At 41.5% G+C, this 243290-nt stretch overlaps 2 protein-coding genes and 1 non-coding gene across 5 annotated transcripts; 1 reads left to right on the forward strand and 2 right to left on the reverse strand.

Annotated features, from left to right (window-relative positions):
* Nucleotides 1-75357: 75357 nt before the first annotated feature.
* Trnas-cga (transfer RNA serine (anticodon CGA)) lies at nucleotides 75358-75432 on the forward strand. Its single transcript has one exon. It is a non-coding gene; the product is annotated as a tRNA-Ser (tRNA).
* A 13944-nt stretch (nucleotides 75433-89376) lies between these two features.
* LOC126473830 (ras-related protein Rab-34-like) lies at nucleotides 89377-213068 on the reverse strand. 3 transcript variants are annotated; one of them, XR_007586529.1, is made up of 8 exons: nucleotides 212922-213068; nucleotides 209928-210170; nucleotides 177941-178042; nucleotides 143997-144061; nucleotides 119146-119276; nucleotides 89869-90073; nucleotides 89628-89777; nucleotides 89377-89443 (listed from the first exon to the last, which is right to left on the reverse strand). XR_007586529.1 is itself a non-coding variant. In XM_050101151.1 (7 exons), exons 2-7 carry the CDS (start codon nucleotides 210164-210166, stop codon nucleotides 89710-89712), a joined length of 810 nt encoding a protein of 269 aa, XP_049957108.1. In that variant the 5' UTR covers nucleotides 210167-210170; nucleotides 212922-213068; the 3' UTR covers nucleotides 89550-89709. The 3 variants fall into 3 exon arrangements, 2 of the variants coding, with proteins under 2 accessions (XP_049957108.1, XP_049957109.1); XM_050101151.1 differs by lacking the exon at nucleotides 89377-89443 and having other exon boundaries at nucleotides 89550-89777; XM_050101152.1 differs by lacking the exon at nucleotides 89377-89443 and having other exon boundaries at nucleotides 89550-89777; nucleotides 212913-213068.
* Nucleotides 213069-223548: 10480 nt separating this feature from the next.
* LOC126473652 (piggyBac transposable element-derived protein 3-like) lies at nucleotides 223549-225333 on the reverse strand. The gene has a single exon (XM_050100875.1). It carries the CDS (start codon nucleotides 225331-225333, stop codon nucleotides 223549-223551), a length of 1785 nt encoding a protein of 594 aa, XP_049956832.1.
* Between the last annotated feature and the right edge of the window lie 17957 nt (nucleotides 225334-243290).

Below are 243290 nucleotides of genomic sequence, written 5' to 3' on the forward strand. Positions count from 1 at the left end.
GGCACAGATGGTGTTTAGAAAGGATAGATTGCATGCAACCGTTGGTGGAGTGTTTGTCGCTGTTAGTAGTAGTTTATCCAGTAGTGAAGTAGAAGTGGATAGTTCCTGTGAATTATTATGGGTGGAGGTTACACTCAACAACCGAGCTAGGTTAATAATTGGCTCCTTTTACCGACCTCCCGACTCAGCAGCATTACTGGCAGAACAACTGAGAGAAAATTTGGAATACATCTCACATAAATTTTCTCAGCACGTTATAGTCTTAGGTAGAGATTTCAATTTACCAGATATAGACTGGGACACTCAGATGTTTAGGACGGGTGGTAGGGACAGAGCATCGTGTGACATTATACTGAGTGCACTATCCGAAAATTACCTCGAGCAATTAAACAGAGAACCGACTCGTGGAGATAACATCTTGGACTTACTGATAACAAACAGACCCGAACTTTTCGACTCTGTATGTGCAGAACAGGGAATCAGTGATCATAAGGCCGTTGCAGCATCCCTGAACATGGAAGTTAATAGGAATTTAAAAAAAGGGAGGAAGGTTTATCTGTTTAGCAAGAGTAATAGAAGGCAGATTTCAGACTACCTAACAGATCAAAATGAAAATTTCTGTTCCGACACTGACGATGTTGAGTGTTTACGGAAAAAGTTCAAGGCAATCGTAAAATGCGTTTTAGACAGGTACGTGCCGAGTAAAACTGTGAGGGACGGGAGAAACCCACCGTGGTTAAACAACAAAGTTAGGAAACTACTGCGAAAGCAAAGAGAGCTTCACTCCAAGTGTAAACGCAGCCAAAACCTCTCAGAAAAAACAGAAGCTAAACGATGTCAAAGTTAGCATAAGGAGGGCTATGCGTGAAGCGTTCAGTGAATTCGAAAGTAAAATTCTATGTACCGACTTGACAGACAATCCTAGGAAGTTCTGGTCTTACGTTAAATCAGTAAGTGGCTCGAAACAGCATATCCAGACACTCCGGGATGATGATGGCATTGAAACAGAGGATGACACGCGTAAAGCTGAAATACTAAACACCTTTTCCAAAGCTGTTTCACTGAGGAAGACCGCACTGCAGTTCCTTCTCTAAATCCTCGCACAAACGAAAAAATGGCTGACATCGAAATAAGTGTCCAAGGAATAGAAAAGCAACTGGAATCACTCAACAGAGAAAAGTCCACTGGACCTGACGGGATACCAATTCAATTCTACACAGAGTATGCGAAAGAACTTGCCCCCCTTCTAACAGCCGTGTACCGCAAGTATCTAGAGGAACGGAAGGTTCCAAATGATTGGAAAAGAGTACAGGTAGTCCCAGTCTTCGAGAAGGGTCGTCGAGCAGATGCGCAAAACTATAGACCTATATCTCTGACGTCGATCTGTTGTAGAATTTTAGAACATGTTTTTTGCTCGAGTATCATGTCGTTTTTAGAAACCCAGAATCTACTCTGTAGGAATCAACATGGAATCCGGAAACAGCGATCGTGTGAGACACAACTCGCTTTATTTGTTCATGAGACCCAGAAAATATTAGATACAGGCTCCCAGGTAGGTGCTATTTTCCTTGACTTCCCGAAGGCGTTTGATACAGTTCCACACTGTCGCCTGATAAACAAAGTAAGAGCCTATGGAATATCAGACCAGCTGTGTGGCTGGATTGAAGAGTTTTTAGCAAACAGAACACAGCATGTTGTTATCAATGGAGATACGTCTACAGACGTTAAAGTAACCTCTGGCGTGCTACAGGGGAGTGTTATGGGACCATTGCTTTTCACAATGTATATAAATGATCTAGTAGATGGTGTCGGAAGTTCCATGCGGCTTTTCGTGGATGATGCTGTAGTATACAGACAAGTTGCAGCATTAGAAAATTGTAGCGAAATGCAGGAAGATCTGCAGCGGATAGGCACTTGATGCAGGGAGTGGCAACTGACCCTTAACATAGACAAATGTAATGTATTGCGAATACGTAGAAAGAAGGATCCTTTATTGTATGATTATATGATAGCGGAACAAACACTGGTAGCAGCTACTTCTGTAAAATATCTGGGAGTATGCGTGCGGAAAGATTTGAAGTGGAATGATCATATAAAATTAATTGTTGGTAAGGCGGGTACCAGGTTGAGATTCATTGGGAGAGCCCTTAGAAAATGTAGTCCATCAACAAAGGAGGTGGCTTACAAAACACTCGTTCGACCTATACTTGAGTATTGCTCATCAGTGTGGGATCCGTACCAGATCGGGTTGATGGAGGAGATAGAGAAGATCCAAAGAAGAGCGGCGCGTTTCGTCACAGGCTTATTTGGTAACCGTGATAGCGTTATGGAGATGTTTAGCAAACTCAAGTGCAGACTCTGCAAGAGAGGCGCTCTGCATCGCAGTGTAGCTTGCTCGCCAGGTTTCGAGAGGGTGCGTTTCTGGATGAGGCATCGAATATATTGCTTCCCCCTACTTATATCTCCCGAGGAGATCACGAATGTAAAATTAGAGAGAGATTCGAGCGGGCACAGAGGCTTTCAGACAGTCGTTCTTCCCGCGAACCATACGCGACTGGAACAGAAAAGGGAGGTAATGACAGTGGCACGTAAAGTGCCCTCCGCCACACACCGTTGGGTGGCTTGCGGAGTATAAATTTAGATGTAAATGTAGATGTTGAGTCACAGCCAGACCAATGAAGGAGACTGCTATACAGCTAAGCTTTGGGCCAGAAGGCCTTCTTCTGAAAAATACACACAAGCACAACTCGCACACATGACACTGTTTGGCTGCTGTGGCCTTTTCAGCTAGAAGTCTCTTCAGTTGAAGTTCTATAGGTTGTAGCAGGAGCCAATGATGGTAATTAATTATTCAAATTCTTTTCAGAAGAAACTTTTACGGCAGCAAAATGCCTGAAAGTAATGAATGAATGTGTGATAAATGTCTCACATGAAATGCCACTGGCACTTCTGTCAAAGCCGCATTTGCACAAAATACACCTTCCTTTATATCAGTCAAAGCCACAATTTCCACTCCTGGGGACACACCTCTTTTGTGAGTATGTGCTTGGCACACATGGAGCCGCTGCCCTAGCAGCTATCCTTCCTTTCCATGCTGCGTGTCCGTCCTCATCCTGTTTCCTCTCCCTTCCCTTGGGGACCATGTGTTGTGTGCAATCAGAAAACAGAAGCTTGCAAAAGTCGGATGACTTGCAAGGAGAGATTCCCAGCAGTGGGATTGACTTCTTGAAACAATCTATACAGTTACATAGTTTAAGACCCCAGGTATAACACACTGCAGCCATTGACCCTGGTGGGCTTTTATTTGGGAGTAATTGATGAAGAAACAAAATTCAAAAGTTTTTATTATACTTAGCAGCATTAAAAAAGTGTTATTTTGTGAATCTTCACCTGTGTTATTTTGTCCTTAGGAATTTAGGCTGTTTTTTAAATGTTTCTTTGACACTTGCCATGCAAAAAAATTGCAGATCTTGTAATGAAAAATACATTTTTCACACCATTGCACAGTCAATATAAATATATTATTTTGTCTTTTCCTTTTTAATCACTAAACAGGAATGTTCAAATAATTGGTTAGTGTAATAGTTAAATATAATTAAATTCACATTCACAAAAGTGCCATGTAAAGAAACTAATATAAAGAAAAATGAAACAAATTTAAAAGTTCATATGGTGATTAAAATGATGTGACAAAGAAATAGGAATAAAAATTACATTTAAACCATGTAATTGAATAAAAATAATAATCGAAGTAATTTTGATAAAGATTTAAAAAATTAAAAAAAAGAAATCATGCACCTAGTGAGATTCAAACCCACAACCTTTTTCATGTGAAACCCTTACTGTGTCCATAACTTTTTTAACGCTATTGAGTGTGCAAAATTCCGTTCCCCCCACCCCCAGAATTATTCACAAACGAGGATCCAGAATGGTGAATGGCTGCAGGGCGCGACAACTCGGATCGTAACATACATCACTGTATATCTGGTTTCAAAAAGTTGTTCCCATCACTGGGGGCCTCTCCTTGTTGGGTGGGTTTCATTTCTTTCTCTCTCTCTCTCTCTCTCTCTCTCTCTCTCTCTCTCTCTCTCTCTCTCTCTCTCTCTCTCTCTCTCCCCCTCCCCCCCCCTCTCTCCCCCCTCTTTCCCTCTCTCCCTTTATTTTTTGACTTCCTCTGTCCTTTCTCCACTTTGGCATTTGAGATCTCTCTTTTTGTCTTCTTTCCTGTGCGTGCCTGGCTGACTCACGTGCTTGACACCAAAGGGCCACAGGGTAAATGCTTATCTCCCAGCACCCAGGGTTGACAGGTAGGGCATGCACGTACTCCTTGGTAAAGGCTAGGTCCTGGGAGAGGCGGTTGCCTGGTACAAAATTATCTCTTATCAGGGCGTAGCCGCAGTCAATTGCGATATGAAGAGGATTGATGTGCCTATCCACACCCTTTTCTTATCATGTGATTAAGTGGAATTCCACTCGAAGGCCCAGGCGGGCTGTGAAGTCATTAACATCAGACCCTACATACCGAACCCAATCCATTGATACCAACGCCAGCATTATAACCATACTCGCATGTTATGAAAAAACTTAGCCAAATGCATGACTTGTGGCAGTGATGTTCACGAGGGAGATTGCCCACCTCTTCCTCCCCACTGCATCAAGTACACTATCAACTATGCCACTTCATCTCTTGAATTGCCCGGTGTACCTCGATGAATGAGTCGTTCAGGTGATCCATATGAAGGAAAAGGTACCTATCAATGTTGCTCGCAAAATGTTAGTTAGCCGAAAGCCTTGCATACCACTATGTGGCAGTTACAGTACCTTTGTTGCTATGTCACGTGAAAATTATGGCCATGCAGACATGCAACTTCCATTTCAGTGCTGCGGTTGTGAAATCACCTAGTGATAATGTGACGTCCTTATCTCCACCTACTACAGCTGTTCAACCCAATAAAAACTTTTGCCTACTCATATGTAGTCCCTTCTGATGCAACCAGGCGAACAGAAATTTCAAAAGGAATACTCCAGAGATGACTTTTTCCACACCTCAAATCAGCAAACATCTGGGTCTGTGTCTGACAAACGCAGAGGTACTGGGAAGGCAAACGTTCTTCCCTTCTCCAACTCGGAGATCCTCTACAACAGTGAAACTGTGCGACATCTCTATCCAGCCAACCTCCATTTCACTGGTGAAAGTTACCAACCGATCCTCCACCCTGGTGTCATGTGACCAACCCGGGTAGGTTACTTGTACCTCTGTCAAAATTTGGAACAAGATCCTCCGGCCCCAGAACCCTATACTAGTATGCAACCAAAATGTGGGGCTCAGCAGCCACTGAAGTAATTAGCCATTGCAAGAGAAATATCTCCTAGCGTCTAATTTGGCTGTTCTCCAACGGAACATTTGTGGCATCAGATCCCACAGGGCAGCGGGGCAGACTTACAGCTGCTATTGCGATTGTAATGCCCAGTTGTTTTATGCCTTCAAGAAGCAAAGTTACGCCCTCAAGATCCCTTTGACCTCTTCAATCCACTCCAGTCCGTTCGCAAAGGAGTCATGATGCACATTCGGGATGACATCCATAGCCAAACCATTTCATTGAACACAGAGCTACAGCTGTTGTGTCTATCTTTATCTCCCCAGTTATATCTATTCTCTTCGTAATATCTACATACCCCATCATTTTATCTCACCAGGACAGACATGATGCCTTACCGCTCAGCTCCCTCAACCCATATTGCCACGTGGAAACTGCAGTGCCCACCATCCCATTTGGGGCTCTATGAGAACCTGCCTGAGAGGCTCTCTACTACCGGATATTCTCTGCCACCTTACTCTCTTTTCTCTTAACACTAGTGAACCACATTTCTTTCAGATTCCACACATACTTTCATGCACCTGGATCTCTTGTTCTGTATTGCACGGCTTGCACACCATCTAGAGTGGTCTGTACTCTCAAAACACATACTCAAGTGACCATTTCCCATGTGTAATTCATGTGCTAATTTGTGTCCCATCTGTGCGCAAGACCAACTAGCAGCTTTCTAAAGCTGATTGGAGGCTCTACTCTTCAGTGGCAACCTTTGATGAGCATTTCCACAGCAGTGATGATCAGGTAGAGTACCTTACGAATCTTATCCTTTCTGCTGGAGAATGTTCCGTCCCCCAAACATTTTCGATACTGTGACGTGTCCCAGTCCCCAGTCCCCAGGTGGACTCAGAAATGCCATGATGCCATTCGCATTCAAAGTGTCATCACGTTATCAGAGGTAGCTAAAAACCTAGATGGATTTCTTTTTCTAATTCTTTTAACCATTTTACTCTCTCACCTGTTTGCAGTAACCTACATTAGATTTCTGGAAACAAGGTACAGCTCCTCATTCCTGGATTGACTGCAGCAAATGATGCCCTTGTGGACCCTATTGATATTTCTAACACCTTGGGTCGATACTTTGCAGTGATTTCAAGCTCTGCCCATTACCATCCTGCCCTCCTACCTCGAAAATGAGTGGGGGAGATTTGGTAGATATTTTTCTTCCGTCAGAATCGTGAATGTTACCATACCGTTTTTACCATGATGGAGCTCAAACATGCTGTCACCTCGTCATGATCCTCTGCTCCAGGACTGGATGATATTCACATTCAGATGTTGCAGCACCTACCTCTTGATGACATTGGTGTGAAACTAGTGTAATCTCCATACCCAAACCTGATAAGAACAAACATCTTCCATCCAGCTATCACCTAATTTTCCTCACCAGCAGTGTCTGCAAGGTGATGGAATGCATGATCAGTGGTCGGTCGGTATGGTGGCTTGAGTCTCGGAATTTGCTTACAGATGCTCAGTGCGGATTCGTAGGCATCGCTATGCAGTTGGTCATCTCATCAACCTTTGTAATGAAAAATTTTCTATGGAAATGCCGGACTGTAGCTTGGTTTTTTGATTTGGAGAAGGCTTACAGTAGCTGTGGAGATGGGGTCCTCCGTACAATGCATATGTAAGGCTTCCAAGCCTGCATGCCTCATTTTATTCAGGTGTTTTTAAAAGACCGGGTTTTCAACGTACATGTTGAACTCTTTTATTCTGGCGAACGAATTGCCTCAGGGCTCTGTGCTTAGTGTAGTTCTATTTGGCATAGCAGTCATCCCTATCACGAACTGTCTTCTGTCCGGCATCTCAGGCTTCCTTTTCATCGATTACTTTACAGCCTTCTGCAACTCTCAACTGGTCCACTTACTTTGTTGACTGTCTTTACTCATGGAGTATCAACAAATGTTTCGATTTTTCCACATAAAAAGCTCTCTCTCTGAACTTCTGGTGGTGTAAGGAGTTTGTTCCACTGTCCTTACCGTATTTGCTCGAATCTAAGCCACACTTTTTTTCCAGTTTTTGTAATTCAAAAAACCGCGTGCGGCTTAGAATCGAATGCAAAGTAAGCGGAAGTTCTGAAAAATGTTGGTAGGTGCCGCCACAACTAACTTCTGCCGTCGAATATATGTAGCGCTACACAGGCATGCTTTGCAGACACAAAGATAAATACTGGCGCCAGAACCTCTGCGTCAGTAAATAAATTAAAAGAAGAGGTAGAAGAATGTAAACATTATGCCATGTATTCTTTCGTGTTTGCTGCTATCTCATTTAAATTCTGTCTGCCTAATAAACTACGAAACTAGAGTAAGACAACAGCAAATGTGGAAGAATATACATATCATGTCATGTTTACATTCGTATTATCCTTATGCTGAATAGTGATACAGTCAGAAATGAAGCATGGCAACTGACTAGATTTTTAAATCTAAGATGACTCTAATTTCTGTGCAGAATGTAATGTACTAAAGAGGCGTCTGCAAAGATTTTCAAACGGAGAAAATTTTTTGCTAAACTCTCGTTCAGAACGCCTTCAGCAGTCTATTATTTGGTTCTTGTTGGTCATTATCAAAGAAAGCAGCAGTGTAAGTAACAAAAAATAGCATTCTCTTGCCATTGTTTTGCTTATGAGACAATTCCTCTCTTTTTTTTTTTAAATTGTAAGCCTTGGTAGCGTGCACAAAAGCAAGCCATGCCGCAAGCGGCAACAAGTCGTAAACACTCATTATCAGAATGCGACAAACAATGCATGACACAGTACAATAATGCATTTTCATCTTAGAGTGACTTAAACACCTATAACAAAGAGAATGGCACTTATCAGATCAAAGCAAAATAAGCAATTGATTCAAACCAGACGAAGCACGTGAAAAAGGTAGGGTACCCGTATAAATACGGATGGAGCACCTGACACATAGCAATGAATTTTTAGACAACATAGTTGCGTGGAGATAGCAGTGATTTCTTGTTCATGATTACTTACTAATATCATAACTTTACAGTGTAAATTGCCCTGAAGATGACCCCATCGCAGGTTGAAACCGGTTGGTGACTAAATAAATAATGTGATTGTGACTGTCATTTTGATTAATTGACATAGAAATGGCTACTTGGTAAAGCTTAACTGTTAAGCTTATGACTCGGACCAAACTACTGTAGCTGTATCTTCATCCATTCGACCTCAATTGTGTCTCATGTTAGGGTGGTCTAAAACTTTTCTCTCCCCTTGAATTTCGAGTCTCAAATTTCAGGTGCGGCTTAGCTTCGGGAAAATTTTTTTCCCTTGATTTTGAGTCTCATTTTTCAGGTTCGGCTTAGATTCAAGTGAGGCTTGGATTCAAGTAAATACAGTACATCTTGGTCCTGCTGCTCTTCCATTTGTCGAAACTGCAAAGTTCTTGGGACTCACGCTCAGTGGAAAACCCTGTTGGTCCTTCCACATATCTTATCTGGCAGTACGCTGTAGCTGATCCCAAAATATCGTAAAAGTTTTAAACGATACTTCATGGGGAGTGGTTCGGAAAATCCTCCTCCGCTTATACAATTCATTGTCTGCTCAAAAATGTACTCGGGATGTCTCCTCCTCAGGGGCTCAGCATTCATTTGCTAAGTACGGGCTTGGTGACCCTGGGGATCCTGAGCTGTGGATTGGTAAGCACCGCAAGTCCTCTGTCACCATAAGCTCTGGGCATGCTTCAGCGATCACCGTTTGGTACAGCAGTAGAACGTTGTGCGTCACAGGGAACAAGGATCTTGGCTTGACTGTCCGGATTGTAAGAATGATAAACCTCTTACCTGCTGCACCTCAGTTGTACAAGGCTTATCCTGGCAAGGGGCACTCTATCTTGATGGACATTTGTTCCCTAGCTGCACTTGGGACGACAATGGAGCCTCTTCATTCTTCAAAAACTTCTCAAAGTGGATCAAGTGGGCCACTGGTGAGCACTGTTACCTATCCCAACAAGAGAAGCTACGAGGGTACCTCTCCTGAGCATACTCCTCAGGAATGCAGAATCAGTTAAAGTAACAGAGACTTCTAAAAGCAACTGTGTTGGGCGACTACCCTATTACTGTTGAACAGCATAAAACCTTAAATTCCAGCCGTGGGGTGGTAATGTCTGAAGACCTCATGGATGAGGATATCAGTGCCTTATAACAGGAATGGGCAGACGACAGTGTTACAGAATTTCAAAATGTGAAGAAGAGAGTGAATGGACAGCTTTTACCTTTCCATACGTAAGATCTGCCCAGCCACATTAAGGCAGGTTTGTTACACTTACTGGTTCACCCTTTTTTTGCAAATTGTATGTGATGTTTCAAGTGTCCAAGGTCGCTCATACAACCATTGTGTGTAAGGGTCGTGCTACCTCATGGAACTGTGGTCAAGCAGCTCATGAACCAGGTGTGGAATATTCATCTCCATCAGTGTGTGTGAATTGCTCTAACTCACATCCAGTCTGGAATAGAATGTGCCCCTCTGTAGGGACGACAAGAAAATTCAAGAACTTTAAAGAGTTACATGTCGCAGATCATATGTCGAAGCAAAGAAGCTTTTTAAATCAATGCGGCATTGATCATTCACTACCTCATTTGCATCAGCTGTGAAACAATCCATGTTAAAGTTAGTGTGATGACACAAACAGATGTGGCAGCTGCCACTACCAACAAGTGTTCCTGTTGCTGCACAAGCCAACAGCGAGGCTCCGGTAACATTGCTCTTGCCAAAGGCTCAGTTTCACAAACTTCTCAGAGTGACGCTGTGGAGCCATTGACCCCCACAGGAAATGTCACACTGGTGCCAACTGGTACACTCATTCAAGGGTCTTCCCATGTTTCATCTCAACGAGAAAAAGCTACCACAAAGACCAAGTCAAAATTCGGTGGAACAGTCCCTAAAGCACCGGCAGTGAGACCAGCTGCTGCTATTGACGATTTGACAACGGATGTGGTTTCAATCGGCGACCCACCTAGTCCTACTGGTCCGCCACCAGTGACCTCACGTTCCCCACCAAGGTGCAAAGAGAAAGTGAAAACAAGCTTTCCCAATCGATAATGGACCTCTTGCAGTGGAATTTAAATGGTTTCAAAGTTCCCGTGCATGAACTAAAGTTCTTCACACAGACCAGACCCTTATATGTGTGTGTCTTCAAGAAACACATTTCAAGGAATCCGATACCCCTGTGTTTAGGGGTTACTGTCTGTATTGAAAAGATGATTTTCAAGGTGGGAGAGCTCAGGGAGGACTAGCAGTGTTTGTCAATAACACAGGTTACTCCTCCACTGTAACCCTACTTGTGAGACTACAGGACGGTTGCTGTCACTGCATTTTGTGTCCTTTCAGGTAATCTGTTCCCACTACTTTCTACTACAGGCCCCACTAGATGGCGAGGCACTTTCCGAGCTGATCAACCAGCTTCTGCCCCCCCCCCCCCCCCCTTTCCTCTAAGGGGATTTTTAATGCCCATAATATTCTATGTGGTAGTCTCTCCACCTGTCCAAGAGGACGAGCGGTTGAAAGTGTATTCCGATTTTTACATCCTGTGTCTCCTGAATATGAGGGCCATGACACATTTTTGCACAGCAACAGGGACATTCTCTGCCATTGATTTGACAGTTTGCTCTCCTGCTCCTGCGGACTCTGTTGAATGGAAGCTTGGAGACAACCTCCAATCCAGTGAACCACATTCGTATTACAATCTGCCTTTTATAATGAATGGAGTGTAGGGGAACTCCACCCTAGTTCCTGCTATCCAAGGTGAAATGGACGCTTAATAGCCAGCTGGCTGTGCTTGAGCACAGGGACAGAGTGCACGACTGGGTGGGTCACATTACCGATATAATCCATGCTGCTGCTGACGCATCTATACCTAAATCATCAGGCTGTCACAGAAGGCAATCTGTTCCTTAGTGGAACGATCAGTATCATTGTGCTATAGGAGACAGGTGGACATCGCTGCGCAGGTTCCGGCATAGTCCAACAGCAGGGAACCTTTGAGCCTCTTGGTTAGCGAGAGCCGAAGCCTGACGGACAGTGAAGGAGAGCAAGAAGCAATCGTGACACGAGCTTCTGAAGTCCATTAATCGGTCAACTTCCGCCACTGCAGTATGGGAATCTGTAAGGAAGATATTTGGGAAACAGATGACATATCCATTTGGTGCCATAAAGGGCAATGGAGTCCTGAAAGTAACACCCGCCGGTATCGCTAACACCATGGCGTGATACTTTTATGATGTAACATCATCCATGAGTCCAGTTCTGGGTTTTCAAGCGTGTCTCAAAGTTCGAGAGAGGGAATGTCTTGCTTTTTTTTCTCCGACAATGATGAGGCCTATAACTTCTTGTTCTCCATGTGGGAATTGGACACAGCATTAGCTGCAATTTGCGAGACCGTTCCTGGAGCAGACTTTATACATTATAGTATGATACAGCATCTTAACCCTGCATCTAAAGAAACCTTACTTGCTCTATTTAATAAGATATGGGGAATATCCTGTCCTTTGTAGAGAATCCATAATGGTCCCCATTCTTAAACCAGGGAAGGAGCGCACACTGCTTGGCAGCTATCAGTGTGTCGCTCTTGCCAGTAGAGCGGATGATCAATTCCCGCCTAGTCTGGACTCTGGAATCTCGAAATCTCCTCAGTCGTTTCCGGTGTGGATTTAGAAGATACTGTTCCACTCGTGGTAACCTCATCCTACTTGGAGATAGCTATACAGGAGGCATTCCTAAGTGAAAACAGCATTTAATACCCATCTTTTTTGACATTAAAAAAGCATACGACACTTCATGGAGACACAATATACTTTATCAGGTACATGAATGGGGCTTTCGTGGCTGCCTCCCCATTTTCCTGCGCTTCTTTCTTGCTGAACGTTACTTTCGGTACAGAGTCAGGAATACTCTTTCCGATAGACTTCCTCAAGTTCGTTGTGTCCCACAGGTGAGTGTTTTAAGCGTGACTTTGTTTGCAATTGCGATCAATGGGATATCGTCTGCAGTGAGAAGTCTTGTGCACTGCTCATTGTTTGTGGATGATTTTTCTGTTTTCTGTCCCACTTCTAGTCTCATATCTTCCTCTCTTCAGTTACAGCTGACACTTCAAGCAACTGGAAGAATGGTCTACTCAGACAGGTTTCAATTTCTGCCCAGAGAAAGCCGCATGTTCTGATTTTAATCGATATTGTTCTCTTTTTACACCTCCAGAACTAAGGCAGTGGGACACTGTTTTACTTTTTAAGGAGGTGGTGTGATTTGTAGGTCTCTTATTTGATAGCAAACTTACTTGGCTGCCACATCTCAAGGAGCTCAAATAACGAGCCCTTAAAGTGCTCGATATCATGATGTGCTTGAATGGGAAGAACTGGGGTGCAGATATCCTGTTTGTTGCAGTTCTATAATGGTTTCGTGCAATCGTGTCTCGATTATGGCTGTATGGTCTACGGCTCGGCACGACCAACATATTTAAAGATGCTGGACCCGGACGCCACGAGGGCATCAGATTGGCCACAGGTGCCTTATACCAAACTTGTGTGCAGGGGCAGGAGAGCCGCCATCAGCTGCTCAGCGGCGGTTCCTTGTGGCTAAACAGGCGCTCAAGCTCCGGTCATTTCCAACTTCACCCTGGTTGTTACTGAAACTAGGTGATTTTAGATTTGACAGAGTGCAACAAATTGTTCACTCCAGACTACAATTTTAGGAATAAATTTCTTATCATTATAAATGAGCCCCAGGACTGGAACGTGGTATACATAGGTGGGTCCAAAGTGGGGGATGCTGTCAGTTGTTCTGTCATTTTTCCTGCCTATGTCTTTAGATTTCATCTGCCTTGTGCGGTTACTATCTGATGCCAAACTTTACCAATTCCTCATCTGTTCTGACTCATTTAGTGTACTGCAGACAATCCGGTCTATGTACCCAGCAGATAGAAATGTCCAAAATATCTACGACACCATCCTGTACTTACGACGGCAAGGAAAGGAAGTCTCATTCTGCTTGGTACTAAGACATGTGGGAATGAGTTGGCCGATACCACGGCCGAGGGGGCATGTGTGCTTCCCGACTTAACTGACTGCCCTATCCCTCTGTACACTGCACTGTTATTTCTGTGGAGATCTGTCATGCGTGTTTGGGAGGAAGACTGGCTGGGCGTGACGGAAAGTAAGCTGCAATCAATAAAAGTGACTTTAAGGCCATGGTGCCCCTCCTTCCGTCTAGTTAGAATTGACGAAGTCTGTTTAACGTATCTTCGGATAGGATACAGCAGCCTGACCCATGGCTTCCTTCTCAGACGTGAAGAACCGCGTGTCTGTGGCACATGTGGTGTGCTGGTTAAGGTTCGCTACATTTGCACCGACTGTATTTTATATAATGACGAGAGGGTTCAAACTGGTTTACCGACAGACCTGCCCTCAGTTTTAGGTGATAATGAGCTGAATGTGGAATGAGTTTTACAATTTTCTGTTCATCTTCACTTCTACCTAAGCTCTTAGGTCGATGATTTTAGTATGTTGGAGAACAACTGGCTCGTCCCGTTGCTTTTTTTATGATCCGCTGATCTTCTTTTCTGGACTTGCCTCTCAGTGGCCGTCCAGATCAGATGTCATTGTTTGTAATGGTCTTCCTTGACTCACTTGCTCCATTGTACTGTTCAGAGGAGTCGTGTGTGTTCGTGTACAAAAGGGTACAAGGGAGCGTATGAGGTCCAATGTTGTGTTTTGGGCTATCCTCATTTTGTATGCTAAAGCCCCATTCACCTCAAACAGTCAGCATACGGGCGCTAATGAATGCGATGTTGAGTGCCCTCCAGATGCAGCGCCCCCCCCGCCCCCCCCCTTTTCCACACACACACACACACACACACACACACACACACACACACACACACTGGTGTCTCATCTGCACGACAGTCTACTTTACTCCGTCTCAACATAATCTACCACGAGGCATACATTTGCCCACTGGAGCTTTCTACACTAGCCCAATCATGAGTCTCTACACAGATGTTGCCGAACTACCTCTGTCATTCCAGCGTGATGTTCTCCTCAGCATCTGTCCTCTATGCCCAACCATGAATTCTAAGTGTCATTTAATGGCTCCTTTGACCACCAATATGCGGTAAGCGCATCATCTTGTTTGCCTCGCAGAATTTGCTTCCATATGCTGTTTGGAAGTTTAACCTTACACAACTTGCCACATTCCCGATGGATGGAGCCCTCCATTTCCTTGGCTTTGTGCAAAGGTCCATATTCATCTTGGACTTAGTCAACTTCCCAAAGACATTATTCTGGATTTGAACTACTGCTGTAAGTTTCTCGAACTAACACGCTTTTTGGAGGCAGCAAATTTGTCTACACTGATGACATGAAGACTGACTGTAGCCTCAGATGTGCCTTGTTCACTGGCAACAAGCATACTAGATATCCGCTTCTAGAACAGTGCTCGAATTTTACTGCAGAGCTTTCCACCCTCTATCGGGCCACACAGTACATCGAGGACACAGGCTTCTCAATTATATATTATGTTCTAATTCACTTAGTGCCCACCAGAGCCCGTGCCTACTACACGCATGCCACCCCTTAATACAATGAGTCCAAGAATGCCTTCACTGGCATGCTGACAATGGAGATAACGAGATTTTGACGTGGGTCCCTGGTCAGGAGAGTTTTAGGTACTAAAGCTGCGATGCTACTGCCAAAGCTGCAGTGAGATTACATAGGCCTCTTAGCTATTCGGTTCTGGCATGAAAACAGGTCTTCTCTATATGAGAGCAAACTGCTTGGATGACTTCCTCTGGCCCCTCTCAACAAGAGGATATACTTTTAACTAGGCTGTGTGATGGGCACTGTCATTTCAGTCACCATTATTTGTTAAGTGGAGACCTCACACCACTCTGTGCTTACTGCAAACAACCATTAACAATGCACAGTTTTCTGAGCCATTGCCAATTTTATGAGATGGAATCAAAAATTTTCAGGACTGGTGCTGCATCTAGAAAGTAGGAGTAGTAGATTTTTGGACTGCTAGGTGGCGAAAGCTGCTTATCTGATGGGTCAGTGTGCGGAGTGGCATTCAGCTGGGAGGACATGTTGCATGTCCACAGAGATTTCCATAATACTCTATGTTTGGTGTGTGGCGATTTTATGATGGATCCACGAACAGAACAGCGCGTGTGTGTCAAATTCTGTGCGAATCTCCAACCTTCTTGTGATGGGTTATCACGAGGGACAAGAACTGGATTTACGGTTATGACCCAGAGACAAAGCAGCAACGTCCCAGTGGAAGAGCCCAGGCTCTCTAAGACCCAAAAAAGTGAGACAGGTGAAGAACATTGATCATCGTTTTCTTTGATACCAAGGGAATAGCACACAAAGAATTCATCCCACCTAACCAAACAGTGAGTTCTGCATACTACTGTGACATTTTGCGATGGCTCTGTGAAAACGTGCGGCGACGACGGCCCGAACTTTGGCGTCAAGGGAACTGGCTGCTGCATTACGACGACACGCCCTGTCACACATCCTTGCTCACCAGGACTTTTCTGGCAAAAAAACAACATTGCAGTTGTACCCCACCCACCGTACTTGCCAGATTTGGCACCTTGCGACTTCGCGCTATTCCCAAAACTAAAACTCAAGTTGAAAAGCCATCAGTTCGACACTCTAGAGAGGATTCAAGAACCATCGCTGGCGGTGATAAACACACTCAAAGTACAGGACTTCCAGAACGACATTTGACCAGTGGTAGAAGCACTGGGACTGGTGTGTACGAGGGGATGGGAACTACTTTGAGGGTGATGGTTAGCATTAGTCCAAAGATAAGGTTTTCAACAGATGGCTGCACCAGTCCCAAAAATTTTGGATACCACCTCGTATAACCATTTATGTCTTAATATATATTAGGCATCTAAATTATCAGATATTTTGGCCGATACAGTGCGTGCTGTAAATCACATTTTACTTTTTATTCGTTGCAGTAATATGGCAACGAAAATTTAACTCTCAACTGTTTAAGCAAACTCCTCAAAGAGGAAGTGATAGATTTTAGCTCTCCCTCTACTCTTAGTCAGTTAGTCTCTTGAGTACAGGATGTGATCAATAAGTAATAGGACTGAATTAATTTAAACCAACCGATACAAATCCTTAGTGTTCCTCAAAGTAGCACCTTTGCACTTTGGCACAACACGTATAACGTGATTCTCACTGCACATACGCCTTCTGGAAATTGCTTTCCATTATCCTCTTTAGAGATTCCATCGTGGAATTTTGGACATCTTCTATGAAGCCAAATCAGTGTCCCTTGAGGTCCGGCCTAAGTCGGGGAAAGAGGAAGAAGCCCGCTGGTGACGGATTTGGACTGTAGGGAGTGTGAGGCAACGTGGCAACCCCATGCTTGGCCAGGTGTTCCAACACCTGCAGCATGCAGTGGCACAGCGCGTTGTCAAGGTGCAGCTTCCAACAAGTGGTGATGTCTGGCTGCACTCGGAGGATGCGTTAGTGCAACCTTTCAAGCAGTTCCACATAAAATTCGGGATTCACAGTTTGTGCAGGGGGCACAAACTCCCGGTGAACCACAACGACGGCCAGAAAAGTAGATGAGCATAGTTTCGACCCTTGAGTTGCTCATTGTGGCTTTCTTCAGAGACAGAGAATTGGCGGTGAGCCACTAACCGCTCTGGAATTTGGTCTCCGCGTCGTACTCAGAACAACACAATTTGTCACCGGTAATCACATTGTGAAGAAAATTTGGGTTTTCTTGGAGGACACAGTTCAGAATTCCTTGGGAAATTTTCATACGATTCATTATTTGTTCGTAACTCAGAATTTTTGGCACAAACTTTGTGCACACCTTTTGCAAGACCAAATCCTCGGCAACAGTTTTTTGGATGGTACCGTACGACATCTCCAACTCATCAACCATCAGATGAATATTTAAGTGCCATTTGGAGCTCAGGAGTGCCTTTACTTTGGCCACATTTTCATCAGTATTTGAAGTTGATGGGCGACCAGCGTGCTGGTCGTCTTGACGAGCTTCTGCTCCTCCCGGAACACCCTGTGCCACTAAAACAGTGTTGAACGCCTCACGGCCGCACCCTCATAGGCGTCCTTAATCAATCTGAGGGTCTCCGTTGGGGTTTTTCTGAGTTTCATGTACAATTTGATGGCGTAGTGCTGCTCGAGATTTTCCCCCTTCTTGAATCTCATTCGCGAGGGCAACGATTCAATCCCGCGTCCAGCCATCCTAGTTAGGTTTTCCGTGATTTCCCTAAATAGCTTCAGGCAAATGCTGGGATGGTTGCTTTGAAAGGACATGGCTGGCTTCCTTCCCTGATCCGATGAGACTTGATGACCTCGCTGTTTTGTGTCTACCACCAAATCAACCAACCCATCTTGAAACGCGACTGCACTACTGAATGGACGACCACAAAAATCGACGAGCTCACTCTCTGCTCCGCTGCAGGTGATTGGAAAAATGTCTGTCTCTCCGGAAGGCTCCCCACTATCACATGCAGGTGGTCCAACCCCCCTCCACCGCTCTGTTCACGCTACAGAAATTCAGTCCTACCACTTATTGATCACACCCTGTATGATTGACTTAAAATTCATTCAGTAATTGACCATTACACAGTCAATTACAGGTGCTTATGACCTCATCTGGTTTGCCCTTTAAAGAAACAATAAATTAACCAGTTTTTGAGCCATGTTATAGTCAGTTTAATTGAAACTGCACTTCCCAGACATCTTGTAAAATTTATGGATCAACCACTTCAGTTTTCAGTATCTGAAATGAAAAGGCCATTAACAATAGGTTTGTAAAAAAATGTGTTCATGGAAACCTGTTAATTACACTGCATGCAGTTGATCAGTGTGCAGTTAGCAGAGGGCTTAGGTTTAACCTGTCACCGCGTAAGCATGGAAAAATGAACACGACTACAAATTCCATTTTAATTGAGAGGGATAACCCTTTCCCAGGAATAAAGTAATTACCATAAACTGGGGCTACTTTGGGACTAATGGGGTAATATTAGGACAGTGACACTGCAGTTCAATTTTAAATCTCCTGCGGCTGCAGCTTGCGAGGTCCAGGGTCTCTGCAAACTCTGATCTTTGCTGCCATCTATTGGCCATCTCAAAGTTTCCACATACCACCTGTGCTAGGCAGTGGCGATTTTCATATTCGTGCCAGTGGTGACAAGTGGTAAGTGTGCTGCAAACTTTCACACATGAAAGCGGAACCACATTTGGACCATGAGAGACAGGTAAGTATAACAAATGATAAATGTTTTAGCTAACATTTCTATGAATGTGGAAAAAAATCTGATCCCTGTAACTGGTTTGTCTGCTTTTGTCAGTAATGAGATTTTCATGAGGGCAACTTACCCCACAGATATGTTTAACTAATTTTGATTATCTCTTTTGTTTTAGGAACCATCCAAGTATTGTACAGAAATATAGACAGGTTCTGGGGTTGAGAGAATACAGGAATTATACTGAGGAAAATGCAATTAAAGTGAAAACCCTGGTGTACTGGTAGGTGTCTCAAAGGTATGAAATCCCAAAGTACACAGTTCTAGTTAAAGTTAAAGAAAGGCATGGAGGAACAGTTGACAGGAATTGTGTATTTAGAGTCAGAAGAGGAACAGTGAGTGCTTTGAAGTTTGGTGTATCCGGTTACCACTGCCTACCTTGAGATCAGAAGGTGGTGTTAAGCTTATTATAGGCGACAACATGAGCTCACATATCAATCTTGAAGTGCAGCAGTTGTGTGAAGAGTACAGCATTAAGCTCATTGCACTGCCACCAACAACTTTTGGATTTCCCATGCAGACATTCAACCTCCGGTGTGCAATAAAAGTGTAACTTGACGGATATGGCAGGAAGGAAGTCAGATTTAAAAGCAACTTCTCAGGAAGAGACTGGGTAAGACAATTTATACAAAAGCACAATGCTCATTTGACACACAGCGTGGCGAAAATATCACGTTTGCAAGAGTATCAAACGACAATGGAATTTTGAGTGCATTCTTTGACAATTTAGATGAAAGGTGTTGCACCTGAGAATGTGTGGAATTACAATTAAACCAATTTTGTTGATGATCCAGGGTGTGCAAAAGTAATTGCTGAAAGGGGAACAAAGTACCCTGAACAAATACGGAAGTCGTCAAAAGTGTAAAATCCCCTAACTGTGTGTGGTACTTCAGTGAGAAAACTCGCCCACTTTCACGTAAATTAAAAAACCAACCAATCGTGGGACACATGGATGGAAAACAGACCACTGGGAGCCGGAATAACAGAAACAAGAGTGGGTGGTTTGACAGTGAGTGCTTTGAAGTTTGGTGTATGCGGTTACCACTGCCTACCTTGAGATCAGAAGGTGGTGTTAAGCTTATTATAGGCGACAACATGAGCTCACATATCAATCTTGAAGTGCAGCAGTTGTGTGAAGAGTACAGCATTAAGCTCATTGCACTGCCACCAAATGAAACCCATTTTCTACAACTGCTTGATGTTGCATACTTTCAACCTTGCAAAGTACAGTGGCATAAGACCCTTGGAGACTGGAAACAAACGGCAGTGGGCAGCAAGTGCAGCTCTGTGCCCAAAAACCAGTGCCCCTCCATGTTCAAGCAGCTGTGGGAATGCGTGACCTCAAGAAGAGATAACTTGAAAGCAGCCTTCTGGAAAACTGGCATCTACCCCTTGAATCACCAAATTGTGCAGGGAAAGATTCTGTCATTCATGATGGCTTGGAAACAAACCTCACTGCAGTCATCGGAGACACCTTCATGGATCAGCTCATGCAGAAGAGAAATGAAGGAATGAAGTAGTGTCAAACAGTGAGGTGTAAAAGGATAATGTACCCACAGGAAAGAGCATTTCTGCAGAAGATGGTTTTGCTACCAGGATGAACAAGCCATCCACTTCAGGAGAAAGCACCAACACTGCAGAGAGAGCTCCTCACGTGGCAAAGATGATGGTAAACAAAGAGGACACAGCCGTTGACACTGTACCTTATACAGAATCAGGTGACACTGTAATCGTGGATGCTGAGTATGAAGAAGATGAATCCAAAGACACTGATGAGTCTTCACCAGCCCACTTGGTTACACCCTATGTGAACGAAACAGAGGCTGTGTAAGAGGGGATGTATGTATTTGTCACATATGAAAGCAAACTGTACCAAGGAAAAAAAAAAAAAAAAAACAACAACAAAGGGTTACGTGGTGTCCGTCATGGAAAAATGTGGAAACAAGTGAAAGGATCGTCCAGAATATGTTGCAGATGATGTCCAAATCATCATCACACCAAAGCGGTATTTTTTTTATGTTAAGGAGTTTGGACTGTTCGTAGTTACTAATTTCTCAAATTCTGTAATGTGTTTAATCTATCAATTTTTCTCAGAATTTATATGTTGTTATTACTTTTATGCCAGTACTGGTCCAAATAAGTGTTAGTAGTCTAACAGTTGGACTTTTTTTTAAAAAAAAAAAAAAAAAAAAAAAAAAAAAAAAAAAAAAAAAAAAAAAAGCCTGAGAAATGACTTGTCCCAATGTTACTCCAACCCATGGGGTAAAATTGGGATAAAATCTGAGAGACTCATATTGCAAAGGAATAGTTAAAGAACAAAATTCACTTCATATTAAAAAAGAGGAAAGTTAAATCTATCAAACTAACTTACATTTAATGTCATTTAATATCCAAAAACTTTTCAGAAATCCAGGAAAATTCTATAACACATCCCAGAGCAGACCCAGTTTATGGTAAATAATACTTTTTTTTGTTATAGACACTGTTTTCACAGGATTTAGCCTATCAATGAGCATCAGTATGTCATAATGCCCTATGTCTGGATTATCAGAGTATCTTAAATTGCATAAACTCTGTACTGCCATTGCAGAGTACTGAATAATTAGTGAAATTATCAGCGAATTTTTTAAAGTGGTGGTGAAGGAACTTTTTGCAGCAACTATGAGGGTTGTTTGAAAAGTTCTCGGAATCACCACGAGAGGCCAGCACTAGCGCAATGATTTGTTCACGTGATATTCATTGGACTGTTGTCTGTAAACACATGCCGTGTCAGTGCTCTTCAAAGAGAGCTGTGGCAGGATGTGACTCTGTTGTTGTTCCCGCGCAGTGATTTGCAAAGATGTAAAAAATCAATATTCAAGCAGTGATAAGTACTTCTTAAAGAAAGGTATGAAAGCAAAGGACATTCATGCCGATCTCCAGAATAAACTGTGGTACTCTGCTCCCTCATATTCAGCTGTTGCCAAGTGGACAAATAAATTTAAATTTGGTCAGGAGAGCTTAGATGATGATCCGCGCAGTGGTCAGCCAAGACGTGTCACTATTTATTTCAAAAGTGCACAAAATGATCATGGAAGATTGCCGATTGAAAGTACATGAAATTACTCGTGCTTCCCAGATGTCATCTGAAAAGATATATCACGTTTTAACTGAAGTATTAGAAATGAGAAAATTATCTACATGATGCGTGCCGTGACTCTTGATGCTGGATCATTAACACATGAGAATGGACAGAGCGGAACATTGTTTTACCCGTTTAAGGTGAAACAAACAAAATTTTTTGTGCCGGTTTGTGACCACAGATGCAACTTGGATGCAGTTCTATACCCTGGGGTAAACAACAGTCAAAGCAGTGGAAACATACTGATTCTCTGCCACCAAAGAAGAACCAAAGGCAATTCCTTCGGTGGGAAAGGTCATAGGGGATTCTGTTTGAAGAGTATTTCCCCACTGGGCAAATAATTGCTGGAGAACACATGATAACCTCCTGGACAAATAGCAACAAAAGATACGCAAAAAAGGCCAGGTTTAGCAAGGAAGAAAGTTATCTTCCGTCAAGACAGTGCGCGCACCCGTGTGCCAACGCCATGGAAAAATTACACAAACTAAGGAATGAATTGTTGCCACATCCACCTTATTCACCTCCGTCAGACTTCAGTCTCTTCCCAAAACTGAATATTTTTCTTGGTGGACAAAGATTCACTTCAAATGAAGAATTGATAACCAGACTTGACAACTATTTTGCAGGCCTGGAGGAAACTCGTTTTGGAGATGGGATCGAGGCACTCGAACATTATTGGACCAAGTGCATTAATCTACAAGGAGACTACATTGAAAAATAAAAAGAGTTTCAGTGATGTAAGTACTTTTTTTCTATTCCGTTCCGAGAACTTTTCAAACCATCCTCATATTATCTCAAGTTTATCATCCAGAATATTTTGACGCATAAAGTTTTTGTAGCATGGGGATTTTGGGTGGAAAGAATTTGGGACACACTTTGCATTGTATTCTTAAAAGGAAGCAAGATTGTTTCATAGGAACCATCCCAGCATTTTCAAGGGAAATCAAAGAAAATCTAAATGTGAACGGCTAGACATGAGTCCATTGATGGAGCTTTTTTTGTTGTATCGTTCTGCCAGGTTCTTGGTTTTTCTGGTTATCAACGTTGGTACACATCATTTATTTTGTATACGGTGTGTACCAAAAAGAATCATCCAATTTGGCTCATCTATGTTTCTGAAACTAATAAACAAATACAATGAATTTTGTTTTTCGATGAACAGAAAAAACTGAGGTATTTTTTCCCCCCATAGGTGTTCAATACACCCTCGCTTGAGATTCGCAGCATATGTCGCTGTGGTATTCAGATTGTTCCCACACTGCAGTGAGCATGTCTTGAGTTACAGCTTCCACAGCTGCTGTTATGTGATGTTTCAGTCCATCTTATATAAACCCCTACGAGGAATAATCACATACAGTCAGGTCCGGTGACTGGAGGCCAGTAATGTAAGACTGAATTGTTTGGTTCAGTACGACTGACCCATCATTCAGTAATTCTTTGATACAAAATTCCCGTACTTCGAATTGCCATTGTGGCGGTGCCCCATCCTGTAGGTAAATGAAGACGTTTGAACCAGTCTCCAACTATGGGAAAAGAAAGTTCTGAAGCATATCGAGATACATGCATTCTGTGAAGGCAGATGCATTCGACATCTGTGTCAGACACTCAGCCAACAAGCCACCTTCATAGATGTTGATATCCACCTCAAAGATGGCTACATCAGTACCTCCGTCCATATCAGACTTACTAACCACCTGTTACATACTAAGAAGTCCCTTCCGAACAGACTAGCAGTGATGAGCAGTCCCTCTTGAAATATGCCGAGGGTCTCACTGAAGCCTTCACTGACTGTAATTATCCTCCCAACCTTGTACAAAAACAAATATCCCTTGCCTTATCTTTCCAGTCTCCCACCACCACCCAAAGTCCCACTGTCCGGCCACAGAGGAGCATTCCCCTCGGTAACTCAGTACCACCCAGGACTGGAGCAACTGAATTACATTCTCCACCAGGGTTTCGATTACCTCTTGTCGTGCCCAGAAATGGGAAATGTCCTGACCACTATCCTTCCCACCCCTTCCACAGTGGTCTTCCGCCATCCACCGAACCTACACAATATATTTGCCCTTCCTTACACAACTCCTGCTCAAGGCTCATACCCCTGTAATAGACCTAGATGCAAGACCTGTCCCATACATCCTCCCACCACCACCTACTCCAGTCTGATCACTGACATCACCTATTCCATCAAAGGCAGGGCTACCTGTGAAAACAGTCACGTGATCTACAAGCTAAGCTGCAACTACTGTGCTGCATTCTATGTACGCATGACAACCAACAAGCTATCTGTCTGCATGAATGGCCACAAACTGTGGCCAAGAAACAAGTGGATCACCCTTTTGCTGAATATGCTCCCAAACACGATAGCCTTCATTTGAATGACTGCTTCACAGCCTGTACCATATGGATCCTTCCCACCAATACCAGGTTTTCTGAACTGCACGGGTGGGAACTTTCCCTGCAATACATCCTTAATTCCCGTAACCCTCCTGGCCTCAATCTTCATTAGTCAGTGTCCTCAACCATCCAGCCCCTTCCCTGTTCCCATTCCAGCACTACACAGCCCTCTATTCCACCACCACAACCAGTCTTTTTGTTCCTCTCTTTTTCCACTGCTCCCCCCCCCCCCCTTCCTCCCACCTCTCCCCTGTCCTTCGTCTGACCTGCAGCACTTCACTGTTTGCCACCCCCACCATCACCATACTATCCCTACTCACCCCAGTCTCTTCCTTACCCACACCCAGTCGCCACTCCCATGATGCATTGGTGCTGCTGCTCACAGTGTGGTTTCAGTTGCCTGAGACTGCGGTCGTGTGTATGAGTTGCATTTGCTTGAGCGTGTGTGTGTGTGTGTGTGTGTGTGTGTGTGTGTGTCTAGTGTTGACGAATGTCTTAATGGGCGAAAGCTTTAATTGCGAGAGTCTTTTTCGTTGTGCCTATCTGCGACTTAGCATCTCCTCTGTATGGTGAGTAGCAACTTTCCTTCTCATAATATTGTTACATTCCATCCTCGATTTTCTGTTGTCTGATCATCCTTAATACCTTTTAAATGAAGTTAAAATTGCAACAGTTTTGTGTTACTAAAAATTTAAACAAAAATGCCTTTCCAAAAAATAATAGGGTTGGGGGTTAGAGAGATTTAAGTAGATGATGGGGTGAATAGAATTAATGTAACAGCTCTTCTAACTTTTACTGGAACCAATCTTTAACTGCTTCTTGCACCTTGTCATCTGTTGCAAAGCACTTGCTGCTGAGGAACTACTTTATATGTAGTGAAACAAGTGAAAATCACTCGGCTCCAAGTATGGACTATACAGTGGGTGGACAGTCAGTTCCCATTCAAAAGATCTGATCAGATTTTGGGTGTGAACGAAGAACGGGGCCTGACATTGTTATGCTAGAAGAAATCTCCAGACATTGGAGAAGGACATGTAGCTTATTCTGTATTGCCTGTCGAATGTTAGTCGTAATAGCATGGTAAGTAGCTGTGTTTATCGTTGTCTCTTGCTGCATAAACTCAACGAAAAAGACTCAATATCTGTTCCAATAAGTGCCATAACCGTGCATGTTGAGACAGTTTGCGTGTCCTCGATTTTTAACTGGTATTTTTGTGTGGTAGCACTCCATTGAGTGACGTTTAGACTGTGGAGCTATGTGAGAAACTCACATCTCATCTCTTGTGATAATGTTCTCTAAAAATGGATCACCTGCCTTATGATATAGGTCCAAAAATCAAGAACACAAGCCATTCTTTCTGTTTCATGTTTCTGAGTAAGCAGCATGGGAACCCAGTGTGTGCACAGTTTGCAAAACTTCAGCTCTCTGGAGACAAAATTTTGGCAGTGGTGTTCTACCCACAGTGGGCAATTCCAGGGCTAAAGTTGAAATTGTGTATTGCCATGTTCACCAATCGATTTGTCCATGGCGTTGACCAGCTCTTACATGATCACTGACGGTCAGCTTCATAAAAGTGGTCCATCATGGACATTTTGCTGTCCATCCTCGAAAGCCACTTCTGCACTTTGCTATCACTCATCACATTGGGGCCATATGCCTCATTTATCTGTCAATGAATTTCTGCTGGTGCACTTCTCTTGCTGTCAAAATCTGAACCACAGTCAGCAGGCTGATCAATTGTTTTAAACATTTTGAACTGAGACTGTGCTAGCTTTACAGGGGTTGGTGTGCATGCATGTTTTCAATGTTAGCACGATATTCAATTAGCTACAGTGATTCAGAGCTTATTTTCTGAATAACCCTTGTATAACCTCCTGAGGCCCATGGTCCAGTATACTGGACTTTGATTTATAATATTTTTTCCGCCAGATGTCACAACTGTACCATGCATTGCCTGTTGTGGCAAGGCAGACCTGACATCTAACGGTCAGGCAGTGAAGTTTTTGGAACTCTGAAGTCACATTCTGGATTATTTTAGAGAAATAACATCACAAAGAAGGAAGTTGATGCATGAGCACATAAGAACTAAGTAAAATATAAGTTATTTCAGGTTGAAATTGTTATGTTACTGCACACACAATTACAAAATGTATATGCTTGTTTTGAGTTACTAAAACAATTTTTATATATGAAACATTGTCCCTGGTAACAGGCTACATGTCGAAATCCAACATCATCATCCTGTTATTCTTAAATGTTGTAAGTTATAGTTAGTAATTTATTTGGGGAATTTTGTAAACTGATTCCAATGTTCAGTAAACTTTCAGTTGATGATATTGAGAAAATGCATCTCAATAAATGTTATGTTTCACTTTTTGACAGAGAATAATTAATTGATCCAGATAACCCAGAATATAACACATCCATTATTGCTGACACTCCATTTCCTGTAGATGAAAGTGATGATGATGATGATGATGATGATACCTCTCACTGCATTAAAAACACCAACACTGATCCGACAGCCAACACCATGAACATCATCAACTTCTTAATTACAGTGGAAACGGAAGAGATGTTTCTCATTTGAAAATCCAGAGATTTCCCAGCCAACTTTATCTCCAATAGACACAAGTGAATTTAACTCTTTGTGAACAGTACATTGATGACACAATTTTGGAATTAATAGTTGAAAAATCAAATCAAACATACATATTAAAGAAAGACCACCCTCTTAAGTTAAACCTCACAGAATATAAAGTTTTCATTGGCCTTAGTTGATAATGAGTTACTTACAATATTCCCACATCAGAATGTACTGGGAGAATAGCTGACGTGTTTGAGTGATTAGTGACAACTTGTCATGCACAAGATTTTTCACACTACAGACATCTCTGAAAGTGGTGTTTGATGAAATAGTTCCAGAGATTGAATGTAAAACGGATTGTCTTTTGGAAATTATGACCATTTTTTGACAGACTCAGGAATGGATGTCTGATGTGAACCAGGGAAAAATGTGAGTGTGTGTAGATGGGATGGTGCCTGTTTCTTATGTGTGCAATCTCAAACAAACTTTTTCTGAACAAACCCAATTGGGCTGAAAGTATTTGTTTTAACCAATCCAGATGGGATTGTATTAGATTTTATTTTCTACCAAGCCAAAAGAACTTTCCCTGAATTAATAGCTTCTGAGTTTTCATTGGGAGGTGCTTCTGTACTCAAACTTACTGAAGTCTGACACCTGGTCACAGTGTTTACCATGATCACTATTTCACAAATGAGAAACTAGTCAGTGAGTTTCTGAATTGAGGATGTTAATCTGCGGTACAATAAACAACCGTAGGTTTCCAAAAGAAGCATGACTAAAAAGTGATGAAGAAATGAGAAAAAAAGGTAAGAAGTTCCTGTGATATGTTGGGTTTGACAAGATGAGAAAATTGCATTGTGAAGCAGCTGGATAGAAGAAGTGTGACCATGATGTTGTCAGTTCATGGAATTGAACCCGTGGATTCTTGCACAGGATATAATAAGAAAGAAAAAAAAAAAGAACTGAAGTTAAAAGACCAGCTGTTATCAAAAAATGTAATAGAAATGTGGGTGGAGGGGACCTTGCTGACAGAATTGTCTCATTGTCCCACGCAAGCAAGAACTGGAAAAAAAAAGAGGACAATTAGGACCATGTGACATCATCTGGATCTATGTATTGCCAGTTCACGGCTGCAACATTGACAGAACAAATGGCGTCTAGGAGTTTATAGAAAGAAGATTCCACAAATTAGAAAATACAAGCGTTCTTTGGGAGAAATGCTAGCTACTGCAATGAAGAAAACACCCTCGAACCAATTGAAGATCCAGAAAATGAAAATGGACTTCAAGAACCATCAGCCAGAAAGAGGTGTAATCCAGTTCCTGTGCCATGTGATAGCAAAGAAGTGGTATGGATCATGTGCCAGAAACATCTGATGTAAAGGACCCGAAAAAGTACAGGAAACCAGGCTATGAAGGAAAAACCTGACCATAATGCCAAAGGTGCAGAGTTTTTCTGGACTGGTATTTAAGTGAAACTTCTTTGCGGAATTCCACCTGGACAATTGAGTGTGATTTGAACTGCAATTGAAGTTCCAATAGTTTATATTGTAAGCATTTTTTCCTATGATATCATTTGTTCATGTAATATTTGAGTAGTTTTGATTAATTTAGATTCCAATATGGTAAAATGTTAAGAAAAATATGTTATTTAAGTATACGTGTATAGAAATGTAACTGTCAGCATTTCTGATCATAAACAATAAATTTAGTACAAAAATATTTTTTCTGTGTAAATGGCATCTTATTCTCTATCATTGACTGGATGAATGTTACTTAAAAGGTAAAGACTTTATTTTGTACTTACCTGAATGTAAAATGTATGTGCACTATGTAGATATATTTCCTTAATATGCAGAGAAATATTGTTTGACTATTTAAAAGTTTCTTGCAGAGCTGAATAATAGTAAAGCGTTTGAATGGACATATCAACACTTGATATCTTGTTGTCTCTTGACTATTTTAGTTTTGAAGCTGAGGAAAAGGATATATTACCGTAAAGATGACACATTGAGTTGCAGACAGGCACAACTGAAAGACTGTTAAGATTTAGCTTTCGGCCATAACCTTCTTCAGAAAAGAAAACACACGCACATTCTTTATTAGAAACATGCACCAGAATAGCTGCTTATAATAATTAATTTTTATTAACGATGGACTGTTTTGGCATTTATTGCCTTTGTCAAGCACATCTAGAATGACGTGACGTCTATTACATCATTAATGAACTGTCTTATAACTGTCAGTGTTTTGATTGGATTGCAAATGACGTGAATATATTGAAAGTAATACATTAATTGTAGTTTGACAAGGCACTGGTGCACCCACATTCTGGACGATACCTCGGATCATATGTGGATGGATGTTGTAGTAGTTGTTGTTGTTGTGGTCTTCAGTCCTGAGACTGGTTTGATGCAGCTCTCCATGCTACTCTATCCTGTGCAAGCTTCTTCATCTCCCAGTACCTACTGCAGCCTACATCCTTCTGAATCTGCTTAGCGAATTCATCTCTTGGTCTCCCTCTACGATTTTTACCCTCCACGCTGCCCTCCAATACTAAATTGGTGATCCCTCGATGCCTCAGAACATGTCCTACCAACCAATCCCTTCTTCTAGTCAAATTGTGCCACAAGCTCCTCTTCTCTCCAATTCTATTCAATACCACCTCATTAGTTACGTGATCTACCCATCTATGGATGGATGTACACAGAACATTAGGCAAGAACTTTCGTTTTGTATAGATGGATCTTCCCCAACCATTATCCTGGACTTTGCCCATGTGGATCGGCCCCAAAAAATATCCTGGGCATGGTGCATGCTGGATTCAGCCTGAACCATATTCCATGACGTACTGCATGCTGGATCCAGTTCATACAATATTCCTGTATGTAGCACAGGCGGATCCACATTTCAGTTGCTGCTCCGAACCCATCACGGGACACTGTAGCAGCTGCTGCTGCCTCTGGTGTTGGTGGAGGGAGGATCAGAGCACGCTTACCTCTATACTCATCGAGAAAAACTACAGACTCCAAGGGTGTTGTGGTATAAACAATTTTTACAAATAGATCACTGCATCTATATCTTGAGCCCTGCAAACAGCAATGTATTTATTGCTACACTGATCACATGATCATTAACTTGAAATTCTGTAGGTGGCTCTGTACATGGGAGTGGCATCAGATGCCTCACTTCTCTGCCCGCTTCACACCTAAGTTGCTACACCATTGGATACAATGGGTTGTACCAGCATGCCAGGATTAGATGTTTACTACCTATCGTTAACAGAGCATAGATTCAAATGGGTATGCTGGTTGCCTGACACATGACAGCTCTATGAGAAAATGACACACAGTAGTGCAATTAAGCTAGGAGTTTACAATTAGACTGCAAGTACAAGCAAATTTAGAAGGAATGAGCAGAAGATTGCACGATCAGAAGTGGTGCCGTTTGTGATAAAAGAGTGTAAAAGGAGGCTTCTATGGTAGCGGAAAGTATTAACATGTCTTCCTACCATGTGCTAAATGCACCTCAGCTATTAGGGAGGAAGAAGGGACCAACTGAGCAATACTGGTTTGTGGTTATTACTCAAGAACATTAACAATCTTGTTACTGATATAGGTAGTATAAATTACACAAAAAGTGGCACACTTCTTAGCAAAAAGAATTTAAGGGTGTTTACAACTCTTACAGAACTGTTTTGTGCTAACATTATTGTGGTTAAAATCAACAGGACTTTAGAGAGCAATTGGAGGAGGAGCAGTCTGTAATGTTAAAGAAAGAGATGTGCAAATCATTTAACTGTTATCTCCAAGTTCGCAACTGTGATACGTGGCGTTAAGGCGAAGCTACCTTACCGGAAACCTTTTTGAGGAAGTGACTGTATCATATAAAGTGGAATTAGGCGACATTAAAATGGGTGCTCTAAAGGAAGAACTGCCTAGAATATTGCAGCAGCTTAATGAAGATGACTATTACCGTTTGGATTTGAGAGGAGATTGTCAGGGAAACAGAAGTGCGATTGTGGACAACAATAAGACAGTGGGAATAGATTACTTAACACGACTGACATCCAATTCTAGAGTCAAGATCTATAATAAACTTATATGTCAAACTACAGGTCTGGGAGTAAACAAAGGTATTGGTAACCACCTTATAGGTTTTACGATGTATCTGTACACATGACTATCGGAAACTTTTACATCTTGTGTGGCTAAGGGGCACGTATTACCAGACTGGTGACTACAGTATACAAGTACGGAATGGATTGTGTGTTTGACCCTGCAGTAGACTGTTTAAGTGTACTGGTATTAGGCGCTAACAAACTGTGTTTACAATGTGGTCCCCTGCACTCTGTGCCAATCTGGTCCATGTGGTGCCAGCTAACTAATAACTTTCAGAACAGTGCTGAGTGGTGTTTAACAACGTTCTGCAGTTTGTCTACTGTGGTAATAAACATACCTGAAAATTGACTGGTGTACAAATAAGTTTTTCCTGATACTTGAGGCAGAAATAAGCATATAAATTATGCTCTGTTGGCATACAATTTTAATTATTTACCCGGAAAATACATGGAGATTCTTAATACTTGACTCCAACAAAGAAATTGGAAGTATTACACAGAAGTGCTATACTACAGCAGGGGAAACGCATTTGTCTCAATTCAGGAAACTGTTCTCCACAAATACCATCAGATACAGATATCACTCCATTAGGGCCAGTGCCTATAAACCATGTTATCCCCCAAGTCCTAAGAAAAAGAGTAAATACATTACAAAGATTAAATCATTCCCCATTATACAATTGAAAATAGAAGGGCTGTAGTCGAAAAACAAAAACTGGAGTATATGGTGAAGACAACTGCCGTAAAAGAAGAATATAAACTGGAATTGGAAAAAGAAAATGCTATTGCAAATCTGTAGGCTAGGGCTACACATTGCTTTAAACACTATATGAGGCTCTTTGCCTGCAACTGGGAAATATAAAATAACCGTATTTACTGTCAACAGCACAGGTAAGTGGTCGTATGTTGGAGTTCAAGCCGAAAATGATGGACTGGAGCATGTTTACTATATTAAAGGACACACCAAAAATCTGTTTACAAAGATCCATTCCTACATGTGTTTGCTTACAAAGTATGGTTACATTTGTGGCGTCGATGAAATCACGAAGGTAGAATTTTTACCTCCATGGATGAAATCGACACCAACGTCGATTCATTCGTCTTTGAACTAAGCTAAGATTATCTTTGTCCTCTTCCACCATGTCAGTTCTTTGTGAGCCTTGCTTCTGTAAAGTGGTGAATAAATTAAATACTGCTAAATGGGGGTTGTTTGATGTAACTAACCCTAACTTCTCCCTCACTGGTGACCCCGAGTTGTAATGTCTTCCGTTTTTACTGTGTCCGCAACCTCCGCATCATTTATTTTCGCGTGTATTACATCGACACAGCATTCGAACAATGACTTCGGTCCACGCGTAACGCCGGATTTTGTGATCGACATGCATCGTGTTGCGGGCGATGAACACTCTCCAGGACTGCAACAAGATGCCTCTCACTCGACGATTATGCTGATGTCGCGGGACGTTTTCGAGCCTGCAACAATAAGTGAGGTTAGGAGTGCGCATGACTCCGGCTATCAAACGCCTTTGTTCCCACCACATGGGCCCTCCCTCTTCGACGGTCTCTTACGGGTCTCTGTGCAGTGCGGGATCAATGCCGATTTCTGCAAATGCTTCATTGGGCAAAGTACCACCACCAGGACAACGATTTGCCACGTCGCAATCTGTGCAGTACCACGCGGATACCTGCCGCGTGGCCGGAACTGCTTCGTTCACAAGTTAGCTCCTCAGCATCCGACCACGCCCGCGCCTGCCTCGGTTCAGCATCAGCACATGCCTTCCTACTTCGATACCTCGGCCTGCAACAGGAACAGTAACTTGTTATCTGTGCCTGACCTCCACCTCCGTCCCACTGCTAAGCCTCAGTGTTTTGTGCCATGACATTCACCTTATCTGCACACCGTTTTGAGTGGAGTGACTATGAACAGTGAACATTCACACATTACGTCCCACATTGGACATCATTTCCCCCACCGTGCTTCTGGACAGCCCGCACCTCCGCAGCCTCCCTGCAACACAGGTGGCCCCGGATCTAATCATACGCTGAGCTTTCCACAGACTGACACATGTTCTCTAACTTTGAAGTTCTTCTCACCTGTCGCCCCCGCACCGGCTCCAGTCGAGCTTCCGCTACCATTCTCGGCACATCTCGGTGCCTCATCTGTGTCGGTCATCCGTGACGTGTCAATCCGAACACTCGCAATGTGTAGAGCTTCCGCAACCGCAATCGACACATTACGGTGTCTCACCCGCGTTGCGACAGATCGCGCTCAACCACAACATGTCACCTTCATGCTGCTATTCGACAGCCGTCGTTGCCACATCCCCTGGAGGCACACATTCCTGGAATACTACAGCAACAACAGCTTGTTTCAGGCAGTGCTCCAACCAACTTAACTCAACCTGTTCTTCCGAACATTCTACTACGCTTACCGTCGCTGCCGCCGTTTAATCCCGACAGAGCTACAACCTGGTTCAAAATTGCGAAGTGTTCGACAATTACAAACTCGACGAGTCAACCAGGTTTCTGTGCCTCATCACCCACCTGCACGACCAGGAGGACTTGATTGCTGACCTGGTCGACGCTCCGGCCTCATCTACCGGGTACACTCTAGCCAAAACGACAGTCATACGTCAGCTTGCACGCTCAACTGAGGCAGCAATACGGCAAGTGCTCCACGTCGAGCAACTAGGCAACGACACACCTTCCCAGTTCTGGAGACGGCTACGTGCCCTGGTCAGAGCCGATCTACTCTCTGACACAGCTCTCCTCGCCATCTGGTCAGATAAACTATCTCCTCACATCCTCTTTGCTCTGGCTCAAAGGTCTCCTGAACCTATCGAGCAAAGAATGACATTTGCTGACAAGCTACACGATGCATCACCGCTCTATTTCGCCAGCCGCTGCCTATCTGACAAGTCTCAGGTTCAGGCTTATCGTCCTGCAGCCAGGGCAGCACTGCACCAACTGCTCTGCTCGCTCCAGGAAGCAGTAAACAAGCTACTGGGACGTCACCGGCTCCGCCCACAGTCATGGCCCCTCCTGCAACCGAACCTGCTGCAGCCACCGAACCTCGGCCACTGCCACTGACAACGAATGTTCCATAGGAAGTGCAACTCTACTACCCATACTGTTAGTTCCACACACGGTTTGGTGAAGTGGCATGGAACTGCAGACCACCCTGCTACTTCCCAAACGCCAATCGCAGGTAGGTCCGGGTGCCACCTCCTGCACACAACATGACAGGGAGCCCCCCCAATGCTCCATTCTGTCTGGGAACGACCAGATAATTGCGGACGACTTTACATTAAAGACATTTCGTCGGGATACCTTTTCCTAGTGGACACAGGCGCCAATGTTTCACTGCTGCCTATGTCCTTAGCGTCCTCAAACATCCGTTCTCATAGTTCACTGCAGACCGTGAATTCAGCTAAACTACAATGCTCGGGTTTAACTTCCCACGTTTTCTCACTATCCGCAAACTGCAAACTCGAGTGGACTTTTTTAGTGTGCGAAATTGACAAACCTATACTAGTCATTGACTTCTTGCGACACCACAAACTTTCACTGGACCTAGTGCGAAACACTGTTTCATCACCCATCCAAGACTAGCTTCCCCTGTGCTCTGTCGAGCATAAACCCACCCATGACACATCGGTTCGGGCTCATCTCATCCGTACATGCTCGTCTCTGTCGACGATGTTACAAGAAACAATGCACAAGTGCCTTTTCGAGCTTGAAAACGTCGCTCGCCTACACAAGGAAAACTTCGAGCTATCCCCCCGGCTCCACGAAACTCAGCCCCAGCTCTCCGATGCAGCAAAGAAATTACAGTCAGCCCCCAGCTCTCTGATGCAGCAAAGAAATTACAGACACTACAGCAAGGACAAGGCAAGGTCAGTAAGTGCGCCGAATCTGCTTGCAGTCCCAGCAATCGAGCCTCTGTGTGTTTACCTCCCAGTACCCGTCGCAACTGTGCTGTCAAGACTGCCGTAACATGTACTGACAGCTCCGCAGGGCCACACCCTCCTAACACGGCAATGTTTGACACTCGGCCGGACGCAAGTGCACATGTGCGATGAGCGTTATGTGTTCCTGAACTGACGGCTCCTACCCTACCCCTCGTGGACAGTACCTCAAACTATGCAACTTCGGCTGCTACTCGCTACCATGCAACTGCCACTGACAACACAAACAGTGCACTCGTGCCAAATGTTTCGTCTGCAACCATGCTGCCACAGGCCACACTCTCGGACAATGAACTCACTAATGTCTACCGAGCTCACCCGACCATGGTGCCACTGCTTCGGGCTGGCGGCCATCTAGTCATGTTGACTCCGGGGACACAATGCCGCCTCGGCTCTCGTCGCATCCGCCGAGTGGCTTCGAACACGATGACTATGCCTCGCCTGCCCCACCCACCACACATTGTAAAAAAACCGCCTCCCGTGCTGCCGGCAACATTTCCGTCATCACCAACGGCACAAATCACAAGCTTCGCCTCACGCCAGGTCCCCCAATCTCCAGTAAACCACGTCGACTTTGTTCCGAGCGCCTCTCTGACCTTAAAAAACAGATTTCGGAACCACTAAGCTCCGTGTCATTGAACCCTCTGCCAGTAGCTGGTCTACGCCCAAACACGACACCCAAGAAAGACGGGTCCTGGCGAATGTGCGAAGACTACCGTCAACTAAACGCACAAATAATTATGGACACCTACACCATACCCAACATTGCCGACTTTACCAGTTCCCTCGCAGGTGTGACCACGTTCTCTGTCACTGATTACAAATGAGTCTACCACCAGATCCCGATGGCTGCTGAAGACATCAAGAAGACGGCAATCACCACCCCAATTGGGTTATTTCGGTTTTGATTCATGCCCTTTGGTCTGAGAAACGCAACCCAGACCTGGCAACGCTTCATCAATGAAGTGCTATTCGAACTAAAGTTCTGCTTTGCATATCTTGATGGCATTCTTGTGCAAACTGTTATGGACGCTCTCGGAGCAGCAGGCATCGAGACCAACAAAGACAAATTGCAGCTACATCAACCCGCTGTCACTTTTCTTGGTTTTCGGGTCTCTGCCGACAGCATTTCACCGCCCCCTGAGAAAGTACAAACAATACTAAACCTACCCAGACCTTCATAATTCAAAGAGCTCCGGCGCTTTCTGGCGACGGTTAATTATTATTGCCATCATCTACCTCAGACTGTGGAGATTCTGGCTCCACTGACGGATGCCTTGGCAGGCACCAAGACTTCTGTATCTCGGCCTGTTCCATGGACCCCTGCTATGACTGACTCTTTCACTACCCTCAAAAATCTTGCCAAGGCCTGCATCATCGCGCATCCTCATCCCAATGCACAGCTTTTCATCACCACAGACGTGAGCGATACTGCCATCGGCGCTGTCCTTAGCCAGGCGGTTGATGGCCAAACTTAGCGTCTGCAGTTCTTCTCGTGCAAGCTCACCAATGCACAACTGAAATATTCCCCGTTTGACAGGGAGTTGCTCGCGGTCTACGAAGCGATCAAGCATTTTAAGACCGACATCGAGGGACGCCCTTTCTATGTTTTAACAGACCACAAACACCTGGCTGCAGCCATTTCAAACCCGCCAGCTGACCCGCCTCCTCACTGTTTCAGATACATGGACTTCATATCTCAGTTCACCACCGATGTCAGACACATAAAGGGTGCTGACAATATAGTTGCTGATTTCCTTTGATGAGTCGACGCAGTTTATTCGCTGTTAGACCTCTCTGAACTGCCTAGCCTCCAACCCGCTGACGAGGACACACAAAACCTGATTTCAGACTACCTCTTCACTACACTTCGTCCACACCACATCCCTGGCATTTCTGATGAGATCTGGTGGGACGACAGTAGGGACACATTACACCCCCTCATCCCAACCACGCTCCGTCGAGCTGTCTTCAACGCACTGCATAATTTAGCCCACCCCGGTGTTCATGTGTCCGCCCGCCTCGTAGCGGAGCGCTTTGAGTGGAGAAATGTCAACGAGGAGTGCCAGCAGTGGGCATGCTCGTATTTCGCGTGCCAACACTGCAAAGTACACAATCACACTTCAGGCCCCATCGGCGCCTTTTCGATCCCTCCTGGACATATTCACATTGACATTGTCAGCCATCCCCCCCCCCCCCCCCCCTCTAATGGCTTTCGTTATGTTCTCTCGTCTATCGACTGAACAACTCGCTGGGTCGAGGCTGTCCCCCTCCCTAATATCACAGCAGAAACTATTGCTCGAGCTTTCGTCGAGTCATGGGTATTGCATTCCGGATGTCAAGCTATCATCACGACTGGCCAGGGCAGACAATTTGAGTCGACCCTGTTCAATGAGATTTGTAACATTTGCGGAATCCGGTGCATCCATAACACAGCATATCACCCGCAAAGTAACGGGCTAGTTGAGCGCTGGCACCGCACTTTCCAGGCGGCTCTTCGATGCCACGACTCTCTTTGGACAGAGGCCCTTCCCCTTGTGCTACTCAGCATTCATGTGATCTATAAGGAAGACCTCTAAGGCATAATAGCTGAGTTCGTATATGGCCAGAACGTTGTTCTCCCTGGCGAACTTGTGAGCCCTTCCACTTCTCTCCGTCAGTCTGACTTACCTTCCTTCATGGACCGCATCAGACGCCACTTCATCAACCTCCACTTCCCTCCGTCCACCAGCCATTCCCACCCTAAGGTTCACGTCCCGAAATCTCTGAAAAATTGCGAGTACGTCACGCTTCGAGATGACACTGTCCGTACTCCCCTCCAACCTCCATATACCGGCCTGTACCGAGTCCTCCGGAGCTCAGTCAACACCTATGACATGCAGATAAAAGATTCAGCTATTACAGTCTCTCTCAACAGACTTAAGCCTGCATGTCGAGCCCGCTTCAAACCCCCTTCAGGCCATGACCACGCCGCCCACTGTCGTGGCTCACGACACTCCGACCATTCCTTCCATGTCGGACTTGCTCACCAGTCGAGTGACTTCCAGCTCCAATCGTCGAGCTCTTCTCTGACCTCGCCCTCTACTGCGGTCTCACGCACTCCGTCGAATGATCAGAAGCTTCCCATGTTGAGCTTACCTACGATCCCGCCCTCGCTACCGGGCCCTTCGCCGGTCCCTTTGACCTCTGGCCCGTCGCCTGCCTCACCCTGTCAAGGTTTCTCACGTCCCCCCATCTTGAACGTACCCTTGCTCGACGTGTTTGTGCCTGTCCCCCTGGACATAATCCACGACATCTCTATAATACTATGCGATGACACACTGTTCGTTGTGTGTTTCCCTTCATCCAGTGCTCATGACACAACCTCCGCCATTCCCTGCCACCTGGTGAAATGTGTTCCCCTCTCATCCGACGTCGACCTGGAGATGCTTCGTGTGTTTGCCACACCCACCAGAGAGATTGTCGTCATCGCTCCTTTCCTCCCGCAAACCGCAAGCCTACCTGTCAACGCATGACCAGCACGGCCAGTACGACGCCCGGCGCACTTCGACGACTTCCAGGTTCGGTGGCCGGACCTTCCTTCACGACATCTACCCACAGAGCTCCTCGACAATGCTGTCGAGTTGACCGTGGTTCGGCTCCCGCGGACCACCCCTGCCGATGCCATAGTCATCACCTCCCCCCGGCCTCTCAGGAGTACTCCATCTATGTGGCGCTGATGAGATCAACACCAGTATCGATCTGAGCATCATCTTTGGACTGAGCAAAACATTATCTTTGTGTAGTTCCGCCATCCAGTTCTGTGTGAGCCTTACTTGTGTGAAGAGGTGAATAAATTAACTCCTGATTATAAGGTGTTGTTTGGTGTATCTTACCCGAGCATCCACCTCAATATGAAATAGAACGAGCACATCAGGTTGGTAGTATGGCTAGTGAATGCCCAACTTCATTTCATTTGGAGAACTTTGGGAAAGTTAGCTTTTATGTAAAGGAGACAGCATATAAAATGCTAGAGCAACCCATTCTTGAGTATCGCTCAAGTGTTTGGGATCCCTACCAGTTCTGATTAAAGGATTGAAGCAATTCAGAGGTCTGCATCTAGATTTGTTATTGGTAGGTTCAGTCAGCACACAAGTATTACAGAGATGGTTTGTGAAAACAAGACGACGCTCTTTTCATGAGGCACTATTGTGGAAATTCCCTCACTGTGTTTGCGAGTGGAACAGGGGAGGAAATGACTAGCAGTGGTACGTGGTACCCTCAGCCATGCACTGTACGATTGCTTCAGAGTATTCATGTACATGCATATGTAGAAGAAGATAAAACAAGTAATTTATGTACAGTCTATGATCTGAGCTTGTTGCTAAGTTAATGTCAGTTATTACCACAAAAAGTAGCCAAATATGCATAAGAAATGAAGAAGCCAGTAGGCTCATAGGAGGTACGGCATTTGCTCTTGTCATTTCCATTTGAGAAATGCCTTTTCTATTACAGGAAATGCAGTGTAGAGAGACCCATTGGATAGTGCTGAGCTAGTGGTAACAGATGACATTGTTGTGTTCCACTTTGGGAGTATCTTTTACATGGGAAAGACTTCCCTGCAGCCAGGCTGAGAGGGGCAGAAGCAGCCAGACACCAGTGACAGTGAACAGTTGTGGTTTTTGTTACGCTCCCGCTCCATAAAACGTGTCGCTTTTTGCTAACATCTGCACAAAATATTGGAGGAAGACCTCTAATAATACTCCTGTATTAAACAAAGTTCTTTCTAGTAATTATTACTCATGGTTGCAAGAATAACAGGCTGAATTATGGGTTTGTAGGAGTTGCACAACTTTTCTTCAAACATGCCAAATATGTGTAGCCTTGACAATGCCACTGTCATATTGTTTTAACCAGAGATGTGAAGAATTTGCAGGAGTTTTTTGGCACATCATCATCAACTGCACTTCAATTAATAAGGCAAGCTACAAACTTTTTAACTGTCATTAATGTTAAGGAGAGTCAGACTTGATTCAACTCTTTATGTTATCAACTGTGTTTTGTTCGATACATTGTCGTTTATAGCGATAGTGTTACTGTTGGATTTCAAAATTGACTTTGTTTTCTTAAATCTTACTTTCAAATGTAATAATGTAAATTGTAACAGCAGCTGCAGTGTTTTTAAAGTTAAAGCACTGGAACATTATGCATTTTTGTTGGTTTGCTTTGTTACATCACTTAAGTACAATTCATTGGCATAAAGACAGTTTCTTAAAGCTTCCGGAGTAAAGTTTTATCCTGGTTCTCAAAAGCAAATTAACTTTATTTAAAAATAATTTGAATAACTGTTCTACATTGAATGAACATATTTAATTTCCAAATTAGTTCCTTCAGAATGTGGTGACTGTATACCGTAAACTGAATCATTAATTTCAGGATTAATTTCACAAAGGTCAATATAGTCACAGTTCCTATTTCAGTAGTAAATGCAGTCACTATGTTTGGTGGAGAACTGAAATCAACGTGAGCAGTGAAGTGCATCAAATACTTCGTAGCTACTTTGTTTCTACTAAACACTTCAGAAGTTTGATAGACAAATTAAATTTCAGTTAGATAAACATGTGGTCAAAATTAGATGAAGAATGTAGTGTTGAAATACAGTTAAGTAGTCCTATAGTGTTCAAAGTTGTTTGGGTTTGTGATTATGCTTTTAGATCTTATGTCAAAGACCAAAGTTGTAGCAAGATTGTGCTGCTTCACAGTTGCAAAGTGACCTTCCAGGAGTCCATCTATGCCCTGGAACGGTCCAATCGTTCAGTGGTGTTTGTCTGGACCCCAGATCATGTCGGAATCCCAGGCAACGAACTTGCCGACAGGCTGGCCAAACAGGCTACGCGGAAACCGCTTATAGAGATCGGCTTCTCTGCAACTGACCTGCATTCAGTACTATGCCACAAGGTTTTGAGGCTTTGGGAGACGGAATGACATAACCTCAGTATGCACAACAAACTGCTTAAGGATACTACGAATGTGTGGAAGACCTCCATGTGGGCCTCTCGCAGGGACTCTCTGGTTCTCTGTCGACTCTGAATTGGCCACCTTTGTGTGACACATGGCTACCTTTTGCGCCCTGCTGACCTACCTCAGTGTCGGTGTGGCACCCGGCTGACAGTGGCCCATATCTTGGTGAGCTGTCCTTCTTTGGCTGCCCTGCAATGGACTCTTCCGTTGCTGAACTCGTTGCCATTACTTTTAGCTGACAATGCCTCATCGGCTAATTTAATTTTACGTTTTATGTGTGACGGTGGGTTTTATCATTCTATGTAAATTTTCGCGCATGTCCTTTGTCCCTTTGTGTTCTCCACTCTAATGCTTTTAGGCGGGATGTTTTAATGTGTTGCAGAGTGGCTGGCTTTTCCTTTTTATTCTCGTGGTCGGCCAGCCACGGTCATCTGCTGTCTTGTTTTTATCCCTTCTACGTGTTTCTTGCTTCTCTCTGTGGTTTTCTTTTCCTGTTTTGTCCATAGTAGTCCTGTTATTGTGCTGTATGTCTCCTTTTTCTTCTTTCCCTTGTGTAATTATTTTACCGGGAACAAGGGACCAATGACCTCGCAGTTTGGTCCCTTCCCCCCCTCCCTTAAACCAACCAACCAACCAACCAACCAACTTATGCAATTTAGCAGTAGAAAACGTTTTATTATGGGAAGAGAATGATGTCTAAAATGACAATTTTTATCACTGTGTATACAAATAAGTGACATCTTGATAGACTTTGATACAGAAGCCCAAAGTTTTAGTCATGAATTCTTGGTGGTACTGGACTAAATCACGAAAATAATTTTGGAGATTGTGTGTCTCGTTAAGCAACAAGTTGAAATTGACTGTGGTAGAAAATTAAAAACCTCTGTTGTAAAGAACCAGTCATTAAAGGCGTAATTCGGTGGAATAAGTGAAAGGGACGTACATCAGAATGATCCAATAACGGTTATTCATTCTAATGTGAATGATGGTATAGGGCATGTTCAGAGCAAAACCATGTATGTAAGAACATCAAAAATGATTTCTGAACTAAAGAAAATAGTCACACAATGCTTGGACTGTTGTCGATGGTTCATATAATCTGCCCAAAGAAACATCCAATAATTTTGCATACAGCAAGTTGGTTGCAGCCTGGATGAAGTGTGACGCAACAGGCCAATGAATTACGATATTGTAGTTGAAGATAAAACTATGCAGCATATTATGAACTGGAACATGTCAAAAGAAATGTGGGACAAGCTGGTGTATATTTATAAACAAAAATCCGGAGGCGTTGTTTACATATTACTGCAGATTGGCATAGTTTGAAAAAGAAACCAACTGATGGTACAATGACACATATTGCTAAATTTGAAGATTTCACACATTGCTTCCAAATTGTAGGTGAGCAACTACCTGAGCAGATGGTTGTGACAAAAAATCTGATGACTCTTCCAGTGTATACAAATATTTTGTCAGTGCATGGGAATATATGCAGTCATGTTGAGGGGGATGTTCGGATTAGTTACACCAAACAACCCCCATTTAGCAGTAGTTCATTTATTCACCCAAACACAAGCAAGGCTCACAAAGAACTGGACATGGCGGAGGAGGCCAAAGATAATCTTAGCTTAGTTCCAAGATGGATGCATCGATGTTGGTGTCGATTTCATTGGTGCCACAATATCAATGGACGCTTAGCAATACACAAAGCTCCCCCCCCCCCCCCCCCCCTTGCAGTACTAAGTACTCTTGAGAGGCCGGGGGAGGGGTGACTACGGCGTCAGCAGGAGTAGTCTGCGGGAGCCGGACCACAGTCAACTTGACTGCGTCGGCAGGGAACTGTGTGGGTAGATGTCGTGAAGGAAGGTTCGGCCACTAAACCTGGAAGTTGTTGAAGCAAGCCGGGAATCATACTGAGCATGCTGCACATGCTGGTCGTGCGGAGACAGGTAGGCCGGCAGTCTGGAGGTGGAACGGAGGGACAACGACAATGTCTTCGGTGGGCGTGGCAAACAACCGAAGCATGTCCAGGTCAACGTCAGGCGGGAGGGAAACACATTTCACCAGGTGGCAAGGAATGGCGGAGGTTGTGTCATGAGCACTCGATGAAGAGAAACACACAACGAACAGTGTACAATCGCGCAGTATTATTGAGATGTTGTGGATTATGTCCGGGGGGGACAGGCACAAACACCTCTAGCGAGGGCACGTTCAAGACGGGGAGGGAGGGGTGGGGGGGGGTGAGAAACCTCGACAGGCGGAGGCAGGCAATGGTGGAGAGGTCGAAGGGACCGGCAAAGGGCCCGGGGGTGAGAGCGCGATCATAGGTAAGCTTGACGTGGGGAGCATGTGGTCACTCAATGGAGTGCGTGAGACCGAAGTAGAGGGTGAGGTCGGAGGAGAGGTTGACGATTGGAGCTGGAAGTCACTCGATCGAGTGTGTAAGTCCAATGTGGAGGGAGTGGTCGGAGCGTCGTGAGCCACGGCAGTGAGTGGCGTGGTCATGGCCTGAAGGGGGGTAGAAGAAGGCTCAACATGAGCAGGCTTAAGTCTGTTGTGAGAGACTGTAACAGCTGAATCTTTTATCTGGATGTCATAGGTGTTGGCTGAGCGCCGGAGAACTCGGTACGGGCCAGTATATGGAGGTTGGAGGGGAGCACGGACAGTGTCATCTCGGAGCATGATGTACTCACAATTGTCCAGAGATTTCGGGACGTGAACCTTAGGGCGGGAGTGTCTGGCAGGCAGAGGGACATGGAGGTTGATGAAGTGGCGTCTGACGCGGTCCATGAAGGAAGGTAAGTCAAACTGAGGGAGAGAAATGGAAGGGCTCACAAGTTCGCCAGGGAGAACAATGTTCTGGCCATATACGAACTCGGCTATTGTGCCTGTGAGGTCTTCCTTATAGATCGCACGAATGCTGAGTAGCACAAGGGGAAGGGCCTCCATCTATAGAGAGTTGCGGCATCGAAGAGACGCCTTGAAAGTGCGGTGCCAGCGCTCGACTAGCCCGTTACTTTGCGGGTGATATGCTGTGGCACGGATGCACCAGATGCACAAATGTTACAAATCCCGTTGAACAGGGCCGACTCAAATTGTCTACCCTGGTCGGTCGTGATGATAGCTGGACATCCGAAAAGCGATACTCGTGACTCGACGAAAGCTCGAGCAACAGTTTCTGCCGTAATATTGGGGAGGGGGACAGCCTTGACTCAGCGAGTTGATCGGTCAATAGACGAGAGAACATAACGAAAGCCGTTAGAGGGGGAGAGAGGGCCGACAATGTCAATATGAATATGCTGGAAACGTACTTTGCAGCGTTGGCACGCGACGCAGGAGCGTGCCCATTGCTGGCAGTCCTTGTCCACATTCCTCTACAAAAGCGCTCCGCTACAAGGAGGACGGACGCACAAACACCAGGGCGGGCTAAATTATGCAAAATGTTGAACACAGCTCGACGGAGCATGGTTGGGATGAGGGGGCGTAACGTGCCCGTGCTGTCGTCGCACCAGATCTCATCAGAAAATCCAGGTAGGTGCTGCGGACGAAGTATAGTGAAGAGGTAGTCTGAAATCAGGTTTTGTTTGTCCTCGTCAGCGGGTTGGAGGTTAGGCATTTCAGAGAGGTCTAACAGCGAATGGACGGCATCGACTCGTGAAAGGAAATCAGAAACTACATTGTCAGCACCCTTTATGTGTCTGACATTGGTGGTGAACTGAGATATGAAGTCCATGTATCTGAAACAGTGAGGAGGCGGGTCAGCTGGCAGGTTTGTAATGGCCGCAGCCATAGAAAGGGCGTCCCTCAACGTCAGTCTTAAAATGCTTGATCGCTTCAAAGACCGCGATCAACTCCCTGTCAAATGCGGAATATTTCAGTTGTGCATTGGTGAGCTTGCGCGAGAAGAACTGCAGAGGCGAAGTTTGGTCGACGATTGTCTGGCTAAGGAGACCACCGATGGCAGTATTGCTCGCATCTGTGGTGATGAAAAGCTGCGCATTGGGATGGGGATGCACAATGGTGCAGGCCACGGAAAGAAGATTTTTGAGGGCAGTGATAGAGTCAGTCATAGCAGGGGTCCATGGAATGAGCTGAGATCCAGAACTGTTGGTGCCTGCCAAGGCGTCTGTCAGTGGAGCCTGAATCTCGGCAGCCCAAGGTAGATGTCGGTGATAATAATTAACCGTCCGCAGAAGGCACCGGAGGTCTTTGAATGACTAAGGTCCGGGTAGGTCTAGTATTGTTTATACTTTCTCAGGGAGCGGTGAAATGCCGTAGGCAGATACCCAAAAACCAAGAAAAGTGACAGCGGGTTGATGTAGCTGCAATTTGTCCTGGTTGGTCTCGATGCCTGTTGCCGCGAGCGTGTTCATAACAGTTTGCACATGTCGTATGTTGGCCACGACGGAGGAGCTGAACACAAAAATGTCATCAAGATATGCAAAGCAGAATTTTAGGTCGAATAGCACTTCGTTGATGAATCGTTGCCAGGTATGGGTTGCGTTTTTCACACTAAAGGGCAATAATCAAAACTGAAATAACCCAATTGGGGTGGTGATTGCTGTCTTCTTGACGCCTTCAGGTGCCATGGAGATCTGGTGGTAGGCCCGTTTGCAATCAATGACAGAGAACGTGGTCTCACGTGCATGGGACTGGTAAAGTCGGCAATTTTGGGTATGGGGTACGTGTCCATAATTGTTCATGCGTTTAGTCGACGGTAGTCTCCGCAGTAGCACAAGGACCCATCTTTCTTGGGTGTCATGAGGGTAGACCAGCTACTTGCAGAGGGTTCAATGACGCCGGAGCTTAGTAGTTCAGAAATCTGCTTTTTAAGGTTGGAGAGGCGCTCGGGACAAAGTCGACGTGGTTTACTGGAGATTGGGGGACCTGGCGTGAGGTGAAGCTTGTGAACTGTGGCATTGGTGATGACGGAAATGTTGCCGGTGGCACGGGAGGTGGTTTGTTTACAATATGTGGCAGGCGGGGCAGACGAACCGTGGTTGTGGTGTTCAAAGCCACTCGGCGGATCCGACGGGAGCTGAGGCAGCGAAGTCTCAGGAGTCAATGTGAGAAGATGGCCTCCAGCCCGAAGCAGTGGCACCGTGGTTGGGTGAGCTCGGTAGAGCTCGTGAGCTGTTAGTGAATCCATTGTCCGAAGGTGCAGCCTGTGGCAGCATGGTCACGGTTGAAACGCTTGGGGCGAGTGCACTGTTTGTGTTGTCAGTTGCGGTCGAACGGCGGTGCGCAGGAGTCGAAGTTGCATAGTTTGTGGTGATGTCCGTGACGGGTGGGGTAGGTGTCGTCAGTTCGGGAACACGTAACGCTCATCGCGCATGCACGCACTTGTGTCTGGCTGAGTGTCAAATGCTGCCATGTTAGGAGGGTGTGGCCCTGCGGAACTGTCAGTACATAGTATGGCAGAATTTATATCACAGTTGTGAGGGGTAGTGGGAGGTAAACACACGGAGGCCCGATTGCTGGGACTGCAAGCTGATTCGGCACACTTACTGAACTTGCTTTGTCCTTGCTGTAGTGTCTGTAATTCCTTTCCTGCATCGGAGAGCTGGAGCTGAGATTCGTGGAGCCAGAGGGAGAACTCGCAGTTTTCCTTGCGTAAGCGAGCGACGTTTTCAAGCTCCACAAGGCACTTGTGCATTGTTTCTTGTAACGTCGTCGACAGAGACGAGCATGTACGGATGAGATGAACCCGGACCGATGTGTCACGGAGGGGTTTGCTCGACGGAGCACAGGGGAAGTGAGTCTTGGACGGGTGATGAAACACGGTGTTTCGCACTTGGTCCGGTGAAAGTTTATGGTGTCGCAAGAAGTCAATGCCAAGTATAGGTTCGTCATTTTCGCACACTAAAAAATTCCACTCGAGTTTGCAGTTTGCGGAGAGTGAGACGACGTGGAAAGTTGAACCCGAGCATTGTAGTTTAGTAGAATTCACAGCTGCTTGCAGTGAAGTATGAAGAGGGATGTTCAACGACACTAAGGACGTAGGCAGCAGTGAAACGTCGGTGCCTGTGTCCGCTAGGAAAAGGTATCCCGACGAATTGTCTTTAATATAAAGTCGTCCGCAATTATCCGGTCGTTCCCGGACAGAATGGAGCACTGGGGGGTGGATGTCATGTTGTGCGCAGGAGGTGGCACCTGGACCTACCTGCGATTGGCGTTTGGGAAGTAGCAGGGTGGTCTGCAGTTCCGTGCCGCCTCACCGAACCGTGTGTGGAAGTAACAGTACGGGTAGTGAGGTTGCATTTCCTGTGGAAAGTTCGTTGCCAGTGGCAGTGGCCGCAGCAGGTTCGGTTGCAGGAGGGGGTGTGACCGTGGGCAGAGTCGGTGACGTCCCAGTTGCTTGTCTACTACTTCCTGGAGCGATCGGAACGGTCAGCACAGTACGACCCCGGCCGCAGGGCGATGAGCCTGAACCTGAGACTTGTCAGGTAGGCAGTGGCTGGCGAAATAGAGCAGTGATGCATCATGTAGCTTGTCAGCAATTGTCATTCTTTACTCGACAGGTTCAGGAGACCTCTTGAGCCAGAGCAAAGCAGATGTGAGGAGATAGTTTATCTGTCCAGATGGCGAGGAGAGCTGTGTCAGAGAGTAGATTGGCGCTGACCAGGGCACGTAGCCGTCTCCAGAGCTGGGAAGGTTTGTCGTAGCCTAGTTGCTCGACGTGGAGCACTTGCTGTATTGCTGCCTCATTTGAGCATGCAAGCCAATGTAGAACTGTCTTTTTGGCTAGAGTGTACCGGGTGGATGAGTCTGGGGTGTCGACCAGGTAAGCAATCAAGTCCTTCTGGTCGTGCAGGTGGGTGATGAGGCACAGAAACCTGGTTGACTCGTCGAGTTTGTAATGGTTGAACACTTCGTCCACCATTTAGAACCAGGTTGTTGCTCTGTCGGGATTAAATGGTGGCAGCGTCGGTAAGCGTTGTAGAATGTTCGGAAGAACAGGTTGAGTTGAGTTCGTCTGGGCACTGCCTGAATCGAGCTGTTGTTGCTGTAGTATTCCAGGAGAGTGTCCCTCCAGGGGATGTGACAAAGACAGCTGTTGGGGTGGCAGTGTGAAGGTGACACTGTGTTTGAGTGTGATCCGTCGTGACGCAGAAGGCCGATGCAGGTGAGACACCGTAATGTGTCGGTTGCAGTTGCGGAAGCTCAACAAGTTGCGGGTGTGTTTGGATTGACACGTCGCAGAAGACCGACGCGGGTGAAGCACCGAGATGTGCCGAGAACGGTAGCGGAAGCTCGAATGGAGCTGGCGCGGGGGCGACAGGTGAGAAAAAGTTCGAAGTTTGAGAAAGTGTGTTAGTCCACAGAAAGCTCGATGTATGATCTGAGCCAGGGCCACCTGTGTTGCAGGTAGGCTGCGGAGGTGCGGGCTGTCCAGAAGCACAGTGTGGGAAATGATGTCGAATGTGGGACGTAATGTGTGAATGTTCACTGTTCATAGTCACTCCACTCAAAACTGTGTGCAGATAAGGTGAATGTTTGGGCACAAAACACTGTGGCGTGGCGGGATGGAGGTGGAGGTCAGGCACAGATAACAAGTCATTGTTCCTGTTGCAGGCTGAGGTATCAAAGTATGAAGGAATGTGCTGATGCTGAACCGAGGCAGGCGGGAATGGTCGGATGCTGAGGAGGTTGACTTGTGAACGAAGCAGTTCCGGCCACGTGGCAGGTATCCGTGTGGTACTGCCCGGATTGCAGTGTGGCAAATCGTTGTCCTGGCAGTGGTAGGTTGTCCAACGAAGCATTTGTAGAAATGGGCATTGATCGCGTACTGCACAGAGATATGTAAGAGGTAACTGCACCATCAAAGAGGGAGGGCACATGTGGCGGGAACAAAGGCATCTGATATCCGGAGTCATGCACACTCTTAACCTCACTTATTGTTGCAGGCTCGAAAACGTTCGGAGAAATCGGCGTAATCGACGAGTGAGAGGCATCGTGTTTCAGTTCTGACGGGTGTACATGTCGATCAGAAAATCCGGTGTTAGGCGCTGGGCCGAAGTTATTGTTCGAATGCTGTGTCGATGTAATACACGTGAAAATAACTGACGTGGAGGTCGCGGACACAATAAAACAGCGAAAACGGAAGACGTTACAACTTGGGGTCACCAGTGAGGGGGATGTTTGGGTTAGTTACACCAAACAACCCCCATTTAGCAGTAGTTCATTCATTCACTTAAACACAGGCAAGGCTCATAGAGAACTGGATGTGGCGGAAGAAGCCAAAGATAATCTTAGCTTAGTTCAAAGGTGGATGCATCGATGTTGGTGTTGGCGCCACAATGTCAATGAATGCTTAGCAATCTCCATATTTGCCACTAAGGAAAACAGAATGAACATAGTGATGAAGGTAAAAGTCAGCATATGCAACATGCAACAGCTTTCATTAAAATGGTGGTAAAAAACACTAGCATTTTGCAAAATCAGGCATTTATCACTATTGTCACAAGCTAGGTCACTGGATCCATGGCTGCAAAAAGTGATAAAAAAACACCTACAAACCAGTCTTCACCCAATGGAGAAGCTCTTATTGGAGAAGCAATGTTCAGTGCAACCGATTCAGATAAAACTAGAGACACATGGCATATGGGTTCAGAAGCAACTGATCACATGTCCAATAAATATTCTTGGTTCACAGACTATGCAGAATTTCCAGAGATGAAACCTGTTCATGAAAGATGATGGAACATACGTTTATGATCTTGGATCTGAAGACAGTTAAAATTCTGGCCTACACTGGAAATTAATGGAAGAAGAAGTATGACTTTGTGTGATCTCGAGTTAACCTACAATCTCTTCTCCTTGGGTACAGCCCTTTAAAAAGCTATGACATCAGAAGTTTCAGTGTGAGGAGTGTATTATCAGTAAAATTTGGAAACTGTCATTTCCATCCAGTTACACAAACTCAAAACAAATAGGTGAGCTTATATGTGCAGATTTTTGTGGTACAATGCAAGAAGACTCTGTGGGTGATGCAAAATATTTCGTGATGTTGAAACGTGACTGTAGTCACTGGAGAATGGTGTACTTCACCAAGAATAAATCAGACACAGCTGAACATTTGAGAAATTTCTTTAAACTGAATAAGGAACATCTGTGCAGAGACATAAAAACATTAAGAACAGATAATGGAGTAGAGTTTTGGAATCAAAAAATTAACAATTTCACTAGCTAGCTTGGAATTTTTCACCAGAAAACAGTGCCATGCAGTCCATAACAGAGTGCAGTGTGTACCAGCTGAAATGTGGGCAGAAGCTGTGAATTATGCAGTATTCACACTCAACTGGACTGGACTGGAACAAGTAAAGAAAGGCAATTTGTGTCAAATGGGGTGTAGCCAGGGAAGAAACCAGGCTTAAAAATCCTCACAACATTTGGTGAAGAAATTTATGCCCATGTCACTAAAGAGATGAGAGAAAAATGGGATGCAAAGGCAGAAAAGGGGTATTTTGTTGGTTATGGTCAAAACACAAAATGTTATTGTGTGTGATTTCTAGACCAATGAGAAGTAAAACTCCACAGAGATGATGCTTTTATAGGAAAATTCTTTAACAACAACTGCAGCACACATGAAACATCAACACTGAGGGCAGTGTACTTTTTCCTACCTGAAAATAAGTTATCGTCTGTAGAAGGCAACCTTCAGAATATTCCTGTGATGCAGGATTCTACAAAAGTGTGTGAAGATAGAGAAAATTATGTACATTCTGATGATATCCGTGAACAGTAGGCAGTAGCTAAGGAAACTGTTCGATTGTGTCAGTTTAGAGTTAAGATCATTATGGCTGCCAGCAAGATAAGAGAGTCAGGTATCTGTTTTAGATATTGTTGAACCAGAAACATGAGGCAGAAAAATGGAAAGCTACAGTGAATGATGATTTCTTCCTTGCAAGTTAACCAAACCTGGACATTAGTGGATCTACCTGCACTTCACCAAGTCACTGGTAACCATTGGGTGTTCAAAATCAAGTATTGTAACAATAATTTCTGAGAACATTTCTTAGGCTCAACCAAAAGAAACCATTATTTTTATGGTTACCAGTTTCAGTCTGTTACTGAATATCTTCAGACCTCCTACCATGTTGGTAGGCAGTGGTGGTGAACGGAGTGGCATTATGAACTCCACGAATGTCAACAGCTCAGCAACAACTGACTGAAACTGGTAATCACAAAAATAAAGGTTTATTGCAAGTGAGATTGTTTACATTCATTTATTCTAAAGTGATGATGCTCCACATTTCATAGCTAGACTTGTGGCTAGAGACTTCAAGCAAGTTGGAAGTATAGATTATCTGGAAACTTATAGTCCAGTGATTAGATCTGACTCAGTTTGTAAGCAGCATCCAGAAACATGTGTCTTGAACAATTTTATGTCCAGACTCCTTTTCTTTATGGTAATTTTTGGGGGAAAACATTTGTATGAACCAATCAAAGGGTTTTGAAGAGAGGACTAACCATGTGTGTAAGCTAAATCAAAACTTGTATGTCTTGAAAACAAGCTTTCAGGTGTTGGAACCAACATTTCACAGCAGTTAATGTAAGGTTGGGTTTCAGCCAATGAATGCAGTTCCATATGTATTCACCATTCAGAGCACAAATAATCTGTTACTCTTGCTAGTACATGTGGCTGATTGTATGATGGCTGCTAAATATCCTGCTACCATTAACGTTTTGCTGTTTGAAGTACAAAGTGAATCTGGCATCACATACAGAAAATTGGGTACCGACTTGGGCCTGCAAGCAGAACAATTGACAGATGGTTCTATTTTTCTACACCACGATGCCTAAGCCATGAAGATTCTATGCTGCTTCAGGATGGAGGATAATAACTCCATAACAGTACCTGCAGATCACCACCATCAGATGTGTGTTGATATGCATAAAAGGAGGGAGAAGGATGTATCCAGTAAGTATCTGTTGATAGGAACATGGACAGACATTACTTTTGCAGTCAGCAGTGCCAATCAGCACCTTGAAAAACCAATGAAAACACATTGGTGTGCTGTAAAAAGGATCCAGAAATATGTTAAAGGCACTATGGATTTCTTTTTTCCCTAAAGCTGGAAAATCACCGTCATGTCTACAGTGATGCAGATTACACTGGTGATGTGGAAACTAGAAGATCCACAACTGGTGTGCTGTTAAAGCTCAGTGAATCCACTATTACATGAGGTTCAACAACGCAGAAAGTGATAGTGCTTTCTGCAACTGTGACAGTATACATTGCAGCCAATCAAATAGCGAGAGAAATTGTTTGGGTGATTTGTTCAACTAAATAGAGAGAACTTTGAAAATTGACAATTTAAGAGCAGTGAAACTTAATAAAAACCCATAGGTCCATCAAAGAAGTAAGCACATAATAAGAAAGTAGACTGATCACAAAATGATCATACGAAAGGACGCTTATTAAAGAAGACAGACCTGAAAGGAAAGATATGTGACGCTGATGAAATCGACACCAACATCGATATGCATTCATCTTTGGACTCTAAGCATTATCTTTGGCTGTTCTGCCATGTTCAGTTCAGTTCTTTGTGATCCTTGTATGTGTTAAGGTTAATAAATGAACTATTGCTGGATGGGTGTGATTATTGGTGCAACCAACCCGGTTATTCTCCTCACTGGTGACCCCGAGTTGTAACATCTTCCGTTTTCGCCGTTTTACTGTGTCCACGACCTCCGCGTCTGTTATTTTCGCATGTATTACATCGACACAGCATTCGAACAATGACTTCGGCCAGGCGCCTAATGCTGGATTTTGTGATCGACATGCATCATGTGGCGCGCGATGTACACCCTCCAGGACTGTAACACGATGCCTCTCACTCGATGATTCCGCCGACGTTTTTGAGCCTGCAACAATAAGTGAGGTTAGGAGTGCGCATGACTCCGGCTATCAAGAGCCTTTGTTCCCGCCACATGTGCCCTCCATCATCGACTGTGCAGTTACCTCTTATGGATCTACGTGCAGTGCGGGACCAATGCCGATTTCTGTAAATGCTTCATCGGACAATGTACTACTGCCAGGACAATGATCTGCCACGCTGCAATCTGGGCAGTACCACGCGGATACCTGTCACGTGGCTGGGCCTGCTTCGATCACAGGTCTACCTCCTCAGCATCCAACCACCCCGCACCTGCCTCGGTTCAGCATCAGCACATTCCTTCATACTTTGATACCTCAGCCTGCAACAGGAACAATGACTTGTTATCTGTGCCTGACCTCCATCTCCGTCCCGCCACGCCACAGTGTTTTGTGCCCAAACATTCACCTTATCTGCACACAGTTTTGAGTGGAGTGACTATGAACAGTGAACATTCACACATTACGTCCCACGTTCGACATCATTTCCCACACTGTGCTTCTGGACAGCCCGCACCTCCGCAGCCTACCTGCAACACAGGTAGCCCTGGCTCAGATCATACATCGAGCTTTCTGTGGACTAACACGCTTTCTCAAACTGCGAACTTTTTCTCACCTGTCGCCCCCGCGCCAGCTCCATTCGAGCTTCCGCTACCGTTCTCGGCACATCTCGGTGCTTCATCCGCGTCGGTCTTCTGTGACGCGTCAATCTGAACGCACCCGCAACTTGTTGAGCTTCCGCATCTGCAATCGACACATTACGGTGTCTCACCCGCGTCGGCCTTCTGCGTCACGACGGATCACACTCAAACACAAAGTGTCACCTTCACACTGCCACCCCAACAGCTGTCTTTGTCACATCCCCTGGAGGGACACTCTCCTGGAATACTACAGCAACAACAGCTCGATTCAGGCAGTGCCCCGACGAACTCAACTCAACCTGTTCTTCCGAACATTCGACAATGCTTACTGACGCTGCCACCATTTAATCCCGACAGAGCAACAACCTGGTTCAAAATTGTGGACGAAGTGTTCGACCATTACAAACTCGACGAGTCAACCAGGTTTCTGTGCCTCATCACCCACCTGCACGACCAGAAGGACTTGATTGCTGACCTGGTCGACACCCCAAACTCATCCACCCAGTACACTTTAGCCAAGAAGACAGTTCTACATTGGCTTGCATGCTCAACTGAGGCAGCAATACAGCAAGTGCTCCACGTCGAGCAACTAGGCTACGACAAACCTTCCCAGCTCTGGAGACGGCTACGTGCCCTGGTCAGCGCCAATCTACTCTCTGACACAGCTCTCCTCGCCATCTGGACAGATAAACTATCTCCTCACATCCGCTTTGCTCTGGCTCAAGAGGTCTCCTGAACCTGTCGAGTAAAGAATGACAATTGCTGACAAGCTACATGATGCATCACTGCTCTATTTCGTCAGCCACTGCCTACCTGACAAGTTTCAGGTTTAGGCTCATCGCCCTGCGGCCAGGGCCGTACTGTGCTGACCGTTCCGATCGCTCCGGGAAGTAGTAGACAAGCAACTGGGACGTCACCGACTCTGCCACGGTCACGCCCCCTCCTGCAACCGAACCTGCTGCGGCCACCGTCACTAGCAACGAACTTTCCACAGGAAATGCAACCTCACTACCCGTACTGTTACTTCCACACACGGTTTGGTGAGGCGGCACGGAACTGCAGACCACCCTGCTACTTCCCAAACGCCAATCGCACGTAGGTCCGGGTGCCACCTCCTGTGCACAACATGACATTCACCCACCAGTGCTCCATTCTGTCCGGGAACGACCAGATAATTGCGGACGACTTTACATTAAAGACAATTCGTCGGGATACCTTTTCCTAGCGGACACAGGCACCAATGTTTCACTGCTGCCTACGTCCTTAGTGTCATTGAACATCCCTCATCATACTTCACTGCAAGCAGCTGTGAATTCTACTAAACTACAATGCTCGGGTTCAACTTTCCACGTCGTCTCACTCTCCGCAAACTGCAAACTCGAGTGGAATTTTTTAGTGTGCGATATTGACGAATCTATACTAGGCATTGACTTCTTGCGACACCATAAACTTTCACCGCACCAAGTGCGAAGCACCGTGTTTCATCACCCGTCCAAGACTCACTTCCCATGTGCTCCATCGAGCAAACCCCTCCGTGACACATCGGTCCAGGTTCATCTCATCCGTACATGCTTGTCTCTGTCAACGACGTTACAAGAGACAATGCACAAGTGCCATGTGGAGGTTGAAAACGTCGCTCGCCTACGCAAGGAAAACTGCGAGTTCTCCCTCTGGCTCCATGAATCTCAGCTCCAGCTCTCGGATGCAGGATAGGAATTACAGACACTACAGCAAGGACAAAGCAAGTTCAGTAAGTGTGCCGAATCAGCTTGCAGTCCCAGCAATCGGGCCATAAAATGTACTGACAGTTCCGCAGGGCCACACCCTCCTAACATGGCAGCATTTGACACTCAGCCAGACACAAGTGCGTGCATGCGCGACGAGCGTTACGTGTTCCTGAACTGACGACTCCTACCCCACCCGTCACGGACATCACCAAAAACTATGCAACTTCGACTCCTGCGCGCCGCCATGCGACCGCAACTGACAACACAAACAGTGCACTCACCCCAAGAGTTTTAACCGTGACCGTGCTGCCACAGGCTGCACCCTCGGACAATGGACTCACTAACAGCTCACGAGCTCTACCGAGCTCACCCGACCACGGTGCCACTGCTTCGGGATGGTGGCCATCTTCTCACATTGACTCCTGAGACTTTGCTGCCTCAGCTCCCGTCGGATCCGCCGAGTGGCTTTGAACACCACAACCACGGTTCGCCTGCCCCGCCTGCCACATATTGTAAACAAGCCACCTCCCGTGCCACCGGCAACATTTCCGTCATCACCAATGCCACAGTTCACAAGCTTCACCTCACGCCAGGTCCCCCAATCTCCAGTAAACCACGTCGACTTTGTCCCGAGCACCTCTCCGACCTTAAAAAGCAGATTTCTGAACTACTAAGCTCCGGTGTCATTGAACCCTCTGCAAGTAGCTGGTCTACCCTCATGACACCCAAGAAAGACAGGTCCTGGCGCATCTGCGGAGACTACCGTCGACTAAACACATGAACAATTATGGACACGTACCCCATACCCAAAATTGCCGACTTTACCAGTCCCATGCACGTGAGACCACATTCTCTGTCATTGATTGCAAACGGGCCTACCACCAGATCTCCATGGCACCTGAAGGCGTCAAGAAGACAGCAATCACCACCCCAATTGGGTTATTTCAGTTTTGATTATTGCCCTTTAGTGTGAAAAACGCAACCCATACCTGGCAACGATTCATCAACGAAGTGCTATTCAACCTAAAATTCTGCTTTGCATATCTCGATGACATTCTTGTGTTCAGCTCCTCCGTCGAGGACAACATACGACATGTGCAAACTGTTATGAACACTCTCGCAGCAGCAGGCATCAAGACCAACCAGGACAAATTGCAGCTACATCAACCCGCTGTCACTTTTCTAGGTTTTCGGGTCTCTGCTGACGGCATTTCACCGCCCCCTGAGAAAGTACAAACCTACCCAGATGTTTGTCATTCAACGAGCTCCGGCGTTTTCTGGGGGCGATTAATTATTATCACCGACATCTACCTCAGGCTGCAGAGATTCAGGCTCCACTGACGGACGCCTCGGCAGGCACCAACACATCTGGATCTCGGTCCGTTCCATGGACCCCTGCTATGACTGACTCTTTCACTGCCCTCAAAAATCTTCTTGCCGAGGCCTGCACCATCGCGCATCCTCATCCCAATGTGCAGCGTTTCATCACCACAGATGCGAGCGATACTGCCATCGGCGCTGCCCTTAGCCAGACAATCGACGGGCAAACTTCGCCTCTGCAGTTCTTCTCACGCAAGCTCACCAATGCACAATGGAAATATTTCGTGTTTGACAGAGAGTTGCTCACGGTCTACAAAGCGATTAAGCATTTTAAGACTGACGTTCAGGGACGCCCTTTCTATGTTTTAATGAACCCCTGGCTGCGGACATTACAAACCCGCCAGCTGACCTGCCTCCTAGCCACTTCAGATACATGGACTTCACATCTCAGTTCACTACCGATGTCAGACAAATAAAGGGTGCTGACAATATAGTTGCTGATTCCTTTCACGAGTCGACGCTGTCCATTCGACTGACCAGGGCAGACAATTTGAGTTGGCCCTGTTCAACGGCATTTGTAACATTTGCGGCATCTGGTGCATCCGTACCACAGTATATCACCCGCAAAGTAATGCTCTAGTCGAGTGCTGGCACCGCACTTTCAAGGCGGCTCTTCAATGCCACAGCTCTCTATAGACGGAGGCCCTTCCCCTTGTGCTACTCAGCATTCGTGCAATCTATAAGGAAGACCTCAAAGGCACAATAGCCGAGTTTGTATATGGCCAGAACGTTGTTCTCCCTGGCGAACTTGTGAGCCCTTCCGCTTCTCTGCCTCAGTCTGACTTACCTTCCTTCGTGGACTGCGTCAGACGCCACTTCATCAACCTCCATATCCCTCCGCCTGCCAGCTATTCCCGCCCTAAGGTTCACGTCCTGAAATCTCTGGACAATTGTGAGTACGTCATGCTCCGAGATGACACTGTCCGTGCTCCCCTCCAACCTCCATATACCGGCCCGTATCGAGTTCTCTGGCGCTCACCCAACACCTATGACATCCAAATGAAATACTCAGCTGTTACAGTCTCTCTCAACAGACTTAAGCCTGCTCATGTCGAGCCGTCTTCTAGCCCCCTTCAGGCCATGACCACGCCACTCACTGTCGTGGCTCACGACGCTCTGACCACTCCCTCCACATTGGACTTACACACTCGATCGAGTGACTTCCAGCTCCAATCGTCGAGCTCTCCTCTGACCTCGCCCTCTACTCCGGTCACACGCACTCCATTGAGTGACCACATGCTCCCCACGTCGAGCTTACCTATGATCGCGCCCTCGCCACCGGGCCCTTCACCGGTCCCTTCGACCTCTCCACCATCGCCTGCCTCCCCCTGTCGAGGTTTCTCACCCCCCCCCCTCCCCCCCATCTTGAACGTGCCCTCGCTAGAGGTGTTTGTGCCTGTCCCCCCGGACATAATCCACAACATCTCAATAATACTGCGCGATTGTACACTGTTCGTTGTGTGTTTCTCTTCATCGAGTGCTCATGACACAACCTCCGCCATTCCCTGCCACCTGGTGAAATTTGTTTCCCTCCCGCCTGACGTTGACCTGGACATGCCTCGGTTGTTCACCACGCCCACCAGAGAGATTGTCGTCATCGCTCCGTTCCTCCCGCAAACTACTGCCTGCCTACCTGTCGCCGCATGACCAGCACGCCCAGTACGACGCCTGGCGCACTTCAACGACTTCCAGGTTTGGTGGCCGGATCTTCCTTCATGACATCTTCCCACACAGCTCCTCGATGACGCTGTCAAGTTGACCGTGGTTCGGCTCCCGCGGACCACCCCTGCTGACGCCATAGTCATTCCCCCCCCCCCCCCGCTCCCCGCCGTCCTCTCAAGAGTACTCCATACAGTGGGGGGGGGGGGGGGGGGGGGGGGGGGGGTTGCTATGTGGCGCCGACGAAATCGACACCAACATTGATATGCATTCATGTTTGGACTCTAAGCATTATCCTTGGCTGTTCCGCCATGTTCATTCTTTGTGATCCTTGTATGTGGTAAGGTTAATAAATGAACTATTGCTAAATGGGTGTGATTATTGGTGCAACCAACCCAGTATTCCTCCTCAGGTACATAGTTAAATTTGGGTTCAAGATGGGACAATGTAATTAACAAAAACAGAGATGAGGTATATTATCATGCTGAAAAATGTAACGCTTTTTGTATAAATTTAACAAAATGTTCATAGTTTTTATAAATGTCTAGTTAAGTAAGGTAATATGTAACTTTTAAGATAATTAAAGAAAATTAGTTATTTATGTGATTAATACAATGCAAGTTTACAAAATGTTACACTGAATAAAAAGAAAACACCTTCACCTCTGAATGTTGTGTACACAAAGATACTGATGTATAAAGTTTGTGCATTAATAATTAATGTCACAATTCTATCACAACACTACTATCAACATGAGAAAAACAGTTTTTTGAAGCTAGCCTTATAGAATATTTCAAGAAAATAGGGGCATGTGTAACAGAATAGTGTTATTGTGCATGTAAGTAGAGTGCTTATTTAGTATACTTTGTGAAATTTTAATTACAGTGATAAACACACAATTAGATTATTGTTCTGAATTTAAGACGGAAAACAAATGATTTATAAATGGCCTGAGTTGTCCCTAACCTAATGATATTTATTATTGCAAAAAAGTAGCTAGACATGCATAAGAAAGAAGGACACCATTAGGCTTGCTGCAGAACCATCTTCTGCCTTGTTGTTTCCATTTGGGAAACACATTTTCTGTAAGAGAATAGGCAAGCTAACATCTGCACAGAATATTGGAGGAAGATCATTATTAATACTTCTGTATTAAAAAGTTGTCTCTGGTAATTATTACTCTTGGTAGCAAAAATTACCAGGCTCAGTTATAGGTCTGTAGCAGTCACATCACTTTTCCTCAAACATACCGAATATGTGCAACCTTGACAATGCCATTGTCATGTTGTTTTAACCAGTGACATGAAGAATTTGGAGAAATGTCTTTTGGTACATCATCAGCTGCATTGCAGTTAATAAGGCAAGCTACAAACTTTCGCACTTAAAGCTTTCGGCCAATAGCCTTTGTCAACAGTGAATGGGTGGGGGGAAAGGAGGAGGGTGGGGTGGGGAAGGGAGGGATAGTATGGTGGGGATGGCGGACAGTGAAGTGCTGCAGGTTAGGCAGCGGGGAGGGGAGAGGGGGGGAAGTAGCAGAAAAGAAGAGAAATATAGAGAAGCAAAAAAAATAAATAAATAAATAAAAATACAAGGGCTGGACAGGTGAAGACAGCAACTAACGAAGGTTGAGGCCAGGAGGCTTATGCCCGGTCCACACGCAATGATCTATCTGCGCAGACATCGGCGCAGATGTCTGTACATGCAAAAGATCGCTGCAAATGTGGTGTGTTCGCACGACACAAACCCCAATCTACTACTCGCCCGCCATCTGTCGGTGTAGAAAAGAAATATCAGTGGCAAGAGACTACGCTCCCCGTAAACGTCAAAAATTTAATTCAGTTATTTTGAAATATAGAAATGCAGGAAGTTCTGTTGTGGTCTGTGTTCACAAATTGTGTTGCAAAAACATTCAGGCCAACCGCAGGAAACAGGGAAAGCGGTTAAAAATGGTGTAGACAATGGCTGCTAAAGCGAAAGCAGTTTTCTCAGGTAAATTTACTGCGAGAGTTGCAGGGCGAACCTAACGACTGGCGAAATTATTATGGATGTCGAAACTTATAATTATCTCTTTTAAGAAAGCCAAGCAGATCAAAATACCATAACGTTGGCTGGTATACTTGATTTACTCCTACACCAGATCTTCTAGATTTCTGAACTTTGGATAACTCTTTTCGGTAAACAGTTCGCAATGAATTTATTTCTCTCTCTCTCTCTCATTTTTTTTTTTAATTTTTTTTTTTACACTGTTTCTCTGTTTGCCGAGGCGTCAACTGCCCGCAGTTTTTCAATTAGAGCATTGTATGCTGCTTTCTTTTTGTCTCAGTCACTATATTCTTTACTTTTAATCTTCCACAAACATGGGTGGTTCCTATATATTTCAATGAATTCACTTACAAACTCTCGAGAACACTGACGAGTATCAGCCATTTTAATGCCCTGTGCGCACATATACAAACACTAGACTGAGCAAACAGCTGCTTCGCGCCAGATTTGCGGCGATCTCCTGTCCACACGCTCCAACTTGTCTGCGCAGATGTGGTTTGAACCCACAGATTTGAGAGGTTTCGCTCAAACCTCCAACTCCAATTTTCAGGTTTGCACACACCTCAGGTTGGTGCAAACCTTCTGTCCACACGCAACAATCTGTCTGCACAGATGTGATGTGCGCAGACATTTGCGCAGACAGAGTGTTGCGTGTGGACGGGCCCTTACAGGAATGTAGGATGTATTGCAGGGAAAGTTTCCACTTGAGCAAATCAGAAAAGCTGGTGTTGTTGGGAAGGATTCATATGGCACAGGCTGTGAAGCAGTCATTAAAATGAAGGCTATCGTGTTTGGCAGTATGCTCAGCAACGGGATGGTCCACTCATTTCTTGGCCACAGTTTGTGGGTGGCCATTCATGCAGGCTGCCTGTTGGTTGTCATGCCTACATAGAATGCAGCGCAGTGGTTGCAGCTTAGCTTGTAGATCACATGACTGGTTTCACAGATAGCCCTGCCTTTGATGGGATAGGAGATGTTAGTGACTGGACTGGAGTAGGTGGTGGTAGGAGGGTGTATGGGACAGGTCTTGCATCTAGGTCTATTACAGGGCTATGAGCCATGAGGTAAGGGATTGGGAGCAGGGGTTGTGTAAGGATGGACAAGTATATTGTGTAGGTTCAGTGGATGGCAGAATACCACTGCGGGAGGGGTGGGAAGGATAGTGGGCATGACATTTCTCATTTCAGGGCATGACAAGAGGTAATTGAAACCCTGGCGGAGAATGTAATTCAGTTGCTCCAGTCCTGGGTGATACTGGGATTACGAGTGGAATGCTCGTCTGTGGCCGGACGGTGGTACTTTGAGAGCTGGTGGGAGACTGGAAAGATAAGGCACAGGGGATTTGTTTTTGTACAAGGTTGGGAGGATAATTACGGTCAGTGATGGCTTCAGTGAGACCCTCGGTATATTTCAAGAGGGACTGCTTGTCACTGCAGATGTGATGACCATGGGTGGCTAGGCTGTTTATAGGTAATACCTTAAAAGGAGAAGTAATTATGGGTGAGGATATAGTTGATCATGGTGACTAGGAAGGAGGTTGTTGGTTTGGAATCTATCGGGCGTTGGGAACTTCTCATTTGAAGACATTACCTACAAACAAATTCAGGGAACGGCTATGGGTACTCGCATGGCACCATCCTATGTCAACCTATTCAAGGGCCATCTAGAGGAATCCTTCCTAAACACCCAGAATCATAAAACCCTGAGGTCCTCGCAAAAGCTCAGTCCCCACACTAGCTCAATTACATCAGGACCCAAATTCCGACCTTGTCCTTCAGCTCCACCAGATCCGTGGCACAGACCTGCACACTTGATGTGACATGCTTTCTAACTCTGCGCACACTGACAGCATCTATCGTTACCACTCACTCCCCACCCCCCCTGCCTGCCCTTTTCAGCGTCCCCTGCCCTTGTCCAGGAACATTCCTGGCCTGGAATTGAAGGAGAGTGTCACACTCGGGTCCTCACCTGCTGTGTACTGTGCCAGTGCACTAAATTGGGCTGTTGTGATCACACGCCCATTGTCCCAATTCTGCCTGTCGAGCACCGGTTCTTCCATGATCACATTGGCATTGTTAATCCTCTGCCATCCTCAGATGGGTGCTGCTATCTTCTCACAATAATAGATCAGTTTATGTGCTGACTGGAAGCTATGTGACATTCCCCTACTTTATTTCCTCATTGATTGTCCTCAGTGTCAACGTACTGTGTTGCTGCACTGGCTGAAAAATGGGGGAGGGGGGGGGGGGGGGGGGGAGTTCAACACTGACTACTTTAAATGATGTAGCCGACAGGTGCACATTTGTGTTTCACAGTTCTTTACTTTCACTGTTCACAACTTATCAATAACACACAGTTACATGGCCAGCGCACTATTGTTTAACTTTCGATAAGTCTCATTAATAGGTTGCAAGCAAATATTAACGTACTGCTACAAAGTTTACTGTTGAACATCTGTTGTTGTTGTTGTTGTTGTTGTGGTCTTCAGTCCTGAGACTGGTTTGATGCAGCTCTCCATGCTACTCTATCCTGTGCAAGCTTCTTCATCTCCCAGTACCTACTGCAACCTACATCCTTCTGAACCTGCTTAGTGTATTCATCTCTTGGTCTCCCCCTATGATTTTTACCCTCCACGCTGCCCTCCAATACTAAATTGGTGATCCCTTGATGCCTCAGAACATGTCCTACCAACCGATCCCTTCTTCTGGTCAAGTTGTGCCACAAACTTCTCTTCTCCCCAATCCTATTCAATACTTCCTCATTAGTTATGTGATCTACCCATCTAATCTTCAGCATTCTTCTGTAGCACCACATTTCAAAAGCTTCTATTCTCTTCTTGTCCAAACTATTTATCGTCCATGTTTCACTTCCATAGATGGCTACACTCCATACAAATACTTTCAGAAATAACTTCCTGACACTTAAATCTGTACTCGATGTTAACAAATTTCTCTTCTTCAGAAACGCTTTCCTTGCCATTGCCAGTCTACATTTTATATCCTCTCTACTTCGTCCATCATCAGTTATTTTGCTCCCCAAATAGCAAAACTCCTTTACTACTTTAAGTGTCTCATTTCCTAATCTAATACCCTCAGCATCACCCGACTTAACTCGACTACATTCCATTATCCTCGTTTTGCTTTTGTTGATGTTCATCTTATATCCTCCCTTCAAGACACCATCCATTCCGTTCAACTGCTCTTCCAAGTCCTTTGCTGTCTCTGACAGAATTACAATGTCATCGGCGAACCTCAAAGTTTTTATTTCTTCTCCATGGATTTTAATACCTACTCCAAATTTTTCTTTTGTTTCCTTTACTGCTTGCTCAATATAGAGATTGAATAACATCGGGGAGAGGCTACAACCCTGTCTTACTCCCTTCCCAACCACTGCTTCCCTTTCATGTCCCTCAACTCTTATAACTGCCATCTGGTTTCTGTACAAGTTGTAAATAGTCTTTCGCTCCCTGTATTTTACCCCTGCCACCTTTAGAATTTGAAAGAGAGTATTCCAGTCAACATTGTCAAAAGCTTTCTCTAAGTCTACAAATGCTAGAAACGTAGGTTTGCCTTTCCTTAATCTTTCTTCTAAGATAAGTTGTAAGGCCAGTATTGCCTCACGTGTTCCAGTATTTCCATGGAATCCAAATTGATCTTCCCCGAGGTCAGCTTCTACTAGTTTTTCCATTCGTTTGTAAAGAATTCGTGTTAGTACTTTGCAGCTGTGACTTATTAAACTGATTGTTCGGTAATTTTCACATCTGTCAACACCTGCTTTCTTTGGGATTGGAATTATTATATTCTTCTTGAAGTCTGAGGGTATTTCGCCTGTTTCATACATCTTGCTCACCAGATGGTAGATTTTTGTCAGGACTGGCTCTCCCAAGGCCGTCAGTTGAACATCTATGAGCAGTAAAAAGCTAACCACACAATTCTTGCTGCATAATACGGTACGTATTGAACAAACACTGTCACTATTTTAGCACAAGGTCTATTACACTTATTTCACAGTTAAGTGGATACATTGTTGTTGATCTAACCAATATGGGTTCCTTGTCTGAAGCTTGGCTGTGGACAGAGTGCCTCGAGACCAAAAATCTGGCCATTATATATCATCACAATGATAGGCACAGAAACTACACATTGTTTGATGTTTACTTTACAGAAATTACAATTAAAACATAACTCATTAAATTAGCAGAATACATCGAAAAATTCCTTCCTTTTAACAGTTTCTTCTACTACAAGGGTTAGGCCAAATTATTTGTTTGAATGATGAAATTAACAGATATAGTTACGTAAACAATACTTTTACAAAACTAGTAATTACTTTGGAATTAAGGAGGGGCTAGCTTTGCTAACATATTTTTGAATAGAGCCAAACAGATACCTTACGATTGCTAGTATTTCGTCTTCCACATGTTTAGAATTAGTACAGGATTTATATTTGTTTATAAGTCAACAATAGAATTTAAGTTACGTAACAATTACTGATTTCACCCTATAACAAAAGATATGAACTAGGCATAGTGAAAATAAATTAGAAAATCAATTACATACATAAAACTAAGCATAAAATTAGATATGGTGTTATTTTCTTTCAAACTGAGGGCCAACCTTTCTCTTTCATGAAAATGCAATGATATTCATGTATGTTAATGTTAATGAGTCAAACATGAAAAAATGAATTTTAAGGAGGCGGATGGCAAAACAAGAGGGGAAGTATAAATATCCGAGCTTGCTTCGTCGCATGTCCCCATGCCGGACATTTTTGTCGAAACAGTTTCCGTGGCATTCATCAACACCAGGGTTTTGCGTTTTTGCTGCCCCAGCCACATAACATCCAACTGCAGGCGCCAATTCAATTTCTGTTTATTCAAAACCCTGTCTCAGACCTGCTGCACCCCCATTTATTTTACCACCAGCTACCTCCCTGCAGCCAATGGCATGGTGGAACATTTCTGTCACAGCTCAAAATCTGCCCTTACCTGCTAACACACAAAATGGTGCACCACTCTGCCACTGGTTCTGTTAGGTTTGCAGCTGGCCCACAAGGCCGACTTGGAAGCATCTGCCACTGACCTGGTATATGGGCAGCCCCTAGACCTAACAGGTGACTTTATTGAGCCGCAGCCTCTCCTCACTGCTCCCTGTGTCCCAGCTTACATCCAGCAGCTTCAAGACTGTATGGACTGTCTCCAACCAATGCCATCACAGCACCATGGTGAGTGCAAGACTTTAGTGCACCGTGACCTTATGTCCTGCACTCATGTAAAGCTACACATTGACACCTGCCGGCCTCCATTCCAATCCACAACACTTGGGTCCTCACCTAGTTTTACAATGAAATGACAAAACTTTTACTGTGTGTCTCCACGGTGCTCCATTGGTTGTGTCCATTGATAGGTTAAAGGCAGCTTACATCCACACCCTCGACAGCATCCGAATGCTGCTGATAGCTGAGGTCTCCCTGGCCTTTGCTGATGCCACACCAACACCAGTGACACTGCAGACGCCACACCTGACGCCATCCCTGCCAGCACCGCAGAACGACAGGTTGGCCCCTGGGACACAGGCGCAGCTCCATCACTTTCCCCCCTGCTTCTACTTCTCAGCATTTGGAGCCCAACACTGAGCACGCATCACCTGACGCCGAGCCTAAGGCCTTATCTTGTCACCAGATGGAGTTGCAGGCAACGCTTCTCCAGCACCCTGTAGTCGACATCACACCCTGCCACTACGCCACCTTCTCACTAGGGCATATGGCAGACAGCAGCAACACCAGCAGGAGCACTCAATGCAAGTGTACCCCGGTGCATGCTACATCAGATGTGTCAGCCACACAGTACACATCCATATGTGACCTGCCTGCCAGAGTGCCCACCCCCCATCCCGCACTCAGCGAGCCTGCGCTGCATCAGGATTCCTCATGCTTCTTGGCTCCTCCTCTGCACCTGTCGCTCTGCAATGCGGCAGTTTCTTTCCCAAGTTTCAACTCCAGCCATGTTGCACCTCACCAGGTGCACCTTCGTCCATGCAGAACAGTGTGCTGCCCTGCCGGTTGTAAGTCACGTGTTCTGGACTACCGCCTGCCTCCACACACAGACAAACCACCGTCATATGCCACCACTGATGCCGCACTAACCTTGCACAGCCAGCCATTTTCACCCACTGTACACTACACCCTGCTGTCAGCACGGTGGCTGTTAGGCAATACGGACCTTGCTGCCCACGCCATTGCCACCAACACTCACCTCTGCAGCACCTCCAATAGAGTTGAGGGAGGAAGGGGCAGGGGCTGTGTGGTACCTCCCTAAATTCTAAAATTTTGTTAGTCCCACAGTCTGCCATGGCAGACAACTTTCCCCTTGCAGTTGCACCTAGACCCTCTCCAAAGCACCTGTGCCATAGTGGACACCTATCGAATGGAATGTCTTTTCCCCCACTACTGCAATCTGCCTACTGGTGCTTCTGCCTGGAATTCCTGTCTGTGTACGAGGTAAGCATTCTTTGGCATGTGCTAGTGATGAACAGTTGATGCAGCATCAGTGCAAGTGCTCCTCCTTTCATTTATGAAGCAGTGCTTCCATTTTATGCTTTAAACAAGGAATTGTCGCACAATGCTTTTTTGAGGACAAATCTGCTGAATCGGCCTTGTGCACTGCTTCAGGCTGATAGCTTTTTGAGCAGGTCCAGTCACAATCCAGTGATTTATGGCATACGCTCCTTTCCCTGAGTCTGTCTGGAGATCTGCCTTCAGATTTCCGGAGGTAGTTAATTCTACGTGCAGTGACACACACAAAAGTAATGTACATTGTGTTGCTTTGTGTCAGTGCTGAGTACCCACATGGACCATCCCATTCAATTACACATGGACCATCCCATTCAATTATCATACAGCTTTGCATCTTCCTTCATGCACGACAGTGCCTCACCACAGTGTCCCCGTTACTTTGTCATTATCTGCGGCCTCTGTTGAGGACAAACTTTTAGTGTATATCCTGCACTTTTGAGCTTGTATGGTCCTTAGTGAAGGCTCCTGCTGAACAACTTTAAACATGTATTTGTTCCTGTACCGGAACTAATAAACTGAGAACTTTTGCTGTGCAAGTCAGACATACAGATTGTACATTTCACTTTTTGGTTTTGTTAAATAAAATGTAGTAGTTTGTCGATCTTAATAAATGAAAGCGTAGGGAACAATGCCATCATAAAATTGAAGGTCAATGAATATGTTTAATTAACACATATTCCTCTCTGATTTTCCCAATAAATAGGTTGGGGAAAACTTCCTTTAGGATAGCTGAAATGTGGCATCTTCTCACCTGGCTCATCTTTCAAGTCTGAATTCATCACTTTTCTAATGAAATCATTCCATAATTTCATTCCTGATTTGCAGGTTGTCAATTGTACTATATCCATTTCTTAATAAATACTTTGTGTTGCCAAAAATTTATTGCTTTGCTTTTTTGTTGCTTCACTGGAACATGCGGTCCATGTCGTTTCCTGCCTTCTCATTCTTTTCTCTTTAACATCTCTTGCCCGAAAGCTGTGATGTGCATTGTGCAGTGAAATATTTATGTCGCTGCCAGTGTTACCACAGGCTTACCAACGGTATATTTTAAGTGCTATGTGATCTTTGATTTTTTAGAATAAAGTGCTATGTGATCATTATTCTAAAAAATCAAAGACTATTAAAAACTTGAGTTTGCACATACTGTTGACTGCACCAAGCATTTGGAAATGGTGTAAACACGAAACTTGTTTGGAAAATCTAGTCCTTTACTTGCTCTTAGGCCAAGTCAGTGGCAGCCAGAAACACTTTCGTTTCAATATCATCTGTATCCCTCCACCTTGGGAGGAATTTTTTGACACTAGATTTAATAAATAAGTGAAGGAAAACATTTCTTTCAACTCTTCACAATCGTTCAGGCAAACATCATAGCCAGACAAGTGATTCACCACATCTGCACTGATTATCTAGATATTATGATCAATCATCACTCTCGTTTCAGAATTTTAGCTGAGCTCCATTCAGATATAATGGAAATGAAGTGGCATTGTTTTTTATGTTATTTGGAAAGACACCAGATATATTATTTTGATTTCTGCTTCAGAGCCAAGAGACATTCTTTTTTGAGAAACGTACACCCACCACTTTTTCTCCTCGATGTGAGTCCTGAGAAATGCAGACCTTTATTTTTTTGATCACAGTTCACACTGACACCACCTCTAGGTGTTGATGACCTGCTACCAGCCTTCAGCAGGCCACAGGACACAAGAGCCCACAGTGCGCTTCTTGACGGCCTTCCCATTCTCATCTTCCTCTCTGTGACTTTTCAACAACTGGCTGGAGGGGTGATAGGATGTTCAATGATGTCAGAACTATGATGGATGCCACACTGAGCCAAGACTTCACTTTGGAGGCAGCAGCATGACAATGACAGTCTCGTTCAAACCATGACTGCAATACAGTGCACGTCACATTTTTGTGTTCCATTGCCTTTTGTTGTTTTTTTTCTGTTGTTCTTGTTATCATTGCTGCTTGTTCTATATTCAATCAGGAAATAGGGCAATAATGTTTGGAAGAGTGAAGCTAACAACACAAGGGGTAGTGCAGCACCTGTTACACAAGGCAACAGGGATACCCACAATCCTTCTCGTCCCTCCCAAAGTGGTATTCCACAGTCCACTCAATCTATGCACTATCCTAACCCATCCTTGTGCCACACTCACTCCTAACCCTTTGCCACATGGGACACAATCTCGTGGAAGATGTAGAGACAAGACCTATCAGATATTTCCATCCAGCACACCCCATCACAAACTTATTCTATCCTATCAGAGGCAAGTCAACCTGTGAAAGCAGACATGAAATACACCAGCTCTATTGCAAGAATTTTATTTGCGCATGACCACCAACTGTGTACCAGAATGAATGACCACTGTCACACTGTGGCCATCAGTTGACTGCAACATGCTCAATTTCAATGGTTGATTCACAACTCGTGTCTTCATGATCCATCTCCCCCATGACAGCCTCTTTGAATTACACAGATGCGAGCTGTTTTTGCAACATATCCTTTGATCCCATAATCCTCTTGGCCTTGATCTCTCATAGCCCTCTACCGCACACTCATCTCCACCTTGCCCCAGGACCCTAACTTTACTCAGCCTGCACTCACACCCTTTTCCATGAAGTCTCCCCTTCCTCTGTTCTGTCTCCTCTCCAAATCTATTCCTCCATGTCATTGTGTGCTCCACAAATTCACCTACTACAATGTCTGTTCTACATTTCTATCCTCTGTATTTGCTACCTCTTCCTTCCAGCAGCCGACCACCCTCCCCCAAGCCTCCCTCCCAGTCTTCACCTCACTTCTCCCCTTGCCCAAGCTAGTGAACATAACCCCTCACCCTAGTTGAGCTGCAGTGCCAAGTCAGCTAGCGTATTGCAGCCATACAGTCTGTTGTGTGTGTGTGGTGTGTGTGTGAGGGGGGGGGGGGGGGGGGGGAGGAGGAGGAGAGAGAGACAGAGAGAGAGAGAAAGAGAAAATTAACAGTGGCAGTGTGAAAAGTGAGGTGTTTGTCTCTGTTTACATTCTGGTGTACGATACCCAACAATCATACAAGCTGATATGTATTAAATCTGATTTCACGACAACCAATAGGATATTTAAATACAATGCCATAAGGTTAATGCATAGATCTCCACTAAAATTATCACAAACTATGCAGAAGAAAAATTAAATTTTAATATAAAAAAAGGACAAGCTGGCCTTGGAAGTGGATATAATGCAATTGGCAATCTGCAAATGAGGAATGAAATTATGGAATGACTTCATTCGAAAAGTGATGAATTCAGACTTGAAAGGTGAGCCAGGTGAGAAAATGCCACATCTCAGCTGACTTAACGGAAGTTTTTCCAAACCTATGAATTGGGAAAATCAGGAAGAAATATGTGTTAATGAAACATATTCATCCACCTTCAATTTGATGATAGCATTGTTCCCTATGCTTTCAACCATGAATGAAAGATCTTAACAAAGTCAGAAGGAAGCCTCAAAATAAATTATACTAAGACTAAAATATTATATAACCACCATATCAAAAAGGAGATAGAACAAATTCATAAACGAGTCATAAGACCATAGCTGCTATCCTCGAGAACAGGCTGTCAGTAATCCCATTGCAAATATGGATGAGGATCTCGGTCACCCTATTTCCACCCAGAAAATTTTAAAAGTTACATTTAGGCCTTTAAATGCTATATTTCAGACATTTTCTGACCCTAAGTACAGAAAATATACTTAATTGATCATATAATAATTTTTTCATATTAAAATTAATCCAAATTATTATTTTCAATGAAGTAAATGTCTTCGCCCTCAATGCCCCTCACACTTCCAATGAATATGAAATGGGAATGTGCAGTTGATGATCGCCTACTGACTGGTGCATCCTACACAAATTCATTTCTGCCTCACTGAAAGCCCCTTTTTTTTTCTTTTTTCTTTTCTCCATCTGTTGATGTGGTGGGAACTCATTAACTTGCAGACAACAATTTTTTCCAAACTCAGATATTGAATTCTGTTGTTGCTGCGATGCTGAAAAATGAGGGACTTAATTGTTTAAATGTATTTCACTGCTGCTGGTGCAAAGCAACACAGCATTTTTTGTAGAGAGTCATGCTTCTGTTTAATATTTTTATAACTATGACTTTGAACATTCGAGAGGCAAGTTTATAAATTGTTCTTCTTATCCATTCCATTTTGTAAAGGAACTCACGTAGACAATGTACAATACTACAGAGACAGCAAAAACAAACACCACTGCTGCTACACAGTGATAGCAGGCTGGGAACAATGTTTGTTTGATCTGTACCTTCACGGCTGTGGAACACCGGTTTTGCATTGCCAAGATGTTGACAACATGTTTTGAATATTGGTAATCCAGTACTAGCTGTGAACAATGTTGCAAACAGTCTTACAGAACATGTTTCAAACTCAGTGAAACATGCCTTTAGTAAGCTGTGGTGACAAAATCATTCTTAGACAGGTTTACTGCATACTTGGGAAGGAAATCATTACAATTTTGGGGACATCAGTACTACTGATGTCACAGACCAAAGAGTCGCCGCTCTGAAGTGGGATTTCCGTGGGACTGGAGATCAAAGACAATCTAGTTTCAACCTATGTGTTATGTAGATGTCTTATAGGTGTTCTGTAGTAATAAAGTGGTGTTATCTATTGATAACCATGTCAACTGAATCATTGGTATGCACACCCACACCTGTAGATCGATCTACCACATTGGTGATGCAAATTTTTCTATCAAACCTTGTGTGACAAATGTAGTGGTTGTCGTAGAAATCTGAAGGAGGGGGTGTTATGGTTTCATTGAGGCAAATGTAGCGGTGAGGAAATGGGGGTAGATAATGAGGCTCTTCCATGGCAATGTAGGTTATGTAGAAAGGCCAGAAAAATCGCTGAACAGCGAGCAAAAATTTGTGCCCTTAAGGCTGAATTAGAAAATGAAAATTTGGAATTATGTAGGCTAAGGGAGGAAAAAGGGTGAAAAAGGGAACTGTTGAAAAAACTTTTTAAATTGAAATTCAGTTAGTAAATCAGTTTGGCTTGCTATCTGAAGTAGTGAAGGAAGAGACTCATCCAGATGTAGTTGAATGCAGAATATTAGCTTAAAGAAAAAAAGATAGGTCGGGATCAAATCAGAATAGGAAAAGAAGAATTCTGCATTTAGGTAGCAGTCATGAGACGGGTGTAGGCCAGCAGCTTCAGGAGAAACTACGTGCAGGGTGCCAGGTCACATATTTTGTGAAACCAAGTGCTAGCCTTAGCCAGGTGACAGAAAAATTCGTTCAGCTATGCAGGGACGTTGAGAAGGAAGATCAGGTAATTATAGTTGGGGGAGCAGGAAACAGCCCAACTATGACTACAAGATAAGAGTATTAGTAGTGACCTGGATAAAATAGGAGCAGAAACTGGGCACACAAATGTGGGGTTTGTGGAGGTCTTTCAGTGCCACTATTGACCCACTGTAAACACTGCTGTAAGGCATGTTAACACTGAACGGGATGCTCCAGACATCGGCAAAATCTCACATAAGTGTTGTTCCATTTGATGCTATTGGTAGGTGGGGATACACTACACATGGCCTACACCTAAACAGGAAGGGGAAAGATAAGTTACTTCCTTTGTATGCTACTAGCAAAAAAAGGCAGTTTTATTTACAAAAGAAGTATTTATAGGCTTACGTCAGAGGATGGCCAGACAAAAAAACTTGTTAAAGATAAGTTAGCTTCTCTATTAGCAGATACTGTAAAGGGGGCCACAGTCACACAAGGGGTGATCCCTGTAGTTAATGGGACCAGGCGGATAGGATTTTTTAGGTTAAAGCCAAAGTCCAGTCATACAACAATCGAGAAAAAAAAAGAATAAAAGAAGCTTCACATACAGTAAATTGGGATAAAGTTAAAACTGGTATCAGCTTACTTCATCAAAATATCAAGGAAATAAGAAGTAAAGTAGATGAGCTATTAATGACTTTAGATGGTCTCAAAAATAAGAATGCGATTGATATACTTTGTCTGTCTGAACACCATGTACCTTTGGGGATGGAAAGTGTCAGTATAAATGGGTATAATTTAGCATCTTACATTTGCAGATCTAGCATGGATAATGGAATTGCCATTTACACAAAGCAAGGTTATAAATGCAACGTTGTAGAAGTAAGGCAAATTTTGGGAAGATCAGCACTTTGAAGTTTGTGCTTGTGAGTAGTGTTGATATTAGCAACAGTGTACAGGTCCCTATTAGGAGACAGCGAGCTATTCACAAAAAAACTTTGACGCCCTATTATGCTGTCTGTCAGACAAAAAGAAGAAGTTATTAATCTGTGGTGATTTCAGTGTAAACTTTCTAAGCAATTATGATAGGAAAAGTGGACTAGAATTGTTATTAATGACATTAACTTAGAATTAGTGATCCATTTCCTTACACGTATAGCTCAAGAAAGTAGCACTCTAATACAGCAAGAGGATGTAAAACTAACACATGCTTTCCCTGTGATAAATGGATCATCAGACCATTATGCACAACTGATTAACTTGCAAAACCTAACAGGATGTATAGTTCAAAAACCATTATGTAAAAGTGTAAAGTTGCTCAACCTGGTATCTATAGAGCACTTCCGAGAAAGTTTAAGAAATGTTAATTGGGGAGATGTGTATAATGGACCAAATGCTAATCACAAATGCAACATATTTCTTGATAAATTTATATCCCTTTTTGAACATTGTTGCCTAAAAAAATTACTAAGTTAATACCAAACAGTTTTCAAAGAAACCTTGGGTTACTTCAGGTATTGGACTGCCTTCAGAAAGAAAAAGAAAACTGTATGAGATAGCAAGACCCAGAAATAATTTTACACTACAAAAATTATTGTAACATACTGATAAAAGTTGTCAGAAAATCAAGAAATATGTATGTTAGAGATGAAATTAACAACTCGGCCAGTAAAATCAAATCAATATGGAAAGTTGTTAGAAGGGAGACAGGAAAAGTAACCGCTGGGGTAGGTAGTATTACTATTAAAGAGAATGAAACCATCTTAACCAACAGTACACAAGTAGCTAATGTATTCAAAAACCATTTCTTAAGGGTAGGTGAAAAACTTGGTGAGAACAGTTCAAAAGATGAAGCCAAGCAATACATGGAAGCGTCAGTTTTGATAAATCTAAGTCAGATTAATTTTCACCTAACAACCTCTTGTGAAATAAGGAAACTCATTAAATCTTTGAAAAATAATTGTTCTGATGGGGTAGATGACATCTCTAACAAGATATTAAATCAACGTGGAGCAGTTACAGCTGATGTTCTGAGTCACATATGTAATGCATCACTAACTCGAGATATTTTCCCAGACAGGTTAAAATATGCCATTGTCAAGCCTCTCTACAAAAAAGGGGACACCACAGATGTCAATAATTACCAGCCATTATCCTTGCTTACAGCATTTTCAAAAACCACTGAGGAAGTAATGTACTCAAGAGTGGTTAGCTATCTCAACAGTAATGGGATACTTAGTAAACCACAGTTCGGATTTCAGAAACGCTGTTCTGCTGAGACAACAATATACAATTTCACTGCCCACATAAGAGAGTCTTTAAATAGTAAGATGTCACCACTAGGAATTTTCTGTACCTTATCCAAAGCATTTGATTGTGTGAACCATAACATTATGTTACAGAAATTACAATTCTATGGTATAAATGGAACAGCATATGAGTCATATCTACAGAACAGGAAGCAAAAAGTTTCTTTATTTGGTTTAAGTGATTTAAGGAAGTTTACCGCTTCATCTAACTGGGGTGAAATTAACATTAGGTGTTCCACAAGGTTCGATCATGGGTCCCCTTCTGGTCTTTATATATGTGAATGACCTTCCTTCTTATCTGAAACAGGAAGCTAAACTGACATGATGATACAAGCATCACTATCAATCCAGTAAAAGAACCTCCAATAGAAAATGATACAAATGGAAAAGTTGTTTCCAGAATGAGATTTTCACTCTGCAGCGGAGGGTGCGCTGATATGAAACTTCCTGGCAGATTAAAACTGTGTGCCCGACCGAGACTCGAACTCGGGACCTTTGCCTTACGCGGGCAGGTGCTCTACCATCTGAGCTACCGAAGCACGACTCACGCCCGGTACTCACAGCTTTACTTCTGCCAGTACCTCGTCTCCTACTGTTCCTCAAGGTTCGCAGGAGAGCTTCTGTAAAGTTTGGAAAGTAGGAGACGAGGTACTGGCAGAAGTAAAGCTGTGAGTACCGGGCGTGAGTCGTGCTTCGGTAGCTCAGTTGGTAGAGCACTTGTCCGCGAAAGCCAACGGTCCCGAGTTCGAGTCTCGGTCGGGCACACAGTTTTAATCTGCCAGGAAGTTTCATATCAGCGCATACTCCGCTGCAGAGTGAAAATCTCATTCTGGAAACATCCCCCAGGCTGTGGCTAAGCCATGTCTCCGCAATATCCTTTCTTTCAGGAGTGCTAGTTCTGCAAGGTTCGCAGGAGAGCTTCTGTAAAGTTTGAAGGTAGGAGACGAGGTACTGGCAGAAGTAAAGCTGTGAGTACCGGGCGTGAGTCGTGCTTCGGTAGCTCAGTTGGTAGAGCACTTGCCCGCGAAAGGCAAAGGTCCCGAGTTCGAGTCTCGGTCGGGCGCACAGTTTTAATCTGCCAGGAAGTTTCGGAAAAGTTGTTAATTGGTTTTCTGCAAATGGGCTTGCTCTGAACTTTTAAAAAACACAGCACACCCAATTTTCTGCTGCAAGGAATGCATTTCCTTTAATAAATAACACATAAAACAGAAGTCAGTAGCCTGGGTAGAGGATACTACGTTTTTGGGTGTACATACAGATGAGAATGTTAATTGAAAAATTCATATTTTGGATCTCCTAAAGCAACTAGATTCAGCAACTTTTGCAGGATAATTGCCAATTTTGAGTATATAGAAATTGGTAAGCTAACGTACTCTGCAAACCTTCACTCTCTGATGTCATATGGAATAATTTGGGGTAATTCAACTTTAGGCAAAAAGTATTCACTGCTCAAAAGAAAGTGGTTAGGATAATGTATGGGGCTCGTAGCCGCATGTCTTGTAGGCATCTGTTTAAAAGGTTAGGAATTCCTACAACAGTCTCACGGTACATTTACTCAGTAACAAAATTTGTTCTCAACAACATGGATCAGTTTAAAAACAATAGTGACATTCATGATTATAATACCAGAACAAGAAGGACTTACAATATCTCTTACTTAACCTCTCTCTGGCATAGAAGGGGGTAAAATATGCTGCTGTAAAATTCTCTGATAGATTACCAGATGAAATAAAATGTCTGACAGACAGCAGAACTAATTTCAAAAATAAATTGAAATCGTATCTCCGTGACAACTCCAGTACCATAAATGAATTCTTTAATTCCATGGTCCATGAACCATGGACCTTGCTGTTGGTGGGGAGGCTTGCGTGCCTCAGCGATACAGATGGCCGTACCGTAGGTGCAACCACAACGGAGGGGTATCTGTTAAGAGGCCAGACAAACATGTGGTTCCTGAAGAGGGGCAGCAGCCTTTTCAGTAGTTGCAGGGGCAACAGTCTGGATGATTGACTGATCTGGCCTTGTAACATTAACCAAAACGGCCTTGCTGTGCTGGTACTGCGAACGGCTGAAAGCAAGGGGAAACTACAGCCGTAATTTTTCTCGAGGACATGCACCTTTACTGTATGATTAAATGATGATGGCGTCCTCTTGGGTAAAATATTCCGGAGGTAAAATAGTCCCCCATTCGGATCTCCGGGCGGGGACTACTCAAGAGGACGTCGTTATCAGGAGAAAGAAAACTGGCGTTCTACGGATCGGAGCGTGGAATGTCAGATCCCTTAATCGGGCAGGTAGGTTAGAAAATTTAAAAAGGGAAATGGATAGGTTAAAGTTAGATATAGTGGGAATTAGTGAAGTTCGGTGGCAGGAGGAACAAGACATTTGGTCAGGTGATTACAGGGTTATAAATACAAAATCAAATAGGGGTAACGCAGGAGTAGGTTTAATAATGAATAAAAAAATAGGAGTGCGGGTTAGCTACTACAAACAGCATAGTGAACGCATTATTGTGGCCACGATAGACACAAAGCCCATGCCTACTACAGTAGTACAAGTTTATATGCCAACTAGCTCTGCAGATGATGAAGAAATTGATGAAATGTATGACGAGATAAAAGAAATTATTCAGGTAGTGAGGGGAGACGAAAATTTAATAGTCATGGGTGACTGGAATTCGTCAGTAGGAAAAGGGAGAGAAGGAAACATTGTAGGTGAATATGGATTGGGGGGAAGAAATGAAAGAGGAAGCCGCCTTGTAGAATTTTGCACAGAGCATAACTTAATCATAGCTAACACTTGGTTCAAGAATCATAAAAGGAGGTTGTATACCTGGAAGAATCCTGGAGATAGTAAAAGGTATCAGATAGATTATATAATGGTAAGACAGAGATTTAGGAACCAGGTTTTAAACTGTAAGACATTTCCAGGGGCAGATGTGGATTCTGACCACAATATATTGGTTATGAACTGTAGATTGAAACTGAAGAAACTGCAAAAAGGTGGGAATTTAAGGAGATGGGACCTGGATAAACTGAAGGAACCAGAGGTTGTAGAGAGTTTCAGGGAGAGCATAAGGGAACAATTGACAGGAATGGGGGAAAGAAACACAGTAGAAGAAGAATGGGTAGGTCTGAGGGATGAAGTAGTGAAGGCAGCAGAGGATCAAGTAGGTAAAAAGACGAGGTCTAATAGAAATCCTTGGGTAACAGAAGAAATATTGAATTTAATTGACGAAAGGAGAAAATATAAAAATGCAGTAAATGAAGCAGGCAAAAAGGAATACAAACGTCTCAAAAATGAGATCGACAGGAAGTGCAAAATGGCTAAGCAGGGATGGCTAGAGGACAAATGTAAAGATGTAGAGGCTTGTCTCACTAGAGGTAAGATAGATACTGCCTACAGGAAAATTAAAGAGACCTTTGGAGAGAAGAGAACCACTTGTATGAATATCAAGAGCTCAGATGGCAACCCAGTTCTAAGCAAAGAAGGGAAGGCAGAAAGGTGGAAGGAGTATATAGAGGGTTTATACAAGGGCGATGTACTGGAGGACAATATTATGGAAATGGAAGAGGATGTAGATGAAGATGAAATGGGAGATAAGATACTACATGAAGAGTTTGACAGAGCACTGAAAGACCTGAGTCGAAACAAGGCCCCGGGAGTAGACAACATTCCATTGGAACTACTGATGGCCTTGGGAGAGCCAGTCATGACAAAACTCTACCATCTGGTGAGCAAGAGGTATGAGACAGGCGAAATACCCACAGACTTCAAGAAGAACATAATAATTCCAATCCCAAAGAAAGCAGGTGTTGACAGATGTGAAAATTACCGAACTATCAGTTCAATAAGTCACAGCTGCAAAATACTAATGCGAATTCTTTACAGACGAATGGAAAAACTAGTAGAAGCTGACCTCGGGGAAGATCAGTTTGGATTCCGTAGAAATGTTGGAACACGTGAGGCAATACTGACCTTACGACTTATCTTAGAAGAAAGATTAAGAAAAGGCAATCCTACGTTTCTAGCATTTGTAGACTTAGAGAAAGCTTTTGACAATGTTGACTGGAATACTCTCTTTCGAATTCTGAAGGTGGCAGGGGTAAAATACAGGGAGCGAAAGGCTATTTACAATTTGTACAGAAACCAGATGGCAGTTATAAGAGTCGAGGGGCATGAAAGGGAAGCAGTGGTTGGGAAAGGAGTGAGACAGGGTTGTAGCCTCTCCCCGATGTTATTCAATCTGTATATTGAGCAAGCAGTAAAGGAAACAAAAGAAAAATTCAGAGTAGGTATTAAAATTCATGGAGAAGAAGTAAAAACTTTGAGGTTTGCCGATGACATTGTAATTCTGTCAGAGACAGTAAAGGACTTGGAAGAGCAGTTGAACGGAATGGACAGTGTCTTGAAAGGAGGATATAAGATGAACATCAACAAAAGCAAAACGAGGATAATGGAATGTAGTCAAATTAAATCGGGTGATGCTGAGGGGATTAGATTAGGTAATGAGACACTTAAAGTGGTAAAGGAGTTTTGCTATTTAGGGAGTACAATAACGGATGATGGTCGATGTAGAGAGGATATAAAATGTAGACTGGCAATGGCAAGGAAATCGTTTCTGAAGAAGAGAAATTTGCTAACATCGAGTATAGATTTAATTGTCAGGAAGTCGTTTCTGAAAGTATTTGTATGGAGTGTAGCCATGTATGGAAGTGAAACATGGACGATAACCAGTTTGGACAAGAAGAGAATAGAAGCTTTCGAAATGTGGTGCTACAGAAGAATGCTGAAGATAAGGTGGGTAGATCACGTAACTAATGAGGAGGTATTGAATAGGATTGGGGAGAAGAGAAGTTTGTGGCACAACTTGACTAGAAGAAGGGATCGGTTGGTAGGACATGTTTTGAGGCATCAAGGGATCACAAATTTAGCATTGGAGGGCAGCGTGGAGGGTAAAAATCGTAGAGGGAGACCAAGAGATCAATACACTAAGCAGATTCAGAAGGATGTAGGTTGCAGTAGGTACTGGGAGATGAAGAAGCTTGCACAGGATAGAGTAGCATGGAGAGCTGCATCAAACCAGTCTCAGGACTGAAGACCACAACAACAACAACAATAGGAATAAATAAATCTGTAGGTAATCTGTGCCATTTAGGGGAATAATAATAATAATAGGGGTAGGTCATAATAATAATAATAATAATAATAATAATAATAATAAGCCTATAAATATCTAGGATACAGACAAAAAATAGAAATAGATAATACAAATATTAAAGAAGAACTAAAAGAAAAATATAGACAAAGACTAACAAAAATACTGAAAACAGAATTGACAGCAAGAAACAAGACAAAAGCTATAAATACCTATGCTATACTAATATTGACCTACTCATTTGGAGTAGTGAAATGGAGTAACACAGACCTAGAAGCACTCAATACACTTACACGATCACAATGCCACAAATATAGAATACATCACATACATTCAGCAACAGAAAGATTCACATTAAGCAGAAAGGAAGGAGGAAGGGGACTTATTGACATAAAAAACCTACATTATGGACAGGTAGACAATTTAAGAAAATTCTTTATAGAACAAGCGGAAACTAGCAAAATACACAAAGCAATTACTCATATAAATACATCAGCTACACCATTGCAATTTCATAACCACTTCTACAACCCTTTAGATCACATAACATCAACAGATATGAAGAAAGTAAATTGGAAAAAGAAAACACTACATGGCAAGCACTCTATCATCTAACACAGCCACACATCGATCAAGACGCATCCAACACATGGCTAAGAAAAGGCAATGTATACAGTGAGACGGAAGGATTCATGATTGCAATACAGGATCAAACAATAAACACCAGATATTACAGCAAGCATATTATTAAAGATCCCAATACCACAACAGATAAATGCAGACTTTGCAAACAACAAATAGAAACAGTAGATCACATTACAGGCGGATGTACAATACTAGCAAATACAGAATACCCCAGAAGACATGACAATGTAGCAAAAATAATACAACAACAACTTGCCATACAACATAAACTAATAAAACAACATGTTCCCACATACAAGTATGCACCACAAAATGTACTGGAGAATGATGAATACAAATTATACTGGAACAGAACCATTATAACAGATAAAACAACACCACATAACAAACCTGACATCATACTCACCAATAAAAAGAAGAAATTAACATAACTAATCGAAATATCCATACCCAATACAACAAATATACAGAAGAAAACAGGAGAAAAAATTGAAAAATACATCCAATTGGCTGAGGAAGTCAAGGACATGTGGCATCAGGATAAAGTTGACATTATACCAATTATACTATCAACTACAGGAGTCATACCACACAGTATCCACCAGTACATCAACGCAATACAGCTACATCCAAACGTATATATACAACTACAGAAATCTGTAATTATTGATACATGTTCAATTACCCGAAAGTTCCTAAATGCAATGTAACATATACCGTACAGTTAAAAGGAAGTTGCGGTTGATCAAGGTCCGCATCATTTTCCATTTTTAACCAGACATAACGTCTGGGACAGAAAAGAGAAATAATAATAATAAAAGAAAAAGAGAACCTTGATTCATGTGTGCATTTCTTATGCAGTTGACATGTTCCACATTAGAATGGTCACTTAGAATGGTTACTGTGAGATTGATCAGTGGAACATGTAACTAACTAACTATGCCAGACGTCCCACTTTTTTCTACTATGCACTAACAATGCAGCCATCTCCTGCTGTGCCATACACATCAGGTGTTCCACGAGAGGACACCGTATTGACTGTCTCCATATATGCGCTGTTAGTGCATGGAGTCCTTTCATCAACAAACAGTGATTAAATTGGAGCCATGTTTGTGCACGCAAATGATGCAGCCTCGAGCTCTTGCAGCTGCCACGCTACAACAGTGCCTGCCATCATCCAACTTATTATTATTAGACTTTGCACAAGAGCCAGTGCTGCACATGTTGCTTCTGGGACATGCTCTTTAATGTTCAAACATTGTGCAATTCTGAGCTGACTGTGTCAACCATGCCAGCTGCACCGTGAATTTCATCCGTGCACACTGCTGCACTGGACAATATATGACACCAGTGTTCTCATCTACCATACACTGTTAAGTGTTCTACTTCCACTCCGCTAGTGCTCCAGGATACTTACACAATCATTCTCCTTAATGTGTTTCATGGACAATCACAACTGGATGTCATAACTGCCATCCAAAGACTTTCTAACCAACCTAAACTGCCTCCATTCAACTCTGAGCAATCAGCCCTATAATTCGCGTTGGCAAAATGCATATTTGCACCACTAGGTATATTGGACGACATTTCTAAATTCATCACATTAATCTTACACCTTGCCAAACACGCTGACTTCATTAGCAGTGTCATCCTCATGCCCCCTGTGCATTATAAATAACCTAGAACAAAATCTGACTATGATTGACACGTACCCAGAACAGTAGTTGCGACAGACCGTATGCAATGAACAGCTGGAAGATAAAAATTCATCACAGTTGTGGTGCTGACTGTGAACTTTTTACATGCAAACCTTATGCCACACAATACGTACACTCTGATACACAGAAAATTTGCCCCAGTGGACAGGTTACATATCAACAGCAGCACTGTATGAAGTTTCCAGAAACTGTACCACCACAGCACATCAGAATGCCACAACGTAAGACATGCTCCAGTCCGCCTCGAACGGAGCTGAGAACAGTCGACAGTGACATCACCACCACAACCTTGGGCATTCCCTGGCTAGCTACAAACAGCACCACTGCTGTGGCTCACAATACTGTGACACCCAGTCTCACTGTCACTATTAACACAGCTGCACTGGTACCACGCACAATTTGGTGACACTGTGCGCAATTGCTGAATTCCCGACTTGCGCTCAAAATGCCACGTGCAGACTGCACTAGTCGCATTGCGCCACATTGTGGACAATAAGCTGACTTTGCACATATCGAACTTGACATGCATACTCAACAATGGATAAACTATCACATGGCCGACTTTATATACTAGATCACATCTGGAGCACAACTTCCTCATGGATACTGGTTCAAATGCTGGAAAAGTTCCCATGGAAATTTTCACAAAACCTACCAACGACCCTGTGATCTCAGTACACAGAATGGTTGATCATGCATTCCAACTTGGCAAAAATATTCACTGGCCTTGGATATTCCTTGCTACCAACATAAATGAACCGGTATTAGGCATTGACTTTCTTTGACATTTTTGCCTGTCAAGCAGCTTGCCTCTGCCAGTGCACTGTCTCTCAGGTTCAGCTGGTCCAACTAACAATGTTAATGATGAACCCTCAGCTATCATCTAAGATTGTGAGACAGCCATCGACATGATCACGGTGACACAGCAACAATATCTCGACACTCATCAACAAGCAGAGATTCTCTGAGGTATAATGAAAACCTATTTCTTCATCTTCACAATGTTTCGTGAGATCTCATGCACGTTCTTGAGCAACAGAAGACGCTAGGGGTCAATCCACCCACATTATGGCCCCACCCTGCTGGATATCCCCACCAAGCAGATGTGCTGCCAATGCACATAACTCACCATTACAAACACAAGACAGTCCGGTGCTTTTGGCCTCACCTTTCAGTTCACCAACACTGCAGTCCACCTTCACCATCACGAGGACAAATGCTCACCTATGAGCCATTCACAATGGCAGAATGTATACCATCAGCACACCACAAGGCATGTCGATTAGCTCCTACTCTCCTGCAAGCAGGCAAGATGACAATCAGTGACCACTTTCAGCCAGAGATTATTCACCTTTCTGACAGCTTGTGGGCTTGCCCATTAAACTCATCCTGAAAAAGATCGGTTCTCTCTGACTTCGTGATGAATGCAGATGGATTAATTCTCGAAATATACAAAATAGTTATCCCATCGCCAACATATAAGATTAAACACACTCATCGCAGGTGTGATGGTCTTCAGATACTGATGCATCTAGAAGACATTGATAAAATAGTGATCATTACCTTGTTCAGCCTGTTAGAATTTCCGTTCATGCACTATGGTCTGCAAAATGCTGCACAAATTTGGCAGAGATTTGTTGATGGTATCCTCTTTAAATTAGACTATTGTTATGCATTATCTCAATGAGATCTTGATTTTTTCCCACTAAATGAAGACCATTAGCGTAACCTCGAACCAGTTGTTACTACTCTTCAAGAGACTGGGGTCATCATAAGTGAAGAAATGTTTCAATTGCCTTTCTAGGATACACTCTAAACATTGACGACATTAAACCCACCCTAGAACAGACTGAATTAGGGCAACAGCTACAGCCTCCAAAAATGTATCACGATTTGCAATTCCTTGGAATTCCCAGTTTTTACCAATGCCATCTGCCACACACAGCAAAAATTCAAGCCCCATTCACCAATGCTCTTGCCAGACCGAACACACATGGCAAGAAGTTGGTATGGATACTGCAAATGCAAACTGCATTCGAACAAGTAAAAGCTGATCTCACACAAGCAGCAGTGCTTGGCCACCCCCACTCCCAGATGCACCCCTCACAGTCATGACATATGGGAGCAAGACAGTTATTGGTACAGTCCTTCAGCAAGTAATAGACAGTGAGATGCAACTCCTTTGTTTTCTTCAGAAAAACTTAAAATCTTACAGTCAAAGTGGTCCACATTCGACCGAAAACTCTACACCGTGTACGAATCAGTATGATACTTCCGCGAAGACATCGAGGGAAGACAAGTAGCGATAAATGGACCATAAACTGTAGCAGATGCAATATGCAGCCTGTCCAAGGACATCAGCCCCTGTTGTTTCTGTCACCTGGATCTGATCTCTCAGTATGCTACAGACATTTGATATCTGGAAGGAGCTGATAACATTGTTGCAGATTACTTATCATGCATTAACACTACACTACCCTCGCTCATGACCGTGTGCTCTAACAGCTGATTGCCAATCTCATCAACAACAAAACATCAAGCTTACACAGTGTGCAGCATATTTTGCCCGGCAGCAACATTCGCTTACTGTGTTATGTCTCAGAAAATATAGTGATATCCCTCATACCAGCCTCCTCCATGCACTGTGCACTATTCAACCAAATTCACAACTTGGCTCACCCAAGTGTCTAATCAACAATGCAACTGATGACCAAATAATTCATGTGCCTAATATCAAACAGAACTGGGTGCAGGCCTGTCTGCCATGCCAACACAACAAGACAAGGTGTCATGTACAACTGAGACTCGGGTACTTCAAGATACCATGTGCCTGATTCCAGCATTTGGATCTGATATGCCCACTTCATGAATTGAAAAGCTATTATTATATACTCTCAGTATTGACTGTATATCTCACTGGGTTGAGCTGGTACCCATCAAAGATATTGTGACTGAATCCAAAGTCCATGCATTCATCAATATGTGGGTATCCCACTTTGGCTGTCCCTGAGACAATTATTACTGACAAAAGATGCCAATTTGAGTCACACACTTTGAAGCCCTGTCACCTCTGCGGCATGACAGAAATGCTGAAGACTATACTCATGTGCCACATGGAAAATTGGACAGAAATACTACCCTGGGTCTTGCTTGGCACCCATACAGCCTTTAAGAAAGATCTTCAGTCCTGTCTGGCCAAAGTACTGTATGGGGAAACCTTCATCCTTCTAACAGACTTTTGTACTAGCAGCAACTACATATGTGTCTCCGAACTCCCAGCTCTGTTACAACATGTGAAACAACACATCTGTAGCTCTCAAGTCCCATCCTCAAACACACGCACAATATCTAAAAAATTTGTGCACAAACTGCTGTCGGATTGTGAATTTGTGATGTTCCATGATGATAGCGTTTGACCTTCATTACAACCTCCTTACATGGAACCATTCCGAGTCATCAAACAAGGGCCGCACGACACACCAAGGTAACTACAGTATCCCTCCACAGACTTAAGCCAACCTGGATGTTGTGGGAACTAGCTGACACTGACATGGAGAATGCAAATGCGCCATCACTTCACAATGTTCACACACTATCAAAATCTGCACATTTCAGCCAGAGGACCTCAATGTGAAAATAGTCAACAATGATCTCATTACTGATGCATGCCGAGATCTTCCAAGCACATTCTCAATTCAGTGCATTCACCTACTATCACACTGCTGTCGACAACCCTCTCATGTCAAGTGCAAGGTCCGCTTATTGCGCCAGTCCTTGAATGGCATCTTCACCTACCCACATCCGCAACACCACAAACATTGCTCTCCTCACCTGGAGTATCTCAAAACCACAGAAACAACCACTGACATGACCTGCTCCACCGCATTTGAGGCTCGGCTGCACACTATGACCACTGGCCCCTGTGGCTCTGTATCAAGTACATGCTGCCTCCATCTCATCAAAGACACAGTGAGAAAAAGTCCTGATAGCACATCTGGTCGCATGCAGCTGCACCCACACCGCAACACAGTCAATGTGGGCCAGTCACCTCTCCCATTAGTGCTTCGCCCTAGGGGAGGGAGGGAAGGGGGGCTCTGTGGGGACAACAGCACTATTGCTGTCAGAGACTAAAGAGTCACAGCTTCAATGTTTGACTGGAGACCAAAGACAGTCTGGTTTTGACGTTTGTATTGTACAGATGTCTTGTATGTGTTCTCTAGTAATAAAGTGTTATCTATTCATAACCATGTTGACCGACTTATTGTTTCTTTCTCCCATATCCGCATCAGAGATCTACCACTCAATCTATAGCACATTCTAGCTGCATATGTTTAGTGAAATGTAAACAGTTACTTTTTCAATCTTTCTTTAAACATCAAATTGTTAAATGGCTGCTTGCATAATTTTTGGTAACTTCCTGTAACTCTGTAATTAAAGTGATACATCCGTAAAAATTATGGACAATCCTTAATAGTTGGCAGCCATGTAAGAACAGAGAAAGTCAGAACTGAAAGACAAGTCAGGTGACTAAGTTTCACATCTCAAAAGTTCTAAAGAAAGTTTCTGACCATTAACACACATTTCATCCTGATTTTTCCAGTTCTAGGATGTGAAATAGGAAATGAGACACTTAAAGTAGTAAATGAGTTTTGCTATTTGGGGAGCAAAATAACTGATGATGGTCAAAGTAGAGAGGACATAAAATGTAGACTGGCAATGGCAAGGAAAGCGTTTCTGTAGAAGAGAAATTTGTTAACATCGAGTATAGATTTAAGAGTCAGGAAGTCGTTTCTGAAAGTATTTGTATGGAGCGTAGCCATGTATGGAAGTGAAACATGGACAATAAATAGTTTGGACAAGCTGGAATCCTGTAAATGTCAATTTATAAAACTTAATGTTCTAAGCATCCCATCCCTATTCATTCAAGAAACAATCCTATTCACCAGGGAATACCTCTCAAGAACAGGCAAATTAATTCGAAACAATGATATACATGCTCATTATACCAGAGGGCAATCTAATATCCATCAAATTTTTTCAAGGACATCATCATACCAAAAATATATCACTTATCTGGGTGTCGTATTACACAATAAAATTCCAGAACAAATAAAAACTGCTCCAGATCCAATATTTAAAAATAAACTAAAGGCATTTCTGACAAAGCACTGTTTCTATTCAGTACAAGAATTCTTGGAAATGAAAAATTATAAAGTTCCTTTGTAAAATACTGTGATTAGAGTAAAACATTCTGTAGGCAAAATAATAACCTAATTTCTACTATACACAACTATGTTTCAGTTTCACTTCCCAAAATTTTTCAACTCGCTTTTCAATGTACAAGTACACATTCTATTAGTATTAAGACTTAATTGTCTGTGAAATCTCAATGTTAATTTCATGTTTAATGTAGTTTTTAAATGACATTGTCCTTCTGTTGTGTTTCCAGTTGACATTTTCACTATTCTGTAATCTCAGTGATTATTTGTGTAAATTTAAAGTAGCACTACATTGCCTACATGTTTCTTAGTTCCCCATGTAAATTGTTTGTATTCTCTGTATGTGAAGTTACTATATTCATCAACGAACAATTTTGTGTACATTTTTTTAAATGGCAGTCCATTGCCTATTTTTTTTCTCCAAACTACATATGTGTTAAGAAAAATGACTTGTCCTATATCATGTGTACTTTGTACAATATGTGATCCACAGGATAAATAAATAAATAAATAAGAAGAGAATAGAAGCTTTCGAAATGTGGTGCTACAGAAGAATGCTGAAGATTAGATGGGTAGATCACGTAACTAATGAGGAGGTATTGAATAGAATTGGGGAGAAGAGGAGTTTGTGGCACAACTTGACAAGAAGAAGGGACCTGTTGGTAGGACATGTTCTGAGGCATCAAGGGATCACAAATTTAGCATTGGAGGGCAGCGCGGAGGGTAAAAATCGTAGAGGGAGACCAAGAGATGAATACACTAAGCAGATTCAGAAGGATGTAGGTTGCAGTAAGTACTGGGAGATGAAGAAGCTCGCACAGGATAGAGTAGCATGGACAGCTGCATCAAACCAGTCTCAGGACTGAAGACAACAACAACAACAACAACAACAACAGGATGTGAAACTTTCTATAGAACTGCTAAGATATGAAATTTTCTTGCTTAACTTGTCTTTCATTTCTGACTTTTTCTCTTTCCTAATGAGGTGATCTATACTTTCATTCGTGTGTGTTGCCAGTTTTGGTGCACAGCAGTGAGATGTGGACATTGCGAAAACCATTTAAAAACTGGGTATTGGTCCATAAGGTATGGAGAGATGTGTTACAAATTACTAGGAGAGTTAGAAAAGCAAACAAACAGATCAGGGAATGTACATGAGTGGAAGGTATAATTATGACTCTAACAAAAATGGAGTGGAGATGGGCAGTGCATGCCATTTGAATGGATAGAATGGATGAAGAACATTATTTATAGCATTTCAAGGGATAAGAGAAGACTGAAATGGTGAACCAATTAAAGGTGAGCAGGTGACAGGAAATGTATGGGAGCAACAGAGATGCATATGACTGAACACTGTAAAACATGGATAATTCTAGAGGTAGATTTTGTACAGTAGTGGATATCAAATGGCCATTGCTGATTATGTTTCGTAAGTGGACACACATCTTGCTGCCATTGATGACCATTTGTATAAATGCCCCACCAACTCAATGAAAAAGAAATTGCTTGTACAAGTAAGAGTTGTTTGTACTCAACCGAATTAAAATTTCAGTTTGAATTCCAAAATATGAATAATAATCAACATATTTTATAATGAACACAAACTGCAATTATTAAGATAGCTTTCATCTGACAGGTATGTATCTTCTCTTTCAGAAACTTCTACCTTTTATTCTGGATCACTAGTGAAATATCATTGATTTCTGGTTCACCTTACTGCTCACAATTTCAAAATCGTACAAAGCTGCAAAATACGTACAAAAGTATTACTACTTTTGCCATTCTGTGAACTGTGGACAGACTCAAGTGGCTTATTTGTGCTGTGATCTAATGGCATAACAAAATAGTTCTCAAGGCAGGCTTCCCCAAAAAGCCTATGAAGATGCAGTTGATATTTTACAACTTAACACCACAGATGAGAGTAGTCTTTATGTCTTACTCAAATGTATATAAGCCATATGCTTGTCTGGAATTCCAACGCATATTCACTCATAGCAGCATCATGTTGTAAGTGATAAGGAACATATACAGACTCCAAGGACCAGTTTACAGTACAGTCACATTAAAGGAAACAGCAGACTGTAGTGCCTAATAATGCTGTGATAATCCACACACAGAAACTGAGATTTATAAAACATATCTTTTTATTTATTTATTACCAATGTAGCATGTTAGTTATTACCTGTAAATGTGATTAACTGTAAAGAGAAGCATAAAATAAGCCTTTAGTTATAATGACAGTTTATCCATAGCTCTGTTTGATGCTTTACTTAATATTTTGTTTTCTCCATCTTACCTCACAATTCATGCTCTCACTGTGATCAGTGCTGTGCATTCTGTTAAAATAATGAAAAAGAGGAAAGGCAATTTATATTAAGTATTGTTGGAAAGCAGTGTAGATTAGTGTGGACTAATATGACACTATTTTACAAAAGTAAAGACTAAGTCTAACATTATTTTATTAAAATGTCAAATATAAAACTACATGCACATTAAAAATTATACAGTATAAAACTTTACATTTTGCACATAAAATACAGTTAGTTCCTGAGAGATGCATGGAGAGACAATTTTATCTCAAAATGGGTTCCATCACTGAATTTTAAACATTGCATCTGTTGCATTTTTGTCGTGACTTCTCAGCTGATGAGGGTTGAATTTTCTGGAAACCTGAGCAAAATTCCCATGTCAACAGTTTAACAAACAAACAAGCAAATGAAAAACAAGAAAATTTCATCTAATGTCTGAATGTGAAACTTACCATCAAGGTCTGTGCCACATGTAATCATCCTACTTCTCACAGACTCTTCAGACTTTACAGAATTCTCAAATGCCATACATGCTATCCTGTAGAATAACTCTTGAATACCTTCACCAGTGCTTGACGAAACTGCCCAAAATTCTGCTTTCAGATCCGTGGCCATTTTGATTGCATATTTCTCAACTTCCTTATATGCAATGGCCGACTGAAATAAAAAATAATAGCCCTGGATTAGTCAGAATGAAACTTAAAAAAGTGATAGACCTCTAGGTAAGTGTGACCGAAGTTAGTGGGTCATTTTTTCTAATAAAAAAATGGACCCAGAGAGAGACAGAGAGAGAGAGTGAGAAATATTTTTGGGACAAACAGAGTTTCACACCATTAGATTTTGGGAGAGGAACCAACGAAAAACATGGAGTCTGGTTCAGATTTTCAGCAGCAAATATGGTTCAGTACAGCTTATATGTCAGGCAAGAGGCAATGCCCCCCCCATGAACCATGGACCTTGCCGTTGGTGGGGAGGCTTGCGTGCCTCAGCGATACAGATAGCCGTACCGTAGGTGCAACCACAACGGAGGGGTATCTGTTGAGAGGCCAGACAAACGTGTGGTTCCTGAAGAGGGGCAGCAGCCTTTTCAGTAGTTGCAAGGGCAACAGTCTGGATGATTGACTGATCTGGCCTTGTAACAATAACCAAAACGGCCATGCTGTGCTGGTACTGCGAACGGCTGAAAGCAAGGGGAAACTACAGCCGTAATTTTTCCCGAGGGCATGCAGCTTTACTGTATGATTACATGATGATGGCGTCCTCTTGGGTAAAATATTCCGGAGGTAAAATAGTCCCCCATTCGGATCTCCGGGCGGGGACTACTCAAGAGGATGTCGTTATCAGGAGAAAGAAAACTGGCGTTCTACGGATCGGAGCGTGGAATGTCAGATCCCTTAATCGGGCAGGTAGGTTAGAAAATTTAAAAAGGGAAATGGATAGGTTGAAGTTAGATATAGTGGGAATTAGTGAAGTTCGGTGGCAGGAGGAACAAGACTTCTGGTCAGGTGACTACAGGGTTATAAACACAAAATCAAATAGGGGTAATGCAGGAGTAGGTTTAATAATGAATAGGAAAATAGGAATGCGGGTAAGCTACTACAAACAGCATAGTGAACGCATTATTGTGGCCAAGATAGATACGAAGCCCACACCTACTACAGTAGTAGAAGTTTATATGCCAACTAGCTCTGCAGATGACGAAGAAATTGAAGAAATGTATGATGAAATAAAAGAAATTATTCAGATAGTGAAGGGAGACGAAAATTTAATAGTCATGGGTGACTGGAATTCGAGTGTAGGAAAAGGGAGAGAAGGAAACATAGTAGGTGAATATGGATTGGGGGACAGAAATGAAAGAGGAAGCCGCCTGGTAGAATTTTGCACAGAGCACAACATAATCATAGCTAACACTTGGTTTAAGAATCATGAAAGAAGGTTGTATACATGGAAGAACCCTGGAGATACTAAAAGGTATCAGATAGATTATATAATGGTAAGACAGAGATTTAGGAACCAGGTTTTAAATTGTAAGACATTTCCAGGGGCAGATGTGAACTCTTACCACAATCTATTGGTTATGACCTGTAGATTAAAACTGAAGAAACTGCAAAAAGGTGGGAATTTAAGGAGATGGGACCTGGATAAACTAAAAGAACCAGAGGTTGTACAGAGATTCAGGGAGAGCATAAGGGAGCAATTGACAGGAATGGGGGAATTAAATACAGTAGAAGAAGAATGGGTAGCTTTGAGGGATGAAGTAGTGACAGCAGCAGAGGATCAAGTAGGTAAAAAGACGAGGGCTAGGAGAAATCCTTGGGTAACAGAAGAAATATTGAATTTAATTGATGAAAGGAGAAAATATAAAAATGCAGTAAGTGAAACAGGCAAAAAGGAATACAAACGTCTCAAAAATGAGATCGACAGGAAGTGCAAAATGGCTAAGCAGGGATGGCTAGAGGACAAATGTAAGGATGTAGAGGCCTATATCACTAGGGGTAAGATAGATACCGCCTACAGGAAAATTAAAGAGACCTTTGGAGATAAGAGAACGACTTGTATGAATATCAAGAGCTCAGATGGAAACCCAGTTCTGAGCAAAGAAGGGAAAGCAGAAAGGTGGAAGGAGTATATAGAGGGTCTATACAAGGGTGATGTACTTGAGGACAATATTATGGAAATGGAAGAGGATGTAGATGAAGATGAAATGGGAGATATGATACTGCGTGAAGAGTTTGAAAGAGCAATGAAAGACCTGAGTTGAAACAAGGCCCCCGGAGTAGACAATATTCCATTGGAACTACTGACGGCCGTGGGAGAGCCAGTCCTGACAAAACTCTACCATCTGGTGAGCAAGATGTATGAAACAGGCGAAATACCCTCAGACTTCAAGAAGAATATAATAATTCCAATCCCAAAGAAAGCAGGTGTTGACAGATGTGAAAATTACCGAACTATCAGCTTAATAAGTCACAGCTGCAAAATACTAACACGAATTCTTTACAGACGAATGGAAAAACTAGTAGAAGACAACCTCGGGGAAGATCAGTTTGGATTCCGTAGAAACACTGGAACACGTGAGGCAATACTGACCTTACGACTTATCTTAGAAGAAAGATTAAGGAAAGGCAAACCTACGTTTCTAGCATTTGTAGACTTAGAGAAAGCTTTTGACAATGTTGACTGGAATACTCTCTTTCAAATTCTAAAGGTGGCAGGGGTAAAATACAGGGAGCGAAAGGCTATTTACAATTTGTACAGAAACCAGATGGCAGTTATAAGAGTCGAGGGGCATGAAAGGGAAGCAGTGGTTGGGAAGGGAGTAAGACAGGGTTGTAGCCTCTCCCCGATGTTGTTCAATCTGTATATTGAGCAAGCAGTAAAGGAAACAAAAGAAAAATTCGGAGTAGGTATTAAAATTCATGGAGAAGAAATAAAAACTTTGAGGTTCGCTGATGATATTGTAATTCTGTCAGAGACAGCAAAGGACTTGGAAGAGCAGTTGAATGGAATGGACAGTGTCTTGAAAGGAGGATATAAGATGAACATCAACAAAAGCAAAACAAGGATAATGGAATGTAGTCTAATTAAGTCGGGTGATGCTGAGGGAATTAGATTAGGAAATGAGGCACTTAAAGTAGTAAAGGAGTTTTGCTATTTGGGGAGCAAAATAACTGATGATGGTCGAAGTAGAGAGGATATAAAATGTAGGCTGGCAATGGCAAGGAAAGCGTTTCTGAAGAAGAGAAATTTGTTAACATCCAGTATTGATTTAAGTGTCAGGAAGTCATTTCTGAAAGTATTCGTATGGAGTGTAGCCATGTATGGAAGTGAAACATGGGCGATAACCAGTTTGGACAGGAAGAGAATAGAAGCTTTCGAAATGTGGTGCTACAGAAGAATGCTAAAGATTAGATGGGTAGATCACATAACTAATGAGGAAGTATTGAATAGGATTGGGGAGAAGAGAAGTTTGTGGCACAACTTGACCAGAAGAAGGGATCGGTTGGTAGGACATGTTCTGAGGCATCAAGGGATCACCAATTTAGTATTGGAGGGCAGCGTGGAGGGTAAAAATCGTAGAGGGAGACCAAGAGATGAATACACTAAGCAGATTCAGAAGGATGTAGGTTGCAGTAGGTACTGGGAGATGAAAAAGCTTGCACAGGATAGAGTAGCATGGAGAGCTGCATCAAACCAGTCTCAGGACTGAAGACCACAACAACAACAACAGAGGCAATGACAGCTTGTTTGAATCCTAGGGATGTGCTCTTGGGATGCTACATCCAGTATTCACTTTGCTGGATGGTGTACAGCATGATCCATGCACTTCCTTCACTTGGGCATGTCCCTAGAGTTGACAGTGCATACACGAAATTTCTATCCATTGCATAGTGGTTGTTCATGGAAGGTAGTTTGTAAAATAATTGAGGATGTAATTTATAAAATATGTGATGTTATTCACTTTACAGAAAGTATAATTAAAGAATCATTATGAAGTGATTTTTTTTCCTTCTTTCAAAAACAGCAAGCCGGTACTGTTCGGTTCAATGTAGATGCGACTGCAACTATATCTTCCAATTGGGCATATAAGGTGTGTATGCACAGTTTTCTGCCCCTAATTATAGGGAGAGGTGGTAATTCAAAGATCTACAACATAGGTACAATTGAGGGGCCTAGTGAAAGAGACAGCTATCCCACACATATGGGGGAAAATGTGTTTTTGGGACACTTAGCTCTTCATGTCATCAGTTAATAAATGTCAAAATACATAGTTAGTTCTATATCCCAGCTGCTATACATATCCAATTGTACTCATTTTGAGTTGGTATGACTCTCTGTCCCAGATGGACTTATCTCACATCTAAGGGCCTGGATTGTAAACTGTATTTACACCGATGGACCAACATTTTGAGCTATGGTATTTATTATCAATTCTTTGACATTAAAATATACACAATATGTTACAATTTCTTCATTTCAACATTATTTTAGAGCCTTAATGTAATTTCCATAATTAATCATATCAGTCAAAGCTAGAATATGCACATGTTAGTTTGTGTGTATAAACTGGAAGTAAATGCTTTAGTAAAAATGCAAAGACAAGAAGTCTTACTCACAAGCAGGATACTGGTTATGTGTGTAAGATTTATGGAGCTAGTTCTAGTGTCAACTGGTGCTGTTGTGCTTCATTAGATAACTGAATGGGTATAATACTCAGAAATAATTTTTATCAGGATTGATTTTACAGACAGAGTGTACTCATGATCACAAATGTGACCGTAGTGGTCTTTCAGTAAGGGAACAAAAGTATTCTTTTTGTGCGTAAGGAGAAACTACAAAATGATGAATATGAGAGAGTCTCTGTGAAATATTTTGTATTTTCAGCATTTCAAAAAAGAAACTTTCCACAATTACCAGGTCGTGTGAAAATGATAGACAGGATGATAATCTTGGTAATGAATAATGAGGAAATTTCACATCACCTCACTTTTATCAGAAACATAAACACGCACACATAACAAAAGTGTCTTGGAATCTATATGGGATCGTGTAAAAAGTTCCCATTGCACATTGGTCATTATTCTTGAAGTGACATTACTAACAGTGTGTATACAAAAATACAATGAATTCTGTAACTGAGACGTATCATCAATGGGAAATGGAAAGCGAAGACAGGCATAAATACTGCATTATTGTATACAGCCCACAGTCTTTAGTACAGATTTCACTTAAATTATTTTTGTCTGAAACCTGCAAAGGATGCAATGAGTGGGCTGCTTCAAAAAATGAAGGCTGAAGCTAATGCAGCTCACACCTTACTGAAGCAGTTGTAACTGGGTACAAAAAGTAATGAATATTGTTACTGCTTGGTAAGGTATGAGTTACAGCAAACATTACCCAAAATTACTGGCTGAAGCAGTTTATGATGCCCAACACTTTTGTGCATACAATCTTGGCATTCATGTATGAAAAACAGACATTGTGTATATTTGTATCTGCCCACAGAGTACAGACCCATATGGTCTTCTGACATGGTGTGGTGTTTGCAGCAGAAAATGTGTTTCATAAATGGAATCTGGCTTTATTTCCAGATTCATGTTCAGGGCAAAACTAAAATAACTGTTTTCATCCTGTACTAAGAGCTTGTTGGCTTGGGTATGAATGATATGGGGCAATATTTCTTCATATTAGGGCACACCTGCCTTTCTAATGGGCAGTAATGTGTGTTTGGTGTTGCTGCGGTAGTGTACGGGAAAGTGTCATCACTGAATGACTGTAGGAGGATACAGAATGACTTGGATAGAATTTCTATTTGGTGTCATGAATGGCAGCTTGTTCTAATTGTGAAAAAATGCAAGTTAATGCAGATAAGTAGATGGTTAAAGTTTCAAACACATGAAACTGAAGAAAATGCCTTCAACCTAAAAAAATGAAAGAAAAAAATTCACACAAAATATTAGAAGAATCAATAGAGGATTCCATAAAGATATTATAAACTCTATAGAAGGTAATTATCATTAAACCAACTCCAGGAACTACTATAAAATCTTTGGGAAACAACTACAACAAAATGAGGCCCCTACACTAATACTGAAAGATGAAGATGGAAGAATGACACACAGTAACAAGGAAAATGCAGAAATCATGGCAAAAGCATTTAACAAACTTTTGAATTGCGAGGAACCCAAAGAACCCTTACAAATCAACATAAATACACCAATAAAAACCAAACCTAACAAACTAGACCCTCCAACTTTCCAAGAAATAGAAAAAATTCTTAAAGGACAAAAAAATTATAAGGCATGTGGAGAAGATCAGGTTTTTGTTGAAATGTGGAAATATGCAAGTCACACAGTCAAGACCTCCTTACACGTGGCTCTAACAAAAATTTGGGTAACAGAACAATTCCTCGAACACTGGACCACAGCTATCATCCACCCACTGCACAAAAAGGGAGATAAGAGCAACCCAGACAACTACAGAGGAATCTCTCTCCTAGATTGCACATACAAAATTCTATCCAAGATCCTATATGAAAGAATCAAGGAGCAATTAGAACAGGAGTTGCATATGACTGTCTCCACAGACCTTCAGTATTAAAATTTTTAAGAAATCTAGGACTCCATCCAAAACTAATTAAAATAATACAACTAACTCTAACCAACACTAAATCAAAAGTGAAGTTTAGAGGAGAAATTTCGGAACCATTCCTCATAAAAACAGGCTTAAGACAAGGTGACTGCCTATCACCATTACTGTTCAACTGTGCACTGGAATACATAATGAGAGAATGGTACAAGGACAATCCAAAGATAATAAGGATTGGAAGTGCAAAAGATGATATTAGCTTAAACTGCTTGGGATTCGCTGATGATCTTGCTCTCCTAGCCAACACCATTCAAGAAGCCAGGTAACAAGTGAAATCACTACAAGAAATAGCAGAGAAAGTAGGCCTTATAATTTCATTTGAAAAAAACAGAGATTAAGCTAACTGATCCACCACTTGCAAACAAAATTACAATAGGAGAACAGGAAATCAAAATTGTTGATAAATTTAAATATTTAGGCGAAATAATAACATACAATCTAAATGAGAAGTCATCATGGCAGAATAGAATAAAAAAATGAACTACACAAATTACATTACCAAAACTACATACAACAAAAAAAGCCTATCTATAGATGCAAAATTAAAACACTATAAAACAGTTCCACAACAAGAAATAATGTATGCAGCTGAAACTATCTTCAAAACAACTAATACAGCAGAAATTGACAGAATACTAAAATAGAAAGAAGAATAATTAGGACATGTATAAATGAACAGTATAAAATAGATGGACATTGGAGAATAGCATCAAATGAAACAGTATATAAGAAAATAGAACCAGTCATGAGCACAATCAAGAAGAAACGCATCTCATTCTTTGAACATCTGATGAGAGCTCCAGAAAACAGAATTAGTAAAAAAATAATACAAAAATTGTGGAAAAGCAAGAGTGATATTAAATGGACCACAGAAATTAAGGAAGGATACAAAATAACTCCAAATTACAGTAGATGACCTAAAAAACAAGACAGAGAAAACCAGAATACTGCAAGACCCGTAAACCAGACTACAACTGAAAATCAATAAAAGGAGTACAGGAAGAGTGGTCTCAGATGAAGAAAGAAAGAAAACATATGAAAGAATGAAGAAATATTGGGCAGATAGAAGAGCAAAACACCTTTCATATAAGAATAGACTCTAATAATGATATTACCTAAATATCATATTATGTTATTGTTGAGCCAAATTGTATCACTGTGTAACAACTTGTTTACAACTTTGTATTTTTGACTAGAGTGGTCTAATGAAGGCCATAAAATAAATAATAATAATAATAACAATTAAAGTAGGAAAAACAATCTTGTAATGTTTGAATGCAGTATTTGTGGTGTTTGTTTAAAACAGTGACATCAATTAAATATCTAGACGTTGACTAGAGTGGTCCAATGAAGGCCATAAAATAAATAAATAAATAATAATAATAATAATAAAAGTAGGAAAAACAATATTGTAATGTTTGAATGCAGTATATGTGGTGTTTGTTTAAAACAGTCACATCAATTAAATATCTAGACGTAACACTGCAATTACATAAATTGGAATGAGTACCTAACATCAGCTGTAGTGAAAGTGAATGGTTGATGTTGGATTATTGGGTAAATTCCATGAAGGAGTAGTGCATTTATTAAGGAGACAATATACGGAACACTCGTGCGACCTGTTCCTCAGTACTGCTCGAGTGCTTGGTATCTCCACCAGGTCAGACTGATGTAAAACATCCTGGCAGATTCCATTAACATGTGTGCATTACGGAAATGTTCCAGAAACTCAAATGAGAATTCCTGGAGGGAACAATTTACTTTTATGAAACAATTTTGACAGAATTTAGAGGACCAGCATTTGTGACATACTGCAGGAGAATCCTATTGCCAATGAAATACACCTCACCGAAGGCTGGAAGCATAGAGACAGTCATTTTTGTCTAGAGCCATCTGAGAGTGGAGCAAGAAAAGGAAAGGCTAACATTGGTGAAAGGTACCTTATGGTTGCCAGCAGAGTATATATGTATGTGGACGTAGAAAACTTCTTAAACAGTTTAATGATTTATTTTTGAAATTATCCATTTATAACACTAATTTGTTGTTTGTTGTTGTAGTTGTTGTTGTGGTCTTCAGTCCAGAGACTGGTTTGATGCAGCTCTCCATGCTACTCTATCCTGTGCAAGCGTCTTCATCTCTGAATAACTACTGCAACCTACATCCTTCTGAAACCGCTTAGTGTATTCATCTCTTGGTCACCCTCTACGATTTTTGACCTCCACACTTCCCTCCAGTACTAAAGTGGTGATGCCTTGATGCCTCAGAACATATCCTGCCAACTGACCCCTTCTTCTAGTCACGATGTGCCACAAATTCCTCTTCTCCCCAATTCTATTCAGTACCTCCTCATTAGTTATGTGATCTACCCATCTAATCTTCAGCATTCTTCTGTAGCACCACATTTCAAAAGCTTCTATTCTATTCTAGTCTAAACTATTTATCATCCATACAAGTCTACACTCCATACAAATACTTTCAGAAAAGACTCCCTGACACTGTGGGGCAATGGATGGAAAATTTGTTCTATTGTTGCCATTCTCAACACAGGCTCTCTAACTACAATGTTGGCAACCAGAAAGTGATTAGCAAAAATGTGATGCCTGTAATTAAAGTTCACTGTGCCCACTCTGATGGTGAAATAAAGTTATTGATCATTGAAGTTCATTACACTGAGGATTTGGGATGATGTCTGGGATTCACAGAAAATGCAGTTTACTATAACAATTTTCACTATATTCTGAAAACGATAAAGTGTAAAATTTCAGACAAATGTTTACCCAAGCCATGCTACTATCAGCTATTGTACTATCAGAGCTGTTCAGAGTCTATTGCGCAGATCCTATTATCCCTAGGTAATGAAACTGTTCAATAATCGTTATCGATGTAAATGTTCAAAGTGAATGCTCGCCAAAATTTGATGTTAATACTCATCAAATGCCATGCTAGTAATGGTACAAGATCTATCCTGCGGTGACACGATGAAAATACGACATACACAAACTGAGAATAAATCACTGAAGTCGTTTCGCAATTTACACTTTACCACAATACGAACTCATTGTTATGTGCATACCGAGTTACATAATACAGCATCCTAGGCTGTACCTTGCAACTGCACAGATGCGACGCAGCTTCCGACATGGAGTGCGCACTGATACGAATCTAGAAGAGAACTGGGGCCTGACTGTAGCTCGCAGCACTCTTATTTATACAGCTGCGCTGCAGACTGCCGAAGCCGCAACCGACAACATTTGCCTTCCTGACTAGCCGCTGGGGTTAGTAGAGCACCACTTCAAGTTACTAAATAATTAATTGCTTCATTCGCTGAAGGCCAATGAAGCTCTCAATTTAATTGTGCTATCAGCACACAGGTAAGTATCTGTAATAAAACTCTGATGTGGCTAGGTTAAATACTTTTGGTGAGAGAATTATTTTAGTTGCACTGCAAGCAATAGATGAGCTCTGAACTTGCCCTTTGGAGAGACACTACAACTTCTCAAATCTTTGTTATTATAGCGTATCTCCATTCTACCTAAATCTAAACATCCTAGCTTTATTTAATCACTTACTTAATCTATCTTGCTTCTGTACTTTTAGGACACAAAAAAAATCATGAATTTCAACCAAAATATTACTTTGAGATCCAGCATGCTGTTTCCATTAACTTACAGTGAAAAAAGGAATCGGAATATAAATTTTGAAGTTTCTAGCTCCTTCCTGTTGCACCGATGATTTTTACATAAAATGTCCAAATTTCGAAAACTGTTAAAGTTACTAAACTGAAACTTAACACATTATTATTTTAGCATCATTCCTGACATGCTATTAACTTTTCAGATCACTTACTTTACTTTTAAGGTATTGTGCAACATTCGTGACGTCATAGCTAGTTACAGCAGACTAGGCTGGCACACAATGGAATGCATATGAATTCTATATGGCATGAGTAGGCTGCTTCCATACAACACTTAAATCTATACTTTACGTTAACAAATTTCTCTTCTTCAGAAGTGCTTTCCATGACATAGCCAGTCTACATTTTATATCCTCTCTACTTTGACCATCATCATTTATTTTCTCCCCTAATGGCAAAACTTATTTACTACTTTAAGTGACTCATTTCCTAATCTAATACCATCAGCATCACCTAATTTAGTTCAAATACATTCCATTACCTTGTTTTGTTTTTGTTGATATTCAACTTATATCCTCCTTTCAAGACACTGTCCATTCCGTTCAACTGCTCTTCCAGGTCCTTTGCTGTCTCTGACAGTATTACAATGTCATCGGCAAAGTTTTTATTTCTGCTTCATGGATTTTAATTTCTACTCCAAATTTTTCTTTTGTTTCCTTTACTGCTTGCTCAATACACAGATTGAATAACATCGGGGGCAGACTACAACCCTGTCTCACTCCTTTCTCAACCACTGCTTCCCTTTCATGTCCCTCAATTCTTATAACTGCCATCTGGTTGCCGTAAAAGTTGTAAATAGCCTTTCACTCCCTGTCTTTTAACTCTGCCACCTTCAGAATTTTAAAGAGTGTATTCCAGTCAACATTGTCAAAAGTGTTTTTTAAGTCTACTAATGCTAGATACGTAGGTGTGCCTTTCCTCACCTGTCTTCTAAAATAAGTCATAGGGTCAGTATTGCCTCGTGTGTTCCAACATTTCTATAGAATCCAAACTTATCTTCCCCAGGGACGGCTTCTACCAGTTTTTCCAGTTGTCTGTAAAGAATTTGTGTCAGTATTTTGCAACCATGGCTTATTAAACTGATAACTCAGTTATTTTCATGACTGTAAACACCTGCTCTCTTTGGGATTAAAATTATTACATTCTTCTTGAAGTCTGAAGGTATTTCGCCTGTCTCATACATCTTGTTCACCAAATGGAAGAGTTTTGTCATGGCTGTCCGTCCTAAGATTACCTTATATTCTTAAAAAATCTCAAGTCTGTAGTACTACACCAGTTTTTTAATGAACAAATTTCCAGCAAAATGTAGTTTTTCTCACATTTAATAACATGTTGGGTATCTCCTTTTGGCACTAGCCCCCTCAATTTATGTCAAGAAAAAAATATTTTGACTATTAATAATATGTGAGATGATCTGTGGCTGTGCTGGCATATCAGCAGTTTGTTATGATGAGTGAAGGTACATTACTGGATCTCTAGTATTCCTCACTTGGTGTACAGTCTAGGAGCATCACTATTTTTTAATTTTATCCTGCATTTTCTCTTAATATCATCGGCGAACCTCAAAGTTTTTATTTCTTCTCCATGGATTTTAATTCCTAGTCCAAATTTTTCTTTTGTTTCCTTTACTGCTTGCTCAATATACAGATTGAATAACATCGGGGAGAGGCTACAGCCGTGTCTCACTCCCTTCCCAACCACTGCTTCCCTTTCATGCCTCTCGACTCTTATAACTGCCTTCTGGTTTCTGTACAAATTGTAAATAGCCTTTCACTTCCTATATTTTACCCCTGCCACCTTCAGAATTCGAAAGAGAGTATTCCAGTCAACATTGTCAAAAGCTTTCTCTATGTCTACAAATGCTAGAAACATAGGTTTGCCTTTCCTTAATCTATTTTCTAAGATAAGTCATAGGGTAAGTACTGCCTCATGTGTTCCAATATTTCTGCAGAATCCAAACTGATCTTCCCCGAGGTCGGCTTCTACCAGTTTCTCCATTTGTCTGTAAAGAATTCAGATTAGTATTTTGTGGCTGTGACTTATTAAACTGATAGTTCGGTAATTTTCACATCTGTCAACACCTGCTTTCTATGGGATTGGAATTATTATGTTCTTCTTGAAGTCTGAGGGTATTTCGCCTGTCTCATACATCTTGCTCACTACATGGTAGAGTTTTGTTAGGCCTGGCTCTCCCAAGGCTGTCAGTAGATCTAATGGAATGTTGTCTACTCCTGGGGCCTTGTTTCGACTTAGGTCTCTCAGTGCTCTGTCAAACTCTTCACGCAGTATAATATCTCCTATTTCATCTTCATCTACATTCTCTTCCATTTCCATAATATTGTCCTCAAGAACATCGCCCTTGTATAGACCCTCTATATACTCCTTCCAGCTTTCTGCTTTCTCTTTTTTGCTTAGAACTGGGTTTCCATCTGAGCTCTTGATATTCATGCAAGTGGTTCTCTTTTCTCCAAAGGTCTCTTTAATTTTCCTGTAGGCAGTATCTACCTTACCCCTAGAAATATGCACATCTACATCCTTACGTTTGTCCTCTAGCCATTCCTGCTTAGCCATTTTGCACTTCCTGTCGATCTCATTTTTGAGACGTTTGTATTCTTTTTTGCCTGCTTCATTTACTGCATTTTTATATTTTCTCCTTTCGTCAATTAAATTCAATATCTCTTCCAATACCCAAGGATTTCTACAAGCCCTCGTCTTTTTACCTACTTGATCTTCTGCTGCCTTCACTACTTCATTCCTCAAAGCTACCCATTCTTCTTCTACTGTATTTCTTTCCCCCATTCTTGTCAATTGTTCCCTAATGTTCTCCCTGAAACACTCTACAACCTCTGGTTCTTTCAGTTTATCCAGGTCCAATCTCCTCAAATTCCCACCTTTTTGCAGTTTCTTCAGTTTTAATCTACAGTTCATAACCAACAGATTGTGGTCAGAGTCCACGTCTGCCCCTGGAAATGTCTTACAATTTAAAACCTGGTTCCTGAATCTCTGTCTTACCATTATATAATCTATCTGAAACCTTCTAGTATCTCCAGGCTTCTTCTATGTATACAACCTTCTTTCAAGATTCTTGAACCAAGTGTTAGCTATGATTAAGTTATGCTCTGTGCAAAATTCTACCAGGTGGCTTCCTCTTTCATTCCTTACTCCCATTGCATATTCACCTACTACGTTCCCTTCTCTTCCTTTTTCTACTATCGAGTTCCAGTCACTCATGACTATTAAATTTTCCTCTCCCTTCACTATCTGAATAATTTATTTCATCTCATCATACATTTCATCAATCTCTTCGTCATCTGCGGAGCTAGTTGGCATATAAACTTGTACTACTGTGGTAGGTGTGGGCTTCGTATCTATCCTGTCCACAATAATGCGTGCACTATGCTGTCAGTAGTAGCTTACCCACACTCCTGTTTTTCATTCATTTTTAGACCTACTCCTGCACTACCCCAATTTGATTATGTATTTATAACCCTGTATTCACTGGACCAGAAGTCTTGTTCCTCCTGCCACTGAACTTCACTAATTCCCACTATATCCAACTTTAAGCTATCCACTTCCCTTTTTAAATTTTCTAACCTACCTGCCCGATTAAGGGATCTGACATTCCACGCTCATAACAACATCCTCTTGAGTAGTCCCCGCTCGGAGATCCAAATGCGGGACTATTTTACCTCCGGAATATTTTACCTAATAGGACGCCATCATAATTTAACCATACAGTAAAGCTGCATGCCCTCGGGAAAAATTACTGTGTAGTTTCCCCTTGCTTTCAACCATTCGCAGTACCAGCACAGCAAGGCCGTTTTGGTTAGTGTTACAAGGCCAGGTCAGTCAATCATCCAGACTGTTGCCCCTGCAACTACTGAAAAGGCTGTTGCCCCTCTTCAGGAACCACACATTCGTCCGGCCTCTGAACAGATACCCCTCTATTGTGGTTACACGTACGGTACGGTACGGCTATCTGTATCGCTGAGGCACGCTAGCCTCCACACCAATGGCAAGGTCTATGGTTCATGGTGGGATTTATCTCTTATGTTTATAAATTAACATAAAGCATTATTTACAATGCACTGTATTAATACATATTAATTACAGTTTATCATAACAAAAGTTTTTTAATAAAACAAAGTATCCCAAACTGTCATGAATTAGCAGAATTATACACTTATGTCTTCGAAATAGACTGTATTATGTTCAGTCCACAGTAATACCGAAGTACTATATTTATTAAATTTCATGTGTGTTTTTCTGCTTAAGATGTTTAATCTCACATTTTTGTAAGTGTAAGCTCATTCACTCTATAGCACAGTAATTGCTCATTTGTTTTGTTTTGTTTTGAAGGCAACCGTCCATTTGTAAGCCAGTCAGTCAGGCTCCAGCTCTCAGCTGATATACATCTACAGAGCAGCAAATTAACTGTTTATCTGCAGCACTGTTCCCAGAGTTGTTTGGAGCCAAGTGAAGGGTCTCAGCCAAAGGCTTCGTCAACTCTGTGACATTCTTGGCTGCAGATTTCTAGACCTGCGCTATCATGTGGGGATTTGTAGGACTCCTCTTGGTAGGTCAGGGGTGCACTACACAAAGGAAGCAGTTAATCGAGTACTTGTGGAGTGCAGTAATGTGAGATGCTCTGATGAGCACTTGCCAGCCAATGTGAAGCAAGGAAAGTCAGACAGTGTTCAGAATAAAACACTTCGACTGAAAATTTTATTAGTAAACTGTCAAAGTACTCATAATAAAGTTCCACAATTTACTACCCTCCAAGAACGATAAATCGCCCAAAATATTTTTGGGACTGAGGGCTGGCTGAAACTCATGGTGGAGAGCTCTGAGATATTTAGCGAGTCATGGAACATATATTGGAAAGACAGATTAGAGGCCACAAGAGTGGGAGTGTTCATTGTGGCTGACAAATACACTACCTCATTGAGGTTGAAGTTGAGTGTGACAGTTCTAGAGTCATTCAAAAAAAGTCTAAAGTCAGTAAGCATGTAAATACCCATATCACGAACCACTACATGGAGGTGACTTCAATCTACTGAGTACAGGCTGTGTTGTCTATGAGAAATACTTTTGAACACTTTTCTGAAAACTGTCTTGAGCAGCTAGCCATTATAGCAACTATGTTTACGAAAGTTAATAAATCAGTAAAGATGGCTAGGACAGTGTTTCTGCTGGATAGAGCAGATAAGCACTTGTAAGTATCTCACTTAGAAATGAATTGACGTCACTTAGCTCTAGTAAGATGGATGCAGAGGAATAATGGACAAAGTTTTAAGCAGATTATAAATCATAGTCTGGAGAGTTACGTGCCTAGTAAGTGGATAAAGGACGCAAAAGATCCACCACAGTTTAATGATGAAATCTGGAAGATGCTGAGGGAGCTGAGGCTGTTGCCTTCTCAGTTCAAAAAACAACACAAAATGATGACAAGTGAAGGTTAATAGAGATTCGTGCATCTGTGAAAACATATGTGTACGAAGCATACAGCAGCTACCACCATCACACCTTAGCAAAAGATCTGGCAGAGCACCCTAGAAAATTCTGGTCCTATATAAAATCGCTAAGGAGACCTGAGGCTCCATTCAGTCCCTTGTTGACCAGTCTGGTGTGGCAGTTGGAGACAGCAAAACAAAGGCCAAAGTTTTAAATTTCACGTTCAAGAAATCGTTCACACAGGGGAATTGTGCAAACACAGCATCATTTGACCATCGGACATACTCCTGTATGGAAGACATAGTAACAATCATCCCTTGTGTAGAGAAACAACTGAAAGATTTGAAAGCAAATAAATCTCCACGTCTGGATGGAATCTCAATTCAATTTTACAAACGATAATGTACAGCACTGGCCCTTTACCTAGCTTGCATTTAATGTGAATCTCTTGCCCAGCACAAAATCCCAGGTGACTGGAACAAACTGCAGGTGTCTCCAGTTTATAAAAAGGGTAAAAGAACTGACCTGCAAAATTACAGACCAATATCCCTAACTTCAGTTTGCTGCAGAATCTTTGAATGTATTCTCAGTTCAGTTATGATAAACTTTCTTGAGACTGAGAAGCTTATATCCACAAATCAGCATGGTTTTAGAAAGCATCACTCGTGTGAAACTCAGCTTGCCCCTTTCTCACATTATATATTGTGAAATATGGATGAAGGCAACAGGCAGATTCCATATTTCTAGATTTCTGGGAAGCATTTGACACGGTGCCCCATTACAGGCTGTTAACGGAGGTGTGAGCATATGAAATAAGCTCACAGGTATGTGACGGGCTCAAAGATGTCTTAAGTAATAGAACCCAGTATGCTGTCCTTGACATCGAGTGTTCATCAGAGACAAGGGTAGCCTGGAGTGCCCCAGGGAAGTGTGATAAGACCACTGTTGTTCTTTATATATAATCAGCAGCAATATAGTATCCCAAATTATATAAAACAGTCTGACAATGCTTAATTAGTTTTTTGACTTCATGCCTGTTGACAGAATGTTGGTTAGGCAGCACTTCATCGTCTTGCAAGTTATGCTGCATCAGAAACAGCAAAGTTGTGCATTTCAGCTTAATGATAAGGTGAGGGGTCTCACGAATTCCGTCAAGGACTGCACATTTTATGTTCTCCAATTTTATGTTTTTCGTGATTCCACTTCATAAATTTGTGGCGACGATGAAATTGACACCAACATTGATAGGCATCCATCTTTGGACTCTAAGCATTATCTTTGGATCTTCCCCCATGTTCAGTTCTTTGTGATCCTTGTATGTGTTAAGGTTAATAAATGAACTATTGCGAAATGGGTGTGATTATTGGTGCAACCAACCTGGTTATTCTCCTCACTAGTGACCCAGAGTTGTAACGTCTTCCGTTTTCGCCATTTTAGTGTGTCCGCGACCTCCGCGTCTGTTATTTTCGTGTGTATTACATCGACACAGCATTCAAACAATGATTCGGCCCAGCGCCTAACACCGGATTTTGTGATCAACATGCATCGTGTTGCGGGCGATGTACACCTGCCAAAACTGCAACAAGATGCCTCTCACTCGATGATTCTGCTGATTTTGCCAGACATTTTCGAGCCTGCAACAATAAGTGAGGTTAGGAGTGCGCATGACTCTGGCTATCAAACGCCTTTGTTCCCGCCACATGTGCCCTCCCTCATCGACTGTGCAGTCACCTCTTAACGGATTTCTGTGCAGTGGGGGACCAATGCCGATTTCTGCAAATGCTTTGTCAGACAACGATTTGCCACACTGCAATCCGTGCAGTACCACGCGGATACCTGCTATGTGGCCGGAACTGCTTCGTCCACAGGTCTAACTCCTCAGCATCTGACCACGCCCACGCCCACGCCTGCCTCAGTTCAGCATTAGCACATGCCTTCCTACTTCGATACCTCGGCCTGCAACAGGAACAATAACTTGTTATCTGTGCCTGACCTCCACTTTCGTCCCACTGCTACGCCTCAGTGTTTTGTGCCACGACATTCACCTTATCTGCACACCGTTTCGAGTGGATTGACTATGAACAGTGAACATTCACACATTCCATCGCACGTTCGACATCATTTCCCACACTGTGCTTCTGGACAACCCGCACCTCCGCAGCCTCCCTGCAACACAGGTGGCCCCGGCTCTGATCATACGTCGAGCTTTCTGCGCACTAACATGTGTTCTCAAACTTTGAACTTTTTCTCACTTGTCGCCCCTGTGTTGGCTCCAGTCAAACTTCCGCTACCGTTCTCGGCACATCTCGGTGGCTCCGCGACGTGTCAATCCGTACACAGCTGCAACGTGTTGAGCTTCTGCAACCGCAATCGACACATTACGGTGTCTCACCCACGTTGGCCTTCCAGATCGCGACGGATCACACTCAACCACAACGTGTCACCTTCATGCTGCCACCCCAACAGCCGTCGTTGTCACATCCCCTGGAGGGACACTCTCCTGGAATACTACAGAAACAACAGCTCGATTCTGGCAGTGCCCCGACAAACTCAACTCAACCTGTTCTTCCGAACATTTTACAATGCTTACCGACGCTGCCGCCATTTAATTCTGACAGAGCAACAACCTGATTCAAAATTGTGGATGAAGTGTTCGACCATTACAAACTCGACGAGTCAACCAGGTTTCTGTGCCTCATCACCCACCTGCACGACCAGGAGGACTTGATTACTGACCTGGTCTACGCCCCGGACTCATCTAACCAGTACACTCTAGCCAAAAAGACAGTTCTACGTCGGCTTGCACTCTCAGCTGAGGCAGCAATATGGCAAGCGCTCCACGTCGAGCAACTAGGCAACGATAAACCTTCCCAGCTCTGGAGACGACTACGTGCCCAGGTCAGCGCCGATCTATTCTCTGACACAGCTCTCCTCGCCATCTGGTCAGATAAACTATCTCCTCACATCCGCTTTGCTCTGGCTCAAAGGTCTCCTGAACCTGCCGAGCAAAGAATGACAATTGCTGACAAGCTACACGATGCATCACTGCTCTATTTCGCCAGCCGCTGCCTATCTGACAAGTCTCAGGTTCAGGCTTATCGTCCTGCAGCCAGGGCAGCACTGCACCAACTGCTCTGCTCGCTCCAGGAAGCAGTAAACAAGCTACTGGGACATCACCGGCTCCACCCACAGTCATGGCCCCTCCTGCAACCGAACCTGCTGCAGCCACCGAACCTCGGCCACTGCCACTGACAACGAATGTTCCATAGGAAGTGCAACTCTACTACCCATACTGTTAGTTCCACACACGGTTTGGTGAAGTGGCATGGAACTGCAGACCACCCTGCTACTTCCCAAATGCCAATCGCAGGTAGGTCCGGGTGCCACCTCCTGCGCACAACATGATAGGCACCCCCCAGTGCTCCATTCTGTCTGGGAACGACCAGATAATTGCAGACGACTTTACATTAAAGACATTTCGTCGGGATACCTTTTCCTAGTGGACACAGGCGCCGATGTTTCACTGCTGCCTACGTCCTTAGCATCATCAAATATCCGCCCTCATCTTACTTCACTGCAAGCCGTGATTTCAACTAAACTACAATGCTCGGGTTCAACTTCCCATATCGTCTCACTCTCCGGAAACTGCAAACTCGAGTGGACTTTTTTAGTGTGTGAAATTGACGGACCTATACTAGGCATTGACTTCTTGCGACACCAAAAACTTTCACCGGACCTAGTGCGAAACACCGCATTTCACCATCTGTCCAAGACTCACTTCCCCTGTGCTCCGTCGAGCAACCCACCCATGACACATCGGTCCTGGCTCATCTCATCCGTACATGCTCGTCTCTGTCGATGACGTTACAAGAAACCATGCACAAGTGCCTTTCGAGCTTGAACACGTCGCTCGCCTACACAAGGAAAACTTTGAGCTCTCCCTCCGGCTCCACGAAACACAGCTCTATCTCTCCGATGCAGCAAAGAAATTACAGACCCTACAGCAAGGACAAAGCAAGGTCAGTAAGTGCGCCGAATCTGCTTGCAATCCCAGCAATCGTGCCTCCATGTGTTTACCTCCCGCTACCCATCGCAACTGTGCTATTAAGACTGCCATAACATGTACTGACAGTTCTGCAGGGGCACACCCTCCTAACATGGCAGCATTTGACACTCGGCCACACACAAGTGCACATGCGCGACCAGCGTCACGTGTTCCTGAACTGACGGCTCCTATCCCGTCCCTTGCAGACAGCACCTCAAACTATGCAACTTCGGCTCCTGTGCGCTGCCATGGGACCGCCACTGACAACCAAAGGCCACGCCATCGGACAATGGACTCACTAACAGCTCACGAGCTCTACTGAGCTCACCCAACCACGGTGCCACTGTTTCGGGCCGGTGGCCATCTTCTCACATTGACTCCTGAGACTTCGCTGCCTCAGCTCCTGTCGGATCCGCCAAGTGGCTATGAACACCACAACCGCGGCTCGCCTGCCCCGCCCGCCACATATTGTAAACAAACCGCCTCCCGTGCCACCGGCAACATTTCCGTCATCACCAATGCCACGGTTCACAACCTTCACCTCACGCCACGTCCCCCAATCTCCAGTAAACCATGTCGACTTTGTCTCGAGCGCCTCTCCGACCTTAAAAAGCAGATTTCTGAACTACTAAGCTCCGGCGTCATTGAACCCTCTGCAAGTAGCTGGTCTACACTCTTGACACCCAAGAAAGACGGGTCCTTGTGCATCTGCGGAGACTACCGTCGACTAAACGCATGAACAATTATGGACACGTACCCCATACCCAAAATTGCCGACTTTACCAGTTCCCATGCACGTGAGACCACGTTATCTGTCATTGATTGCAAACAGGCCTACCACCAGATCCCCATGGCACCTGAAGACATTGAGAAGACAGCAATCACCACCCCAATCGGTTTATTTCAGTTTCGATTCATGCCCTTCGGTCTGAAAAACGCAACCCAGACCTGGCAACGCTTCATCAATGAAGTGCTATTCGACCTAAAATTCTGCTTTGCATATCTTGATGACATTCTTGTGTTCAGCTCCTCCATCAAGGACAACATTTGACATGTGCAAATTGTTATGAACACTCTGGCAGCAGCAGGTATCGAGACCAACCAGGACAAATTGCAGCTACATCAACCCGCTGTCACTTTTCTTGGTTTTCGGGTCTCTGCCGACGGCATTTCACCGCCCCCTGAGAAAGTACAAACAATACTAAACCTACCCAGACCTTCGTCATTCAAAGAGCTCCAGCGCTTTCTGGGAACGGTTAATTATTATCGCCGACATCTACCTCGGGCTGCGGAGACTCAGGCTCCACTGATGGACATCTTGGCAGGCACCAACACTTCTGGATCTCGGCCCATTCCATGGACCTTTCACTGCCCTCAAAAATCTTCTTCCCGAGGCCTGCACCATCGCTCATCCTCATCCCAATGCGCAGCTTTTCATCACCACAGACGCGAGCGATACTGCCATTGGTGCTGTCCTTAGACAGACAATCGACGGCCAAACTTCGCCTCTGCAGTTCTTCTCGCGCAAGATCACCAATGCACAACAGAAATATTCCGCGTTTGACAGAGAGTTGCTCACGGTCTACGAAGCGATTGAGCATTTTAAGACTGACATTGAGGGACCCCTTTCTATGTTTTAATGGACCACAAACCCCTGGCTGCGGCCATTACAAACCCGCCAGCTGACCCGCCTCTTTGCTGCTTCAGATACAAGACTCTTGACTCTTCATATCTCGCCGCTGGGCCCTTCGACCTCTCCACCGTCGTCTGCCTCGCCCTGTCGAGGTTTTCACCCCCCCCCCCCCCCCCCATCTTGAACGTGCTCGCTCGAGGAGTTTGTGCCTGTCCCCCCCAGACATAATCCATGACATTTCAATAATACTGCACGATTGTACACTGTTCGTCGTGTGTTTCTCTTCATCCAGTGCTCATGACACAACCTCTGCCATTCCCTGCCACCTGGTGCAATGTTTTCCCCTCCCGCCCAACGTCGACTTGGACATGCTTCGTGGTTCGCCACGCCCACCAGAGACATCGTCGTCGTCGCTCCGTTCCACCCGCAAACCGCCGGCCTACCTGTCGCTGCACGACCAGCATGTCCAGTACGACGCCCGGCTCGCTTCAACGACTTCCAGGTTCGGTGGCCGAACCTTCCATCACGATATCTACCCACACAGCTCCCCGACGAGGCTGTCGAGCTGACCGTGGTCGAGCTGACCGTGGTCCGGCTCCTGTGGACCACGCCATAGTCAACCCCCCCCCCCCCCCCAGCCTCTCAAGAGTACTCCGACAGTAGGGGGGGGGGGGGGGTGGCGGCGGCGGCTATGTGGGGCCAATGAAATCAACGCCAACATCATCGATATGCATCCATCTTTGGACTCTAAGCACTATCTTTGGCTTTTCCGCCATGTTGTGTTCAGTTCTTTGTGATCCGTGTATGTGTTAAGGTTAATAAATGAACTATTGCGAAATGGGTGTGATTATTGGTGCAATCAACCCGGTAATCCTCCTCAAATTCATAGCCTCTGTGAAAAACCCACAAGACCAGTGCTAAAAAAAAAAAACCTGATTTTAATTTCTTCGTAGCAAGGTTTACCTTGTTCTTACTCGATTCTTATTCGACTCTCACTTGAGTTTGTTCTGTTTTCTTACTATTAACATTTTATGTGACTGAACAAGTTATAAGTGGCACAAAAGAAAGATGGTTTGTACCACGAGTGGTGGCGGTATTAAGGGAATAATTCGGCCATTGTGAGAGAGGAAATGCTGACATAATCCATGATAGACCGAATGATTTATCTGCTCCACTTTGCTTTGAGTTGTGCTTGCTGGTTGTTTCCTTTTCTTATTTTGAAATGAGTATAGAGAGCAATCTTGTTCTGTCACAGGGTTTGAATACGACTTTCACAACACCAGATGGAATCAGTGATCCAAATGTCCTTTATTACATTGGTTCTGCCTTCCCAAGTGTAGAGCTTCAAAATAAGTAGCAGGAATGGTATGAGAAATCCATTCATTGCTCCTTTTTGTTGGCAAATAAATCTGTCACTCTCAAATTGAAATCTTCAATTTTACACACAAATGACTTTTCACAGGATAGCATCCCTAAGGCAATCAGTCGTTCTTCTTTCATGGTGCTTCATAGGAACTTTTTAATTCTCTTGAGCATTCGAAAGCACCGTGCTCAGATTCTGATGTCAAGATAGGCGTCGTGATCAGCAGTTTCAAAACTTTAACAGTCTCATCGAATGTGTCACAAAGTTCATCCTCTAGAATTAGTGAAGAAACGGAGCTGCAACAGAAACTGCTCTCAACTCAGGCCTAGCATAGAAGACGTGGAGCTCACCCTTCACCTTTCTTTTTTTCCAGAAATATACATACGTCTGTAATTTCAAGGTATTTGTCTGGAAAACTTGTGATGTATTTGTCAAACTGATTTACATAAAATAAGTTGGCTGCAATGAGGTGTCCAGTGAACTTAAAACGTAGTTTTATTTCAGAAAGGATGGCATTGCACACTTTCAAAGCATCTCTTTTTTTTTGTTCATCGAGAATCCATGTCTTCTTGGCAGGCATCGTTTCGTCATTTTCTAAACAAATCTTGTTAAGGATGGAGTCAATGTCGCCTCTGTTGTTTTGCGTTACCACTTCAAATTTATGGTTGTATTGCTTTGCTTTGGTTGGTTCAGTTATCTTCTCCTGAAGAAGATTAAAAAGTATGTCTGCATGAGCCAATATCTTGTAGAAAAATGAAAGCCAGAAAATTAATTAGTTATCTTGCAGTCTTTGTTTGTATGAACCAGCTTTTTCGATAGTAGAAGGTAGTTTTATGCTCTCACTTACTTCAATGACTTCCACAACAGTAATAAGATTTTCCCTGTTTTCAAAAGCATCTTTTACTACTCACGAATGGTAATTCCATCTTGTGACATACGCATGGGGCAGGCTATCCAACACTTTTGACCTCTGTGGCAAGTTTGAAAAGAAAGAAGAAATACCTGAAAGGTGTGCAAAAAAGATCCGGGCTTTGCGATTAACAGAGGCTGCTGTAGACATAACAATGGACGTAGTTTGCATTTGGGTATTTTTCTTTAGTTAATTTCTGAACCCCATTCGACTTGCCACTCAAAGCATTTGCACCGTCATAACTCTGAGCTTTTAGTTTTGCTCGGTCATCACCAATTAATGGTTCAGTTTCTTTCAGGACACTGTCAGGGTTAGTATGAGCATTCTGACTTTCTGGATAAATGAAGTTCCAGAATCTTTCAACAGGTTTTCCCTCAACAACATAACGCAAAACAATAACCAACTGAAATTCACAACACACATCTGTGGTTTCATCTGCAATTATTGCAACACAATCAGCACATTTTATTTCTTTAACAACTTCATCATGATATGCTTCCAACATGGATTGCAGTAGTTTGTTCTGAACAGTCTTAGAAATGCCTTTGAACACTGATGCTTGACTGAGATGAACTTGAAAGATTTTTATCCAGTTCTTGTTGTGGCTGTCAATACTTTGTCTATATTGCAAATCTAATTTCTGGTGAATGTTGGTTTTGCCTACAAATGAAAGACTAAGCATGTTATCCATGTGTCACTTTGACATTTCATGTACTTTCATTTTAGACCACTTATGCCCGATATGAGTTAGTCTGGTCTTACACCAATGAACATATCCTCCAAATAACACACAAGGAAAACAAAAAACAGCATTGCTTTCTTCACAGCCACAAATACATTTGTTGTTCTGGTAAATTTCTGGACTGAAATTACGCCATCAATTTTTTGTTTGGTGCTGAAGATTCAGATTCGGGAATGGCCTACCTAGTGTGCTTTGTCTGAATTTTTTCCACGAGAGTCCTGTTGCTAAATGACGTTTTTAATAAATTTTTTATTTTGTTCATGTCTGCTGTTTTCACAGACAACTGAATTTTCCCTTACAGATAACACTGTGCACACAGCTATATACGGTCATTTACCTTACCGCACAATAAGTACAATGTTTTACTGTATTACATGTACGTAATGAGTATAAAGAGAAATACTACACTGCTGCTTGGAAAACAGGTGCTCAACACGTAGTGAACATGTTAGTTTTTTTGTTCTGTAGCAATAGCCTTGTTGTTGTGAAATATACCAATATTGAAATAATGCCTCTTACTTTCAAAATCTAAGAGCATAACTATATTTAAATTATATACAGCTATTTGTAGCGATATTTATATGTATTATTACTGTATTCATTTAGGAATGCATTAGCATTAACTTGCAGAAATATTGCAAAACTGGATTACACCATTCTGTTAGTCGCGTCAAGGCTGCTGTGGTGGCGTTGAGTGTAACAGAACGTAGCGCACAGTGCAAGTGGTGAAGCTAGTAAGTCTGTGTTAACGGTGTCGCACCCCTCGGTTGTAACACGCATCATGGTAGTTGGAATGAAGTCACAGACGATCGGTCGGAGACGATTGCTGCGTGGGATGTTTCTGCAGTGTGCCCATAGAATTAGCAGTGTGTTGTGTAAGCATTGTCTGCCGGATAAATTCATGGTAGATTGTCAGCCCACGTGGTGTGGGGTTCACTGCAGGCATGGCGGTGATGTCTGGCTCAAACTTGACACACTTCGTTGTCAGTGTGGGTGGTATAGCAGTCATGGCATAATTCTGATACCCATTTTGTGGTCGTGGTGCTGTTGATGCATCTTTTGGTGGCATAATTGTAGCTGTTGATGTGTGGTCATGGTAAAAGTCGTGTCGTGCATCCGTACCAGCATGCGGTAGGCATCAGCATATCCTGGTGTGAGCTGGAGTGTGGGGAGTGGTGCAGCCGGTGGGGTCATGACACCATGCCAGAGGTGTACCATGGTATGTGGTGTGGCTGCCGTGACGTCACCCGCGAGACGTGAGAGAGCAAAAGCGGTTTGCAGAAATATGCCATTCTGTTTAAAATCACTGTTAACTGGCATTATCTGTCCCTGAGACCACCAAATACACTGACCTGCACGTTTGTTTGTTTTCAGTGATTGTTCGGCATTTGTTATGTCACTGTGGTTGGTGTCTGTAATTAGCCTGTCAATGCCTGAAATCTCAATCATGGTTAGAGTCACTTGGTTGATAGGGAGACTTGTGAGTAGCTAGCTGAATGCATATCAATTGGAATATTGCATTCGAGGATTGTGGGGGTGGCAGGGTAGCGCCATTATTCATTACCACTGATCATCATCGCCCCTTCGTTATGTAGTTTGGCGAGGTTAGTGTGCACATAAGCGCTTGTAAGTTGTTACATAAACACTCACAACACTTGCTATCATTGACTGTATCTGGCTGACTGCCGGTGTGTGTAGGAACAATGTTAGCAAAGCAAGGTGTTGGATTCTCATGTCAGATTGAGGTGGAGCAACGTGACACACGAAAATGTCGCGGCTCGGTTGTCAAAAAACTCTGGGTCACCAATATAGGAACTGGGTAATGAACATGATGCTCTTGATGTGTAATGACTGTCAATGTTACCAACTGACATACACAATATTTATTAATGTGCATTATATGGACAGATAACACTTAAACACTCGGTGTCTCAGAACACACTTCCCTGGTCCAGAGATACTGTTCTTGCAGCGATATTCTTGGGGACGGAAGTCCGTAAAGCTTGTGTCCCCACAATGTATTTTCCACAGTAATCTCCATCAGGGCTAAGTATATTTCAGTAAATCTCTTTTCATCACTACAATCTTTACTGAAGAGCTGCTGAACATAGATTCCTTAAGAATGAATTATATTTCCTTGGGATTACTCCAATAAATCTCAATCTAGTGTCTGCTTTTACTTTAACTAGTTTTATGTGGTTGTTCCACTTTACATCACTCCTGACACACATTTCTAAGTATTTTACAGTTGTTAATGATTCCCATTATGTAACTGAAAAATAAAGGATCTCTCTGCCTATGTAAGTACAGGGTGTTTATAAATGAATATCATGACAGGGCTTGCTTTGCATGGCCTCCACATTCACTCGACCATGTGATTTTTTACTTTGGGGCTTCATCAAGGATTGTGTGTATGTGCCTCCGCTACCAGCAGACCTTACTAAATTAAGAAACCGGATTGAAGCAGCTGTTGCTACAATCACTGAAGACACACTTATCAATGTTTGGGAAGAACTCGGCTATAGACTTGATGTGTGCTGTGTGACAAATGGTGCTCACATTGAACATTTATAAGGTTCTTGGTAAAACTGTTTGAGTTGCTCTTTCATTTGACATATCATTTATAACTGTAGCTTAATAAAATAAATATTATGAAGCGTTAAAACTGCAATATTCATTTATAAACATCCTGTATATAACTTTACATTTTTATACTGTGTGGCAACTGCCTGCCCTGCCTCAATAATCAATTCTCTGCAGGTTGTCTTACATTATGCTACAATTTTCTAGAGTTGGGACTTCCTTATATGAAGCAGCATCTTCTAAAAACAGCTGCATGATAGCCAATAACCAAAGATGTGAAGGAAGCAGTTAAGATGACATTCTTGATTGGGGGTTGTCAAGTGATCTTTGAGCTGCTGCAATAACCTTTTAGTTTTGATTACGGAAACAATGGTCCATTAAGATTACTTGTAGAGATCAGATCAATGAGCACTATTAGTATTTCAGAGAGTTGATACAGGCCATTACAAGACATTCATACATATTATAAAAATGTATGAATGTGTGTGTGTGTGTGTGTGTGTGTGTGTGTGTGTGTGTGTGTGTGTGTGTGCGCGCGCGTGCGCGCATGTGTGTCTGTAGAAGACATTCATACATATTATAAATATATATATATATATATATGTGTGTGTGTGTGTGTGTGTGTGTGTGTGTGTTTTCCATATCTCCTCGTAAACCACTGGACCAATATCAACCAAACTTGCTACACACATGCCTTACTGTCAGGTAACAATTGCTGTTGGGGTAAGAACCACCTACCTTTCATAATCCAGAAGATATTATGTCATAAAAAATGAGCTGCGTGAAAAACTACCACATCATCCATGACATTTAAATGTATTGCTTCCGTGTTACTAACTGCATTCACAATAAATTTTAGAGGTAATATCCACAAACGCTGCTCATTGCCCACTGTATCTGGGGGGATTGGGGGGGGGGGGGGGATGCTGCATCATACTTTAGGTTTTAATACGTTTATTCTTTACTGTTAAGACACTCCTACATTCAAGTCAACTTAAGAAAATCACTGACACGTGGCAGCACTTTTGACAGCTTCAACTGTGAAGTGCAAACAGCTGTAGGTGAAAATGATAGCCATCTATAGAGCTATGAAGAGGCGTTGCCATAGAGATGTTTACAAAATCACATTGTGGACACGTGAAGCAGCTGTGCCCAGTATACAGATACTATTCGGGATCATGTTTCTCAATTTGGATATTGTACTTATACATTTGTACATTATGCATCTCTCTTTGAATGACTGTTTCATAATTTCAAAGGTGTTCTCATGAATACAAGGAACTGAAATTTTTTCGATACTTCATTACAAAAACAGTTTTTTTCCTTTCCTTATATAAAACTGGCAAAATGAATACCAGAGCAATGCTGGGTTTGTCAGCTAGTCTTACACAAATTGGAATATTTAATATTTAAAATATCTGTCAATAGCAGATATGGTTATGAGTCACTGACAAATTTACCTGATCGACAAATGACAAAAGTATACAGCTTTTCTGGTAGACAATTAGAATATTATTCAGGTGATGTGAGGAAAGACTAACTGTAGGTCATTATTCAATCATTTTCAAAATGAAACTTTTAGGTTGGACAGACAGTTACTTATCCTGAACTGCGCACTCTCTCTACTGTTCTTCATGTTTGTAACTCAGTGTAAATGTGTCCTTTTACCAAAACTAGATTCAGAAAGTGATTGATAAGAGCCAAAATTTACACAATTAGCCAATAACCAAAAGAAGCAGGAAGTAAGGTGAGAGCTTCAACTTCCTGTTGTGGTTATCAGAGATCAAACGTGATCATGTGTTGGATAAGTGGAGGCATGTTTGTTTTACCAAAGAAATTTTTGTTTGCCTGTTTTCAAGCTCATGACACTTAAGAAAAAGATAATAAAACAGATAATGAACATTCACAAATTCATTGAGTTTCCAATATTCCATAAAGTGGAGAGAAGATTTCTATTTCCCTAAAAGAGAAATAAAATTTCTAAATGAGTTCTGCGAAAAGAAAGAAAATAAAGATAGTGTTATAAAATGCAGAAGTTTGGCTACAACTCAGTTTGTTCATACAGCATCTTGTTGTGGGATATACATACACAGACCAAGTAATTTATTAAAATAACAAATGATTTTAAACATAGTTGTTACAGAAATAGTTCTTACCATCAGATCTCTCTTGGTTCCGACAAGGTATCTCTGTGGATTGCCTGAATTTACCTTTGTTGCTTCCTTGAGCCATTCAGGGCTATGTGATAGTGACATGAGACTTGTCAAATCAAATACAATGACAATAGCTGAAACACAATCAAAAGAGATGTAGTTCTGAAAAACCATTACAATTGGTTTATTTGATAAAATATGCATATATTATCAATTATTGTGTAAGCATTTCGCTAATGTTAATGGAAAAAACAGCTTATATTTATTGAAAAATAAAATAATTTAGTGCAAGCATTTTTTTCATTTTCCTAATTGCATACTACAGAATGTGGAAGAATATTTCCCTCTGTCTAACAATATGACTGTTTTGTCCTGAGTTGTGTACCCATTTGATTAATAACACGATAGCAAAAAGGTGACAGAAGCTACAGGATCACTAGTAACATGCCCATTTTAAATAGAATCAGTGTGAAAACACTTTTTCTATTAGTAGAATACTTCTGATTGTGAGGCTCTGAGTCAATAACTAAGCTGAATAACACAAAAATGATAGAATGTTTAATACTGCACAGGAAAATTTAAAATCTGTAACATAGTGACAGGAAAAAAAGGCTACAACAGAGACTGCTGTAACCTACAACAATAAACACTTTTACTATTACAGTATTTACTGGCCATTTAATATTAATACAGCTTAAATTGCTAGACTCTTGTATCCAGGAAAAATTAAAGTCAACAATAAAATAAACAACATAGAAGTAACTGAAGTTTCACAATTTTGGCATCTCTAATGGAGTGCAACTTGTGACACTTGATAACAACAACAGCAAGTTCTATATATTCCACATGACATAGGCTGTAGTTGCACAGACATCTAAGCAAATGTTTCTGAGTCTATCACCTGTAGTCAAGCACAACTGGCAGAGTCAGAGGCCCAAGGCAGTACAGTTGGCTGGGATGACAAATCTGACGGAGTCTAGTGGAGAAGGGCAATGTCATACTTGGAGTCCAGCGGCAGCAGTAGAGAGAAGACAGCAGCTTAGTGTGGCTGGTGATAACCTGCATGAAGAGAACTAATGGAGGACATAGTGACAGACATCACTGGGGTTGTGAAGCAGCTGAATGGGTTGAAAGTAAATAAATCGTCAGGTCCTGATGGGATTCCAATTCGGTTTTACAGAGAGTACTCTACAGCATTGGCTCCTTACTTAGCTTGCATTTATCGCGAATCTCTTGCCCAATGTAAAGTCCAGAGCAACTGGAAAAAAAGCGCATGTGAAGGGTAGAAGGACAGATCCTCAAAATTACAGACCAATATCCTTAACATCGGTTTGTTGCAGTATTCTCGGACATATTCTCAGTTCGAATATAATGAATTTCCTTGAGACAGAGAAGTTGCTGTCCATGCATCAGCACGGCTTTAGAAAGCATCGCTCCTGCGAAACGCAACTCGCTCTTTTTTCACATGACATCTTGCGAACCATGGATGAAGGGTATCAGATGGATGCCATATTCCTTGACTTCCAGAAAGCATTTGACTCGGTGCCTTACTGCAGACTCCTAACTAAGGTACGAACGTATGAGATTGGTTCCCAAGTATGTGAGTGGCTCGAAGACTTCTTAAGTAATAGAACCCAATACGTTGTCCTCGATGGTGAGTGTTCATTGGAGGTGAGGGTATCATCTGGAGTGCCCCAGGGAAGTGTGGTAGGTCCGCTGTTGTTTTCTATATACATAAATGATCTTTTGGATAGGGTGGATAGCAATGTGCAGCTGTTTGCTGATGATGCTGTGGTGTACGGGAAGGTGTCGTCCTTGAGTGACTGTAGGAGGATACAAGATGACTTGCACAGGATTTGTGATTGGTGTAAAGAATGGCAGCTAACTCTAAATATAGATAAATGTAAATTAATACAGATGAATAGGAAAAAGAATCCTGTAATGTTTGAATAGTCCATTAGTAGTGTAACGCTTGACACAGTAACGTAGATTAAATGTTTGGACGTAACATTGAAGAGCGATATGAGGTGGGATAAGCATGTAATGGCAGTTGTGGGAAAGGCGGATAGTCGTCTTCGGTTCATTGGTAGAATTTTGGGAAGATGTGGTTCATCTGTAAAGGAGACCGCTTATAAAATACTAATATGACCTATTCTTGAGTACTGCTCCAGCGTTTGGGATCCCTATCAGGTCGGATTGAGGGAGGACATGGAAGCAATTCAGAGGCGGGCTGCTAGATTTGTTACTGGTAGGTTTGACCATCACGCGAGTGTTACGGAAATGCTTCAGGAACTCGGGTGGGAGTCTCTAGAGGAAAGGAGGCGTTCTTTTCGTGAATCGCTACTGAGGAAATTTAGAGAACCAGCATTTGAGGCTGACTGCAGTACCATTTTACTGCTGCCAACTTACATTTCGCAGAAAGACCACAAAGATAAGATAAGAGAGATTAGGGCTCGTACAGAGGCATATAGATAGTCATTTTTCCCTCGTTCTGTTTGGGAGTGGAACAGGGAGAGAAGATGCTAGTTGTGGTACGAGGTACCCTCCGCCATGTACCGTATGGTGGATTGCGGAGTTTGTATGTAGATGTAGAACTTCCACCTCCCTGCAGCCAGTTGAATTGCAGATTTGATGACCGGCAGTCAAGTGGCATAGTTAACGCTGCTTGTGGTAGAGCTGCTAAATCTGTGCTGTCCATAGTCCCTGCCACTGATGCATCTTCATCCATTAATGGCAAAGATATAAGATCTCACAACCCCAATGATGCCGGCCATGGCTGGAACACTCATCATGTTGCATGTGGTTGATGCAGTCTGGAGTATGGAGGTACTGACATTGGTATGGCTGCTGGTAGTTAGTGTGATTAGTGTGCACCGCTGTTTTCCATTGATGCTAGTGTTGCTTCATCTTCCACTGGAAGTGGTTATGGATGGGTGCGGCTGCTTCTGCCATCCACGTCTGGACACATGAAAATCTCCCATGCTGCTGGAGCTGATGGGCTGGCTTCAGGATCCAGTTGCAATAGTAATGGTGGTGGTTATCATGCTGTCGCTAGTAGGGACAGTGACTTGCCAGGCATGGAAACCCTTTGACAACACATCTGGTGATGGGTCTCCAAACTATTGCTGCCTCGGTTTGTACAGTGACCATCACTGTACCCTACGGCTTAATGACCGTGCCCAGGGGACAAAGAGATTGACTCCCAAACCCATTGTCAAAGAATATATCTTGATCTCTGAAGGTATGCTGGGGCTGAAATGCCATCACTGGTTGTCTACCACAAAGCTGGACTTCTCCATTAGTGGTTGCAGTATGATACATACTTAAAAATGTGGTCAATATTGTCCCCCAATTCTCCTCATACATGGTTTGGGCAATGTGTGTCTTGAACATTGAGGTGGTTATTCCTTGTTGTGGGTTCACTTTAAGTGATAGATATGTTGCAAGATGCCTAGTCTTTACTTGTTCCCATGAAACAACAGTTACCTTCTTTTCCTAATTTACTAATCACCATCCTGTTTTCTCTTGATGTCGTGGTCATGCTATGGAGTGCAATGCACTTAACCATTGACTTCATCTCCAATTGTAGTGGAGCAAGGGCTATAGGAGAGGTTCTACCTTTAAATAACTAACTTTGAAATCACAAAACACTGCTTCCATAATTCTTGTATATTCAAATAAGTTATCAGCTCACAACATCTCATAATTAACAAAGCTTTTTAGATAACATGTTCATTCATTGTGCTTCACCAAAACCATGAGTTTGTATTTAAATCGAGATAGCATGGCATATAACAATATTTTTTTTTTTTTGACCATTGTTGGCAGGTCCCTTTCTTCTTTGGAGTCCATAGCACTCTCGAAACATGATTGCAAAGTGCAAGTGAGCCCTTACTGGCCAGTCCACATTATACAGCTGTCGTCGCTTTCTGGGATGTGCCCGCATTTTTCTTCTCATATCTGCAAATAAATTCCAACAAATGTGGGAGCAGTAGGTGCTCTGCACTCTACTACCAATTAAAGCCACATTCTTCACATGCACATGTTTCATCGATCTAGTAAAAGGAAAGTGAAATATGTTGTTATGCTTTGTAGCAACCTCTACCACTATAACATCCGTACCACATGTCCTACTGGGACAATGGAAGGAGGTTGTAATGGAGCAAGTAGAAGGTCCTGTATGTCACTGACAACAGAAAAGTTTGAAAAGTTTTGGGATGGGAATTGGGGCTCATTGTCCTAGACAGTGACGTTAGGGAAGCCTTTTATTGCAAATATGCGGGCTTATGCCTGATTGGTGGCTTCTGCTGAGGTGAAGGACATTTGTCCCACACACGGGAGGTATGAATAGGCATCTGTTGCTACCATCCACATGTGTAATAAATATAGTGCCACAAAGTCTATGTGGACATGGTCCCAGGGATCCTGTAGTGGTGGCCAGAAATGAAACTGCTGATACAATGCTGTCTGGAATATGATGCATACCTAGCAGCCTTCAAACATCTTAATGATGTGTTGATTTATACTACGCCAATATACATACTGAGATGCAAGTTGTTTGCACAATGTTACACCCGAATGACCTTGATGGAGGACTACTAGCACCTCCGACTTCAAGACTTTCAGAATAATCACCCAGATGCCTTCTGCAGCTGCTAATAAAAGAAGTACTCTCCTCAGTCCATTTTAAGATGGTGGTGGCCACCCAGGATATGTGCGTGTGTGCGAGTGTATACCTGTCCTTTTTTCCCCCTAAGGTAAGTCTTTCCGCTCCCGGGATTGGAATGACTCCTTACCCTCTCCCTTAAAACCCATATCCTTTTGTCTTTCCTTCTCCTTCCCTCTTTCCTGACGAGGCAACCATTGGTTGCGAAAGCTAGAATTTTGTGTGTATGTTTGTGTTTGTTTGTGTGTCTATCGACCTGCCAGCGCTTTTGTTTGGTAAGTTTCATCATCTTTCTTTTTAGACATATTTTTCCCACGTGGAATGTTTCCCTCTATTTTTATATATATATATATATATATATATATATATATATATGAGATCTCACAGTGGTAAGTACTGAGAGACAGTGACCAGCACTACAGACAATGGGCTGTGCGTTTTGGGACGTGAGATCTCATATATATATATATATATATATATATATATATATATATATATATATATATATATATATATATATATATATATATATATATGCCACTCGGGTGCAAATATTGCTAGCAGTGGCTTTTGGACTGTGACCAACTCAAACACTCTTCTGAAAACATTCTTGAGAAATTTTTGTGTACCACAGATAATAGAGTTTTAGATGCACACAGAATTGGATGTTCAAACCCATTGTTTGTGCTGTGACAAAAATGGGAGGCATCTCTTGCTGGGATGGAGAGCATTCAGCGTAAAAATGGGTGGGGCATGGAGCTTACACTAGACAGTGCTGGTGAGTGGAGGACACTTGCTTACATTCAGAAGTTCACCTACTTGGAGGGAAGCCGACTTTCCAGAGTCTGTTCAACAGTGCACTTATCATAATAGCATTTGGAATTATTCGTCTGTAATATTTTACAAGTATTGACTGATGTTCTTTCAGATTGCTTGGTCCATATAGTTTCAGTAATGCTTGTAGATGTGGTTCTACTGGTCTCTCACACTGTCTTATCCTATAATATGTCCAACATACCTTACTTCTGGCTGAAAAAATAAGCACTTTTGCAGGTTTCAACAGAGGCCTGTTCGCTCCAACAGTGTGACAACTGGCTGGAGGCCTTCTTTATCAATTTCAGTTATATAATGTTCAAATAATTTGAGCAATGGGATATATGTCTGCAAAAATTTCTCCATGAACCTTTGAAATTGCTGGGGCACTTGATACACCAACAGTACAAGTGTCATACAAATGATGTATTTCTGATAATGAAAGTCTGAGACTCTGTATCAAGGGGAAGCTTGAAGTATGCTTCAGAGATATCGAGCTTTGGGGTGCGACCACAGACTTGACAGAATTCAGTGCAGAGTATTCTGGGCCATATGGCGACTGAATATGTTCTGTAGAGATTATTTGACGGCATAAGATATAGGACAAGTGTGTCTCAACATATGATGAAAACCATTTTGCATATCCTAAACCTTGTTGAAACAATAATGGAAGATTGTTAAAGATATTGTTGATTTCTTGGAAGGGAATGATTTCTGATATCATGCGAATGGTGTCTATGATCATGAAAAGGAATTATTTAAGAGTCCATGCCAAATACATTTGGGACATACTTCAATATACAGCTGAAACAGTAACTAGTAGCCAGCATTGTGAAGGTGTCATGGAACCCATCCTGCATCTTGTGGGCAATGCGGTAATGACCTTACAGTCCATCTTATGGTTTTGTAACAGATGGTAATGCAGTGCATGTGACCAAAAACTACTTAACAACCCTGCAATGGGGACAGGTGTTGTGGCTGTGGTGGCATAAACACTCTGGGCAAGAGGGCAGCTCTTTTCAAAGCTGGCGAGCCAGGCCAGCTACCTGGTGGATGGTGATGACAGTTGTAGTTTGAGTTGTGAAGGCTACACCCATCCAATACAATGTCAAACACTGCATTGTCTGTGTTATTTCAAATGATTGTGTAATGGCTAGGACTTCTTCCAAAGTAGCATCTGTTAACTTCAGAGTGTTGATCTGAACTTGATGACCTGATGCACCTTGAACTCATCTATTTTGTATCACTTGAGCACAATCCTCTGCTGTACAAGTGAATTATAGTGCTGACTAATGCCTTGGAGTTTTATGGTACATTGTAAGTATGTCTGCCCTCATTGTTTAGCACAGCGAAAGAAACACAGTCATTCTGATATTACATACACTTGGTGGTCATAATATTGGGTCAGTTTATCCAAGAGCTCATCCAGGTGAAGGCTAAAGGCCCTTGCAGAAGAGTGATCTTCTGTACCTTCTGAAACACTTTGAGGAAGTAACTTGTGAGACGATGGAGCAGATGTACTGCATACAAACACCATTCCATGTGGCCATTGCTGGACACAGGAAATGGGACACTGTGGGCTACACAGGTGGGGCCATCTTGGAGTGAAACAATAGTTGCTTAACACGATGCATTTTTTGCTGTTGGATTTGCTACCGCTGGTACTTCTGCAGCTATCATTTTGCATGTAGTTTCAGTTATTTTTGCTGTTGTTTGATGAGTTTAACAAATGTCACCTTCATCTTTGACACACTACCTTGTCCTAATGAACTGGCTATATCTAGATACTGCTCTACACAAATAGTGTTTATGGTAACTGATATTGTAGCTGTCTTACACACATAATGTATTATTGCCATTTGCTGTAACTTGTAGCAATAAATAGCTTAGTTACTTTTACAATTACAGTATATATTGGCCATTAAATATTAGTACAACTTAAACTGCAGGGTACTTGTATCAACAAGAAAATAACCAAAGTAGAAGGAACTGATACTGGAACTTCCAGAAGTTCAGCATCTATCACAGGATGTAATCAGTCATACCTGACAAGTTCAGAGTTTTCCACATGACATAGGCCACTGCAGCATAAACGTCCAGAGAAAATGTTCCCATGCATATCACCTCCAGTCTCAAAGAGCTAAGGCCCCCACAGCACTGAGGAGTGATGAATTTGGCAGAATCTGGCAGAGTGGGGTGATGCATTAAGAGTTTGGTGATAATGGCAGTGGCAGTGGTAATGAGAAGATGGTGGCTTAGTGGATCTGGTGATGATCTGTTTGACATGGCTTCTGGAAGAGAACTCACTTCTGCTTGCACTGTGATGTGATATATTGCATATTCATAGTTCCTCAGGTGGGCCAGTTGCATGGCCGGCAGTCAAGTGGCATAGTAACTGCTGGTTGTGGTGGAACTACTAAACCTGCACTGTACATGGACTTTGCCAGGGGTGCATTTTCATCTGTCAATAGCGAAGGTGTAAGACAGACATGATGAATGTACGTCTGAATTTGATAATGCAAAAGCTCATAGCAATAATTTCTTTTTCTAACACTGCATGATCTGAAATTTGGTACTAACCTATAAAGAACTGGGAGGGAAAACAAAGGGAATTAAGGTAAACTATCCATGTTTTGCAGACAATTTTGCAATGTATTTAGGAAATCTGACAGATGAAATTGAGTCTTCTGGAAAGAGAAGCAAATAAAACTGGTCTCACAAATTCAGCTGAAAAAACCAAAAGTCCATGACAAATACGAAAAATGCACCAAAATACACAGAAACACAAACAGGTAAAATAGGGTGAGCTAGTAAATTTAAATATCTTGGAGAAAATATACAGCAGAAAGGACTAGAAAACTTGACATTAGCTGCAACAATTAGTAAGATCAAACAAGCAAACAGTTTGACATAGCTGGAGAATCAAAACTAAAATACTATACCACAGTAGTAAGACCAGAATTTATATGCATGTAAATGCTTAAAAATGAACTATAAGCTGAACAGAAACTGGAAGGATAGATTACTGGAAAAATAATGGATGCAAAACAAAATATAGATGTTGGGAAATTAGAAGTAATAAGAAGGCATATAAAAATGCAGAGAAAATTTGAGAAATAATGGCAAAGCAGAAATCTGTATTGTTTAGGAAAGTTGGAAGGAGTATATAGAATGTCTATACAAGGGAGATGTACTTGAGGGAAATTTATAGAAATGAAGAGGATGTAGATGAAGATGAGACGGGAGATATGATACTGCATGAAGAATTTGACAGAGCACTGAAAGACCTAAGTAGAAACAAGGCTCCAGGAACAGACAACATTCTAATAGAACTACAGATAGCCTTGGGAGAGCCAACCATGACAAAACTCTTCCATCTGATGAGCAACATGAATGAGACAGGTGAAATACCCTCAGACTTCAAAAAGAATATAATAATTCCAATTCCAAAGAAAGCAGGTGTTGACAGATGTGAAAATTTCCCAACTATCAGTTTAGTAAGTCTTGGTTACAAAATACTACCACTAATTCTTTAGACAAATGGAAAAACTGGTAGAAGCTGACCTAGGGGAAGATCAGTTTGGATTGTGGAGAAATGTAGGAACACGTGAGGCAATACTAATCCTACGACTCCTCGTAGAAGATAGGTTAACGAGAGGCAAACTAACATTTATATCATTTGTAGACTTAGAAAAAACTTTTGACAATGTTGACTGGAATACTCTCTTTCAAATTCTGAAGGTGGCAGGGGTAAAATACAGGGAGCGAAAGACTATTTACAACTTGTACAGCAACCAGACAGCAGTTATAAGAGTCAAGGGGCATGAAAGGCAAGCAGTGGTTGAGAAGGGAGTGAGACAGGGTTGTAGCCTATCTCTGATACTATTCAATCTGTATATTGAACAAGCAGTAAAGGAAACAAAAGAAAAATTTGGAGTAGGAATTAAAATTCATGGAGAAGAAATAAAAACTTTAAAGTTTGCCAATCACATCGTAATTCTGTCAGAGATAGCAAAGGACCTGCTCAAAAGGAGGATATAAGACGAACATCAACAAAAGCAAAACGAAATTAATGGAATGTTGTTGAACTAAATCAGGCGATACTGAGGGAATTAGATTAGGAAATGAGACACTTAAAGTAGTAAATGAGTTTTGCTATTAGGGGTGCAAAATAACTGATGATGTTCGAAGTAGGGAGAATATAAAATGTAGACTGGCAATGGTGAGAAAAGCATTTCTGAAGAAGAGAAATTTATTAACATCGAATATAGATTTAAGGGTGAGGAAGTCTTTCCTGAAAGTATTTGTATGGAGTGTAGCCATGTATTGAAGTGAAACATGGGCGATAAACAGTTTAGACACGATGAGAATAGAAGCTTATGAAATGCAGTGCTACAGAAGAATGCTGAAGATTAGATGGGTAGATCACATAACTAATGAGGAGGTATTGAACAGAATTGGAGAGGAGAGAAATTTGTGGCCAACTTGACTAGCAGAAGGGATCGGTTGGTAGGGCATATTCTGAGGCATAAAGGGATCACCAATTTAGTATTGGAAGGAAGCATGGAGGGTAAAAATCATAAAGGGAGACCAAGAGATGAATACAGTAAGCAGATTCAGAAGCATGTAGATTGCAGTAGTTACTCGGAGAGAAAGAGGCCTGCACAGGATAGAGTAGCTTGAAGAGCTGCATCAAACCAGCCTTTGGACCGAAGATAACAACAACAACAACAACAACAACAGACACCTCTACTGAATGGATTAGAACAGGCTAGTGAAACAAATATTCCTATTTTTATGGAGAAAGAAAACTGACTATATTTCAATGATCACAGAAATAAGAAAATAACTAGAAAAGAAACAACATTAAAAAATTGTAAATAGTAGAAAGGAACTGTTTTGAGAATAAAATACTAAATTTAGAAGGCTTTTAAGTCAGAAGAAATAATAAATTAGAATACACATAAGAAAGGAAAAGACAACATGAAGAGAAAGAAAGAAGAGGAACTGAAGTTGTTAAATTATCTTAGTTGGTCAAGATATACTTCCATGAATATGCCCTACCTCTACCAGCACCAAAGTCACTAAAATTTGTTTTCACATGGGAAAAAAATATCCTCTGCATAAATATATTATATTGCTGAGTATTACTAAGATAACACAATAATGCAGTAGCCCTAAGATTAACACATCCAGTGTTCAAGTATTACTTCCCTCCACCTTACGCTTCATATGACCCTCTCGGAAATCTGTGTAAATATTAATGAAAATGTCAATTTTTGAAAATATATGAAATTCTATAGATAAATAACTACTCATTAAGTGCTGGAAGAGAGACACTTGAAAAAGTTAAGGAAATCTACATCTACATGATTACTCTGCAATTCACATTTAAGTGCTTGGCAGAGGGTTCATCGAACCACAATAATACTATCTCCCTACCATTCCACTCCCGAACAGCGCGCGAGAAAAACAAACACCTAAACCTTTCTGTACAAGCTCTGATTTCTCTTATTTTATTTTGATGATCATTCCTACCTATGTAGGTTGGGCTCAACAAAATATTTTCGCATTCGGAAGAGAAAGTTGGTGACTGAAATTTCGTAAATAGATCTCGCCGCGATGAAGAACGTCTTTGCTTTAATGACTTTCATCCCAACTCGCGTATCATATCTGCCACACTCTCTCCCCTATTATGTGATAATACAAAACGAGCTGCCCTTTTTTGCACCCTTTCGATGTCCTCCGTCAATCCCACCTGATAAGGATCCCACACCGCACAGCAATATTCTAACAAGAGGACGAACGAGTGTAGTGTAAGCTGTCTCTTTAGTGGACTTGTTGCATCTTCTAAGTGTCCTACCAATGAAACGAAACCTTTGGCTCGCCTTCCCCACAATATTATCTATGTGGTCTTTCCAACTGAAGTTGTTCGTAATTTTTACACCCAGGTACTTAGTTGAATTGACAGCCTTGAGAATTGTATTATTTATAAAGTAATCGAATTCCAACGGATTTCTTTTGGAACTCATGTGGACCACCTCACACTTTTCGTTATTTGGCATCAACTGCCACCTGCCACACCATACAGCAATCTTTTCTAAATCGCTTTGCAACTGATACTGCTCTTCGGATCACCTTACTAGACGGTAAATTACAGCATCATCTGCGAACAACCTAAGAGAACTGCTCAGATTGTTACCCAGGTCATTTATATAGATCAGAAACAGCAGACGTCCCAGGACGCTTCCCTGGGGAACACCTGATATCACTTCAGTTTTACTCGATTATTTTCCGTCTATTACTACGAACTGTGACCTTCCTGACAGGAAATCACGAATCCAGTCGCACAACTGAGACGATACCCAATAGGCCCGCAGCTTGATTAGAAGTCGCTTGTGAGGAACGGTGTCGAAAGCTTTCCGGAAATCTAGAAATACGGAATCAACTTGAGATCCCCTGTCGATAGTGGCCATTACTTCGTGCGAATAAAGAGCTAGCTGGGTTGCACAAGAACGATGTTTTCTGAAACCATGCTGATTACGTATCAATAGATCGTTCCCTTCGAGCTGATTCATAATGTTTGAATACAGTATATGCTCCAAAACCCTACTGCAAACCGACGTCAATGATATAGGTCTGTAGTTCGATGGATTACTCCTACTATCCTTCTTAAACACTGGTGCGACCTGCGCAATTTTCCAATCTGTAGGTACAGATCTATCGGTGAGCGAGCGGTTGTATATGATTGCTAAGTAGGGAGCTATTGTATCAGCGTAATCTGAAAGGAACCTAATCGGTATACAATCTGGACCTGAAGACTTGCCTGTAGCAAGCAATTTGAGTTGCTTCGCAACCCCTAAGGTATCTACTTCTAAGAAACTCATGCTAGCAGCTGTTCGTGTTTCAAATTCTGGAATATTCCATTCATCTTCCCTGGTGAAGGAATTTCGGAAAACTGCGTTCAATAACTCCGCTTTAGTGACACAGTCGTCGGTAACAGTGGCATCGGCACTGCGCAGCGAAGGTATTGACTGCGTCTTGCCGCTTGTGTACTTTACATACGACCGGAATTTCTTCGGATTTTCTACCAAATTTCGAGACAATGTTTCGTTGTGGAACCTATTAAAGGCATCTCACATTGAAGTCCGTGCCAAATTTCGCGTGTCTGTAAATTTTAGCCAATCTTCAGGATTTCGCGTTCTTCTGAACTTCGCATGCTTTTTCCGTTGCCTCTGCAACAGCGTTCAGACCTGTTTTGTGTACCATGGGGGATCAGTTCCATCTCTTACCAGTTTATGAGGTATGAATCTCTCAATTACTGTTGCTACTGTATCTTTGAATTTGAGCCACATCTCGTCTACATTTGCATAGTCAGTTCGGAAGGAATGGAGATTGTCTCTTAGGAAGGCTTCTAGTGATACTTTATCCGCTTTTTTAAATAAAATTATTTTGCGTTTGTTTCTGTTGGATTTGGAAGAAACGGTATTGAGCCTAGCTACAACGACCTTGTGATCACTAATCCCTGTATCGTTCATGATGCTCTCTATCAGCTCTGGATTGTTTGTGGCTAAGAGGTCAAGTGTGTTTTCGCAACCATTTACAATTCGCGTGGGTTCGTGGACTAACTGCTTGAAATAATTTTTGGAGAAAGCATTTAGGACAATCTCGGAAGATGTTTTCTGCCTACCACCAGTTTTGAACAAGTATTTTTGCCAACATATCGAGGGAAGGTTGAAGTCCCCACCAACTATAACCGTGTGAGTGGGGTATTTATTTGTTACGAGACTCAAATTTTCTCTGAACTGTTCAGTAACTATATCATCAGAGTCTGGGGGTCAGTAGAAGGAGCCAATTATTAACTTAGTTCGGCTGTTAAGTATAACCTCAACCCATACCAATTCGCACGGAGTATCTACTTCGACTTCACTACAAGATAAACCACTACTGACAGACACAAACACTCCACCACCAATTTTGCCTACTCTATCTTTCCTGAATGCCGCGTGAGACTTCGTAAAAATTTCTGCAGAACATATTTCAGGCTTTAGCCAGCTTTCTGTACCTATAACGATTTCAACTTCTGTGCTTTCTATTAGCGCTTGAAGCTCAGGGACTTTCCCAGCACAACTACAACAATTTACAACTACAATTCCGACTGTTCCTTGATCCAAGCACGTCCTGTATTTGCCATGCACCCTTTGAGATTGCAGCCCACCCCGTACTTTCCCGAGGCCTGCTAACCTAAAAAAACGCCCAGTCCACGCCACACAGCCTCCGCTACCCGTGTAGCCGCCAGCTGAGTGTAGTGAACTCCTGACCTATTCAGCGGAACCCGAAACCCCACCACCCTATGGCGCAAGTCAAGGAATCTGCAGCCAACACGGTCGCAAAACCGTCTGAGCCTCTGATTCAGATCCACCCCCTGGCTCGGCACCAAAGGTCCGCAGTTGGGTCTGTCAACGATGCTGCAGATGGTGAGCTCTGCCTTCATGTGCAAGCTTTTGGAGCCAGTGGCCCCCTCTTCTGGCAGAGGAGTTGATGGGGAAAAATAATAATGTATGGAAAGTTCTGGTTGAGAATAATGAATTATTTAGAAATAAAGGTGGCGACTCACCTAAAGGCACAAGCGCAGTTTTGTCTCAACAGATACACACACAAAAGGTATACAGGTTTACTTTGTTAGCTTTCGAAATGGAATTCCTTTCTCAAGCTGCAGGAGAAACTGAGAAACCTGCACACAAACACACACTCACACACACACACACACGCACACACACTATTTGGTGGGGTGTGGGGGGACAGCGAGTTACCTTAGGTTTAGGCCAGGGAGGTTGCGGGAGCAAAGGATGTGCCAAATATGTGTCAGCTAGCTGTGTGCTGCCATCTTACGGTCTAGTCTATAAAAGCGAACGCAGCCGTCTACCTCATGCCTCTCTACCTGCACCCCTAGCTAGCCCATGGACAGCTCCCAACTATCTCAACCCCTCCTCACTTCCCCCACCCCCTCCCTGCCTCCCACCTCTCCCGCATCCCTCACCCCACCCTCACCCCAGCACACTCACTGTGGGCCAGGAAAGAACTGGCAGCCAAATGAGCACAATGTAGGGAGACAGGCGTGTGTGTGTGTGTGTGTGTGTGTATTTCTCCTACAGCTCAAGAAAGGTATTCCATTTCAAAAGCTAGCAAAGCAAAGCTCTGTATCTTTTGTTTGTGTATCTGTCGATGACTCAGCACGTCTCGTCTGCCTTTAGGTGAAGGGGAAGAAAGATGGATGAAAGAAAAGGACTGGTGAGGTTTAGGGAGTGGAGAGAGTTGTGGAAAAGTCAGCAAGGACCCCCAAGTCAAGGGAGACTTATTGCCTGGGATGAGATGGAAAGACTGATTGATGGGGACTGCACCAGATGAGATTTGAAAATCTGAGAGCTTATAGGTGGAAGATAGGGTAATAACATAACAGAGATTACTGACAGAACAGTGTGCAAGATTTAATTGGACCAGAAAGCTAAGTGCATTATATGGGGTAGACATATGAGGTGACCGGTGCACCAAAAAATTGACATGTCAGAAAATGAAAGATATAGAAAACTAAAAGGGTGCAAAGAAAGGAATAATTATCCTCAGTGGGAACTGATGGTTCAGCATGTATGTGGTTCTTGCCATCCACATGGCTTTAATTTACATTAATTTCTTCAGTCTCAGCATTTCTTTTCAGTAACTATTTCTTTCCTCACTCAGTTTAAGTTTTCTATACCCTTTGTTTTCTGACCTGTAGTTTCCCCATCCTCACATTTCTACCGAGAGTAATGGACTTAGCTTTCCACTCTTGTTAAACCTTGACAGTGTTTTGTACACTATTTTCCACCATTAAGCCCCAGGTTTTCAAATCTCATCTGGTGGATCTTCAACAATCAGTCTTTCCTTCTCATCCCATCCAGTAAGTCTCCCTTCACCTGCAGTTGTGGGTGACCTTTTCAATTTTCCTTCACTCCTCTTCCTTAATCTTTGACCCTTCTGCCAGGAGGGACCACTGCCTTCAAAAGCTTGTGCATTTCCTTAGTTTTCTGATGTGTGTTTTCTCTTGCTGCCACTTGGTGAGCAGATTTTTTATTTATCCAGTTACATTGTGTATATATTAAATATTACGCCTTGGACTTCACATTGGAGCTTTGACCCCTCATTTAATAACTTGTTGAGATTATTTTGAGGTTAAGGAAAAGAGATTTTCTTGTCTTATTAAAATGTATGAAATGTATGATGAAATAAAAGAAATTATTCAGATTGTGAAGGGAGACGAAAATTTAATAGTCATGGGTGACTGGAATTCGAGTGTAGGAAAAGGGAGAGAAGGAAACATAGTAGGTGAATATGGATTGGGGTACAGAAATGAAAGAGGAAGCCGCCTGGTAGAATTTTGCACAGAGCACAACATAATCATAACTAACACTTGGTTTAAGAATCATGAAAGAAGGTTGTATACATGGAAGAACCCTGGAGATACTAAAAGGTATCAGATAGATTATATAATGGTAAGACAGAGATTTAGGAACCAGGTTTTAAATTGTAAGACATTTCCAGGGGCAGATGTGGACTCTGATCACAATCTATTGGTTATGACCTGTAGATTAAAACTGAAGAAACTGCAAAAAGGTGAGAATTTAAGGAGATGGGACCTGGATAACCTGAAAGAACCAGAGGTTGTACAGAGATTCTGGGAGAGCGGAGAGCATAAGGGAGCAATTGATAGGAATGTGGGAAATAAATACAGTAGAAGAAGAATGGGTAGCTTTGAGGGATGAAGTAGTGAAGGCAGCAGAGGATCAAGTAGGTAAAAAGACGAGGGCTAGTAGAAATCCTTGGGTAACAGAAGAAATATTGAATTTAATTGATGAAAGGAGAAAATATAAAAATGCAGTAAGTGAAACAGGCAAAAAGGAATACAAACGTCTCAAAAATGAGATCGACAGGAAGTGCAAAATGGCTAAGCAGGGATGGCTAGAGGACAAATGTAAGGATGTAGAGGCCTATCTCACTAGGGGTAAGATAGATACCGCCTACAGGAAAATTAAAGAGACCTTTGGGGATAAGAGAACGACTGGTATGAATATCAAGAGCTCAGATGGAAACCCAGTTCTAAGCAAAGAAGGGAAAGCAGAAAGGTGGAAGGAGTATATAGAGGGTCTATACAAGGGCGATGTACTTGAGGACAATATTATGGAAATGGAAGAGGATGTAGATGAAGATGAAATGGGAGATACGATACTGCGTGAAGAGTTTGACAGAGCACTGAAAGACCTGAGTCGAAACAAGGCCCCCAGAGTAGACAATATTCCATTGGAACTACTGACGGCCGTGGGAGAGCCAGTCCTGACAAAACTCTACCATCTGGTGAGCAAGATGTATGAAACAGGCGAAATACCCTCAGACTTCAAGAAGAATATAATAATTCCAATCCCAAAGAAAGCAGGTGTTGACAGATGTGAAAATTACCGAACTATCAGCTCAATAAGTCACAGCTGCAAAATACTAACACGAATTCTTTACAGACGAATGGAAAAACTAGTAGAAGCCAACCTCGGGGAAGATCAGTTTGGATTCCGTAGAAACACTGGAACACGTGAGGCAATACTGACCTTACGACTTATCTTAGAAGAAAGATTAAGGAAAGGCAAACCTACGTTTCTAGCATTTGTAGACTTAGAGAAAGCTTTTGACAATGTTGACTGGAATACTCTCTTTCAAATTCTGAAGGTGGCAGGGGTAAAATACAGGGAGCGAAAGGCTATTTACAATTTGTACAGAAACCAGATGGCAGTTATAAGAGTTGAGGGACATGAAAGGGAAGCAGTGGTTGCGAAGGGAGTAAGACAGGGTTGTAGCCTCTCCCCGATGTTGTTCAATCTGTATATTGAGCAAGCAGTAAAGGAAACAAAAGAAAAATTCGGGGTAGGTATTAAAATTCATGGAGAAGAAATAAAAACTTTGAGGTTCGCCGATGACATTGTAATTCTGTCAGAGACAGCAAAGGACTTGGAAGAGCAGTTGAATGGAATGGACAGTGTCTTGAAAGGAGGATACAGTGTCTTGAAAGGAGGATATAAGATGAACATCAACAAAAGCAAAACAAGGGTAATGGAATCTAGTCTAATTAAGTCGGGTGATGCTGAGGGAATTAGATTAGGAAATGAGGCACTTAAAGTAGTAAAGGAGTTTTGCTATTTGGGGAGCAAAATAACTGATGATGGTCGAAGTAGATAGGATATAAAATGTAGGCTGGCAATGGCAAGGAAAGCGTTTCTGAAGAAGAGAAATTTGTTAACATCCAGTATTGATTTAAGTGTCAGGAAGTCATTTCTGAAAGTATTCGTATGGAGTGTAGCCATGTATGGAAGAGAAACATGGACGATAAATAGTTTGGACAAGAAGAGAATAGAAGCTTTCGAAATGTGGTGCTACAGAAGAATGCTGAAGATTAGATGGGTAGATCACATAACTAATGAGGAAGTATTGAATAGGATTGGGGAGAAGAGAAGTTTGTGGCACAACTTGACCAGAAGAAGGGATCGGTTGGTAGGACATGTTCTGAGGCATCAAGGGATCACCAATTTAGTATTGGAGGGCAGTGTGGAGGGTAAAAATCGTAGAGGGAGACCAAGAGATGAATACACTAAGCAGATTCTGAAATATGTAGGTTGCAGTAGGTACTGGGAGATGAAAAAGCTTGCACAGGATAGAGTGGCATGGAGAGCTGCATCAAACCAGTCTCAGGACTGAAGACCACAACAACAACAACATTAAAACTTACTTGGATTCACTGCTCCATCTTTGAAAGAAGTGCAGTTTATTAAACACATGTAAGTTAAAATAAATGTAAAGTGTTGAAATACAGAATTATGATGGATGTGCCTCACAAAAATGGTATTTGTAGATCAACAGAACTGATCTTCGGAAATACAGAGAAAAAATTACTGTTTTGACAGTATCCTGAGGAAGCAATGAAATAAATGTGTTTAGTTAATGAAGGTATGCAATTTCCAGAATGAGATTTTCACTCTGCAGCGGAGTGTGCGCTGATATGAAACTTCCTGGCAGATTAAAACTGTGTGCCCGACCGAGACTCGAACTCGGGACCTTTGCCTTTCGCGGGCAAGTGCTCTACCATCTGAGCTACCGAAGCACGACTCACGCCCGGTACTCACAGCTTTACTTCTGCCAGTATCTCGTCTCCCACCTTCCAAACTTTACAGAAGCTCTCCTGCGAACCTTGCAGAACTAGCACTCCTGAAAGAAAGGATATAGCGGAGACATGGCTTAGCCACAGCCTGGGGGATGTTTCCAGAATGAGATTTTCACTCTGCAGCGGAGTGTGCGCTGATATGAAACTTCCTGGCAGATTAAAACTGTGTGCCCGACCGAGACTCGAACTCGGGACCTTTGCCTTTCGCGGGCAAGTGCTCTACCATCTGAGCTACCGAAGCACGACTCACGCCCGGTACTCACAGCTTTACTTCTGCCAGTATCTCGTCTCCCACCTTCCAAACTTTACAGAAGCTCTCCTGCGAACCTTGCAGAACTAGCACTCCTGAAAGAAAGGATATAGCGGAGACATGGCTTAGCCACAGCCTGGGGGATGTTTCCAGAATGAGATTTTCACTCTGCAGCGGAGTGTGCGCTGATATGAAACTTCCTGGCAGATTAAAACTGTGTGCCCGACCGAGACTCGAACTCGGGACCTTTGCCTTTCGCGGGCAAGTGCTCTACCATCTGAGCTACCGAAGCACGACTCACGCCCGGTACTCACAGCTTTACTTCTGCCAGTATCTCGTCTCCCACCTTCCAAACTTTACAGAAGCTCTCCTGCGAACCTTGCAGAACTAGCACTCCTGAAAGAAAGGATATAGCGGAGACATGGCTTAGCCACAGCCTGGGGGATGTTTCCAGAATGAGATTTTCACTCTGCAGCGGAGTGTGCGCTGATATGAAACTTCCTGGCAGATTAAAACTGTGTGCCCGACCGAGACTCGAACTCGGGACCTTTGCCTTTCGCGGGCAAGTGCTCTACCATCTGAGCTACCGAAGCACGACTCACGCCCGGTACTCACAGCTTTACTTCTGCCAGAGTTCGAGTCTCGGTCGGGCACACAGTTTTAATCTGCCAGGAAGTTTCATATCAGCGCACACTCCGCTGCAGAGTGAAAATCTCATTCTGGAAACATCCCCAAGGCTGTGGCTAAGCCATGTCTCCGCTATATCCTTTCTTTCAGGAGTGCTAGTTCTGCAAGGTTCGCAGGAGAGCTTCTGTAAAGTTTGGAAGGTGGGAGACGAGATACTGGCAGAAGTAAAGCTGTGAGTACTGGGCGTGAGTCGTGCTTCGGTAGCTCAGATGGTAGAGCACTTGCCCGCGAAAGGCAAAGGTCCCGAGTTCGAGTCTCGGTCGGGCACACAGTTTTAATCTGCCAGGAAGTTTCATATCAGCGCACACTCCGCTGCAGAGTGAAAATCTCATTCTGGAAACATCCCCCAGGCTGTGGCTAAGCCATGTCTCCGCTATATCCTTTCTTTCAGGAGTGCTAGTTCTGCAAGGTTCGCAGGAGAGCTTCTGTAAAGTTTGGAAGGTGGGAGACGAGATACTGGCAGAAGTAAAGCTGTGAGTACCGGGCGTGAGTCGTGCTTCGGTAGCTCAGATGGTAGAGCACTTGCCCGCGAAAGGCAAAGGTCCCGAGTTCGAGTCTCGGTCGGGCACACAGTTTTAATCTGCCAGGAAGTTTCAAGGTATGCAATTGTTTTTTTGCATAAGAGACTGCATATTTTAATATAACTTTCACAAATGCACTCTTGTGATAAGAGATTGAATGACTTGTAGACTACTAAAGGCAATGTTTATTTTGACATTGCCCGTCTAAATGCTTCTAGGAATGGAATAGCCAAAATACTTCTTAATGCAATGTGAGATCGAGTAGCTCATTTCTTTTTTGGATAATCATTCCTTAAATTAAAAGGGAAATAGAAGAGGTAGAACTGGATAAAGAAGAGACCCACCAACTTTCAATGCCAAATAGACAATTTTCTTTTTTACTTTAAAAAATCTTGCTTTATGAATGTTTAAATGAAAACTACCACCACCAAACTATGGGATTCTTCAAAATTGGAGCAAAATATATCCTCTATGTCTGTGAGAAGTCTGAATTTCTGCTCTTAGCACATCAGCACTTCTAACGGATTTGGTGCATGTCTGTAGTTACTGACAGAGTGTTTGGCACTTCTTCTGTTCTTCATTCTCTCATCCATACATGTCAGCCTTTCATCTATCTACTACATTTCAACATATATCTATCTTTGCCTTACTTCCAATGAATAAAAATTAACCAAAAATTGCAATATACATACTCTGAAACTAATACGAAGAACATGCCACGGTTTCATAATAATGTACAGTAACAAACAGATTTTTTAAAAATGAAAATGTTTATTGTCAGAATTGTTCCAGCTTCAACCTACTGGTCATGCTTGAAATGAGCCAATGGTTTGTATAATTCTGCATCATTATTAATATAAAGAGCATGGCAGAAGACATTTTTATTGTATGATACATTAGGGCTTCTTTCTATTCCATTCATGGATGAAAAGTAGAAATAGTTATTGTTACAGTACTTCTATGCAGTTATATTTTACATTACATAAATAATATTTCACATATTCAATGAAAGGATTCTCTGGATGTGGACAACAGAAATATGTATTTCATTAAGTGCAATACAACAGAACAACTTTGATTTATGAGGTGACACCAGTATATGTATAGGTCAAACAGAGAGCTCAGTTCTGCCTGCTTTGCACTTAGAAATCTCTCTCACTGTGCTATGTGCAAAACAAGCAGCTAGAGTACTTCTATACATTCACTCAATATTGTCCTATGGTACAATATTCAATATGACTAGCAATGCGATGGAGATGCTGACACCTGGAAATATCCCACAAGAAAGTGTCATAAATGTGCCAAAATTAGTCTATCATGCATATTAATGTAAATATAATGTGAATGAGACTGTTGTGTAATAAAATTATAATGTAATTTTCACTGGAATTCCTAGTTCGTATTACTTTCCATTCATACATTCTTATTTTATCTCATAGACCTGAGAGGATTCAGGAATTGTGAGTGTTGAATTTTGTGATTAAATCTTTTTAGTATCATTCTAATTGACTGGTAGATAGTCCCACACAAAATGCTAGTTAAAAAAATGGAAAATCCATTTTGGAATGTCAACAATGTGGTCAGAGATAATGGTCATGTGTGTGTGTAAGCTTACTTGTGTGAATGTGTATGCATTTTTTTTTTGGCCGAAAGCTTATCTATAACAGTCTCTTCATCATGTCTACCTGCAACTCAAAAAGCTAGTTCATTTTGAAATTTTATATTTTCCCCTTTTCTGTCATGGAAATGTTGGCATTAGTATGTCAGAAGTATGTCAGTATGTCATTCTCAACTACAGACTCAACATATGTTCTGGGTCTTTTGTTAGTTTTGTGTGGTTTAAAACATCCTGGCTTTAAATGTTGCCATCATAGTTTTCAGCAAGGTGACATTAGTGTGATATTACAAAATACCTTTGTCTTTTGAGAAAATGTCACATTGTGAATTGTGTTTTATTCATCTCATGGTGTACACTTGCAATCCATTTGGTTTGCGAACAGGAGACATGTCAAAAATTTATAAAACAATTACAATGATTTTTACATTAATAAATAATAGCACTAAAATAAATAACGACACTATAAGGATAACACATTGTGCCCAGCTCAAATTTCCAGTTTGTCACGCATGAATTCATCCACTGAGTAATAACACTTCAGTGTCAGTACCTCATATAGCTTTCTTTTAAGTGAACCTAAATTCATCTGCATCAACTTGTTCCTTTTAATTTATTACAAATTTTCATTCCCATGTATTGAGGTCCCTGGGCATATAGTCTGAGGCGGTGGGTGGGGAGCATAAAATTTTCTTTGTTTCTGGTATCATGTGAATGGACAAAATGGTTTCCCTCAAATAACTGATGTCTGGTGTACAAAAATATAATAATCTCATATATGTATAAGGATGGCAGAGTTAATATTTTAAGTTTTCTAAATAATGGTCAACATGGTTCTTTGTGATTTGCAGTGCAACATATTTCATACAATTTTTTTCTGTATTTTTAGTATCCACACTATGTTTGTTGAGTTACCCCCCAAAAAAGTACCATACCTAATAATGGATTTGAAGTAGCTTGTATATGCTACTTTTTGTGTGTCCATGTCAGTTGCAGTTGACAATATTTGCTACTCAGTTTGTTTGCCAGGTATTCAATGCATGCCTGCCACCTCAAATTTTTATCTACATTTAAACCTAAGAATTTGACTGAGTCAACTTCTATTGTACCTTGGTTTTTTGTGTTCAATCTTAATCTGCTCACATTTTGATTGTTTGGTTCTGAACTGCATCACGTGAGTCTTAGATATGTTTAGATTCAACCCATTTAGCTGAAACCAAGTTCCTACAGTACTGAGGGTACTGATCATAGATTTGGGAATTTTTCCCGAGTCCTGATCTTCAACTAAGACAGAAGTATCATCTGCAAACAGAAATGATGGGGAGCTGATATTTAATGGTAAGTCATTAACATAAAAGAGAAATAGGACTGGACCTAATATGGAGCCTTGTGGAACACCCTGAGATATTTTTTTTTTCCACTCAGAAAAATAATATGTGCCATTTGAGAAAATGCTAACTCTTTGCTTTCTGTTGGACAAGTAGGAGTTAAGCCATTGTAAGGCACTGCCGCTAATGCCATACTTCTCAAGTTTGTAAACAAGCAATGCATGGTTTACGGAATCAAATGCCTTTGTGGGGTTGCAGAAAATTCCTGCCACCTTATTTCTCTTGTCTAATGATGTACTTATTTTCTCAGCAACACTGTTTACTGCATCAATGGTGTTGTTACCCTACTGAAAACCAAATTGATTGTTTAGAATAACAGAATATTTTGCAATGAAGTTTTGGATTTGTGCAACAGCAAGTTTTTCAAATATTTTAGATAGGATTGAGAGAATAGAGATAGGACGATAATTTCCCATGATCTCTCTCGATACCTTCTTGAAGAGGGGTTTGACTTCAGCATATTTCATTACATCTGGGAAACAGCCCTCTTCAAAACATTGATTTATTATCTGAGCTAGTGGGTTTGCAATTCTATTGTGTACCACTTTAATAACTTTGGTGGGTCATCCCAACCTGCAGATTTTTTGTTTTTTAATGTTAGAATAGCATTTTCTACATCCTCCACAGAAACTTTTGAGAATTTTGTAAAGTTTTCAGTTTTCGCCTAGGCCAAAGGGATTTACTTTGTTGTGATAATCTGTTACATCTACATCAGACTTTGCTACATTTATAAAGAATTCATTAAAGTACTCTGGTATTTGAGTTGGATTTGCAATAGTATTTCCTTCAATGTCAACTTTTGGAATTTCTTGGTTACAGGCTTTAACACATAACTCAGGTTTAATGACTGACCACACAGCCTTTGTCTTATTTTTATGATTTAAAATTAGCCTGTTATTTGCCAGTTGTTTTGCTGCCTTGACAACTCTTTTGCATATAGTTTTATAGAATCTAACATATTTAATGAAATCAATATCTTTATTATATTTTAGTTCTCTGTGCAGTTGCCTTTTCCTTACACTGGAAATTTTTATGCCCTGGGTAATCCACTTTACTGTATTTGTTATTTTACTGCTGCTGAGTCTAGGGAGAAATGCTTCATTAAAGTCTCCAAGAAATCTATTTAGGAATTTCTCAAACTTTTCGTCACTTGAGTTACAATAATCAAAAGTCCATGTTTTCTCTTTTAGCTTCTCACTAAATGTTAGAAAGTTTTCTTTGCTTAAGTTCCTGCTCATATGAGTTCTCATACTGAAACGTTCCTGTCTGTCTGTGGCAGCTCAATGAACAATGCACAATGATCTGAAATACCTAGATCTAGACAAAATTTATACACATCTTCATATACATAATTAGTTAGAACATTGTCAATGCATGTTGCTGATTGCCCATTGTCTCTGGTAGATTCAAAGAAATTCAATTGGAAACCACATTTCTTTACTAAGTCAGTGAAACTTGAAGCGTGGCTACTATCACATTTCATCAATTGAAAATCAAGGTATCAACCGGCAGAATGTTACACAATATAAGAATTAATTATGATATTAAACTTCTAAAAATAAATTCTAATGGTGTATTTTCATATTAGAAAAAAATTATTGAAAACTTTGTTGGCTGCATTTTATATATCATTCTACCAATGCACATTTTAGATGAACTGCACCAAAAATTTCTTACCATGAGCACCACGAAAATAGGATGACGCAATTGCTTTGAATCTTTCTTGTCCAGCAGTATCCCAACTGAAAGACAAATTATTTAAAACAAAGATTTAGTCTTTTACTTTACACAGTATGCAAATTGTTCACATCACTTTTCTCCTAGCCAAATGAAGATCCCATTTTGGCATTCACATCTGGTGTTGCATCTAAAATGTGAAAATATCAGAGAGAGAGAGGAGAGAGAGAGAGAGAGAGAGAGAGAGAGAGAGAGAGAGAGAGAGAGGGAGGGGGGGGCAGGGGAGTGGGGGTGAGGGGAGGGAGTGTAGGGGGAGGAGAAGAAGAAGAAGAAGAAGAAGAAGAAGAAGAAGAACAACAACAACAACAACAACTTGTATGGACTGACAACAATCACCTACAGAATTGTTTGTATTGTACTACTTTTGAAATACAAAGTTTTCATCTCATTACAAATGTACTCTGGTTATAGGTGTGCCAACAACAAAACAGGTGCCTCTCTTTTAGTACTTGCTTCTCCTATAATGCTGACAGTGGTTTATTTTCATATGGAGACCTACTGTGAGTTCAAAGTCTGGCAAAATAACATATGTGCTATTGCTCATTACATCTGTAACTTAATTGATATTTAAGGTAAAGCAGTTGCAAATCATGTGCCACATTGAAACAAACAATTTGCATCAACTGCATGCTGTATTTACGTCTGACTACTATATAGGTTAGCAGAAGTGTTTAGGACAATAGATTTGTACCATTCTAACCAAAATAAATGCTCCCAAAACAGGTATCTTCTCTTTGAAGGCAGATGGGACATTTTTAATAACAAATGTTACAGCATCCTGTATATATTTTTTTGGGAAATAAAAAAAGCCATAGTAATCCAGCTGTTACTTTACTACTGCGTTCTGACATGTAGCGGAACAGTAATTTTTTAGATGAATGTATTTTTCCTCATTAGACAACATGGATTCCAGAACCAATAACTATGAATAACTAAATTTACTTTCATACAAAATACTGCATTCTCCACCCTTTCCGACCCCATTTTGCACTGACCAACCAGGATGAGTTTGTACTTCAGTTTATCTCTCTTATTTTTGTTCTGATCCTTTCAATATTCTCTCATCTTCTCTGCATATTGTCCCCCCCCCCCCCCCCCCAAAATCAATGTTGCATTACATGTTATCAGTGCACCTGCCACATTAATTTTCTATGAGGATCCGAACTTTCCACAGTATTTGCCGTTGTCCTTGTCAGCTAAGCAACTTATTGTGGGAAAACTAACAGAATCACATGGATGTAAATGATGTACTAATGCCGTATGTGATAAGAAATTATACTGATGCCAATGTTGAAACATTGTCTGCAGCATCTTCGTTTCCATCATTAAGTCTAATATGGGACATACTGCTATGCAGTCTCTTGGTATAAGTGCCTTCTTCCATGGACTGCTGAGTGTGTAAATTCTATTTCTATTAAATCTGTTGACACACATTCTCATTTCCACAACCTCTTTGATGATACCGAGTGAGATGATGCAGTGGTTAGTACACAGGACTCGCATTTGAGAAGATGATGGTTCAGACCTGCATCCAGCCATCCAAATTTTGGTATTCCATGATTTTGGAAAATTGCTCAGGCAAATACTGGGATGCTTCCATTGAAAGGGCAAGGCTGATTTCCTTCCCCATCCTGAACTTGTGATTAAACCCTAATCTTCCTTTCCCTTTGATGACTGAATCCCAGTAGTTCAAAGCGTGCACCTGAATGTGTCTGTTCAAACAAGATTTTATGTTTATTTCACTGATTTCACTGGCAAAAGCAGATATTACATAGCCAAAAGATGGTTGTAATCCAATGATTTGCTTAATTTCATTAGATGTTGCTCTGCAAAATGAGAGGAACATAGTGTGCTGTTCTGTGGTTGAATATGGGTTTGGGTTTTCCAAAGAGAGCTGAGTTTATTTCCAGTGCCCAATAGCCATTTCCTCTGAACACAGAGGTTAGATGGTTTATTTTGGCACCAAGAAAGTTTGCGTCCTACATACTTTTAGCTCTTTCTATCAGAGGGCTCAGCGCAGCCTCTTTTGGGCAAGATGGGCACTGTACCAAAAATCAGTGGCACATAAAATACAGAAATCCAGAAAAATCTGTTGCTGCTAAAGCAAGCCTTATGAACAAGCATAAGACCTTTTGAGAGGAGACATGGTGGATTTTGGCCGATACTTCAAACTACTGGGACACAATTATCAAAGATGCTGCAAAAATTAGAATGTGTGTCAACAACTTTTATGGAAATGTGAATTACACACTCAGCAATGTGCTGGATTGGGCAGTTGATATCAAGAGACTTCATTGGAGTCCAATATCACACATCGTGACGGAAAAAAATGTGCTGCAATTTCACTGTTGATTTTAATGTAGTATCTCATTACTGTGGACACCACTGTATCATTTACATCTACGTGATTCCATTACTCCTTCAACAGTCCATTGCTTTCCTGTTGAAGAAAATGGTGTTGACTGTCGAAAAGTTGGCTTTTTACAGAAAATTAATTTGACAAATGCACTGAGAACATTTAATACAGCAAATTTAATACAGAAGACTTATTGGGTTGTCAATGCTTCTGTTATCTTGGCTTCCTTGGCTAGCAATCCTAAGTTCCAGCCTTTTTTCAACAGAATTTTTTTTCTATTATTTCTGGTCCATAAATATTACACAGACTACCCAAAAGTAGCCTATATTTGACTACAAGTAAAATACTGGAATAATTAAAGCAAATTTATTAGAAAAATCTTAAAACTTCTCTGCATGGCCCAAATTCAGACTTAAGCATTTGTCAAACTTTAGCCACCACTTTTCCAGTTGATAAAGTTTGTTATGCTTTTTATGGGTTGTTGGACAAGGCAGTATGAGACCACATCATTGACTGCCAAAATTCTCCACATTAGCGTAAGAAACTTGTGTCTCATCACTGACAATGATTCTGTAGTATTCCTTCACCTTCTGCATCCTGACAAAAAGCAAAATCCAGAAAAGGAATTATGGAACCCAACGTGCACAGAAGTTGTGGCACCCTAGTTGTTTAATGATCTCCTGAAAAACACCCCAATAAATCTGCAGAAAGTGGTCTGACTGTGAAACAATGATTTTCAAAATTTTTTTTCATAAATCTGCTGTGCCAGTTAATTGATGACTACAGATGAATAGCCACTTCTGTCATTTTTATGAACGTTCATCCTTCCACTCACAAAAAGATGATACCATTGACACACAACACCTTTACTCAACACGTTAAATCCATATACAGAGCAAATTTTGGTATTTTTGCCACCAGAAACTTTATTATCAAATTGACTTCACATTTTGTAGTTTTTCAATTGCAATGTCTGTTCTGAGTGGCTACTGTAGGCAAACGAGATGAGATGTGCCTTTCTTGCTATCAAGTCTCTAAGCACACTCACATACTGTGTGAGTCATTATAGTGACTTATCTTCCTCCTCAATTCTTCCCATGCTACTTTACTGAGTAGGCCTCACATTCATTTCCTGATCTTTTTTCCCTGGTTATCACTGATTTATTTTTTTTCAGAGTTATCTGAATATGTGTTTACTTATTGGGTCCTCACTTGATATTTTATTCTGTCTGTGAATAAAAAGAACTAGCTCTGTACCTTTCCTCCCTTGGTACTGGATTTTGGCCATTTCCAAAGTGCCAGACTATAGATCCAATGGTCACAGGTTGACCCCTAGTAAGTACTAAGATTTTTATTGCGCAGGGGTCCACCTTAAACTGTAGGTCCCTCTATAAATGAATTAGCAAGTCAGTTCAAAAGTTGGAAGACGGCAATGGCATTCCATCAGGACCAAGCCTGGTAAAGCACCGTGGTGTTTGAACCAATCTTTGGATTGATTACAGCTTTATTTTTTTTTTACCATACCACTATCCAATACATTTACATATTTATTTTACTACATATTTTATTAGATACTGTTTTAAGCACCATCCAATACATTTACGCATTTATTCTGCTACGTATTTTATTAAATACAATTTATAGAAGATATAGTTAGGAGCAAATGATTACACAACACCCTTAGAAAAAAGAGTAACATACGGTAAATGTGTATACAGAAATTAAAAAAGGAATACATATTTCACAAATCATAAACGTAATGTCTTTAGATAAACCAAAAATCTTAAACATCACATTTAATACCAGTCTATAATCAAGAAATGAAAGCAAGAATGTAACCTATGTTTCAAAAGGAAAACCTGCACTAACCAATGCTCAGATAAAATATGTTTGATATGATACAAATGTGTGATATATATAAGTACAATTTATGTCAGCTGGGTGAAAATATTAACAATTCAAGTCTACTTCTGCACTGCATAAACTGCATATATAGGTTCCATCAATCTTATTCATAACACGTAGGTTGAATATGTGCCTTGGTTTAATTATATGTGTGTAACCATTATGCATCAACTGCATCAATTCTACTTGGTAAACCATGGAAATGATGTCAGTTTTGGTTACAACATATCATTGTGTCTGCCAGTTATTCTTTAACCTCACAATTTCCCGTAAATAAATGCTTCACTAACAACATCACTAAAGTTTATTGGTCCACTGTCCAGTTTCACTACAAGCATCACAACTACCTTCCAGACTTCACATAAAGTTTGTTTCTATTCTTGCCACCTCATGAGTAACAACTTTTTTTTAAAAAAACTAATGGCTATAATTACAGATGACACAATATTGTACCATTAGGGATTTTAGAGCCTCTTTGAGGTGGTTTAGAATAATCAATATCAGAATTTCATTCCATGTGCAAGATCTCCCATACTTCACACTTACTTAATTGTGATGGCTTCCCTATTGTAGACAGCTGCCTCCTTAGTAAACAACACAGAGACTGAACATTTTGTGTTGGATTATGTACTGCACATATTACTTTGTCGCCATCTATGATCTTTGATCCACCATAAATTTTTGTTAATTTCACAAAGACAGTAATAAACAATGTTTATTTTAAAGTTTAATTTTAAAGTGTCTTTATAATGGATTATGTTGTTGTTGTTGTGGTCTTCAGTCCAGAGACTGGTTTGATGCAGCTGTCCATGTCACTCTATGCTGTGCAAGATTCTTCATCTCCCAGTACCTACTGCAGCCTACATCCTTCTGAATCTGCTTACTGTATTCATCTCTTGGTCACCCTCTACGATTTTTACCCTCCACACTGCCCTCCGGTACTAAATTGGTGATCCCTTGATGCCTCAGAACATGTCCTGCCAACCGATCCCTTCTTCTTGTCAAGTTGTGCCACAAACTTCTCTTCTCGCCAATTCTATTCAATACCTCCTCATTAGTTATGTGATCTACCCATCTAATCTTCAGCATTCTTCTGTAGCACCACATTTCGAAAGCTTCTATTCTCTTCTTGTCTAAACTATTTATCGTCCATGTTTCACTTCCATACATGGCTACACTCCATACAAATACTTTCAGAAACAACTTCCTGACACTTAAATCAAGACACGATGTTAACAAATTTCTCTTCTTCAGAAACGCTTTCCTTGCCATTGCCAGCCTACATTTTATATCCTCTCTACTTCGACTATCACCAGTTATTTTGCCCCGCAAATAGAAAAACTCCTTTACTACTTTAAGTGCCTCATTTCCTAATCTAATTCCCTCAGCATCACCCGACTTAATTAGACTACATTCCATTATCCTCGTTTTGCTTTGTTGATGTTTATCTTATATCCTCCTTTCAAGATACTGTCCATTCCATTCAACTGCTCTTCCAAGTCCTTTGCTGTCTCTGACGAAATTACAATGTCATCGGCGAACCTCGAAGTTTTTATTTCTTCTCCATGGATTTTAATACCTACTCCGAATTTTTCTTTTGTTTCCCCTCACTGCTTTCTCAATATACAGATTGAACAACATCGGGGATAGGCTACAGCCCTGTCTCACTCCCTTCCCAACCACCGCTTCCCTTTCATGTCCCTCGACTGTTATAGCTGCCATCTGGTTTCTGTACAAACTGTAAATAGCCTTTCGCTCCCTGTATTTTATCCCTGCCACCTTCAGAATTTGAAAGAGAGTATTCCAGTCAACATTGTCAAAAGCTTTCTCTAAGTCTACAAATGCTAGAAACATAGGTTTGACTTTCCTTAATCTTTCTTCTAAGATAAGTCGTAGGGTCAGTATTGCCTCACGTGTTCCAACATTTCTACGGAATCCATACTGATCTTCCCCGAGGTCGGCTTCTACCAGTTTTTCCATTCGTCTGTAAAGAATTCGTATTAGTATTTTGCAGCTGTGAATTATTAAACTGATAGTTCGGTAATTTTCACATCTGTCAACACCTGCTTTCTTTGGGATTGGAATTATTATATTCTTCTTGAAGTCTGAGGGAATTTCGCCTGTCTCATACATCTTGCTCGTCTGATGGTAGAGTTTTGTCAGGACTGGCTCTCCCAAGGCTGTCAGTAGTTCTAATGGAATTCATTGAAAAAACTAAAATCTTTTTAGTTGAATAAATCTTGGAATTCTATTAATATTTTGCATTTGTGTATTTTAGTTTCACAAGAGGTCTGCCATCTGAGTGATTTCATAACCAGAAGCATCCATTCCCTGTGTAGTAACATTTTGCATGTTTGACAAATAATTCATTAACATGTTGATGGGCTGTTTGTGAGATTCATTCAACATGAAATGTTCACAAATTTTTTTCCTCCTGATACTCAACACTGTTTGTCTGCAATATGTGGAGCATTCACTGGTGAGAACTTCATGACTATGATGCATGTTCAAATACTGAAACCCAGAGAGGTGGTACAGAAGATAGCACAATGGACTCATATTTGGGGCAAATGAAGTTTGTAGATTGTAGATTGTATTTTATTGGTCCTGTTGTCTACATAGCAGCTTATGCATAAGACATTGGACAAGTCAAGTTATAAATATACAGGCTGAAAGTAATTTCAAGGCATACATATTTAAGCTTACAATAATACACTTTACACGTAAGTATTTATGTAACACATTTCATGAATTTAAATATTCTTCAATGGAGTAAAAACAGTGATGCTAGCTACAAAGAGTTATTTTCTGTGGTTTCTCTAAATTCATTAAGGTAAATGCTGGAATGAAGTTCAAACATCTACTAGCTACAAAGAGTTATTTTCTGTGGTTTCTCTAAATTCATTAAGGTAAATGCGGGAATGAATGAAGTGATGTGCACTGGCTGTAAAATACTTCCTAAAAGTCACAACAGGTTTTGCATCAACTGAAGATACGAAACTGGTTGTTAAAGACACTGATTATTTCATCCAAAATGTGGAAATTTGGCTGCTGTTGCCTGCAATTTGAAATAAAATGTCGGAATGCTTTCATTAAAAAGAAATCAGCTGATTTTCCTTTGCCAACTTTGGCCAGGTTGAACTTGTGCTCTGTCAATAATAAATTCACTGTAGATATGAAAAAAAAAAAAAAAATCCTAATCTTCCTCTGGAGTGTGGAAGTCTGTCCAATGTGGCGATTGTCTGCATTATTGTACAAGCTACAACTACCATATCAATTGATGTCTGAATAACATTTTTATATTAACAGTCGAAATTGATTCCTGTAATTTTGAAAGCAGTTTGCCAAAGAAAGGTGATTACCTGTCTTCCCACATCTGATAATATTAACTAATTAACTGATTTACAAATATAGCAGTTGCCGAGACAATGAACATGTGCCTTTGGTACTAAATATTATACATCAATAAATCTGTGGTATTGACGGTATCTTCCTCGACCGGACCAGACGTGCTGCTCACAGCTATGCTAGAGACGGCACTTTTGAACCTCTCAACAGTCTGTCTCTTGGTGAGATTGCTTTCCATCACTTGCAGTTTGCTGAGGGGTGGCACCAAACCTACATGTCACCAGAGGATGAATTGAGATGATCTCACTGCACGCAACTCCGAGTAGCCGGCACATCTTTTTAAGCAGCTGAAGTTCAGAAGTCCCCCAGATACAGTGCATCTATAGATTATCAACATTAGTGTGGAAAACAGCAGTGAGGATAATACACTCTCATAGCTCAACACCACATATGCATTGCTAATATTCAGAGTTATGTAAGTGTATTAGCATTCAAGACTATTTGGTTCTACCAAGAACATTGCTCACCTTATATAACTCAGGGCCACAGTATAACCTATGGGCACTGGAAGTTACGTATAACTCCATTACTATGTGTACATAGTTTAAATAAACTTATTAATGTATTACCTTTTTGTAGATGTATAATTGTATTTATTGGCCACCTCAACCACCGATACAACAAATCAATGGCATATAACCAAATATAAAGGACACTTCAGTGCTCAACAATTAGAAGAGTAACTGCAAAGCAGAAGCATGTGTTCTCTCTCCCTCCCTCCCTCCCTCCCCCCCTCCCCCCCCCCCCCTCTACTGCTCCTCCCCTTCACCCCACCCCCCCAGCCCCTCTTTCTCCCAGAGCTGGCTCTGCAATGTAACTGAGACGTGTCCCAAATGGGCTCCAGCAATGGGAGACAATATATCAATTGAGTATAAAAAAAAAAAAACACTACACTCTATCTTCTTTATTTATGCCTGGCTTTGAGCTTCTACATTTTCCAGTACCATATTCTTCTTTATTATATGCATTCTGCCCTCAAGCTACTAAGCTGCTGACACTTTCTGGCAAAGGACTGAAGATGTCTTCATGTGCTTATACATTCAGCTTACAGAAAAATGTTGATGTAATTCCCAACTAAAGAAAATGTGTTTTTAAGGAAACTGAGCAAAACGTACAATCAAAGGGAAGATTTCTGGAGAGGTGTAATGCACCACATGGATGGCATACTAACCACAGATATCGATGTTAAGCCTACAAATATTTCTCAGCAATTTCCTAACATTACCGCATACTGATGATGCACACATCTACTGTAAGAAAGGCAGTTTGGGCTGATGCACTAAAAGTTGTATTCCAAAGTCTCAATGTGATGTGTGATAACAGGTATGAAAAGTAGCAGTATTATTAGTCAATATTCCTGTTCCGATGACATATGATATGTGTACCTTATAATGCCAACACGAATCTATACAATTTTGCACCTGAGTTCCCTCACTGTAAGGAAGTTGGTAACTTTGGTATTAACTGTCACTGGCCATGGTGTTGATCAAACCATAGCTGGGGATGGGTTTTCAAAGTTTTGAAGGCAATGGAAGGCTGGCACAGAGAAAATGCAGAGGGGCCAGAGCAGCCATCCTTTTACAAACTCAGTAAGATCTGGTAACCCTGCTAAGTTTTGTGGGTTCAGAAGTGTGGCAGATGTGATTGTGAAGGCAAAATGTGTGTGAGAGAGAGAGAGGCATGAAAATGTTGATAGGTACGGGTGCTCGGGTGACCCTGGCCAAAAAGGAGGCACTGAAGGTGCACACTGACAAATTAATGGTTTGGGGACAGAAATGATAAATCCATTGGGGATCCGCCATGTTGAGATCACAATTGGTGGGAGAAGGTATGTTTTTGAGATGGTGGCATTAAGAAAAAGAAGACAGGGTTTTGATATCATTCTGTGTTGCTTTAAGGGTGTCACTGACTATAGGTCATAAACTGTCCAATTCAATAACGCAATACACTGCTACAAAGATGTGAGAAACCCATGATGAATGACCTATTTACTGAATTTCTGTTGAACAGTGTATCTTGTGTTAAAAATCAGTGCACCTGAGACCATACCTGGCGGTTTGAGAAAGAGCTATTGGTGGCAAACAAAATCTGAGAACCCAGTACAACTATAATTCCAGATTATATGCTCAGCTAGAATGAAGTTTTAGATTGCCTCATTCAATAATTGGATTTCTGCCAGTTATTCGTGTCTTTCCTGCTCAATACTTCAACTGGGTGATTTGTAGTATCAGACAGTGCCTTAAGAAGACTGCGACTCAAAAACTTCAAGAATCACAGCTTATGTAAATATCATAACTGACAACAAAAGCACAGACATTAAATAGCCCCATTCTTGGTACATATTCTTTGAATGTATTCTTGATGAAATATCACGTTTGTACCTGTAGATATCGAGCTATGCATGGATGCATTAAAACCAATCTGCATATGATACCATTAGCTGTACATAGAGAACTTTTAAGTGGTAACAGGTTGGTGTTAATTGGCCATGATTTTTTATAAAGGAAAATTTGGTAAAGAACTATTAAGAATTTTTATAAAATGTTTTTAAAAAAAATTTAAAATGATATAAAAAGGTTTATGTATAAATTATGTTTTAATAATGTTGTAAACAATTTTATAGACAATTTTTCTTAAAAATGTGGAATACTGACATGGCTTATATGTTATGATAATAATTTAAGCACATGCAATTATGTGGAACAGTAGATCTATGCCTTAATCTAATATGAGATGATAATTTTGATTCATACTACCACTGTGCCATCTGCTGTACTTATGTATGTAGGAAAAGATAGATTGCTACTTACTGCAAAGGTGACATGTTAAGCAGCAGTCATGCTTAAAAGACACTTACGTAGAGGTTTTGGCCACAGTCTTCATCAGTAAAAGAGAGACACGCACCATTCACACACACAAGCAAGTACACATCATGTACACATGACAGCCACCTCCAGCATTTCAGGCTGGAATACAACTATCACGCGTGATGCAAGCAGCAATCTCGATGGGGCAGAGAAGGGGAAGGGATAGTAGTGTATGGGCGGGGAGAGAGACAAAAATGTCTGGCTGAGTATGCAGGGACCAGGAATGCAGACGGGAACAGCGTCATGAGGTTGTGGGGCAGGGAGGTGGGGGAAACAGGAGCAAGAAAGGAGAGGAACGGGAAAGATGGGCGAGTGCATTGGAAGAGGGCAGCCAACAAAAAGCGGGTGGGATATGAGATTGGGGAGGAGGACAGACGGGTGGAAACTGTTGGGTGGAGGTTGTGGGGACAGCATATTACCATAAGTTGAGGCTCGAATAGTTACAGGAGCTGAGAATGTGTTATAAGAATAACTCCCATCTGCGCAGTTCAGGAAAGCTGGTGGTGGAGGGTAGTGAAGCAGCTGTTGAAATGAAGCATGTTATGTTCAGGTACATGTTGTGCCACAGGCTGGTCTACTCTGCTCTCGACCATAGTTTGGCAGTGGCCATTCATCCTGGTAGACAGCTGGCTGGTAGTCATACCAATATAAAAAGCAGTGCAACAGTTGCAGCAGAACTGGTAAATGACAAGGCTGCTCTCACAGGTGGCCTGACCACTGGCAGAAGGCCCCCGCCAATTATCTGACTCTTCTACTACCTCTGCCAGAGCGATCCCATCCCAGAAGTCCAACACAACCTCCAGTCCCTGCTTAAAGCCTTAGGCCCTTCCCAGAACATCTCCCCTGAATCCATTTCCCTCCTTATCCCTATGACACCCTGTACACCCACATTCTACATGCTCCCCAAAATCCAAAAACCCAACAATCCCCATTGTGGCTGGTTATTGTGCCCTCACTGAAAGAATTTCGGCTGTCACTGAACAACACCTCCAACCAATTGCACGTAATCTAGCCTCCCACATGAAAGACACCAACCACTTCCTTCACTATTCCCACCCCTTTATCTCCTGGATCCATACTCGTCACAGTTGATGCCACCTTGTTACACACAATCTCCTTAATACCCACAGCCTTACTGCCATTGAACACTACCTGACTCCAAACCCACTGCCTCATTCCTCACACAGTTTACTAACTTTATCCTAACCCATAACTACTTCTGCTTTGAAGGGAAGGTACACAAACAAATCGGGGGCACAGCCATGGTCACCCGCATGGCACCTTCCTATGCCAACCTGTTTATGGGCCATCTAGAGGAAACCTTCCTATGGTATCTTCATGACCTGGACTCAGGGCCAAGATAGCCTATCTCCATTCTTTCACAACCTCAATACATTCTCTCCCATCCATTTCAAGTGGTTCTCCTCAACCCAGCATGCCACTTTTCAAGATATTCACCTGCTCCTCTCTGATGGTTCCATCCGCACCCACCAATCACCAACAGCTGTCATCCATTTCACACCAAAAAATCCCTCCCACAAAGCCTGACCACCAAAGGACTGTGTGCTTGCAGTGACAAGAAATTCCTAGCTCAGTATGCTGAAGGTCTCGCCAAGGCCTTCAAAGATACACATTATCCCCTGGACCTAGTCCGCAAACAGATCTCCTGTGCCAATTCCGCCACCCCCCCTCCCCCTACCCCCAATCTTCCCACCATTTCCAAGAACCAGCCAAAGCCAAAGCAGTGTCCCTTTCTTCACCCTGTACCACCCCAGACTGGATCAGTTGCACCATATTCTTTGTCACGGCTTTGATTACCTATCATCATGCCCCAAAATGAGGGAGATCATACCCAAGATACTTTCCACCCCTCCTAAAGTGGTGTTGCATCACCCACCCCAGCTCCCCAACATCCTAGTTCATCCCTATGCCACTCCGCAATCCCAATCCCTTGCCACAAGGGTCGTATCCCTGTGGAAGACCCAGGTTAAAGACCTGCCCAACCCAGCCCCCAGCACTTTCTATTCCAGTCCTGACACAGGTTTATCATACCCCATCAGGGGCTGGGGCACCTGTGCAAGCAGCCATATTATCTATCAGCTCTGCTGCAATCACTGCAGAGCTTTTTATGTTGTTATGACTGCTAACTAGCTGTCCACAAGGATGAACGGCCACTGCCAAACTTTGGCCAAGACCAAAGTACACCACCCTGTGGCGCAACATGTAGGTGAACATAACTTATTCGATTTCATGGCTGCTTCACTGCTCAAGCCATTTGGATCTTCTCTTCCACCACAAACTTTTCCAAACTGCGCGGATAGGAGTTATCCTTACAACATATTCTCTGCTCCTGTAATTGTCCCAGTCTCAACCTATGGTAACATGGTGTCCCCATAACCTCCACCCAACAGTTTCCACCCCCTCTGAACTATCATCTCCTAGCTCAGTTGTGCTGATAATTCTTTTTTTGATTAGAACAAGAAATGTAGAGGAACTCTTGGCAGCAGGTGGAACAGGAATGCTAATAATTATGGCTACATGAGTTACAAGAGGTTTTTGTTTCTTCTATGCTGTACACAGTTTGATGTGATGGAAACAAGAAATGACAGGAAAACAACTGGTAAGCTTAATGCAGTTCATACTGTACTGGAAACTTTTGTTGCTAACTGACAAAGTTTGTACAGCCTGAGTGAACTCACCACAACTGTGAGACTGCTATGAATGGATGCAGTACATGCCCAATAAATCAGCTAAATATGGGATAAAAATATTTGCACTGTGTAATCAGTGTGTATACGTGGACGACGAAAAAAAAATTCCGGATTTCCCGGTTAAAAATACACTTTCTACCGGATGAAAATACATTTTTTACGTGTTAAGTAACAGTATACCTTTCCTCGAAACTGTAAAACTTATCAATCCTTTAAATGGTTGTGGTTTTATACACCAGCGTAGAATGTCCCGGCACTTCAGAAAATGAAACTCGTGGAAAAAACACGTTTTAGAAAGATGTCTGATGTGCAGCAACATGTACACTGCATATTTTCGTATTACGAAAGTATAAATTCGAATTCCACCAAACACCACGTGTTACTTTCCGAAGGACTGAAATCGAGATTGCGATGCGCTTTTGTAAGCCAGCTGTAGCTCATGTCAAGCGATCTCACCAGCCGGTGACAGCGGATATTCAGATCATAGGACACGTGATGTAGTCAGCCAATAGCAACATCACTGTAAAGTAGTGCGAACACACAAATGGGTCATTCCATGTCAAGTCACCCAGGCCTTGACACCAACCATGTCAGATTTTGATGAAACTTGGTACAATTACTTCTTTTATCATCCTGAAAGCACTTGTAAAATTTTTTTGCTCTATCTCTTATAGTTTTTTTTTTATAAATTTTTAAAGTTTTTAGATTTGGCGTAGTTTCAGCAGTCGGAAATCGTAACTTAAACGTGTCCTCACAACTAAAAAAATTTGTATGTTAAAGAATACTCAATATACCAGTATGAAATTTTGGAATAAGTTTGTGTATTATATCTAAATGTTAAAAAAATTACCATAAAGATATATTAAAATGTTCCAAATGAAAAAAAATTACAAGTAGTTGTTGGGTTTTTTTTTTTTTTTTTGTTTAGTTTTACAAAAACTGCAATATCTAGAGTCTCAGACCTGACAGAAAGCTTAAATTTGTTTTAAAATACTCTTAATTGTATAGGCTATTAGATAAAAGAAAAATTATGTTGGCTTTTTAACCTGTTCAATAGTTATCTAATTTTTTAAATAATATTAATTATATTTTAAAAATAAAAAGTACCAAGTGACTTAGACACCAAAAATAAGTTTTTGTCTTCTTGGAGTAACAATGTATGCTTGGATTTTGTTTTGTTAATCCTGTGTTTTGAAGTAAAAAATTATTACAGTGTTAAATAGTGCTTGGATAGTATTTTATTAAGTTTATTCGAACGTTCAGTAAGGGTCATTCCATGTCAAGTCACCCAGGCCTTGACACCAACCATGTCAGATTTTGATGAAACTTGGTACAATTACTTCTTTTATCATCCTGAAAGCACTTGTAAAATTTTTTTGCTCTATCTCTTATAGGTTTTTTTAATAAATTTTTAAAGTTTTTAGATTTGGCGTTGTTTCAGCAGTCGGAAATTGTAACTTAAACGTGTCCTCACAACTAAAAAAATTTGTATATTAAAGAATATTCAAGATATCTCAGTATGAAATTTTGGAATAAGTTTGTGTATTATATCTAAATGTTAAAAAAAGTTACCATAAAGATATATTAAAACCTTCCAAATGAATAAAAATTTACAAGTTTTTTTTTAGCTAACGGATGTTTAGTTTTACAAAAACTGCAATATCTAGAGTCTCAGACCTGATAGAAAGCTCAAATTTGTTTTAAAATACTCTTAATTGTATAGGCTATTAGATAAAAGAAAAATTATGTTGGCTTTTTAACCTGTTTAATAGTTATCTAATTTTTAAAATAATATTAATTATATTTTAAAAATAAAAAGTACCAAGTGACTTGGACACCGAAAATAAGTTTTTGTCTTCTTCGAGTAACAATGTACGCTTGGATTTTGTTTTGTTACTCCTGTGTTTTGAAGTAAAAAATTATTACAGTGTTAAATAGTGCTTGGATAGTATTTTATTAAGTTTATTCAAACTTTCAGGAAGTACTGTTACTTAGTTTACAGAGATTCTTTTCCAATATCCTATAAAAGTAACCAGAACAGTAATCAGACCAAAAGTGAAATCAGTATGTCAGATATTCAAACCTGTAGCGTAGGGTTATTTAAAAAATCTGACTGTTTCCAAACAACCTACACACCTTCAAAACAGTTACAGCCGGTATCTGAATTGAGCGAGGAAGAAAAAGATTTGATCCACTTACGATCTGGAATTAATCTGTGTGAATTTAAAAATATATGTTCATACCACAGCTACTACTTTTTAAACGGTTTTGAAAAGTATCAAACAACATGTGTAGACCCACTAAAAAAAACAAAAAGCCCATCAAAAAATCATTGAGAAGTGTAGGTTTGGATCTTTCTAAACAATTACTGACAAAAAATATTAGCATAAAACCTGGACAAAAGTTTTGCTCAACATGCCGTAACTTTTGTGAGGAAAAATAAAGAGTTGAAGTCAATGAAAGTGAAACAGATGATGAAGTCATGGTTGAATTAGAATCACAGGAATCCAGAAATGAATCCCTCATACAAATAAACATTGCTCTTGATAATTTAGGTTTAACACTGATAGAGCTTCATGGCTTGTCAGAACAAAGTAAAGGGTCTTATTTTAAAAGGAAGGTTAGCAGTATTGAAAAGACTGCAAAAAAGGCGGTTTCAAAAGCATTAAAATATGATGCACCAAGTTCTGATGATGACGAAGAAGATACAAGTGTGGTTGAGAAAGCATAGGATTTTGTTGTAATGATTTCTCTTATGAGAGAGAAGATTTCATCTGTTGGGAGGTCTAGAAAAATCCAGATTCTGACCTTGGCTCCAGATTCTTGGAGTCAAAATAAAGTGATGAAAGAATTTAATGTAAGTGAGTACATGGTGCGACAAGCTAGAAAGCTAAAATCCGAAAAGGGTATTTTGGAAACTCCTGGTCCAAAAAAAGGTAAAACTCTTTCTGAAAATACAGTAAGACTTGTAACAGATTTTTATGGAAAGGATGAAAGTTCCAGAGTGCTACCTGGAACAAAAGACAAAGTAAGTGTTCAAAAAAATGTGTACATGCAAAAAAGACTCATTTTGTGTAACTTGAGAGAACTCTATTATTCTTTCTAATGGGAGAATCCCGAGGTAGAAGTAGGATTTTCAAAATTTTGTTTCTTGAGACCTAAATGGTGTATCCTTGCTGGTGCTGCAGGCACACACACTGTATGTGTATGCAGTATCCACCAGAATGTTAAACTATTACTGGATGCTGTGAAAATTGAAGAATCTTATAAAGACCTAATTAAGATGCTTGTGTGCAACACGGAAAACCAAAACTGCATGCTACGTCATTGCGACAGCTGTACTGCAAATACTGCACTAACTGAGTACTTATCTGAAAAACTAAGTGAAGATTATGATTTAGAAGAAGAAATTGTAATCAGTCAGTGGGTTAACACAGGCAGGGCAGAAATGATCAAACAGTCGTATCAGTGTTGAAGACTACATTTCTTTATTGGTTAGGTCATTGGAAAAGCTCACCCCGCATTCGTTTATAGCAAAATCCCAATCAGCAGCCTTTAAAAGATTGAAAGAAGACCCATCACCCAAAACAGCAATTATTGTGATGGGGTTCAGTGAAAATTATTCCTTCGTTATAGAAAATGAGATCCAAAGTTACCACTGGAATAGAGGTGGTTGTACTCTACACCCAGTTGGAGTTTTTCTAAGAAATGAGGAAAACAATGTTTTTGTTTCCAACCAATGTTTTATTAGTGATGACCAAGAATGTGATACTGGTTTTGTTAACTTTGTACAAAGAGAAATTACAAAGTGGCTGTCATCACATCATACTGACATTGACTCAGTTCACTACTTTACAGATGGTTGTGCTGGGCAGTACAAAAATAGAAACAGTTTTAAAAATTTGACTGAACACTTGAGAGACTTTAATTTGAAGGCCCAACACTCTTTTTTTTTTGCAACAAGTCATGGGAAGTCAATTTGTGATGGCCTAGGAGGAACTATTAAAATAATTTTAAGGAAAGCTAGTCTACAGCTTTCAGACAAAGAACAAATAATGACAGTAATCGATGTGTGTTCATTTTCACTTTATTGACAAAAAAGGAGCTGATTTGCTACGGTTAAAACTAGAAAACCGTTTTGCAGCAACCCGAACCATTCCTGGAACAACAAGTTTTCATAACTTCAAACCACTTCCAACAAACAACCTTGAAATTAGAAGGACTACAGATAGTGTAAAACCCTCCTTACTCTTTTCTTTCCATTCATCTTCTGATTGGGTTCGTGTTGAACCATCCATAAATAGCTATGTGGCTGTAAATTATGATGGTAACTGGTACTTTGGACTGGTAAAAACAATATTCAATGATGAAGAAGATGCAGAAATTCTATTTCTACATCCTTCAGGACCAGCTGCATCATTTTATTGGCCTGAAAGAGAAGATTCTTGCATAGTGCCTTTGGAGCACATAGTCTGTGTAGTAGACGCACCTCAATCAAGCAGCACTGGAAGACTGTATTACTTCAATAAAGACTGTATCAAAAGAACTGAAAGCTCTTGGATGAAGTGGAAAAACAAGTTGAATCAGCATTAATGTTTATTAAAAAGACAAAATTACTCAAAAAATTCAATGTTTCAAGCAATCAGTTGGGTTATACAAATGTGTCGTAAGTACACTATCTTTGTACATAATTCTAATGTAATCTACTATAATTAATAAACATGTTAAAAAGCCATCATTATTTTTGTTTTATCACGTAGCCTATATGTTTAAGAGTAAATTAAAACAAATTTGAGCATTCTATCAGGTCTGAGACTCTAGATATTGCAATTCTTATAAAACAAAACATCCGTAAAAAAAAAAAAAAGAGAGAGAGAGAGAGAGAGAGAGAGAGAGAGAGAGAGAGAGAGAGGAAGATACATATATATATTTTTTTCATAGAAAATATTAATATATTTTAATAGTATCATTTTTATCTTCAAATATGTATAATAAATAAACTTGCTGCAAAAATTCATGACATTATCTAGAAGACTTTTTAAGATAAGCAATTTTAAAGTTTTGAATACAAATTAAATTTACCATTTCGGAAGGTTCGGAAAACACAAAACATAAAAACTTAAAAAATTTATTAAAAAAAAACTATAAGAGATACAGCAAAAAAATTTTGCAGGTGTTGTCAGGATGGTATTAGAACCATTTGAGCCAAATTTCATGAAAATCTAAGGAGGTGGGTGTAAAATTTATTTTTTATTGGATTATTTGATGTGGAATGACCCAAATAGGAAAAGGTAATGGTTTAAATTAATATACATATATACACAGTGTTGCTACAAGAAATGAAAAGCTATTACGTTTAATATTGGTCACTAAGATTAATAAGCTGCAAGAGAAGCTAAGCTTTAACACATAATGATCATTTTTGCACGTGTTACACTTTACAGATGTTGTTGTTGTTGTTGTGGTCTTCAGTCCTGAGACTGGTTTGATGCAGCTCTCCATGCTACTCTATCCTGTGCAAGCTTTTTCATCTCCCAGTACCTACTGCAACCTACATCCTTCTGAATCTGCTTAGTGTATTCATCTCTTGGTCTCCCTCTACGATTTTTACCCTCCACGGTGCCCTCCAATACTAAATTGGTGATCCCTTGATGCCTCAGAACATGTCCTACCAACCGATCCCTTCTTCTGGTCAAGTTGTGCCACAAACTTCTCTTCTCCCCAATCCTATTCAATACTTCCTCATTAGTTATGTGATCTACCCATCTAATCTTCAGCATTCTTCTGTAGCACCACATTTCGAAAGCTTCTATTCTCTTCTTGTCCAAACTATTTATCGTCCATGTTTCACTTCCATACATGGCTACACTCCATACGAATACTTTCAGAAATGACTTCCTGACACTTAAATCAATACTGGATGTTAACAAATTTTTCTTCTTCAGAAACGCTTTCCTTGCCATTGCCAGCCTACATTTTATATCATCTCTACTTCGACCATCATCAGTTATTTTGCTCCCCAAATAGCAAAACTCCTTTACTACTTTAAGTGCCTCATTTCCTAATCTAATTCCCTCAGCATCACCCGACTTAATTAAACTACATTCCATTATCCTTGTTTTGCTTTTGTTGATGTTCATCTTATATCCTCCTTTCAAGACACTGTCCATTCCATTCAACTGCTCTTCCAAGTCCTTTGCTGTCTCTGACAGAATTACAATGTCATCGGCGAACCTCAAAGTTTTTATTTCTTCTCCATGAATTTTAATACCTACTCCGAATTTTTCTCTTGTTTCCTTTACTGCTTGCTCAATATACAGATTGAACAACATCGGGGAGAGGCTACAACCCTGTCTTACTCCCTTCCCAACCACTGCTTCCCTTTCATGTCCCTCGAATCTTATAACTGCCATCTGGTTTATGTACAAATTGTAAATAGCCTTTCGCTCCCTGTATTTTACCCCTGCCACCTTTAGAATTTGAAAGAGAGTATTCCAGTCAACATTGTCAAAAGCTTTCTCTAAGTCTACAAATGCTAGAAACGTAGGTTTGCCTTTCCTTAATCTTTCTTCTAAGATAAGTCGTAAGGTCAGTATTGCCTCACGTGTTCCAGTGTTTCTACGGAATCCAAACTGATCTTCCCCAAGGTTGGCTTCTACTAGTTTTTCCATTCGTCTGTAAAGAATTCGTGTTAGTATTTTGCAGCTGTGACTTATTAAGCTGATAGTTCGGTAATTTTCACATCTGTCAACACCTGCTTTCTTTGGGATTGGAATTATTATATTCTTCTTGAAGTCTGAGGGTATTTCGCCTGTTTCATACATCTTGCTCACCAAATGGTAGAGTTTTGTCAGGATTGGCTCTCCCATGGCCGTCAGTAGTTCCAATGGAATATTGTCTACTCCGGGGGCCTTGTTTCGACTCAGGTATTTCAGTGCTCTGTCAAACTCTTCACGCAGTATTGTATCTCCCATTTCATCTTCATCTACATCCTCTTCCATTTCCATAATATTATCCTCAAGTACATCGCCCTTGTATAGACCCTCTATATACTCCTTCCACCTTTCTGCTTTGCCTTCTTTGCTTAGAACTGGGTTTCCATCTGAGCTCTTGATATTCATACAAGTCGTTCTCTTATCTCCAAAGGACTCTTTAATTTTCCTGTAGGCGGTATCTATCTTACCCCTAGTGAGATAGGCCTCTACATCCTTACATTTGTCCTCTAGCCATCCCTGCTTAGCCATTTTGCACTTCCTGTCGATCTCATTTTTGAGACGTTTGTATTCCTTTTTGCCTGTTTCACTTACTGCATTTTTATATTTTCTCCTTTCATCAATTAAATTCAATATTTCTTCTGTTACCCAAGGATTTCTACTAGCCCTCGTCTTTTTACCTACTTGATCCTCTGCTGCCTTCACTACTTCATCCCTCAAAGCTACCCATTCTTCTTCTACTGTATTTATTTCCTCCATTCCTGTCAATTGCTCCCTTATGCTCTCCCTGAATCTCTGTACAACCTCTGGTTCTTTTAGTTTATCCAGGTCCCATCTCCTTAAATTCGCACCTTTTTGCAGTTTCTTCAGTTTTAATCTACAGGTCATGACCAATAGATTGTGGTCAGAGTCCACATCTGCCCCTGGAAATGTCTTACAATTTAAAACCTGGTTCCTAAATCTCTGTCTTACCATTATATAATCTATCTGATACCTTTTAGTATCTCCAGGGTTCTTCCATGTATACAACCTTCTTTCATGATTCTTAAACCAAGTGTTAGTTATGATTATGTTGTGCTCTGTGCAAAATTCTACCAGGCGGCTTCCTCTTTCGTTTCTGTCCCCCAATCCATATTCACCTACTATGTTTCCTTCTCTCCCTTTTCCTACACTCGAATTCCAGTCACCCATGACTATTAAATTTTCGTCTCCCTTCACAATCTGAATAATTTCTTTTATTTCATCATACATTTCTTCAATTTCTTCGTCATCTGCAGAGCTAGTTGGCATATAAACTTGTACTACTGTAGTAGGTGTGGGCTTCGTATCTATCTTGGACACAATAATGCGTTCACTATGCTGTTTGTAGTAGCTTACCCACATTCCTATTTTCCTATTCATCATTAAACCTACTCCTGCATTACCCCTATTTGATTTTGTGTTTATAACCCTGTAGTCACCTGACCAGAAGTCTTGTTCCTCCTGCCAGCGAACTTCACTAATTCCCACTATATCTAACTTCAACCTATCCATTTCCCTTTTTAAATTTTCTAACCTACCTGCTCGATTAAGGGATCTGACATTCCACGCTCCGATCCGTAGAACGCCAGTTTTCTTTCTCCTGATAACGACATCCTCTTGAGTAGTGCCCGCCCGGAGATCCGAATGGGGGACTATTTTACCTCCGGAATATTTTACCCAAGAGGACGCCATCATCATTTATCCATACAGTAAAGCTGCATGCCCTCGGGAAAAATTACGGCTGTAGTTTCCCCTTGCTTTCAGCCGTTCGCAGTACCAGCACAGCAAGGCCGTTTTGGTTATTGTTACAAGGCCAAATCAGTCAATCATCCAGACTGTTGCCCTTGCAACTACTGAAAAGGCTGCTGCCCCTCTTCAGGAACCACACGTTTGTCTGGCCTCTCAACAGATACCCCTCCGTTGTGGTTGCACCTACGGTACGGCTATCTGTATCGCTGAGGCACGCAAGCCTCCCCACCAAGGGCAAGGTCCATGGTTCATGGGGGTACAGATACATCACAAAAATGTGACTGTAAATTTTTTTAACAATGACATAAATGGCTGATCTGGGCTCGAAAATATTCTAAATGGTCGCCCTCAAAGATTTGATTTTTGAATGAGAGTCAAATGCTCTGTGATTTAAGAAATTCATCAGACATTCGCGCGCACAGAGTTCATCTTGCGTAAAAGGATATTTACTTTGAAAGTGATGCTTTCCAAACAACCATTCGCAATATTTTCCCGCAACCTGTTAGAAACAGAATCGTTTCAGCAGTTGCCAGAGCGCGCCAAATAATAGGTGTCGCAGCGCTCGCGCAGCTACGATGACGCAGGAAGCCTGTATGTTCGACGTGTAAAACATTAAAAAATCTTACATTATGTCATAAAAGAAACAAGACATTAGAGGACACTTTTCATTTGAAGTGAGAGCAATAAACGAAGAGGAAACAGCAAAATCATTTAACGTAAACACGGGTCACGTAGACACTACCACCTCCCACTACAACTCAGACTGCTCTGTAAATCAGGTGCGGATCTAGGATATTTCCGAACCGGGGCGATATTAGGTAGTGGCGCTCCCCCCTCCCTTGAGCATTTGAGGTAGGATGCCAAAAATTTAAAAATCCACTTTTCAAAAATATCTTCATTTTGTAGCAAACATCTTTCTGAAGAGTCTGATGTATAAAACATATATTCGAGGGAATGTAAGACGTGTTATTTGGTCTTAAGTGTGGCAAAGTGCAGTGCCACGCCTCTCCTCACAGCATTCTTCCATCGCATGTCTCTTGTATTTCGCTCTGTGGAATTCAAACACGTAATATTTTGTAATGGAATGGGTGCCACCAATCTACAGGGTTATTACAAATGATTGAAGCGATTTCACAGCTTTACAATAACTTTATTATTTGAGATATTTTCCCAATGCTTTGCACAAACATACAAAAACTCAAAAAAATTTTTTAGGCATTCACAAATGTTCGATATGTGCCCCTTTAGTGATTCGGCAGACATCAAGCCGATAATCAAGTTCCTCCCACACTCGGCGCAGCATGTCTCCATCAATGAGTTCGAAAGCACTGTTGATGCGAGATCGCAGTTCTGGCACGTTTCTTGGTAGAGGAGGTTTAAACACTGAATCTTTCACATCACTATGCGTGAAACTTGCCCGCACGCGTTCAACCGTTTCTTCGCTCACTGCAGGCCGACCCGTTGATTTCCCCTTACAGAGGCATCCAGAAGCTTTAAACTGTGCATACCATCGCCGAATGGAGTTAGCAGTTGGTGCATCTTTGTTGAACTTCGTCCTGAAGTGTCGTTGCACTGTTGTGACCGACTGATGTGAGTGCATTTCAAGCACGACATACGCTTTCTTGGCTCCTGTCGCCATTTTGTCTCACTGTGCTCTTGAGCGCTCTGGCGGCAGAAACCTGTAGTGCGGCTTCAGCCGAACAAAACTTTATGAGTTTTTCTACGTATCTGTAGTGCGTTGTGGCCATATGCCAATGAATGGAGCTACAGTGAATTTATGAAATCGCTTCAATCATTTGTAATAGCCCTGTATATTCAGGCCAGTGGAAATTAAAATGTCCTGTGGTGCCTCTCCTGCTCCCAGTCGGCCGGTTTGACATCCTGCTCCTCTTTATTGACAACCTGCTCCTCTTTAAAAAATTCTCGGAATTAATACTGGTTGGGATTATTTTTAACCGGCAGAACAAGAACTCTTCAGAAAATTTTCAGTCTTTACTGCCTATTAGCTAATAACTTGCTGATTTGTGTGACATAAAATTAAATATAGGCGACATAAAACGAGTAAAGACAAGAGACAAGCAAGACAGTACACGTTTCTTCTATCGTTAAGTCCTAGCTTCTTTTCTCTGTAATCTTGCCACAGCTTTACATGGCATACTTTCCTTTCTGGGAAAGAATCTACTACCTCATCAAAGTTCGTCAACATTTTGCTACATGAAAAAACTAAATGTCATTGTCTAATATTAGAAAAGCTGTTAATACAAATTGTACCCAAGACTGGTGTGGTTTCTTGATCTGATTACATGTATTTTGTCACTGCTATATAAAACGAAATAGGCCTGCCCAATATTGCAGCAGTTGTTACACACACCAAATAAATGAGATTGTTTTGGCACAAATGGTCATTTTTATAACACGAAGGAACATAATTCACGAAGTACCAATATCAAATGCCTATTAGGCCAACTACAAGCAAAACGTTTTGTGTTAGGAAATAGTTTCACATTTCATTCATACTCTCTAGCTTCTGAAGCATGAGATCGAGAAGTAGTAGTACTAAATTTTTAAATAAATTTCGAATCGTCATATTCTCCTGTAATTTGTGTGAGTCCCCGTTTCTTCTCCTTCCTCTTTCTAACAAACAATCTTATCATTAATTCTGTAACTATTTCTGCCAGTGTCAAAACTTATTCTCTGGTTAATTTCGTCACCAGTTTAGTTATCCAGTTGGGCGTTATTACATGTTCGTACAACGCGTTTTCCATGTTACTCCCAGAATAGAACTTCAGCGGCTGCTAGCCAGAGACTGTATAGCTGGCCCTTAGCAGTGTAGCAGTCCGGCCAAAAATTTTCTGTCAAAATTTCATTTTCTTAGACACACGGAGGAGACAATACGCGATATTTGTTGCCTGTTATTCCTGTTAGCCATTTTTTTCCCACTATGGTAGTCTGAATCTATGGAATTCACTAGTAATTATAACGACGCTGATCATTTGCAAACCCAGTCAACCACATAAACAGCGACTGGCATTCCTCCGTTCGGCTTTATTCCGCTCAGCTCATATAGACTCGTCCCCATTTGTCTGCAGGAAAGTTTATTTCTAGATGCGACGGGGATTCCCCTGGCAGAGACATCACGTACACTATGCACACATTCAAAAATCAACTTATGATTCTTTCAGAAATCGACTTAGAATTTGTGAAACAAGGTCTTTTTCCTCAATAATATGAATTTGCCCCCCCCCCCCCCCCCCCCCCCCCCGAAACTATCGCCCAGGGCAGATAACCCGGCTTGTCCCCACCCCCTAGTTCCGGGCCTGTTGCGCATATGTGAATCTGGCAGCTTAGGCGCACCAGTAAAATTTTTCCGGATAGCATCTGGCTGCTTGCTGCTATTGCTTATAAAGCTAACTGCCACACTTCTGTAGCCAGAAGCAGGAGAAGGTACTACTCATACGAGACTCAACTGTACATGCGGATAAGCTCGCTCGCAGCCGCTCAAACGACCCTAATGTAAAGTTGTGAAGTCACGCCCATCGGAGGCAATTTGTTGTTATGAAACATTGCATAGTCTACCTAAAGCCTTTGACACATTTTGCTGTTGGCGGACGCTTGTAAGAGCACTGTGTTTTGTTGTTGTATATGGTGAATTTCCTTTGCAACTTAAATTTTATTTTCGTTTCTTTTTCTCTCATTTGTTTTTTATTGCTGCAGTATTATTCTGCAGTAGCAAGATACTGTAATATTCTTTGTTAGAGTATTGGTTCTTACCAGTCAAAGTTACAAAAATTTAACTGAAAACTAAAACAATGAAAAATTCCCGGAATTCTAAAAAATTCCCGGGTTTTTCCCGGTTTTCTGTATGATTAAATGATGATGGCGTCCTCTTGGGTAAAATATTCCGGAGGTAAAATACACTCCTGGAAATTGAAATAAGAACACCGTGAATTCATTGTCCCAGGAAGGGGAAACTTTATTGACACATTCCTGGGGTCAGATACATCACATGATCACACTGACAGAACCACAGGCACATAGACACAGGCAACAGAGCATGCACAATGTCGGCACTAGTACAGTGTATATCCACCTTTCGCAGCAATGCAGGCTGCTATTCTCCCATGGAGACGATCGTAGAGATGCTGGATGTAGTCCTGTGGAACGGCTTGCCATGCCATTTCCACCTGGCGCCTCAGTTGGACCAGCGTTCGTGCTGGACGTGCAGACCGCGTGAGACGACGCTTCATCCAGTCCCAAACATGCTCAATGGGGGACAGATCCGGAGATCTTGCTGGCCAGGGTAGTTGACTTACACCTTCTAGAGCACGTTGGGTGGCACGGGATACATGCGGACGTCCATTGTCCTGTTGGAACAGCAAGTTCCCTTGCCGGTCTAGGAATGGTAGAACGATGGGTTCGATGACGGTTTGGATGTACCGTGCACTATTCAGTGTCCCCTCGACGATCACCAGTGGTGTACGGCCAGTGTAGGAGATCGCTCCCCACACCATGATGCCGGGTGTTGGCCCTGTGTGCATCGGTCATATGCAGTCCTTTTTGTGGCGCTCACCTGCACGGCGCCAAACACGCAAACGACCATCATTGGCACCAAGGCAGAAGCGACTCTCATCGCTGAAGACGAAACGTCTGCATTCGTCCCTCCATTCACGCCTGTCGCGATACCACTGGAGGCGGGCTGCACGATGTTGGGGCATGAGCGGAAGACAGCCTAACGGTGTGCGGGACCGAAGCCTAGCTTCATGGAGACAGTTGCGAATGGTCCTCGCCGATACCCCAGGATCAACAGTGTCCCTAATTTGCTGGGAAGTGGCGGTGCGGTCCCCTACGGCACTGCGTAGGATCCTACGGTCTTGGCGTGCATCCGTGCGTCGCTGCGGTCCGGGCACGTGCACCTTCCGCCGACCACTGGCGACAACATCGATGTACTGTGGAGACCTCACGCCCCACGTGTTGAGCAATTCGGCGGTACGTCCACCCGGCCTCCCGCATGCCCACTATACGTCCTCGCTCAAAGTCCATCAACTGCACATACGGTTCACGTCCACGCTGTCGCGGCATGCTACCAGTGTTAAAGACTGCGAAGGAGCTCCGTTTGCCACGGCAAACTGGCTGACACTGACGGCGGCGGTGCACAAATGCTGCGCAGCTAGCGCCATTCGACGGCCAACACCGCGGTTCCTGGTGTGTCCGCTGTGCCGTGCGTGTGATCTTTGCTTGTACAGCCCTCTCGCAGTGTCCGGAGCAAGTATGGTGGGTCTGACACACCGGTGTCAATGTGTTCTTTTTTCCATTTCCAGGAGTGTGATGTATGTATTTCAATTTCCAGGAGTGTATTTTACCTCCGGAATATTTTACCCAAGAGGAGGCCATCATCATTTAATCATACATCCCACATTCGGATCTCCGGGCGGGGACTACTCAAGAGGACGTCGTTATCAGGAGAAAGAAAACTGGCATTCTACGGATCGGAGCGTGGAATGTCAGATCCCTTAATCGGGCAGGTAGGTTAGAAAATTTAAAAAGGGAAATGGATAGGTTAAAGTTAGATATAATGGGAATAAGTGAAGTTCGGTGGCAGGAGGAACAAGACTTTTGGTCAGGTGATTACAGGGTTATAAATACAAAATCAAATAGGGGTAATGCAGGAGTAGGTTTAATAATGAATAAAAAAATAGGAGTGCGGGTTAGCTACTACAAACAGCATAGTGAACGCATTATTGTGGCCAAGATAGACACAAAGCCCATGCCTACTACAGTAGTACAAGTTTATATGCCAACTAGCTCTGCAGATGATGAAGAAATTGATTAAATGTACGACGAGATAAAAGAAATTATTTAGGTAGTGAAGGGAGACGAAAATTTAATAGTCATGGGTGACTGGAATTCGTCAGTAGGAAAAGGGAGAGAAGGAAACATAGTAGGTGAATATGGATTGGGGGGAAGAAATGAAAGAGGAAGCCGCCTTGTAGAATTTTGCACAGAGCATAACTTAATCATAGCTAACACTTGGTTCAAGGATCATGAAAGAAGGTTGAACAGGGTGTTTCAAAAAGACCGGTATATTTGAAACGGCAATAAAAACTAAACGAGCAGCGATAGAAATACACCGTTTGTTGCAATATGCTTGGGACAACAGTACATTTTCAGGCAGACAAACTTTCGAAATTACAGTAGTTACAATTTTCAACAACAGATGGCGCTGCGGTCTGGGAAACTCTATAGTACGATATTTTCCACATATCCACCATGCGTAGCAATAATATGGCGTAGTCTCTGAATGAAATTACCCGAAACCTTTGACGTGTCTGGCGGAATGGCTTCACATGCAGATGAGATGTACTGCTTCAGCTGTTCAATTGTTTCTGGATTCTGGCGGTACACCTGGTCTTTTAAGTGTCCCCACAGAAAGAAGTCACAGGGGTTCATGTCTGGCGAATAGGGAGGCCAATCCATGCCGCCTCCTGTATGTTTCGGATAGCCCAAAGCAATCACACGATCATCGAAATATTCATTCAGGAAATTAAAGACGTCGGCTGTGCCATGTGGCCGGGCACTATCTTGCATAAACCACGAGGTGTTCGCAGTGTCGTCTAAGGCAGTTTGTACCGCCACAAATTCAAGAAGAATGTCCAGATAGCGTGATGCAGTAATCGTTTCGGATCTGAAAAATGGGCCAATGATTACTTTGGAAGAAATGGCGGCCCAGACCAGTACTTTTTGAGGATGCAGGGACGATGGGACTGCAACATGGGGCTTTTCGGTTCCCCATATGCGCCAGTTCTGTTTATTGACGAAGCCGTCCAGGTAAAAATAAGCTTCATCAGTAAACCAAATGCTGCCCACATGCATATCGCCGTCATCAATCCTGTGCACTATATCGTTAGCGAATGTCTCTCGTGCAGCAATGGTAGCGGCGCTGAGGGGTTGCTGCATTTGAATTTTGTATGGATAGAGGTGTAAACTCTGGCACACGAGATGATACGTGGACGTTGGCGTCATTTGGACCGCAGCTGCAACACGGCGAACGGAAACCCGAGGCCGCTGTCGGATCACCTGCTGCACTAGCTGCGCGTTGCCCTCTGTGGTTGCCGTACGCGGTCGCCCTACCTTTCCAGCACGTTCACCCGTCACGTTCCCAGTCCATTGAAATTTTTCAAACAGATCCTTTATTGTATCGCTTTTCGGTCCTTTGGTTACAGTAAACCTCCGTTGAAAACTTCGTCTTGTTGCAACAACACTGTGTTCTAGGTGATGGAATTCCAACACCAGAAAAATCCTCTGTTCTAAGGAATAAACCATGTTGTCTACAGCACACTTGCACATTGTGAACAGCACACGCTTACAGCAGAAAGACGACGTACAGAATGGCGCACCCACAGACTGCGTTGTCTTCTATATCTTTCACATCACTTGCAGCGCCATCTATTGTTGAAAATTGTAACTACTGTAATTTCGAAAGTTTGTCCGCCTGAAAATGTACTGTTGTCCCAACCATATTGCAACAAACGGTGTATTTCTATCACTGCTCGTTTAGTTTTTATTGCCGTTTCAAATATACCGGTCATTTTTGAAACACCCTGTATACCTGGAAGAATCCTGAAGATACTAAAAGGTATCAGATAGATTACATAATGGTAAGACAGAGATTTAGGAATCAGGTTTTAAATTGTAAGACATTTCCAGGGGCAGATGTGGATTCTGACCACAATCTATTGGTTATGAACTGCAGATTGAAACTGAAGAAACTGCAAAAAGGCGGGAATTTAAGGAGATGGGACCTGGATAAACTTAAAGAACCAGAGGTTGTACAGAGTTTCTGGGAGAGCATAAGGGAACAATTGACAGGAATGGGGGAAAGAAATACAGTAGAAGAAGAATGGGTAGCTCTGAGGGATGTAGTAGTGAAGGCAGCAGAGGATCAAGTAGGTAAAAAGACGAGGGCTAATAGAAATCCTTGGGTAACAGAAGAAATATTGAATTTAATTGATGAAAGGAGAAAATATAAAAATGCAGTAAATGAAGCAGGCAAACAGGAATACAAACGTCTCAAAAATGAGATCGACAGGAAGTGCAAAATGGCTAAGCAGGGATGGCTAGAGTACAAATGTAAGGATGTAGAGGCTTGTCTCACTAGGGGTAAGATAGATATTGCCTACATGAAAATTAAAGAGACCTTTGGAGAGAAGAGAACCACTTGTATGAATATCAAGAGCTCAGATGGCAACCCAGTTCTAAGCAAAGAAGGGAAGGCAGAAAGGTGGAAGGAGTATGTAGAAGGTTTATACAAGGGCGATGTACTTGAGGACAATATTATGGAAATGGAAGAGGATGTAGATGAAGATGAAATGGGAGATAAGATACTGCGTGAAGAGTTTGACGGAGCACTGAAAGACCTGAGTCGAAACAAGGCCCCGGGAGTAGACAACATTCCATTAGAACTACTGATGGCCTTGGGAGAGCCAGTCATGACAAAACTCTACCATCTGGTGAGCAAGAATTATGAGACAGGCGAAATACCCACAGACTTCAAGAAGAATATAATAATTCCAATCCCAAAGAAAGCAGGTGTTGACAGATGTGAAAATTACCGAACTATCAGTTTAATAAGTCACAGCTGCAAAATACTAACGCGAATTCTTTACAGACGAATGGAAAAACTGGTAGAAGCGGACCTTGGGGAAGATCAGTTTGGATTCCATAGAAATGTTGGAACATGTGAGGCAATACTAACCTTACGACTTATCTTAGAAGAAAGATTAAGAAAAGGCAAACCTACGTTTCTAGCATTTGTAGACCTAGAGAAAGCTTTTGACAACGTTAACTGGAATACTCTCTTTCAAATTCTGAAGGTGGCAGGGATAAAATACAGGGAGCGAAAGGCTATTTACAATTTGTACAGAAACCAGATGGCAGTTATAAGAGTCGAGGGGCATGAAAGGGAAGCAGTGGTTGGGAAAGGAGTGAGACAGGGTTGTAGCCTCTCCCCGATGTTATTCAATCTGTATATTGAGCAAGCAGTAAAGGAAACAAAAGAAAAATTCGGAGTAGGTATTAAAATTCATGGAGAAGAAGTAAAAACTTTGAGGTTCGCCGATGACATTGTAATTCTGTCAGAGACAGCAAAGGACTTGGAAGAGAAGTTGAACGGAATGGACAGTGTCTTGAAAGGAGGATATAAGATGAACATCAACAAAAGCAAAACGAGGATAATGGAATGTAGTCAAATTAAATCGGGTGATGCTGAGGGGATTAGATTAGGAAATGACTTACTTAAAGTAGTAAAGGAGTTTTGCTATTTAGGGAGTAAAATAACTGATGATGGTCGAAGTAGAGAGGATATAAAATGTAGACTGGCAATGGCAAGGAAATCGTTTCTGAAGAAGAGAAATTTGTTAACATCGAGTATAGATTTAAGTGTCAGGAAGTCGTTTCTGAAAGTATTTGTATGGAGTGTAGCCATGTATGGAAGTGAAACATGGACGATAACCAGTTTGGACAAGAAGAGAATAGAAGCTTTCGAAATGTGGTGCTACAGAAGAATGCTGAAGATAAGGTGGGTAGATCACGTAACTAATGAGGAGGTATTGAATAAGATTGGGGAGAAGAGAAGTTTGTGGCACAACTTGACTAGAAGAAGGGATCGGTTGGTAGGACATGTTTTGAGGCATCAAGGGATCACAAATTTAGCATTGGAGGGCAGCGTGGAGGGTAAAAATCGTAGAGGGAGACCAAGAGATCAATACACTAAGCAGATTCAGAAGGATGTAGGTTGCAGTAGGTACTGGGAGATGAAGAAGCTTGCACAGGATAGAGTATCATGGAGAGCTGCATCAAACCAGTCTCAGGACTGAAGACCACACAACAACTCCCAGATGAAAAAATCCCCGGGTTTTTCCCGGATCTCCCGGTTGTCCCGGGTCGTATACACCCTGGTAATGCAAAAACAGTTTACTGCAGTACTCTGGAGGTTTCAAAAATGGTTCAAATGGCTCTGAGCACTATGGGACTCAACATCTTAGGTCATAAGTCCCCTAGAACTTAGAACTACTTAAACCTAACTAACCTAAGGACATCACACACACCCATGCCCGAGGCAGGATTCGAGCCTGCGACTGTAGCAGTCCCGCGGCTCCAGACTGCAGCGCCAGAACCGCACGGCCACCGCGGCAGGCACTCTGGAGGTTTATTACGGTATACAACCAGAAGGACAATATTGAGTATGTAATGCTCCTGAGGGCACAGTGAAGAGACTTGTGGTGCCTATGCCTGCAGAAAATTCTAATAGGAAACTGACAACTGGTACACAAGCTACCTCCTTTCTGAACGTTTGTTGCAGAGGAAATCACCTTCACTGGAACAACGAGGAAGATCAGACATGAAAAATCTCCAGAATTTGTCCAAAACAAGACAAGAGAAATCGGAAGAGCAATGTTTGGATTTCAGAAGGGATAAGGCCTTAGTTTCATAAGTTTCTCATAACAACAATGCTATCAACTTCTGTCTGCTATGAATGACACAGTAATAGTTGATGAAGAAACACACAAACCTGAAATAATAATTGACTACAATGTGACAAAAAGTGGAGTTTACATCGTAGATAAAATGTGTGCCTGTAACTCCATCCCAAGAATTACACAAAGATGGACATTTGGCTATTTTTTCACTTTTTTGAACATGACTGGAATTAATTTACAAAGCCACAGAAAACTACACGAAGGCACATCTGTCTGAAGAAGCTAGCAGCAGGCCTTATGAAAGAACAACTCATAACTGGAGCTCAACTCAAATTGTCGCCAGCCGATCTCAACATATTTCTTATACAATTTTCTGCTGAACTATCAGCTTCTGAAGATCAGAGCCTTGAACCTCCAATGAAGACATGTGGGACCTGTACCTGTTATGGACATGACAATATTCATCCACTTCAATTAAATGTGATAGAAGTATGAACATTACTTGTAACTGGCACACTAAGAAACAAATTGTCCATGAAAAGTGTTAGGAAACTGAACGTATGTCAGAATAACTGGCTAAAATGTTGCCGAAAGAACTAGAAGAGATAAAGTTTTTGTTATAATAGGTAATGATAGTGGATGTGAACTGTTTTCTTCAATATATTTAATAGTTTCTTCAGCACAGGCTTGCTTTTGCTTAAAAATATCCATGTTGTAAATTTTACAACACATGCCAACCTATATGATAACATTACACACACCTGCTACAAGGTTAATAATCTGAAAGGAACCTAACTGGTACACCATCTAGCCCAGAGGACTTTTCTCTATTAAGTGACTTACATTACTTTCCTCCACTGAGGGTACCTACTTTCAACTGGTCCATGTTGATGACTGTTCATGATTCAAATTCTGAACATTTACTGCATCTTCTTTGGTGAAAGAATGTCAAAACTATGTTCAGTAACTCCACTTTAATAGCACTTTCATTAGCAACATACAATTGCTATTGTGCAGTGAAGGTACTGACTGTGTCTTACGGCTGGTATACATGAAACCATAATCTCTGGATTTTCTGCCAGATTTTGAGATGAGTCTCCTTATGGAAACTCATAAATGATCTCACATTGGCATCTGCAAATGTAACGGGTGCAGTTCCTTGTAGAAAGAGAGAACAGGTAACAGTGTTCCTGGCTAATCCAAGCTACTGGAGTGAATATCTGTGGTCAATTTTACACACAGAAACTGGTGGATACTACCATGTCCATAGCTGCACAATGAGCAACATACTGGATAACATAATAATAATAATAATAATAATAATTCTGCAAACAATTAATCAACTGAATCTTTTACTCTTACTCTGGATTGTAGCTACAGAATATGCTAAGCACAGCATGCTAAGCATCTTCCTTTCCCCGTTCTCTCAATGAACATCTATATTTGTGATGGTGGTGGTGGTGGTGGTGGTGGGAGGGAGAGTAGTAACTTATCACTAGTTCAGTGCCAGGATCAGACAGACAATAAAGAATGAAACAACACATTGAAGTTTCAATTGCTAGTTTTAACCATTTCTTAAGTTTTTTTTCATATCTGAAGTGAAGTGACTCCTAAACAATATCAGTTACTGTTATTTTCAGATGAAAAGTATTTTTAACAACCTCCACTATGGTACTTACATTTGTAGATTGAATGGCACATTCAGTACATCAAATCGTTCTACTTCAAAATCTACACCAATTGTAGACTTGTAGTTTGCATCAAATCGCTCATGACAAAACCTGAAACATCATTTACCATGGAATGATTCTTAACACTGCAGAAACTTAACACTATTATCAGTACAAAAATAACAAGTTCATTTTTTTATGGGTTACTTTAACTTTTTTTACTACATCTTTCAACAGGACAATAAACTCATCCACTACAATTTTTCATAGTCCTAGTGGAAAATTCTGTCTAAAACTATGTATGTTTTTGAGTTATCTTAAGAATATTATGGGTAGGTTTTAATTATTGATCAATACACAAAAGAATAATTTCAACTTTTTAACAAGGAGAGGTCGCCAGCAGAGCGATCAATGTTTTGAAACTATCTATATGGTGATGTAGGTTAAGATCCCTTGTATCACACACTGCGGCCATTCACCATGGTGGGCCCTCAATTGCGAGTAATTGAAAAAAAATAAAAAATAAAAAAAAAAAAAAAAAAAATCGGAATTTTGTGTGACTCAATAGCATTACAAAAAGTGTATGTTTTTTAGTCTGGTTGTGTGATGTAATGGATAGAATAGGAGCTTTACAAGCAGAAGGTTGAGGGATCGAATCTTATTAGCCACAGTTAGTTATTTTTGTTTTTAAAACTTTATTGAAATGATTTTCATCATTATTTTTAATCAGTTAAGTGACTGAAATGTAATTTTAAATTCATTTCCTTTGTCACATAATTTTAATCATAATATCAACTTCTTCACTTTCTCTAATTGTTCTTCCTACAATTCTTTTTCCACTTGAAATCTTTGTTCACGTGTTTTTAATTAATTTTGATTTAATTTCTTTTGTTTTATCACCCTATTTTTTCCATCCGCCATTACTGCGTTCATTATATCTATTTCTCATTTTGCTAGAATTTCGTTTTACTTATAAATCCATCTTTCATTTAAATTTTAATCTGCATTATATTGTCAATTGTGCAATAAGTATTTAGATTATGTTTTAAATGTTTGTATGAGGATTACCTTGCAAAAAAACTGCATGTATGATAATAAAAATAGATTTGTCAAACCACTGCACAAATATAAACAGATTATTTTGTCTTTTGTTTTTTAACTGATACATCAGAACTGTAAAATAATTGAATATTGTAATATGACTACAATAGGGGGAAATATTCCACGTGGGACAAATATATATAAAAAAACAAAGATGCTGTAACTTACCAAATGAGAAAGTGCAGGTATGTTGATAGACACAATAAAAAACACACAAACACACACAAAAATTTCAAGCTTTCGCAACCCAAGGTTGCTTCCTCAGGAAAGAGGGAAGGAGAGGGAAAGACGAAAGGATGTGGGTTTTAAGGGAGAGGGTAAGGAGTCATTCCAATCCCAGGAGCGGAAAGACTTACCTTAGGGGGAAAAAAGGACAGGTATACACACACGCACACACACACGCATATCCTTCCACACATACACAGACACAGACAGACATATGTAAATGCAAAGAGGTTGGGAAGAGATGTCAGTTGATGCGGAAGTACAGAGGCAAAGATGTTGTTGAATGACAGGTGAGTTACGAGGGGTGGCATCTTGAAATTAGTGGAGGTTGAGGCCTGGTGGGTATCGGGAAGAGAGAATATATTGAAGGGCAAGTTCCCATTTCCGGAGTTCTGATAGGTTGGTGTCAGTGGGAAGTATCCAGATAACCTGGACGGTGTTTAGCCACAGGGTGATCCTCATTACCAACAAACACAGTCTGCCTGTGTCCGTTCATGGGAATGGACAGTTTGTTGCTGGTCATTTCCACATAGAAAGCTTCACAGTGTAGGAATGTCAGTTGGTAAATCACGTGGGTGCTTACACATGTGGCTCTGCCTTTGATCGTGGTCACCTTTGGGGTTACAGGACTGGAGTAGGTGGTGGTGGATGGGTGCATGGGACAGGTTTTACACCGGGGGGCGGTTACAAGGGTAGGAGCCAGAGGGTAGGGAAGTTGGTTTGGGGATTTCATAGGGATGAACCGAAAGGTTACGAAGGTTAGGTGGACAGTGGAAAGACACTCTTGGTGGAGTGAGGAGGATTTCATGAAGGATGGATCTCATTTCAGGGCAGGATTTGAGGAAGTTGTATCCCTGCTGGAGAGCCACATTCAGGGTCTGTTCCAGTCCCGGAAAGTATCCTGTCACAAGTGGGGCACTTTTGTGTTTCTTCTGTGGGAGGGGTTTGAGGGGATGAGGAAGTGGCTTTAGCTATTTGTTTCTGTACCAGGTTGGGAGAGTAGTTGCGGGATGCGAAAGCTGTTTTCAGGTTGTTGGTGTAGTGGTTCACGGATTCAGGACTGGAGCAGATTCGTTTGCCATGAAGACCTAAGCTGTAGGGAAGGGACCGTTTGATATGGAATGGGTGGCAGCTGTCATAATGGAGGTACTGTTGCTTGTTAGTGGGTTTGATGTGGACAGATGTGTGAAGCTGGCCATTGGACAGATGGAGGTCAACATCGAGAAAAGTGGCATGGGATTTGGAGTAGGACCAGGTGAATCTGATGGAACCAAAGTAGTTGAGGTTGGAGAGGAAATTCTGGAGTTCTTCTTCACTGTGAGTCCAGATCATGAAGATGTCATCAATAAATCTGTACCAAACTTTGGGTTGGCAGGCTTGGGTGACCAAGAAGGCTTCCTCAAAGCGACCCATAAATAGGTTGGTGTACGAGGGGGCCATCCTGGTACCCATGTCTGTTCCCTTTAATTATTGGTATGTTTGGTCTTCAAAAGTGAAGAAGTTGTGAGTTAGAATGAAGCTGGCTAAGGTTATGAGGAAAGAGGTTTTAGGTAGGGTAGCAGGTGATCAGCGTGAAAGGTAGTGCTCCATCGCAGCGAGGCCCTGGACGTGCGGGATATTTGTGTATAAGGAAGTGGCATCAATGGTTACGAGGATGGTTTCTGGGGGTAACAGATTGGGTGAGGATTCCAGGCGTTCGAGAAAGTGGTTGGTGTCTTTGATGAAGGATGGGAGACTGCATGTAACGGGTTGAAGGTGTTGATCTACATAGGCAGAGATACGTTCTGTGGGGGGCTTGGTAACCAGCTGCAATGGGACGGCCGGGATGTTTGGGTTTGTGAATTTTAGGAAGTAGGTAGAAGGTAGGAGTGCGGGGTGTTGGTGGGGTCAGGAGGTTGATGGAGTCAGGTGAAAGGTTTTGTAGGGGGCCTAAGGTTCTGAGGATTTCTTGAAGCTCCGCCTGGACATCAGGAATGGGATTACCTTGGCAAACTTTGTATGTAGTGTTGTCTGAAAGCTGACACAGTCCTTCAGCCTCATACTCCCAACGATCAAGTACCGTGGTCGTGGAACCCTTGTCAGCCAGAAGAATGACGATGGATCAGTTGGCCTCCAGATCACAGATAGCCTGGGCTTCAGCTGTGGTGACGTTGGGAGTAGGATTAAGGTTTTACAAGAAAGATTGAGAGGTAAGGCTGGAAGTGAAAAATTCCTGGAAGGTTTGGAGAGGGTGATTTTGAGGAAGAGGAGGTGGGTCCTGTGACGGAGGACGGAACTGTTCCAGGCAGGGTTCAATTTGGATAACCAACTTCCCTACCCTCTGGCTCCTACCCTTGTAACCGCACCCGGTGTAAAACTTGTCCCATGCACCCTCCCACCACCACCTACTCCAGTCCTGTAACCCCAAAGGTGTACACGATCAAAGGCAGAGCCACATGTGTAAGCACCCACGTGATTTACCAACTGACCTGCCTACACTGTGAAGCTTTCTATGTGGGAATGCCCAGCAACAAACTGTTCATTTGCATGAATGGACACAGGCAGACAGTGTTTGTTGGTAATGAGGATCACCCTGTGGCTAAACATGCCTTGGTGCACGGCCAGCACATCTTGGCACAGTGTTACACCGTCCGGGTTATCTGGATACTTCCCACTAACACCAACCTATCAGAACTCCGGAGATGGGAACTTGCCCTTCAATATATTCTCTCTTCCCGTTACCCACCAGGCCTCAACCTCCGCTAATTTCAAGTTGTCGCCCCTTGTACCTCACCTGTCATTCAACAACATCTTTGCCTCTGTACTTCCGCCTCAACTGACATCTCTGCCCAACCTCTTTGCATTTACATATGTCTGTGTATGTGTGGATGGATATACATGTGTGTGTGCGCGTGTGTATACCTGTCCTTGTTTCCCCCTAAGGTAAGTCTTTCCGCTCCCGGGACTGGGATGACTCCTTACCCTCTCCCTTAAAACCCACATCCTTTCATCTTTCCCTCTACTTCCCTCTTCCCTGATGAAGCAACCTTGGGTTGCGAAAGCTTGAAACCTGTGTGTGTGTTTTTTATTGTGTCTATCAACATACCAGCACTTTCTCGTTTGGTAAGTTACAGCATCTTTGTTTTTTATGAATATTGTAATAGATAAACATAATTATATTCATATTCACAAAAATTCTGATCGGAATAAGAATGATGTAAAGAAAAATGAAACAAATGAAAAAGTTAATACAACGATTAAAATTATGTGACAAAAGAATAGAAACAAAAATTGCATTTAAACTAGTTAATTGATAAAAATAATGATCAAAGTAATTTCAATACAGATTTAAAAATAAATAAAAAAATTGCGCACAAGATGAAATTCGAACCTACAACCTCCTGCACGTCAAGCTGTTTTCATACCCATTACACCATGCAAGCATGCTAAAAACGGTAACTTTTTAATGGTATTGAGTATCTTACAAAATCCCAAAATTTTTGTCCATTTCTTGCGAACGAGGGCTCATTGGGGTGAATGGCTGCAGTGTGTGATAACTTGGATCTTAACCTACATCACTGTATAGATAGTTTCAAAAAGTCGATTGCGCTGCTGGGGACCTCTCCTTGTATGACCACACATCAGTCAGCTACATGTGAGCTGCTGATTTTCCTTTAATTTATATATTGTTCCATTCAAGAATTTCCATTGTTATTACAGTTCACTTACGCGCATTCAGAGAATGCTTGGACAACATACAACATCTTCACATGTAGTTTCAAACAGAGTTTGTTCTGTCTGAGAGAAAGTATCTGTGATCGTGTAAGCTAGGAGAAGAACCTCTACTAATCCTTGATCACTGTCTAGCTGATATGTTGCAATCAGATGATGGAAAAATAAAAACATAATGGCATTAACTCAGCTGCTCAAACAATCAAGGTGTGTGTATTTAAGGCTCATTACTGCTATAACTGCTCACTTCAGTAGTGATATCACATGAGGAAATGGAAATGTTCTTGAAATCTATAAATCTGAAGATTGTAGTGTACTCAGTACAACAGGGTAAAGCATCAGTCTGGGCACTATTACGGACTCCTAGGACAAGTGTTCTAGTGAAGAAAATGTAGCAGATACACTGCTACTGACAGAAGTTGAATGCATTATTGATCTTTAAGACTGAATTGCCTGGCAGTCATTGACAACAAGGAACTGAATTCAGAGATCATAGATGACAAAGACATCACTGATGCTGTATGGAATGGGAGTGGTAAAGTGTTTGGAGATGAAAATGAAAAAAGCGTAAAAGATGTTCCCAGTACACATGAAATGTTGGATAATATAAACAAAGTCAATTCACTTTTAGCCTCTCATAAAGATAAAACAGTATGAACAAAAGAAAATACATAATGACTCACCAGAAAAAGCTGACTGATTCATTTAAAGCAGTGGAAAACTGAACCTCCAGTAGTTTGCAGACAGCATTGTAAATAGTTCCGTGTTTTGTAGTATTTTATATACTGTAGTGCAATACGATATTTCATTTGGAACTACTGTAGTGTTACTGTTAGGTTGCTGTTTGAGTATAAGTTTATTTAATTGCAGCATATGATAACTTTTTAAAATGTTTTACTTCTAATGTTCTTTAAATTTATTAAATTTAAATACTGTAAAATATGTAGTTCACTGACTCATCAAATAGGAGATAATGACATGAGATATGATTATGATATTGATGATGATGATGACAAAAAAACTTAGTACAATTTAACAATACATTACATGCTCTTTTAAATTTTCCATGCATAATTTTTCATTTCATGTCTCACTCATGATGTACAGTGGTAACAATACAAAGCAAGGGTGAAGCATATCCCAAGTTGAAATGTTCAGTGCAGTGCAAGAACACACACTAATCTAATTCAGCAAGCTTTCTTAGTATATTTTATGAGACAGTTCATGAGGAATATGTGTTGTATTGCTAAATACAAACTGTTTGAGGAAGTAAATTACCTATTAAATGCAATACTACCCAAAAGGGATTATATGTAAGAAAGTCATATTTTCTATTTTTATAGTTTCTGCGCTCAGTTATAATGTTTCTGCATAATGTTCAGGTTAACAGACAGTTTCTTATTGCAATAAAGTTAACACCAGTGCCTTCCTAAAAGTTATTCTGAATTATTCAAAATAAAGTGAAACACCACAGTTTTTGCTGCTTATGTAAAACAAGGAAAATGGATAAAAGCCCCTTTAACCTCTCAGTTATAGATATATCATATTAAATTTTTGTGCCTTTTTTGTGGTTGCCTTATGGTGTACTTTCCAATCTTAAGTATTTTAAATAACTTTCCCTTGCCCTGGAAATCATTCTACCCAGGAAAAAGTGCCAGTACACAGAACATTTTCTGCCAAAATGTTTTAAACCAGCTATTGAAAAAACACCACCTCAGAGAAATCCTAAAGAGTAATGTGCAGTAAAATTCTCACTGTAGAGTGTAGGAACTCTGAAAAACGTCTCTCCTATGAGCCATCAGGTCACTTTTATTTTTGTGATGTGTAGCTGGAGTCAGTCCAAACAAATACTACCCATCATGTCTTCCATGTGAAAACCCACTGTCAACAGAAAGCATTGGCTTGGTTGGTTGATTTGTGGGGGTTGGAGGGACCAGACTACAAAGGCCATTAGTCCTGCATTGGCTTGTTTCATGTTAACAACAAAATAATTTTTAAAGCAGACTTTCATATACCCATTCAATAGAGCAGTCCCAAATTTGACTAGGGCAAAATCATTCACTTTATCAATATTTATGAGGGGCATTCAATAAAACTCAAACACATTCTTTTTTCTCAGCCAATTTCAGTTGGAAAAAATGCAGAATTTGTTGTTGGACATCGTGAAGTATTCCTGCTTCAGCCTCTATGGCTTCATGAAGTGGTGAAACTTTACATAGCCTCGAAAATGGCTTCATAGTGGAGGTGATGTCACTGAGTTTCTTTTGGCAGAAAATCAGAGCATCACACAAATTCATAGGTGCCTGCAGAACATCTATGGAGACGTGGCAGAGAACAAAACACGGTGACTCACTCGGAGAGGCACCTGTCATCATGACGAGAAGGTCGCACAATCCTGTCTGATCTCCCGCGTTCCAGCCAGCTACACACAGCTGTGACTACTGCAATGTTGGAAATGATTTCAGCTTTTTCAGTGCCATAAAAATGCAAATGAACTTCTCCTTACCCATGACAACGCAAGGCCTCATACAAATCTGTACACACAAGAGGAGCTTCACAAAACTTCATTGGACTGTTTGTGAGTTAACGGGAATTTCGCTCTCATTTAAGTATATGGCTGAGGGAGTCAACCTTCAAGATTTGTGAAATGAACCCTGTCGCCGAGGACCGTGTATCACAAAGGGCGCAAATTAACTATGAGATGGGAAATTCATAGGTGTCTATTGTCTATTGAGGCCTAAGTGCTGTAGTGTGAGAGTGAGACAGGCGAGTACCTACATCATAGGGAAACCCAACAGAAGGCTTTTGTGGCCAAGGAGATGTAGCAGTGTTAAACATTGCAGACCTAAGATTGACCATAAAGGGAAACATTTATGAAAACTATTTAATTCTGTAGTAGTGCAGGGAATGAAGCCACAGTAATTTTTATCTCCCATCCTTCATAAAATTTCATGGTGATCCCAATAAAACTTGAATATTGATCATATCTATAATAGTTTAGGATTTACTGTTAAAGTGAAATTAACATGTTTTGTAACAAAGACCTGAATTCTAAAATCTGAACACTTTGATCGATCTTAACAATCGACATTTCATATAGAAGCTCATCATCAAAATGATAAATGTTGTAAATATCAACTCTGTGACTTTATTTGTTTACAATATATAGTAAATTTAAGTAATCAGTATTTTCAGTTAAGCATCAGATCATCATTTCCTCCACACAAAACACATTGAACGATGGCAGCATGACACCTTTTGAATCATTAGGTAATAGAATATTTGTTGTAAAGTTTACTGTGTAATAGTTACTTTTGTTCTTTATTTATTTATCAGAAAGCACATTGATGCGAGGCTACGGGCCATGAAATTCAAAGTAGAGAAGGAAACTGTATTCGTTTTATGTAAAAGAATGTAACATTTATTATGTAATGGGTATTACTGTTACTTTATTTAGAATGTGAAAGTGGTCAAACTTTGATTATTTAAATATGTAAAAATGTAAAGTAATGTAGAATAAGCTGTAGCCAATCAGTTGGACGGCTTCAGGAAAGGGAACTTCGCTAGTCAGTTGAGCAAAGATGTTCAGCGTGCGGGAAACGCAGTTGAAGACGGGTAGGGGACAGTGCTGGTTGAGACACCCATGGGGACAGTTCTGGTCTAGACACCAAAGAGTACAGTTCGGATGTAGACACCAAAGGGTGGAGTTCATTTCGGATTGAGATGCAAAAGCGGACAGTCAGTCTTTAGGCAGCTTCACACAACTTAGAAAATTTCGCATTGTGTGGTATAACGGGACTTAGTCTCTGAGTGGTGAGCAGCTGCACGCCTGGTGTGAACTCTAACGTTTCGAGTACTTAATGAGGTGGACTTTTAATTCGCGATGAGATGGTGAATGATCGAACTGTATCAAATGGATATACGCTCGAGTGCAACAGTAACTATAATGCCACCACTTTTGCTATTAGTTTGCTTTCTGAATAAACATTATTCTAACCAAATTGCAACTGTGTGGCCTACATCATTTATGGGTCATTAATTTAGTTCACGATATTATTATTGCTGTTATTGTATGTTATGTTAACACTGTATTTTGCAAACTTGCCATCAGCCAGACAATTCAACCAAAGGGTCACAAGTGTCTAATTTAGGGCATGTAATGCAACACGTGCGGTTCAACCCTTAGACGAGATAGAGTTCATTTTGATGAAGAGGAACTGCAGAGCGGTACCATGTGGGAATAAGGCTGTCGCTCTGAACAGAGATTACGCTGAAAAATAGAGTTTTGTATCCACAAGAATGGGGAATAATATGATGTATTGGAATCCTGAATAGAACCAACCTTCTTTCAGAAAAAATTGTTGCATTACTTATTGAATGCCTCTCATATTAACAGTGACTGTTAAAAATGAATAATAACCATTACTCCAGCAGCAGTCCTTGCCCAATTTGATCTGTCTCATAACACCATGCAGTGCACTGTCTTTTACTACAATTCGGCAGTGCTCAGTTGCTGCTGATGTACTGATAATTCTTCATGTTTTACGGCCCCTATTAACATATATCGCTAATCCGGATATACGCCAGACTAAATTGGGACTGCTCTATCAAGTGGGCACACAAAATTATGCTTTAAAAATTATTTTGCTAGTACCAGGCAATACACTCAAGTTTTATGTTGAAACTAGGTGTGTCATGGAATATATTATGAGTGATATTTATTTGAGCCAATTCCATCATATTGCAAATATATGCCAAAACATCACAGAAAATTTGACGAGATTTTACTGGACTGGCAGGGTCCGCTAACCAAGCGCACTGCACCTCAATAGTACCTCCCCCAAACCTTAAGAATGAGTATCTCTAAGTGGAGAAAGATATTTTGAAACTGACTCAGGAACTTTAATTTCGCATGGACTACACTCTTTCACACGGAGCAGATGACTTTATTAGAGGCAATACACATTGCATATGCACACTGCGGAGCGCCTACATCTTGCTGCCTCTTAGGGGCATAACCAATAGTAAAAGACAGCTTGTGTCATCACGAAGTGTCAGGAAACATTTTGTCTCTGACGAAAGTTGTTCTCCATGACATGATGTCTTTAGACATCTGATGCAAGCATGATGCACTGCAACAACAGACGGAACAATAAATGAAAATCAAAAGTGTTATAGATTTGTTTCAGTACATGGTTTATTACTCAACTTAGGAAAAAACACATAATCCATTCAATTCCATACAAGGTAAAATATATTTTCATCAATAACAATACATGATAGAGAAAGGAAATATATACAACTGATTACTCAAAATTTCTGAGTGTGAATACTGATCAGAGCTGATTTGAAGATTTTGGTGATGAAAGCATTACAAAAATTAACTCAGTTTGCATACTTCCACTCACTGTTCCCATATGGAATAGTTTTCTAGGGCAGTTCCACACATAGGTACAAAGTATTTATTCAAAAGAAATGGCAGTAAGGGTATTTGGTATCCATTCTTGAATTTCATGTCAGCAACTATTTAAAAAATTAAGCCTACTGCACTAACAACACCATTTCAATACATTACTCCCTTATTAAATTTCTCAAGAACAATCAGGTACAATTTGAAAATAATAGTAGCTTTTGGAGTTGGTGGCTCCTTCTTCTGGTCGAAGGGTTGAAGTCGAAGGAAAAAAGATGAAGGAACACTTTAGGAAATGGAGAAAGTTATGGAAATGTTGCCCAGAGCCCTGGGTCAGGGGAGACTTACCCAACATGACGAGAAGGACAGACTGATGGAGACTGTACTGCATGAGATCTGTAACCATGGGAGCTTAAATGTGAAAGGCAGGGTGATAAGCAAGACCGAGATTACTAACAAAACAGTGTGTAGGAGTTAATAAGGGCAGAAAGCTAAGTGCCCTATACGTGGTAGGTGGGTAGGTGAGGGAGAGGGGGAGCGGGAGGGGATGGACAGTGCTGAGAACAAAGGATATAGAAAACTAAAAGGGAATGTAGGAAAGGAATGGTTACTGAAAAGAAATGCTGAGACCAAACCAAGTAATGTAAATGTAGAACAAGTGGATGTCAGAAAGAACCAAGGACATATTGTAATACCAGTTCCCAAACCATCTCCAATGCTCGAAACCCTCCTTTCTTACTGCAATGAATCCGATCACATATTATAATCAGTCCTTTTGAAAACACACTTTTGCACTACGCAAACCAAGATCCCACATTCTGTTTCTTGAAACCGCTTGTCCCTGGGAGTTACCCCCAAAGCCCTAACATTGAAAGTCCCTGTTTCTGGATGTAACCCTACTCTTCACCAACCCCTTTTACAGTTTCAAATACAGCAATCTCCTGCACTTACCTGGCTAATCTGTGATCTATATATCTCATCTGCCAAATTACACTCCACCAGACTTGTCTTCTTCTACAAAATCCTGCAGTTATATGCTCCACGTGTATGCAGATGGTACCGTTGACGACGGCAACTTTAAACTACAACGACAGGCCAAACTTCACTGCAAAATGCTATCCTATCTTCTACTAAACTACTTCAACAGTGGTGTTTCCATTTCTGTCTCTGTCCCGCTCCTAAATGACCACATCATCAACCACCACTCCTCTCCTACTAATTGAACTTGATCAATCTCCTTAACACCCCCAGCCTTTAACACTGCCTCCCAGAACTATGGTAACTCATGATCACAAGAAGCAGCCACAACAGCACAGTGTTCTCAACCTCTCATCTAAGGTCCTCTCCCCTCCAGAGTTATCTGTATTATCCAAGCGTCTCACTTTCAAGGAGTCTGTAAGCGAGGGTCCACTCAAGGTTTCTGACACTTCTACAAACAGCATCTGCCACCGAGATCCCGTCCCTGTGATAACTGACATACAGTCCCTCCTTGAAATCTCAGGCCCCTGACAAGGACTACCACATCACTCCACATAACTTCTTACCCTACCCAAACCACACAATCCCACCTTTTACCTTCCTCCTGAGATCCAGAAACCGAAACACCCTGACTCTTCCATAGTCGCTAGCTTCATAAAACACACTGAACGTATATCTGCTTTAATTGATCGACAGTTGCAACCTACAGTATAAAGACTCCCCCTATTATAAAGACACCAACTATTTCCTAGGTTGTCTGAAATCTCTGCCCGTTCTACTCCCACCATATACCTTGCTTGTCACCACTGACGCCACCTCCCTCTGCACCAACATTCACATGTACATGGTCTGTCTGCTGCTGAACATTATCTCAACCAACACCTATCTGATTCCAAAGCATGATGTTCTTCCTGCTTACCGTCACTAACTTTATACTTACGAACAACTACTCTACCTTTGATGGGCAGACATACAAACAGATCAGGTGCACAGCGATGGGCGCCAGGATGGATTCTTTGTATGCCAACCTTTACTGGATTACCTGCAGGGGGATTTCGTAGGATCCATAAGCCTTCTTCACCTGGATCAGTATAGGTACATTGATTACATCTTTGCCAGAAGCTGACTTGTTAAAATGTTTGGAATCTCTAAGTGCATTCTCCCAATTAAATTTCACAGTCCTATTCTGAATCCCGTGCCACTTTCCTTGAAATTGACCTCATTTCACCAAGCATCAGTTATGCACTTCTGTTCAAATTAAACCTACTAACAAACAACAGTACTTACATTTTGTCAGTTGTCACCCTTTCCATGCCAAACGTCTCCTCCCTTGCAGACTTGGCTTTCAAGGCAAACATATTTGTTCACCACCATTCTCACCTCGGCCTTCACAGGACATAATTATCCCACCAGTCTAGTTCAAAAGCAGATTTCCTGGCCCATCGCATCCAATTCTGGTACTGCCAATGCCTCCAAAAAATAACTCGTCACTCAGAATTATCCTGGGTGTCGAATGTATTAATCAACTATTTTGATAAGGCTACGACTTCCCAAAATGATGCCCTGAAATAAGGTCCATTCTTCACAAGCAAGTTCCAATCAAAATGTGTGCCTACAAAGTATCATCTCAGTTGTGAGACTCGATTCCTGATTTCCTGTCAGTAATTGATAGAAAGTCACTGAGTAAAACAGAAGTGATATCTGGCGTTTCCCAAGGAAGTATTATAGTCCCTCTGCTGATCCTTATGTACATAAACAATTTAGGAAACAATTTGAGCAGCCCTCTCAGATTGTTTGCAGACGATGCTGTCGTTCATTGTGTAGTAAATCTGTCAGATCAAAATCAATTGCAAAATGACTTGGACATGATATCTGAATAGTGTGAAAAGTGGCATTGCCTCTCAACAAGGAAAAGTGTGATGTCACCCACACAAGTACAAAAAGAAATCAGTTAAATTCCGATTACACAATAAATCACACAAATTTAAAGCCAGAATCTAACAATGGAAGATTCAGGATGGAATAATGATGATATTAAGAAAATGATAGATTGCTACTCACGATATAATAGGGATGTTGAGTTGCAGACAGGCACAACAAAAAGACTGCTAAATAAGTAAACTTTCGGCCAAAATGCCGCCTTCTGAATTAGACAACACACATACACACCATCGCAACTCACACACACATAACCACTGTCTCTGGTTGCTGAGGCCAGACTGTGAGTGATAGGGAATGATGGGAAAAGCAACCTGGCTAGTGGAGGGAAGGAGGATGCTGGTGGTGGAAAGGGGGGGGGGGGGGGGGGGGGGGGAGGATAGTAGGGGACAGTAAAATGCTGCTTGTGGTGGCGATGAGGTGGGGAGAGGGTAGGGGAGCTAGGTGCAGTCAGGAGGTTATACAGAGGGTGGAAATTGAGAGAGAGAAAGAGAGAAAGAGAGAGAGAGAGAGAGAGAGAGAGAATACTACTATGGGTGCATTGTTGGAATAGAAGGCTGCGAAGTACTGGAGTGGGAAAAGGGAAGGTGATAGGTGGGTGAAGGACAGTGACTAATGAAGGTTAAGCCCAGGAGGATTATGGGATGCAGGACATACTGTGGAGAACAGTTCCCACATGTGCATTCAGAAAAGCTGGTGTTAGTACGAAGAATCCAGATGGCACAGGCTGTGAAGCAGTCACTGAAGTGATGAACATTGTGCTGGGCAATGTGCTCAGCAACTGGGTGGTCCTCAGCAACTGGGTGGTCCAGCTGTTTCTTCGACACAGTTTGTCAGTGGCCATTCATGAGGGCAGACAACTTGTTGGTTCTAGAATGAAATTTTCACTCTGTACCGGAGTGTGCTCTGATATGAAACTTCCTGGCAGATTAAAACTATGTGCTGCACTGAGACTCGAACTTGGGGTCTTTGCCCTTTGTGGGCAAGTGCTCTACCATCTGAGCTACCCACGCACGATTCATGACCTGTCGTCTCAGCAAGGCAAAAGGTCCCAAGTTTGAGTTTCAGTCTGGCACACAGTTTTAATCTGCTATGAAGTTTCATATCAGCACACACTCCACTGCAGAGTAAAAATTTCATTCTGGAAATATCCCCCTGGCTGTGGCAAAGCCATGTCTCTGCAGTATCCTTTCTTTCAGGAGTGCTAGTTCTGCAAGGTTCGCAGGAGAGCTTCTGTGAAGTTTGGAACGTAGGAGATGAGGTACTGACAGAATTAAAGCTGTGAAGATGGGTCATGACTCGTGCTTGGGTAGCTCAGACGGTAGAGCACTTGCCCGCAAAAGGGAAAGGTCCTGAGTTCAAGTCTCGGTCCAGCACATAGTTTTAATCTGCCAGGAAGTTTCAACTTGTTGGTTGTCATGCCCACGTAAGACATAGCACAGTGACTGCAGCTTAGCTTGTTGATCACATGACTACTTTCACAGATAGCCCTGTCTTTGGTGGGATAGGTGATACTTGTGACTAGACTGGTGTAGGTGATGATGGGAGGATGATGTATGGGACAGGTCTTGCAGCTAGGTCTATTACATGGATATGAGTCAAGGGGCAAGAGGTTGGGAGTAGGGGTTGAGTAAGGAAGGACAAGGAGATTGTGTAGGTTCGTTAGGCAGTGGAATGCCACTGTTGCAGGGATGAGAAGGACAATGTGCTCAGTAACTGGGTGGTCTAGCTGTTTCTTGGCCACAGTTTGTCGCTGGCCATTCCCTTGCTATATTTCAAGAGGAAATGCTCATCACTATCAATGCGACGGCAACTGGTGGGTAGGCTGTATGGAAAGGACTTGTTGGTGTGGAATGGGTGATAGCTATCACAGTGGAGGTATACTGGTGGGTTTTAGGTTTGATATGGATGGAGTTACTGATGTAGCTATCTTTCAGTTGGAGGTCAGCAACGAGGAAGGTGCTTGCTGGGTTGAGGAGGACCATGAGAAACGAAGGGGGAAGAAGGTGTGAGATTCTGGAAGGATGTGGATAGGGGTATCCTCATCCTTGATCCAGGTCACGAAGATATCGTCAATGAATCTAAACCAGGTGAGGGGTATGTAGGAAAGATTCCTCTAGATGGCCCATGAAAAGGTTGGCATAGGATGTGCCATGAGGTGCCCATTGCCCTACCATGGATTTGTATGTAGGTGATGCCATCAAATGAGAAGTCATTGTGAGTGAGGATATAGCTGGTCATGGTGACCAGGAAGGGGTTATAGGTTTGAAGTCCATTGGGGACTGGGAACGATAGTGCTCAACAGTAGTGAGTCCATGGGCACTAAGGATGTTAGTGTAAAGGGAGGTGGCATGAATAGTGAGTAAAGGAACAGGAACTGTTGAGAGTTGGTAGAGGAAATGGTTGACACCTTTTATATAGTAGGGTAGGTTGCGAGTAACAGACAGAAGGTGTTGGTCTACAAGAGCAGAGTGTCTCTCAGAGGGGGCATAGTAACCACCCACAATGGGGCATCCTGGATGATTGGGTTGACGACGGGCTGAAGATCCTGATGGATTTCTGGAATGGGCCACTGTGGCAGACTTTGTAGGTGGGCGAATTGGACAGCTGGTGGAGTCCTTCTGACAGGTAATTCTTGCAGTTGAAAACCACAGTGGAGGAGCCTTTGTCAGCAAGTAGGATTATAAGGTTGGAATCAGTTTTGACTTGGGGAATGATGGTGAGGTGCAAGGTTCAGGGTTAAGACATTATGGAAAGTAACAGGGGGTGATCTGAGGGCAGGGGGAGTATCATGGTTGGATAGAGGAGTAAACTGAGTCGGGCATGGTTCAACATTGGTCTCTGGTTGGGTCTGATTGGTAGGGTTGGTGGCGAAAAAATGTTTCCAATGTAGGGATTGGGAGAAGGAGAGAAGGTCTGTAATAAGTCCAGCATGATTGAATTTGGGAGTGGGGTAAAAGGTAAGGCCTTTTGAAAGGATTGATACTGCCATGGGACTGAGGATTTTGGAGGAAAGTTTCTACATGAGCATGAGAACCAACAAGCTGTTTGTCCACATGAAAGGCCACTGACAAACTATAGCCAAAAAAATAGCTGCACCGCCCAGTTGCTGAGTACATTGCCCATCACAACGTTCTTCATTTCAATGACTGCTTCACATCCTGTGCTATCTGGATTCTTCCTACCAACATCTGCTTTTCTGAATTGCACAAGTGGGAACTCTCTTTGCAATATATTTTACATCCCATAACCCTCCTGGCCTTAACTTTTGTTAGTCACTGTCCTTCACCCACCATCACCTTCACTGTTCCTACTCCTGCATTACATAGCCTTGTACTTCACCAATGCACCCATAGTATTTTTTTTTTTCTTCTTCTCTTATTTTCCATTCTCCGTCTAACCTTTCATGTGCACTCAGCTGCCCTACCTTCTCCCCACCTCATCCCTGTATGGTACCACAAGCAGCATTTAACCGTCTCCCACCCCTACCATCCTATCCCTCCCTCCTTACACCAGCCTCCTCCTTATTCCCACCACTAGACTGCTTCTCCCATCAAGACTATCTTTTTCATACTAATGCCAGATTCAAAGGTTGTGAATTTACCTAGATACTTAGAGATTACGCTCATGAATAACTTAAACTGGAACGATCACATAGATAATGTTGTGGGGATAACTCATCAAAGACTGTGTATTGGAAGAACACTTAGATTGTTTAGCACATCTACTAAAGAGACTGCCTACACTACACTTGTCCGACATTTTCTGGAGTACTGCTGTGTGGTGTGGGATTTGCATCAGACAGGATTGATGGAGAACATCAAGAAAGTCAAAAGAACAGGAACTCATTTTGTATTGTCAGGAAACAGGGAAGAAAATGTCACAGACATGATATGCAAGGTGGGGTGGCAATCATTAGAACAAAGGCACTTCTTGTTGAGGTGGGATCTTTTCAAGAAATTTAAAATATTAACTTTCTCCACTAAATGCAACAATATTTTATTTGTGCCCATCAATGCAGGGAGAAATGGTCATTGTAATGTAATAAGAGAAATCATAGCTCATATGGAAAGATTTCACGGTTCTTTTATCCTCCGCACTGTTAGAGTGTGGAAAGGTAGATAAATAACTTGAAGGGGTTCAAAAAACCCTCTGACAGGCATTGCAAGCTGCAGAGTAGTCATGGAAGTACAGGTGTAGATGTGACACAATGAATCTTCTAGAGTATATTGAGATCCATATACATAAGAACACTTTTCTTCAGCTAATTATGAGTGAGCAAACAGAGTCATCCAACATTGTTTAATTTAAAATTTTTACTCTTTTGCATAAAAACAATATAAATTGCCTATACCTTTATTGTAAAACCCACATTTATATGGTATTCATAGTCTGATATACAAAAACATAACAACTTATTTCTTACATTATAAGTGGCCAATCAGTGAACTGTATCTCATTACTATTTAAAGCGTAGGTTGCAACTTTAGACCTGATGTTCAAACTCATTTTTAACACTTTCCACCCCCCCCCCCCCCAAAAAAAAAAAAATCTTACTGATCTCTTTTAATGTATCAGTCATCCAATGCCCATGTTCAATCTGATTCTGTTCAGTATACTAAGATAGCAGCATCTCTCATATGTTTTAACTAGGCAATCAGTATAAAAGAATCATAATGCTATTTATTTTATAGAATGCAACTTTAGATTCAATTTTTATACTCAGTTTTATTATTGCAACAACAAAAGATAAAAAAGTGTTATTGTGCTCTTGTATTTTACATAACGTTTGTCATCTGATGTCCAAGTTCAATGCTGGTTCCATTCAATCTACAAATACCTTATCTATTCACAATGTAACATATATTAGATCTGGTTAGATAGTTCACACAAACCAACCTTCCATTGTTTATACACAGGGTGATTATAACTAAAGTTAATCTTTCGAAATACTGTAGAAATAACACCATTGGTCAGAATGATGTCAAACTGCAACGGAATATTATCGGAGAAAGGGGGAGGGGACTGTGAAAATTGATCAATAGATGGTGCTGTGTGTGTCAGAATACGTAAATGAAAACACCTGTCATACACACGGCCCATTGAAGTTGGTATAAACACGCCGGTACACAGCTTTTTCTCTTTTCGCGTCTGCGACATTTGCCATGACTGTCTCAATGCAGGATCGTGCTCTGCTTGTAAAGCTGTATTACAAAAATGATGACTGTACACACATTTCTCTGCAGAAGTTCTGGACACTGAAGGGTTTGAAAAAAGGTGTTGGTCCAATGACTGCTGTGGGTCTGGAGAAAATGATTCGGAAATTCAAAAAGATGGGTTCTTTTGGTGTGCAGCCTGGTAAAGGGAGGAAACAAATTGATTCAACTTCAGTGGAAGCAGTGGCCACAGCAATACAGAAGGAGATGAGGGGTGGTGTGCAAATGTGTAGTGCATGGAGAATTGCCCGAACATTGGACATACTCTTGAGCATGGTGTGTAAAATCTTACGAAACATCCTTCTTTGCTATCCATTCAAAATTACCCATGTGCAAGAGTTGCTTCCTGTTGACCTGCCAGCAAGAGAAACCTTTGCTTTGGAATTTCTTGCTCGCATGGAAGTGGGCAGTGATTGGCCATGGAAGATTTTGTGGACAGATGAAGCCCAACTCCATCTGACAGGATATGTCAATACACAGAATTGTCATATATGGGCAATGAAAAATCCATAAGCAAATCAATCAGTGCCACTTCACCCTGCAATGGTCACTGTGTGGTGGGTTTATGGCATCGTTTATTATAGGGCCATAGTTTTTCGAAGAGACAGGTGCTTCTGGTCCTGTTACCTGTACCATCACTGGTAAGTGCTATGAGTGTCTTTTGCGCAACCACATCATTCTGTGATGAAGCAAGTTGGGATAATTTTACTTCCCCTCTTGTTTTGCCATCTGCCTCCTTAAATTCATTTTTTCACTTTCAACTAATCGCTATTAACTAACACGCGTATAATCTGCATTTTCATAAAAGAGAAAGGTTGGCCCTCAGTTTTAAAGAATAGAACACCAGATCTATTTTGTGCTTAGTTTTATGTATGTCATTTGAATTTATAATTTAGGTGAAATCAGTAATTGTTTCATAACTTAAATTCTATTGTTGGTGTATAAACAAATATAAATTCTGTAATAATTGTAAACATTTGGAAGACAAAATGCTAGTATTCTTAAAGTATCTATTTGGTTCTAATCGGAAACATGTTAGCAAAACCAGCCCTTAATTAATTCCAAAGTAATTAACAGTTTTGTCAAAAGTGTTGTTTGCGTAGCTAAATTTGTTAATTTCATGATTTAAACAAATAATTCAGCTTAACCCTTGTAGTAGAAGAAACTGTTAAAAAGAACCAATTTTTCTATGTATTCAGTTAATTTAATGCGTTAAGTTTTAATTGTAATTTCTGTAAATTTAACTTCAACCAATGTGTAGATTCAGTAGCTATTTTTGTGATGATATATAACGGCCTTATTTTTGGTCACAAGACACGTCAGTCCACGGCCGAGTTTCAGCTGAGAAGCCTGTGTTGGTTAGAACAACAACAATGCTTCAACTTAACTGTGGAATAAGTGTTAAACAATTAGGCCATGTGTAAAAACAATGATAGTGCCTGCTCCATACATACTTTCTATTCTTCAAGAACTGTGAACTCTGTGGTTAGGTTTTTACTGCTCGCAGATCTTCAATAGTAAGCTATTTTAGCAGCATGTGGACATTCGCCTGCAACCTAATAAAGAGGCTTATCGAAAGTTAAACAATAGTGCACTGGCCATATAGCGGTGTATTATTAGGGGTTTGTGAACAGTGAAATTAAAGTACTTGGAAATGCAACTGTGCACCTGTCAGCTACATTATTTACAGAAGTCAGTGTCAGAATCAACAACGCATTTTTCAGCCAGTGTAGCAATGCAGTATGTCGACACCAAGGACAACAATTGAAGACTTAAAGTAAGCAGAACCATCACAATTCCAGCTCTCCAACAGCGTGGATGTATCGATGGGATCATTTTTATGCAAGATGGCACACCTCTGTACATTGCAAGTCCAGTTAAGCAGCTGCTGAAACGCCATTTTGGAAATGCTAGAATTATCAGCAGCCATTTCCCTACAGCCTGGCCATCCCAGTCACCTGATCTTAATCCGTGTGACTTCTGCATGTGGGGCTATCTGAAAGATGTTGTGCTCAGTGTTCCGATGGCAAACGTAGCTGCATTGAGGGCACTCATTGCGCAACATGTTCATTTCGAACAGTTGTGGAACATGCTGTTTGTCGATTTCAACTTGTTGCAGAAAATGGTGGACAGCATACTGAACATGTTTTGTGCCAGTCACACGGAAATTAATAATCTGATTTGATTTCCATTGATGCTTTTTATGAGGCTTTCGGCCTCAAGACAATTAAAAACCGATGTGGTTGATGCTTTTTATGTGGTTTTTGGCCCCGTGACAATTAAAAACTGATGTGAGTGATGCTCGAGGTGATATGACCTTGTCGTGATGGATAGGCTTATGTAACCAACAGTATCACACCTGTACACCCATGCACACTGAGTAGTATAGTTTGTTTTAATGTCAAACATACATCTTAAGCGTTGTTGTACAATTCATTTGTCATTTGCAGTCGACCACTATTAAATTATGATGCTTACAGTGCCATCTACTGCTAATATTTTGTAACTATTTATTTTTCTTCTGCTATATGTTTTCCCACTTCTACAATAATATTCGGTTGCAATTTGATGTCATTCTGACCAGTTGTGTTATTTTACAGTGGTTTGAAGTTCAACTTTAATTATAATCACCCTGTATAATATTTGTTTTTGTAATCTTACCCATTCAATAGAATGCCATTTTGAATTCATTGTACAAAGTTTTAATCCTCCGTTTGACTTTTGAAATTAATGTCATCGCTCTAGCAAAGACTTATTTTACTGTGACTACACACTCTTTACTAGTCTAACATCTTTGAAACTATTGTCTATGTCACTCAGGTGAAGCTAGACAACATTTTGTAAATGGTGAGCATGTGTGCTGTCATAAAACATAAAATAATTCATGTTAAAGCACTTTACAGAGAATTAAACAGCACTCACATAGTGCAAATGAAAAAAATGTGTTAATTTTAAAAGCATAATACACAAGTATACACCATATAAGTTAGGGCCACATTTAATGTTTCATTGACATGAAAATCATATCTCAATTTTTCTGTGAAAAAGGGAAAAGAAGAAGTGAAAATCTCTTGTAAGTTTATCAAATTGTGAATGAAAAATGTTTTGCTTGTCTTAGTGCACCAAAACAGTAAATGAGTACAAATCAAGGCCCCAGTAGAAAGCACTTGAAGACGAATTTTTAATAATTCTGAAACCTGTAATGGTCTGATTTAAATAAACTTTTTAAAACTATACATGAAGCTAGTTGCTGTTTAAATTACAAATTTTGCAACTGAACTACAGCCAGTGTTCTCAATACACCAGCTTATCAACTTCCAGCAAGATAGCTGTGCTACCTTATTCCAACTCCTACTACTCAGCTAACAATTTCGCTTTGTCATATTTCCCTGAAAACATATACATTCTTCCACTTTCCCTTACACTGATTCCAAAAGTTATCCCAGGTAGATTCTCTCCTGTCATGCCATCCAAACATTGAGGGACCAGGTGCAGTATAATGACGATGACACAGCCAATGACCCATCTCACATCTGTGTGGTATCTCAGCACCTTAATACGCTGTTTTGAGCCATTGCTGCATGATGAGTAGACGGTAAACCAAAACCATAAGATACTGTTAGAACACTGATTAATTTTTATTGGCACTGTATCATGGCTTTGGAGATAATGCAGTCTTCTCCTGGGGATATGTTCGTTTTAGTTATTTTATGACCTCCTCTACCTCTGTGATTGCAGGCAGTTTTGTGTATGGATTTGGTACTTTTTTCATGAAGTGTAATTTTTCTTTAGGTTTGTTGCAGTTGATAAGTTTATCAAGGATTTTTTTTTAAAAAAAATTCCAGTTTTCTTTACTAATTATTTCTAGAAAATCATCTCTTCTTTTGAAGCAGATATTTGAAGGATGATAACCCTCTGTGTTCTCTCTGAATATTCTGTAGAAATTTCTCATGTTATTTCTCTTGAACTCTTCTTCGATTTCATTTAGTCTACTTTTGTCATGTGCCCTTTTCACTCTTCTAATATCTTTCGAGGATCGTTTCTGAACTTTTTAGAAATTCTGTCAAGTTTCTGTTGTTCTGTTACTCCTAAACTACTTCTATGCATGGGTTATATGTTCAATGGTCTGAGCCACGGGGGTTGGGAGATGGGGACAAAAAGAGGGAGACCAAGGGTTGAATCCCGTCAGCAACTTCAAATGGATATAGGTTGGGTAGATATGTGGAGATGAAGAGGTTTGCACAGGACACACTAGCTTGGAGAGCTGTATCCAATCAGTCTTCAGACTGAAGACCATCACAACGACAAGAAGCTAAGATTGCCCGTTATCTTTGCTAATTTGAAATTTACCAGCTCAGGGCTGAAGATGAAGATGTTTTGACTTTCAAGACATGATAATGATGGTCTACACAAGCAATGAAAATTGTTCACTCAAAAATGAACGAAATTGGCACTTGCTATCAGTAATAAATTATATTAATAATTTTTCTCTTCATTTGGGAATGCTACTAGTCAACACCTTAATTATAAAACCACTTCCAGCAAATTATAGAGTACAATTCACTAAATATTATTTATCTTTTGTTTTTATACCACTACCCTTCTTAAAAGCAACACATAAATCACAAAATGTGTGGGAAATCAAATTTCATATTTAAAGAACATGCCACTAATTTTTGGAAAGTGATTCTTCAAGTAACGAAGTGTGTGTGTGTGTGTTTGTGTGTTTTAGGGGTGCTCAACAACAAGGTTTTCAGTTCTCATATGAAATTAGAAGAATGTAGTTAAAACGGAGGAAACGTGAGAAAAGACATAAAGAGCAATCTGAGATGAAATAATCGCACTCACTCTTCCCCAATCTCACTCATGATCACCTGTACAATCACACTAGCTCACATCATGGACAACAATGTTAACATTGTTTAGATGTTCTTAAACTGTTAAGTAAATCTAAGAAAGATATGAGGAAAACTAAAATAGATTTACAGGAATATGTGGCTGACTGAACACTTGCAAAAAACATGGATAGCTAGCTCTCTGATAACATATTAAAAACATAGCTGCAATGTTTTAGGGAGCAAGTAGGCCAGTTCACAAAATCTTAAAGTCGCACCACCTCTGTTTAGTTGTCAATCAAAATAGAAGACAAATCTGTCGTTAAAAGAGCTGCTGAAACTAAAACAGTCTAGTAAAATGTGGTGCTTTGTGATCTGTAAACCACTAGCACCGCACATTGGCGAGTCCCCTCACCGAACAAGAAGCCACGAGGGCTGTGCCTATGTGAAGGCAAGCAAGGAGGATCTCATCCCACCTGGGTGGTTGGAAAGAGGTATGCCACGGCTGCATTCTGGACTTTACTAGACACAGCCACTCTTCCTCCGACCAACACTTGACTTTATACTCATAAGAACAGCAACAGCAGGTAGGAGGATGACACACTGAAGTAACTGAGGATCATATTGGACCTCCTTGGCTGCTACATCTGCCCTTTCATTCCCCTTAATACCCACGTGGCCTGGCACCCAACAGAAAGATACCTCCTTGCCCAGCCTTTGTAGATGAAGGAGGGCATCCTAGGTGTTCTTGACTATTTTATCTGCTGGGTACAAGTGTTGTAGAGAGTGAAGGGCACTCAGGTAGTCAGAACAGACGAGGAATTTAGCACTCTCAACACATCTCATCTGCTCCAGTGCTGCAAGTTGTGTATAATCCCACAATGAAGACAGTAAAATCTTGACGCAGTTGTATCTTGAGGACACGATCAGGGAAAACTACGAAGATTACCTATTATGTGTGACTTCTCTGCAGAATTTGGACCAAATACTGATGACATCTGTGACTCTCCTGTTGTAAACTTGTTTCTAGAGAAATTTATTTTGAAACTTGTATACCAGACTAATTTGTACGCCACCAAAAAAAGGAGGTAATACCAATTTTTCACCTGCAACAGAAGAGGAAATGAAGGTCTTCCTTGCACTTAACGCACTAATGGGAGTAAAAGTTCTTCCAAGCTACAAGGTCTTCAGACCCTGTGCTATGAGACAAATATATTTCATTGAAAATGTCTCAAAATGGTTTCATTTGGTACTTATCAAATCTCCACATCAATGATAACAGCTGCCAGCCACAACATGGAAGTGACAACTTCGTCCCCTACTAGATGTGCTAGCTAGGACTTTCTTCGATTCCTACAAACCTACTGAATGTCAGTCTGTAAACGAATCAATGCCAAAATTCAAAGGACATTCCAGCTTCTGCCAATATATGCCTCGAAAACCAATATAAAAATCAGAATTTCAGATTTATTCAGGAAAAACTGGTAAATGTCCAGAAAAACAATTGGGTCAAAGGGTAGTGGAGAAATTTACTCAGAAAGTGGTGAACAAATATCATGGATTTATTTTGACAGTTGTTTCACTTCTGTTAGCCTAATGAAAAATCGTCATGATCATGGTGTGTGTACTTATGGGGGAGTAAAAAGAGATCAAAAGGACTTGCCCAAAGATTTGGAGCCTGTAAAACATCTTCAGTGTTGTGAATATGACTACAGATGCACAGGAGAAGGCATGTCTGCACTGATATGGAAGGACAGGAAGGGAATTTTATATCTGTCTAATTTTCATGATCCAAGGCAGTCAACAACAGTGTCTCAAAAACAAAAAGATGTGTCAGTAATTGAGATCTCTTGCCCCACACTCGTGAAACAGTACATACATATGGGGTACATCCATAAAACAGACATGACAAAATCTGTATGAGAGATTGATAAGAAAAGTAAAAGACGGTGGCTTAGAATTTTTTACCATATGCTGGATGTCTGCATTGTAAATGCATTTTTGTTGTTCCAAGAAGGGAGTGATGGGGCAGCAATATTTTTGAAGGAGTTCCGGATTGCGGTGGTCCATGAACTTATTGGCACAACAAATGGTACACCATCAAGAACATGCCCGATTCGAATGCAAACAAATTTGAAAAGACGGTGCCTCAAGGATTGAGGGAAACCAAGTCTGAACACATGCCAATACAAGCAAGATCTTGTCATTGTGCACACTGCAGCCCAAAAGCTGAACCTCACATAACAAAATGGCATTGCGATGTGTGTAATGTGGGATTGTGCCTCGGGAAAGTCCAAAACTGCTTTAAAACATGCCACTCGAAATTATACGTGGTTGAAGACCATGTGTCCCCATGGTCTGGCAGTGAAACCACGTTTATTAAAGAACTAATTTTTTAATTTTTTTAAAATTATTGTATTCATCGCTTGTGACACTAATAAAAGCGACTTTTATGAAAATTATTAGAAGTTTACTTATTTTTGTCATATTGGGACTCAAAGGGTTAAAGTACAATGAAGTAATGTATTAAAAATATGCAGGAATGCAGCCTCTTCTGTGCTACACTAAATCTAAAATTACTCTGGGCCTTTGCAGCAACTAGGGTGGAAGGCGGTTAAAACCCTGGATTTGGGTTTGCGTTCACTCCACACAAAGTGACTCCAGCACGTACTGCACAAGAATTAAAAATGCCCTGTCGCTCGTGGACAACTGGAGCAAACACATTTGAGAGAGAGAGATGAGCAGCAGTATGGTACATTGGTGAATTTGGAGCACTGAGGAACTTACAAGCCTGACATACCATGAAGAGCTGCCACTCGATGGTCAGTGGTGCATCCCTAGTGTCGGCACGGAGACTAGGTATGAGGCAGGTCCTATAGGCGCCCATGACCAGCCTAATGCCCTCAAGATGGATGTTACCAATAATCTTCAGATATGAAGGCCTCACTGATCCATACACAGCACACTCATAGTATAGCTACAATCTCATGAAAGCCTTATACAAATGGGGCAGACACTCTCTGTCTGTTCCCCAAGACCTGTGATTAAGGCACTTTCAAGATGTTCAGTGCCTTCTGGATCCTGGCTTTCAGGTCCCTCAGATGTGGTAATCACAGCAATATTTTTTGCAAAATACATTACTCCCGAAGATTAAACTTCACGAGTGTAACTGCATAAACTTTATTTCTTCTTCTTCCGACAATTCAGTCATGTAGATCTGGGTTATCTTCAGGGCGAGCTGTCAGTCTGAAGCTACAGTACTTGTTCCATCATTTTAAACCACAGAAAAAACAAGTGCTGGAGATGTCGATTGGTAGCAAAAGTATGCATAAGCTGAACTAGTGGCATAGTGGTTGATCCATGCCGAGACATTGATGTGTCAATACTAGTTGCACTGAAGCTATATTTTTATGAGTTTGTTAAAGCAAGCAGTTTAAATTCGTTTGGAAAAGAATTAACAAAGACGGTGGTTTCAACCTAGATAAATCATGGAATCGTGGAAGTGAGAAAGACAGGCAGTTGCATTGGCAGAGGATGACAAATAAAGAAGCTGGGAGATGAGAATGGAATGGAGATGATAGGACAGAGCGGGTAGAAACTGTTGGGTGGAAGATGCGGGGACTGTATGTTACTGTAGGTTGGGGCCTTGATAATTACCGGAGCGGAAAATTTGTTGTAAAGAAGAGAAAGTTTATGGTGGGAGCACTTCTGAAATTTAATGGATTAATTCTTATGCTACCAAAACATCAAGATGCACATTACTCCAGTTTATATGATTTCATGCACATTTAAAGTGTGACAATGTCGATAAGCTTTGGTGCAGCCTCTCTTTGCTTTTCTTTTGAAGAAAATGAATAAGTAAAATATGTTCAGTTTTTGAAAACAAGGGTGTTTCAGAACAACATTTATATTTCATGTGTCAAAATAAATTAGAGGTTGAAGTCTATCGATAAAATCTTTATTTATTATTGAAATATACAGTTTAGGAATTTACTTAAAAATAATATCATTTAAATGCAATCCAGCATGCTTGTGGCACTCATTTAGACAATGAACAAAATTTTGCATGACAGTTCGGCATGTAGACACTGGGATGGCTGCCACTTCGCTACAGATATTTTCTTTCAACTGCTCCAGAGAAGTCGGACTGTTGACAAACACCTTAGATCTGAGATATCCCCATAAGAAAAAAATCCATGGGGCTGAAATCTGGACTTTGTGGGAGCCAATTTATGCACCCCTCCTGGAGATCAATTTGTAAGTGAAAATTTCATGAACTTTCAGTATAGACACATTGCACGTGTATGTTCTGTGGCTGCTTCTTGCTGAAACTTACTCTTTGGTTATAATCGGAAACATTTTGCAATCCAGGCACAAAAAGGTATTTAACATTGTCACAAAACTTTCCAAATTCACTGTAACTGCACAACTGCTGTCGTCCTCAGAAAAGTATGGCCAATTATTCCTCGAGCTGACATCACAGCCCATGCAGTAACAGTGAATGAAGGGGTTTCTCATGCTTCTTTCTGTTTAAGAATCGTTGCATTCCACTAGCGGCAATTTCGCTTACTGATATGACTTTTCAGGTGAAAATCAGCCTCATCAGTAAACAAGACGTTATCAAATGAAAGGCACTCAGTCACATCAGTAATGTCTAGTATCCTGAGGCTTTAATTCTTGCACTAATTGGATTTTTTAAGGGTGCAGCTTAAGGTCTTTTTGCAGACTTTGATGCAGTGATGATCTATACACATTTAAAGAACCTGCTTGCTTAGGATCATCATGAGCAAACAGATTTACACTTTAAATGGATTCACCCATTTCTGATGACCTTGGGTGCTCGGACTTCAGTGTGACCAGTGGTGAACTGGTCTCCTAAAATATTTTGATCCCTTTCTGGATACGGGGAACACTTGGAGCATCATTTACATTACGCAATCCACGACCACTGCAAAATTTTCTCCATGCTGCAGTCACCAAATCACTGTTTCTGTAAAATTCTCTCACAAAGAATATTTGGAATGCTCTTGAGAAGTGCTCCATGTCAACTGAATTCTTGTAGGCAAAGCAAGCAATGAACATCCCTACACTCTCCTCCCATTTGTTACTCATGCGCAGAGGGCTCTTCAAGCACAATTAAAGGACACTTACACAAAGCTTTCAGCCACAGAGAAACACCATTTATACCCACAAGTGAGAGCACTTCACGCACATATGAGCGCTAACTCCAGCAGCTCAGTCAGAATGTAACTATTATGTGGGATAGTAACAGCAGTCTGGAGGGGATGGGGAAGGGATAGTAGTATACAGGTGGGGACACAGAGGAATGCTGCCTGGCAGAGTGTGGAGGGACTACAATGCCAACAGGTGCAGTGTCATGAGGTTGTGGTGCAGGGAGGTGGGGAAAAATGAGTGAAAAGAGGAGCAGGGAAACATTGGCAGGTGCATTGGCAGATGGTGGAAAATAAAGAGGCTGGGAGATGAGAATGGAAAGGAGATGATAGGACAGAGGGGGTGGAAACTGTTGGGTGGAAGATGCGGGGACAGTACATTACTGTAGGATGAGGTCAGGATAATTACCAAGGCAGAAAATATGTTGTAAGGAAGAAACAAAGTTTATGGTGGGAGCACTCCCGAAATTTAATGGAGTAATTCTTATGTCACCATAACATCGAGATACACAGTACTCCTGCTTATGTGATTGGATGCTCTTTAAATGTGTGACAATATTGACTAACTTCTGTGCAGTTCAGAAAAGCAGGTGGTGGAGGGGAAGATCCAGACGGTTCCGGTAGTGAAGCAGCCACTGAAATAAAGCATGTTATGCTATGCTGCCATTTGTGCCACAGGCTGGTCTACCTTGGTCTTGGCCACAATTTGGCGGTAGCTTCTTCCTGGTGGAGAGCTGGTTGGTAGTCATACCAATATAAAAAGCTGTGCAATGGTTGCAGCAGAGCTGGCAAATGACATGGCTGCTTTCGTACGTGGCTCGGCTCCTGATGGGAAAGTATCTCTGGTAGGATGTCCATCACTTCAGGGCTTGATGCCAGGTAATCAAAGCCCTGGCAAAGGGTGTGGTTCAGCTATTCCAGTATGGCATGGTACTGGGTGATGAAGGGAGCACACCTTTGTGGCCAGTTCATGGCGGGTGTGTGTGTGTGTGGGGGGGGGGGGGGGGGGTTATGAGGGGAAATGACATGGAAGATCAGTTTGCAGAATAGATCTTGGGGTAGCACCTGTCCGTGAAGGCCTTGGCAAGACCCTCAGCATACTGAGGAAGGGAGTTCTTATCATTACATATACACCGTTCCCTGTTGGTCGGGCTGTATGGAAGAGCTTTTTGGTGTGAATGGGATAACAGCTGTAGAAATGAGGGCACTGTTGGTGCTTGGTGAGTTTAATGTGGACAGAGGTGTGGATGGAGCCACCAGAGAGGAGTGGGGCAATACCTAGGAAGGTGAGATGCTGGGTTGAGGAGGACTAAGTTGGATGGGAGAGAAGGAGTTGAGGTTGTGAAGGAATGAAGATAGAGTGTCTTGGCCCTGGGTCCAGATCATGAAGGCATCATCAAAGAACCTGAACCACACTAAGGGTTTGGCATTTTGGGAGGCTGGGAAGGTCTCGTCTAGATGATCATGATAGACAGTCATTGAAGAGTACTGTGATGAAAAATAAGAGGACGACAGCTGCAAAAGTCACTGCAGAACTGAATGTCACACTTGTGAACCCTGTCAACACCAAAACAACATGGAAGAAGTTCCATAAGCACAGAACGGCAGTGCAAGCTGGAATTCCAGTCATTCATCAGTGATGCAAATGCCAGTAATAGGAAAATGTGGAGCAAAAGACGTAAAACCTAAACTATACAGCTATGGAAGAAAGTCATTTGCTTGGATGAGTCTTCTTTCACAATGTTTCCAACTTATGGCCGAGTTTATGTGCCAAACTTGGTGAGGGTTCAGTGATGATTTGGGCAGCCATATTATGGTATTCTGTGAGCCCCATGGTTACTCTGCAAGCTCACATTACTGCCAAGGATTATGTGACCATTTTGGCTGATCAGGTCCATCCCATGGTACAGTGTCTGTTCCCCAGTGGTGACGCTGTGTCCCGAGATGACAGGGCCCCTATGCACACAGCTCTCATCATCCAGAACTCATTTTGTAAGCAAAAGGATGAATTGTGATGTTTCCCTTGGCCATCACAGTCGCCACAACACAGAATTATTGAGCCTTTTTGGTCTACGTTGGAAATAAGGGCGCATGGTGGCTATCCACCTTCATCACCATTATCTGAACTTGCCACAATTTTTCACGAAGAACGATATAAGATTCCCATAAACGCCATACAGGACCTGTATTTAACCACTCTGAGATGACTCGAAGTTGTTTCGAATGCCAATAGGTTTCCTACATTGCGTTAGGCATGGTAATGTGTTGTGCTTTCGGTGTTTTTATCCACCCCTGCTTTATGCTGGTATTTGGCTAACACTACACTTCATAGTTAATGAAAATGCTGTCACTGCTGCTCTCCACTAGCAACATGGCAAACATGAACAATCCCAAGCAACTGTAAGAAAGATTGGTATTACTGTAGAATGCACAAGATACAAAGTGATGTACTGCACATGACTAGTGCTGGCCTGATTGTTCCCTATTTTTAAATGTCCATTCAAATGAAGTAGGACATGGCATCAGCAATGGAAATGTTGAGTATGTTCAATGAAAAGGAAGACAATGACCATGATGGGTTGAAGTTGGCTTCAGCATTAAGGCCCAAAACTGCAAGAAAGGACAGTCAAAGAAAATTCCCCTCCACCAAAGATACAGCCAACTTCTGGGAAAGTTACATTGTCTTTTTTTATGGATTGTAGATGAAGTATCTGCACCGACTATGCAAGAAATTGCCAGACCATTACCAACTGATATTAACAGTACCTTATGACCAACCTGCAGCTTGAGATAAGCAGAAGAGGTAAGGAACAATCGTGAAAGATGAGCAAATCATGCATGAAAATGTACCTGCTCCTACAGTCCACGGAATTGTGGCTATTTGATTACACCCATGCTATGTTTAATCTTTCCACATCCACCCACTTATTTCTTCCTCTTTTGGAAACTTTAGGGACAGCTGTATTGGCAATACTTCATCAGTGATGCCAAGGTGAGCAAGGTGAGGAGTTCAACAATCGTGGCACACAACACTGGGAAAAACATATGAACTTATGGGGATCTCATACAGAGATGTACTACTGTACTAATTAACGTGTCAAAGTTGAGATTTCTATCTTTTTTCTACCAAATGGTACAAATTTCATGAGTGCTTCTCGTAAATATCAAGTTATTTACTACCTATATCAATTTGCTTTATTGAAATTTGCTAGAATAACTAATTGGCAAGTGAAATATTCTGTTAAAGTTAGCCATTTAGTTGCATCTTCCCTCTCCTTGTTTTCTAAGTATTAAACTTGGTCAGAAATATCAGAATTAAACCTGAAGCCATGCATTTTTTTTTTAAATCTTTTTTTTTTTTTTTTTTTTTTTAATTTTATGATAACTGAAATCTCAAAATATAATAATTACCTGTTGATCACACAAGTTTTACCAACTGCTACATCCCCAATGAAAATGGCTTTGGATATTTTCAACCCAGTAGTAATGGAGGCATTAGACTTGCAAGCTTCTCTTACTTCGAGGCTGAAGTCAGTCTGTGGATAAGGCGTAGCATCAGTATTGTACGGTGGTACAAACGAGTTTATTTGTCTGTCCTTGTATGCCTTATCACGTAACATTTTGAAAACAGCTGATCGAGATTCCAACATTTACCTGCAAAATAACCATTTCTTTAAAATATAATGAACAATCAACACATATACATCAACATAATATCTAGTATTCTACTGCTGCTAGCACAGCCTATATAGTTAGCCACATGCTACACGGATTATTTTGCATGATAAATCATAATGACATGAAATGAGTCACTATACGTTTACATTGCAGATTAATTTTTAAATATGAACACATGCTGAAAATTTATATATTTTTTTATTTTTTTAAACATACAGATGTGAGCTAGTAATTCCCACCTACCACCTTCTACACATTATAACAAAAATTCTTCAACAGAATAGGAGTTCTAAACGTGAAACTTTTTTGTTTTCAAATTTTACTTTGCTGTTTGTCAGGCATTTTATATCACTATTTAAGTGATCAGAATTTTTTGTTGCAGCACTGTGTACCCCTTTTTGTGCTGAAGACAATCTTAAAGTGGAGTAATGAATGTCATTTTTCCTTTTGATCTTGTTATTATGTATGTTATTGTTCTTTTTAAACAGCAGTGGATTATTCACAATAAATGAATACTACATCATCAAACTCTACAAATAAATTTCACTGGAATAAATATGGTGACCAATATTTCCTTACAATTTTTGCATATTTTAATAAATTTTTTTGTGTGTCTGTTTTTCCTCTTTTGCCCTGCTCTATCGTCTTCATAAATTAGCTGCTTCAACAACTTCTTTTTATACATTTTACTTTCCTTTAATTTAATGTCTTTGCATTATTATATGTTTTTAAGTAGTTTTAGCTGCAATCTGCTCACAACACCACACGATCTGTCATTTCCTTCTCCCCAACAAACCTCTTTAGTTTTATTTTTTCCTTGCTGTTTATAAACATGACTTTTCAAGAATTTAATTTTAATTCTCCCAATTTTTCTGTTCCCACAAGTTGTCTTATCTTGTTTTGTACAGTTTCTCTAGCCTACAACTGCTGTACCACAGAATCATTCCTTTCCTCATCACACTTGCGTCTTAAAAACTCAACAGTTCATCTGCCATTCACACCACCCAGGAAGAAACAATAAGCAAGACTTAACAGTAGCATGATAATAAAAGCAAACACACCTACAGTATGAAAACAAACCTATCAAACATAGCCAAGGCTACAGTTGTAGCGGAACATCAGTAATTTTTAGGAAACTATTTTAACTCTTACTAATCTCACTACTTACAGTATCATGCAAACATCAAAAACTAATAGTGACTTGTGAATATATCCCACTGCTCTTGCTCACCGTATAGCTGATTCTTACTTCACTCTTGTAATTCTATTCCTCACTATACCCATTTTCACCATCAATCTTCACCTCTTTCAGTTTTTGCCAACTCACTACAGGTAAGACCACAACACACTCCCAAATCATAGTCATGTGGGGGGGGGGGGGGGGGAGGGAAAAGGAGGGGGAGAGTGAGGGATGTGTGTGGGGGAGGGGGTGCGCAAGCATGTGCATATGTGTGCGCATGCTATGATAAAATATATTACCATCAGCAATTGAGTTCTTTTTCCATGTAATTATATACAGTTTAAATCCTGATCTATACAGCAAGTAGTTGGTCTTCTTCATATTAGAATTACACTGTCACTATATGAGACAACGAACTGGTTAGCTTTGACACAGAGATAGTTCTCTCTGGGTTAACATGGAAACTAAAATAATACTATATATTTTGTATTTTCACTGCCTGTCATCTTACAAGATAATCTGCTGTGGCAAAACAATAAAAATCAGTATAGCTTTCGACTGTAACTGGGTGTCATGCTTCATCAAGAAATTTACTATTTCTTAATTCTTATAGCTTTACAATTATTCTTTTCAGGAGTTTGTTTGCCAACTGTTAGTCAGCTAGTAATAAAATTAAAATTGGATCAACTTTGGCATGTATAATTTTTACAATGGAATTCATGGAATATGGTGGTTAATGTGAAGAAAGTAGTAGGCTAGTTGCTATGTATTTGTGTCTAGTTGCCATTTTCTAACAGACCAATGCCAACAGTCCTCAAAACATAAGTACCATCCTACTTGTATTTAACGTGTGAGGCTCAGGCATATTTAATTTGGATCTTGCTCTCCCTCTTTTTTATCTGACAGTAATTGTGATTATTTAGGCCTAAGCATACCACACAGAGATGGAAGCTCTGAGGAATTGACGACTCCTTCATATATAAAATACGAATTATTCTCTGATAGACAGAACCTTCATTCAATGTATCTATCTACATTAACATGCATTTCTAAATAAAGATGAAAATCACACCATGTGCTGCTCAATTATTTGCTTAATTTATTATTTGCGTAAGTAATTGTTAAACACATTAGAGAGATAATTATGGTATGTGCGAACGTTATGCTGATCGAAGTACTGTAAAAGTACCGGTACCGAACATTTTACCAAATTTAAAACAAAAGTTTTATTAAATGAGTAAATATTTTCACCTATTGCGCCGCCATAAACAAATAGGCATAATTCTGTATTATGTCATTATTTCACTACTCGGCTTACGAATACATTTCATTACTGAATGCCCAGACAGGTGATGGGATGGTCCTGAAATTTCTGTTCGTGCCATGTTCTATATATTTACATTATTGTTGATATCAGGACATATTGACAATCATATTTCAACGCATTCCAAATTCTGAAACTGACTGTTAGAGCAAAACACAGCGAGTTTTTTCAGTGTTAAAATATCAACAGGTGATATGAAAAAACTATACCGTACCATACTTACTTTTACTGCAAAGAAAGCCTTATGAAAACTGCCGTCAGCTGATATAGATTATATGCATCTTCTGACCGTAAGCTTTCTGGTACAATGGCTATTTATTATCAAGTTAATTACTTTTGAGTATGCGCCGAACACCATACAAGACCACCGCTGATCCCCTAAGCAAGACGCTGAAACCATGGCAACACGACGTAAATAACCGTTGCCAACATAAATACGCTAAACAACAAATGCAGTTTCTATTCTGGACACTGTTCCGTTATTTAAGTTTATTGTTATATCAGTGCAGAAAGTTTTTACAATAAAAAGAAAACTCTACTTTTATGAACAATTAGTAATCTGTATATTGACTCATTACGAGCAGGCAATGCCCTGTGGTCATGTCGTTATAAAATTTTAAGTTGCCTACTCTGAAACCAGAACAAAGCGGTTTGCTTGAAATGATGTCGGGAGAAACATTGTCTTTAATTGTAGTAGGCCATCATAAAATGGAACCGAATGTATTATACAGAATGTGTGTCATTACTCTCAGAATCGTTGTTGCCTCGTGAATCCAACTAAAATTAACGAATGTTAATATTTCTCGAGAGATTCGTAGCACAGCGGACTTCAACAGATTAGACGTAACGGATGCTTCCGTAGTAACAACAGCATTTATACTGTTGCGTTAAAAAGTTAATACTGTTCCTCCGTGAAATTTTTCAAGGAATACGTAATCAACTAAAAATGGTTAACGATGAAACTTCTTTCATCGAACCAGTAACAGGTGCAGTACCTTCTGAAACGAGCTACTTTTCATTGTTAAGTACAACAGTAAGTAGATTAATATGCAGTCGTGCTAATCTTTACTGCCAACAGATAAATTTAAAAGTTAAAAAGCTGTTTTTAGATTTCGGTACCACTAGTACCTTAATGGGGAACTGATACCAGCTCCGACAACAAGGAATGTTTTTATTTTCCTCACTTTTAAATGTGTCTGTCGGCAGTGCCGGAATTTCGGTAACTGAAGGTAACTACGAGTACAGCCATTCAATCTTTTTGTAATTCTATAGTTTTTTCAAGTGGGTATTCCTTTAATCCCTATACATATATTTATTGTAATTATGTTTGTGTAACTGTTTTAACTTAGTGTCCTTTATAATTCTGTGTGTGAATGTAAAAAGAATGAAGCATGCGACTTTTTATTTTGAACACTATTCTTATGTAACAACTATTTTCCTTATGTTTAAGTATATATGATTACTATATATCAAAATTGAATGAAAGTGAGGATATATTTACTTCTTTGTACATTTACGTATAAGTATCACAATGTTGATTACATCTTAAAATAATACTAAAAAGAACAATTTATGGAGTTGATTGGATTTCCTCCAGTATTTTTCTCACAGTGTTCTTAAAGGCATAGGCATAAAAGTTTCCTGGAATAACAGTGATTGGAAGGCACTTTGGTGCAAGTCTATATTGCGTATAGGCACATCCCTCTGTACACTTTTCTCATAATGACTGTTCCACTGTTGTATTGTTCTCTGTCTCCAATAATTCTAATATTGTAGTGATGGTATCAGTACCTCGCTGTTTTTATGGAACTGGCAAATGTTTTTTCTAGTGTGACCTAAAATTTTATACACACACATATTTCACATATGTTGTGGGTAACATGTTTAACAACTTGAATTTCATTCTACATCTTTGCCATTTCTCATTGTACACTACACGGATATATTTTTTTCTGTACGATGGGTTTTGTCATCACACTTTTGAACCTCTCCATAGGTGGAACTCCTAAAATAAATTACTTCAGCCACATTTTCACTTAGAATCATTGCAAATCTTGCGGAGGGATGGATCAGTAAGTTAACATATTTAGCAACTTTTCATTCCTTAATGTCATATGGAATAATATTCTGGGGTAATATGAAATTATTAAGGCTTCTGTGGGCGTTTGTCGACAAACTGCCTGTTGGCTTCTGTTGTTTTTGGTTCTTCACCTGTCATTCGTGTGATGATTTTTCTGATGTTTCGCCAGCATGAGTGGCTGGCATTGTCAAAGCTTCACCTTCAATTGCTGGTGGTGGACTGGGTCTGAGCGTCATGTACATACAGTCTGCGGCCGCAAGCTCGAACGTTGGCTGAAGAATCTGAGACAGAAGGCAACAGGCAGTTTGTTCTGGGGTAATTCTGGGAGAATAAAACAAACCAGAGCTAGTTGGAAGAGCAAAATTTTTGGTTCCACATGTAGATGATAAAACGATATGGTAGAGCACATCAGTGGCATAAGTTATTGCTTAAGAAAGAAAGTTTTCATCACTCAAAAACATGCTGTAAGAACAATATGGGGTGCTCACCCATGATCATCTTGTAAACAGCTGTTTAAGGAGTTGGCATTCTGACTACTGCTTCTCAGTATATTTAGTCCGTCATGAAGTTTGTTGTGTATAATCCAGAAGGGAAAATGACATTCATTACTTGGCATTAAGGTTGTCTTTAATGCAAAAGGTGTGCCCAATGCTGGAACAAAAATTTTTGATTAGTTACCTAGTGATATAAAATACCTGACAGACAGCAAAGTAAAATCTGAAAACAAATTGCGAAAGTTTCTTCTTGATCACTCCTTCTGTTTCATAGAAGAATTTCTATTATTGTGAAGCATACAAACTAGTGAGTTGGATTCACTAACTCACATTTGTTTCTTTTTTCCTTCTTTTTTTTTCTTTAGAAAAAGAGGGAGCACTTATAAATGTTCAGCAGGTAGCCATCTTTACAAATTAACTTGCAATGTGAATGTAAACTGACTCGTTCTGCATCATTATGATTTATAGAACAAAATAATCCATGGAACATGAAACAATTGAAGATTGAATTTAATTTATGACTTAAGGTACTGATGTGCTCTATTCTGTCATGTTATGATCTAATGGCGACCCAAAAATTTTGCTCTTCCAACTAGCTCAGGTTTGTTTTATTCAGTGGTTTTTAAATTCAACCTGTCTGAGTAGCTGTGTGTGTGTTACAGCATCTCTTCTGGGATGTGGAGATGTGCCGATCGTGGATTGAATTCTCCCAGCAAATTAATGGTGGGGTTGGTGTGCCAGCCAACCTGGATGTGTTTTTTAGGTGGTTTCCCAAATCCTACTTGGTGAATACTAGGCTGGTACCCAAGACCCGTCGCAGATACACGATTCTATACTCACTTTCACATGAACAACACTGCACGCAGACAGTTGGGCTACACGCATTCCTTCGAGACGGTGGGGGGTTAACAGGATGCCAACAGGAACGGCAACTGGCCACCCCTTAAATTAACCATGCCAAATCTGTCCATAACCATGCCAACTCTGTGCTGATACGGGATAAAGGCTAAAGAAAAATAAGTTGTTATTAAATGTATCTTCACCAGACCTAGACATTAAGCTATACTACAGGTTAGTCTGTCATAATTCTCAAACTTGATAGCGTTGGACAGAATGTAATCAAGTTATAAAGCTTTTGATGCATGAGTTTTATTTCTTGCTAGAAAAAGACATATTAAAAACAAGAAATAGAAATTTAAAAATGGTGATAGGAAAAGGGTAAGTAATGGAATAAAAGACAGTATGTCTGTTAAAAGTGCCAATGATAAAAAGTAAGCAATACATCCAACACACTAAAACATTATTTATGTGTAGATAGATATTCAGATTTAATCTGCACAAAAAGCTACACTACGCGGCACTCCCATCTTGCTTGCTTGTGTGAAAGTCACAATTGATAATGATTTGCAATTTGTTTGAAATGTTTTCTTTTGAATGTGTTTTTGTGAATTTGTTAGCTAATTGATCTTTTTTTTTCTTTAGAAAAAGAGGGAGCACTTATAAATGTTCAGCAGGTAGCCATCTTTACAAATTAACTTGCAATGTGAATGTAAGCTATACTACAGGTTAGTCTGTCATAATTCTCAAACTTGATAGCGTTGGACAGAATGTAATCAAGTTATAAAGCTTTTGATGCATGAGTTTTATTTCTTGCTAGAAAAAGACATATTAAAAACAAGAAATAGAAATTTAAAAATGGTGATAGGAAAAGGGTAAGTAATGGAATAAAAGACAGTATGTCTGTTAAAAGTGCCAATGATAAAAAGTAAGCAATACATCCAACACACTAAAACATTATTTATGTGTAGATAGATATTCAGATTTAATCTGCACAAAAAGCTACACTACGCGGCACTCCCATCTTGCTTGCTTGTGTGAAAGTCACAATTGATAATGATTTGCAATTTGTTTGAAATGTTTTCTTTTGAATGTGTTTTTGTGAATTTGTTAGCTAATTGATCTACTGATCTAACATATGAAATAGGAATGAAACCATCTGTTAATTTCTCACGAACATAATGGAACTTCATTTATGTCTTTGTGTCTAGCCCCTTTTGTGGTGTTGACTAATTTCATTAATTGTAGTAAACTCTAGTTGTCCAAGGAGTTAAGCTGAGATTTTCTCTGTTAACACCAAATTCCTATAAGAAGGTTTGAAGCCAGGTTGTGACAGAGCAAGCTGCAGCCATCAATTTGTTCTTATCCACTCTGAGTAGTAATATAATTTTTTCTATCTTTTTTTCCTTGTTCTGAAAAATTCCTGTGGAGACCTTGATTGTAAATAATGGTAAGGGATAGTCAATGAAACAGAGTTATTGCATATAAAACATGGTATGTGACATGCTTTATTTGTATTAGTTGATAGTTCCATGCTAAACCAAGAAATGGCATTTCTCTCTCCAATTTCAGATTGTCACTAATGACAACTTTATCAGGATGTGTGCATGTAAACAGTGGAAAATGCTGAAACTTGGCTGTTAGTAGTTGTAACGTGTGCAGTGTTAAAGTCAAGAAAATGCTTTTCATGGATGATTTGTACAAATCAGAGGATGAAGTGGATAACTAAGATCCTGCCCATATTCCCAAATGCAAATGCACTTCATAAGTTGTTGCTAATCAGGTAAATGTGAATAATTCTTCAAGTAAGTAAACAACATTAAGTCTTGTTCCCATCATTGTTTACATGAATTTAAGTGACAGTGTGATGGCAGAAATATTAAGGACTATTCTCAACATTGTTTACTTGCTGTAGTAAGGTGACAATAAAATTAATTTTATATTGTGCTGAATCATAGATTAATTTCTGAGTTTGTTAATCTTCATTATTTCAAAAATTGGTAATTCGCATCTTAGGCTCATAAGCCGAAACAATTTGGATCTTTTAAATTTGTGTTTTTAAGAGGTTTCACAGTAACATATTGTCAACTCACCCTGCAAGTAAGCATTGGTAAGTCAATGCTGACTCATGTCAGGTACACTCACTTCGCAAGTAAACATTGTTAAGCACCAAGTGACGTATTGTTAAGAACAAAATTTTGGATAGAATATGCAGTTTAAAAAGTATGTTATTACGCTAGAAATATTTGTGAACAATGACTTATCTGAATAAAAAATCACAGTGGATGTGCTGGTACTTGAAATATCTTTGAGATTTTATTAAATCTTGACTGTGCAGTTTCTCAAAGCAACCAACATGTCCCTTACGTACCATTGTTTACAACGGAGGTCTTCATACATGATAATTTCATAAAACAGTTACTTTCTTGTTGAAGTTGAAATGCACAAAGTTTCATCACTCAGTAGGTAATTTCTCAATTACTGATGACAACTATGTCATATGCTCACTGAGGAACAATTTTAATGAGTATATGTTCAAGATTTAAGACTCAGAATGGAAATGGTGATGGAATTTGGAGAGAGAGCTAGTAGATATTGTCATACATCATTTGAAAGCCCCTCAGTTACTCTTTAAGATTAACTCCCATTTCCAAACATTTTCTCTTTCAAAATTTATTTGTAGTTAAAGTTTTCATCTTTCAGAATATTCTATTTTTAACTAGTGCTTCTTTCTAAAATTCTGTTACCTAGTTTTTTAGACTTTATTTTTCTAAATACAAAAATGCCTGCATTTACTAGAAAAAATTTGTTAGTTTGCTAATTATTCAGTGTAGAATAGTACATAAACTAGCCAAACCTTGCAGGAAAGGGGAATCCCTGCGAGAGTATAAATGGTATGATTAATACAGGGTGCGGCAGTCAAACCTGCATTTATTATTGGTGTGCGGAAGAGTAGGAAGTAGGGGGGGGGGGGTGTGTCGAGTAACCATGGTTACTACTGCGTTTCCCAACACGAAGCATTTCAGTAGCTATGGAGCAGTAGATTAAGCAACAACGGTCGTTTGCAGTGAAAGGGTTCTACCAAAGCGGTAGCTATGTAGCCTTCAGCGTCGTTTCTGGGTGCGTTTTCAAATTAATCGTAATAGGGCAGTACCTTCAGTTCACTCAATAAAACCTTGGGTCGAAAACTTTGAAAATGTTGATGAAACAACAAGGAAAAGAGGTGGACTGTCTGAAGGATTTTGAGGTTAGACTTATGTCACCACCCATACAAAATCCAAGTGGTTAACGGTTTGAATAATACCAACTTCGTGGTCTGACAGCATTTCTGCGAAAGTTTTTTGCAAATAATTGAAGAAACTTAGGAGCTAGTTCACAACCTCTGGATGAGTGACGAGGGAAATTTTCACATCAGTGGATATGTGAACAAACAGAACTTCAGACATTGGAGTGATTAGAACCCTCACCAACTCCATGAAAAACCCTTGCACCCAACCAAGGTAACAGCTTGGCGTGCAATGTCCTCATCAGGAATAATAGGCCCTTATGTTTTTGAGAATGAAAAAGGGCAATCTGTTACTGTGAATACTGAGCACTATTCAACAATATTAAGGACATCCTTCATGCCTCAACTTTGTCAATATGCAGTGAGCATTAATGTTCTCAATGAAGTTTTTCCTTACCGGGTGATTTCCAAGAGTGGAATGATTGCTTGGCCCACCTGTTCACCCGACCTCACAGCTTGTGATTTTTTTCTTATAGGGTTACTTTAAGAGCAAAGTGTATGAAGAAAGACCTCATAATGTTGGTGATCTCAAAGCAAGAATCCAGCTGTAAATCAAGAGAATTCCTCAGGGTACGCTCCGTCATGTGATGGACAGCTGTGTAAATCGCCTGTATGAATGCTGTGATTGAGAAGGATGCCATCTTGCTGATGTTATTTTCAAACAATGAAAAAAAAATGTGTTGATGTTTCTTAAATGCTTTTTAATGTAGAATAAGATTGTATGAATAAAATTTTGATATCTGCATCTGTGTTTATTTTACACTCGTTTAAAAAAATGTAGGTTTGACTGCTACACCCTGTATAATCCATACATTTTGATCAGTTTTCCATTCATGTAGTCCGTAGGTAAACTAGATTACTGCTTGGCTCACTTTGTTTCCATTGGCACTAATTTTGACCTTTTCCACATTATAAATTAAAATCTAGCTATAATATCCAATAATTATTCATATGTTTGTCTATGAGTAGAAACCCTGAACAGTGATCTAAGCTGTTCAAGTTTAGCCCCCAACACGCGAATATCTTCTTGTCAAATTTTTTTGTAAAATTTCTGGGACTTAACTCAGCAAGTAATTAATAATAACCAATCATCATTTAAATTGTTTATGGACGTTTAATATGTGGAGGGACATGGATGCGTAGTTCATCATTGAAATTGTTCCTTAATTATGTTGCCACTGTTAAGACTTTGTGGTGGCAGCCAACATGTGTCAACCACCACTTCTGTCAGAACGAACTCCTTTGACTTGTTTTGTCAGCATGTCCTGTTCATCCATGTTTTGTACATTATTGTTATTTTTTGCTGCAAATGTTGTGTAAAGAGACTGCTAATAAAGTGTATCTAAGTAAAAAGTGTGTCTCTAGTATTTTCTACTACAACGTAGTACCGCAGTACAATCAGTGGTGGCTCTGTTATTCTGCACTATTATGTCACATTGACATTCTTCAGTGATAATCGCCATTTGTTGTGAACAATGTTTCTCACAAGTGCCTCCTCATCATATTACACACTGAATGTTGCATGGCAACCCATATATTCAAGTGCAGTATAGTGTGTCGCTGTAAGTGCATCAAACATTGCTTTTCACTCCGATTTCACATGTCCTGGTTGGGTTCTGCCGCCTCTCCTGCCACCCCTCCCCAAGATGGCAGCCATCTTGGACACTTCAGGTTATAGCACAACGAACGCCCAACTCGAACAAATGGTGATCAAACAGGATCCAGGCATATTATCCCTGTGTCAGACTGTGCAGTACGTAAGCATATACCTCTCGCTACTTATGCCATGTTTTTGGCCCTCGGGCAATGCCACCTTGTCCGTTCAGTTCGGGCAGTCTGGACCCTTTCATGATATAACAGCCATGACCATTCTTACCATGCTGGTTATCTCCTTCGCGTTCGCACCTGCATCCACATCTGCCGCGATGTGTCATGCTCCAAAGTGGGGCTCCCTGCCACAGCCGAGACGTTGGGCACCATACTGCTGTCACACGCTGCCCTCGGCCTGTCGCACGTACTGCTCTCGTCCAATACACAGTTTTGTGCTCTGGTGCTGGCTCAGGCCACACTCCCAGGCCACTTCCCTAAGCTGCCCCTCCCCCCCAACAAGGGCCGTTCTCCCACGTGATTCGCCCTAGTGGGCTCCATTCTGGACATTAGCACTATGCTTTGTATGCTTCGATGGACATTTACGCAGCAACTTGGCCCCATCCCCCCCCCCCCCCCCCCCCCCCTCCCGCTCCCTCACCCCAGTTATCTCAAGACGAGTCAGGTCATCGTCGAGCATCTTTCTTGTTCACCAGAGGAGGCGCTTCCACATGTTCCACATGTAATTCATGTGGAACAAATCTGTGACAGGATGCCCTCCCAACTCTGGCATCAGCTAAATGCCCTTGTTGATCCTAACATTCTGGTAGACACTGCCTTTTGGGCCATTTGGATCATCAGGTTTCCATTTGACAACCAGCTACAGCTTTCATTTTTATGTACAGAACCACTGGAACAAAGGCTTCGGCATGTGGATCGTCTGTGTCAAGTTGTGTCTTCTGCAAGACCGGATTGTGCTTCCTGCATTGGCAATCCTGCTTCGTATTCTGCTACCCCTCCTTGTCATCCACTTGGAGTAGGTCATGTGAGATCTCTCACATCGTGTGATGGAGCTGTGCAGCCACCTAGTGCCAGTCCAGCCACACATCGACGCTTCCTGCTCCCCACTCCTCACTTTCTGCTCTTGTCTACTCGCAGTGCAGTGGCAGATGTCAGAACTTCATGTCCTGCTTCCCATCCCACCTGTTCGCTGTGTTGGTTCCATACGAACTGTGAGGATGCTGCTCATTAATTCCCCCTCCCTGTGTGCGATGGAAAATTCGTCACACGGGCTGCAGTAGGTGCCATGTCCTGCACTTCTCCAGGTCACCGCCTTCGACATCAGACATCATCCAATGATCACCTCACATCTGGACACCTCTATGCGCTTCATGATTGACAGCAGAGCGGATGCAAGCATTATCCTACCAGCTTGCAGTCTGTCAAGCATTCTGCCCTAGTCTGGACCATTCTGCACAGCTAATAATTCAGACATGAAAGACTGTGGTGCAGCCATGCTACAGATGCAACTCATTTTTGATCTGCAGTTCCTGTGGATCTTCTACATGGCGGATGTTGAGAGTCCTGTCCTCGGAATTTATTTCCTCCAGCACTTTTCTCTCACCCTTGACACCCAGTCTACTGTGCTGCTGCTTCTGGCACACACAACAGGTTCCTTCGCTCCACTGGCTACAGACCCAGTGTCTCCCTGTGACATGCTCATCCATCCATCATTCAATTGTGTACTTCTGCCAGCTCAACTCACTCACTCCCTCACTGAGCTCTTATCCAATGTTGTGACATCGACACCCTCTGTGCCAGCAACAATATGCTCAGTCAGCTGGTTGCAGCCCTTTTCTGTATCAACATTTCATGTGACGTTCCCTCCCTCTTTGTGCGCCTTGTGGTTTATTTCCATTAGCACCCGTCATAGGCTAATGACCATGGAAGGCCCCCGTCTGTTACAAGGCTAGGTGTGTGACAGCTAACAAATTGCACCATGCTAGGGCCGCTGTGCAGGAACTGTTACACGCAGGTATAGTCCACACATCTTCTAGTGACAGATCTTCATCTATCCACCTGGTCCCTAAAAAAGACTGTATCTACAGGTTGTGCAGAGAATAACACAAACTGAATGCATTCACAATAATTGAAGGTCACGAGGTTAATATTTTTTATGGATCTCCACCCCCTCGTGGATGCATTATGTAATCCTACTGCTCATTTCCCTTCTTGTCAATTTTGGCATGAGTCTTACATAACAGGCACTGTGGATGTCCATTACATCAAAGGTACTGACGGTATCACTGTGGACTGCATGTCGAGAATTAACCCCTTACTGCATGATTTTTTTTTAATTTTATTGTGCCATATATGGGACAGCATGCAGTAATGATTAATACCATGTGATACCAGTTTTGGGATTGATGATGCACAATGTGGAAAATATACAGTAAGATACGTACATGAACTAGCAGAACTGTATTTATATAAAACAATTACACTTTCTATTCATTACAGTACATATATTTTGAGAAAATAACACAAATTCTGTTTCCATTTTTCTCTATTCATTATGAAACTTGAAGCAATTTCTCTCCTTATTCAAGCACAATGTCACACTGCACTTCATACACGCTATATAGGATTTTCCCTTGCATTCTGGATACTTGCCACGACCACGGTTTTCCAGCCAGATAGGCATGTGATCTATCCCATCCAGTCGCACCTGATGCTGTGGAAGATCTGCTGTAGGGCTTCTCTTCTTCTTGCAGTCAAGCTGTTTTTGTAGTTGATTGCTTGGCCTACCACGTTTCTTGGATAAGGATTTCCCAGTTTTACAGAGGGCCTCTGCAACTGCGACCTTGAAATCAACAAGGGGCATGTAGTCCGTATTTCTTCTTCTCCATAACAGCCAGCTGTTCACACAAGCCAAGTCAACTAGATGAAAGAATATCTTCAAGTACCATTTCTTTGATATGATTTGAATTCTGTAATATCCTAGCATAGAATCTAATAGATCGACACACCCCATGTAGTCATTGTAGATCATCACAGAGCGTGGACAAGGTACCATTTTGTATTCTTTTCCCTTCCTGAAAAGCCTCTTGATCTCGCCTTCTGGTTTGCATCCAACGTAAGTTGACAAAGTGTTGACTACTTTATTATCAAACCAGGAGACTACTGACAGTTGCACACCGTCTACTGTTGCTGTCTTTTCCTCCATGCTGCCTCGACCATTCTTCTTCATTGCTGCCTCCTTAGGTAAAATGCAACCACGTACTCGATTGGACCGGACTGTCCCTACTGATTGTATACCTTCCTTGTGCAAGTACACTTCCAAGGGTACACTAGTGAACCAGTTATCAAAAAATAACTTGTGATTCACATGTCGTGAGACTGTTGGTGTAAGACGCACAACAACATTGCTGCTAGCTCCTAGATCCATAGCACCAGGTATTATGATATTAGTCTGAGCAAAAATTTCATAATCATAGCTGAAGCCTGACACTCCACTGAGGACAAAAGCCTTGAAGCCCCATTTATGTGGTTTACTGGGGTTGTATTGCTTTAGTGAAGATCTGCATTTTGTTGGAATAATCTGTTCATCCACAGCTAAGAATTCCTCTTTTGGTACTTGCAACAGTCTTTCACACACTTGGTCTAGCAGTGAGCGAATTTTGAAAAGTTTGTCATGGTTGGGTTCACCAGCGGGAACTAGGTTACTGTTATCACAGAAGTGTATGAAACACTTTATTTCTTCCCATCGATTACAACTAATTATGTCACCCACAGCAGGGTGGCCAAGATATTTGCACCAATAATGTCTTGTTGCTGGGAGTTGAATGACTGACATAAACAAGGCAGTACCAATAAATTGTTCAATTTCTCCAGCACTAACATTTACACATTTATTGGGTCGGCACTGTATCGAATACAGATTGGATTGTTCGACTATGTACTGCACTATGTCTTTAGTGAAGAAATACTGGAAATATTCCACTGGAGTGTCAAGTTCCAATACTTCCTGAGGAAGAGCAGTATTTCCGGCGAATTTCGTCTCATCATCCCCTCTAATCAAATGTCCTGGTTTCCAATGTATGGTAGGTTTCCCCACCTTAGTTGAAGGTTTTGAATCTTGTTGCATTGCTGTCATCCTGTCTGCAAGAGGAATGCTTTCAAGGTCACAATCATCAGTAGACCAAGTCTCACTGTTGTCTTCTGTTTCTGAGTCTGTTTCTGATATCACAGTACTTTTATTTTTTGTATTGTAACTCTTAGGCCTAATATCATCATCACTGTCTGATTCCGAACAGAAAACGAGATGTCCATTTTGCAAGTTTTTTTCCATGGACAATGTTTCGTCATCTGATATATCAGGATCCTCACTAGCATTTCCGTCCTCTATAACTCTTATTGCGGCTGAAGAGCCTTAAAACTTTCTTACGTTCATTGCAGTAACAAAGCTGAAAATAAAAGAAAACAAAGTGCTATATGTTACTAGGAAAGGTTAGGTTACATTCAATTTCTACTCTACGCTTTCAAGGCTGCATGTTGTGCCATATCCATCACAGACCTATTTTTCAATATTATATGTATTCTAATGAACAAATATATAAACTTACCTCTTTATAACTGTCCACAGATGTCCTTTACCCTCTGCAAATAATATAAACACTGAAATAAATCGTTTACTGCACCTGATGCAACTGTTTGTGTGACCAAACTTGGATGTAAACAGCTAGCAACACAAAGCAAAGATTCATAACACGTAATTCCTTACTCTCCCAACAGATGGCATACACTACTTGCACAGCTGCTCTTGACTGTGTGCCATATCTGTCCCAACATGCAGTTTGGAAATATATTCTCAGGTATGAGATTGACAAAGAGAAAAATGGTATGTGCCATATCTGGCACAGTACGCGGTAAGGGGTTAACTCTATTACTTCGCCACTTGACCTGGAAGAGTTGACCCACTTACAGCAACAAGAACCCTGATGAAAAGAACTTGTTAAAAGACTTGTCTGCATTCCTTATAGTGGATTCACGACTACTACCTGGATAAGCTACTCCAGTGTTGTGTGACACTTCTATCGACACGCTACATACCATTGTTCCTTCAGCCATGTGATGCACAATTTTCAACACCATTCAAAAAAGACCTAGTCCACTAAGGCATCAAAGTCAACACGCGCTTGCTTATTGAGCGTTTTGTTGGCCAAACATCAAAAGCAACTGTCACACCTGGGCGCACCGTCCCTTCCCTGACAATGTACCAAGGTCAGTTGACATGTGATACCTTCTCTCAAACACTTAGACATCCCAAAAGGACATTTTCGCCATGTGCATCTTGACCTGATTGGTCCCCATCCTCCTTCAGAAAATTTCAAATACATTCTACGATCTATTGGACTAGTAGGTGGGTGGAGGCTGACCGCTTCGCCGAGTCAGCTGACTCGGTAGCCCGTGCTTTTATTCACACTTCGCTGGTTCGCTTCGGCCGCCCGTCATCTATCACTATAAATCACTCTCTGTGGTGGCAGTTGGCTCAGCACACATTGACCACCACCTCTGTGAGGATGAACTTCTTTGACTGTTTTGTCAGTGTATTCTTTTCAGCCTTGTTTTGTACTTCTTGTTGTTTTCCAATGTGAATGATGTGTAAAGCCACTGTTAATAAAGTGTATTGAAGCAAAAAGTGTGTCTCTAATACTTTCTGCTACAGCATAGAATTGGAGTATCCTCAGCTTGTAAAGTGTAGCTTCTGGCCTCTGTTGTGCGGACTGTATAAAAATTTAATGATAGAAGCTGATCATCATAAGGTTTCTTGAGAGTAGCAAATATGTAAAGTTTTCAAGTTTAGGCTGTGGTCTTCAGTCCAAAGACTGGTTGATGCAGCTCTTTAAGCTACTCTATCCTTTGCAAGCCTCTTCATCTCCATGTAACTGCAGCAACTTACATCCCTCTGAATCTGCTTACTTTATTCATCTCTTGGCCTCCCTCTATGATTTTTACTCCACATGCTTCTATCCAGTACTAAATTGGTGATCCCTGAATGCCTCAGAATGTGTCCTACCAACCAATCCCTTCTGTTGGTCAGGTTCTACCACAAATTTCTCTTCTTCCCAATTCTATTCAGTACCTCCTCATTAGTTATGTGATCTACCCATTTAATCTTCAGCATTATTCGGTAGCACCATATTTCAAAAGCCTCTATTCTCTTCTTGTCTAAACTGTTTATCATCCATGTTTCACTTCCATGCAAGACTACACTCCATACAAATACTTTCAGTAAGGACTTCCTCACCCTTAAATCTATATTCGATGTTAACAAATTTCTCTTCTTCAGAAATGCTTTTCTCACCATTGCCAGTCTACATTTTATATTCTCCCTACTTTGACCATCATCAGTTATTTTGCACCCCAAATAGCAAAACTCATTTACTACTTTAAGTGTCTTATTTTCTAATCTAATTTTCTCAGCATCACCTGATTTAATTCAACTACATTCCATTATCCTCATTTTGCTTTTGTTGATGTTCTTCGTACATCCTCCTTTCAAGATAGTGTTCATTCCATTCAGCTGCTCTTCCAAGTCCTTTGCTGTCTCTGAAAAAATTGCAATGTCATCGGCAAACCTCAAAGTTTTTATTTCTTTTCCCTGGACCTTAATTCCTACTCCAAATTTTTCTTTTGTTTCCTTTACTGGTGTTTCCTTTACAGACTGAATAACATTGGAAATAGGCTACAACCCCGACTCACTTCCTTCTAAATCACTGCTTCCTTTTCATGCCCCTTGACTCTTATAACTGCGATCTGGTTTCTATACAAATTGTAAATAGCCTTTTGCTCCCTGTATTTTACCCTTGCCACCTTTAGAATTTGAAAGAGAGTATTCCAGTCAACATTGTCAAAAGCTTTCTCTAAGTCTACAAATGCTATACATGTAGGTTTGCGTTCCCTTAACCTATCTTCTGTGAGAAGTTGTAGGATCAGTATTGTCTTACATGTTCCTACATTTCTGTTGAAACCAAACCGATCTTCCCTGAGGTTGGCTTCTACAAGTTTTTCCATTCTTCTGTAAAGGATTTGTGTTAGTATTTTGCAGCCATGACTTATTAAACTGATAGTTTGGTAATTTTCACACCTCTCAGCACCTGCTTTATTTGGAATTGGCATTATTATATTAGTCTTGAAGTCTGAGAGTATTTCACCTGTCTCACCCATCTTGATCACCAGATGGAAGAGTTTTGTAGTGGCTGGCTCTCCCAAAGCTATCAGTAGCTCTGACGGAATGTTGTCTACTTCTGTGACCTTGTTTTGACGTAGGTTTTTCAGTGCTTTGTCAAACTCTTCATGCAGTGTCATATCTCCTCCTCATTTCCATAATATTGCCCTCAAGTGCATCCCTTGTATAGACCATCTATATACACCTTCCGCATTTCTACTTTCACTTTTTTGCTTAGGACTGGTTATCCATCTGAGCTCAGCTCTTGATATTCATACAGATGGTTCTCTTTTCTCCAAAGATCTTTTTAATTTTCCTGTAGGCAGTATCTGTCTTAGCCTAGTGATATATGCTTCTACATCCTTACATTTGTCCTCCAGCCATTTCTGCTTAGCCATTTTGCACTTCCTGTCAATCTCATTTCTTAGACATTTATATTCCCTTTTGCCTGCTTATTTATTGCATTTTTATATTTTCTCCTTTCATCGATTAAAATCAACATATCTTGTGTTCCCAAGGATTTCTACTAGCCCTCGTCTTTTTACCTACTTGACCCTCTGCTGCCTTCACTATTTCATCTCTCAGATCTACCCATTCTTCTTCTTTTGTGTTCCTTTCCTCTGTTCTTGAGTCGCGAAAGGCACAATGAAAAGATTCACACAGTTGTAGCATTCGCCCATAAAGGCCTTTGTCAGCAGTAGACACACATACACTCACGCGCGCACACACACACACACACACACACACACACACACACGCAAACGCGACTTGCACACACATCTGCAGTCTCAGTGGTTTCAGTTCTCTGAGACTGCAGATGTGTGTGCAAGTTGCGTTTGCGCGTGTGTGTGTGTGTGTGTGTGTGTGTGTGTGTGTGTGTGTGTGTGTGTGTGTGTGTGTGCGCGCGCGTGTGTATGTGTGTCTACTGCTGACAAAGGCCTTTATGGCCGAAAGCTACAATTGTGTGAATCTTTTTGTTGTGCCTATCGCGACTCAGCATCTCTACTCACCAGTAGCAACTTTCCTTCTCTGGTATTGTTACATTACATCCTGGATTTTCCATTGTTTGGTTTCCTCTGTTCTTGTCAATTGTTCCCTAATGCTCTCTCTGAAACCCTCTAGAAACTCTGCTTCTTTAAGTTTCTCCAGGTCCCATCTCCTGAACTTCTTGCCTTCTTGCTGTGTCTTCAGTTTTAATCTACAGTTCATAACCAATAAATTGTGGCCAGAGTCCAACTTATGCCTCTGGAAAGTCTAACAATTTAAAATGTGGTTCCTAAATCTCTGTCTAATCATTGTACAATTAATCTGAAACCTTCCTGTGTCTCCAGGTCTCTTCCATGTACACAACCTTTTCTCTTAATTCTTAAACCAAGTGTTAGCTAAGGTTAAATTATGCTCTGTGCAAAATTATACCAGGCGACTTCCTCTTTCATTCGTTTCCCCCACTCCATATTCACATACTACTTATCCTTCTCTTCCTCTTCCTACTATTGAATTCCATTCCCCATGACTATCGAATTTTCGGCTCCCTTAACTGTCAGAATAATTTCTTCTATCTCATGATACATTTCCTCAATCTCTTCCTCATTTGCAGAGCTATTTGGCATATAAACTTGAACTACTGTAGTGGTTGTGGGCTTTGTGTCTGTCTTAGCTACAATAATGCGTTCACTATGCTGCTTATAGTAGCTTATCCACATTCCTATTTTTTTTTACTCATTATTAAACCTTTTGCATTATCCCTATTTGATTTTGTATTTATAAACCTATATTCACCTGACCAGAAGTTCTGTTCCTCCTGCCACCAAACTTCACTAATTCCCACTATATCCAACTTTAACCTATCCATTTCCCTTTTTAAATTTTCTAACCTTCCTGCCTGATTAAGGAATCTGACATTCCATGCTCTGATGCATAGAATGCCAGTTTTGTTTCTCCTGATGATGACATACTCCTTAGTAGTCCTGACCTGGAGATCTGAATGGGGGAAAATTTTAGCTCCAGAATATTTTACCCAAGAGGATGCCATCATCATTTAACCATACAGTTGAGCTACAAGCCTTTGGGGAAAATTATGGCCATAGTTTCCCCTTGCTTTCAGCCGTTCACAGTACCACCACATCAAGGCTGCTTTGATTTATGTTGCAAGGCCAGATCAGTCACTCATCCCGACTATTAACCCGGCAACTACTGAAAAGGCTGCTGCCTCTCTTCAGGAACCACACATTTGTCTGACCTCTCAACAGATACCCCTCTGTTGTGGTTGCACCTACGGTATGGCTAACTGTATTGCTGAGGCACAGAAGCCTCCCCACCAGTGTCTATATCCATGGTTCAAGGGTGGGGGGATGTTGTGTCCATCATTTAACAATTGGGTTATTATAGCAACTAATTTCAGGAAGAAAGATGACAAAGAAGAGATGGTGCCGTGGAAGAGCTGTCACCAAAGGGCAGTATGTTTTCAAGATGGGTGCATCGGATGCTGTAACATATGCTGCTTCTGTTGTAGATCTGGCAACATGTTTTTGCCTGGAAAGTGACTAGGCAGCAGGTCCACTGGACAATACACTGACACAGCCTGTTGTTGAACAATGTCTACCAATCTTCTTCTTCTTCTTCTTCTTCTTTTTCTACACTTTAAGGCTTTTGCTCTTGGGCCTGTTCTGTCTCCACTCTTCACTGCTATCTCATTGTGGGTCTTCTTACATCCCTTCTTTCTCTTGGCTGATACATCATGGTCAAATGTGAGATTGTCTCTGCGCTCATTCTTTGTAGGTGATGTTTCCATAATGTTTTTGCTATAACCCTCTGTACAACACCGGGATACGCACTGCAGCAGCATGCCGCTGGTGCGCTGCACTTCACATCACCTGCCAACATGGAGCGGTTCCACTTGCTGTTTTTCTTCATTTGTTGTCCTCGGTCTCGAAGTACTGTGTTGCTACACTGGCTGAAAAATGGGGTTTGTAATTTGGACACTGAATACTGTAAATAATGTATCCGCATATGCGCAGTTGCGTTTCACAGTCTTTTACTTTCACTGTTTACGCAACCCCCCCCCCCCCCCCCCAATAATACACATGTATGTATATATATATTTAAACTTCCCATAAGTCTCATTAATAGTTTGAAGGTGAACCTCCACATACTGCTACAATAATTTACTGTTGAACATCTACGAGCAGGAAAACCTAACCACAAAGTTCACAGTTCTTGAAGAATAATCAGGTATGTACGGAGCACACACTCACTGTTTTTACACATGGCCTAATTGTTTAACACTCATTCCACAGTTAATTTGAAGCATTGTTGTTCTAACCAGCACAGGTTAATTATCTGAAACTCGGCTGTGGGCTGACTGTCTCATGACCAAACATCGGGCCCTTATATATCCTCACAATAATAGGCACCAAAACTACACATTGTTCAGAGTTAAATTTACAGAAATTACAATTAAAACTAACTCATTAAATTAATTGAATATATTGAAAAATTCTGTCTTTTTAGCAGTTTCTTCTACTGCAAGAGTTAGGCTGAATTATTTGTTTTAAATCGTGAAATTAACAAATATCATTGCACAGACAATACTTTTGACAAAACTGTTAATTACTTTGGAATTAATTAAGGTGTGGTTTTGCTAACATGTTTTTGAATATAGCCAAATAGGTGTTGTAAGATTACTAATATTCCGTCTTCCAGATGTTTATAATTAGTACAGAATTTATGTTTGTTTATATGTCAACAATAGAATTTAAGTTATGAAACAATTACTGATTTCACCCTATAATGAAAGATACTAACTAGGAATAGTCAAGATAAATTTAAAAATCAATTACATGCCTAAAACTAAGCACAAAATTATATCTGGTGTTATATTCTTTAAAACTAAAGGCCAATATTTGTCTTTTATCAAAATGCAGATTATATTCTTGTATGTCAATGGTAATTAGTTAAACATGAAAAAATGAATTTAAGGAGGCAGATGTCAAAACAAGAGGGGAATTAAATTATCCCAGCTTGCTTCATCACAAACCGTTTCTGCATGTGCTGGCCACCAGAGGCTGTCTGCGGTGGGTCACAGGGCTTGTGTACATGGCAGCCACTGCCCTGTCTGCTGGAGCCCTCCTCTAAATAAGGACACTGCAGCAGGCATTCGCTCTCAGATGTGTTCTTACTGTTTACTTTTATCAGCTTCTGTGTTTGTCGTTCATTTGTACATGGATGAATAAACTTTGGTTTACTGTGACTGCACTGTTATTTGTGTCTTGCATTATATCACACTTGGCAACAAATGTGGTATTCACTTCTTTGTGGACAGCCTATTTGATTGTTCCTTTGGTTCCCACGTCTATGGAGTCAGTGCTCAAACCTCTCCTCGAGCAGAAGCAGGCTTTTTTTATGTCAACTACATTGACTGTGCAGGCTACCACACCACTGGCGTACCCACTACCTTTCCCCCATTATGATGATGCAGCTGAAGACTGGGAGGCTTACGAGAAGCAGCTTCAACAAAATTTTCTCACTTCTTGTGTACCTGATGCAAACATGTGTCAGACCTTGTTTCTTTCTTGGAGCTCTTGTCAGATTTATTAGTTGTTGTGCCAGGTAGCCCCTCTCCAGGAATCTGAATTGCTTTCGTTCGACGAAATGTGTAAGTTGTTGTCAACACAAACATGTCGCAGCTTGTGTAGAGGTCTATCATTCTCAGAAACAGCCCATCAGTTCTATTGGGCTTGGACAGCCAAACTCCACGGCCCCCATTGCAAACGTCAGTTGTTACTGATGCCAATCGTGATTGCTGTGCCGATTCTGTTGTCTGCGCTGCCGTCATTTGGTTGTCTCCTGACAAGGAGGTGCGACAGAGTGCATTGTAGTGTGAGAATCCGTCTTTGGCCAAAGTGTTAAAGATTTCTCAGTCTTTCGAGGTATCTCATACTGTGGGTGATCAGATTGAGGCTTGGAGTGATATTGCCACATTGGTTCATGTCCCAGGGCGCTCCACTTCTGCCCCTACTCATCCGTCCTGGCCCGAAATCTCCTTACACTGCCTCCATTGCCCGGTTGAGAGTCTGTATGCTCAAGCTGCTGAACTACCACTGTCCTACCGCTGTGACTTTCTCCTCAGCAGGTATGCATGCTGTTTGCCTGCCACGCATGGCCACAGATCCTGTGCCGCCTCCTTGAATGATTCCTTTGATCGCCAGTATTGGGCGCATCCCCCTTGTCTGTTATCCCCTGGAGTCCACTTTCGGCACTTGCTATGGCGGCTTAACTTCACACTACTTGCAACTTTCCTGGTGGCTGTGAACCCTTCACCACCGTGGCTTCATGAAGTGGCCCATGTTAACCTTGCCCTTCATTTGCTTCCTAAGGAAACTATTCCAGCCTCGCTCTATCACCTCCAGTTTCACAACCTTCACATGGAACTTCGCAATAGTACCTTTGTATACACTGGTGGCTCTCAGACTGACTGTGGGGTCAGGTGTGCCTTCGTCATTGGCACCCGTGTCTTTCGATATCGGCTTCCGCTACACTGCTCAGTATTTACAGCCAAGCTCTTCACCCTGTATCGGGCCACAGAGTACATCTTGTGCTCAGACTCACTCAGTGCCCTTCAAAGTCTCTGTGCGCTGTACACCACTCATCCCTTAGTGCAGCGGGTCCAGGAAAACTGTCACTTGCTCACTCTTGGTGGAGCCACTGTGATGTTTGTGTGTGTTCCTAGTCATGTTGTCTGCCAAGCTGCTGACGGTGCTGCCAAGGATGCAGTCCTTGTACCTCAGCCCACCAGTTCTTATATCCCTCCAGTGATTTCTGTGATGCCGTCTGTCAGGAGGTGGTGTCCCGCTGGCATCACCAGAGGTCCTCTCTTCACCCGCTTCCCGCTTATTAAGCCTCTCCCAGCGGCTCGGATGACCTCCTCTCGGCCCTCCCGCTGGAAGGAGGTGATTTTAACCAGCCTGCATACTCAGCACTGCCGTTTTAGCCATCGTCATTTGATAAATGGCACTACCCCACCGCTTTACACATTGTGCCTAATTTTTAACTGTTCACCACTTCCTGGCGGAATGCCCATGTTTTAACCATTTACGTTCCCGCTTGGGTTTGCCGTCTGAGTGATTGGCCGTTTTAGCAAATGACACGTGGGTTGTTGATCGCGTCTTACTTTTTATCTGCCAGTATGGTGAAGGCCATTTAATTTTTAGTTTTGGATCTCTGTTTTTGTATGGTGTCTTTTTTAGCCCTTCCTCCACGTCCCTGTTTTTAACTGTCTTCTCTTACGTCAGCTAGGACTGATGTATAGTCGTTTCTTTCTTTTTTAACTCCTCTCTCTGCACGTGTTTTCATGTATGTTCTATAGTTTCATGTATGACCCCAGTTATTTTTTGCACTGTAAAGGGGAAAAAAAGCTGCCTCCATCATCGCCTGCGATGTCTGCTGTAGAGGCTATGGATGTTTCATCAGTCACCACGGTGCCCGCATTGGAGGGGTATTACATTCCCATGCACAGAGCCTGGTGTCTGGATACACACTGTGGCATTAGGCCATGGCACAGTAGCTGATGTGTTATCGATGAGTGCCAACGTCTATTAAAGGACAGTACAGCAGGCACCCGCTCTCAGACATGTTGTATAACAGGTGCATACAAAATTGATCCACATTGGTCGCCAAAAGGTAATAGACAGCGATATCAGTGGGCCAACTTTGTCAACATGAGCAGTTCTTACTTCAAAGGGTGGATCTGTGTCTTTTTGTGGGCATGGTAAGGTCTGTACATGGTTTGGAAAACAGCTGTGGTGTGTGAGGAAGCTGCAGAGAGACAGTGTTGGACATATACACAGTCATTTCCTCCATTACTCAACATGATTCCACCAGAAACATGAAGAAGTCTTTCATTATTCCATCTGGCTAGTACAGTGCATTTCCTTCCACACACAAAATCCTGGGTGAGCGACAGGCGTCACCACGGACAGTGGGTCACACAGGTGAGGCTGCTTGCACAGTGGACCACTGACATGGCACATTAACTCGGCGATGGTGCAGATGCTGCATTTAACTGTAACACTGAGCTGGTAGCAAATGATCTCAGTTCGTGTAGCAGAAGGTCACAGTGTTGCCCAGAATGATTCCAAACTGCTGCTCGCACTCTGGCAGTGGTGGCTGATCCCAATGGCACAGATGGATACAGACTGGGTTTCACTTAACTGCACAGCTGTGCAATGGTTAAATACTGCTTCCGTGCATTGACAGTCATGGAAGGTGTGACACTAATGTGTCATATCTAGTTATCTGGGATGAATGCAGCGAGCTGCTGTCGTAATTGGTAGTGGGTTGAGCTGGAGTTCTTCCTGGTTACTGCCCTGGTTTTGTAACTTGGACAGCACTGACATAGAAGTCCAATCAGTTTGAGGGTCGCTGACTGATGCCTGGTCGACTTCAGTATGTGGCTCTTACTTCTGCTTCAAGTTCATCTGTAGTTTTTTCCCATTACAATATCCTCCCTTCTGCAAAGAAAATTTGCCCCCGAATTTGGCAGGAAAACACACTGGTTTATTTACAGTTATTTGCAGTTCACATCCACTCACGACATATCTTTGCACTATTTACATTTTCTCTCAACTGTAAAGTCTATATGTTCTCACTCACACATCTTTTTACTTTGTCTTATGTTTAGTTTTTTATCAGCGGTATTGTTTCACACTGTGAGTGAGGAATGGGGCCCAGGAAGGCATCCTATATACTATACTAGTCTTTTCACTTAATATTTACCTGATAAAATTCGCATCTCTCACATTCTCAGCTAGTTACATCATGCTCCTCCAACAATATCGAACAGAAGTCTCCATTATAACACTAAGATGCACCTAACATGTACACAAACAATATGACACACTGTGCAGTGCCAACTTTAAAAAAACCAAGCAATCCCTTGATCTGCACACTTCTCTTTCTATTATGCTCTGTTGACACTTTATCACTAATGCTTAGAAAATAATGAATTCTATCTACAAGTTTTTATCAGTACCTTATAACCTATCGCAATCAGCTAACAGGAAGAATACGTGTACTGTACACTTCATTCTGCCTTAACCTAGGCGGAACAATTCATGCACTGTCCTACTGCTTAGCGATACTGGTCTGTGTGAACTCTGTCCTTTTGCTCCATATTCTTATATCTTAGCAATTCAGAAAAGTTTGTTCACAACAGTAAGAGTTCCATGCTAACCTTGCTTTTCTTGCAGATTCAGATGTTGCGACTTTGGAATCTATCTGAACCTTATTCCTCACAACACACGGATAAACATACAAAATACTTCATCACATTCATTATTCTAACTTCTCAGTTTCGCAATAAGTCTCCAGTACTTCACAATAAACTCAATATCTCTACAAACAGATACCTCTCATTCTACTCTCATTCTCATGCTCTAGTTCCCCCACTTCATTGAGCACTCCGATACCACTGACCCAGATACAGGCAGTATTAACAGGTTCACCTGGCCTATTCTTTGGGAAATGTCAGGGAATTGTAAAGTTATGGGAAAATTCATGAATTTTTCACACATTTCTGGAATTTTGTTCATAGTGTCAAAAACTGCCCACTTTTGTAATGATGCTAAAATATTTGAACTGTGCTACTAGTGCCAAGTGTTACAGAGTTCACATTACATGGCTCACTACAACAGGCTTCGCTGAGTAGCAGATGAATATCATGTACATGAGAACTTTGCAACCAGAGGACGTAATGTGAAGCAAAGTATCTGTGCTGCAGTGCAGTGCATCTGTTAGTGTTTTGATCTGGGTGATGTCACAAGATGTGCAATTTCCCAAATTGGCATAGCCAATGTTAGTGTTGCAATTTGTTGCAATACAGTGATACAGTGAGATAATGGTATTTCTAAGAGATAATTTTGTCTGATCGGTAATCAGAGCTAAGTTTGCCTTAGCATAAGGATCTGTTACTGTGAGTGTTTTTCTGTAGAATCAGTTTTGCATTAAATAAGCAGATCAGGTGTTTATTTGTTAGATAATGAAATAATAATGTCTCTGCAGTATGGATAATTTTTGAGGATGCACTCCAATAGTTAACTAAATAAGAAAGGTAAGTAATACAATGGAGCTGACAGACATGCTTGAGTAATGAAAAAGATAACTCTAGGAGTGCATAGTTTCATGGCGATATGTACTAATAAAAGTTGCTCAGGCTTCCAGCCATGTCAAGTGATTTAAAATCCATGAGCTTTTGACCGAGTACTCCTCGGCCATTGTCAAGTGGTGACTGTCTTCTGGTTGCTGCTGCCGTCCTTATATAGCCACACTGCCTTCTGTGACATCACTGGTACCCGCTCCGGTACCATATATGGTAATGTTTACATTGTGCGAACTCTGCGCCCGCTTCAACATTCCAATGACCGGATCCCACGCTGTGCTTAGCTACAGGCTGCCGTCTTTATTGAGAGTGTTGTCACAAATATTTATTTTGATCACTCCTCTTATTACGCTATCCCAAAAATTGTTAGTCCATGTGATAAGACATCTCGTCGAATGCAATACAATGACCGTTTTCTAATGCGTGATCTGCTACTGCTGATTTCTCTGGATACTGTAGACAAAAACATCTCTTGTGATCCACACAGCGCTGTTCAATGGTACGCACAGTCTGTCTGATATAGAACTGTCTGCATCCACATGGTGTTTTATATACTCCCGGCGTTCTGAGACCTATGTCGTCTTTCACAGGCCTCAAGAGTTGTTGAATTTTTGCTGGAGTCCTGAAGATCTAATCGATTTTATGCCTCTTTAGGAGCCGGCTTATCTTTCCTGTTATTGAGCCACAGAACAGCAAGAACAAAAACTTCTTAGAGTCCTCCTTGGAGTCTTTCGGCTTACTTATTTTCAGAAAGATAACTGGCAAAATATGGCAGGTGTTGTAGCTATTTTCCTTGAATGCTTTCCGTGAGTGGCTCAGTTCCTTTGGCAAGTTTTCAGAATCTGAGACGGTTTTGGCTCGATGCACTAAGGTGCTCAGAGCAGAATGTTTCTGCGACGGATGGTGATAGCTGTTAGAGTGCAGATTTCCACACTGTTTGTTGTATAATATGTAGCTACTTCAATAGCATGATGCATAGATGCGTGCCCCTGTCCATGCCCCTCTGTATGCACTGCTTGGCAGCAATGCTGCGCATGCTGATGCATCATGCAGAGAGCAGGCTGCTCACCTTGAGCTATGCTTACCTAAACAGTCAGACAAGTGAGGGCAGCTGATGTTATTGCACGCACAGTAGATCGCTCATCATAGGAAAACTACTGATATGTGAGCATAGCGATGGGTAACAGCTGGTTCGCCATAAAATGTAACTGTAATGTACACAAACCATTAGTACAAAAGTTTCTAAATCAGACAACTTAAGATTTATGTCACTTTCCGGAAATTTGAACTTAACAATTAATGGGCACACTTTGGTTAAATTGCTGTAAAGAAGTAAATTGGGTTCTATAGGTTTACTGTGCCAAGGAACAATTAAATGGGATTCTCTAAGTTTACTGTGGCAAAATGTAAACAAAACTATGAAAACAACCTGATATTGTGATCTTTTTGCATTTTCTCGAATAATACGAGGTGTGTTCAAAAAATTCTGGAATTTTGTCAACAAAATTTTTCTACACTTACCTTTTACTTATTGTACATGATCTCCTTTGAAATAATCTCCTCCATCATTGATACACCAATCCCAATGCTGTTTCCACTTCTGGAAGCAATCTCAGTATGCCTCTTGCTGGTTCATGTAAAGTGTCACCTGCAAATTTTCTTTTAGATCACCTATTGCAGCAAGTCTGCGTCCTTTCAGTGGAGTTTTCAGGTATGGAAATAAAAAATAGTCCACAGAGACCAGGTCTGTAGAGTACAGAGGATGGGGCAGCGTAGTGGTTTCGTTTTTTGTGCAATAATCACGTACCAACAGGGATGAATGTGTGGGTTGTTATTGTGATGCAAGAGCCATGAATTGTCTCGCCCCATTTCAGGCATTTTCCTTCTCAGATTTTCTTGCAGGCGTCACAACACTTCCTGATAGTACCATCGATTAACGTTTGTCCCTGTGGCACGAATTCATGATGAATTAATTCTTCTAAGTCAGGAAAACTATCAGAATGTCTTTGACATTTGGCCTGATGTGATGAGCTTTTTTTGGTCATGGTGAACCCTTCCCTACCCATTGTGAAGACTGAATCTTGGTCTCAAAGTCATAATCGTAGACCCACAACTCATCACCAGTTATGATTTTCTTGAGGAACATCCTTTTCTCATTTGTGCAATCCAAAAGTTCTTCACAGATTGCAAGGCAAAGATGTTTCTGATCTTGACTCATAAGCTTTGTGACGATCTTGGCGGCAACACAGTGCATTCCAAGCTGCTGTGTCAGGATTTCCTGACATGATCCAACTGAAATGTTACATTCTTGTGCAATCTCTTGGACAGTCAGTCTTCGATTAGCATGCACAATTTCATTGACTTTCCTGACATGAGTGTTGTCGATAGATGTTGTTGGATGTCCCGAATGAGGATCATCTTTAACTTATGTCCAACCATTTTAAAACCATGTGAACCATTTGTAACACTGATTATGGCTTAAGTGCTCATCACTGTAGACTTCCTGCATCATCTGGTGTGTCTCTGTAAAGATTTTCTTGAGTTTCGCGCAAAATTTAATCCAGACACGCTGCTCCTCTAACTCTGCTGTCTCGAAATTTGCAAACTGTGTGACACAATGTTCTACTCAATACAACACTGAACAATAACTAACAGACATATAACAATGACACTTCCAGCAATTGCACACTAAACACAGGCGTGTGCAGGGATGCCAACTGCATTTCGCTCCAACACACTGTTGGCGCAAAATTACGAATGCTCCAGAATTTTTTGAACAGACCTAAATAAAGAAAAGTGAAAATTTTGACAGAAAGCTTAAAAAACACACTAATACACAAATCTGACGATTAACCTATTCTAAACTAATTGTTATTACAATCCAAATAACTTATCTTTACAAGAGTGCAAAACTGACATGTCTCATCTAGTGCAGGGCTGCCAGTGATGTTGCTCTGCAGCTCTTGCCCTTGATTGAAGATTGTATTACCAAAAGCCCCTCTGATGTCCAGGAAGTTGAAGAGAGCAATTTTCTGAAAGTGTATTGCTTTTTCTACTTTTGCAACAAGCTGATTAAGTGCTGTTTCACCTGATTTGCCTGTTTTATATATGTGTTGGTTTGCATGTAGAGAAACCTCCTTTCCATAAAATGCACATTAACCAATTTTTCTAATGTGTTTAGGAGAAAGGATGACATACTGATTGGTCTCACATCCTTAGCCCATGTATGATCACTTCTCCCTCACTTTGAAATGAAAAAACTATCAGAGTCCTCCAAGCATTAGGAATGACTCTTGCTGCTAGGCTGACTCGTGACATTCTGCATGGGAATGTAATCAGTTCCTCTCCTGTCTGTTGCAATGGAGCCAGAAAAAGTCCATAAGATCCTGGTGACTTGAATGGTTGAAACATTCCCACATCCCACTGGATTTTTTTGGTTTCCAGTTCTGCCTTTGGTTTCCTGTAAACCAGTACCTTCCAGGGACTGACTCTTGGTTTGTGTTATCTGCCAGCATGTATTGAGGGAACTTAGTCATGAGGTGCACATCCAGTGTTCCATGCACTGTCCTTGTGTATTCACTATCCTCCTTCCTTACAGTACCTCATGGACTGGTTGGTGTTCTAGTGAGGATTTTGTAAAGTATGGAGTAAGTAGTTGTGCCTTCATCCTCCTCACAGTATACCGTCTAGGATAGTAGCTTCGCTTGCTTAATCACAAGATTGTATTTAGCATGGGGCTCCAGATATTTTGCTCATTGTCCTTTCTTTCTTACAAGGTCGAACAGCCTTTCTTACCTGCTTCCTTTGCAATCTCATGGTATGTTCCACCAAGGTGCATTCCTGTTGGCTCACTTCTTAATGGCAGGACAGTTTTCTAAGTAAAAGGTCATAATGACAGAGGGCACTTCATCTGCCATTTCCTCAGTGTCTCCTGGTTTCCTTACTGACAGGCATGAGTTTAGGTCTTTCCTATATGAGGCCTAATCTGTTTTCATAGGATTCTTATCAGCCATGGTCATCGTAGCACTCATTTCAACCTTATACTTGATGTATGGTAGGTGAGGTAAGATAAGGATGGCTCCATTGGCACATACCATTGTTTGACAAAACTACCCGTCAGAGTGGACCCAAAAGATACATCAGTTACTTCTTCCTTTCATCTATTCCTGAAGGAAGGTTCCCTGCCACTATTCAAGATTTCTACACTATTTTCTAGTAGAAATTCAAGTAGGTGCTCCCCTCTGCTGTTGGTGTTGTTGCTTCCCCATGCAAAGTCATTGGCATTGGCATCACAATCAACCAGCAGTTGTTAACTCTGCTGTAAGCAGCTCTTTACTAGTTCCTCAGTTCCTGGGAAGGAGGAGCTCATCCTTGTAAGGAAGGTAAGCTGAAATCAGTAGAACTTCCTTTGTGCTTCCTGCCTCACATTGTTTCATCCTGGTGGTCACTAAGATCAGGAACAGAAGTCTGCCAATCAGTGTGAATGAAATTCCATTCATAACATAAATGCATGTTAGGTTCTCTGAGACGTGAAATGCCCCCTTTATATAGCTAAGGGTCCTGGATCGTGACCACATCCAACACCTGTCTTCCCAGAAGATGACTCAGGGTGGCAGTTGCCTCTTACTGTGTTGCAGCTTTAGCTACAACACTTGCAGCTGTGAGCTCACTGCAATGGTCCCTTTCAATGTCTTTAATTATCCTGATGGTAACCTGCGAGAACCCTAAGTACAGTTTCAGGTCCCGTTCACACATTGCTCTCAGGCATTCTTCACCAGCTTCCACCATAAGGGTTTGGCCATCTAATACAACCTTTTGGTTGATTATCCTCCTGTCCTCTGTCAAGACTGTCTGATCATATACCCATAATTGCTTGAACAGTGTCTTCTTTGGAAGAGTATCCTTACGAAGTTTTGATGCCCTATCTGATATCTTTGTAGTCTTGAAGAGATCAGCCGCTGTCTTGACCAGCAGCATCATTGCCTCCTATGGGGAAATCTCGGGCACCACCTGCTTAATTCAATCCACTGTTTCCATCATCTCACAGATGAAGATTATACACCTTTGTCCAGACAGACGCTGCTCAATTTGGGGACTGGGCCTGCATGCCCCTAATCTTCTCAAAGAGAGCCCATTGAATAAGCTCCAACTGCTATGAGGTGGTGATGACCAGTGGATATCCCTGTTGGATAACTGCCATCCTGAAAACCAAGACTGCGTTATTATGGGTCTGTTTCCCTATTTCTTGCCTTGGCTTTTTCTGTATCCAGTTATTCCGAGAAATGGATGTATTGGACTCCTCCCTTGTTCTGTCATTCCCTGTCTTGGGGGTAGAGGCATTCTGTTTCCCCCTTCACTCTGAGACAGTCTTTTTTGGAAGTCTTATGTTCGATACCCTTTAATGCCCTCCATTTATGATTGGAAGTCATATTTTCCCTTACTTTCCATTTTTGTTCTTTATGTTTTATGCTTTGAACCCTAGACAAGGATTGATTTTGACCCGCCCAACTCCTCATTGATGTTTTCCACTTGCTAGACTGGTCTCTCACCTGATCCATTTGTAGAAACAGTTCCATTGCTTCAAGCCCTGATGTTTGGTTATTTGAGGTCTCGCCAAGTCACTCAGTTTTTGTTTTGTTTTATTTTGTATTCTCCATTTGGGTCCCATGAGCATAGGGATTTGTTAGCCCTACATAGTGCATTGCTAATTACTCTGGGAGGTCATCTGGTGTCTCTGAGGTTCCATTCATGACACATTTTTCCGGATGCCACACACATCTCTATATGGATCACATCACACATTCCCCCCAAGGGGCTCATGATTCTTTTATGAGTTCGTGCGTGGCGCACACGGGCCCCGAGCTATTGCAGTCAATTATTCCTTCCCTGGCTGCATTTTCTTCACCCTGCCCTCCCTCTCTCC

This window comes from Schistocerca serialis, chromosome 4 (genome assembly GCF_023864345.2).
Source record: "Schistocerca serialis cubense isolate TAMUIC-IGC-003099 chromosome 4, iqSchSeri2.2, whole genome shotgun sequence".
In the NCBI taxonomy this organism is placed as follows: Eukaryota; Metazoa; Arthropoda; class Insecta; order Orthoptera; family Acrididae; genus Schistocerca; species Schistocerca serialis.

Bases quoted from the DNA above. Each gene is read 5' to 3' on its own strand.
- LOC126473830 (XM_050101151.1), bottom strand. From the start codon at position 210,166: ATGTTGGAATCTCGATCAGCTGTTTTCAAAATGTTACGTGATAAGGCA. The intron at 178,043-209,927 runs GTAATTATTATA...ATGATGTTTCAG, and splicing joins AAAACTTGTGTGATCAACAG to GTTTTGTCATGAGCGATTTG. The intron at 89,778-89,868 runs GTAAGTTTCACA...AATTTTGCTCAG, and splicing joins ATGTGGCACAGACCTTGATG to GTTTCCAGAAAATTCAACCC.
- LOC126473652 (XM_050100875.1), bottom strand. From the start codon at position 225,333: ATGGAAAAAAACTTGCAAAATGGACATCTCGTTTTCTGTTCGGAATCA.